This window comes from Nicotiana sylvestris, chromosome 8 (genome assembly GCF_000393655.2).
Source record: "Nicotiana sylvestris chromosome 8, ASM39365v2, whole genome shotgun sequence".
NCBI lineage: Eukaryota > Viridiplantae > Streptophyta > Magnoliopsida > Solanales > Solanaceae > Nicotiana > Nicotiana sylvestris.
The window spans coordinates 67,136,470-67,424,827 of record NC_091064.1 but is presented as its reverse complement, the minus strand read 5'-3'; the positions used below and the strand labels follow the sequence as shown (position 1 = coordinate 67,424,827).

Below are 288,358 nucleotides of genomic sequence, written 5' to 3'. Positions count from 1 at the left end.
ATCAGCTTCAGATTTCATGACCAAGGAGAGGGTGTCAGGTGCTACTTTTGAGGAGGTTGTAGACATTGCCCGCAAGATTGAGTTAGTTCGTCGCCAGGAGCGAGATGAGAGGAAGGCCAAGAGGCCTCGGGGATCTGGTAGTTTCAGTGGTGCTCTTTCGAGAGATCAGTTTCAGCACGGTAGAGGTTGTCCATTCAGACATGCTCAGTCATCTCACCCAGTTCATCGTGGGGCATCATCGGGCCATGGTTCTCATATCTCACATCATGGCCATTCATACTAGCCAATAGTTCGCCCCGTGCTCCATCGTTTCAGGGTTCTTCCATGCCAGGTCCTTCTACTGGTTATTCCGATGCTAGGGGTTCCCTTCAGTCCCTGTTCCCCGCACCAAGGAGTTGTTACAAGTGTGGAGAGTTTTGACATATGAGGATGCAGTGTCCTCATCTTCTTGAGGGTCCGTCTCAATAGAGGAGTCAGCCCTCGACTTCATCTCCAGTTACTTCACCACCCGCTTAGGCAGCTAGGGGTAGGGGTTAGTCAACTAGGGGTAGCCCTAGAGGGGGAGGTCGATCAGGTGGTGGTCAGGCCCGTTTCTATACACTCCCAGCCAGACTAGATATTATTGCTTCAAATACTGTGATTACAGGTATTGTCTTAACCTGCCACAGAGATGCCTTTGTATTATTTGATCATGGTTCCACTTTTTCATATAGGTCGTCATATTTCACTATTTATCTGGATACGCCTCATGAGTCTCTTGTTTAATCTATTCGTGTATCTACTCTGGTGGGCGATACTATCGTTGTGGACCATGTATATCGATCGTGTGTGGTGACTATTGGGGGTTTGGAGACCCGAGTGGACCTTTTGTTGCTTTGTATGGTGGACTTTGATGTTATATTAGGCATGGATTGGCTATCTCCATGTCGTTCTATATTAGAATATCATGCTAAGACAGTGACGTTGGCTATGCCGGGTGTGCCACGAATTGAGTGGCAAGGGTCGACTGATTTTGTTCCTAGTAGGATAATTTCATTTCTGAGGGCCCGACGGATGGTTGGGAAGGGTTGTCTTTCATACTTAGCCTTTGTGAGGGATGTCAGTACAGAGACTCCTAGTATTGATTCTGTTCCTATTGTGAGGGATTTTCCCGATGAGTTTCCTGTAGACCTGCTGGGCATGCCCCCAAACAGGGATATTGACTTTGGTATTGATTTGGTGTCGGGCACTCCGCCCATTTCTATTCCACCATATCTTATGGCACCGGAGGATTTTAAGGAGTTAAAGGAGAAACTTCAGAAACTGCTTGATAAGGGGTTTATACGACCTAGTGTGTCGCCTTAGGGTGTGCCTATTCTATTTATGAAGAAGAAGGATGGCATGATGAGAATGTGCATTGAATATAGGCAATTGAACAAAGTTACAATCAAGAACAACTATCCTTTGCCTCGCATTGATGATTTATTTGACCATCTTTAGGGAGTTAGAGTGTTCTCCAAGATTGACCTCCGTTCAGGGTATCACCAGTTGAAGATCAGGGACTCGGATATTCTTAAGACAGCTTTCAAGACCCGTTATGGCCATTATGAGTTCCTTGTGGTGTTTTTTGGGCTGACCAATGCCCTGGCAACGTTCATGCATTTGATGAACAGTGTGTTTTGGCCTTATCTCGACTCGTTTGTGATTGTTTTCATTGAAGATATGTTGTTGTACTCGCGTAGTCAGGAGGAGCACGCGGAGTATTAAAGAGTTGTGTTGCAGAGATTGAGGGTGGAGAAGCTTTATGCAAAGAACTGCAAGTGTGCATTTTGGCTCAGTTCAGTGGCTTTCTTGGGGTACGTGGCGTCCAGTGAGGGTATTTGGGCTGATCCGAAGAAGATAAAGGCGGTTCAGAGTTGGCCCCGCCTATCCTCAGCCATGGAGATTCGCAGCTTTCTTGGTTTGGTGGGCTATTACCGTGTGTTCGTTCAGGGATTTTCATCTATTGCATCACCCTTGACCAAATTGACTCAAAAGGGTGCTTTATTCAGGTGGTCGGATGAGTGTGAGGCGAGCTTTCAGAAGCTGAAGACTGCCTTAACCACAACTGCAATATTACTTTTGCCATCAGCTTCAGGTTTATATATAGTGTATTATGATGCTTCGAGAGTTGGTATTGGGTGTGTGTTAATGCAGGAGGGTAAAGTTATTGCTTATGCTTCTCGTCAGTTAAAGCCCCATGAGAAGAACTACCTTGTTCATGATCTAGAGTTGGCTGCCATTGTTCACGCGTTGAAGATTTGGAGGCATTATTTGTATGGTGTGTATTGTGAGGTGTTTACTGATCATCATATCCTCCAACACTTGTTCAAGGAGAAGGATCTCAATTTGAGGCAGCGGAGATGGTTGGAGCTGCTAAAGGATTATGATATTACTATCTTGCACCATCCGAGAAAGGCCAATGTGGTGGTCGATGCCTTGAGTAGGAAGAGGTGAGTATGGGGAGATTGACATATATTCCTGTTCGGAAGAGACCTCTTGCAGAGGCCTTGGCCAATCGGTTCGTGAGGTTGGATATTTTTGAGCCCAGTCGGGTATTGGTTTGTGTGATTTCTTGGTCTTCTTTATTTGATCGCATCAGAGAGCGCCAGTATGATGATCCTCATTTGCTTGTCCTTAAGGACAGAGTTCAGCACGACGATGCCAGAGACGTGACTATTGGTGATGATGGGGTATTGAGGATGTAGGGCCGGATATGTGTGCCCAATGTAGATGGGCTTCGGGAGTTGATCTTAGAGGTGGCCCATAGCTCGCGGTATTCCATCCATCCAGGTGTCGTGAAGATGTATCAGGATTTGAGACAGCATTATTGGTGGAGAAGAATGAAGAAGGATATTGTGGGATATGTAGCTCGTTGTCTTAATTGTCAGTATGTGAAATATGAGCATAAGAGACCGGGTGGCTTGATTCAGCAGATAGATATTCCTGAGTGGAAGTGGGAGCAGATCACCATGGACTTTGTAGTTGGGCTCCCACGGACTTTGAAGAAGATCGATGCTATTTGGGGGATTGTGGATCAGCTGACCAAGTCCGTGCACTTCATTCCTGTGTGTACTACCTATTCGTCAAAGCAGTTGGCAGAGATTTATACCCAAGAGGTTGTTTGCCTGTATGGAATTCCAGTTTTCATCATTTCAGATAGGGGTACTCAGTTTACTTCACAGTTTTGGAGGGCCGTGCAGCGAGAGTTGGGTACTCAGGTTGACTTGAGCACAACTTTTCACCCTTAGACAGACGGACAGTCTGAGTGCACTATTCAGATATTGGAGTACATGTTGCGCGCTTGTGTCATTGATTTTGGAGGGTCATGGGATCAGTTTCTACCTCTTGCAGAGTTTGCCTATAACAATAGTTATCAGTCGAGTATTTAGATGGCTCCATATGAGGCTTTGTATGTGAGGCGGTGTAGATCTCCCGTGGGTTGGTTTGAGCCGGGTGAGGCTAGGCTTTTGTGTACAGACTTGCTGCAGGATGCCTTAGACAAGATGAAGGTGATTCAGGAGCGGCTTCGTACAGTGCAGTCGAGACAAAAGAGTTATGCTAACAGGAAGGTTCGTGATGTGTCTTACACAGTTGGGGAGAAGGTTCTACCTAAGGTTTCACCCATGAAGGATGTTATGAGATTTGGGAAGAAGGGTAAATTGAGTACTCGGTTCATTGGGCCTTTTGAGGTGCTTCGGAGGATTGGGGATGTGGCTTATGAGCTTGCTTTGCCACCCAACTAATCGAGTGTGCATCCGGTATTTCATGTTTCTATGCTCCAGAAGTATATTGACGATCCATCTCATGTTTTGGATTTCAGCACAGTTCAGTTAGAGGGAGATTTGACTTATGATGTGGAGCCAGTGGCTATTTTGGAGCATCAAGTTCAAAAGTTGAGATCAAAGGATATAGCTTCAGGGAAAAGTGCATTGGAGAGTTCAGCCTGTGGAGGAGGCTACTTGGGAGACCGAGCGGGAGATGCGGAGCAGATATCCACACCTATTTGAGGCTTCAGGTATGTTTTTTGACTCGTTCGAGGATGAACGTTTGTTTAAGAGAGGGAGGATGTAACAACCCAGTAGCTCATTTCATGAGTTACTGCTCCGTTACCCCATTTTTGCTTCTTTATGCCTTGTTCAGCTGTATTATTTGTTATCGTATTGGTTAGTTTGGGTTCGGAGTGGTTTGGTAGAGAAATGAGACACTTAGTCTTTTAAGTTGGCCTTTTGTTGGCAAAGTCAACCGGAAGTTGACTTATGAGTAAACGACCTTGGAATTTGGTTTTTATGATTAGGATAGATTCAGAAGGTGATTTGGGACTCAGGAGCAGGATTGGAATGTGTTTTGGAGGTCCGGAGTAGATTTAGCTTGAATTGGTGAAAATGGAATTTTGGCATTTTTCGGTTGATAGTGGAAATTTTATATAGGGGCCGGAATGGAATTCTTGAAATTAGAGTAGGTCTGTTGTGTCATTTGTGTCGTGTGTGCAAAATTTTAAGTCATTCGGATGAGGTTTGATGGACTTTTTGATCGAACGCGGAATTTGGAAGTTTGGGAATCCTTAGGCTTGAATCCGAGGGTGATTTGGTGATTCGATGTTGCTTTGAGTGCTCCGAAGGTTGGTATAAGTTTGTATGTTATTATATGACTTGGTCGTACTTTTGTTTGAGGTCCCGGGGGCCTCGGGATGAATTCGAAAGATTTTCAGAAAGTTTGGCTTTGGAAATGAGCATCTCAAGTTGCTGCACATATCATAACCGCACATGAGAATTATGGACCGCAGGTACGTGATCGCAGAAGCGTTGGGAAAGCTGCAGAAGTGGCCAGGGGCTAGAGGACCAGAAGTCGCAGGTGCAGAAGGTAAGGCGCAGGTTCAGTTCCAGGAATTTAAGTGAAAACCGCAGAAGCGGTAGTTTAACCGCAAAAGCGGTAGCACAGAAATAGAAAAGGGACCACAGGTGCGAAATCCCTGCATCAAAAAGTATATAAGGCTTCCTTCACAAATTTTTTCTAAGTTCTCCTTTTTTGAAGACGGGAAGTGCACTATGGCAGTGATCCTTCAAGAGAAATCAAAGATTATCAGTTGGGTAAGCTACTTAAGCTTCATTACTTGTGTTTATGACCATTTTTCCATTGTTTAATCATGGTATTAGTGGAAATTAAGGAAGAAAATTGAGGGATTAGGGCTTGAAATTGGAGACCTTGATGAAGGAATTTGAGGGATCATTTATGGTCGGATTTGATGTTCTTGGTATGTATGGACCCGTAGGGGAATAAGAATTCTATTGATGTGACTTTTATCAAATTACAAGACGGGGCCCGGGGGCCTGGGGTCCGGTTGGATCAATTTCCGGTTTTTTGATATATTTTGATTATTTTTGTATGGGCTTCGTTCCCTTAGCATATTTTGACATCATGATTCTGATTTTGGATAGATTATATGCGAGTTGAGGCTGAGTCAAGAGGAAAGGATGTCACAGAGTAGTATTTCATCCGGTTTGAGGTAAGTAACCATTGTAAATCTAGACCTGAGGGTATAAAACCTCGGTATTTCATATTGTTTAGATAAATGAGGTGACGTACATGCTAGGTGACGAGCGTGTGGGCGTGCACCGGTAGAGATTGTGACTTGGTCCGCCCCGTTGCGACTATTAAGCTGCATATTTGGTTTGAAATCTTATGATATTCCGTATTTTAGAGATTGATACTATATTTTGGGTTGTACGCCATGTTTGGGGCCTTTGTGCCGACATGTTTAGACCCTTAGGGGTATTTTCACTCCATTCCTCACTCTACTTGATTTGAAAGTATATCCTCAGTCCTGTTTTACATATTTATTATCTAAATCCATTTTCAACACTCTATTTCGTAATATATATGAAAACTGTTGGGTTGAGTTTCCCTGAATTTTCACTGATATGACTGAGTGACCGTGAGGTTAATGACTGAGAGAGGTTGATGACCTAATGGTGAGGATTATATATATATATATATATATATATATATATATATATATATATATATATATATGTTATGGATCGGGCTACATGCCGCATCGATATTATATATATGGATTGGGTTGTACGTCAAGTGACATACATATGGATCGGGCTGCACACCGCAGTGATATATATTGAATTGGGTTGCGCGGTGCATCAATATGACGCTTGGGCTGTAGGAGCCCCTCTGGAGTCTGTACACCACCAGTGCGCGTAGTCGACTATAAACTATGGATCAGGTTGCACGTCATTGTGGTTATTATTATTATTATTATGAGATATCTATTAAGCCGTAGTGCTGAGTGTGAGTGCTGATTGACGAGAGCTGAGTCTCGAGTGACTGAGAGGCTTGTCCGAGAGGCTATACTTATGAGTGATACCTTGCCCAAGGGGCTTATTTGTGACATTTTGCTGCTTTCACTCTTCTTTTATACTGAGCCTCTGTTGAAAAATACTGAATAAATGTTTTTAAAGGTTTTGAATTGAAACTGAAGTTTTAAGAGATAACTGGCTATTGAACTACTGACTTTGACTTGGTATTTTTGTTGAGTTTCTTACATGATTTTAAATGCTCGTCACTGCACTCAGACTTTATTTACTTTAGTTACTTACTGAGTTGGCATACTCACGTTACTCCCTGCACATTGTGTGCAGATCCAGGTGCCCGAGCATCAGAGTGAGAGCTTCTAGCACTCTCAGAGCTTTTTTAGCGGAGATCGCAATGTAGCTGCACAACGTTTGCAGCCATGCTTTCCTCCTTCCTACCTTAGTATTGTGTATTTCAGACCTATTTTATATTATTCAGATGGTGTTTTGGTTGTACTTAGAGGCCCATGACTAGTGACACCAGATTCGGGCTGTATTATTATGTGTTGTACTGATTTCCGCACATTTTGAATGAGTTATACATTACATATGAAGAATTAGAGATTTAATCGATTTTAGAAAATGAATTCTTATAAAAATAATATGATGGGATAAATGTTGGGTTCGCTTGCCTAGTACTGTAATAGGTACCATCATGACCGGGGTATTTGTGTTTGTGACAATGCCATCCCGTGCAAATCAACCTCCAAGCCACTCGAAACTAGCTAAAAATAACTCAAAAACATCAAATAATTCCATGGAAATCAACCCAAATGATAAAGGTCAAAACTTTAATCAAATACCCAAATTCAACCAAAAAGTCAACTCGGTCTCATACTCCGAAACCCGACAATAATTCACATATTCAGACAAACCATTCGAATACGAGTCCAACTATACTAATTTAACTCAAATTAGACTCTGAATCGATGTTTAAAATCCAATTACTCACTTTAAATATTTTTAGATAAAACCCCCAAATTTCTCTTTTAGATTCATAATCAAAATGCCAAAATCAAAGATGGAATCATATAAAAAGTCAAATCAGAGTATAAAAATACTTACCCTAATTCACCTGGCGAAAATCCCTTTCCAAGATCGCCCAAATCCGAGATTCGTAACTCAAAATGTGATAAAATGAATAAAACCCTCGAAATATAAGCTTCTGCCCAGGGATATCCACATTTGTGGACAAGACAAACACCTGCGCGCCCGCATTTTGATCGCGTCCAAGTCACACCTCTATTTAAGATTAGGAAATGGTTGATGCAATAGTAATACCCAACAAGAGTCGGGGTCGATTTTCTACAGGGAGCTATGAGTGGGACTTAGGGGTATATATTATAGTGTATGAGTTTAAATTGTCTCAAATTGCACTTCCACAAACATGCAATTGTTTCTAGGTTTAGCTTAAACTAAAATTGCAAACTAAGAACTGAAACTAGGAAATTGTTTTTGTTGTTTTTCAAATGATATAAAAGGCCTAGGGCTATGATCTTCACCTAGGTGTTTGCCTAATGGGTTGTAAACTTTAAAGCTTGTTTTATTAGTCGGGATGTATTATAGCTATCAACACTCAAGTACCTACTCAATAGCTCTCGGTCAGAGAGTGATTTTGCCCAATTTGACGTTCTCAAGTCCAAATAGGTATTGAATAAAATAGTTGATACCAAGCTCAAGTCGGGTTTTACTATCTCTAGGTTCAACCCTTTAATTGGGCTTATCAATCTCTCGATTTACACAATTTTTTGTTGGCCAAGTTTTTCTAGACTAAGTCTCTCTTTCTCAAGTAGAGACCAAGTCAAAAAGGCATGAACTAATGTTTGCAACCATTAATTCTACAATTAAAAGCAATAAAAGGCTAAATAATAAATACCCAACCATACACAAGCAATAAATCAAACACCCATTAAGATTACACTCTAGGGTTGGGTCACAACCATAGTGAAAAACTAGCTACTCATGTTTAAGATAGAAGAAATAAAAGAAAAAATGATAATTAAACGCATATTGATAATTAAAATGATGAAATCTATATTCAAATAGCAAAAACTACTAAAGAGAGTAAAGAAACCTGTCTGCTGTAGCAGTTGATGTTAGAACTTAACCTAGAAAAGTGAAACTCTTCTATTTATACAGGGCTAGAATTTTGAATAAAAATGCCCTTTCGGAGATTTTGCGGCCGCAAAATTCCATGTGCAGTCCGCACTTTTCTTCAATCTTGACTGGCTAGAAAATGTGTGGCTGCATAATTCTAGACTGCAGCCGCACTGCTCTCTTTCTGTGGTTCGAACAATACTGTCTGCGGCCGCACCTTGCTCTTCTATGGTCCGCAAAACTATGATTGCAGCCACGTAGCTATTCTTCTGCGGCCGCACAATAATTGTGCAGTCCGCACTTTTGTTGAACTTGAGATGCAGGTTCTCTGATCTTTTAATGTGACTCAGTTTCTGCGGCCGCACATATCATGTGCGGACCGCACTTTGCACATTTGTCTGATGGGAGTTTCTTCGCAATTTGCGGCCGCAAATGATAATATGTGGTCTGCCCTTCTGAGCTTTTGTGCATGTTTTTGTCCTTGAGTTCAGATTACTCCTTCTTGATTTGGATTTCATCTTGGGAGCTCATCTTCCAATATTCCTGCAATTAAGCATATTTCATTAGTTTTCAGGAACACAATTAAACGCTTTTGGACTAAAATGAAAGGTAAAAGGCGTTAATAAATAGTCAAAACCCCATTTATCACATTTGCGAGAAAAAATCTCGCATCTTTGACTTCAACTTATCAGACAAAAAATCGCACATGCGCAAACGATACGTCATTTACAACACCGCAGAAGCGTAATACTATCGTAGAAGCGGGCATTCACCTCAAGCCTGATTTTCGCATCTACGATCTGTATTCTGCAGATGCAACCACACACTTGCGATCCCTCACCCATAGAAGCGAAACACCTATGCATGTCACAACCTCGCAGAAGCAACTCAAATCTTGTAGAAGCGATATCCGCATCTGCACTCCAATTGGGACCAACAATTACCCATAACACTTATGAATTATCAACAAGGCAACGTGTTGAACTTTTAAGCACAAATAGTTCTAATGTGACACATGAGCATCAAGAGTTGACTTTATTCATCAAGGAAGCTCGCTCTTTCATGTACGTCATTGTGGATCCCAAACTCCTCCTCCTCTACTCTACGTTTGCATATCTCACTTAAGAATGTAACACTCAATTCAAAGATTTTTGAAAGGTTCGCTCATCTCTCTCAAAAGAATGTTGCAAGAATGGCTTTAAGTACCATAGGTTTTCCCCGCATGTAAATCACCACTAATGTAAGCTCACTCGTCTTGAAATCACGCAAGGCTTTTTTCGGATTGTAATGAAGGCTTTTAGACTAAGGTTGGATATGCTATGATAGAACGGGTTCATCATTCCTGAAGCACTCCATTGTCTCTTATCGGCTAATCCTTTGCCAACTCTTTGAGGTATTTTCTTTTCCTTAGGAGAACTAGAAAGACTTAATATCATTATTTCTTGGTCATGATATTCATTTTCTCCTTCTTTGCTTTCTCCATGCTTTTCATCATTACTTTTCTTTGAATCCCTTCAACTCTTCATCTTATTCACTTGCTTTTTGCATTTTTCTTTCTTGTTCTTTCTTTTTGTTGCATTTCCTTCTCTTCATTTATTTTCTCTTCTTATGCCTTGATACCTCTTTCAAACTCCTCGTCCCTTCCCCAAACTTATATTTTTAGCCAATTGTTTTAGAAGAGTGTTAAGGAAATCTCGGGTACCAAGAGAGGGTCACGACAAAATGGGTACATGCTTGTAACATGGTTATCAAATGAGAAAGGCTTTAGACTTAAATGGGTTGACTAGGGATAACAATATTGGTGGGCTGTGTTGGTACCAAGTGAAGCATGTTTGACTCTTTGAGCCTGACTCAATTAGGTTTTTTTATTCCTTATCAGTACTATTATTACTTAAATACCAAAAACGGACTCAATCCCATAAAAAGGTTGTCATGCCATCCATCGTTTGGATACGTCACCCGGTTCATACAAAAACTACCTTTGGAAAGAACCGTGGTATTAAGAAAACCAAAGGCTTATTGTCCACTAAAACATAAAAAGAAGCTACTAAATTAGAAAGAAGTTATTAGATTAAACTAGAAGCTACTAAATTAAACATTGACTAATAAGAAAATAGAATAAAGAAGCTACAAATCAAACTACTGAAAGAATAATGAATATACATAATAAGAGAAGAAAATAGAGAATATATACATCAAGATAAGTTGTTGCATCTAAGTTTCAATGATGACAATATTCCAAAGCTAAATCCTATCTACTTTGATTGCAGGAATCAAGGCACCACCAAGGGCATTAACAAATAGGAAATAAGATAGAAGATTTGATGATGCTAAATCAAAAGAAGTCAAGCCATCAAAAAGGAAGTCAAGATTTGACGATGCTAAATCAAAGGAAGTCCAGCCATCAAAAAGGAAACCAAATCAGTCACGCTATCACAGTCTCAATCAAAGGACATCGAGACTATCTAAAAAGGAAGCATATCAAGTGCAGCTCGGAAAATATCAGGCATATCCTCCAAGGCTATACTAGAAGAATTACCAACCAAATCGAAGCCTCAAATCACTCCATGAAATAAGGACATAAAAAGGAAGGACATAAACGAATCCAGCCCATCTCTAATGTAGGATTCAGAGGCACCCCTTGGGTCAATTCTCTTAGAGGATTTAGTGCCTCAATCAAGATCAATCTGCAATGGTCCTTAAACACTCGTATAAGAAGACTGCCAATTTCAAGAAGAAGTGTTATGCAACTACAAATACTATCTTCTAAGTCTCTCTAGTTCTTAGCACAAACACTATATTCATGAGTTTACAAGTGTCACAAAGGATAGGAAGAGTTAGAACACAAAAGAGAGTTATGTCAACAACTAGAAATTACTATTGCTAATCATCGTTGCTAGTGAACGAACTAAAACCATCACTATTGTAATTCTTTATCAAGATCTAAGAGAACCCTTGTGACCCAAAGGAAACTAGACGTACGTACCACATCGGTACCGAACTAGTATAAAAACTGATGTGTCTTGTTTAGATTTCAATTTGTTTTGTTCATCTCTACTTTATCTATCTGTTGCACAAACCTAGTCGACTAAACTTACAATTAGTCAACCAATTTTTAATAGACCACAGTTCACCCTCCCCCCTTATACTTTCATTGGTATCAGAGCAAGGCTCACAAACTTTTCTTAACAGCTAGTGAGGAAAAGATCATGGGATCAAACACAATCGTTGGTGCATTATTTCGAGAAGGAACCTCTCAAGTAGGACCTCCATATTTCAACGGACAACACTTCTCTCATTGGAAATTTCGTATGGAAACATACACCATGTCATATGACATCAAAGTTTGGTGGGTGATCAAAAAGGAAAATCTTCCAATTCAGCCAAAGAAAGATGAGAATTGTCAAGTCATAGTATCAACTAATCCACTTGACTTGGATGATTACACTGATAAGCAAGTTGTTATCATAATTGTGAATGCTAAAGCAAAAAATCTACTGTACAATGCTATTAGTGGAGAAGAGTATGAAAAGATCTCAATCTGTGGAACTGCTAAGGAAATGAGGGATAAATTGTAGGTCACATATCAAGGAACCAACAAGGTAAAAGAAACAAGAACAAATCTTTTGGTTCGTGAATATGAGCTATTTCAAATGAAGGATAGAGAATCAGCAGAGGAAATTTTCTCCAAATTCATCAAAATCCTTGGAGATCTAAAATCCTTTGGTAGAACAATAAAGAGCAAAGAACAGTTCAAAAAAATTCTTAGAAGTCTATCCACAATTTGGCAGCCCAATGTTATTGCTCTGGAATGTCAGGACCTTGATAAAATGTCCTATAATGAACTTAGAGTTGATCTAGTAGACTTTGATAAAACTCACTTGGACAATCAAATTCAACAAAAAAATAAAAAAAATAGTTGCCTTCAAAGCAACTGAGGCTGAACCCGAAAATGAAGAGGAAGGAGAACATGATGAAAACATAGCCATGCTCTCCCAAGTTGTAACAAGAATTATGAGGAAGAACAAAAATACTAGGAAAGGTAAATCAAACTTCAGATAAGGAAGGACGAATAATGAAAATGATGGAAGATGCTATGAATATGGAAAACATGGACACATTCAAGTTGATTGTCCCAAACTGAAGAAGAAGCTCAGCAGGATCCTTCAAAAGAAGAAGCCCTTTGGATCCTAGAGTGATGAAGAAGAATCTGACCATGAAGAAATGGCAAATATATGTTTCATGGCCATAAAAGAAGATAGCAATGAGGACTTAGGAGAGCTTGGACTCATGGCAGACGAAGGAGAAGATGAGGAAGAAGACTCAGGTGAACTTGGCTTTATGGCAGACGAGGGAACTAGTAAGATACATCTTCCTACATGTCCCAACTATTATGAACTTCAAGAAATTGTTGATATTGCTCTTGTAGATATTGAAAGAGTTCTAAATGAACTCAGAAAAATCCAAAGAGAAAATAAAGATTGGGCCTTGAATCTAGATGTTTGTGAAATTGAGTGTGACATGATTCAAGATGAAGTTAATGAACTTCAACTTCAATTGAATGGATTACAAAAATCCACAAGTGATAGTTCTATCAAATCAAATCAAACTGCTTCTCATAATTCTTTGATTAGAACTAGAAACTCTCATGCATGGTCTTATTGTGGTAAAAATGGTCACACCACAACCAATGTAGGAACAGAATCAGAGCAGAAAGGGTCTATGAAAATCCCAACAATCCATCATGTTTTTATTGTGGAAAATGTGGTCACACTTCTAACCATTGCATGTTCAAGGACAACAAGAGATGGGTCTGGCGACCTAAATCCTCTAGTCAAGCTAACACTCAAAAATCAAACCATTTAGGACACAAGCAGGCTTGGGTACCTAAAAACAAGTAACTTTGTTTTACAGGAACACCACAAGAAGAATCGAAAGGAAAAATAGTATCTTGACAGTGCGTGTTCTAGACACATGACTGGTGACAAATAATTATTCAAAACAGTAACCAAACTAGATGAAGGAACAGTTACTTTTGGAGATAAATCAAAAGGAAACGTAATAGGAGTTGTAAAAGTTCCCCTAAGTTGAACATGTGGTGTGGATGAAGTATACCTGGTTGATGAACTGGGTTACAATCTTCATTGTATCAGTCAACTATGTGACATTGACTATAAGGTTCGTTTTAAAAAATAGAAGACGAATCAGGTAAAGTTATTCTTTTAGGTAATAGAGGTAGGAATGTCTATACTATCACAAATATAGATAGTCTTGGTGATCAAATATGTCTTGCTTCTATGATTGATGATCCTTGGGTTTGGCACAGAAAACTTGGACATTACTATTCAAAAACTTTCTAAACACTGCTAGTATTGGTTGTAGAAAATATGCTTTTGTTATTCTGGATGATTTTTCTCGATTTACGTGTGTTAGTTTTTAAGTCATAAAGATGAAGCTCTAAGGAATTTTAAAGTTTTCCGTAAGAAGGTTCAACGTGAAAAAGGATACTACATTTCCACTATCAGAAGTAATCATGGAGGAGAATTTGAAAGCAAAGCTTTTGAAAACTTTTGCAATGACCAAGGAATCTCTCACAATTTCTCATCCTCAAGGTCGCCTCAACAGAATGGAGTTGTAGAACGTAAAAATAGAACCTTACTGGATATGGCAAGAACCATGATTGTGGCAAACTCTCTACCCCACCACTTCTGGACTGAAGCTGTGAGCACAACATGTCATATTATCAACAAGTTTTTGATTCGACCCATTCTTAAAAAGACTCCATATGAGCTATGGAATGGTAAGAAACCTAACATTCAGTTACTTTCACCCATTTGGATGCAAATGCTTCATTCACAATAATGGAAAGAACAATCTGGGTAAGTTTGATCCAAAAAATGACGAAGGTATATTTCTTAGATATTCTCCCTCAAGTAGAGCATATAGAGTTTACAATAAAAGAATCTTATGCATTGAAGAATCAATTCATGTTGTTTTTATTGATACTAACCCTTACTCAAGGAATGAAAAATTTCCTGAAGATGAGGAAATTTCTATTGTCCCTAAGTCTGTTGTTGTAGGAAATGAATGTCTAAATGAGTCAACTAGTCAGCAGAATCAGTCAACTGAGGAGCGCATCTAGGAATCTTCTTCAATAGAATAGTCGACTACAGATGAAAGGGAACCACCATGAACATCCCAAATGACTGGAAAAGTGAACCTTAATATCTTCATAAATTCATTATCGGAAATCCACAGGAAGGAATCACTACCAGAAAATCTCAAAAGCTTAACTCTCAAATGGCTTTAATTTCTCAACTTGAGCTAAAGAAAGTGGATGAAACACTGAAAGATGACTATTGGAACAAAGCAATGAAAGATGAACTTGATCAATTTGAAAGAAATAAAGTGTGGAAACTGATTTCAAAACCATCAAATGCTTCTATTGTAGGAACTCAATAAATTTTCAGAAATAGGTTGAATGAATCCGGACAAGTGGTACGAAATAAAGTAAGGTTGGTTGCTCAGTACTCTCAGCAAGAAGGAATCGACTACGATGAAACAGTTGCACATGTAGCAAGACTGGAATCTATTCGAATATTACTTGCCTTTGATGCCAATAAAGGATTCAAACTATTTCAAATAGATGTAAAAGTGCCTTTCTAAATGGTTACATTTCTGAAGAAGTTTATTTGAAGCAACCTCCAGGATTTGTAAATGATACTTTCCCATATCATGTATTCAAGTTGACTAAATCTCTATATGGACTCAAGCAAGCTCCCCGAGCCTGGTATTAAAGATTAAGCTCCTTCCTTCTAAATCATGGTTTCAAATGAGGTAATATCGATACATCTCTATTTATTAAGCACTCAAATTTAGGTAATCTTATCACTCAAATTTATGTTGATGATATTATTTTGGGAAGTCCTAACTCTGTACTATGCGAAGAATTCACTCATACTATGAAAAGAGAATTTGAAATGAATGGGAGAGATAACTTTTTTCCTTGGATTGAAAATCAAACAGTCTCCCAAAGGGATCTTTATCAGCCAAACCAAGAACTTTAAGGAACTTATAAAGAAGTTTAGCATGGATAATGCTAAGTCCATTGGGACTCCAATAAGTCCGACAACTATGCTTGATGAAGATAACAATGGAGAAAGTGTTGATGAAATAATGTATAGAGGAATGATTGGATCGTTATTATATCTCACTGCTAGTCGAATAGATATAATGTTCAGTGTGTGTAAATGTACAAGGCTTCATCCAGCTCCAAAGGAATCCTATCTTACTATTGTTAAATGTATTATTAGATACCTTATTGGGACTCCTGAATTAGGATTAAGGTATGCTCACTCTAACAATTTTGTTTTAAAAGGTTTTTTAGATGCAGTTTTGCAGGTGATGAGCTTGACAGGAAAAGTACTAGTGGCACATGTCAACTATTGGGAAATGCATTAATTTCCTGGCATATCAAGAATCAAAATTATGTTGCCCTGTCAACGACTAAAGCAGAATATTTAGTTGTTGGAAGTTATTGTACACAAGTTCTTTGGATTATGCATCAACTTCTCGACTATGATTTAACTCTTACTTCTACTCCTATATATTGTGATAATACTAGTGCTATATGTTTGTCAAAAAAATATGTGCATCACTCTAGAGCAAAGCATATAGAAATCAAGCATTATTTTATCTGTGATCATGTTGCTAAAGGTGATATTGTATTATAACTCATTAGTACTGAATCTCAACTTGCTGATACTTTAACAAAACCTCTTATAGAAGAAAGATTTTGTTTACTGCGAAAATATATTGGCATTATGTTTATTTTGTGAAATAAATCTTTTGCATGTTTTTAAAATATTTTATTTCCTTTATTATGTGTGTTTAACTATGAAATATATTTACTTTGATGTAAGTGTAATTATTACACCTCCATCCGAATCGCCAAAACATCATCTCAAACGAGTCACTTCCTTCTGAATCCGTCCTTTCCTTTAACCAATGGAACCCTTCAACCTTCCAAATGCATAGATAAGAACCTTGTTCTCTCCATTTTATTCATCATTCGCTCCAAAAAAAATTCCTCACAATGGAGAAAAGAAACCTCTCATCCTCCACTGTCACCAGATGAAGCAGACGTTTTAAAAAACCCACAGTCTTGAAGAAACCGTAGACATGTAATCCTCACTCGACTCTGATTTTCTCAAACCGACAATGAAAGCAGTGAATCTTCGGAAGACCTTCCCATTAGCCAGTAAAAGGCAAGAAAGAGGCCCATGGAGCAAACCCCTAAAAACCCTGCATGCAAGAATTTGAAAGTGAAAAGTATGGAATTTGGGCCAGAGGACAAATTAATCTTCGATGGACCAAGTGAGAATTCAAGGTTTGAGTCCTATAAGTCAAAATATATGGCTTATGGACGCTCTGTAAGTCTCTCTCTTATGAAAAATCTACACTGTGATATGTATGCTATCTTTGATTTTCAACGACTTTCCTTTCTATTCAATATTATTGGGAACTCTGTGTATGAAGAACCGGTGAGAATGTTCTATACTAATTTGTTTGTGAATGATAAAGATGATTTGGAGTCCATGATTTTAAGCACTCAAATTGTTCTTGACTCTTATCAATTTGAGAAGATCTTTTCTGCTAAGTTTAATGGGTATGATGTTTTTGTGCAAATTCCTGGCCAAAAGACTTTGACGTTTCCTTAGAAGAGGAAAACTCCTTATTGTCTGATAACCCTCCCAACATTGGTCCCAAAAATCTAAAGTTCGAACATCGTGTTTTGCCACACATGATAGCCACCACTTTACTTCCTAGAACTGAGTCCCTTAACACTCTGCCTACCAGGGATATCTTTGTTCTTTACTATCTTGTGAACAATAAAAGACTTGACCTGTTTGTATGGATTCGTCAGTATATTCTTGAGAGTATCAAGGATATATCCTCTTCTGGTGCTTGTCTACCCTATGTCCTGCTAATCTCACATATTCTTTAAGTTATGAAGGTTGATTTGGCACCTTTCTCACCCAAGCATATTACCAGTACCGATGATAAAACTTTTTCTATGATGGGTTACACTTTAAGTGATGATGAATGGGTCAGGCGCGCCAAAGTTGAAAGTGTTCCAATGCAGGTCGAAGCTTCCACTAAACCACTAGAGTCTCAGTTGATTACCTTTTAAAATCTTCAACAGATTGAGAAATACTTAGATGGGGTAAAAATCTTGCTCACTGAGATGAAAGGCAGGTGGACAAGATCAGGAAAGTCACCAAGGAAACAGGTATAGATGTGTCCAAGCTTAGGATAGATATGGGAGCCACACGGAGGCAAGGAACCAGGGCATTCAACTTTATGACAGCAAAGATGGACAAGCTCGTCAATGATGTTGAAACATCCTATGACTCCTTGTGCACCAAAGTGATCAACACTCAAGTACCCACTCAATACCTCTCGGTCAGAGAGTGATTTTGCCCAATTTGGCTTTCTCAAGTCCAAATGGATATTGAACAAAACTGTTGATACCAAGCTCAAGTCGGGTTTTATTATCTCTAGGTTAAACCCTTTAATTGAGCTTATCAATCTCTTGATTTACGCAATTTCTTGTTAGCTAAGTTTTCCTAGACTAAGTCTCTCTTTCTCAAGTAGAGACCAAGTCAAATAGGCTTGAACTAATGTTTGCAACCATTAATTCTACAATTAAAAGCAAGAACAATGCTAAATAATAAACACTAGACCATAAACAAGCAATAAATCAAATTACACTCTAAGGTTGGGTCACAACCCTAGTGAAAATCTAGTTACTCATGCTTAATATAGAAGAATAGAAGAAGAAATGATATTAAATCCATATTGATAATTAAAATGATGAAATCTATATTCAAAAAGCTCAAAATAGCAAAAACTACTAAAGAGAGTAAAAAAGTCGTCTACTGTTGCAGCTGATGTCAAAACTTAACCTAAAAAGGTGAAACTCTTCTATTTATACAAGGTTGGAATTTTCGGACAAAAATGCCTTTTCGAAGGTTCTGCGGCCGCACAATTCCATGTGCAGTCCGGACTTTTCTTCAATCTTGACAAGGTTGGAAATCTGCGGCCGCATAATTCTAGACTACGACTGCACTGCTCTATTTCTGCTCTCCGCACAATACTGTTTGCAGCCTCACCTTGCTCTTCTGCGGTACGCACAACTATGACTACGACCGCGTAGCTATTCTTCTACGGCTACACAATAATTGTGCAGTCCACACTTTTGTTGAACTTGTGATGCAGGTTCTATGATCTTTTGCTCTAACTCAGTTTCTGCAGCCGCACATATAATGTGCGGATCGCACTTATCATGTGCTGACCACATTTATCATGTACGGACCGCACTTTTCATATTTCTCTGATAAGAGTTTCTTCACAATCTGCGGCACCAGATGATAATTTGCGGTCTACTAAGATTTTGTGCCTGTTTTTGTCCTTGAATTCAAATTACTCCTTCTTGAGTTGGATTTCATCTTGGGAGCTTATCTTCCAATATTCCTGCAATTAAGCATATTTGATCAGTTTTCGGGAACACAAGTAAACGCTTTTGGACTAAAATAAAAGCTAAAAGGTGCTAATAAGTAGTCAAAATCCCAACTTATCACATTTGCGTGAAAAAATCTCGCATCTTTGACTTTAACTTATCAGACCAAAAATCGCTCCTGTACAAAAAATAAGGCATCTGCAACACCGCAGAAGCGGACACTCACCTCAAGTGTCATTTTCGCATCTACGATATGTATTCCATAGATACAACCACACACATGTGATCCCTCACCAGTAGAAGCGAAACACCTGACCATGACACAACCTTGTAGAAGAAACTCAAAACTCGCAGAAGCGATATCCGCATCTGCGCTCCAACATGCGCTGATATGAAACACCAAAACTAGGTTTGCCCAAAAATATGAAAATGATCCCAAACTCATCCAAAACTCACCTGAGTCCCTCGGGATCCCGTCCGAACATACCAATAAGTCCAAAAATATAACGCATACCTACTCGAGTCCTTAAATCACATATAACAATATCAAAACTACGAATCGCACCTCAAACCAAGCTTAATGAACTATTTCAAATTTCTAACTTCCAAACTTATAATTATGTCAAACACATCTAAAAAACTCAGAATCACCTCAATTTTTGCGCACAACTTGTGAATGATATAACAAACATATTCTAACTTTCGGAATAACAATCCGAACTCAGTATCGTCAAGGTCAACTCCCGTTCAAACCTATGAATTTTCCAAACTTTCAAATTGTCAACCTTCGCCAATTAGGGCCAAAACCTTTTAGAACTATCCAAATACAAATATGTGCATACTCTCAATTTCAAAATAACCATCCAGACCTAACCAATCCATATAAACTCCGATCTAAGGTCAAATACACAAATGTCTAACTTGATCAACTCTTCCAACTCAAAGTTTCTAAAATATAAATTATTATTCCAAATTAATTCTGAACGACTCAAAATCCAAAACCGACCATACATGCAAATCATAAATACTTATATGAAGCTACTCAAGATCTTAAACCACCAAACGGAATGCAAATACCAAAAACTACCGATAAGGTCATTACATATGGCAAGTTTAGTGAGGTAGTTCAGGAGTTTGGGCTGAAAATGAGCAAATGTGATAACTCAATCTTCTATCAGCAATCAGCAGCTGAATTATTCTTTTTGTTGTATATGTTGATGACATTATTATTACAGGAAGCGACAATGCAGGGATCCCTTCCCTCAAGTTTTTCTTGCATACTAGGTTTCATACAAAAGACTTGGGCTAGTTGAAGTATTTTTTGGGAGTAGAAGTAAATAGAAGAAAGAGGAATTTTTTTTCTCAGAGAAAGTATATTCTCGAACTGCTTGCAGCAACAGGAAAGTTGGTAGCCAAACCCTGCAGTACTTCAATGATTCCTAATGTGCATCTTATGAAAAATGATGTCGATCCTTTTGATGATCCGGAGAGATACAAGAGGCTAGTTGGGAAGTTAAACTAACTCACTGTGACTCGTCATGTCCACACTAACAGTCAATTATTGGGCAGCTTTGGAACGAATTCTATGTTGCTTGAAAGGAGCTCCTGGAGTTGGCATATCGTGTAGCAATCAAGGCCATACACGTATTGAGTGTTTTGCAGATGCTGACTGGGCTGGATACAAAATTGATAGAAGATCTACTATAGGCTATTGTGTCTTTGTTGAGGGAGGAGTAAGAAGCAAAGCATTGTATCTCAATCCAGTGCAGAATCTATGTATAGAGCTATGTTGCAGTCTACGTGTGAGATTATGTGGATACATCATCTTTTATCTGAAAACTGGTTGGATAATCCAATGCCAGGAAAACTCTGGTGTGATAATTAAGCTACTATTCATGTTGCCTCAAATTATGTATATCATGAAAGAACTAAATACATTGAAGTGGACTGTAATCTCATTCGTAAGAAGATTCAGGAAAATGCGATTTTCACTGGCTCTGTGGAGACAGGAGAGCAACCAGTTGATTTTTTCACAAAGGTATTAAATGGAATTCGAGTTGATTATTTTTATGGAAAGCTGAGCATGATAAATATCAATGTTTCCTCTTGAGGATAAGTGTTACAGAATGAATATAGACTACTTTGTTACAGAATAAATATAAACTAATTTTAGTGCTATATACATAGTCTAGGAAATATATAACGATTCTTAGGATATCTCCTTTTTATTCTTTTCCTTAATTAGAACCCAGTGTATTTGTATATATATACCTTTTACATCATGGAGTAACAGAAAAGGAAATTATTTCATTGCTTCTGTAAATAACAAATACAACAATTGTAATTAGATTGTCATCGCACTGACCACGATGCATTCTCAGAGTTGTGCCTGGATATCTGATTTTGCAGGTGTGGGAGGGTATGGAGTCAGTTATAGACTTTAAATATGGAGTGAAGACACATATTATATTTCACTTGACCAGTAGAATGTGACTGTAAACTTGATTTAACAGCATTTTTGTGTGTTGGATTCTCTTCAATCCTTTTTTTAGGAAGTTCAGCATGCTCCAAGTCTTTGTGATTAAGCATAACAGATATGTCATTGTGACGACCCGGCCAGTCGTCTCATGTGTTACCGCTGTGTTTCCTTCATTTCGGCTTCTTATTGTTTGGTTTATTGGTTCTATGTGCGATTGGGTTGGTTGGCTCGGGTTCGGAGAGGTTTTGGTAAGGTTTGAGACACTTAGTCTCTTTTGAGGAAGCTTAAGTTGGAAAAGTCAACTGGATATTGACTTATGTGTTAAAGCACTCGGATGTGAGTTCCGATGGTTCGGATAGCTTCGGGAGGTGATTTGGGACTTAGGAGCATAATCGGAATGTGTTTTGGAGGTCCGGAGTAGATTTAGGCTTGAATTGGTGAAATTAGAATTTTGGCGTTTTCCGGTTAATAGGTGAGATTTTGATATAGGGGCCGGAATGGAATTTCGGAAGTTGCAGTAGGTCCATTGTATCATTTGGGATATGTGTGCAAAATTTCAGGTCATTCGAGCGTGGTTTGGTTGACTTTTTGATCAAAAGCATAATTTAGAAGATTTTGGAATTCTTAGGCTTGAATCCGATGCGATCTTGGTGTTTTGATGTTGTTTTGAGCGTTCCGAAGATTGGAACAAGTTTGAAGGATATTATGGGTTATGTTTCCATGTTTTGTTGAGGTCCCGGGGGCCTCAGGTGAGTTTCGGGTGGTCAATCGGACCATTTCATGTTTTGGAAAGTTGCAAAAATCTGCTATTGGGTGTTGCAGACAATTGGCCTTCGCGTTCGCGAAGGGTTAGCAGGGGAGGCTGAAGGTTTTCCTTTCGCATTCACGAGGGAGGTCCCGCGTTCGCAAAGAGCTGGGCCATTGAGCATCACGTTCGCGAGAAGGGGAGTTGCGTTCGCGAAGGTTGGAGTCAGGAGGCATCGCATTCATGAGAGGTAAGACGCATTCGCGTAAGAGGAAAATTTGGTCAGCTTAAGTTTGTGCTTCGCGAATGCGAGGCTTTGATCGCTTTCGCGAAGAAGGATTTGAATGTCTGGGCAGAATGTTTAAATAGCCATTGTCCGCAATTTTGGGGCTAACTTCCACCATTTTTGAGCAATTTTGGAGCTTTTTGAAGATGATTGAAGAGGGATTCAAGGGGGAACACTTGGAGGTAAGATTTATGGACTTAATACTCGATCCTAATGTGAATTTTACCTAATTAATCATGAATTTAAGCCTAATATTGAAAACCTAGGGCTTGTAATTGGAGGATTTGAGGGGTCATTTGTGGTTGGATTTTGATGCTTTTGATATGAATGAACTCGGGGAGTGATAAAAAGTCTATTGATGTAATATTTATCAGAATCCAAGATGTGGGCCCGGGGTCGGGTTTGGCCAATTTCGGGATTTGTGTTGTAATTTGATTTCTTTCGAGTGGGCGTTGTTCCCTTAGCATATTTTGATGGTTTTGCACTGATTTTGGTTAGATTTGGAGCATCTGAAGGTCGATTCGAGAGGCAAAGGCATCGCGAGCTAGAGATTTGGACCGAATAGAGGTGATTAATGATTGTAAATATCGTCCTGAGGATATGAAATCCCAGATTACACATCGTTGTGCTATATTGAGGTGACGCACACGCTAGATGATGAGCGTGGGGTCGTGCACGGTTGGGGATTGTGACTTAGTCCATCCTGAATAACTATTTTACCGCGTATTTGATTGAAAACTGCTTGCTATCATCATGTTTTGGGCTGTATGCCACATTTGGGCCTCTTGCCAACTATTTGAACCCTTAGGGGATTTTTACTGATATTTCCTCACCGTTTGACTTTATACTTGTACTCAGTCATGCTATATTCTACTATTTTCATAACTCAACCATGTTTACTCTGTTTTAACACTTAAAATGATAATTTAAATGATATTTTGGGCTGAGCATCATGTTTTACTATTGCCCGAGTGACTTATAATATTCTGACTCAGTAAGGCCGATGGCTTATGTTGTGAGGATACACTGATTCATGATTATGAGGCCGAGGGCCTGAGATTGTACGCCACGAGGTGGCTTGTTGATATGAGGTCGAGAGCCTATTGATTATGCCATGAGATGGCTTGATATTGTGCATGGTCCATAAGGGGCCCCTCCCGGAGTCTGTACACCCCAGTGAGCGCGGGTACCCATTGTGATATGAGATATAGCCTGAGGGGCTAGTGTTGTTCCATGATATTGCCCGAGGGGCGGATTTTTATGTGTTTGTCTGTTCTAGCTGCCTTTCATTTAATTGTATAACTATTAAAAAGGCGTTTTAAAGAAGCTTCTTCTGAACTAAGTGCTTTTATATGTTTTCACTGTTTCATTGTTTTTACTGGTTTTATACTTTTTCTTTATAGCATGTTGATGTGCTTTTACGTGATTTATTATTGCTCAGTCTTCATTTATTATTATTACTCACTGAGTTGGAGTACTCACTTTACTCCCTATACCTTGTGTGCAAATTCAGGTGCTTCGGGTCCCGCTAGCGAGTGTTGACTTCTTCCAGCTCAAGCGGATTCTGAGATTCACTAGGTAGCTACTCGGTGTCCGTAGCCTAGTGCTTCTCCCCCTATCTTATTTACTCTATTTTTAGTTCTGTAATAGACTATGTAGACTTTTCCTATCTTTATTCGGATAGTAGATGTTTATGATTGGTGACACCTCGATGTCGGGCTATGTCTATTCTGCAACTGTACTATTTCACCTTTTTTGGGATTATTATTATGTTAAAGACTTAATTTGCATTATTTTAATTGCTTAAAATAAATTGGGAGTGTGTTAGCTGGCCTTGTATTCATGAGAGGCTCCATCACGACCAGGTATGGGTTTAAGGTCGTGACAAGTTGGTATTAGAGCCTAGGTTATATAGGTCTCACGAGTCTTGAGCAAGTTTAGTAGAGTCTCGCGTATCGGTACAGAGACGTCTGTATTTATCCTCGAGAGGCTGCAAAACCTTTAGGAAAAACTTTATATTCTTGAAATTCTTATCGTGCGAATTTGTTGATCTGAGTACTAAACTTTTGTTATTCTATTCTCTCATAGATGGTGAGGACACACGCTACCAGTCAGGATGGACGATCACCAGTACCACCAGTTGTGGCCACTAGAGGCCAAGGACATGGTCGTGGTAGGGGCAGGGGTGTAGCCCGCACAGCAGCTAGGGCTGCACCTACAGATCCACTAGTCGGACCAGTTTAGGATCAGGTCCTAGTTGTGGATGCTCCAGCAGCACCAGCTATGCCTATTGTATTCCAGGTCTTTAGGAGGCCTTGGCTCAGATTCTATCAGTATGCATTGGCCTAGCTCAAGTGGTCTCAGTTACTACAGCCACATCTACTTCTCATGACGGGGGAAGCACTCAGACTCCCGCCGCTCGCACACCTGAGCAGGTCATGTAGGGACTTCAGACACCGGGGGCACATCCAGCCCAGCTGGTTGTAGCTGCTCAAGACTATGTAGCTCCTGCCATGCCAAAGGACGAGCAACGTAGGTTGGAGAGGTTTGGTAGACTTCAGCCTCCAACTTTTAGTGGTGCAGAGGGCGAGGATGCCCAGGGTTTCTTGGACAAGTGTCAGCGGATTCTTCGCACAATAGGTATTTTGGAGACCAGCGGGGTCGCTTTCACTACTTTTCAGTTTTCTGGAGCTGTCTTCACTTGGTGGGAGGATTACGAGAGGTGTAGGCCTGTTGGTGCAGCACCCCTTACCTGGCAACAGTTCTCCGTTCTCTTTCTAGAGAAGTATATGCCACAGTCTCGCAGAGAGGATCTGCGCATGCAGTTTGAGTGGTTGCGTCAAGGAGAGATGACTGTGATGCAGTATGAGATGAGGTTCTTCGAGTTAGCTCGTTATGCTATTTGGTTGGTTCTGACAGATAGAGAGAGGATTAGGAGGTTTGTGGATGGCCTCACTTATCAGCCTCGTATTCTCATGATTAGAGAGACGGTGTCTAGTGCTACTTTTGAGGAGGTTGTGGATATTACTCGTGAGATTGAGTCAGTTCGTCGCCAGGAGCGAGATGAGAGGGAGGCCAAGAGGCCTCGAGGATCTAGTAGTTATGGTGGTGCTCCTTCGAGAGGTCAGTTTCAGCATGGAAGCGGCTGTCCATTCAGGTATGCTTAGCCAGCCCACCCAGGTTATCGTGGGGCATCATCGGGTCATGGTTCTCACAGTTCTTATCAGGGCTAGTCATCACTTGGTGCCCTTCCAACTCAGGGTTCTTCCCGTGCTCCATCAGTTCAGGGATCTTCTACGCCAGGTGCATCTGCTAGTCATTCCAATACTAGGGGTTCCCATAAGTACCCATCTCTAATGCCCAGGAGTTACGATGAGTGTGGAGAGATGGGTCATATGTGGAGGCAGTGTCCTCATCATCTTGCGGGTTTATCTCAGTAGAGGAGTCAGCCATCGACTTTAGCACCAGTTACTTCACCACTACCCGCCCAGCTTGTTAGGGGTGGAGGTCAGTCAGCTAGGGGTCGCCCTAGAAGGGGAGGTCGATCAGGTGGCAGTCAGTCCCGTTCCTATGCACTTCCAGCTAAACCCGATGTTATTGCTTCCGATGTTGTTATTACAGGTATTGTCTCAGTCTACCACATAGATGCTTCTGTACTATTTGATCCCAGTTCCACTTTTTCTTATGTGTCATCATACTTTGCTCGTTATTTGGATACGCCCCGAGAGTCTCTTGTTTCACCTGTTCATGTATCTACTCCGGTGGGCGATACTGTTGTTGTAGATCGTGTGTACCGGTTGTATGTGGTGACTATTGGGGGCCTGGAGACCCGAGTGGATCTTTTTTTATTATGTATGGTGGATTTCAATGTTATTTTGGGCATGGATTGGCTATCTCCATGTCGAGCTATTCTGGACTGTCATGCTAAGATAGTGACATTGTCTATACTGGGTGTTACATGGATTGAGTGGCGAGGTTTGACCGATTATGTTTCCAGTATGGTAATCTCATTCTTAAAGGCCCAGCGTATGGTTGGGAGGGGTTGTCTTTCGTATCTAGCCTTTGCGAGGGATGTCGGTGCAGAAACTCCCAGTATTGATTCTGTTCCAGTTGTGAGGGAGTTTCCCGATGTGTTTCCTACAGACTTGCCGGCCATGCCACCGGACAGGGATATTGATTTTGGTATTGACTTGGTGCTGGACACTCAGCCCATTTCTATTCCGTCGTATCGTATGGCACCAGTGGAGTTGAAGCAGTTAAAGGAGGAGCTTCAGGAACTCCTTGATAAGGGGTTTATTCGGCCTAGTGTGTCACCTTGGGGTGCGTCGGTTCTATTTGTGAAGAAGAAGGATGGAACTATGAGGATGTGCATTGATTATAGGTAGTTGAACATCGCATTGATGATTTATTCGACCAGCTTCAGGGAGCGAGAGTGTTCTCCAAGATTGATCCCCGTTAAGGTTATCACCAGTTGAAGATCAGGGACTCGAATATTCTTAAGACAGCTTTCAGGACCCGATATGGTCATTATGAGTTCTTGGTGATGACTTTTGGGCTACCAATACCTCAGCAGTGTTCATGCATTTGATGAACATCGTGTTCCGGCCTTATCTTGACTCGTTCGTCATAGTCTTCATCGATGATATTTTCATATACTCACATAGTCATGAGGAGCACACGGAGCATTTGAGAGTTGTGTTGCAGAGATTAAGGGAGGAGAAGCTTTATGCAAAGTTCTCAAAGTGTGAGTTTTGGCTCAGTTCAGTGGCTTTCTTGGGACACGTGGCGTCCTACGAAGGTATTCAAGTTTATCCGAAGAAGATAGAGGCGGTTCAGAATTGGCCCAGACCGTCCTCAGCCACAGAGATTCGCAGTTTTCTTAGTTTGATGGGCTATTATCACCGGTTTGTTCAGGGATTCTCATCGGTCGCATCACCCTTGACCAATTTGACTCAGAAGGTTGCTTCATTTCTATGGTTGGATGAGCGTGAGGAGAGCTTCTAGAAGCTCAAGACAGCCTTGACTACAACTCCAATGTTAGTTTTGCCATCAGCTTCAGGTTCCTATACCATGTATTGTAATTCTTCGAGGGTTGGTATTGGGTGTGTTTTGATGTAGGAGGGTAGAGTTATTGCTTATTCTTCTTGTCAGTTGAAGCCCCATGAAAAGAACTACCCCGTTCATGATTTGGAGTTGGCTGCCATTATTCACACGTTGAAGATTTGGAGGCATTACTTGTATGGTGTGTCTAGTGAGGTGTTTACTGATCATCGTAGCATCCATCACTTATTCAAGCAGAAGGATCTCAATTTGAGGCAGCGGAGGTGGTTGGAGTTGCTTTCATTTTGACGACCCGGCCAGTTGTCTCATGAGTACCGCTCTGTTTCCCCCCTTTTGGCTTCTTATTTTTTGGTTTATCGGTTCTATGTGCAATCGAGTTGGTTGGCTCGGATTCGGAGAGGTTTTGGTAAGGTTTGAGACACTTAGTCTCTTTTGAGGAAGCTTAAGTTGGAAAAGTCAATCGGATGTTGACTTATGTGTTAAAGGTCTCGGATGTGAGTTCTGATGGATTGGATAGGTTCGGGAGGTGATTTGGGACTTAGGAGCATGACCAGAATGTATTTTGGAGGTCTTGAGTAGATTTAGGCTTGAATAGGCGAAATTGGAATTTTGGCGTTTTCCAGTTGATAGGTGAGATTTTGATATATGTGTCAAAATGGAATTCCGGAAGTTGCAATAGGTCCATTGTATAATTTGGGATGTGTGTGCAAAATTTCAGGTCATTCGGGTATTGTTTGGTAGACTTTTTGATCAAAAGCGTAATTTAGAAGATTTTGGAATTCTTAGGCTTGAATCCGATGCGAATTTGGTGTTTTGATATTGTTTTGAGCATTCAGAAGATTGGAACAAGTTTGAAAGATGTTATGGGTTATGTTGGCATGTTTAGTTGAGGTCCCAAGGGCCTCGGGTGAGTTTCGAGTGGTCAATCGAACCATTTCAAGTTTTGGAAAGTTGCAGAAATCTGCTGTTGGGTGTTGCAGAAAATTGGCCTTCGCGTTCGCGAGTGGAGCCTCGCATTCACGAAGGGTTAGCAGGTGAAGCTGAAGTTTTGGCCTTCGCATTCGCGAGGGAGGTCCCGCGTTCGCAAATGGCTGGGCCATTGAGCATCGCGTTCACGAGAAGGAAAGCCGCGTTCACGAAGGTTGGAGTAAGGAGGCATCGCATTCGTGAGAGGTAAGATGTGTTCGCGAAGGAGGAAAATTTGGTCAACTTAAGTTTGTGCTTCACGAACGCGAGGCTTTGACCGCGTTTGCAAAGAAGGATTTGAATGTCTGGGCAGAATGTTTAAATAGCCATTGTCTGCGATTTTGGGGTTAACTTCCACCATTTTTGAGCGATTTTGGAGCTTTTTGAAGAGGATTGAAGAGGGATTCAAGGGGGGACACTTGTAGGTAAGATTTATGGACTTAATACTCGATGCTAATGTGAATTCTACCTAATTAATCATGGAATTTAAGCCTAATATTGAAGAACTAGGGCTTGTATATGGAGACCTAGAATTTGGGATTTGAGGGGCCGTTTGTGGTTGGATTTTGATGCTTTTGATATAAATGAACTCGGGGAGTGATAAGAAGTCTATTGATGTAATTTTTATCGGAATTCGAGACGTGGGCCCGGTGGTCGGGTTTGGTCAATTTCGGGATTTGTGTTGTAATTTGATTTCTTTCGAGTGGGCTTTGTTCCCTTAGCATAGATGGGTTTGCACTGATTTTGGTTAGATTGGAGCATCCGGAGGTCGATTCGAGAGGCATCGCAAGCTAGAGATTTGGACTGGATAGAGGTGAGTAATGATTGTAAATGTTGTCCTGAGGGTATGAAACCCTGGATTACACATCGTTGTGCTATATTGAGGTGACGCACACGCTAGATGACGAGTGTGGTATCGTGCACCTTTGGGGATTGTTACTTATTCCATCCTGAATGACTGTTTTACCGTGTATTTGATTGAAAACTATTTGCTATCATCATGTTTTGGGCTGAATGCCATATTTGGGACTCGTGCCAACTATTTGAAATCTTAGGGGATTTTTACTGATATTTCCTCACCATTAGACTTTATACTTGTACTTAGTCATGCTATATTCTACTATTTTCATAACTCAGCCATGTTTACTCTGTTTTAACACTTAAAATGATATTTTGGGCCGAGCATCATGTTTTACTATTGCCCTATTGTCTTATGAGATTCTGACTAAGGCTGAGGGCTTGTGTTGTGAGGATACACTGATTCATGATTATGAGCCCGAGGGTCTGAGATTGTATGCCATGAGGTGGCTTGTTGATATGAGGTCGAAAACCTATTGATTATGCCACGAGATGGCTTGATATTACTTGGGCTGTAAGGGCCCCTCCCAGAGTCTGTACACCCCCAGTGAGCGCGAGTACCCATTGTGATATGAGATATAGCCCGAGGGACTGGTGTTGTTCTATGATATTGCCCGAGGGGCGGATTCTGTTAACTTTCTGCCCGAGGGGCGGATTTTTATGTGTTTATCTATTCTAGCTGCCTTTCATTTAATTGTTTAACTGTTAAAAAGGCGTTTTAAAGAAGCTTCTTCTGAACTAAGTGTTTTTATATGTTTTCGCTGTTTCATTGTTTTTACTGGTTTTATACTGCTTTGTTTTAGCATGTTGATGTGCTTTTGCATGATTTTATATCACTCAGTCTTCATTTATTATTATTACTCACTGAGTTGGAGTACTCACTTCATTCCGTGCACCCTGTGTGCAGATTCAGGCGCTTCGGGTCCCGTTAGCAAGTGTTGACTTCTTCCAGCTCAGGCGGATTCAGAGATTCACTAGGTAGCTGCTTGGCGTCCGCAGCCCAGTGCTTCTCCCCCTCTCTTATTTACTCTGTTTTTAGTTCTGTAATAGACTATGTAGACTTTTCCTGTCTTTATTCGGATAGTAGATGCTCATGACTGGTGACACCTCGATGTCGGGCTATGTGTATTCTGCAACTGTACTGTTTTACCTTCTTTTGAGATTATTATTATGTTAAATACTTAATTTATATTATTTTAATTGCTTAAAATGAATTGGGAGTATGCCGGCTGGCCTTGTCTTCACGAGAGGTGCCATCACGACCAGATCTGAATTTAGGGTCGTAACAGTCATTGTACATATTGATTTAATGATGGTAATTTGTATATTTATATGGTCCTTTTTTATGGATTTTCTACATGATATCTGTACAAAGATAATTTATTTTTCACAACAAGGGTCAAGATCAATATGTGTTTTATCAGCAAATGGTGTCATATCTACTGTTACTCTTCGCCAACCATCAACTTTTAGCTGCACTGTCATATATGAGGAACGGATTACAAAATTTTGTTGAACAAGATGATAATACCATGTTGATACCTTCTCATGGGAGAGAATTAATTGTCTAATCTATTGATTCAAAAACTAAGAAATGGAGTTGTTTTAGAGGTGGATCCAGGATTTAGGGGTTACGAATGCTGACCTAATCGATTTGATCAACTCGAGCATCGGTTCGGGTTATTCATCATTTTTATTTATATAGACAAATAGTTCAAACGAAAGAAAATATAATAACTATAACTAATTGATGCAAAGCATAAAATTCCAATAATATTTTTAATATCATACATAATCTATTTACAATTGTCCCCGACAAGCTTTCATATTTTGAAAACCATCAATAATGACATCATTACTTACATTTTTAAATACATCACGCTCTGTAATTAAACAATCATTTAAATATTGATCACCCATGTTGTTCTGCTCTTTATTCTTTATCTGTTTCATGGATGAGAATGCTCTCTCCACAGTTGCGGTAGCAACAGGTAAAATAAGTGTTAACTTCACAAGTAAATAAACATATGAATAAGTCTCCACAAGATTTGTCTCAACCAATATTTTTGCCAAATCACTAATTCCTTGCAGGGTGGAGAACTTGGGATTGCCATCTCGCATATGAATTATGAAAGTATCTAGTTGATAACTCAAGTCTCGAATTTGTATTTCATCAACTCATTTGGGTAACATTTTTCTAAAGTCATTATTCTACCTTTATCAAAATTATCAAAAGAATTGGTTGGATTCAAGCTAGCCATCCCAACAAGCAAATCTCTACTCACTATATCAAAATCGTCATTAAGCTCTTGAAGTTGCACATTAATTATAGATAAAAGATTCAACACGCAAGTCTTAAGACCTCTTATCTCTCCCCTCATGTTACTAGCTCCACCATAACCTTGTCCACGTATTTGGGATGGACTTAATGAGTAGTCCGAAAGCAAAGACTAGATTGCTTCCTTCAATGAGCACGCCGATGTATCACTAACATGGACAAGACCAACAAATTGTTCTACCTCTTCAGCTTTCTTATCAACATAACGCAAAACAAGAGCCCTTTGTTCTTTGTGTGAGATATCTTTGGACTCATCAACTAATTTACCATTGTAATCTCCATTCAAGTCTCTAATTATAGCCTTTAATGTTTCTTTTGCACAAGCATTGATAACATCTTTTTGGATCATAGGGCAAGTCAAAGTATCATTTTGTGGAGCATTTTCTAATATTACTTTTCCCACATCCGGATGCTTATCCCCATGCTATCGTAAGAATCCTAGAAAGAGGCCTTGCTTTGTTGAAGATTCACTTTCGTCATGGCCCCTAAAAGGCAATCCATATAATAATAGAAGTCTTGCCACATCAATTGATACTTCTGAACGCATTCGATACTCACTTTTCAACTTCTTGGAGTTCTTGTCAAAAACAAATTGAATTGATTGATGATGATTTGATAAATCTAGCATCTTCTTGGAACATTTATCATGCACACTATTAACATCACCAACATGTAAACACAATCTTTCATGACCCTTATTCCAAGCCCTAAAACCTTTTTTTGTATAAAATTCACCCTCACTTCCATGAATAAATTTATTTTTGAACAAATAACAACATAAGAAAAATGCCATATCTTTCTTCACACTATACTCCAACCGTTTAGAAAATTGACCGTTGAACCAACTTGGAACAAATTGATGCATTCTTCCTCCTATTTGAGTTTTGGGAAATTGATGCTTGGAAGGTTGACAAGGACCTTATTGAATGTAATGTTTGCTTACTTCATCTCGTACTCTAGGGTTATAGTCAGCAATAGGTATTCTTTCTCCTGGATCGCCTTTAAGTGACCTCAAATCGAGTTCATTTATAAGATAGGAACGAATGGCATTCACTTAGATCAAGGATTGATAACTAGGACTTGGTTGAGAATGGTCCAACATCGTGACAAATTTATCCATCACAATTTAATTCCTATCAAATAGAAGTTCATTCCAGTGAGAAATATAGAACAATTTCCACTATGTCATACCATCAACAAATTTAATTAGTTTAAATAACTCAACCTTCCCTAATATTTTTGTCGTTGTTAAAATAGAGTTAATTTTGAATTTTCCTTGATCAAAATTATTTGAGATGTTCTTTCTCTTTTAGCCACGATACTAAATTCTACAGTGAAACCAATTAAGAGGCATTTGATTTTCAAACACAACCAAAAAATACATAACAAAAAAAATCAAAATAACGACAATAAAGTTTAGCAAGAACACTAGAATCCAACTAAATACAAAACAAAAACAGAGCAAGAACATATATCTGATGGGGAAAAAATAACCACATAGGGTTAAGAAATAAACATGAGGAGGAGAGGAAATTTTACAATGATGGGCATAGAGCAATGACTAGAGAGCAATAAAGGTGTGAAGCATCCACAGAGATAAAGCAAAATAAATGCTAACAGTAACAATCTAACTGAAAAACGAGAAGCAGAAGCAGAAGCAGTGGCGTGAATGCTGAAGCAGCGAGAATTGGAGAAAGGGAAAGGGGAAAGTGACGTAAGGGACTTGAGGAATTGGGCCTTTGTTTTACCTTTTGAAAATTGGGATTTGGGAAAGATCCTAAAAAAGAATTTTAACTTTCTATTAGGAGTATTAATTATAAGATAATATTCTATAAAGAATACTTTTATTATTATTTTACCTTATTTGTTTATACTTAAACAAACAAACAGAAAAGTCAAACAGTTAATATAAAATATAGAAGAGTGTGTTGTGTAGTGTACTTAATCTCCTTAAATTACAACTAAATGTAACCCAAAAAATTATTTGCTCCCCCCTGGATTCCAACTCTTGCCCTGCTGAACGAAAAGGCAAAGTTTTGCCATTGGCACCTTTGCCACTTTTGTTCTACAGGTGGCACTTTAAATATATATCATATTTCTTATATATATTTACATATATACACAAAGTATTTGCCGAATCTTGCGGGTGGCATATCACTCCGAACCATGTACATAGATCCGCCCCTGAGTTGTTTGCTTATGTTAAGAAATGTTAACGCTCTTATCACATAAATTGGGAAAGAGGGAGTATTAAGAGATTACAATTAGATAGATTTTGATGATAGTGTTCCCAATATGGATAATTTTGATATTAAACAAAATCAATATTGTAGGAAAATGATGAAATTACTTTTGCAATGGTATGTTGGCATTGACAAGGTCAAACTGGATAGAGCAATATTAGGAGCTCATTATTTGCTTAAATTACATGGCATTAACTGATGCTATGCTTTCTCATTGAATGAATATATATTATGACCTATTACTCTCTAATCTTTCCCCGGACCCCTGCATGAACATACTTTATTACTCATTTAGTCCCCTCACTTTAATTAACTCTCTCCCTTTGTTTACTGAGGTGAACTTTTCTGATAAGTATGTTTTGTCCTCTCTTTCTCTAGATCTCCAGGGACATTTTGAGATATTATGTCTATCAGGATCCTTCTTGGTTGGTGATAGTTGTGGGACTCAGGTGAGGACCGGTGGCCTTAATTCTCTTGTTAGTCCAGATGGTCGTGTCAATATGTGGCGGAATTGGAGGCCCTCTTATTGCTGCATGTCATATGCAGGTACCTGTGAAATCTTGTCCATCATCTTATGGAAATTCTTCAGGCAGATATTTGAAAAAGAATGTTCTATTTTCGTGCATATTATGTTTGCACGTGTGACAAATGGATGCAGTCTGCTTTTAGGTTGAATATAATTAAGTTGACATTTCAATTTTCGGTTCTCAACTTGAATCTGATAGTGATTGCTTACAGGTAATAGTAGAAAACTACTTATACTCGATATCAAAGGCAAAGACTGTGGGAAGTGTACAAAATGCAGACCAGAATCTCGCCCCCACCTTTTACATGAAAGTCTGGCCTAGTTCGTGGCAGACATATGTACAAACTGGACATATTGTCATTTGATTTGATGCAAGGATGACTTACAAATGTAGATTGACGAGCATACATAGAATGAAAAGTTAAAGCCGATCTCTCCATTCCTACCATCTTAGACTGACACGTCTTTTCTTATAACTCGTTTCCATCATAGATTGTATTGAAATATTTTAGTTTAACATGCATCTACTACTCTTACTTTTTTCGTCCCTGACAATACTAGTTCAATTTACGTCTAAGGCTTGAACCGAGTTTGTGTTGCGAAATATGAATATCCTTCTTATATAGACATGAAATGTTTAAATTATACTTTGACCAATTTGTCATGTTTTTATGATGGAAGACATGCTTTCACTTTTCTTGTCTTCAGTAGGATATATATTGTGTTTATTCACCAGCCTGGTTATTTTTTAATTTCATTTCTTTTCTATCAATGAACCCAAAACAAACAAACCTTATTTAACTTCAATTGTTTACTCCACAGCAATTTTAGAACCACTTCTTTATTCTATAAATATAATATTACAAGTTCATGCGATCTTTAGCCAAGTTGCTTCACAACACTTAAATTGGCTTTTTGCTTTTCAGAATGAGGTGAAGACTTTCTTCCGGAAAAAGAACTGGCCTGTAGGCCCACCTTCAGGCAAAAGGACCAAATTTACTGGGATTTCAGCAGCTTCTTCTGGAGTCAAAGGCCTAGTATTAAAAGTAATATCTGTTTTCGTATAGCTCGGACAAATACATTTGACCCATATAGAAGAATACTTTTGGGCCACAATTCTTGTGTATGCATTCAAGGCAGCTTTTGAGAATTTATAAGCTGCCATATCAGCGGGCCAACCCTTTTCTTCTAATAAACCCTCCTTCAAGTCCATAAGATATTTAATCAATACTTCATCTACTTTTTCTGTTTTAAGTCTTTCCCCGTCACTTAAAGCTTTTATGGCCCATTCATTTGATACCAGCTGAATAGGTATTTCAACAAAAAAAAATTGATGTAAATAGACATCCATTCAATCGCTTAAATTAAAAAAATAATTCCGACGGGCTATTTGTGTAAGGATCTCTTTCAAACACGGGAAGGTGAAAAAGAAAAATGTGATATTGTGAGCCGCAACTTTTTACTTTTTTATTGTAAATTTTTGATTCCTAGTACTTCTGGTGGGGTTCTACTAGATATGTTATTGTTGTTGTACTTGATTCATAGCACTTATCTCAAATTAGGTACTACAGTAATATTTTGAGGTCAAGTTTAATAACTTTGGGCCTAATAATTCAAACGAAACTTACACTATATATATATATATATATATATTTGTTTGGTGCAATTGCTGGGTGCAGATACACTTTTACCATATTTTATTAAGTCGTTATTAGCAAATAGAAAGTGAGGGGAAAAAAGTAATTTCTATATTTTGTAAGGAAATAGTCCAAAGGTTAAGTTAGGATTACCTTAATTTTTCCAAGCGATGAAGAAATATTAACAACCCTTAGTAAAGGACACAAGAGGTGCAGTGGAATAAAGGCTTCAATCATTCTTTTTCTCCATAATAATTAGTTGTTACACATTCTTCTGCCAATTCAGAAGTCTCTATGAGTTTTCCATTTGACTTGATTGGAGCTTCATCCTCCTGCATTAATTAGTATATTTTACCGATAACCATATAAAAACACTCGATAGATCATTTACTCAACAGATTATGCTTCAATCCTATATAAAATTAGGGTCGACGGTATGAATCTTTAAAACAAATCCAGTAGCATCGGGTTGTTATGAAAATGTAAAGAGAAATAAAGGGAAATATATGAACTAACCTCAGTTGTAATGCCTAAAGCCCGAGCAGCATCTCGTTCTATTAGCGTTGGAAGGACTGAAAGATTTCCCTCAATCATTAGTCCATTAATTCCTACATTATTTACCTGCAAATAACCATTTTATCACTTTCTTAATTACTAATTATGTGTGATGACCTAAAAGGATCATCTCGTATTTTAGAATCCAATCCGGGATTCCAAGGCCTTCAAAACATCATTTTCATTCTTCTTGATTTGCGTACGCAGTTCGGACGTATATTCAAAAAGCCCTTATGTGAAATTTTTTAAGAAATAATGAATTTAGGCTTAAAAGATCATTTTTGTTGACTTCGGTCAGCGTTTTGGGTAAATGGACCCTGACCCGTATTCTGATAGTCCTAGAGGGTCCGTAGTAAAATATTGGACTTGGGCGTTTGCCCGAAATTGAATTACGAGGTCCCTAGCCCGAGAAATAAATTTTTGAAGAAAATTATTTACCTGATAATATAAGGATTTTTGGAAATTTAAGAACATTCAATCTTATTGGTATTGGGCCCGTATTTAAATTATGTCTATAAAAATTGGTAAGAAACGGAGTTTAAATGACGTGATTCGGACCCTCGGTTATGAAAATAGAAACTTTAAGAATTCTTGAGATTTTCATTGATTTTAATTTTAGATCCGTAGTTTTAGGTGTTATTTTAGCGATTCAATCGCATGAGCAAGTTTGTATGATATTTTTAGACTTGTGTGCGTGTTTGGTTTGGAGCCCCGAGGGCTCGGGTGATTTTCGGATAGGTTTCGGGATGTTTTGGACTTAGAGATTTCAACTATTTTGCTCTTGCAGGTGCATAACTATATCCTTTTTCGCATTCGTGAAGGAACTCTCGCGAGCGCGAAGAGTAAAATTGTCTGAGTGAAAATTCTTTCTACGCGAACGCGAGGCACATGTCGCAAACGTGGAGCGTTGGGGGCGTTACCCTTCGTGAATGCGACTTGGCTTTCACGAACGAGAATGCCATTTTGGTAGGGACCTGGGGGAGGGGTGAAATACGCTATGCGAACGCGGCCAACGGCTCGTGAACGCAAAGGTCGAGGAGTGAACCTTCGTGAACGTAAAGGCTCTTCAAGCCAATGCTTCGCGAACGCAACTGTCACGACCCAGATTTTCCACCATCGGCAAGCAAACTAATGTGAGCTAGGCAAGCCAATTATTTGAACAAATTACTTCTTTATCCATTTTATACTCTTTAACAATTATAAAGCCAAAGAGTGTTGACCTGCAAGAGTGTGTATATATATATCTAATACAACTGTTTGAACCTCGACCACCCAGAACTGGTGTCACAGTACCACTGGCGATATAAGAATGCTACATACAAAGTCTGAAAATAAACGATACACTGTTTCTGAATTAAGGAAATGAAACAGGAATAAAGGGATAAAGGGAGACGCCAGGGCCTGCGGACGCCTGCAGGTCTACCTTGGATCTCCGTATGGACTGAAGGAAGCCACCCAATATACAGACCAAATGCTGCTGCTCCGGGATTTGCACATAGTGCAGAGTGTAGTATCAGCACAACCGACCCCATGTGCTGGTAAGTGCCTAGCTTAACCTCGGTGAAGTAGTGACGAGGCTAGGACCAGACTACCAAATAAATCTGTGCAATTCAACTATATACAGCAAAAAAGAAGAACAATAATATACAGTCAAGTATGGGAGGGGTAACATGCTGCGAGGGAACTATCAATTTAGAATAGAAAGACAACAGGTCACTAAAAGAAACAACATTTCTCGGATATCAACAAAGAACCAGAAATCAATAAGTGCACGGCATCACCGTTCGTGCTTTTACTCTCGTCCTCACCAAAGCAATCAAGTAATGAAAATGTGCATGGCATCACCTTTCGTGCTTTTACTCTCTTCCTCACCATATAATCAATATAATCAGCACGGAATGGTACATCGTGCGGCACGACATCACCCTTCGTGCTTTACACTCTTTCCTCACAAATCATACACGGCATCACCCTTCGTGCTTTAACACTCTCTCACCAAAATAATACACGGCATCACCTTTCGTGCTTTAACACTCTTCCTCACCCATACAACAATCGCAAGAATAGGGCAAGGGAATAAATGAGATTACAATAAGAATCTCGGCAAGGGAACAATAGTTCAGCAATCAAGTCCCGGAAAAGGAATAACATCAAAAGAAGCATCAACATCCCGGCTATGGAGATAACATCAAAACAACAAATTCCCGGCAAGGGATATAATATAATGATTCTCTTCTCTTTTTCACTTTTACTTCACAACTTTGATCCAATGCTCTAAAAGATTCAATTTCCACTTATACTTTCACATTTCATTGTACAACTTGAACCAACGCTCCTCGATGTTCAAATGTCACAATTACTTCCACAAATTTTACCCAACAATAGAAATCATCATCAAAGCATGAATAATACAACAAAACCATAATAATCACAATATAAGACTCATGGGCATGCTTGACACCAACATATAGATACTTGTCACCATGCCTATACGCCATACTCGACAAATATCACATAGAAAATAGGACTCGACTCTTAATCTCTCAAGCTAAGGTTAGACCAAACACTTACCTCGATGCCACGAACACAATTCAAGCCTCTACTATCGTTTACCTCTTGATTCCACCACCAATTCACTCGTATCTAGCCACAAGTTACTTAATTACATCCATAAATGCTAAATGAATCAATCCTAATGCATGAAAATAAGTTTTCCAAAGTTCTACCCAAAAAGTCAAAAATCGCCCAGGCCCACATGGTCAAAACCCAAGGTTCGAACCAAAACCCGATTACCCATTCCCCCACAAACCCAAATATATAATTTGTTTTGAAATCGGACCTCAAATCGAGGTCCAAATCTCCAATTTTTAAAAAATCTAGGTTCTACCCAGAACACCCCATTTCCCCCATGAAAATCATTGATTTTGAGTTGAAATCATGTGAAAAGATGTTAATGATTAAAGAAAACGAGTTAAATTGACTTACAATCGATTTGGAAGAAGAATTGTCTTTGAAAAATAACCCAAGAGGGTTTTGGTTTTGAAAGAGTGTGAAAAATGAGAGATTTTCGGCTAAGTTATAAAATTGCAGGTTGTAGATATGGGAATTGCGACCAGGGTTCACAATTGCGAACCCAGACTTCTGCTAAGTTGGGATTTTCAAACAACTTCTCACATCTGCGAGTTGGGAATTGCGAAGAATGCGTCGCATTTGCGACGACTGGCTAAGAGGGAAGCCATCGTATTTGCGATAGATTTCCTCGCAATTGCGAGGTCGCTGGCCATGGCCATTGTTCGTATTTCGACAAGGCCTTCGCATTTGTGAAGTTGCATTTGCGAGCTAGGCTTCGCAAATGCAAAGCCTGCAGGCCTGCAATGTAACAGCTGAAAGTCTGCAATTCCTCAAGTCCAAAATCCACCCCGTGGCCTATCCAAAACTCACCCGAGCCCTCGAGGCTCCAACCTAAGCATGCACACCAACCTAAAAATATCATACGGACTAGCTCGTGCATTCAAATCACTAAAATAACATTAAAACTATGAATTTAGCATCAAAATCATGAAATTTCTTAAGAACTTCAAATTTTTCAATTTTCTAAAAATCGATCCGATTCACGTCATTTCAAGTCTGTTTCTTACCAAAATTCACAGACTTATCTTAAATCACATGTAAGACATGTACTGGGCGCCGGAACCAAAATACGTGTCCGATACCATCAAGTTTTAAACATATTTCATTTCCAAAACTCATAAATAATTCCAGAAAACAATTTTCTTTAAAAATTCATTTCTCGGGCGTGGACCTCAAAATTCGATTCTAGGCATACGCCCAAGTCCCATATTTTCCTACGGACCCTCCAGAGATTGTCCAATCATGGGTCCGGGTCCGTTTGCCTAAAATATTAACCGAAGTCAACTTAAACTCATTTTAAATGCAAAATTCATCATTTTTCACAGACTTTCACAAAAATGGCTTTCCGGCTACATGCCCGGATTGCACACGCAAATTGAGGTGATGCCGAAAGAGGTTTTAAGGCCTCAGAACACAGAATTCACTTTTAAAACAAGTGATGACATTTTGGGTCATCACATCTTCCACCTCTAAAATAATCGTTCGTCCTCGAACGGACGTAAGAAGGAAGTACCTGAGTCGGGGAAAAGATGAGGATAACGGCTCCGCATATCGGACTCGGACTCCCAGGTCGATGCCTCAGCGGGCTGACCTCTCCACTAAACACGAATAGAAGGAAAACTCTTCGATCTCAACTGACGAACCTGCCGGTCTAGAATAGCTACCGGCTCCTCCTCGTAAGATAATTCCTTGTCCAACTGGACAGTGCTGAAATCTAACAAATGGAAGGAACGCTGTGATATTTCCGAATCATGGACACATAAACACTGGATGCACGACTGATAAGCTCGATGGCAATGCAAGTATGTAAGCCACCTTTCCCACTCGATCAAGAATCTCAAACGGGCTAATAAACCTAGGGCTAAGCTTGTCCTTCTTCCCAAATCTCATCACGCCCTTCATAGGCGACACTCGAAGCAATACCCGCTTGCCAACCATGAATGCCAAATCTCGAACCTTACGGTCGGCATAACCTTTTTGTCTGGACTGAGCTGTACGAAGTCTATCCTGAATAATCCTGACCTTGTCAAAGGCATCTTATACTAGATTCGTACCCAACAACCGAGCCTCCCCCAGCTCAAACCATCCAACCGGCAACCGACACCGCCTACCATACAAAGCCTCATACGAAGTCATCTGGATACTCGACTGGTAGCTGTTGTTGTAGGCAAACTCTGCTAAAGGCAAAAACTGATCCCACGAGCCTCCAAAGTCAATGACACAAGCTCGGAGCATATTCTCCAAAATCTGAATAGTCCGCTCGGATTGCCCGTCCATCTGAGGATGAAATGATGTGGTCAACTCAACCCCTATGCCCAATCTCGCTGAACTGCTCTCCAGAAATGGAAGGTGAATTGTGTACCTCGATCCGAAATGATAGACTCGGGCATACCATGAAGACGAACAATCTCCCGAATATAGATCTCAGCTAACCTCTCGGAAGAGTAGGAGACTGTCACAGGAATGAAATGTGCTGACTTGGTCAGCCAATCAACAATAACCCATACTGCATCGAACTTCCTCTAAGTCTGTGAAAGTCCAACAATGAAGTCCATAGTGATACGCTCCCACTTCCACTCAGGAATCTCAATCTTCTAGAACAAACCACCAGGTCTCTGATGCTCGTACTTAACCTGCTGACAATTCAAACAACGAGCCACATATGCAACAATGTCCTTCTTCATCCTCCACCACCAATAATGCTGCCGCAAATCCTGATACATCTTAGCGGCGCCTGGGTGAATGGAGTACCGGGAACTATGGGCCTCCTCTAAAATTAACTCTCGAAGTCCATCCACATTAGGCACACAAATTCGACCCTGCAATCTCAAAACTCCATCATCACCTAAGGTAACCTGCTTGGCACCTCTATGCTGCATCGTGTCTCTAAGGAAATACAAATGGGGATCATCATACTGCCGATCACGGATAAGCCCCAATCTTCAATGCGTGAATAATGGCTGCTAACTCCAAATCATGAACCGTATAGTTCTTCTCATGAATCTTCAACTATCGTGAAGCATAGGTAATGACCTTTCCATCCTGCATCAACACCATACCAAGTCCAATACGAGATGCATCACAATAAACTGTATAAGGCCCGGAACTTGTGGGAAAAACCAACACCAGTGCCATAGTCAGAGTTGTCTTGAGCTTTTGAAAGTTCACCTCATACTCGTCCAACCATATGAACTGGGCACCCTTTTAGGTCAACCAGGTCATCGGAGCTGTGATAGATGAAAACCCCTCCACAAACCGACGATAGTAGCCTACCAATCCCAAGAAACTCCGGATCTTTGTAGCTGATGGTGGTCTAGGCCAGTTCTTGATTGCCTCAATCTTCTTCGGATCACCTAAATGCCCTCTACTGATACAATATGACCCAGGAATGCAACTGAACTCATCTAGAACTCACACTTCGGAAACTTGTCATACAACTGATTGTCCCTCAAAGTCTGAAGAATCACTCTAAGATGTTGCTCGTGCTCCTCTCGACTACGGGATAGATCAAAATATCATCAATGAAGACTATCACAAACGAATCCAAGTAAGGCTTTAACACTCGGTTCATCAAATCCATAAAAGTTGTTGGGGTATTTGTCAACACGAATGACATCACCAAGAACTCATAATGCCCGTATCGAGTGCGGAAAGCTGTCTTAGGGACATCGGATGCCCTAATACTCAACTAATGGTAGCCATATCTCAAGTCAATCTTCGAAAATACGTTGTCACCCTGAAGCTGATCAAACAAGTCATTAGTCCTCGGTAAGGTGATAACCAGACCATCCCCAATATGACATCAAAATCAACAATATCCAGCAGAAGCAAATCTACATGAATCTCAAGACCCCTAATCACAACTATACATGAATGATAGACTCGATCTACCCCAATAGAATCACCCACCGGTGTAGACACATAAATACGAGCACTTAAAGAATCACTAGGCATGACCAGATATGGTGCAAAATAAGGTGACACATAGAAGTACATAGACCCTGAATCAAATAACACTGAAGCATCCCTACTACAAACCAGAACCGTACCTGTGATAACTGCATCGGAAGCCTCAGCCTCGGGCCTGGCGGGAAGAGCATAACATCGGGCCTGGGCCACACCACCCTAAACTATATCTCTGGGATGGCCTGCTACTGGCTGGTCTCCACCTCTAGTGGCCTGAGCTCCACCTCTAATACCTCTACCTCCACCTCTAGCACATCTACCCCCACCTCTAGCTGGCTGGGCGGGCTATGGAACACTCGATGCCTGAACTATGGCACGGAAACCCTGATGCTGAGAGCTGCTCGATGTTCGAAGGCAAAACCTAGCAATGTGACCCATATCACCACAAGTGTAACAAGCCCTCGACTATTTAGACTTATGACCCTGACGACCTGAATGACCACCCCAAAAACTCTGAAGTGGCGGTGCACTGACAGGGGATGGTAGTGCACTGTAGGACTGCTGATCAAAATACTGCATATGGGGATCACGACCACCTGAAGCACCGTGAGAAACCTGAAGTGCTGATTAAAAAGGCCTAGGATGATGGCCTCTACCATACGAATCCCTACTTCCAGACAAGGTACCACTAAATCGGCCTGAATGACGAGGCCTCTTGTTAGACCCCTAACCACCTCCCTGTAATAGAACCATCTCAACTCTCCTGGCCACATTGTCCGCCTCTTGGAAAAGAAATCTCACTCCCAGTATCCCTGGCCATCTTAAGTCAAAACGGCTGAATAAGTCCCTCAATGAACCTCCTCACCCTCTCTCTCTCTCTCGGTGGGAAGTATGATAAGAGCATGACAGGAGAAGTTGATGAATCTGGTCTCATACTGAGTAACAGTCATAAAACCCTGCTGGTGGTGCTCAAACTGCCTCCGATAGATCTCTCTCTGAGTAATAGGGAGAAGCTTCTCCAAAAATAGCTGAGTAAACTGCTCCCAAGTCAAAGTTGGAGATTCGACTGGTCTAGCCAAGCAATAATCTCTCCACCAAGTCTTGGCGGATTTAGACAAGCAAAAAGTAGCAAAATCGACCCCGTTGGTCTCCACTATCCCCACGTACCTGAGAACCTCATGACAGCTGTCTAGATAATCATGTGGATCCTCAGAATATGCACCGCTGAAAGTAGGAGTGAAGAGCTTGGTGAACCTATCCAACCTTCACAAAGCATCGGCAAACATAACTGCTCCATCACCGGTATGAGCTACCATACTCGGTTGAACTACTCCAACTGGCTGAACTACTGGAGTTTGGAACTGGGGAGCTACCTGCTCCAGAGTGCGAGTAGCAGGAGTTTGGGATCCTCCTCCAGCCTGAGAGATGGCTGGTGCTACAGGAAGCAAGCCTGCCCAGGCGACACTCTCCATAAGGCCTACTAGACGGACCAGAGCATCCTGGATTACGAGGGTAGCAATAAACCCCTCTGGGACCTGAGTTGGGCCCACTGGAACTGTCTGGGCCGGAACCTCATCATCAAAGTCAACCTGAGGCTCCGCCGTTGGTGCTGTTGCTCTGGGCTAAGCTCTGCCCCTACCTCGGCCTCAAGCACGGCCTCGCCCTCTTCGTGGGAGTTGTTGCTAGGGTCTCGGGATACTGGTCAGTGGATAAGAAAGTGCGTGTTCTCTCTATCTGCGAAAGAACAAAGTAGAAATCCAATTAATATTGAGAAACCAAACAGCACGACAGGAAAGAAAAAATGAGAAATTTTTCCTAACTCTGTAGCCTCTAGGGGATAAATACAGACGTCTCCGTACCGATCCCTCAGACTCTACTAAGCTTGTCTGTGAAATGTGAGACCTATGTAACCTAGAGCTCTGATACCAACTTATCACAATCCAGATTTCCCACCCTCGGGAGTCATGATGGCACCTACTAATGTGAACTAGGCAAGCCAATTATTTGAACAAATTACTTCTTTATCCATTTTATTCTCTTTAACAATTATAAAGCCAAAGCGTGTAAACAACGGAAAATTACAATAAGCGGAAGAAATTCAGTAAATTATCTAAATATATATATATATATATATCTAATACAACTGTTTGAACCTCAACCACCCAGAACTGGTGTCATAGTACCACAGACGATCTAAGAATGCTATATACAAAGTCTAAAAATAAACAATACACTATTTCTGAATTAAGGAAATAAAACAGGAATAAAGGGATAGTGGGAGACGCCAGGGCCTGCGGACGCCTGCAGGTCTACCTTGGATCTCCGTGTGGACTGAAGGCAACCACCCAATCTACGGACCAAATGCTGCTGCTCCAGGATCTGCACACAGTGCAGAGTGTAGTATCAGCACAACCGACCCCATGTGATGATAAGTGCTAGCCTAACCTCGGCGAAGTAGTGACGAGGCTAGGAACAGACTACCAAATAAACTTGTGCAATTCAACTATATACAGTGAAAAAGAAGAATAGTAATATACAGTCAAGTACGGGAGGGGTAACATGTTGCGGGGGAACTATCAATTTAGAATAGAAAGACAATAGGTAACTGAAAGAAACAACATATCTCGGATATCAACAAAGAACCAAAAATCAATAAGTGCACGACATCACCCTTTGTGCTTTTACTCTCGTCCTCACCAAAGTAATCAAGTAATGAAAATGTGCACGGCATCAGCCTTCGTGCTTTTACTCTCTTCCTCACCATATAATCAATATAATCGGCACGGAATGGTACATCGTGTGGCACGTCATGACCCTTCGTTCTTTACACTCTTTCCTCACAAATTATACATGGCGTCACACTTCGTGCTTTAACACTCTCTCAACAAAATAATATACGGCATCACCCTTCGTGCTTTAACACTCTTCCTCACCTATACAACAATCGCAAGTAGTAGGTCAAGGGAATAAATGAGATTACAATAAGAATCCTGACAAGGGAACAATAGTTCAACAATCAAGTCCCGGAAAGGGAATAACATCAAAAGAAGCATCAACATCCCGGCTATGGAGATAACATCAAAAAAACAAATTCCCGGCAAGGGAGATAATATAATGTTTCTCTTCTCTTTTTCACAACTTACTTCACAACTTTGAGCCAATGCTCTAAAAGATTCAATTTCCACTTATACTTTCACATTTCATTGTACAACTTGAACCAACGCTCCTCGATGTTCAAATGTCACAATTACTTCCACAAATTTTACCCAACAATAGAAATCATCATCAAAGCATGAATAATACAACAAAACCATAATAATCACAATATAAGACTCACGGGCATGCTTGACACCAACGTATAGATACTCGTCACCGTGACTATACACCGTACTCGACAAATATCACATAGAAAATAGGACTCGGCTCCTAATATCTCAAGCTAAGGTTTGACCAAACACTTACCTCGATGCCACGAACACAATTCAAGCCTTTACTATCGCTTTACCTCTTGATTCCACCACCAGTTCGCTCGTATTTAGCCACAAGTTACTTAATCACATCAATAAATGCTAAATGAATCAATCATAATGCATGAAAATAAGTTTTCCAAAGTTTTACCTAAAAAGTCAAAAATCTCCCCCCGGGCCCACATGGTCAAAACCCAAGGTTCGAACCAAAACCCGATTACCCATTCCCACACGAACCCAAATATATAATTTGTTTTGCAATCGGACCTCAAATCAAGGTCCAAATCCCCAATTTTTGAAAAACCTAGGTTCTACCCAAAACACCCAATTCCCCCATGAAAATCATTGATTTTGAGTTAAAATCATGTGAAAAGATGTTAATGATTGAAGAAAACGAGTTAAAATTGACTTACAATCGATTTGGAAGAAGAGTTGTCTTTGAAAAAGCGCCTAAGAGTGTTTTGGTTTTTAAAGATTGTGAAAAATGAGAGATTTTCGGCTAAGTTATAAAATTGCAGGTTGCAGATATGGGAATTGCGACCAGGGTTCGCAATTGCAGCCAGGGTTCGCAATTGCGAACCCCGACTTCTGGTAAGTTGGGATTCGCGAACAACTTCTTGCATCTACGAGTTAGGAATTGCGAAGAATGCGTTGCATTTGCGACGACTGGCTAAGAAGGGAGGCATCGCATTTGTGATAGATTTCCTCACAATTGCGAGGTAGCTGGCCTAGGCCATTGTTCGCATTTGCGGCAAGGCCTTTGCATTTGCGAGCCAGGCTTCTCAAATGCAAAGCCGGCAGGCCTATAATGCATCAACTGAAAGTATGTAATTCCTCAAGTCCAAAATCCACCTCGTGGCCTATCCAAAACTCACCCGAGCCCTCGGGGATCCAACCCCAAGCATGCACACCAACCTAATAACATCATACGAACTCGCTCGTGCTTTCAAATCACTAAAATAACATCAACAACTATGAATTTAGCATCAAAATCATGAAATTTCTTAAGAACTTCAAATTTTCCAATTTTCTCAAAAACGATTCGATTCACGTCATTTCAAGTCCATTTCTTACCAAAATTCACAGACTTATCTTAAATCACATGTAAGACCTACACCAGGTGCCGGAAGCAAAATACGGGCCCGATACCATCAAGTTTTAAACACATTTCATTTCCAACACTCATAAATAATTCCAGAAAATAATTTTTTTAAAAAAATTCATTTTGTGGGCTTGGGACCTCGGAATTCGATTCCGGGCATACGCCCAAGTCCCATATTTTCCTACGCACCCTCTGGGACAGTTCAATCATGGGTCCGGGTCTGTTTACCCAAAATGTTGACTGAAGTCTACTTAAACTCATTTGAAATGCAAAATTAATCACTTTTCACAGATTTTCACAAAAATGGCTTTTCGGCTAAGCACACGGACTGCGCACCCAAATTGAGGTGATGTCGAAAGAGGGTTTTAAGGCCTCGGAATGCAGAATTCACTTTTAAAACAAGTGATGACCTTCACATCAACAAGCTTCTCGTGAACGAGAAGAAGACCTGTCCAGCGAATTTTAAAACAGAATCTAGGTCGGGATTAGACCAAAATTTCATATTTTCTTCCTTAGAAACCAACCTTGGGTGATTTTTGAAGAGGGATTTCAATACCAAATCATAGGTTTGTATTCTTAAACTCATCTCTTTCATTTTCTATCAACATCCATTAGATTTCTAGGCCTAAATCTTGTCTTTCATGATAGAATTAGGGATTTTGAAAAAATTGGGAATTTTACAAAATTGGAAATTTAGACCTCGATTTGGAGTCAGATTCTGAAACTAATTATATATCCGGGCTCGGGGTGAATGGGTAATAAGGTTTTGGTCAAAACTTCGAATTTTGACCAAGCGGGCCCGAGGTCGAGTTTTGACTTTTTGGAAAGAATGTTGGGAAATCTATAATTTTTCATTGGAATTGGCTTCTTTGCCTTCAATCAATGTTAATAAGTAAATTATGAATAGATTCGGGCAGATTAGAAGTGGACACTAATGGGAAAGCGGTATTTGAGGCTTGAGTTTGGCCATGGAATCGAGGTAAGTGTTTGGTCTAACCTTTGCTTGAGGCAATAAGTGTTATTTTCTTATTTGATACGTGTTAGTGTTGAGTACGACATATATGTATGTTGTCGAGTATCTATACGTTGGTGTCGAGCATGCTAGTGAGTCTTACACTATGACTATTGTGACTCTTATTATGTGTTGTTCATACTTAAATTGATGATTATCCATGTTGAACAAGACCTATGATATTTTCTTGGTAATTGACCATTGTTGAGTATTGACTCAAGTTAAGACTTATTTTGTGAAGTTAATTGTTGAAACGAGATTGGTTATAGTTGATTCCCTTGCGGGGACGTTATTATTTCTATTGTCGATTCCCTTGCCAGGATGTTATTGTTTCTACTATTTGGGTGAGGAAAGAGTGATAAAGCACGAAGGGTGATGACACACACATTTATATTATTGATTGCATGGTAAAGATTGAGAGTAAAAGCACGAAGGGTGATGTCGTGCATTTTTTGTTTGCTATGATTATTTGCTGTTATCGGTTCAAGTGCATTAATTGTTTAATTTTCGTTACCACTGTAATTCTTGATTCTGGGAACCCCATAGCATTGTGCCCCTTCCCGTTAATTTCTATTTAGCTTCTATTATTATTATTCTACTAGTATATTGTTTAACTGCACATGTTTATGTTGGTTGTCGTGTCCTAGCCTCGTCACTATTTTGTCCGAGGTTAGGCTCGGCACTTACCAGTATATGGGGTCGGTTGTACTGATACTACACTCTACACTTTCTGTGCAGATCCCAGTACTGGACCATGCAGACCGTAGTTCGAGTTGCTGTCTTTTGTCCATTGGAGACCCGAGGTAGTCCTACAAGCATCTGCAAGCCCTAGCGTCCCCTTCTATCCAATTTCTTTTTTGTTTTACCTACTTTCGAAACATATGTATATTGCTTTGTTCAGACCATTGTTTGTAGCACTTGTAGATTGTCCATGAGCGGTGACACCAAATCTGGATGGAGTTTTATTACGGTTTTGTTATTTATATTAAGATAATTTGTTAAATTCTATTCTTTCGCATTTATTCTGCTGATTTACTTTTGTTAACCTGTAAATTGTTAAAGGATAAAGGAAAAAAGGTAAAATAATTGGTAACGTTGGCTTGCCTAGAGGGTACAATGTTAGGCGTCATCACGGTCCCGAGGGTGGGAAATTTGGGTCGTGACAAGTTGGTATCAGAGCTCTAGGTTGCTTAGGTCTCACAATTCATGGACAAGCTTAGTAGAGTCCGAGGAATCGGTACGGAGACGTCTATGTTTATCCCTAGAGGCTACAGAGTTAGGAACATTTTCCGTTCTATTCATCTCTGTCGTGCATTTTGATTCCTCAATGCTAATTGAACCTCTACTATGTTCTTTCGAAGATGGCGAGAACACGTACTGCTTTATCAACTGATCAGTAGCCTGAGCCCTAAGCAGCAGCTCTTACGAGGGGTAGAGGATGAGGTCGAGGCTATGCTAGAGGCCGAGGAAGGGGCAGGTCTTAGCCTAGAGTAGCAACATTAGAAGCGGAGCCTTAGGTAGAGTTTGATAATGAGGTTCCGGCCCTGACAGTTCTAGCGAGACCAGCTCAGGTTCCAGAGGGGTTCATCGCTACCCCGGTATTCCAGGATGCTATGGTCCATCTCGTGGGCCTTATGGAGAGTGTCACTCAGGCAAACATACTTCTTTTAGCACCAGCCGCCTCTTGAGCTAGGGAGCACAAACTCCCGCTACTCGCACTCCGGAGCAGATGGCTCCCTAGTTTCAGACTCCAGCAGCTCAATCAGTTGAGGTAGTTCCACCGGGTGTTGTGGCTCAGGCTGGTGATGGATCAGCTATGTCTTCTGATGCTTTATAGAGATTGGACAGGTTCACCAATCTTTTCACTACTACCTATGGTGGTATATCTTCATAGGATCCCCAGGACTATTTGGACAGCTATCATGAGGTTCTACGGAACATGGGGATAGTGGAGACCAATGTGGTCGAATTTGCTGCTTTCCGTCTATCAGGTTCCGCCAAGAAATGGTGGAGAAATTATTGTTTGGCCAGACCAGCTGGGTCACCAACTCTCACTTGGGACCAGTTCTCGCAGCTATTTCTCGAGAAGTTCCTTCCCGTCACTCAGAGAGAGGAGTACCGCAGGCGGTTCGAGCGTCTTCAATAGAGTTCTATGATTGTCACCCAGTACGAGATGAGGTTTATTGATTTGGATCATCATGCTCTTCTAATACTCCCCACCAAGAGAGAGAGGGTGAGGAGGTTAATTGAGGGACTCGCTCAGCCTATTAGATTGCAGATGGATAAGGAGACATGGAGCGAGATTTCTTTTCAGGATGCGGCCAATGTGGCCAGGTAGGTTGAGATGGTTCTAACTAAGGGGAGCAGTCAAGGATCTAACAAGAGGCCTTGTTATTCTAACAGATTCAGTGGTGCCTCGTTTGGAGGCAGGGATTCTTTTGGTATAGGCCATCCTCCCAGGACATTTCATTTAGCACTTCAGGCTTCTCACGGTGCTCCAGATGGACGTGCTTCTCGTATGCAGTATTCTGATCAGCTACCTTATAGTGCACCACTATCTCCTATCAGTGCACCTCCGCTCTAGAGTTTTTAGGGTGGTTACTTAGGCCGTCAAGGTCAGTTTCAGGGTCAGCAGTCTCAACAGTCGAAGTCTTGTTATACTTATGGCAATACGAGGTACAATGCTAGATTTTGCCCTCGAGCCTCGAGCACTGCTCAACATCAGGGTTCTTGTGCCATGGTTCCGGCACTGGGTATTCCACCACCCGCTCATCCAGCTAGAGGTAGGGGTCGAGGTGTTAGAGGTGGAGGTCAAGCCATTAGAGGTGGAGGTCAGGTCACTAGATGTGGAGGCCGGTCAGCAGGAGGTCGTCCTAGGGATGTAGTACAGAGTGGTGGGGCCTAGCGCCGATGTTATGCTTTTCCAGACAGGCCTGAGGCTAAGTCCTCTGATATAGTTATCACAGGTACTATTCTGGTTTGTAGTCGATATGCTTCAGTTCTATTTGATCCAGGGTCTACATACTCCTATACGTCTTCTTATTTTGCTTCATATTTGGTTATGCCTCATGAATCTTTGCGTGCTCCTGTATATGTGTCTACACCAGTGGTTGATTTTATTGTGGTAGATCGTGTCTATCATTCATGTACGATTGTTATTAGGGGACTTGAGACTAGTGTAGATCTCCTACTTCTCGACATGGTTGACTTCGATATTATTTTGGGGATGGATTGGTTATCACTTTATCATGCCATATTGGATTGTCATGCCAGGACCATGACCTTAGCATTGTCAGGGTTGCCTCTATTAGAATGGAGAGGGACTCCTGGTCATTCTACCAGCAGGGTTATCTCTTATATGAAGGCTCGGCGTATGGTCGAGAAGGGGTGTTTGGCTTATTTGGCTTATGTCCACGATTCTAGTGCTGAGGTTCCTTCTATGGGTTCTATGCCAGTTGTTCGGGAATTTCCTGAGGTATTTCCTTCAGACCTGTCGGGGATGCCACCCGACAGGGATATTGACTTTCACATTGATTTGGCTCTAGGCACTCAACCCATTTCTATTCTGCCATATAGTATAGCCCCGCCAGAGTTGAAAGAATTGAAGGAACAGTTGCAAGACATGCTTGATAAGGGCTTTATTAGACCCAGTGTCTCGCCTTGGGGTGCGCCGGTATTGTTTGTTAAGAAGAATAATGGGTCGATGAGAATGTGCATAGACTACCGGAAGTTGAACAAGGTCACCATCAAGAACAAGTATCCATTGCCGAGGGTTGATGATTTATTTGATCAGCTTCAGGGTGCCAGGGTGTTTTTGAAGATTTATTTGAGATCTGGCTATCATCAGTTGAGGATTAGGGCATCCGATGTCCCTAAGACAACTTTTCGTTCTCGGTACGGGCATTATAAGTTCTTAGTGATGTCATTTAGGTTGACAAATGCCCAGCAACCTTTATGGATTTGATGAACCGGGTGTTCAAGACCTATCTGGATTCCATTGTGATTGTTTTTATTGATAATATCTTGATCTACTCCCGCAGTCGAGAGGAGTATGAGCAACACCTTCGAGTCATTCTTCAAACTCTGAGATATAGCTAGTTGTATGCCATGTTTTTGAAATATCAGTTTTGGTTGAGTTCAGTAGCATTCTTGGGTCACGTCGAATCAGTAGAGGGTATTCAAGTGGATCCTAAGAAGATTGAGGCAGTCTAGGAATGGCCTAGACCCGCATCAGCTACAAAGATACAGAGTTTCTTAGGTTTGGAAGGTTATTACCTTCGATTTGTGTAGGGGTTTTCATCTATAGCAGCCCCGATGACCAGGTTGACCCAAAAGGGTGTCTCATTCAAATGGTCGGACGAGTGTGAGGTGAGCTTCCAGAAACTCAAGATAGCTTTGACTACGGCACCGCTGTTGGCGTTGCCCATAGGTTCAGGGCCATATATAGTTTATTATGACGCATCTCGTATTGGGCTTGGTACGGTGTTGATTCAAAATGTCAAGGTTATTGCATATGCTTTGCGGCAGTTGAAGATCCACGGGAAAATAATCCAGTTCATTATTTGGAGCTAGCAGCCATTGTTCATGCGCTGAAAATTTGGAGGCACTATTTAAATGGCGTGTCATGTGAGTTGTTCACGGATCACAAAAGTTTGCAATAGTTGTTCAAGTAGAAGGAGCTAAATTTGAGGCAGAGGAGGTGATTGGAGCTATTGAAAGACTATGATATCACCATCCTGTATCATCCTGGGAAGGTCAATATAGTGGTCGATGCTTTGAGTAGGAAGTCAGCCAGTATGGGCAGCCTTGCGCATATTCTAGTCCGTGAGAGACCGCTTGCTTTGGATGTTCAGGCTTTAGTAATGATTCTGAACCCAGCCATGTTCTAGCTTGCACAGTCGCTCGTTCTTCATTATTTGAGCGTATCAAAGATCGGCAGTATGATGATCCTCATTTGCTTGTCCTTAGAGACACAGTGCGGCACGGAGGTGCCAAGCAGGTTACAATTGGATATGATGGAGTTTTGAGGATGTAGGGTCGAGTTTGTGTGCCTACTGTGGATGGACTTCGTGAGTTAATTTTATAGGAGGCCCATAGTTCCCGGAATTCTATTCATTCGGGTTCCGCTAAGATGTATCAGGACTTGCGGCAGCATTATTGGTGGAGGAGGATGGAGAGGATATTGTTGCATATGTAGCTTGGTGTTTGAATTGTCAGCAGGTAAAGTACGAGCATCAGAGACCTAGTGGTTTGCTTCAGAAGATTGAGATTCCTGAGTGGAAGTAGGAGCGTATCACTATGGACTTCGTTGATGGACTCCCACGGACTCAAAGGAAGTTCGATGCAGTGTGGGTTATTGTGGATATGCTAGTTGAGTCAGTGCATTTCATTCTTGTGGCGGTTTCCTATTCTTTTGAGCGGTTATATCCGGGAAATCGTTCATCTTCATGGTGTGCCAGTGTCTATCATTCCTGACCGAGGTACGTAGTTTACCTCGCATTTTTGGAGGGCAGTAAAGCGTGAGTTGGGTACACAGGTCGAGTTGAGCACATCATTTCATACTCAGACGGACGGACAGTCCGAGTGTACTATTCTGATTTTGGAGGACATGCTCCGAGCATGTATAATTGACTTTGGAGGTTCTTGAGTTCAGTTCTTGCCATTAGAAGAGTTTGCCTACAACAACAATTATCAGTCGAACATCTAGATGGTTCCCTATGAGGCATTATATTGTAGGCGGTGTCGGTCGCCGGTTGGGTGGTTTGAGACGGGAGAGGCTCGGTTGTTGGGTACAAATTTAGTTCAGGATGCCTTGGAAAAGGTTAAGATCATTCAGGATAGGCTTCGTACCGCTCAGTCTAGGCAGAAGAGTTATGCCGACCGTAAGGTTCGTGATGTGGTATTCATGGTCGGAGAGCGAGTGTTGCTTCGGGTGTCGCCCATAAAGGGCGTGATGAGATTTGGGAAAAACGGCAAGCTAAGCCCTAGGTTCATCAGACCTTTTGAGATCCTTGATAGAGTGGAACAGGTGGCTTACAGACTTGCGTTGCCACTAGGTTTATCAGCGGTACATCTACTGTTTCATGTGTCCAAGCTTCGAAAGTATCACGGTGATCCGTCACACATATTAGACTTCACCACTATCTAGTTGGACAAGGACTTGACCTATGAGGAGGAGCTGGTAGCTATTCTAGATCGGCACGTACGTCAGTTGAGATCGAAGAGTTACCCTTCGGTTTGTGTGTAGTAGAGAGGTCATCTTGTTGAGGCAGCTACCTGGGAGTCCGAGTCCGATATGCGGAGCCGATATCCCCATGTTTCACCCACTCAAGTCCGTTCGAGGACGAACAATTGTTTTAGAGGTGGAGAATGTGATGACCCAAAAGGATCATCTCATGTTTTAGAACCCAATCCGGGGTTCCGAGGACTTCAAAACATCATTTTCATTCTCCTCAATTTGTGTGCGCAGTCCGAGCATATATCCGGCAAGCCCTTATATGAAAAATTTTAATAAATTTTCGCTTAAAAGATGATTTTTGTTGACTTGGGTCAGGGTTTTGGGTAAATAGACCCAAACCCATGTTCCGACAGTCCCGTAGGGTTTGTAGTAAAATATGGGACTTGTGTGTGCTCGGAATTGAATTCCGAGGTCCCTTGCCCGAGAAATGAATTTTTGAAGAAAATTGTTTAGCTAAAAATATAAGAATTTTTGAAAATTTTAGAACATTCAATCTTGTTGGTATCGGTCACGTATTTTGGTTTCAGAGCCCGGTATAGGTTTAATATGGTATTTAAATTATGTCTGTGAAAATTGGTAAGAAACGGAGTTTACATGACGTGATTCGGACACTCGGTTGTGAAATATAAACATTAAGAATTCTTGAGATTTTTCATTGATTTTAATGCTTAATCCGTAGTTTTAGGTGGCATTTTAGCGATTTGATCGCATGAGCAAGTCCGTATGATATTTTTAGACTTGTGTGCATGTTTGGTTTGGAGTCCCGAGGGCTCGGGTGAGTTTCGGATAGGTTTCGGGATGTTTTGGACTTAGAGATTTCTGTTGTTTTATTGTTGTAGGTGCACAGATGTATCCTTCTTCGCATTCACGAAGGAACTCTCCAAACGCGAAGAGTAAAATTGTCTGAGGGAAAATTCCTTCTACGCGAACGCGAGGCACAGGTCACGAACGCGGAGCGTTGGGGGCGTTACCCTTAGTGAACGCGAGCGGGCTATCACGAATGCGAAGGCCATTTTGGCAAGGACCTGGGGAAGGGGTTAAATACTCTACGCGAACGCGGCCAACGGCTCGCGAACGTGAAGGTCGGGGGGGTGAACCTTCGCGAACGCATACGGTACCTCACAAACGCGAAGGCTCTTCTAGCCAATGCTTCGCGAACGCGACAGGATTTTTGCGAACACGAAGAAGACTTGTCCAACGATTTTAAAATAGAACCTAGGTCAGGATTAGACCAAAATTTCATATTTTCTTCCATAGAAACCGACCTTAGGCCTTGCACATTTACATTTATATCGATGCATACGGTGAGGAAGAGAGATAAAGCACGAAGGGTGATGCCGGGCACATTTCCATCATTCATATGGTGAGGAAGAGTGATAAAGCACAAAGGGTGATGTTGTGCAAATTTCTATTATTTATTTCATAGTGAGGATTGAAAGTAAAAGCATGAAGGGTGATGTCGTGCATTTTCTGTTTTGCTATAATTATTTGCTGTTATCGGTTCAAGTGCATTAATTGTTTAATTTCCGTTACTACTGTGACTCTTGATTCTGGGACCCCCATAGCATGTTGCCCCTTCCCTTTAATTTCTGTTTAGCTTCTATTATTGTTAATATGTTAGTATATTGTTTAACTACACATGTTTATGTTGGTTGTCGTGTCCTAGTCTCGTCACTACTTTGCCAAGGTTAGGCTCGGCACTTACCAGTACATGGGGTCGGTTGTACTGATACTGCTCTTTGAACTTTCTATGTAGATCCCGGTATTGTACCATACAGACCGTAGTTCGAGGTTGCTACCTTCAGTCCATTGGAGACCCGAGGTAGTTCTGCAGGCGCCCGCAGGCCCTGTCATCCCCTTCTATCCTATTTCTTTTCTGTTTTACCTACTTTCGAAACAGATGTATATTTCTTTATTCAGACTATTGTTTGTAGCATTCGTAGATTGTCCGTGAGCGGTGACACCAGTTATGGGTGTAGTTTTATTACGGTTTCGTTATTTGTATTAAGATAATTTGTTAAATTTTGTTCTTCCACATTTATTCTACTGATTTACTTTTGTTAACTTGTAAATTATTAAAGGATAAAGGAAAAAGGTAAAATAATAGGTAACGTTAGCTTGCCTAACGGGTAAAATGTTAGGCGCCATCACGGTCCCGACGATGGAAAATTCGGGTCGTGACAATATGGAAGGTATTTTAGTTTAAAAAAATATGGAAGGTAAAGTGAACAATACACAAGTTATCTTTCTCATGTACTCAGATTCTCGTGGAAAAATAAAAATAAACTGAATATTAATTAAATTGCAGCTCGTGCAATAGTTTATGATGGTTTATTATCAGTAGTTAATTAACCAGTATAAGGTCTAAAGATGTTACGACCCGGACTTCCCACCCTCGGGAGTCGTGATGGTGCCTACTAGTGTAAGCTAGGCAAGCCAATTATTTTACCCTTTTCATTTTTAATCCATTAACAATTATAAATTAACATTTATAAACAGCAGAAATTAATAGAGCGGAAGAATGAAAATTAAACAATTTTAGCTAATAACAATACAAATCCATAACATAAACTACCCAAAACTGGTGTCGCAATCTCACGGACTGTCTAAGAAAACTACAAATAAAGTCTGAATAAGGAAGTACATGTCTATCTCTAAAATAGTAAAGAACATATGAAACTAGATAGAGAGGGGGCGCCAAGGCCTGCGGACGCCTGTAGGACTACCTCGTGTCTCCTGGTGGACTGAAGGCAGCAACCCCTAGCTAAGGTCCATATGCTCCAGTACCAGGATCTGCACAAAAGAGCGCCGAATGTAGTATCAGCACAACCGACCCCATGTGTTGGTAAGTGTCGATCCTAACCTCGGCGAAGTTGTGACGAGGCTAGGACACCACAACCAAACAACCTGCAACTAAACAATATCTAACAGAAAATAGTAATAAAAGCAATTCAAAAGTAACGGGGAAAGGGTAACATGCCATGGGGGAAACATTAACATAATGAATCACAATAGTAGTGGAATAAGACAAATAAGGAACTTGAACTGAAGCGTCAAAAAATCAAAATAAACAGGCAATAAGTGCACCGCATCACCCTTCGTGCTTTTACTCTCAATCCTCACCAATGCAATCAAGTAATGAAAATGTGCACGGCATCACCCTTCGTGCTTTATCTCTCTTGCTCACCATATATGTATTAGAAATATGCACGGCATCACCCTTCGTGCTTTATCTCTCTTCCTCACCATATGCATCAATATCAATAAAAATGTACATGGCATCACCCTTCGTGCTTTATCACTCTTTCCTCACCAAATGCATAAATATGAATGTGCACGGCATCACCCTTTGTGCTTTAGCACTCTTTCCTCACCCAAACAATAGCAACAACAATTTCCCAGCAAGGGAATCAACAACAAGAATAAACACATCCCGGCAAGGGAATCAATAGTAAGAATTAAGTACGTCCCTGCAAGGGAAATAACCAAACTTGTACCAACACTTAACTTCACAATCAAAACCTCAACTAGCCAATGCTCAACAATAAAGAAATACCAGGAGTTAATCATAGGTCTTTCTCAACACATAGAATCAACAATTTAGGCAATTTTAGTACTTATTAAGAAATACAACAATTACAATTTAAGACTCACGGGTATGCTGGACACCGACGTATAGATACTCGTTATCACACCTATACGTTGTATACTATACTAGCACATAGCAAATAAGGCACAATACCTATTCTCTCAAGCTAAGGTTAAACCAAACAGTTACCTCGAACTTCCACGGTCAACTCAAGCCTCAAACACCGCTTTTCCATTAGAATTCGCCTCCAAATTACTTGTATCTAGTCCAAATTAATTTAACAACATCGATAAATTCTAAAGAATGCATGCCCAATGCTTAATTATAGGTTTTCTATCATTTTTCCCAAAATATCAAAAATCAACCCTGGGCCCGCTTGATCAAAACTTGAAGTTCGGACCAAAGCCCGATCAGCCATTCACCCACGAGCCCAAATATGCAATTAGTTTCAAAATCTGATCCCAAAACGAGGCCTAAATTTCAATTATTCAAAAAGCCCTAACTCTACCCAAATTCCTAATTTCTACCATGAAAACTCTTGATTTTTGATTAAAAAGTGATGAAAATAATGGGTAATTGAAAAAGTAAAGTTTAGAATTGACTACCAACACTTTGGAGATGAATTGGTGTGAAGAAAATCGCCTCTAGGCCTTGAGAGTTCAAAAATATGGAGTAAATGGGTTCTGCCCGATTATTGGTTCTGTTTTAAAAATAGTTGGGCAGGCCTTCATCGTGTTTGTGATGGGCCTGTCGCGTTCGCGATGGGTCAGGCCTAGATGGCCATCGCATTCACATTCAAAGGCATGCATTCGCGGAGCTTCAGCTCCTCAAGCCTTCACGCTCGCGGTCAGTTGGCCGCGTTCGCATAGAGCAATTTGAAATCCCTCCCCAAGGCCCACTAACCCTACGCGTTCGCGAGAGCCTGAACGCGTTCGTGAAGGGTAACTCCCACCACAGCTTCACGTTCGCGTCCTGAGCTCCGTGTTCGCGAAGAACAAACTGGCACCAGAGTTAACTTGTCTTACGCGTTCGCGAGTGAAGCCACGTGAAGCGAAGAACAAAATCTCTGTGCACCTGAGACAGCAAAACCTGCAACTTTTCTAAGTGTAAAAACATCCCGAAACTTATCCGAGCCCTCGGGGCTCCAAACCAAACATGCATACTAACTCAAAAACATCATATGGACTTACTCGTGCGATCAAATCGCCAAATTAATAACTTTAACAATGAATTTAGCATTAAAATCAAAGAAGAATCTCAAGAATTCTTAAGTTCAAATTTTTGATAACCAAAGGTCCGATTCACGTCATTTCAAGTCTGTTTCTTACCAAATTTTACAGGCTTAACCTAAATACCATATAAGACATGTATCGGGCTCCGGAACCAAGATACGGGCCCGATACCATCAATTTCAAACACATTCAAATTTCCAAAAACTCTTAAATTTTCAGTTAAATAATTTTTTTCAAAAATTTATTTCTCGGGCTTGGGACCTCGGAATTCAATTGCGGACATACGCCCAAGTCCCATATTTTTCTACGGACCCTCCGGGACTGTTAAATCACGGGTCCGGATCCGTTTACCCAAAATATTGACCAAAGTCAACTTAAATTCAATTTTAAAGGCCAAATTAGCATTTTTTTTAAATCAAATTTTCACATAAAAGCGTTCCGGATATATGCTCGAACCGCGCACGCAAATCAAGGTGAGATAAAAGGAGACTTTTAGGGCCTCAGAATACAGAATTGACTCAAAAATAAAGTGATGACCTTTTGGGGTCATCACAAAAGAAAAAAACTGAAAGTACATCGAGTGATAAAGAGGGAGAATCAAGGCCCACGAATGCAGTACAACTACCTTAAAAGTCTCCAATCGCTAGTGTCTCAATCAGTAGTAATTGTCGTGAACATAATCGCCTGGATCTGCACACGAGGTGCAAGGAGTAACATGAGTACATCAACTCAGTAAGTAACAAGTCCCAAACTTTTGACTGAAAGGTAGTAACGACTGAACCTCAACAGATATAACAGAAATAAATATGCAGAAACATAGGCATGCCTTCAAGTCATTTATACAGTGCAAAGCAGAATAGTAAATACATATCTGAACAGTGCAAGGTATACAACTCAGTTATCTCTACATGTAAATGCACAGACTGTATGAAATGCGCCATATTCTTCCACTCTCAGGTGCTCAACCACTCGGTACTGTATATGGCTATTTGGCCCAGGGAAATTCATCCCGGAACATATTACTAACTGTAAGTCACCCAGTATCGAGGAAAAAGGTCAATCCAACCCTGTGGAGAAATCCTGCAGCCTAAGAGCTATCATAATCATCAATATAACTGTTGTGGCATGCAACCCGATCCCATAATTGTTACTCATAACCAGGCTCTGGACCTCACTCAATCATCAATCTCTCTAGTCTCACCCACGGACTCACAATGTCATGAAAACAACACGGACAATGATATGATGAATCAATAACTAACTGAGACTTAGATATGATATAAAAATGCATGAATAGGACTGAGTACAAAATATTAATGAAAATAACAAAATGACAGCAAGATTCGACCATTAAGGGTCCCAACAATACCAGCATAAAGCCTAAATATGATATGTAGCACAATTTACAGCTCAATTACTTTATCACATGAAAAAAGCATGAATATCAACAGGATAGAGTCACTAAACGGTCCCATGGAATCACCCAGGCCACAATTCTCACGGTGCACGCCACGCGCGTCACTTGGCATGTGCGTCACCTCAATACCATTCACATAACACAAATTTTAGGGTTTTGAACCCTCAAAATCAAGTTTGAAAGCGTTACTTACCCAAATCAAGCAAAATCCTACTCCGCAATGCCTTTGCCTCTCAAATCGGCCTCCACACGTCTCGAATCTAGTCACAAGCAATATAATATGATTAATATAGGCTAAAGGGGTCAATCCCACAAGAAAACTATCAAATTAGAGTCAAAATCTGAAATCAACTCAAACACGGCCCCGGGCTCACATCTTGAAATCTAACAAAAGTCATAAAACCCAAAATCTCATTCGCTCACGAGTCTATCCATACCAAATTTATCAAAATACGAACTCATTAGGTCAACCAAATCCCCGAAATCCACTTTCCAATTCTCAAGCCCTATATCCCCAATTTTCCAACTCAAATCCCTGATTTGGTGATGAATAAAGCCATGGATTCATGAAATTTAGACCAATACGGGTTAGAATTACTTACCACAACATTTTCCTTGAAATTCCTCAAAATATTGCCTCTCCCGAGCTTCCCAAGTCCATAGTCAAAAATGAGAGAAAAACCTTGAGCTGGTGCTTTTCTGCCCACTGCACCTACGGTCCAATCTTCGCTTCTGCGATGCCACACCTGCGGAAAATCCATCGCAGGTGCAAATTTCACTTAAAAACCCTGACCTCGCTCCTGTGTCTTCAAGACCGCATCTGCGTCCATCGCAGGTGCGGAAATCCATCGCACCTTCGGCTATTTCTCGCACATGCACCCAACTGCCCGCATCTACGATCCTCGCAGGTGCGGGAACATCTTCGCACCTGCGACTCCTGCCCAGCCCATCCTTGGCCGCTTCTACGACCCCTCCTTCACTTTTGCAGGCTCGCACCTGCGGTTCCCACTCTACAGGTCCGGTTACAATAGTAGAAACAACACTTCACCTATAATTCCCCAACTCCAAACAAGCCGACAACCACCCGAAATCACCCTGAGGCCCTCGGGACCCCAACCAAACATACCAACAGGCCCTATAACATCATAAGAACTTAGACGAACCTTCGAATCACTCAAATCAAAATCAAAACATCAAATTACCCCCGGATTCAAGCCTAAGTACTTCTAAGCTTCCGAATTCTGCAAACGACGCCGAAGCCTATCAAACCACGTCTGAATGACCTAAAATTTTGCACACAAGTGAAAAATGACACCACGAACCTACTTTAACTTCCGGAAATCCAATCCAACCCCGATATCAATATTTCCCTTGGCGGCCAAAATCGCCAAAATTCTAACTTTTGTTAATTCAAACCTAATTTTACTACGGACCTCTAAATCACATTCCAAACGTGCTCCTAAGTTCAAAATCACCTAACAGAGCTAACGAAACCATCAAAATTCAAATCCAATGTCATTTACATATAAGTCAACATCCAGTCAACTTTTTCCAACTTAAGCTTTCAAATAAGAGACTATGTGTCTCAATTCACTCCGAAACAACTCCAAACCTGAACCAACTAACCCGGTATATCATAATATAGTTGAAGAACACAAAAAGAAGCAGGGAATGGGGGAACGGGGCTATAACTCTCGAAACGATCGGCCGAGTCATTACACAACAAGTCAAATTATGTTGAATGTAGAACATTATTTACGTGTCAGTGGACATAGAAGCTAGAGATATCCAGCTACACATAACATTAGCCAGTATAAGAGTGCCTAATTTGTACAAAGAGAAGACAAACTACAAAGTATATTCTCTGCATCATTTCTATCATCCAATTGGCATATCATTTTCAATTTATTCGCGAAATTAATACCATTACAACATTTAGTGGGCGTTTGGACATAAGAATTGTAAAATTCCAAAATAGGGTTAAAATTGTATTGGAAATTTAGAGTTGTGTTTGGACATGAATATAATTTTTGGTTGTTTTTATGTTTTGTGAATGATTTGAGAAAAAAATTTGAAAAATAACTTTTTGGAAATTTTTAAATTTTTAAAATGTATCTTCAAGTGAAAATTGAAAAATTTTATGAACAAAAGCTGATTTCGGAGAAAAGTGAAATTTTTTTGAAAAAATGAAAAAATTTCTTATGTCCAAACGGGGTCATAATACAACAGAAAGGAAAAAGAAAATAAATTACATAGAGAAAAGTTGCACATCCACCTCCTATGATAGGGAGTTCATATCTTCCCAGAGAAACTCAAATCAGAAAATGACAAGACAAAAGACAAGCCAACCGTAGCTATTAGAACTGAAACATAGTTGATTAATTGAACAAGACAAAACAAAAAATAAATCTGAGATTTTCTCTAAGTTTCAAGCTACTGGTGTTTTCCTATTTGGCTTGAAAACATATTCAATGAGGGACTCTTTGATGGATTTATTTTCAGGGAATTCCTTGCTTAGTTTTGAAGCATCAAGCTCATTGTTACTCGTAGGAGCACAATGACCTTTGCTTGCTCCTCAAGAGTGAAATTCTTCCAGCTAAAGCTCGAGTCGACATTGTCACGGTACATTTCAAGAATCTCATTATTGTTAACAAGTCCAGGATTTGTGAAGTTCCATATTCCAGTCAGGTTTCTATTTGCCATCTCAAGGGATATTGGGAGAAGTCCATCCAAGATTGTCATTGAGTTTGGGATGTTGACTACCTTTTTGCATCGAGTAATCTTGGTGATAAAGTTTTGGGGGTTGGTCAAGTCAGCGGAGATGGGTATCCTGACTCGTAAAGCACAGACGATGTCATAATTCTTCAGCAATTCCTCCACCTGAAAAGATGATAAGCCGAAATAAGAGCAATTTAAAGGTTTTAACGACACGCCCAACATTAGGCATGCCCCAGATTGGTATAGTAGTTGGTGAATGATCTGGACATCTTTTTCCGGGATGGACAAGAGACACATTAACAACCAAAAATATAATATTTCCAACAAGCTAAGTAGCACAAACATGGATAGCCTAGGACAAAAAGTTCTAAGAAATTACCAAAGGAAGGTTGTAGACCAGGATATAAAACAACCTGAATGGACCTCAATAACAGAGAATGAATCAATGACATAATAAAGCATTAAACAAGACAACAAAAGCAAATACAACAACATCATAGAAGAACCATGTCTAGTAAAAGTTTGCATTGGGAATTCAACTCTGGCAAATTAACTCATCTTTCCTCTCCAAACCTAGATCAACATACATAAGCATAACTACATATCTTGAACATAATTCAATGTCTTTGATATGAACAGTAATAGCAAGAATAACTGCAAGAAACTGCTTTTACATATTATCGCACACCTAAATTTACCAAGTAGGTTCGTCACACCAAATACGCGCATTCCATATAGGATCTGGCCTCAACATTTATAATACTCAATAAAAGCTCTAATCTTTTTATTAAATATTAGCATTCAACACTCAAAGAATCAAAATATACTTCTACTTCACTTACTTAGATTAGGGAAAACACTACCTATATGCATTAGATCATTAATTCAACAATAAAATAATTATGTTTCAGTCAAAGGCGTCTCAATAAAACTCGTGGCCTAAAGCCAAATTTTAATAAGGGCCTTAATTGTTTTTTATGCGATAGTTATCTTGCAAAATATAATATTAGTATTACATTGGTTTCTTTTTTTCTTTCTTTATCTAACAATAATATTGAAATTCACATTGGTAAGAAAATTCAAGTTAATTATATGTTAGCCACGTATTTACAATTCGTTGCGTTGGATCTTATTGTAAAAAACGTTATTATCAATATAAAGATTTGAGTATCTTAATTCAAAGTTCTAAAATATTTCTATTGTTAAAGAACAAATAGTCTTTCTTTCCATTTTATAAGGATTTTGTACTTTTCTTCTTTTTCTATAAACTTCAATATTGCCTAAACGAAAATAAGATAGTAAATCCATAACTAAAAATATTATTGGGGCCCAAAAATTTAGAGTCCGGAAAATAAATATTGCCTTTTTGGACTCAAAATATATAAATAGGTGAAAAAATCTTAGTGATCAAAATGTATAAAACGAAGTTTTGAACTACGTTTTTACCTTAACGACCGTTTGGGACGTTAAGGTAAAACGCGGTTCATTAGCGCGTTTTATATAAAATGCGATATCAAACCATATTTTAGCGGAAGCTGATTGGACGTTTAGTTAAAATGTGGTTTAAAAGCATGTTTTACATAAAATGCATTAATCCACGCTTTGCCTCTTCAAATACCATTCTCATACCTCCCCCCCCCCTTCAAAAACCAAAAGCAAGATTTCAAAAAAGAACAGTGGTCCCCCCCCCAATTAACGAGATTAAAAACTCGAGTGGACCCTATCCGTCCCACAAAAAGTAATGAGTTTTGGTCCCACGTCCTAGTCAAGCCTTATATTGTTATGGGCTGCTTGTATCGAAGTCAAATTTTTAATGCTTCAACTTTCCGAAAAACATAAATCAAGGCATTCCGATTTAGTTTATGTCGAAACTCGTATAAATAATGCATATTAGTTGTTTTGAATGTGTTCCATGTTGTTTTGTATTTTTTTTTGCGATTAAACTAGTATGTTATTTTTATCGGGACTAATATATTAATATTCTAAAAAAATATGTAAAAATTGAGAAATTATAATTATTTGTTAATAAATTACTTTTACTGTTTTATATTTATTTTCGTGAATGTTTTGTCATTAAAATATATTTGTTATTTTTTTATCTAGTTTATATTATTTAATTGCTTAAAGACTAGTAATATAGTGCCCTTTTAGGGTACTAAAATATAATGTCTTTTACCGTAGTAAAATGTAGTGTCTTTTACCATAGTAAAATATAGTGCCTTCTAGTATAGTAAAATATAGTGTCTTTTAGTGTAGTAAAATGTAGTTCCTTTTAGTGTAGTTTCCCTATAGTTTAAGTATCTCTTATACTCAAAAATACATCAAAATAACTGATAGATCAAACACAATCTTTGTCCAATTATAGTCAATGTTGATACCCAATTTTTCCTATATATTTTTAATATGCCAAATACCTTCAAAATATCATATATATATATATATGTGTGTGTGTGTGTGTGTGTGTGTGTGTGTATAAGCATTTCTAAGGTTTATATTATTTTTTTCATAATTTTAAGGTTTTAAATTGATTTATTTTCTCCCTTTTATCCATAAAATCCCCAATAATTATTTCCAAAATTATTTTTTTGATAATTCATCTATTGAATTTCTATATTTATACTAAAATATGGCTAAGGTAATTTTTATATATTTTTATAATTACATTTAGTATTTTTTAAAACTAAATTTCACATAATTGCAATATTAGCCCTTTTAAGATTTAGTTATGTTGTATATGAATAAAATTAGATCCTATATTTTTAAATTGCTAATTATGTATTATAAACCATTTTAGCATTTTAAATTATTTTTCAGAAATTATCTACTATTTTGTATAAATTAAATAGGGAAAAACTGGCTATTTAAATTATATCCAAATTGGCTTTCAATTATAGCCAAATCGTACCCCAATTCCCAGCCCAATTTTACAATTAAAAACCCGACCTACACCCTATTAACCCATACCCAAACCCGGAATCTACCTACGGTCCACGTTATTTCTTTTCTTTTTTAATCCAACGACCCCCCAAACCCTACCCCATTCTCTCATTTGCACTGCCCTTGAATCCCCTCCTCTCCAAATTCTCTTTAATACCTAACCCTAACCCTAAAACACCGTCACCGGCGTGAACCCCTCCTACGATGTTTCTATGTGTTCTTGGATCCTTGAGATTTTCTCAAGGGAACCCCAACTGGTTCCGGTTTGGAACTTTGTTTATCATCCTGTCTCAGGCCATTTTCTGTTTGTGAGTAAGAACTTCTTCTTGTTTTATTATGGATCTATGGGTTTTTGACCTATTCTATCATCTCTACTACTTTTCTAGAAACCCTAGCTTTAAATCCTCCGATCTTTTTAGATCTGTGATGGATCTATGTGTCTTTTAAGGTTCTCCTGTTTTCCTCAAAAGATTTCTCTAATTTCAAATGATTTCCTCATTTTCCAGACTAGGGTTTCAAAACCCTTTTGCAAAATCGATTTCTTTCGGATTTTTAGCAATTACTTTGTAATTTTTAGCATGTTCAAAAATCACTAGAGTCTTTCCTTTTGCTCGATTCATTTTTGTTAAGAAACCCTAATACTTCTGGGTTCGATTTGAAGTTTGAGTCTGTTTGCAATGTGTTTGCATGTCTCACATGAACATTCTAGGTTTCATGTATGTTCTATATACTCTTGTGCTTCCTGCTCTAATTTGTTCTTAGGGTTTCTCTATTTTTATTCAACACGTGTTATTTATCGTTTAATAGGTCCGACTATTTGTTTTATTGATTGTTCACATAATTTATATTGATTTTGTGTAATCCCCTTAGACCTGCGATAGCTTCCCTGAATCTGTGATTTTGTGTATTTTCCTTGTAATTCTGTGCTGATTTTTCGAATTGCTTCCTTACTTTTGTGATACTTTCCTTAGTTAGTACTGATTCCCTATGATTTTTAATCTCATTCGTGATTCTTTGAACTAACTTTCAGAATTAAAATTGTACTCTACCTTATTTATGTGCACAAATATGCTGTTAGTTATTTAACGTGTACTTTCCTTACTTGAAAATATTCTGTACTTAGTACTTATTACATGTTACATGCTTTTACTACTCCTACTTTGGTAAAATTAGTCTTATAAGCAATTCTTTTCCCTATTTGATACAACTTGTACCCGTTTGAACTATGACTCCCTAATTGAAGGGAGTCCGGGTCTTTAATTGATTCTGATTTGTATTACTTCTATAATTGTGCTAAGTCAGTACTTATTACCTTATTTTCCTACCTGTTCTCAGACTATAAATGCTCTACCCTCTCTTTAGCATAGGACACAAACTATTACACTGTTCTGAACTCTCTCTTACACACATACATACTCTCTTGTTTCTCTTGTTGTTGACTTGATACTCAGTCGGCTGCAAGCCAAAACTGAGTGACTATATTGTTCTACCGCTCTACTGCTCTCCACACTACTACTCTACTTCCTTTCATTATACTGCTTTTTCACTCCTCACTCTGCGCTTATTCTCTCATTTTTACTGGTATGTTTTCAGTTTAACTTACAGCACCCAAAACAATATGTCTCTATTTGTATTGTGCTTCCTTTTTTCCTCGTATGCTTCTACTTGTGGTTCTGCTATCTCCCTTGCAATTAGCATGCCTATTTTTCCATATGATTACCCTTTCCCTGTAATTCAGCATGTTTACTGCTTTCTTACATTTTCAACTACTATTTTGTCCTATCCCCTAACCCCCAATACATCATAAGCATGACACCTAGTCACTATGTGATTCTGAACCCTTCCCCCTAAACCTAATAAGTAACTCTATTTAGCACCCCTTAATCTAATACTGTTAAGCTACTAGCATGAACCTTTTGTGATAGGCTATTATTGTGACTATTTAAGTTCTGTAGTACTTCTATGGTGTTAACCTGTGTGCAAATATGCTTTCACATATGAACTACTTGTCCCCAATTCCTCCTTTCCATGTATGTGTTTGAACTATGTATGTTGATTTGGTTTTGAGTTGTTGATTGTCCCATTTCTTTTCTTCTCCAAACTAGTTTTTCACCAAGGCAAACTCTTCTATTGCTTTCCAAAGCTTATTTCAAACTAATCATTGTTTAAACTATTTCCAACTCAACTCGTTTAAATCTATGTCAAGCACTCTCACATATACTCTTAAACCACTAGGTTCTGCTCCTTTTGTGTGAGCCTTACCTTGGGACCCTTGAGCTCCCTCTGAACTTGGACACATAAAAGCTGGCATTTCCACACTGCACTTACTCTATCTTGGCTATGGAATCTAGGTGTGAGCACTGCCCGAGATCCCTTGAGGTCCTTAGGGAACTCAAACACACCCAGATACGAGAAAGACTATAGAACAATCTTGGCACTTGAGGTGATTTATTACATAACTCAGGAGGAAGTCCTAATCAGGTGCTGAAAGTCTGTGCCTGTTTCAGGCTCTCTTTAGTATAATTTTTTACTATTCTCATGTAATTCATTTCAGTATTGGTCTGTAATAATTTGTAAATGACTCTTGGGTTAGATAGTGAAAAAGGGTGGGTATAATCCAGGGTAGAAATCATATTCCTAGGTTTAATTTCTCTATGCGCAATAGCAGCCATGTTTAGGTACAACATGCCAAGCATGTCATGCATTAGATATCATGCTATTTAGGATTTATATGTACTGTTTTCAGCATCTCATCCACAATTAGAAATCATGTCCATAGGATAGATAATAATAAAAAAAATATGCTGCTATTATGTGATTTTGCCCACGTAAACATGTTCTGAAATTTCATTTAGAAATCCTGCCTTAGGGTAAACGTGCTAACACAATTTGTTATTTATGCACTCACCATATTGCAACCATGTTCCGCACTTAGAAATCTTGCATTAGGTAAACAACAAAAAAACTGTCACTCCTGCCTATTTTGAAACTGTGCATAACTTGATATGCATTTAGAAATCCTATTTGAGTTATTATGCATCATGTTGCATTAGACATCATGTTATAGGATTGCACTTATTCAATCACACCTAGTCTAAACACAGAGGTATAAACGGTCCTCATATTCTAAATAAACTGATAATTAGTCTCTGGATGTTTGCAACATTTAGAACTACATGCTATTAGGTATAACAACCTGAATTATTAACAAATCTGAATAACTGCTACATGTTATTTCACACCTAGGCAAGCCTTAGGCAATCAACTTTAAAATAAAATTATAACTGTCTTTGTGATTAGTGTTTAACTGTCAACGTATTAAAAATCAGTAGGCAAGCCTAAATCGGACTTCTTTCTGAGTCATGTAATAAATTTGGTTCTGCTGTTATCACTTAGATAACTTGTTAGGATCTGAATTTAGACCTTAATTGCATATGAATCATGTTATTTATGTGTACTATGTGTGGAAGTATATATCCGAGCCTTTCATTTGTCTTCCATGCTCCCCTTTATTGAAGTCCTACTTGTTTATTGTATGTCGCTTTAGTATTTTACCTTTAAACATGAGGGTCTGCCTAGAACCTCCTCTATAGGATAGGAGTCCTAAATTCCTCCGGGACTGATAGAAAGGGACGGTTAACAACATGCAATAGGTGTCGAGACCAACCTTCGCTTTAATTACCTTCACGGGACGGGAAAGGGTAGATATGGACATAATGACTGGTGCGTTAATACCACGTATAGCCCCTCTTTAAGAAGTGTCATACCGGGTATTGCATTGATGTGATCCATATTATAAACAAACCTAGGACACCCCCTTTATATTCACAAATGTGCTTAGATAGTAATTCTTTTTAAACTCTTGCTTTTTCACTAATTGTTTTTCAAGCACTTGTGTATTTAAACTTAAATCCCCTACTATTTGAACCATACTTGTTTATTTGCTACTTGTACAAATTCACAAAAACTGTTTGGCCGGGAACCACAATAGTGGATCCTGAGGGGTGCCTAACACCTTCCCCTTAGGATAATTTCAAGCCCTTACCCTATCTCTAGTTACCAAACGTAGTTATAAATGAACCTCATAGGTGTCCTAACGCACCTTAAATCGTTAGGTGGTGAATCTTTAAAAATGCAAAACCCCCTTTCCAAAAAGAAAGAGTTGTCCCAACCAAAATATCATAAACCCGATTCCGCGAAGGAAAAAGGGGGCGCGACAGCATGGCGACTCTGCTAGGGATATTTAGGCTTTTACCATTTCATATCATTTTTGTGAATTTGTACCCCTCCCTATGTGCAATTATTTGTTTAATTTTTTAAGCGTTTAATTTCTTCTTCAAAAGCAAAACTGACATATCTTTCTTGTTTCCTTCCTTTATAACTACTTTAAATTATAAAACTGTTGTATTTATTGCTTTCTTAACGTGCAAATACATGTCAACATGCTTTTAATTATTGCATAATAATGTTCAACATCATACTCCACTCGTGCCAAACAAATACTATAGCAACGCTTGATGAGTGGTTGCGCCCTTCCTATATCATTACCCTCTAAATTCGAAAAGGCTTATTTGCAGTAAAACAAGTCGATCAGCGGTGCAGTCAACAGTTCCGTGCCTTCCCCCTTGAGTTGTCTGCTCAAGGGTACCAGTCTAAAACCTCATAGAAACCTTACTCTATTTAAATTATGCATGCATCATGGTCAAACCTAGCCAGGTCAGTTATGTTGTCCACGTAATGATCCTTTAAGATAGTCTTGTCCAAAAGTCCACTGGGTTTCCCTAAACCCAAACGGACATCACCATGTTCTGTGCATTTATTTGGAGAACTAAATGCTTCGATGTGCTGATCATAAATGTATAAATAGTAGAGTCTGGTGGGGGTAGGGTCTAACCCTTTTTTGTCTTGCAGAAAATTGAGGCACGAAGTCCCCAGATTCGGCATGGTCACCAATATCCACCCAAGATGGCTAAGTTGGTGGGAAGATTTACATTCTAGTGGCAAAACCCTCGTTAAAAAATATCTGGGTAATCTACCATCCATCTTGGAGATCCAGCCGAACAACATGATAATAGAAGTTGCTACCTTATTTTGGGATTGTGAAAGGGTCGTGTTCCGCTTTGGGGACATCGAAATGACACCTTTGCTAGAGGAGATAGGAGGACTGGCTGGTCTAGTGTGGAAAACTCCGGGTTTGCTAATGCCTGAGAACCGCACAGGCAGGGGTTTCCTAAAAATGATGGGTTTGAAGAAGAATGCAGAATTGGTATGCCTGAAGAAATAGTACATCCCTTTTGACTACTTGTATGAAAGGTACGGTCACAGTAAATCATACCGTACCTACCATGATGGTTTGCCATCACATCCTTGGGACATATCCATTGTAGGGTTTTTGTCTTCATGTTTTGCTTCCTGGTCTAATCGTGTTTCCAATGAAGAAATGGTGAATCCATACCAGGCTGGCTACGGTAACCAAGACCCTAATGGAGGGGATTGGTGGGCAGACATTCAGCATTGTACCCATGATCATCGCAGACATATACCAAGCCTTAGAGAAGTGTCAACGAGGAGTGAGACACTTCGAAGGGTGCAATCTACTACTTCAGCTTTGGCTCATGGAACATCTCTAAAAGGGAGAATACCGACAAGAAATTCAGCGAAGGACCTGGGATGATCACATCTCTTTCCACCACCCAAAGCGAATAAATCACATCCCCAACATGTTCGCTCAGCTGAGAATGCCAAAGAATGGGGTGAGCTCTTTGATAATCTGACTGAAGCATAGGTTCAATGGATGTTTGAGTGGTTTTCGACAGAAGAGTTCATCGCACGATCTAGAGATGCACCTTTCCCGATATTGATTGGTCTAAGAGGAACATATCTTACATCCCTCTTCGAGTTATGAGGCAAGCAGGTAGGAAGCAAATTATACCCAGGGTCGACAAGATGTGTCATCTTCGAGCTGACTTCCAAAATGATGATAGTCCCCACAAGTGCCAAGTCCAGCACATGTGGCACTGTAAGATCGTAATGGGGAAAGACACCATCGAGCCAGACATATATCATGCCGGTTGTACCCCTTTCTATTCGGGTTGGTTGGAAGACAATTGGGATGGTCTGGGCCAGTCAGGGTTCGTTTGAGATCACAGAATTATAGATGAAAAAGCCAAGGCGCAAGTCAAGTACAACCAGCTGCGCATAAGGATCCGTGAATGCGAGAGCGAACACCGTGAGATACAAGAGTCCAACAAGAAGATGATTGAGGAATGGAAAGACATGGCTATCAGTGCCAACAAAAAGCTAGGATACTTGGAGCGAGGCATAGTAGAACTAGATGGAAAATTTCTCAAAAGGGATGAAGACTGTCAAAAGGCTGAAGGAACCGAAGGTGGACATCTAGCCAGAGCATACCTGTTGCTGGGACTTCGCGAATTGGGGAAGCTATTCGTTGGAGCCAAGGATGTCAAATCTGGGGAAGGTCCTTCTGGGACCAAATAGATAGGAATTTACTTTTTTGCTTTATGAATGTAATAAGGCCAATGGCCATTAGTGACTTTTATTTCTTTCTTATTTAGTACTATTTTGTTATTTGCCAATCTTTATCAATAAAATGAGGCATTTATTGGTATTTGAAGTTCTCCAAATCTATTTGTCACTAGGCCTACCTTGGGCACAAAGAGGTTCTCAAATCAGGACATGCTTTACATTTCCTCACTATGTGTTTAAATATTGCAATACTTTTTACAATCCTCACTGACTTGATTACCTTTTGTTTTATTTTTGTTTTTATTATTCCCCTCCCCAAATGTTAGTTCGTGCACTCTGGCATCATCATCTTATTTCACAAGATCCAGGGGCCCTCCACCCACTCCTTCTCTTAGTCCCATTAAAGGCAAGAACAAAGGCAAAATGGAAGATTTAAACAACATCAGGAAGGAGAACACAACTGAACGGGTAGAGACCACTGATGGCCAGGTTATTCGGGTTCCTAACGAGAATGTGTCACAACTTGTACAGAAACTGTTGAAATTCCAGGAAGAGCTCGATCAAGTTTGGAATCTGGCAAACCTGTCATTTTCCCTTAACACCCCAGATATCAACTTTTCCAACGCTCAAAACCCTACACCTCCTCAAAAAATCCCAAAATAGCAGAATCAGCCCGCACCTCATCATTACACTACTCCACTAAAGAACCAATGTAACGCCTACCATACCCCTAACAACACCCTACTACTCATCCCAGAACCTCAGAACTCCAGAAATGACCATTTTCACACTCATACTAGGCCACCATAACAATCCTATCTATGTAGAGACCATGCCACACTCCACCCAACCTATCTCATGCACACTTGAGTCTGATGAAAAAGATCTGCTTATCAGGAACTTTGCCAAGGAACTTAAAAAACTGACCAACCGAATTCAAGGCGTTGAGGGAAGCAAAGGAATGGAGGGGCTGAACTACGAAGACCTTTGCATACATCCTGATTTCGAACTGCCTGAGGGGTACAAACCTCCTAAGTTCAAAATGTTTGATGGTACGGGTGATCCAAGGGTCTTTTTGAGGACATATTGCGACGAGCTGGTTGGAGTATGGAAGGATGAAAGAATTCGCATGAAGCTGTTCATGAGGAGTTTGAAAGGAGACGCATTATCTTGGTACATCAGCCAAGATCCCAAGAAGTGGTCAAGATGGGTAGGCATGGCGTATGACTTCATGGACAGATTTATGTTTAATATAGAGAACGTGCTAGACATGTTCTATATCCAGAATTTGAAGAAGAAGACCACGGAGACATTTCGCGAGTATGCTACTCGCTGGAGGTCCGAAGCTGCTAAGGTCAGACCTGCCTTAGAAGAGGAGCAAATAAACATGTTCTTTGTCCGGGCTCAGAACCCGCAGTACTATGAACGGCTGATGATGATTGAGAACCACAAGTTCTCCGACATTATCAAATTAGGTGAAAGAATTGAAGAAGGTATTAAAAGTGGTATGGTTATAAATTTCGAAGCCTTGCAAGCTACAAATAAGGCCCTACAGTCCGGTGGTGTGTCCAAGAAAAGGGACGTAGGGGTCGTGATGGTTGCACAAAGGACCAAGTCTCCCCTTAAATACCAAGCTTACCCAACACCTCCACTCACATACTAGCCGACCCCAAATTACCAAGCACCATCGTACCAAGCTTCGCCACCAACTTATCAGTCATCTCCACCTCCTACATATCAACCTACCTCACCCAAATACTCCCAACCCGCTCATGTCTACCAAACTTATTATGCTCAACTATTCCATTATCAATCACCCCATGCACGCCAAAATTCCCCCAGACCCCGACCTAATTTTGATCGCAGACCACCAAAATAATATATAGTCATCGTTGAACCCATCGACCAGCTGTATGAGAGACTCAAAGTTGCTGGTTATGTCACCCACATCCTTGCTGCAACCCCTGAGAATCCTTCTTGGTGGGTTAACCCGAACAAGTCCTGTGCATACCACTCTGGCATGAAAAGGCAAACCATCGATGAGTGTCGCTCCCTAAAAGACAAGATACAGTCCTTGATTGATAACAGAACATTGTGGAAAAAGAACCCGCATTAAACATCCGCAAAAACCCTTTGCCAGATCATAAGGGTGGAAGTATCCACATGATTGAAGTAGAAGATGACTGGGTTCCTGAGGGATCAATCGGGTTAATCGCAGAAGGTGATGACCCGAAGAAACCGACAATTACTCTCAATCCAATCATAGTCTAGATCTAACCGTTTGAGAACGCTGAGGTGAATATGTCTGTACCTTTTGAGTTTGAAGCAGCGCCATCCGCAAAGACACCGGTACCGACTGAGGTTAAATTCGAGTCTCCAGCAAATGCACCCCTACCATTTGAGGTTGCAGTCTTACCACACAAGGCATATATTCAGTTCGAAGTAAGGATAGCCGTGCTGGTCCCAGTGACGATGTCTACCATGCCATCATTCTATACAAATGCTGTACCCTAGGACTATACAGCCGAGGCGAGAAGGATGGGCAAGGTCAAGATTGAAGAAACTGTCGCAGCATAGGGTATGACAAGAACTGGTAGAGTCTATACCCCTGAACATCTGGCTAAATCAAGCAAGCAGGCCTCCAACCGGCCGCCCCTCATTGAGACAGATCCAGACGACATTTGGAGGAAAATACAGGCCAAGGAACATTCAGTCATTGACCAGTTAAACAAGATGCCAGCACAAATATCCATTCTCTCTTTGCTGCAAAATTCCGAGACGCACAAGAATGCTTTGTTAAATGTGTGCTAAATGAAGCATACATACCAAGTAACATCACTAGCGGGGAAGTGGCTAATATGGTAGGACAAATGCTGGAAAGCCATAAGATCACCTTTCATGAGGACGAGCTGCCACTTGAAGGGCTGGGGCAAAACAAAGCACTGCACATCACCGTGCAATGCGAAGATTATTTCATCACCAGAATCCTAATCGATGGAGGTTCCAGTCTTAACATTTGTCTGCTGGTAACACTCAAGAAGTTGGGTAAAGGGCTGCATGAGATAAAGGATGGAGCAATCAATGTGAAAGCTTTCGATGGTTCTCATAGGTCCACCATTGGTGAGATTAGTCTATGCCTGCAGATGGGACCAACCTGGTTCGAGGTCGATTTCCAGGTGAGAGATGTACCAGCGTCTTACAACTTTCTGCTAGGACGGCCATGGATTCATGCTGCTGGGGCCGTAGCATCAATGCTACATCAGGCAGTAAAGTTCGAATGGAATCACCAGGAAGTGATCATTCACGACGACGGTAGCCACCCTATTATATATAGTCTCTAGATCATTCCTGCGATCGAGGGAAGAAGGAAGCTGGGTGGAGAAACTTACCACCACATTGAACGGGTCAATGCTATCGACAAAGACAAATGGTGGGATAGCAAAATCGAGAGTATACAGAATTGGAGTGGGTACGAACCTGGCAAAGGGCTCGGCAAGAACCTCCAAGGAATCTCTAAACCTATAAAACTCAAGAAACATGGCACTACCTTCGGTTTGGAATATGAATACACCTGGGAAGAATTCAATAATTGGTCGCCACCATGGCGCGGTCCTTACTACCCACTAGAGCAGCCAATCCCGCATCTGGAGCAGACCTTCCAACAGGCCGACATTATTTATGGGTCAGATGAAGAAGAAGTACTTGCAGCAGGGAAGAACTTGTTTCTAAAGGACAGTGGTATGGGCTGTTGCATTATTTTCGAGGAGGAAGGGGAGAAAGGCCCTTCCATACAGGCTGTGAGCAGAGGGGGCACATCTCAAAAACTGGACCATCAGGACAACCAAAGCCCGACGTGCCTCGGGGTAGCAAGGCTAAAACAAGCATTATTCACTGTTTTATTTACTAAATGATTTTCTTTTTGCATTTTTCAATTCCCGCAATAAGATCTTCGATGCTCAAAACAATATTTAGTTTATAAAAAGCATTTTTGATTTTTTCTTATGAATTAATATTTATTGCTACCATTTTTCTCTCCTTGCTTTACCAATATAGCATTACTATTACTTGTCTTGATGAACCAATGACTGTGACATGCAATGAGATAACGCAACAAACGGACATGGATTCAGAAGAAGATGACATACCTGACGAGATTGTCAAAGAAGTTGAGAACTTTGAGAACAGACCTAAGTCCAACCTGGACGAGACCGAGATTGTCAACCTAAGAGATGCAAAAAACATCAAGGAAACGCGAATAAGCATTCACCTATCGCCATTAGAGAAGGAAGAATACACAAAATTTCTAAAGGAGTATGAGGACGTATTCGCCTGGTCGTATGATGACATGACTGGTTTGATTACGTCTATTGTGGCTCACAAACGGCCAACCGATCCAATGTGTCCACCGGTAAAGCAAAAGAATATTTCTGGCCAGAAATGCATTGTAGAAAAGTTACCAACTTTATCTTCTGGCTTATACTATTCAAAAATTAGTATAGTTGAAGCACACTCTATCGTAAACCAGAAGTTTACGGATTCAAATACTTTTGTGCTTTGGCATGGCCGTTTGGGCCATTATGGATCAATAATGATGAGACGAATTACTGAAAATTCGACTGGGCATCCATTAAAGAACCTGAAGATTCTTACAAATGACGAATTTTCTTGTTATGCTTGTTATCAGGGCAAAATGATCACTAGACCATCACCAATGAAGGTTGGCATTGAATCCCCTGCCTTTTTAGAGCGTATACATGGGGATATATGTGGACCTATTCACCCACCAAGTGGGTTGTTTAGATATTTTATGGTCCTACTAGATGCATCTTCAAGATAGTCTCATGTGTGCCTACTATCATCTTGCAACCTGGTGTTTGCAAAGCTATTAGCCCAAATAATTCGATTAAGGACACAATTCCCAAATTATCCTATAAAGGTTATTTGCCTTGATAATGCTGAAGAATTCTCATCTCAAGCTTTTGATGATTATTGTCTATCAGTTGGGATAAAAGTTGAACATCCTGTAGCTTATGTTCATACTCAAAATGGCATTGCATAGTCATTTATTAAACGCCTGCAATTGATAGCAAGACCACTACTTATGAAAACAACATTGCCCACTACTGTTTGGGGCCGTGCTATCTTGCATACAACATCACTTATCCGTCTCAGACCGACACATTATAATAGACACTGTGTGATAATCATCGTGGTTTGTGCTTTCTGCTTGAATAGGACTGGGCGGTTTTTGAAAATTACCGTTGGTTGTGCTGGCTGCTAGATTAAGACACGGCGATTCGTGCACATGACTGTTGCTTGGTGAGGACGACATGCTTATCAGTGTCGGAATTGAAGTGCTCAGCCTTCAACTACTGGATAGTTGGAACTAGTATTCTCCCTTCATTGGATTTATGTCTTCAATTAGCACACCAAAATTGACTTCTTTTGTTTCCTTTTCTTTCTTTATTTCCCCTTTCCAACCTGGTTTCCACCCCAAAGTATCTAGCATTTGTTCACACGAAAAAGTTGTTCACACGAACAAAATACGCAGCAAAATTGAATTTAAAATAAGAAAGTTGGCGTTACCGGACCTATGGCTGTCCAACGGGACGGGACGAGATAAACGGGATGAAATGGTCGTCCCATCCCGTCCCGCTAACAAACGGGATGGAACGGGACGAGACGGGATGACGGGCCTTAAGTGGGCTGCTTTTAAAAAAAAATATTTAAGCATTAAGTTTGGCAACAACTAGTTTTTTGACAATGACTAAGTTTTTAAAGTTTGCAACGACTAGTTTTTTAACTTATTTAATAAACTTAAATGTTAAAACCCAAATTAAGAAACTAAGTAAAGAATTATAAAATATTAAAACAAAAGACTTGTAATGAAATATTCTAGTAATTATAATAGAATTATAATTTATTTAATACAATTTCAAGCCATTAAGTAACTAAATAAGAGTGTAAGACAATTCTTAAAAAAATTCAACGCTTAGAACCTTTTATTTTATTAATAGAACTTTAAAATCTCACATACAAATATAATTCTTTTGAAGAGCACCTAATCTACGCAACCACCTTCTAGGAAGTGTTCTGTTTGAACTAGGCCTCTTGGTAGCCAATTACAAATTATCATACTAATATTTGTAAGCTCCTATATAGCTTCGTTGTAACTTATCTATAATTTGTCTCAGACATTGTTCTGGAATTGGCAATGTTGATTGATGTTCTATGAGCTTCATGCCGTCATCGGTCCCAGTATTAAGTATCTCATTGTATTTTTCTTCTTCCCTAGTGGTTAATTTTTCAAAACCAAGATTTCTTCTTTCTGCATTAATCCAGTCTCTGAATAATACGGAAATCTCTAGGTTGTCCTCTGCTAATTCGTCTATGATCTCCGAGTTAAAATATTGTTGCGCTAAAAGCATTCTCCGATGCTTAGAATCAAGTTCATTATCAATAAAGGAATCAAAATATGTTATATCATCCATATCTTCCCATAAAACTTCTACTCTAGACTTTAGAAGTAGAAGGAGCAGTTTTACCACCTTTTGTTTCCATAGATTTATATTTATCAAACATTGATCTAGATTCTAGCATAAGAATATATGTTAGCTTGGAAGTGTTCGAGAGATGGTTGTTCATTTTCTTGAATTGCTAAATTTTGATAAATTTTATGAACAAATCCCTTTGCACCTCTTAATTTTAAATATGGGTTAACTATAGTAGAAATTAAATAAACTTGGGGAATAGAGAAAAAAATACTTTTCAAATTTTGCAATCATTTCATTAATGGTCGGTACATAAGTTGGATTTGTTTTATACTTACCAAATACAACAAAAATTCCACAAATATACCATAAAAACTCGCGGGACAGTCGGATAGGCGGGACGAGACGGGATGGGACGGACAAATGGGACGAAATGGTCGTCCCGTCCCATCTCGTGTCCCGTTTAATATTGGCTCATCCCGTTTAAAATGAAGTGGGATGGGACGGGACGCGGGACGGAACGTGGCCGTCCGGTTAGACAGCCATATCCGGACCTATAGAACCAGACAAACAAAACTCAAATAGCAGCTATTTGGAAAACTGCGCCATTGGCCAATTCCAAGCGCTTGATTTCAGCTCGACGAGAGCGTCTACTTAATATGCCTAGTGATTTGAAACGACACAGCATTTGATCAAATTGACCATTAACAGGATCAAAGTAACTAACTTTATTCTAAGTAGAGGTGTTAATTGGGTCGGGCTGACCCGCTAACAACCCGGTTCAACCCAGGTCAGCTCGGTCCATCCCGTTACTGTGCATATGTTTGCGGTTTGGGACGGGTTGGACGGGGGGCGGGCTAGTAACGTTAAGTTTTCGCCAAACGGGTACCCGAACCCGCCACAACCCGTTAAGCCCTTAACGGGTTCTTAACGGGCCTCAGCCCGCGACAGCCCGCTAAACCGCCTAATTTTATTTTATTTTTTTAAAATTAAATCTGACCGTTACCAACGGTCAAATCTGTCAAAAACAGCCAAAATTTGGTATTTTATTTATATTTTAGCCCCCCTCCCCTTTATAATTTGTAAATTGCAATTGAATCCTTTTAAAAAACTATAAATACTCCCTTTCTTTTTCATTATTCCTCACAATTATCTCTCAATTCTCTCAATTCTCTCTTGATAATATTCTCAATTGCTCATTATTTCAAGCTTTCAAGTTTCAACTTACAAGTTTCATACTTTCATTAAAAAGTATTATTATCATAAATTTCTAATTCAATTATTCAAGTGAAGCGTGACATTAATTATCAAGTTATCAAATATCAATTGAAGATTTGAAGTTTGAGTTTCTACTTTCTCGTTTCTATATCAAATTTAGTGCGGCATTCGGAATCCCGGTACACTCATTCCATCCCTTTCTCTTTATTATTTAGAATTATTATTTGAATTTTTTGTTTTAAATTAGATAATGGATTTACTTAGAGCGGCCAAAAAAGCTTGCACTAGTAAAGGTGGTAGTAAGAAAAATTCCAAAAGAGTAAGAGGTGGTTCTTCTAGTAGTGCAACACATGTTTCTGAAAGTTCACCCGAAAACGTAAATGTAGATTATGAGCTACTTCAAGAAAATTTTGGTATTGATGATGATTTAGATGATATTTTAGATGATATTCAATCACCCGATAATCTTGAAATACCACCACCTACACCCGGTAATGCTAGTCAAAATATTAGAGGTGGAAGTGTAAGTAAGCCTCCTTTGCCTATTAAGAAGAATAAAAGATTAAGAAGTAAGTGTTGGAATTTTTTTGATAGACTTGAAAATGAGAAAGATTATGTAAAATGTAAAATATGTAATGAAGTTTATAAACACGAGCCCGGTAAGAATGGGGGAACGGGTCAACTTCGTAGGCACATGGGAGAAATTCAATCCTATTGATTGGGGAGTAGGAGATGAAGCTGGGCAACCAAAACTTAACCCGGTCACTGGGGGGTTAATGGATAATACGATATTAAAAAAGATCGAGAAGAATTAACTAAAATGATTATTTTAGGTTGTTTACCTTTTAGTTTTGCTTCTTCACCATATCTTGTTACTTATATTCAAAGAATTTATACTCTTATCTGCTCATCTCTTTTGTACAACTCATCCTTTATTTTTCCTACATTTTCTTCTAAAGTGAGTTGTGTGTTATTAGCTTTCTTTTTACCAGTTCCTAATTTCAATTTTAGATTTTTAGATCTAAGCTCTAGTATAGTGGTGTCATGTTCATGAACCTGGTTCTTTAGCTCAGCATTTTTACTTTCACTTTCACTAGCCCTAAGTTCCAGATTTTTGCACTTAGCTTTCAAAATCACACACTCCTTAGATAACTGTTCATTTTCATTATTTAGATCCTCAGATTCATCAATGAAATCCAGGAGTAACTCAGATAGCCTTTCTTTAGACAGAAACTTAATCTTGTCTTTGAGATAAATTATACTTACCTCAGATTCCTCATCGGATTCTCCAATTGCCATAAGTGCTTGTTCATCTCCATCTTCACCCTCAGAGTCCTCATCTGAGCTTTCTCCCCAGACAGCAACCATAGCCTTTGTTTATCCTTTGTTCTTCTTGGGTTGAACCTATTCCTTCTTCCTGTTCCTTCGTTCAGCTCTTTCCTTCTTCCATTCAATTTCCTATTAAGGGTAGTTTTTGATGTGGTGATCAGTCTTCCCACACTTGTAACACCCCTCATTGTTTTGTTTTTCAGGAACCCTTGGTTTATTGTAGCTTCCACTTCTGGAAGGACCCTTTCCTCTCATTAGGTACTTCTTGAAGTCCTTTGTGATCATGGTCATTTCATCCTCCTCTAGATCAGCACCTTCAGTGATTCTGAATGCCTTGCTCATTTCCTTTTTGGGTGCATCCATCTTTATGGTTTGCCTTCTAAGTTCATAGGCAGTAAATTTCCAATTAGCTCATCCAACTTAAGAGTAGCAATGTTCTTTGATTCCTGAATGGCAGCGATTTTGCTTTCCCAAGTGACTGGCAGAACCCTTGTCAAAATTTTCTCAACTTTGTCCTCTTCAAGAATAACCCTTCCAAGAAACTTAAGTTCATTTGTCAGTGTGGTGAACCTTGTGTAAATCTCCTGGATGGTTTCCCCTTCCTCCATGGTGAAATTCTTATATTGAGAATATAGCAGTGTTCCTCTAGACCTCTTCACTTGAGGTATTTCTTCATGAGCCACTTGCAAAGTATCCTAATTTCCTTAGCAGTGGTACAACTTTGAATTCTACTGTACTCATCTGGACCCAGTCCACACACAATCCATTTTTTGGCCTTGACATTCTTCTCCCATTTCTTCAAATCTTCAGCAGTGCAGTCAGCTCTTTTCTTTGGCACATCCTCTCCTTCAGCATTCTTCTTTGTAGTTACCAGAGGACCATCTGTGACTATGTCCCAGAGTTCATAGTCTTCTCCTATGATGTGATCTCTCATCCTGTTCTTCCACCAAGAATAGTAGTGGCCATTAAAGAGTGGAGATCTATCAGTGGATTGCCCTTCCCAGTTTTCAGGTGGTGCACTCATTTTGATCTTTTCCTAAGGTGTTAGCCTCTTCAAGGATAACCTGCTCTGATACCAATTGATGTTTTATAAGTCAATACCACACAAGAGGGGGGGTGTGATTTGTATGGTGACCAATTTTCCGCTTAAACTATTTATGGAAGGACCTGGTTCTTCTATGTGTTCCAACTACTACTGTTGCAGAATAATAAATATAGAAAGTAAAGAACACAAGTATTTTTACGTGGAAAACACCTGCTCAAAAGGTGAAAAAACCACGACCTACTACTCAGTAGGATTTTCCCCAACACTTCACTAAATCACTGAGCCAAAACAACATTTATAAAACTCTTTTTAACCCTAAGGATTACCTCTAATCCCATTGTAGCAACCAGCCTCTGACTGTTGCGACAACTTCAAGTTAACTCTAACTTGAATACTCAAAGTACCTATTACAATTGCTTCTAGATAAAGCTGAAAAGTACAATATGAAAATACCTACTACAATTGAACTAGAAATAAAGAAAGGCAGATAAAACTCTTTATGGAGCTGGTTCTTCAATCTGGTTCATGTAGTTTCAGGTTTGCACACTTGAATCACACACGAACTGCTTGCAAAAAGCCTTGCTATTTTGCTCCCAATTCACGTTTAACTTATGCGTTTTTGTGCAACACTTGTAATGTGAGAACATCCTACAATTTATAGAGTTAGTAGATGAAGAAATAACTAGAGTTCTGATGCAACTCTTCCTTGGTGGAAGAGTTCTAGTTGATTTCAAATTCTAACTCCTTCCCTATCTTGGATAGTGTTCTCTTTGATTAAGGAGTCCTTCTCCTTATCAATTATGCAACCTTTTCGATCAAGAGATATTAAATACACCAAGTTAACCTTATCTCCTTCACGTGCAACCCATATGCTCGAATCTGCCCGTTTTGTGCACCTGAGGAATGGACCTGGTTCATCCTGAGTTCCTTTGTCAGTCTTCAAAACTAACCTTTACTTGGGCCAACAAACACATAGAAATCCGCCCCTCGAGAACAATGTCAATAGAATCCACCCCTCGGGCAATATCATGGAACAACACTAGCCCCTCGGGCTATATCTCATATCACAATAGGTAACCGTGCTCATTGGCGGTGTACAGACTCCGGGAGGTGCCCCTTATGGCCCAAGCGCAATATCAGGCCATCTCGTGGCATAAGCAGTAGGCTCTTGGCCTCATATCAACAAGCCACCTCGTGGCACACAATCTCGGGCCCACAGCCTCATAATCATGAATCAACTCAAATACCTCATAACACAGGCCCTCGGCCTTACTCAGTCAAAATCTTATAAGCCACTCGGGCATAATAAACATGATGCTCAGCCCAAAATATCGTTAAAATATCACTTAATGTGTTAAAATAGAGTAAGCATGGTTGAGTTATGAAAAATAGTAGAATATAGCATGACTGAGTACAAGTATTGAGTTAAAACAGTGAGAAAATACCAGGAAAAGTCCCCTGAGGGTTCAAATAGTTGGCACGAGGCCCAAATATGGCATTCCGCCCATAACATGATGATAGCAAATAGTTCAATTCCCGGCCCGGGGTTTCTTGAGCTTCCTATTGGTCGCTGTGTCGTACGCTCCTGTCGGTGTGAGAAGTTTCGTCGACTTGTTGTGTGTCCTGTGAATCTGCGTCCGCTAGGATTGGTCCGGGAGCAATATCAGGATTCCGCAGAGGTGCTCCAACGGCCGGGACAGCCATACCATTTTCCACATGATTTTCGAGGTTGTCGTTCTCAACTCCGTTTACCGAGCCGGACATTTGGGCCTGAAATCAAAGAATCTTGGACAAGAAAAAGTGTGAAAGTCTATGTGTATTTGTGTAATGAAAACCAACAAGAAAATAATCACTATTATTTTTAGCCCCACGGTGGGCGCCAAACTATTTACCGTGAAAATGGTAAAAATAATTAAATTTGTAAATGGGATTCTAAAAATACGTGATCTATTCCCGAGCTAGTTGTTAGAGCAGTTGATGCTAAGAACGTGAAGTATAATGATGAAAAGCGAGCTAAAATGAGACAGTAACCAAACCAAGGGGGCCTATTGCCCGGATGCAAAGCCGGTTGACGGGGACCTCGGAGCCAAGGTTCGAGCCGAGCTCGAGCTATCCAAGGAAGTCAGGAATGGGATAACAAGCGGATATATAATCAAGAAAGGATCTATGTTACCAATATTGAGCAATATAGTGAAGAACAAATAAGAGGCGATGAATACGGAGGCGGCCTCGGGCCGGTACCAAGTGATAAACAAGAAGAATGACCGAAGATAAATGGCTTTGAGCCAAGGAGAATAAGCAAATTAGAGAATAGAAAGAGAGAGAAGATATTATTACACTTGAGTAGAATAATTGGAGCCCCCCTTTACAAGGTGTTGGTGACCCCTCTTTTATAGAAAGGGGACGCCCAAACTTAGTACAAAATGCGCAGTATAACAAAAGTGAATGGGATGTGACAGCCTGTTAGCTTTACGTCACATGTGGGCTGATATCGAGCCGCTTAAGTAGATTTGATCGACCCCGGGTGCATTCCTCGGGGGATTTCTGCTTTCGTCGGGGCTTCAGTCGATGTTTATTCTTGGTAGGGTATCGACAGGTTTCGAGGGAAGCGACTGACCCGAGATCCTGTGCTTCCGGGGTCACTCTTTGAAGCATTATGTCAAGGGGAAATCGGTCCCCCGGTTTTCACCGCACACAACATAGATTCACGTAGAACACACAATCAATTAATACATAAAATAATCCAGAATCTACTATGAGCATGAATACCCATGGCAGATGTATATACCCTCGTCAACTCATATATACATCACCTCCACTTGTAGCAAACAATGTTAAATACTAGGAAAAATTTCTTCAACCAAAGCTAGGCAAGACACTTACCTCAAACAATACAAATCAATACTCTAAAAATCTCTTCCCGCGTGAATTGACCTCTGAACGGCTCGAATCTAGCCAAAAACAACTTGATAACATCAAATAATGCCATATGAAACAAACCCAAACGATAAAGATCGAATCTTTAATCAAATACTAAAGGTCAATCAAAAAGTCAACCCGGGTTGCACCCTAGAACCCGATAAAACTCATAAATCCCGAACACCCATTTGAATACTAAACCAAATGCACAAGTTTCATCCAAAATCAACTTCAAATTGGGGTTCAAATCTCCATTTTTCACTTTAAAATTTTTTTACCGAAATTCCTAATTTGTTTCTCTTACATTCACCAATCAAATGCCAAAATCAATGATAGAACAATAAATAATGATCAAATCCGAGTCAAGAACACTTACCTAATCCAAGTGGTGAAAATTGACTCAAGCATTACCTCAATCCAAGCTCTCGAACACAAAATATGATAAAATATGCTCAAAATACCAAAAATGACAACTTAACACACTACCCAGCAATACCTTTTGCAAAGCAAGCCTGTCACGCCTCGAACCTGGGCCTGTAAATCATTACCTGCATCGTGAGATGCAGGCCCCAAGCAAAAGGGACATCAGTACATTTGAATTGTACTAGTATGTAATGTAACTGAAAGAAAGAATTATAAATGCTAAACCTGAAACTAAGCTGATAACTGAGAATTGATAATTGATAACTAAAATGATAACTATTGAAACTGAAATTGAAATGATAACTAATAACTGATAACTGAAATAATAACTAACAATTGAACTGAACAAAGGAAGTAAGGATATGAATACTCCCTCTTCTGAATGATGAACAACATATTTATCGGAATAAGCTACGGCCTCGGGCCCAATATATATGTGCACAAGCTATAGCCTCAGGACCAAGTATACGTATACATAACTACGGCCTCCAGCCCAAAAATGCATAAACCATAAACTACGGCCTCAGGCCCAAACATGCGTAAAGCATAAACTATGGCCTCAGGCCCAAGTATGCATAAAGCATATAACTACGACCTCATGCCCAAATATAGGTATTCAATATTCAGTAACTGAGAATCATACTGAAATACGTGATGCTAAAATATTGAATCATACTGAGTTACATGATACTTGAATGCTGAATAAAGCTAGACTGAGACATGTATTCTTGAATTGGTTATGAAAATTGAAACTTCAATTGTTTAGGACATGGTGAGTAATCTAGACTGAGACTCATGGGCATCAAACCCAAGTCTATATTAATTACGCACTGATTTCACAATGTTTAGAATGAAAGTCATGAATGAGTTATGAAGCTAGAGTATAGAAGTTCTACGACTATTCATGGAACTAAGGCATAATCACTTTCTGAGGAAACTAGTAATAGTCATAATGAATGGGGCGTAGGGAGAATCATGGACATTCCCAAATGTAAAGAGTTAGCCTAACATACCTCAATTTCGCCCCTTAGTGATAGTATAATGATCAACAATACTAAGAACCTTCAATCTACATTAGCAACATCTAATGGAACCAATTTATAACTTCCAGTATCATATATGACCAACCTCCGAAGTGTGCGTTTCTGAGTAGGATTTGCAAGTTCTGGGTATTCTCATTTCGTCAAATATTCCTTGATATCATGAAACCAAGGCTTTCCGTCTGCTTCTTCCACAACATGAGCACAATAAGCTGGCTGATCATGGATCTTTATCGGAATGAGATCAACATAGTTCTTATCTGGATGTTGTATTATGGATGATAGGGTAGCCAATGCATTGGCAAACTCATTCTGGACTATGGGAACGTGCTGGAACTCTGTCTTTGTGAACCTCTTTCTCAACTCTTGTACATGATGCAGATAAGGGAGTCTCTTGGAGTTCTTGGTCGCCCATTCTTTTCGGACCTGATGTATAAGCAAGTCTGAATCCCCAATTACTAGAAACTCTTGGATGTTCATGTCAATGGCAATCTTGAGCCCTAAGATGCAGGCTTCGTACTCGGCCATGTTGTTGGTGCACGTGAACCTGAGCTTGGTAGATATCAGAAAATGCTAACCGATTTCTGATACTAGGAATGCTCCTATGCCAACTCCTTTCAAATTTGCTGCTCCATCGAAAAACATTCTCCAACCATCATGGGATTCTGCAATGTCTTCTCCTATGAATGATACCTCTTCATCAGGAAAATATGTTTTCAGGGGTTCGTATTCTCCATCCACGGGATTTTCAGCAAGGTGAACTACTAGTGCCTATCCTTTGATTGCTTTCTGAGTCACGTAGACAATGTCAAATTCACTCAACAGGATTTGCCACTTGGCCAGCTTGCCAGTGGGCATGGGCTTTTGAAAGATGTACTTTAAGGGATCTATTCTTGATATGAGATATGTAGTATAGGCACAGAAGTAGTGCCTCAACTTCTGAGCTACCCAAGTCAAAGCACAACAGGTGCGCTCTAACAGAGAATACGAGTCTCGTACGGGGTGAACTTCTTACTAAGGTAATAGATGGATCCGTCTCCCTTCACATCCACATTGAAGATAGCACGCAGTGGTGAAACATAAACCAACGTAAATTTGACGATAAAACCTCGACTGATAAAATTCTCTAACACAAAAAGTCTCCAACCTACCTTGAACCTTCTTTGATCACCAACGCTCATATTTACATACCACTCTTTGCCACAATGGTAAAGATACGCGTGTTCTAATATTGGAGGAAGATGCTTGCAGATTTTTCTTGGGATATACTTTTTAAAAATATGCATTACTATTAAGTTACGAAAAATATGAAACTGAATAAAGATATACAATGCTGATGTATATATATATTCTGGAGTTAAGGTATAAGAAACAAAAATATTTTGTATCAAAAAGAATCTTTAACACCCCAAGCATATCGCGGTTAAATACTACATTTTGCGTGAATATATATAGCACGGTTAAGTACTACGTTTTCTGGGTTGCCTTGCCTATAAATAACGGGCGCATTCTAGTTATTTTTTGTGCTTAACAATAACCAATAGCAAATATTTCCATAAAAGTAAGGTTTTTTTTACGTTTTAGCAAATGTCTGATTCCCTTTATGTACCAAGGTGTGAGTGCGGAAAAAATTGAATGATGAACGACTGTTGGGATGATGGTGAAGTTGGACGCCACTACTGGATGTGTATGAATAAGTTTTATAGGGTTCCTGACGAATCTGTTTGCAATTTTGAGGTATAGATTAATGAACCCTATCAGCAGGAATACTACAAAGAAAAGTTGTAGTATCTTCATTATTTGACCAGAAAACAGTGGGAATATAAACGACAATACAAACGAGAAGTTGCGGAGTTGAAGGAGAAACTCAAAGAGGTAGAAGAAGAAAAAATAAGCTGGAAGAAAACTTTATGTGGTTGGAGCAGAGAATACTAGGCGGTGTTGACTAAACAATGACATGTACGTGTTGAGCGTAGTAGTGTATCTTTATGTTTCTCGTGTCATGTGTTTTCATTAGTTGTACTGAATTTAAGTTATGTTAAGTTTCTATGTTTGTGTTTGTGTTGTAGTGTTAAAATAAAGAAGAAATGGGGTAATAAAAACATAATGCGCATATTATGTAAGCATAAAAAATTATTGTTATTATTTACATAAAATAAAAAAAATCAATGTGTCCCACAGCCTTTTTGCTTCAATGCAGCCGTTGGCCTGAGGCGTACCCCCTCCCGCCCGGATACACTATCAGGATCATCCTCATCATGTCGCCTCTTTGTATGAGGATGCGCTGCAACATGATCGTCAGTTGGGATAGTAGGATTAGTAGAAGGGGTCATCGGTCCATCAGCAACCTACAAAACAATAAGTAAGCTTAATATATGAAAATGTATATTAGTAATGTACGTGTTAAGTCAAAAACATTTTCTTACCATGGTCTTGTCGGGCTCCTGAATATAAGCATACGTGGTGTCCTCAGCTATAACGACCCGGCCGATCGTTTTAAGAATTAATGCCCCGATCCCCTATTAACTGCTTTCCCCGTATTTATTTCTGCTATTTTGATTTGCCGGGATGTTCAGGTTTGAGTTTCGGAGAGTTTTTAGACACTTAGTCCCTAAATGAGAGCTTAAGTTTTGAAAATTTGACTGTAGTCGGAACAGTGTGAAGATGGCCTTGGAATGGAATTCCGATGGTTTCATTAGCTCCGTTGGGTGATTTCAGGTTTGTGAGCGTGTTCAGATTTTATTTTAGATGCCCGTAACTAATTTAGGCTTGAAATGCCGAAAGTCAAATTTTTGAAGTTTCAGGTTCGATAATGAGATTTTGATTCGAGGGTAGGAATGGAATACCAGAAGTTGGAGTAGCTCCGTAGGATTGAATGTGACGTGTGTGCAAAATTTCAGGTCATTCGAATGAGGTTTGATAGACTTTTTGATCGAAAGCGTATTTTGAGAGTTTTTGAAGTTCTTAGGCTTGAATCCGATGCTAATTGATTGATTCGATGTTGTTTGAGGTGTTTTGGATATTTGTATAAGTTTGGATAGTAGTATATGACTTGTCCGTGCATTTGGTTGAGGTCCCGGGGGCCTCGGGATGATTTCGGGTGGTTAACGGGAAGTTGGAACTTGGAGTTTGCAGCTGAAGTTCTTTGGGCTGCTGTCATAACCGCATCTAGGTTGAGAGGCCGCAGATGCGGAGTAAAGCTGCAGAAGCGGACAAATAAGAAGTAGGGCAGGGACCATAGAAGCGGATGGATTAACACACCTGCGGGACCGCAAATGTGGCATCTGGGTCGCAGGTGCGGAGATGGAACTTTTAAGTGAGAACCGCATAAGCGGTATCGCAGATGTGATGGGTGGACCGCAAATGCGGTGTTTCTGGGCAGAAAATAGGAATTTTGAGGGTTTAGTTTCAAAAGTTGGAAATTCGATTTGGAACTCGGGAGAGGGCGATTTTGGAAGGAATTTGAAGAGGAAATCAGTGGGTAACACTTCCTTAACCCTTTCTAGTTGTATTCCACTAATCTATTGTTAGTTTTATCATTTAATTTCGGATTGGAGATGAAATTTGGGGAAAAGTTGGAAGAAAGTTCTTAGACCTAGAATTCGAATTTTGATTGGGATTTGACATTGGATTTGGATAATCTTGGTATGCATGAACTCGTGAGAGTATGAGGATCCTGAAAATATAAATTTTACCCGATTCCGAGACGTGGGCCTGAGGGGCGTTTTGGTCATTTTACCTAATTTCGCGTATTAGCTTAGAATTTATTTGTAGAATCAGTTACTTGAAGTGTTATTTATAGTATGCAATTGAATTGAATAAATTCGTGCCATTTGGAGTCGAGTACTCGTGGCAAGAGCGTAGTTTCGGGTTGATTTTGAGCTGGTTCGAGGTAAGTGGCTTGCCTAACCTTGTGTGGGGGACATTTCCCTTATGATTTGGTATTATTGATAATTGAAATGCCTTGTACGTGAGGTGACGAGTGCGTACTTGTGCTAATTGTTGAAAATCCGGTTTTTCATTAAGTAATTACTAGCATGTTTCTTTTTCTATTTATACTACTTGCAAATTTAAGCATGTTGTTAGCTTAGAAAAAACATGTCTAATTGACTTAATTGACTTACTTGCTCAAACTGCCTTATTTGGATTACGTGCAACATGCTAGGTTAGAAATACCTGTCTTACCTTAGTATGGAACTTGAATTGAACTGTGTACTCTTATTGTTGTTGCTGTGTGTTTACTTTGGGACTACGGGACGGTATCCCGGGAGATCCCTCTGTATGTTTACTTTGGGACTACGGAATGGTATTCCGGGAGATTCCCCTGCACATTTACATTGGAACTACGGGACTGCACCCGGTAGATTCCCCCTGTACTGAGTATTTATATTTGGGACTACGGATCAGTATTCCGGGAGATCCCTCGCATTATGAGATGGACTACGGGACGATATCCCGGGAGATCCCTCGCATTATGAGATGGACTACGGGACGATATCCCGGGAGATCCACTAGATATTTATGTTTGGGACTACAGATTGCTATCCTTGTACTGAGCTGTATCTCTTTCTATGTTACTTTGCCTCTGTGGTAGTTGTTGTTGTCCTTATTATCCTGTATTTAATTCTTATTATTATCTTTCAACATTATTGCTTTATCGTATGCTGTCATACCTTATATTTTAGTTTAACCTGAGTAGGGCCCTGACCTTCCTCGTTAATACCCGACCGAGGTTAGGCTTGGCACTTACTAAGTACCGTTGTGATGTACTCATGCCCTTTCTGTGCATGTTTGTCATGTGCAGATCTAGGTACTTCCACTTAGACTTATCACGCTTGAGACGAGGCGCTTGTAGAGACTCTGAGGTATATCTGTCGCGTCCGCAGACCGAAGAGTCCCTTTCTACTCTGCCTTTTAAGTATTAGACCTTCTATATTTTCTTTCCTTTGTTAGCTATTCTGGAGTTAGATACTTGTAGGCATTCAAAGGCTTGTGATCATGAGATTCCGGGTTTTGGAAACTGTATTTAGATTTCGAGAGTTGATATTATGTATGCCGAGCGGCACTTTTAAATACTGTTTTATTTCACTATTTCGTTATTATTATTTCTTCTGCAAAATTGGTTTATTTTTTGCATTGTTAGGCTTACCTAGTCGTAGAGACTAGGTGTCGTCACGATGGTTCACGGAGGGTGAACCGAGGTCGTGACATCAGCATCGCACAAAATGGCCTCCGTGATGGGCTAGGATGAATCCTTAATAAGAAAATTTTAAAAAAAAATTATGGAGAATCAAAGAGAAAAAAACAAATTAAAATTTAATAATAATACAAACATACCTGCGCCTGTGATAGATCCACAGCACCCGTCAACAATGAACCAAAACTCAACCTGCACCCACCATCCACGTCTCAAATGGCCGATCCTCAACTGCGGTCGATGGGCCTGAAAAGAACTGCTCCCAATCTCTGGTGAAGCTCGTGCGCGTAATCAATAATGGATCTGACAGGGTCACCTGCGATGCTGGCAGCACCAGCTGAAGGATGTACGATAGCATGTTGCTAGGATGATCGTCTGGCTGAGGAATGTAACCCGGCAGATCAGCTTCAACCTCCTCATCAGATGCCTCAATAGGTGCCCCAACGCCCCTTGCTGGGGACCACCTCCTCGCCGGCCCCACGACCTCGTGGGGTAACCCTGCCTCGTGGGACATCCCTGCCTCGTCCCCGTCCCCTGGGGCATGCCACAAGCCTACCCCGATGGTAGTTCTTTGGTGCCACATAACCAGGGTCGTGATCTAAGCGCTCGCCCTCTCTGGCTCACTGTAGTGTTCGAGCAACCAGCTCTGTCACCTGCCGACCATACTGCTGCAAAGTGACCGCTTGATCGCTGGCATGCTGCTGCATTTGCAATCCCAACTGGTGGACTAAATGAAGACCAATAGCTTGCACAACATGTAAAATATAAATTACAGAACGTTATATCACAGTTATAAGTAAGAATGGCAAATAACATACCAGTGCCTCCTGCCACCCATGGTATGGAACGTACTAACCGCCAGCTCGATGGTTGGGGTTCCCGATGATAAGTCGGGTAATGCCGCGGTACTAGGGCATATATTCATGCTCAGTATCTTGCAAACTCGGTGAAGGGGGGAGGCGGAATCAGGTCAGCTCGCCAGTCCCATGTATCGATCTGCTCCTCTAGCCATGCCAAAAATACATTGTCCACTTTGGTCTAATCATCCCGCTGGTAATGTGTGGTCTCCCAGGCGGGCGATTTCGGTGGGAGCTGCGGCCTGCCAAACTGGTGAAGTACCCGCTCAATGGCATGATGCTCCACAATATCAAGGCAGAACAACAGGACAAAAGCACCCCACAGAAGTCGGCCGGTCGAGCAATAATTGGGCAAGCTAGCTATCATCGCATCGCTGTATGGCGTTCAGATGAACTATTAACGAAGAACAGAAAAAGTCAGTATACGGCATTTGTGTTTGAAGTAATGACAACTCAACTTAGATATACATTTACATGTGCGCCATCCAGCAAATCCAATATATCTCTACACAAGGAGAGATTATGACAAGCCTCGTTCTCACGCGTATTTCCCCGTCGGAGTACCCACCTCCTAGCTAGAGGAAGCAACTCCGGTGGTACAACCGGAACTAATGGTGGTATAGGTGGATGGAATTGCAGAAGCCGCTCCCAATCCCAAACCTAACATAAAAACTTGACGTCAAATTTAAGATATATTTTTACTAGGTATGTTAAAATGAATAGAGTATTCGAATATGTTGTCACCTGTAGTAGCGGCAAGAATCCAGCAACCTCACACTGGGTGCCCATACTCACCCAGCACTTGCATCTGTACAAGTAGGCGAGAATAGCAGAGCCCTAGCTGTACTGGGGTAAATCATCTAGCCGCTCAAGATGATGAAGAAATCTCAAGTTGACTAGGTTCCCCGAAGTGATCAGGAACAAGACCTCTCCAAACAACAACAGTAGAAGCAACCTCGTATACCGGTCGACATGATAATCCGATATATCGTCATTGATCAGAGGATGCATTTAGTCGTCAAGGGAAAATGACTGGCCCCATGCAGTATAGTCTCATCCTCTGGCCGGAAAGCAGTGAGCCGCTGCAGCATGTCCAGGTACATACCACGTGTTATCTCTCTCATGCTAGACAACAATGAAACGGTTAGTCCATCAACGGGGATCCCATGCAAAACTTCCACATCCTGCAGTGTGACAGTGGCCTTGCCAATGGGAAGGTAGAAAGTGTGCGTATCCGGCCTCCACCGCTCTATCAGGGCCGTGATCAAAGACCAATCGAGATGCAGCCGCCCGATCTCAATCATCCTGTAGAAACCAGTGTCCCGCATGCACGCGACTACACGGGCATGGAGAACTCTACCATGTAGAAAGTCCCACATGTCGCCCACTTTCTTACATTTTTTACTACTATTCTTCCCTCCCCCTAACCCCCAATACATCATAAGCATGACACCTAGTCACTATGTGATTCTGAACCCTTCTCCCTAAACCTAATGAGTAACTCTGTTTAGCACTCCTTAATCTAATACTATTAAGCTCCTGGCATGAACCTTTTGTGATAGGCTATTGCTGTGACTATTTAAGTTCTGTAGTAATTATATGGTGTTAACCTATGTGCAAATATGCTTTCACATATGAACTACTTGTCCCCAATTCCTCCTTTCACTGTCTGTGTTTGAACTATGTATGTTGATTTGGTTTTGAGTTGCTGATTGTCGTGTTTCTTTTCTTCTTCAAACTGGTTTTTCACCGAGGCAAACTTTTCTATTGCTTTCCAAAGCTTATTTCAAACTAATCATTGTCAAAATTGTTTCCAACTCAACTCTTTTAAATCTATGTCAAGCACTCTCACATATACTCTTAGACCACTAGGTTCTACCCCTTTTGTGTGAGCCTTGCCTTGGGACCCTTGAGCTCCTTCTGAACTTGGACACATAAAAGTTGGCCTTTCCACACTGCATTTACTTTGTCTTGGCTATGGAATTTGGGTGTGAGCACTTCCCGGGATCCCTTGAGGTCCTTAGGGAACTCTGACACACCCAGATACGAGAAAGACTATGGAACAATCTTGGCACTTGAGGAGATTTATTACATAACTCAGGGAGGAAGTCCTACTCAGGTGCTGAAAGTCTGGGCCTGTTTCAGGCTCTCTATAGTGTAATTTTTTACTTTTCTTATGTAATTCATTTTAGTATTGGTCTGTAATAATTTGTAAACCACTCTGGGGTTGGATAGTGAAAAGGGGTGGGTAATATACATGTTGTAGTATAATTCAGGGTAGAAATCATATTCCTACTTTTGCTTTCTCTATGCGGAATAGCAGCCATGTTTAGGTACAACATGCCAAGCATGTCATGCATTAGATATCATGCTATTTAAGATTTATATGTACTATTTTCAGCATCTCATCCACACTTAGAAATCATGTCCATAGGGTAGATAATAACAATAAAATAAGCTACTATTATGTGCTTCTACCCACGTAAACATGTTCTGAAATTTTATTTAGAAATCTTGCCTTAGGGTAAACGTGTTAACATAATTTGTTATTCATGCACTCACCATATTGCAACCATGCTCCGCACTTAGAAATCCTGCTTTAGGTAAACAACCAAAAAAACTGTCACTCCTGCCTATTTTGAAACTGTGCATAACTTGATATGCATTTAGAAATCCTGTTTGAGTTATTATGCATCATGCTGCATTAGACATCATGTTATAGGATCGCACTTATTCAATCATACCTAGTCTAAACACAAAGGTATAAATAGTCCTCCTATTCTAAATAAACTGGTAATTAGTCTCTGGATGTTTGCAACATCTAGAACTGCATGCTATTAGGTATAACAACCTGGAATTATTAACAAATCTGAATAACTGCTATATGTTATTTCACGCCTAGGCAAGCCTTAGGCAATCAACTTTAAAATAAAACCAGAACCGTCTTTGTGATTAGTGTTTAACTGTCAACGTGTTAAAAATCAATAGGCAAGCCTGATTCGGACTTCTTTTCTGAGTCATGTAATAAATCTGGTTCTGCTGTTATCACTTAGATACCTTGCTAGGATCTAAATTTAGACCTTAATTGCGTATGAGTCATGATGTTTATGTGTACTATGTGTGGAGATATATCTGAGCCTTTCATTTGTCTTCAATATGTGTGGAGATATTGAAGTCCTACTTGTTTATTGTATGTCGCCTTAGTATTTTACCTTTAAATTTGAGGGTCTTCCTAGAACCCCCTTTTATAGGATAGGAGTCCTAAATTCCTCCGGGACTGATAGGAAGGGACGGGAAACAACATGCAATAGGTGTTGAGACCAACCTTCTCTTTAATTACCTTCACGGGGCGGGAAAGGGTAGATATGGACATGATGACTAGTGCTTTAATACCACGTGTAGCCCCTCTTTGAGGAGTGTCATACCGGGTATTGCATTGATGTGATCCATATTATAAACAAACCTGGGACACCCTCTTTACATTCACAAATGTGCTTAGATAGTAATTCTTTTTAAACTCTTGCTTTTTCACTAATTGTTTTTCAAGCACTTGTGTATTTAAACTTAAATCCCCTACTATTTGAACCATACTTGTTTATTTGCTACTTGTACAAATTCACAAAAAACTGTTTGGCCGGGAACCACAATAGTGGATCCTGAAGGGTGCCTAACACCTTCCCCTTAGGATAATTTCAAGCCCTTACCCTATCTCTAATTACCAAACGTAGTTATAAATGAACCTCATAGGTGTCCTAACGCGCCTTAAATCGTTAGGTGGTGACTCCTCAAAAATGCAAACTCCCTTTCCAAAAGAAAAGAGTTGTCCCAACCAAAATGTCATAAACCCGATTCCGCGAAGGAAAAAGGGGGCGCGATAGTCAACATATATTTGGTGCTACTGGACCACAAATGTCGAGCCTCGAACCCACATATGAATATTTAATAATTAAATATTGTATAATTATAAAAATTAATTATTTAATTTACAAACAAACATATAAAATTATAAAACTAACATGTAAAATTATAAAATTATCGAGCATGAAACCCATATGTGAATATTTAATTATGAAAATTAATTATTTAATTTATAAACTAACATATAAAATTATAATAAAACTAACATATAGAAGAATTTAGGATATCTTGGTGCTACTGGGCCGCAAATATTGAGCTTGGAAACCATATGTGAATATTTAATAATTAAATATTGTATAATTATAAAAATTAATTATTTAATTTCCAAACATACATGTAAAATAATAAAACTAATGCATAGAAGAATTTAGGATATCTTGGTGCTACTGCGCGACAAATATCGAGCCTGGAACTCATATGTGAATATTTAATAATTACATATTGTATAATTATTAAAAATAATTATTTAATTTACAAACAAACATATAAAATTATAAAACTAACATGTAAAATAACAAAACTAATACATTGAAGAATTCAGGACAAATTGGTGCTATTGGGCCGCAAATATCGAACCTGGAACCTGTGACGACCCGGCCAGTCGTCTCATGAGTTACCACTTCGTTTCCCCCATTTCTGCTTCTTATTGCTTTGTTCATCAGTTCTATGAGTGATCGGGTTGGTTCGATCCGGTTCGGAAAGGATTTGGTAAGGTTTGAGGCACTTAGTCTCTTTTGAGGAAGCTTAAGTTGGAAAAGTCAACCGGATGTTGACTTATGTGTTAGAGGGCTCGGATGTGAGATATGATGGTTCGGATAGCTTCGGGAGGTGATTTGGGACTTAGGAGCGTGATCGGAATGTGTTTTGGAGGTCTGGAGTAGATTTAGGCTTGAATTGGCGAAATTGGATTTTTGGCGTTTTCCGGTTGATAGGTGAGATTTTGATATAGTGGTCGGAATGGAACTTTGAGAGTTGTCGTAACTCCGTTGGGTCATTTGGGATGTGTGTGCAAAATTTCAGGTCATTCGGACGTGGTTTGGTATACTTTTTAATCAAAAGCATAATTCGGAAGATTTTGGAAACTTAGGCTTGAATCCGTTGTGTTTTGGTTGATATTATGTTGCTTTGAGCGTTTCGAAGATTGGAACAAGTTTGAATGATGTTATGGGTTATGTTTGTGTTTTTGGTTGAGGTACCGGGGGCCTCGGGTGATTTCGGATGGTTGACGGAGAGATTGGGAGTTTGGTGAAGCTGCAGATTTTTGTTGTTTCTGTTATTTCCGCACCAGCGGATTAGGGACCGCAGGTGCGACGCCGCAGATACGAGAAAGCAGTCGCAGAAGCGGAAGATCCTAGGAAAGGCAGGAACCGCAGAAGCGGTTGAAGGACTGCACCTGCGATGGTGCAGGTGCGGATAGAGCATCGCAGATGCAGAAGTAGAGTATTTAAGTGATTTGCGTAGAAGCGCACCTGGGACCGCAGATGCAGGTTCGCAGGTGCGAGTTTGGGACCGCAGAAGCAGTTTAGCTGGGGCAGAACATATAAATTCATTCCTTCGCGATTTTGAGCTATTCCACCATTTCTAAGTCAGGTTTTGGAGCTTTTTGGGCGATATGAAGAAGGATTTCAAGGGGATTTCATTGAGGTAAGGATTTTGGACCTAAAACTCGTTCCTATGGTATTATTTCACGGATTAGAGCTATAATTAATGGAATTTAAGGGTTAAAATTGGGGAAACTAGGGCTTGGTATTGGAGACCTAGACTTGAGGATTTGAGGGACCATTGGTGGTCGGATTTTGGTAGTTTAGATATGTATGAACTCGTGGGGAGATGAGGAATCTATTGATATGAATTTTATCAAATTTCGAGGCGTGGGTCCGGGGGTCGGGTTTTGGTAATTTCGGGATTTATGTTGTAAATTGATTATTTTCGCTTGCGCTTTGTTCCCTTAGCATATTTTAACATCGTGATTCTGATTCTGGATAGATTCCATGCAAGTGGAGGCTGATTCGAGGGGAAAAGGCATCGCAGACAATAGTTTGGACCGGATTGAGGTGAGTAATGATTGTAAATGTTGTCCTGAGGGTATGAAACCCCGGATTGCACATTGTTGTGCTATATTTAAGTGACATACATGCTAGATGACGAGCGTGGGGGCGTGCACTGTTGGGGATTGTGACTTAGTCCGTCCTGAATGACTAGTTTACCCCGTATTTGACTGAAAACTATTTGTTATCATCATGTTTTGGGCTGACTGCCATATTTGGGCTGCGTGCCAACTATTTGAACCCTTAGGGGATTTTTACTGATATTTCCTCACTATTTTGACTTTATACTTGTACTCAGTCATGCTATATTCTATTGTTTTCATAACTCAGCCATGTCTACTCTGCTTTAACACTTAAAATAATATTTTAAATGATATTTTGGGTTGAGCATCATATTTTACTGCTGCTCGAGTGGCTTGTGAGAATTTCAACTGAGTAGGGCCGAGGGCCTATGTTGTGATGAAACACCTAATTATGATTATGAGGCCGAGGGCCTGAGATTTGTACGCCACGAGGTGTCTTGTTGGTTATTCCACGAGATGGCTTGATATTGCGCTTGGGCCGTAAAGGGCCCCTCCAGGAGTCTGCACACCCCCAGTGAGTGAGGGTACTCATTGTGATGTGAGATATAGTCCGAAGGGCTAGTTATTGTTTTCTGTGTTGCCCGAGGGGCTAATTTTGTTGGTATTGTGCCCGAGGGGCGTTTCTTTATGTGTTTACCTTTCTAGTTGACTGTCTTTTACTTGCTTAACTATTTTAAAAAGGCATTATAAGAAGCTTAAATTGAACTAAAGTGATTCTGCATATTTTCACTATTTCATTACTTTTATTGGTTTTTACTGCTTCCTTATAGCCTGTAATATGCCTTACGTGATTTCTTATTTCTCAGTCTTTATTTTTTGATTATTACTCACTGAGTTGGAGTACTCACTTTACTCCCTGCACCCCGTGTGCAGATTCAGGTGCTGCTGATCCTGCTTGTGATGGTTGAGAGCTCCTGGCAGATTTCAGAGTTCACGAGATAGCTGCTCGGCGTTCGCAGCCCTGTGCTTCTTCCCCTTTATCTCATTTCCTTTCTCTTGTTAGTGATTCTGTAATAGCTAGTAGACTCTCCAACCTTGTAGTATATTGATAGATGTTCATGACTGGTGACACCCCGATGTCGGGTTGTATTGGTTTTAATTCCGCAAGTTGTACTGTTCACCGCTTATTTTGGGATTTTATCATGTTAAAGACTTAATACTTAGTATTTTAGTTGCTTAAAATGAAGTGGGAATGTGTCGGCTGACCTTGTCTTCACGAGAGGCGTCATCACGACCGGGTCCGAGGTTAGGGTCGTGACAGAACCCATATGTAAATATATAATTATAAAAATTAATTATTTAATTTACAAACAAACATAAAATTATAAAACTAACATGTAATTAATGTTGTTTAATTTACATTAGACATGGAGGTGCCACCTATTCATCCCGGACCTTCAAGCGATAAGCTACTATTGTTATATGGCGATCATAGGTCCGCCCACATATGGAGGGAGAGTTACTGACCCAGACTCTCCACGTCAAGAGAGTGGACGACATGTGGGTCTTTCTGCATGACAGAGATCTCCATCTCCGTGTAGTCGCACGCTTAGGGGAGATGCATTTCTACAGGATTTTGGAGATCGGGCGGCTGTAGCTCGATTGGTCCTTGGTCACGGCCCTGATAGAGTGGTGGTGACCGGAGACGCACACATTGCACCTGCCTATTGGCGAGGCCATCATCACACTACAGGACATGTAGGTTTTATATAGGTTGCCCGTTGATGGACACCCCGTTGCTCTGCCGCATAGCATGAGAGAGATGACACGTGTGCAGTACCGGGACATGCTACAACGGCTTACTGCTTTCCAGCCAGAGGATGAGAATGTATTGGCTGGGACCAGCCATTTTTCGTTGACAACTATTCGACAGTATTTGGAGGCATTGCATCCTGACATCAATGGAGATACATCGGATTATCATGTTCACCAGTATACGAGGTTGCTGCTACTCCTTATTTTTGGAGGGGCCTTGTTCCCGAACACTTCGGGGAACCTAGTCAGCTTGAGATTTCTTCATCATCTTGAGCAGCTAGATGAGTTATCCCTGTACAGTTGGGGTGCTGCTGTTCTCACCTACTTGTACAGGCAGATGTGTCGGGCGAGCATGGGCACCCAGCGTGACGTTGCTGGATTTTTGCCGCTACTACAAGTGACAACATATTCAAATACTCTAGTAATTTTAACATACCTAGTAAAAATATATCTTAAATTTTACGTCAACTTTTTATGTTAGGTTTAGGCCTGGGAGTGGTTCCTACAATTGCAGTCACTTCTACTACTATTAGATCTGGATGTGCCCCCTCTGTTGCTTCCTCTAGCTAGGAGGTGGGTTCTCCGGTAGGGACATACACGCGAGTACGAGGCTCAGCATAATGTCTCCTTGTGCAGGGATATCTTGGATTTGATGGATGGCGCACAGGTAATGTATATCTAAGTTTACTTGTCATAGCTTCAAACACAAGTTGCGTATACTCAAGTTTTCTGTTCTTACTTAATGGTTCATTTGGACGCCATACAGCGATGCGTTGATAGCTGGCTTGCCCAATTATTGCTCCGCCGGCCGACTTATGTGGGGTCTTCCATCCCGTTGATCTGCCTTGATATTGTGGAGCATCATGCCACTGAGCGGGCCCTTTGGCATTCTGCAGCTCGTACCGACACCGCCTACCTGGCAGACCACACACTACCAGCGGGATGATCATTCCAGGGTGGACGACACATATTTGGCATGGCTACATGAGCAGATATTTACTTGGGACAGGCGATTTGATTTGATTCCCCCCCCCTACCGAGTCGAGCTGATACTAAGCATGATTATATAGGCTGGTCCTGTGGTGTTACCCGACTTTTCGTCGGGAATCCAATTCATCGAACTGGCGGTTGGTATGTTCCATACGCCAGGACGTACAAGGCACTGGTATGTTACTTGGTATTCTTACTAATAACTGTGACCTAGCGTTTCGAAATTTTATATTTTACATGTTGTGCAGGCTATTGGCCTACATTTATTCCACCAGTTGGGACTGCAGATGCAGCAGCATGCCGGCGAGGGAGCGGTTATTTTGCACGAGTATGGCCAGTAGGTGAGCTGGCTGCCCGGACACTGCATCAAGCTAGAGAGGACAAGCGCTTAGAGCACGTCCCAGCTTATGTGGCGCCAGAGCACTACCATCAAGGTAGGCCTATCCCACGAGCGAGGGGAGCATGAGGCAGGGCTTTCCCATGAGGCAGGGTTATCCCACGGGGTCGTGGGGGCTAGCGAGGAGGTGGTCCTCAGCAAGGGGGTGTTGAGGCACTTGTTGAGGATGTTGGAGCTGATTTGCCGGGTGACCTCCATCACCCAGACGAGCATCACAGCAGCATGCCATCATTCAACCTTCAGCTAGCGTTCACTCCATCAGCATCGCAAGTGACCCCGTTAGATCCATTGTTGATCACGGGCACGAGCATTACCGAAGATGATTGGGAGCAGTTCTTTTCAGGCCCATCGACCGCTGCTGAGGATCGGTCGACCCGAGATGTGGATGGTGAGCGCCGGTTGAGTTATGGCTCATCATCGACGGGTGTTGTGGATCTTTCGTAGGTGCAAGTATGTTTGTATAATTTGTTTTTATCTCATCGATTCACCATAAATAAATTTATATTTTTCTTATTAAGGATCCATCCCAGCCCATCACGGAGGCCACTTTGTGCGATGCTGAGTAGGATGCGACGGATGCTTATATTCTAGAGCCCGACGAGACCATGGTAAGACTATTTAAAAAAAATTTGACTTAACATGTACATTACTAATATATATTTTCATATAATGAGCTGACTTATTCTTCTGCAGGTCGCTGATGGACCGACGACCCCTTCTATCGATCCTGTCAGCACTACTGACGATCATGCTGCAGCGCATCCTACGATAAAGAGGCCATGATGATGATCCTGATAGCATATCCGGGCAGGATGGGATGCGCCTCAGGCTAACGGCTGCATTGAAGAACACAAGTTGTGGGACACATTGGTTTTTTTTGTATTTTATGTAAATAAAAACAATAATTTTTTATGTTTACATAATATGCGCATTATGTTTTTATTTCTCCGTTCCTTCTTTATATTAAATACTACAACACAAACACAAACATAGCAACTTAACATAATTTAAATTCAGTACAACTAATAAAAATACATGACACGGGAAACATAAAGATAAAGTAGTACACTCAACACATACATGTCATTGTTTAGTTACTACCGCATATTATTCTCTACTCCAACCACTTAAATTTCTCTTCCAGCTTATTTTTTTTTCTTCCGCCTTTTTTAGTTTCTCCTTCAACTCCGCAATTTATTATTTATATTCTCGTTCATATTCCCGCTATTTTTTGGTCAAATCATGAAGATACCGCGAAGATCATTTGTAGCTTTCGTGCTTACATGGTTCATTAAGCCATAGCTCAAAATTGCAAAAATTTCCGTCGTTGCCTCCAAACTTGTTCACACACATCCAGTATATGTGCGCAACTTCACCATCATCCCAACAGTCCGCCATCATATAGCGTTTGCCATATTGGCACATTGGTACTTACATGCGTTCAGACATTTGTTAAAGCGAAAAAACCCCTGCTTTTATGGAAAGTTTTGCTATTTGTTATGGTTAAGCGTAGAAAATAACTAGAATGCGCCTGTTATTAATAGGAAATGCAATACACATAATGTAGTATTTAACCGCGTTATGCTAACACATAATGTAGTATTTAACCGCGCTATGCTTCGCGTGTTAAAGATTCTTTTGGATACAAAACAGCTTTTTCGCAGTTGGGCAACTTTTTAGATCGACAAGACAACACATATAACGTAGTATTTAACCGCGTTATATATATTCACACAGTACGTAGTATTTAACCGCGCTATGCTTCATGTGTTAAAGATTCTTTCTGATACAAAATAACTTTTTCGCAATCGAACAGCTTTTCAGATCGAGAAGACAACACACATAACGTAGTACTATATATATATATATATATATATATATATATATATATATATTTACTTATTTATCAAACATCTTTTATTTTTTAATCCAATACATTTTTTGATTACATGAACGGGAGGGAGAAATTCATTAATTTACTCAACTGAAAAATGTTAAATATCAATAAGATTTAACAACAATGGAAACATAATTTTATTTGATACATCTTGCAACATAAACAAGTACATACACTTATTACAAAAACGAAAACAAAACACTACGTGTATCATTGATAGTTGGGCACATTAGATGAACCTGCATCAGGAGCTGGATTACCACCGCCACCCAAACCAGCTGAAGGACATTTACGACGGTCGTGTCCTGTTTGCGAGCATATGCCATATTTACGCGCATAAATGGTATTACCAATATCCATTTAATTCCGTATACACGTTCTTTTTTGCACTTGTAGCTTACGCAAATAGTCCTTATTACACAATTTTTTAAATGGCTCTGGTGGCTAATAATGCTCAGCACCCACTGGCTGCATCTGCCCACTATAATTGTTTAAGTATGCAGTAACACTGTATTGCCTATCAACATAGTTGGTTGCCCCTAAACTTGTATGTTGAAAGCACTTCATGGCATGTGAGCATGGCATGTGGTAGATGGTTCATTTCTCACATGAACACAACCTGCTAACTTCATTTACGGTGTGGATATTATTCCCCCGGTGTTGATGGATAGCGGTGCGAACTACAAAAATATTTCGCATGTTGCAATACTATAAAAATGAATGCCAATGTGCTCGCCTCCTGTATTTCTCAAAACTTTTCATTAGTATTGGCATAAATTCAACACCCTTGTCCATCAATTTTGATGCACCTCTATGCCTTTCAACAAACCTCTCCGCCATCTGTTTGAATGACATCCGAGCCATGGCAGTGACAGGAAATCCACGTGCAGACTTCAATAACCCGTTGAAAGACTCTGACATATCTGTAGTCAGGGTTCCCCATCGTCTGCCACTGTCACGACCCGAATTTTCCACCTTCGGAATCATGATGGCGCCTAGCATTGTACTTGCTAGGCAAGCCAATGTTACAGAATATTACACATTTTTCCTTTATCATTTTATAATTAACACTTAACAAAACTAAATTAGCGAAAATTAAAGCGTAAGTACATGATTTAACTAATTACGTTTATACTATTAACGAAACTGAAGTACCACCTAGAAACTGGTGTCACAACTCACGAACTTCTACTAAAAATACTAGTCTGAAAGAAAAGAATATATCTGTCTTGATAGCATCACACCTCCTTTTTACCACCCGATGGGGGTATATAAGGGAGTTTTTCCAATTAAAGTGACATAAATCGAAAGGAGATTATTTTAATTATTTTTCAGAGTCGCCACTTGGAATAATTTATTTGGTGTCCCAAGTCACAGATCTATTTTTTAAATCCCAAATCGAGAAAAATCGACTTTATTTAAAAGTCTGCGAAACCAGAAATTCTAGATAAGGAATTTCGTTAACTCGAGAGAAGGTGTTAGGCATTCCCGGGTTCTGTGCTTCGAGCACGGTCGCTTAACTATTAATATTGGCTTAATTATCTGATTAATTACAAGTTTTAAACCTAGCGTACATTTGTAACTTTATAACTGCTTTTAATTAATTTAAAATCGTTTTTTAGGATTTATGAAATTATTTCTTGAACAGGTTACGATTGTCGTGCAGTTGCCGTTTTAGAACACACCGCAAACCACGCTACATGAAATGCACCTGCGATTCACGATATGTTAATTTTTATTAATGTTCGAAGTTTTTATGATCAGGTCACATAAAATGCACACCCGAATGTTGGAATTAGGCATCGTAACTATGTCACGGGAACCGTACCCATAGTCACGATGGTTTGTTATAGCGCCTAAAGCGAACTACGGATATTCATGGCCTAATATTTCTATGTTTGAGATTATTATAAGGCCATGAATTATGGAGTAGTTATGGAATAGTGTGATAAACTAGTTATGGAAGGGTGTTCTTAATGCAAAAAAAAACATTGCTAAAGATTAAAGTGTGAGATCAGTCTACTACTTTGTAATAGAAAAAGGCATGTTACCTTAGATACAAAAAATGTTTCTTCACTATGTGAAGGCAACACAAATCTGATGCAAAACATTTAAGAAGAAAAAGAAAAACTTCCATGGAGAGAAAATAATTAAAGTAGGTCATTCAACTGAGCATATTATTAATCTCAGACACAATTATGGATTTCAGGATATGCAACTGACTTTTTTGGAAAGGCCAAGCTAAACAAGTCAAAATAAGAATAACTATAAATATCCTGCTGAAAAGTAAAAATAACCTCACTAAATTGGACGCAAGAAATCTATGGCCCAGAAAGATAAGCATGTGGTGAGTCTTATCTTCTACACATGATTCTTTAAAAGGTGATATTTGAAAACCAGATACACACAGGTTCTCTTAATTCACACAAAGGATCAGGACAAAATTAAAAATTATCTGGGCACAAATTTTTCTTCCAATGGTAGAAATAGTTTCAATTGGGTATAATCCACGTAGAGTCTCAACACCGAGAAGAATTGCATCAAGTAAATAAAAAAAAGTTCAAACAAAATTTCAACAACAGGCAAACGATACTGTTATTCCAGCAGCGACATCAAATCGCAACCAACAATTAACGAGCAAGATCATTCAACAAAATACTAAAAGAGCAAATTGACACAAATTTTATAAAGAAGATAATAATATGCATCTGACCCAACAGGCTTCTCATACACTACGATCACAGTAACTAAGAGAATATGGCATCACCATATTTCAATCACAACAATACGAAAGTAACATCGAGAATAACAGAGAAAAAGGAGAAAAGATGAACCTGTTTATTCGAAATTCTTTTAATAACATTAGAAGAATCAGCAGATACAATGTTTTGCTCCAAAATTCTAGCTGAAAACAGCAGCGTTATCGAGCAGAAACAGCGACATCGGCGGAAAGGAACAGTGATTTGAATCGGGCTTCTTCTTTGATCCCAAGCGATTTTATGATGAACAAACAGTAACTAAAAGACTTTGAACCTCTATTTTTAGTCCTACTGCTCTTCAATTTCAAAGTACTCTTTATCCTTTCTCTTTTCCTTTTTTTTGGGTTTTTCGAAAATGGGGGGGGGGGGGGGGTCTATTATTAGTATAGTAGGGAGGAACGACGATAGCCTTTCTAAGGGGAAAGTTTTCTGATTATTCCCATTTGAGAAGAAGAAGGAATGGAGAAAAAAAATAGGGGCTCCCCAGATCCCCCGTTTGCCTCTGTCTTCTCTAAGGTGGAGCTTCTGATTCTTTTTCTAGGTCTATATCTGATGTTAGTCAACTTTTGTAAAGAAGGGGGGGTGAGGTCGCCGTTTCTCTTTCAAGGGGAAGGGGTCTTCTTGTTTTTTCGTTGAAGAAAAGATGAGCTGATGAAGAAGAAGGTCCAAATGGCGCTCCTCCTTTTTTCTAAAGGATCTGATCTTCTTTGTTCTTTAGGGTTTCTTTTTTAATAAAAGGGAAGGGGAAATGGGTCAGGCAGGTCAGGGATATGGACCAGGTTTATTGGAACGGATTCGGGGCAGGCTTGTGGAATAATTAGGCCATCAGAAATGATTTTTGGCCCAAGTTTGAAACAAAACCAAATTAAAACCTTTTCTTTCTCTCCCTTGATTTTTGCAACGTTACCCACTTTCAACTCTAATTTTGTTTGATCTAATTTGTATGGCCAAATTATTTATCTATGTTGCTTAATTAACTAACCTAAGAATGTTTATTTAGTTATTTAAATGATGCCTTTAGCAATGTAATTAATTCCTAAATGCAAATTAAACCTAAGATGACATGAAATTAAAATGTGATAATTTTTATGGTTTTTCTCATGATTTTAAAATATTAAACATGCATGAAATGCAACTAAATAAAGAAAAACTTTTAAAATTCATTAAAATTTATTTTTGGTCTATTTTTAGGACTTATTTTCATGTAGGGCAAAAATTGGGTGCTCACAAATACTAAATAAAACAGGAATGAAGGAAGGATATGAGGGGACGCCAGGGCCTGCGGACGCTTACAGGACTACCTTAGGTCTCCTGAATGCAGTAGCAGCAACCAGCCTCTCGATCAGCCACTAGCTCCAAACTTGTCACGATCCCGGTTCGCCCTCCATGAACCATTGTGACGACACCTAGTCCTCTACGACTAAGTAAGCCTAAATTGCGGAAGATAACCAAAATGCGGAATAAAACAAATTAAAACAGAATGAAGAGTGATAAAAACTGTGTTTAAAAGTGTCGCTCGGCATATACTACACAACATTTTCAAAATCAAGTACACTTTCCCAAAACCCGGAAATTCACAGAACCACAAGCCTTTGGATATCTACAATGTCTAACTCTAGAACATCTAACAAAGGAATGAAATATAGAAGGGGAAATGTTAAAAGCTAGAATAGAAAGGGATTCCTCGGTCTGCGGACGCGACAGATGTACCTCGAAGTCTCTAGAGCAGTGTCTCACCTTACAGGTGGTAGGACTGAGTCGCAGTACCTAGATCTGCACATGAAAAACATGCGCAGAAGGGGCATGAGTACATCACAACGGTACTCAGTAAGTGCCAAACCTAACCTCGATCGGATAGTGACGAGGAAGGTCAGGGCTCTACTAAGGTTAAATAAAATATAAAGATCAACAGTATAGAACAGAATAGTATAATTAAGTACAGTAGTAAAATAACACAAGTTGTACAGAACAGCAACAACTATACAGAAGCAAGGTAAACACGGAAAGGAAATACAGTTCAGCACCAATAATAACAATCGGGGATCTCCCAAGATACCGTCCTGTAGTCCCATATGTACATATCCAAAGGATCTATGGGGATCCCGTCCCGTAGTCCAACTCATACTGCGCGGGGATCTACCGGAATCTCGTTCTGTAGTCCCAAATGTAAATACCCAGTACTGGGGGAATCTACCGGGTGCATTCCCGTAGTTTCATATAATTCTGCAGGGGATCTACCGGAATCCCACATCTGTAGTCCCAAAATAAACAAACAAGGGGGAGCTACCGGAATCCCACATCCGTAGTCCCAAAATAAATACACAGCAGCAACAGGAAAATATACAAAAATGGCAAAGTTTCATATTAAGGCAACAAGTGATTCTAGCCTAGCATGCTGCATAGAATTCAGGTAAGGCAGGTTGAGCAAATAAAGCAATTAAGTCACTTAGACATGCTTTCCTAAGCTAACAACAGGCTTAATAGTGCAAGTAATAGAAACAGGAAAGGAAACATACTAGTAATTACTTAAAGAAAATCGGATTTCCAACAATTAGCACAAGTACGCACTCGTCACCTCACGTACAAGGCATTTCAATTACCAAATATGCCAATCCTAAGGGGAAGGTCCCCCACACAAGGTTAGACAAGCCACTTACCTCGAACCGGATCAAAATCAACCTGAAATCGCGCTCTTGCCATGAGTACTCGACTCCAAATGACCCAAATCTATTCAATTCAATTGCATAATATAAATAACACTTCAAGTAACTGATTCTACAAAGAAATTCTAAGCTAATACGCAAAATTAGGTAAAATGAGCAAAATGCCCCTCGGGCCTACGTCTCGGAATCGGGTAAAATTTATATTTTCAGAATCCTCACATTCTCCCAAGTTCATGCATACCAAATTATCCAAATATAAAGTCAAATTCTAGGCCTAAGAACTTTCTTCCAACTTTTCCCCAATTTTCATCTCCAATCTGAAATTAAATGATGAATTCATGTTTGGATTAATGGGTTACAAGCAAAAAGGAGTTAAGAATCGTTACCCAATCAATATCTCTAAAAATCCCTCAAAATCTCGCTCAAATCCGAGCTCTCAAGCTTAAGTTTTGATAAAAATGGCTAAACCCTCGATTTTGAACTTAAACATTCTGCCCAGGCATGTTCTTCTTCGCGAACGCGAGGCTAAGGTCGAGAATGCGATGCACTAAAGTTCCGCTGGCCAGTCTCCCTCTTTGCGAACTCGGTGCCTAAGCCGCGAACGCGATGATCATTTCTCTTCTCCTACGTGAATGCCTAGGCACAAAGTCCCACAGCCTCGCGAACACGTAAGCTCCTTCGTGAACGTGAAGCATTAATTCCTCACCAGCCCCAGCTCCTCTTCGCGAACGCTAGACCCCACTCGCGAACGCGAAGAAGGAAACCAGAACTAACTGCTGCAACATTTTTCTGCAATTCTCTAAGTCCAAAAATGACTCGTTGAGCATCTGAAACACACCCGAGGCCCCCACGACCTCAACCAAACATGCCAATTAGTCCTAAAACATCATTTAAACTTGTTCCAACCTTCGGAACGGTCAAAACAACATAAAACACCTATTTTTCATCGGATTCAAGCCTATGAATTCCAAAAACTCTAAAAATATGCTTTCGATCAAAACGTCTATCAAACCTCGTCCGAATGACCTGAAATTTTGCACACACGTCACATAGAACTTCTAGAATTCTATTCCAACCCTCGGATCAAAATCTCACTATCGAACCGGAAACTTCAAAAATTCAACTTTCAGCATTTCAAGCCTAAATTAGCTACGGACCTCCAAAACACAATTCAAAAACATGCCCCTAAGCCCAAAATCACCCAACAGAGCTAACAGAACCATCAGATTTTCATTCTGAGGCCGTCTTCACACTGTTCCAACTATGGTCAATATTTCAACACTTAAGCTCTCATTTAGGGACTAAGTGTCCCAAAACTCTCCGAAACTCAAAATCGAACATCCTGGCAAACCAAAATAGCAGAAATAAACTTAGGGAAAGCAGTTAATGGGGGATTAGGGCATAAATTCTTAAGACGGCCTGCCGGGTCGTCACATCCTCCTATACTTAAACATTCGTTCGTCCTCGAACGAGCATAAAGACATACCTGAAGTAGTGATAAGATGAGGGTAACGACTGCGCATATCCTGCTCGGTCTCCCAGGTCGCCTCCTCGACCAGCTAGCCCCGCCACCGAACCTTTACTGATGCAATGTTCTTTGACCTCAGCTTCCTAACCTGCATGTCCAATATTGCCACTGGCTCCTCAACATAGGATAGATCCTTGTCCAACTGGACTGAACTGAAATCTAACACGTACGACGGATCACCGTGATACCTCCGGAGCATCGAAACATGAAATACCGGATGAACTCCGGCCAAGCTGGGAGGCAAGGCAAGCTCATAAGCAACCTCCCCAACACGCTTCAATATCTCAAAAGGGCCAGTAAATCTCGGACTTAATTTTCCTTTCTTCCCGAATCTCATAATGCCCTTCATAGGAGAATCTCATAAGGAAACATCACGAACCTTCTGGTCCGCATAACTCTTATGTCTGGACTGGGCTGTACGGACTCTATCCTGAATCACCTTAACCTTCTCCAAAGCATCCTCAACCAGGTCTGTGCCCAATAATCTAGCCTCACTTGGCTCAAACCAACCCACTGGGGATCTACACCGTCTCCCATATAAAGCCTCATACAGTGCCATCTGAATGTTGGACTGATAGCTGTTATTGTAAGCAAACTCTGCCAATGGCAAAAACTGATCCCAAGACCCTCCAAACTCAATCACACACGTACGAAACATATCCTCAAGAAACTGAATAGTGCACTCGGACTGTCCGTCCATCTGAGGGTGAAGTGATGTACTCAACTCCACCCAAGTACCCAACTCATGCTGAACGGCTCTCCAGAACTGTGATATGAACTGAGTACCTCTATTTGAAATGATGGAAACCGGAATACCATGCAGTCGAACAATCTCCCGGATATAGATCTCCGCCGACCGCTCCGAGGAAAAAGTAATACACACAGGAATGAAATGAGCGGACTTGGTCAGCTGATCCACAACCACCTAAATAGCATCGAACTTTCTCAAAGTCTGTGGGAGCCCAACTACAAAGTCCATGGTGATCCACTCCCACTTCCACTCCGGAATCTCTATCTGCTGAGGCAACCCACCCGGTCTCTAGTGCTCATACTTTACCTGTTGACAGTTGAGACACCAAGCTACGAATCCAACTATATCTTTCTTCATCTGTCTCCACTAGTAGTGTTGCCTCAAATCCTGATACATCTTCGTGGCACCCGGATGAATGGAATACCACGAGCTATGGGCCTCCTCTAGAATCAATTCTCGAAGTCCATCAACATTGGGTACACAAATCCAACCTGCATCCTCAATACCCCATCATCACCAATAGTCCTCTGGCATTACCGTGTTGAACCTTGTCCTTGAGGACAAGCAAATGAGGGTCATCATACTATTGCTCCCTGATATGATCAAATAAGGAAGACCGAGAAACCACGCAAGCTAGAACCCGACTGGGCTCCAAAAGATCCAATCTCACAAACTGGCTGGCTAAGGCCTGAATATCCGTCGACATAGGCCTCTCCGATGCTGGTAAATAAGCCAAACTCCCCAAACTCTCTTCCCGGCGACTCAAAGCATCGGCCACCATATTGGCCTTGCCCGAGTGATACAAAATAGTAATGTCATAGTCCTTCAGCAACTCTAACCACCTCCTTTGGTACAAATTTAGATCCTTTTGCTTGAACAGGTGCTGCAAGCTCCGATGGTCAGTATAAATATCACAAGGAACCCCGTATAAATAATGGCGCCAAATCGCCAGGGCGTGAACAATGACAGCTAACTCAAGGTCGTGAACATAGTAGTTCTTCTCATGTATCTTCAACTATCTGGACGCATAGGCAGTCACCCTACCATCCTGCATCAACACTGCTCTGAGGCCAATCCTCGAGGCATAACAATAGACCGTATAAGACCCCGAACCTGTAGGCAAAATCAAAATTGGGTCTGTAGTCAAAGTTGTTTTGAGCTTCTGAAAGCTCGCCTCACACTCCTCCGTCCACTGAAATGGAGCACCCTTCTGGGTCAACCTAGTCATAAGGGCTGTAATCGATGAAAATCCCTCCACAAAACGAGGATAGTAACCCGCCAGGCCAAGGAAATTGCGGATCTCGGAAGTTGAGGATGGTTTGGGCCAACTCTACACGGCCTCTATCTTCTTTGGATCCACCTGAATACCCTCATTCGATACCACATGGCCTGAGAATGCCACTGAATCCAACCAAAACTCACATTTCGAGAACTTAGCATATAGCTTCTTTTCTCTCAGAGTCTGAAGCACAGTCCTCAAGTGCTGCTCTTCCCGACTTCGGGAATACACCAGAATATCATCAATAAAGACAATGATGAACGAGTCGAGATATGACCGGAATACACTATGCATCAAATGCATAAAGGCTGTTGGGGCATTGGTCAGCCTAAATGACATGACAAGAAACTCGAAATGACCATATCAAGTCCTGAAAGCAGTCTTCGGGATATCTGGCTCCTGAATCTTTAACTAATGGTAACTTGAGCGCAAATCAATCTTGAAAACACCCGTGCGCCCTGAAGCTGGTCAAACAGATCATCAATACGAGGCAAAGGATAACAGTTCTTAACTGTCACTTTGTTCAACTGGCGATAATCAATACACATACGCATAGAACCATCCTTTTTCTTTACAAACAAGACCGAAGCACCCTAAGGTGATACACTAGGCCGAATAAAACCTTTGTCAAGCAATTCCTGTAATTGATCCTTCAACTCAGGAGGAGCCATACGATACAGAGGAATAAAAATGGGTTGAGTTCCCAGCAACAGATCAATGTCAAAATCAATATCTCTATCAGGCGACATGCCTAGAAGATTAGCTGGAAACACATCAGGAAAATCCCGTACTACTGGAACTGAATCAACTAAAGGGGTATCAATACTGACATCTCTCACATAAGCTAAATACGTGTCACACCCCTTCTCAATCATACGCTGATCTTTAAGAAAAGAAATAACTCTACTGCGAGTGTGGCCTAAAGTACCCCTCCACTCAACATGCGGTACACCTGGCATAGCCAGCCTCATGATTTTGGCGTGACAATCAAGAATAGCATAATAGGGCGACAACCAGTCCATGCCTAAGATAATATCAAAATCTACCATACTGAGCAACAATAAATCGGCTCTGGTCTCAAAACCACTAAGAGCAACCAAACACGACCGATAGATACGGTCTGCAACAAGAGAATTTCCCACACGAGTAGAAACATAAACAGGGGAACTCAAAGAATCCTGAGATACACCCAAATGCGGAGCAAAATAAGAAGACAGATAAGAGTAAGTGGAGCCTGGATCGAATAGAACCGATGCATCTCTGTGACAAACCAGTATAATACCTGTGATGACAGAATTAGAGGCAACAGCCTCGGTACGGGCAGGAAGGGCATAGTATCCGGTCTGACCTCCCCCTCTAGGGCGACCTCTACATCCCCGACCTCCACCTCTAGCTAGCTGAGCAAGTGTGGTAGCAACTGGAGCCATAACCATAGCCTGAGAACTCTGTGGGGCACGTTGTGGCTGAGAAGTCTGTGGAGGTGCACCTCTCCCAAGTCTGGGGAAATCCCTCACCATATGACGTGTGTCACCACACTCAAAACAAGCTCTGGGAGGACATAGTGGTTGTGACTGGCTCAGGCCAGGTCTGCTGGACTGACCTCTGAAAGCACCCCGCGTAGGAGGCGTGCTAGATACTGGTGGTTGCATAATAAGGATCCTGAAGCCTAGGAGGAGCTGGGATACAGATAACCCCTACCATGACGACCTGCTGCCGATAAAGCCCTCAATAAACCAGTGAACCCTCTCATGAACAGTAGAAACCAAGGCTGGTGCATGCTTAGCCAAACTAGTGTAATGGACAGCATACTCTGAGACAGTCATAGAACCCTGGTGCAAATGCTCAAACTCTGTGCGCCATGCGTCACTGAGGCTCTGAGGAACATACTCTCTCAGGAATAGATCTGAAAACTGAGTCCAAGTCAGTGAAGCAGCCTCATATGGACTGTCTAACTCATAGGTGCGCCACCACTCATATGCAGCTCCTCGAAGCTGGAAAGTAGTGAAGGAAACCCTGCTCGATCCTAATATACCCATGGTACGGAGAATGCGGTAACTCTCATCTAGAAATCCCAGAGCATCCTCCGATGCTAGACCACTGAATACAGGAGGCTTGTACCTCTTGAACCTCTCAAGCCTCAGCTGCTCCTCCTCGGAAGCTGCTACCCTGTCCTCTAGCTGAACTGGCACTGCAGGCGGTATAGGAATAATCTCAGTGACCTGCTCAATATGCACTCGCTTCTCAAGAGCGCAGGCGGCAGGAGTCTGTGCTCCTCCCCTAGCCTGAGATGTAGCTACAATAAGGGGAAGCAACCCTGCCTGAGCCAGAGTGGTGTACATGCTCAAGAACTATGCCAAAGTCTCCTGAAGAGCTGGAGAAGTGGTAGCAGTAGGCGTGTCAGTTGCCTGGACTCCGGCTGGAACTGTTGGTGGTACCTCAGCATCAGCTCGTGCAGGTGGTCTGGCTGCACCACGTGCGAGTCCTCGGCCTCTACCCTGGCCTCGGCCTCTAACGGCTACAGTAGGGGCGTGGGTGCCTGATCATCTCGGGTAGCACGTGTCCTCACCATCTGTGAGAGAATAGAAGACATAAGTTTAGAATTGTGATGTCAAAATATCGCATGACAAGGAAATCAAATAAAGTGGAATTTTCCTAAAAGTTACATAGCCTCTCTAGATAAGTACAGATGTCTCCGTACCGATCAGCGAGACTCTAATAAACCGGATTGTGATCCACGACTCCTATGAACCTAGAGCTCTGATACCAACTTGTCACGACCCCGGTTCGCCCTCCATGAATCATCGTGACAGCACCTAGTCCTCTACAACTAGGTAAGCCTAAATTGTGGAAGATAACCAAAATGCGGAATAAAGCAAATTAAAACAGAATGAAGAGTGATAAAAATAGTGTTTAAAAGTGCCGCTCGACATATACAACACAACATTCTCAGAATCAAGTACACTATCCCAAAACCAGGAAACTCACAGAACCACAAGTCTTTGGATATATATAATGTCTAACTCCAGAATATCTAACAAGGGAAAGAAATACAAAAGGGCAAATGTTAAAAGCTAGAATAGATAGGGACTCCTCGCACTGCGGACGCGGCAGATGTACTTCGAAGTCTCTAGAGTAGTCGCCTCGCCTCACAGGTGGTAGGACTGAGTCGTAGTACCTGGATCTGCACATGAAAAACATGCGCAGAAGGGGCATGAGTACACCACAACGGTACTCAGTAAGTGCAAAGCCTAACCTCGATCGGGTAGTAACGAGGAAGGTCAGGGCCCTACTGAGGTTAATAAAATATAAAGATCAAAAGTATAGAACATAATAGTATAATTAAGTATAGTAGTAAAATAACACAGGATGTACATGACAACAACAACTATACAGAAGCAAGGTAAACACGGAAAGGAAATACAATTCAGCACCAATAATAACAACCGGGGATCTCCCAAGATACCGTCCTGTAGTCTCATATGTACATATCCAAAGGATCTACCGGAATCCCACATCCGTAGTCCCAAAATAAATACACAGCAGCAATAGGAAAATATACAAAAATGGCAAAGTTTCATATTAAGGCAACAAGTGATTCTAGCCTAGCATGCTGCAAAGAATTCAGGTAAGGCAGGTTGAGCAAAAAAAGAAATTAAGTCACTTAGACATGCTTTCCTAAGCTAACAACAGGCTTAATAGTGCAAGTAATAGAAACAGGAAAGGAAACATACTAGTAATTACTTAAAGAAAATCGGATTTCCAACAATTAGCACAAGTACGCACTCGTCACCTCACGTACAAGGCATTTCAATTACCAAATATGCCAATCCTAAGGGAAAGGTCCCCCACACAAGGTTAGACAAGCCACTTACCTCGAACCGGCTCAAAATCAACCTGAAACTGCGCTCTTGCCACTAGTACTCGACTCCAAATGGCCCAAATCTATTCAACTCAATTGCATAATGTAAATAACACTTCAAGTAACTGATTCTACAAAGAAATTCTAAGCTAATACGTGAAATTAGGTAAAATGACCAAAATGCCCCTCGGGCCTACGTCTCAGAATCGGGTAAAATTTATATTTTTAGAATCCTTACACTCTCCCAAGTTCATGCATACCAAAATTATCCAAATATAAGGTCAAATTCCCAATCAAAAGTCGAATTCCAGGCCTAAGAACTTTCTTCCAACTTTTCCCCAATTTTCATCTCCAATCTGAAATTAAATGATGAATTCATGTTTGGATTAATGGGTTACAAGCAAAAAAGAGTGAAGAATAGTTACCCAATCGATATCTCTAAAAATACCTCAAAATCTCGCTCAAATCTGAGCACTCAAGCTTAAGTTTTGATAAAATTGGCTAAACCCTCGATTTTGAACTTAAACATTCTGCCCAAGCGTGTTCTTCTTCGCGAATGCGAGGCTAAGGTCGTGAATGCTATGCACTAAAGTTCCATGGCCAGTCTCCCTCTTCGCGAACGCGACGCCTGTGCTGCAAACGCGATGATCATTTCTCTTCTCCTACGCAAACGCGTTCGCGAAGGCACAAAGTCCCACAGCCTCGCGAACGCGTAAGCTCCTTCGCGAACGTGAAGCATTAATTCCTCACCAGCCCCAGCTCCTCTTCACGAACGCGAGACCCCACTCATGAACGTGAAGAAGGAAACAAGAACTATTTGTTGCAACATTTTTCTGCAATTCTTTATGTCCAAAAATGACGCGTTAAGCATCTGAAACACACCTGAGGCCCCCCCACCCCGGGACATCAATCAAATATGCCAACTAGTCCTAAACATCATTTAAACTTGTTCCAACCTTCGAAACGGTCAAAACAACATCAAAACACCTATTTTTCATTGGATTCAAGCCTAAGAATTCCAAAAACTCTAAAAATACGCTTTTGATCAAAATGTCTATCAAACGTCATCCGAATGACATGAAATTTTGCACACACGTCACATTAAACTCTACAGAGCTACTCCAACTTCCAGAATTCCATTCCGACCCTCGGATCAAAATCTCCCTATCGAACCGGAAACTTCAAAAATTCAACTTTCGGCATTTCAAGCCTAAATTAGCTACGGACCTCCAAAACACAATTCGAACATGCCCCTAAGCCCAAAATCACCCAACGGAGCTAAAAGAACCATCGGATTTTCATTCCGAGGCCGTCTTCACACTGTTCTGACTACGGTTAACTGTCCAATACTTAAGCTCTCATTTATGGACTAAGTGTCCCAAAACTCTCTGAAACTCAAAACCGAACATCCCAGCAATCCAAAATAGTGCAAATAAACTTGGGAAAAGTAGTTAATGGGGGATCGGGCGTAAATTCTTAAGACGACCGGTCGGGTCGTCATAGAAGTATGCACAAGAAGTACAAAGTGCAGTATCAGTACAACTGACCCCATGTACTGGTCGGTGTTGAGCCTAACCTCGACGTGGTAGTGACGAGGCTACGGTGGGGCATAACATCATATATAGCATGCATCAGTTATACTAAAACAGAAAGGGAATACAGAATGAAATATAAGTAACTTGCAATAAATAAATATGAAACCTAGTCTTCTACCAATATTCAGCAATAACCAATCCTTAGGGAAGTTTCAACACTACGATAATGTGCCTCAGCAGAAATGAACACATAAACAACAATTGATGCGGCACACATCCCGATCCCACCATATAGTCAATAATGGTATAAATATTCACCCTTATTACTGCTTGTTGTGGCGTGCAACCTGATTCTACAGTCCACCCTTATTACTCCTCAATATATATATCACCCTTAGTCCTCTTATTGAGGCGTGCAACCTGATCCCACCTGTCCACCCTTATTACCCCTTGTTGTGGCGTGCAACCCGATCCTACCAGACAATCGCATACACCCTTATTCCTTATGTTGCAGTGTGCAACCCGGTCCTAATATTTATATCAGCACCAATCACAAAATAAAGACAAGTGTTTCACAAGTTAACTCAAATCCTCCACAACACTTATACCTCAATTTAATACAATGGAATATCACTACAATTATGAAGTTTCACCAGTTAATACTACACAGCGAGAACAACCAAAGTGTACCATGAAGCACCAATAACCAATATAACCCAACAAGGAAATAAAATGAAACTACGAAACAATTAACACTTCAATAGAGAAATCAACAGTTAACATGAAGCAATTAGACATGGAAACGTTTATGAGCAAGTAGCAATCAAGACAGAGAACAATATAATAGGAAATGGGGAAGGAAACAGACTAAAATGATAAATTGGTAGCGCATAGGTACTCGTCACCACACCTATATGCCGCGCACATGGGAATTCACATAGCAATTAATTCGGGGATCCCTAATCCCTCAAGTCAAAGTTAGACCAAACACTTACCTCAAGTCAACGGTATCTCAAAGCTCAATAATCGCTTTACCTCTCGATTCCACCACCAATTCACTTGTATCTAGTCATAATTATCTCAATAACATCAATAAATGCTAAATAAATCAATCCCTATGCAAAATCATAGGTTTTCTAATATTTTCCCTAAAAAGTCAAAACCCGACCCTGGGCCCGCTTGGTCCAAACTCAAAAGTCGGACTAAAACCCGATTACACATTTGTATTGGGAAAAATCAAGTTAATATATCGAATTAATTATGTGAGGACATGTCATGACACGTGGATCAGTAAAGGAATGACAGTTGGCGAAGAATAGTTGAAGATGCATGAGCTTTAGCAGGCACGACCAAAGATCCAAGAAAGCCAGAAGGAACATTTGCTCGAACCACTTGATATTTTGAAGAAGCTTCAGAAGAATGAACCTAAATAGCAAAAGGGTATAAATACGTATTATTGGTAATTAATAGGCATTAATTACGGAAAACATTATGGAATCTGTATTGAAACAGTTACGATTGCCAATGAAAATGATAGAGTTGCAAATGAACAAGCTATCGATGAAGCTCTTAAAAAATTAATTGCTCAACAGGTCGACAACGCTCTCCAGGCTTTTACCAGCCAGTTGCCGGTTGTATCGCCAGCACCAACTCCAAATAACAACACTTTGGAAAATCATCATTCTGGACTTGTTAATTCAGGCAGTGGTGGAACTCCCAGCGAGTCTCGTGATGGAGAACCAGGTAACACAGTTAATTCTGATTTACAAAATTTAGTATTAACTTTGCAGAAATAGCTCATGGAGCAAAGCGACTGCATAGAGCAAATACCTTGAGTACCGCCTGTAATCAAGGGAATAGATATGGACAAATATTCACAACAACCTTGGAAGCCAAGTGCTGCTCTTCTACCAATTCCGAAGAAATTCAAGATGCCCGATATTCCGAAATACGATGGAACAACTAATCCACGAGACCATGTAACTGCATTCACAACCGATGTAAAGGGCAACGACTTGACCAAACAAGAAATTTAATCAGTATTGGTCAAAAAAATTCAGTGAAACACTCACTAAGGGAGCATTAATATGGTATTCTCTTTTACCCGAAAATTCTATAAATTCTTTTGTTGAGCTTGCAGATTCATTTATCAAATCACACTCGGGAGCTCAAAAATTCAAAAAAAGATTGGAGGATATTTTCAAAATAAAGCAAGGAGATTCGGAGCTGCTCAGATAATTTGTGGACAGATTCCAGCATGAAAGGATGATGTTGCCACACGTACCTGATAACTGGGTGGCTATGGCTTTTGCCGGTAATCTAAATGAGAAAAGTTTAGAAGCCATGTGACGACTCACGGAAAGTCTATGTGAATTTCCAGCAATAACTTGAAATGATGTTTACAAAAGATACAGCACGAAGCTGCGGATAGAAGAAGATACCATCACACAGTCTCAAAAAGAGGATAGGGTAAGTTCAAGACGTGTTGAAACTGAAAAAAGGTCCAGTAAAAATAGGTACGAGCCCTACATGGGACCAGCAGGAAGAGACTCTCGTTCAAAGCAGGATAACTCAAGGTACGATCATAGATCGAGAGATAAAGAATCAGGCTCATCATCATGGTTTGGAAAAGAGTGAAACGTGCGAGAGACGCGAGATGATGATAGAGGCTCGAAGGCAAAGTTTGGCGGTTACAATTTCAATGTTAGCACATTAGAGTTAGTAGCAGTATTAAGAATCATGGGAGATAAGGTGCGATGGCCAAAGGAAATGAGATCAAACCCGAATAGGTGAAATCCTGATTTTTGGTGCGAGTTTCATAACGATCATGGTCACAAAACGGCAGATTGTAGATTGCTACAAGGTGAAGTTGACCATTTGTTAAAACAAGGATATCTACCTGAAAGTTTCAAAAATTACAGTCACACACGGGAAGCGAGTTCGACGTGTTTTGGAAGAAGAAAGTATTACATTTGATGATGCAGATGCAAATGGCGTACTAACCCCACACAATGACGCACTGGTAATATCTTTACTTGTACATGACACTAATGTGAAACGAGTTTTGATTGATCCAGGTATCTCCATGAATATAATTTTGCTAAGAGTGGTAAACGAAATGCAAGCTGAAGATAAGTCGATACCCAAGGTGCACACATTATCTGGTTTTGACAACTCGAACGTCGTAACAAAATGGGAGATAATACTCACCACATTCGTAGAAGGAGTTGTCAAAGACACGAAATTTCAGGTGGTAGAGATGGACATGGCTTACAATATGATTCTCGGTAGACCATGGATTCACAAAAGGGATGTTGTGCCATCTACTCTGCACTAAATTATTAAATTCCCTTCACAATGGGGAATACGACAAATCCATGGTGATCAGCAAATGTCTAGAAGCATCACTTCTGTAACAGATTCAAGTGGAAAAAATGAAGAAAAATAGCAATCACAGAATCCAGTTGAGGATGCTGCAACACAAGCCTCAACTGAACACGAGCGAAAAGATGTAGACTCGAGGCCCGATTCCATCCAAGAACCAGAGGAAAATGAAACATCAAAATGATGATTGAGGAATTGGAAGCGTAGTACTATTTGCACCCTGGCCTGAAAGGAAAGTCTACATTGGGGCCAACCTAAGCCACGAAATGAAAGCTAAGTTGACTGAATTTTTGAAAACTAACGTGGATTGTTTTGCCTGGTCCCATTCTGATATGATAAAAATACCTCCGGAAATGATGACTCACAAGTTAAATGAAGATCCATCATATCCACCTGTCAAACAAAAGAAAAGAAAGCAAGGATTTTTAAAAAATCAGGTGATTCAAGATGACGTACAAAAACTTTTAAAATTGGGTCCATCCGCGACGTAAAATATCCAAATTGGTTAGCTAATACTGTAGTGGTACCTAAAAAGAATGGTAAGTGGCGAGTTTGTGTAGATTATACTGACCTAAACAAAGCTTGTCCTAAAAATTCTTTTCCATTACCGCATATAGATTAACTAATCGATGCCACTACAGGACATGAATTGTTAAGTTTTTAGATGCATATTTAGGATATAATCAAATCAAAATGGATCCCATAATGAGGAAAAAACTTCATTTATAACAGACAGGGGGACTTACTATTACAAAGTAATGCCATTTGGTCTCAAGAACGCTGGGGCCACATATCAAAGGTTGGTGACCAAAATTTTTCAAGAACATTTAGGGAAAACCATGGAAGTCTATATAGATGATATGTTGGTCAAGTCACAACAAGCAGGGGATCAAATCCAACACTTGTCTGATACATTTCAGATTCTCCGTAAATTTAACATGAAGCTAAACCCCGAGAAATGTGCATTTGGAGTTTCATCAGGTAAGTTCTTGGGATTTATTGTTTTTAACCATGGCATTGAAGTAAATACCGCACAGATTAAAGCTATTGAGGAAATTCCTAATACACTTACAAGTAAAAAAAAGTACAGAGACGGACGAGAAGAATAGAAACTTTGGGAAGATTTATTTCCAAATCATCAGAAAGATGCTTCAGGTTCTTTTCAGCTCTAAAAAAGAAGGATCAGTTCGAATGGTCTGAGGAATGTCAACAAGCGCTTAAAAATTTGAAAGTATACTTGTCAAATCCACCGTTGCTTGCGAAGCCAAAAGATGGGGAGAAACTACTCATCTACCTTGATGTTTCAGAAGTAGCGGTGAGTGTTATTTTAGTTCATGAAGGACAAGGTAAATGGTCTCCAATTTATTATGTTAGCAAGTCATTATTAGATGCTGAGACTCGGGGTCCTCATCTAGAAAAACTTGCACTTGCATTAATTATGGCATCTAGAAAATTAAGACCTTATTTTCAATGTCATCCCATCTCTGTAGTAACTGCCTACCCCCTACATAATATATTACATAAAAAAGAGTTGTTAGGTAGGTTAGCTAAGTGGGCCATAGATCTAAGTTAATATGACATTATGTATCAACTTAGAACTGCAATAAAGTCTCAAGTGTTAGCATATTTTGTGGCAAATTTTAGCCAAGGGATACAACTAGAAGCAGAAAAAGAACTACAGGTATTCAATGGGTCTAATCTAGGAACTTGAACTTTATTTACTGATGGTTCATCGAATGTGAAAGGGGTAGGTCTAGATATTGTTTTGGAACCACCTACGGGAGAAATCATAACAATAAGGCAGAGTATGAAGCTGTAATTGCAGGTTTAGAACTGGCATGAGAGCTTGGCATAGAACAGGTCGTAATCAAAAGTGATTCATAGCTCGTAGTTAACCAAATACTGAGACTTATATAGCTAGAGAGGCAAGAATGCAGCAATACCTGGAAAAGGTACGTGATCTGGTTAGGTAATTCCAAACTTGGAAAGTAGTGTAGATACCAAGAGAGGAAAATGTTGAGGCAGACGCCCTAGCTAATATTGCATCTGCTGTAGAAGTGACAAATGATGAAAATGCTTCTGTAATTCATTTATTTCATTCAGTACTTGATCAAGACAAAAATAAGGTAAATTTCAATAATTTAACTTGGGATTGGAGGAACGAGATTGTCACTTTTTTGTAGTATGGAATTTTACCTGAAGATAAGAAAAAGGCTCAAGCACTCTGTAAAAAAGCTGCTCGATACTATTTAAAACAAGGCAATCTTTATTGTAAAATGTTTGGTGTCCCCCTAAAAAGATGCCTCGTACCTTCTAAAACAGAGTATGTGATGAGAGAAATACATGAGGGACATTGTGGAAATCACGCGGGAGGAAAATCTTTAGTAAAAACCATGATTAGAGCCGGTTATTATTGGCCAAAATGGAAGAAGACGCGAAACCTTTTGTGGCTAAATGTGACAGGTGCCAAAGATACGGTAACAACATGCATAGACCTGCTGAATTATTACATTCGGTCATTGCATCGTGTCCTTTTATGAAGTGAGGGATGGATATCGTGGGTCCACTACCACAAGCCAAAGGCAAAGTAAGATTTTTGCTAGTACTCACTGATTACTTTACTAAGTGGGTAGAAGTAGGAGCTTTTAAACAGGTACGAGATAAAGAGGTCAGATATTTCATTTGGTGAAACATCATATGCCGATTCGGCGTACCAAAGGAAATTGTATGTGATAACGGCCCGCAATTTATAGGCACGCAAATCACAGAATTTTTTCAGAGTTGGCAAATTAAAAGGATTACTTCAATGCCTTATCATCCGATGGGTAATGGACAAGCTAAATCAACGAATAAAGTCATTATCAACAATTTGAAAAAAAGGTTGGAGGAATCTAAAGCCAATTGGCCAAAGGTGTTACCTGGAGTTTTGTGGGCTTATCGAACAATCGCAAAAACAAGTACGGGGGAAACACTATTCTCACTTGTATATGGAGTTGAAAACTTAATTCTAATCGAGATAGGAGAACCAAGCATGAGATATACACAAGCAACTGAGGAGTCAAATGAAGTAGAAATGCAAGTAAACCTGCATTTACCTGAAGAGAGGAGGGAAGCTACATTAATAAGGATGGCAACGCAAAAACAAGTTATGGAACGATACTATAATCGGAAAGCTCGTCTCAGATACTTCAAGATTGGGGACTTCGTACTCAAGAAAGCTTTCCATTCAACGAGGGCAGCTAATGCAGGAAAGTTTCGTCCAACTTGGGAAGGACCTTATAAGATTCACGGTATCACAGGAAAAGGAGCATACGAACTGGAAATAATGGATGGCAAGATTCTACCTTCACATTGGAATGATGTTAATCTAAAGAGATACTATTTCTAAGGAAAGAAAATACCCACGGGCAGGTACCCTCATTTTAAACTTTTATTTTTGAAATTTTACTGATGATTTTAGATGATAGGCAAAAAGCTATCCCACACTAAATGATGAATTACGACCTGAAAAGACACGTGGAAAGAACATAATTCCCGATCTAGGGTTACAACTATTCTGATAGAAATTTAAATGGGTTAAGTAGTCTTCATCTAAAATCGTACCTCCGAGTCCCGTATGTTTTTCCTTTCAAGAAAAGGACCGCATGGAAGGAATAATCAAGTGCTAGAGATTTCAAACTTCAAAGTTCGAACACTTGGAGGACTATATAATATACATATGATATATGTATAAAGAAGGCAAAGAAGACTGAAAACAATTAAAGTTCAAGTTAGGCCCAAAAGTCTACTCATCAAATGTATCAAGTTCAGAGCAAAATCACGAGCCAATAACACAAGCCAGTCAAAAAACCTTTATATAGATTTCAAAATTTTATGATGTCTAGGTTAAAGGGAATATTTAGCCATGAGTTATAAAAAAACCCTTGGTTTTTATTTCCTTTTTTGCAAATCTATTGTAAAGAAAATAGTTACGAAAAAGTTATAGAAGATATTTAAATACATGTAAGATGTTATTTAAACTTGACAAAGTTCAAATGAAAAATTTATCAAAGTTATTTCAAGAAACATGTGTGTTCCTATTTCTTTTTTCGTATATTTACACCGTTATGAAGTTGAGACGTCATCTTCATTAAGTGTCGTATATAAAAGGGCCCTCTTTTATAATTTCATGTTTGATTCAAAGATACATGAAGTTAATAAAGCATTTTATAAAAAAAATGCAAAAAGGGTAAGATGAAAACCCACGAATTAACAAAGAAGACCTTAAATATAAAGGCAAAAAAGAGCAAAACAGAAACTCAAGGTACTTGAGTCGAAACGAAAACTTTTTAATATTAAATTTAGACTAAGTATGAACTTAGTCATAAACTGATTGTCATTTTTACAAAATGCCCCGAAAAGGTCTGGAGACTTGTCATTTCCAAAAACTAAACCCCCAAATAGGACCAGGGGTAAAACCACATTCCACCAAGAAAGAAAAAAAAGGGAGTCACACTTCATAAACCTTTACTAAGGGGTAGAAGAAGAATCTAAAGCGGTATCATTAGCAGCAGAAGTTTCGAGTTGACTTGAAGGAACTGGGGCATTCACCGTACCTATATTATCTTCAACATGCTCAGGAGTATCAGCCATGGGAGAATAAAAATTTTGGCATTGCTGAGTTTTTTCAATGGTCTCCTTTATCTTGGCTAACTCAGCATCCAAGTTAAAACCCTCTTGTCTAGCCTCCACAAGGGTATCATGGTGTGTGTTTAAAATTGCCCAACTCACTTCAATAGCAGTCTTGTCCTCAAGAATCTCATAATCTCTCTCCCATTGGTCAATCTCGTTTTTAAGCTCTTCTTTCTCGGCTAAAGCAGCATCATAAGAAGATTGAAAGAGGGGCAAGTGAACTTTCTAAAAATCTGACTTTATCAGAAGACTCCCGAAGATCTTCTTGGGTTTGGGTAAGTGTTTGAACAAGTTCACCGGTGTAAACCTCTTTCTCGTTTAGCAATGCCTTCAACCCTCTAATATCTTCACTGGCTTTGGAGAGCTGCTCAGAAAATGATGTCTTGAGGAGATTTTTATCCTTTTCATCTTGATTTGAGGAAGCCTTCTCAACTGCTAACTCTAAAGTCAAAACCTTCAACTGTTGCTCTAAGGTGCACTTGCTTCTTCTAACACTTCCCTATCAAGTTGAAGGCTTTCATATTGTTCTTTCCAGTTGTTTACTTCAATCTAATAATCATGCATTAACTGCTCTGTATGAGAAACCCTCTCCATCATCTCTATGCCAATAAGATTGATCTAAAAAAGAAGAAAGGGGTAAGAACCTTAATAAAAGAAGAATAGAATAAAGTGTAAAAAGAAGCAAATACCTTTAATGATGATTGCACTATATTATTCATCCAAGTCAAAGAGGTATGACTCTCGAGCTTGGATTTCTCAACTGGACTGATCAGAGGTTTCAAACATACGTCATCCCGACCTAACTTTTTCAAAAGATTACCATCATCAGGGACCTCACTAGTAATCTGCTTCATCGCTCCACTTTCACTCGAAGAACCAACCTCGGTACGAGGAACGGTAGTAGGGGGAACTGTAGAGGAAGTCATAACAATTTGGGGTGGAGCAGCAACAGTAGTAGTCACAACTAGCAAAGAACGCACCACAGGGACAAGCATGGTAAAAGAGGCAAGGGGTACTTCATCGGAAACCAAATCCAAATTTTCACTATCAAACCCACGAGAAAAAAGCTGATCATCAGAGTCACGAGGTGCCGCAGGAGTATCATCATCAAAACTCAACAAGGTGGCTTCAATAGCCTCGGTTATAGGAACAGAATAGGGTGGAGTCGCTTCATCATCTTAAAAAATGTGTCTTCTGGCCTGCGACCTTTTAATCAAGGAACCTCCATCATGTTCCTCTTCTTCAGAATCTTGGGTTGTATCAGCCTTCCTTTTCAATGAAGAACTCAAGATTATCTCTTGAGCTCTTTCCAAAGAAACTCTAGAAGCCACGACTGCTTCGGCACTTACACCACGAATGGGAAATCCTGATAAAAAAAAGGGTCAAATTAAATTCTAAGGGAAAGATGAATGAAAATATGAAAAGGAGATGAGTAAAGCATTTACCATGAGTTTTAAACTTCCAACCAAACCTATGCGAAAGATTTTTCCAAGATCTACCTTCCATTGGAGCAACTTTCAATAACTTTTCTACCCAACCATGGAAATTGGGAATCTCATCAACAGTTCCCATGGTTGCTGGAAAAAAGAAAAGGTTAAACAGTAGCGGGAAAAATAAGGAGAAAAAAGAGAGAAAGTTGTAAAAGAAAAACTTACATGCAAAATTCCATTTTTCAGGAAATGGAACATTTTCTTCTCCCACTAAACCAACAGTGGGGGCAGCAACAAACCTGGAATACAAGCCATGGTCATTATCATCCTCTGGGCTAACTAACACCCTCTTACTTCTCGCCACTAAAGTGAAGATCCCATGACGGAAAAACATAGGGGAGTAGAGATGAATCAAATGGAAAAAAGTAAAAGGCAAGTTAGCCAACCTTGTTAAGTGCCTTAAAAAGCAATAGCCCTCCACACAATCGGGCCAATCTGTCCTAGATAAACGTCGAAAAAATGACAGAATTCAATGATAACAGGATTAATGAGGGGTTTAAAATTCAGCGTAAAGGGATATGTATACACAAAAGAAAACCCGGTCAAGTAGCATTAGGAATTATAATAGGGAAATCAGGTCTCCAATGGCAATCCCTACGAACAAAAGAGATCAAAACTTTGGTGATTTGAGAAGGGTAAACATCAGCACAATCTAAAGAAGACATAGAAGAAACTTGGTTTCTAATCGATTCTCTATCAGTGTAAAAAGATAGTTCAGCAGGGACAATTTCATCTACTAAAGGGTCACAAACGGGTTCATTAGAGTCTTTACTTCTAAATGAAGGTCTGTGGGAAAGAGAACCCCGAGTTCTAGAAGGAGGAGTAGAACTCACTGGAGGTAAAGAAACACCCAGTATAGATGGAGACCCGAAACTATGTAATCTTCCTCCTCTTCTGCTTCTAACAGGAGCAAGAGGAAGATCATCAACAATGGGGACTCTTCAAGGATTAAGGTTTGAAGAAGACATGGCAGTACGAGGAAGATAAAAACAAGAGTGAATATTCTAAGATATGAAACTTTCTATGAAAAAGAAAAAGACAAAAGCTATATTTATACTCAGAAGCAACCGTCAAAGAAAAAGGTGTAATGATGGAAATGTCATGATGGAAATTGTCACTTCGTAATTGATGAAGCCGCAAAAAGCCCTACCCCGGGCTTGCTTGGTCCAAACTCGAAAGTCGCACTAAAACCCGATTACCCATTTGTATTGGGAAAAATCAAGTTAATATATCGAATTAATTATGTGATGACATGTCATGACATGTGGATCGGTAAAGGAATAACAGTTGGCGAAGAATAGTTGAAGAGGCACGAGCTTTAGCAGGCACGACCAAAGATCCAAGAAAGCCAAAAGGAATATTTGCTCGAGCCTCTTAATATTTTGAAGAAGCGTCGGAAGAATGAACCTAAATAGCAAAAGGGTATAGATACGTATTATTGGTAATTAATAGGCATTAATTACGAAAAATATTATGGAATCTGTATTGAAACAGTTATAATTGCCAATTATAACGTTACATTAAATGTCATTAATTGTCCATAATGACTCCATTATGAAAGGAGAGAAATGTATTATTTAGAAATAGCTATAAAAGGTGAGGAATGAACATTTGTAAGGACACGAAATACTATTGGAATATACTGATTTACTTTGCTTTCTATTCAGCTATTATTTACATCAATTATTACTATTTCTGTTTGGTTATCAGTAACCCGAATTCTTCTAAAACAAACTTTGACCGAAATCCCTATTTTTGGTTAAACACCATTCATCCCCAAGCCCATATATACAATTGATTTTAGAATCTGACCTCAATTTGAGGCCTAAACTCCCAAATTTCGAAATTCCTAAATTCTACCCAAAAACACCCAATTCCACCATGAAAAACCCTAGATTCTAGGATTAAATCTTGTAAAAGATGAAATAGATCGGAAGAAATAAGTTAAGAATCATTTACCCATGATTTGGGGAAGAACTTGCTCTAGGAAAGTCGCCTCTTGGAGTTTAGGTTTATAAAAATGAATGAAAAATTCCGTCCAAGACCCTTTTACTCAGCTGCAAATGTCGCATTTGCGAAGCTTGCAAATGTGAGAAAGGCATCGCAAATGTGAACCTGTCACATTTCTGTTGTTGTCGCAAATGCGAACCATTTGGTCAAAAATGTGAAAGTTCCCCTTCCCTGACTACTTTACAAATGCGAAGAATTGTTCACAATTGCGAACATGACCAGGACCAGCTTCCTTCACATTTGCGATGGAAGCCTCGCAAATGCGACATTGACAATGGTCGCAATTGCAAACCCTGACCTCGCATTTGCGAGATCTGAAGCCTGCAACTCAGCTAAAGCATACCAGCAATTCCCTAAGTTGAAAAATCACTCTGTAGCCTATTCAAAACTCAGCCGAGTCATCGGGGCTCCAAGAAAATCATGCACACAAGTCTTAAAACATCATATAAACTTACTCGCGTGATCAAATCGCCAAAATAATATCTAGAACTATGAATTCAACATCAAAACTCATAAAATTTTCAAGATAGTTCAAAATTTCTATTTTCTCAACCAATGGTCTGAATTACATCAAATCGCTTCTGTTTTTCACCAAATTTCACAGATAAGGTCTAAATATCCTAACGGACCTTTATCGAGCTCCGGAATCAAAATACGGGCCCGATACCAATAAGATCGAATCTTATTAAATTTCCAAAAACCACTATATTTTCAGTTTAACAATTTTCTTCAAAAATTCATTTCTCGGGCTAGGGACCTCGGAATTTGATTCTGGGTATACGCCCAAGTCCTAAATTTTACTACGGACCCTCGAGACTGTCGGAACACGGGTCCGGGTCCGTTTACCCAAAATGTGGACCGAAGTCAACTAAAATCATCTTTTTAAGCCAAAAATATCTTTTCTTAAGTTTTTCACATGAGGGCTTTCCGGATACACGCTCGGAATGCGCATGCAAATCGAGAAGAGATAAAATGAGGTTTTCAAGGCCTCAGAATCACTCTATAGCCCATTCAAAACTCAGCCGAGCCCTCGGGGCTCCAAACCAATCATGCATACAAGTCTTAAAACATCATATAAACTTGCTCGCGCGATCAAATCGCCAAAATAACCTCTAGAACTATGAATTCAACACCAAAACTCATGAAATTTTCAAGACAATTCAAAATTTCTATTTTCTCAACCAAGGGTCTGAATTACATCAAATCGCTTCCGTTTTTCACCAAATTTCATAGATAAGCTCTAAATATCCTTACGGGCCTGTATCGGGCTCCAGAACCAAAATACAGGCCCGATACCAACAAGATCGAATCTTATTAAATTTTCAAAAACCATTATATTTTCAGTTTAGCAATTTTCTTCAAAAATTCATTTCTCGGGCTAGGGACCTTGAAATTTGATTCCGAGCATACGCCCAAGTCCCATATTTTACTACGGACCCTCCGAGACCGTCAGAATATGGGTTCGGGTCCGTTTACCCAAAATGTTGACCGAAGTCAACTAAAATCATCTTTTTAAGCCAAAAATCAACTTTTCTTAAGTTTTTCACATAAGGGCTTTCCAGATACACGCTCGGACTACGCATGCAAATCGAGGAGAGATAAAATAAGGTTTTCAAGGCCTCAGAATACGGAAATGGATTTTAAAAGAAAAGATGACCTTTTGGGTAATCACATTCTCCGCCTCTAAAACAATCGTTTGTCCTAGAATGGACATAGAAAAGTACCTGAGTTAGTGAAAAGATAGGGATATCGGCTCCGCATATCGGACTCGGACTCCCAGGTAGCTGCCTCAACAGGCTGACCTCTCCATGGAACATGAATTGATGGATAACTTTTCAATCTCAACTATCGAACCTGCCAATCTAGAATAGCTACCGGATCCTCCTCGTAGGTCAAATCCTTGTCCAACTGGGCAGTGCTGAAATCTAACATGTGGGATGGATCACCGTGATACTTCCAAAGCATGGACACAAGAAGCACTGGATGCACTGCTGATAAACCTGGTGGCAATACAAGCTCATAAGCCACCTCACCCACTCTCCAAAGGATCTCAAATGGTCTGATGAACCTAGGGATTAGCTTGACCTTCTTCCCAAATCATATCACGCCATTCATGGGCGACACCCGAAGCAACACTCGCTCTCCTACCATAAATGCCACATCACGAACCTTACGGTTGGCATAACTCTTTTGCCTGGACCGAGCTGTACGAAATCTATCCTGAATGATCTTAACCTTATCCAAGCTATCCTATACTAAATCTGTTCCCAACAACCGAGACTCCCCCAGCTCAAACCACCCAACAGGCAATTGACACCGTCTACCATATAATGCCTCATAGGGAGCCATCTGGATGCTCGACTGATAACTGTTAGTTTAGGGAAATTCCGCTAATGGTAAGAACTAATCCCAAGAACCTCCATAGTCAATAACACAAGCGCAGAGTTCCTCCAAGATCTGAATAGTACGCTCGGACTGTCTGGTCGTCTAAGGATGAAATGATGTGCTTAACTCGACCCGCGTACCCAACTCACGCTATACTGTCCTCCAAAAATGCGAGGTAAACTATGTACCTCGATCAAAAATGATAGACACAGGCACACCATGAAGTCGAACAATCTCACGGATGTAAAGATTCGCCAACCACTCCGAAGAATAGGAAACTGGCACAGTAATGAAATACGCTGACTTAGTCAGCTTATCCACAATAACCCATACTGCATCGAACTTTCTCTGAGTCCGTGGGAGCCCAACAATGAAATCCATAGTGATACGATCCCACTTCCACTCAAGAATCTCAATCTGCTAAAGCAAACCACTAGGTCTCTGATGCTCGTACTTTACCTGCAGACAATTCAAACACCAAGCTACATATGCAGCAATATCCTTCTTCATCCTCCTCCACCAATAATTCCACCGCAAGTCCTGATACATCTTTGAGGCGCCCGGGTGAATAGAATATCGGGAACTATGGGCCTCCTCTAGAATCAACTCACAAAGTCCATCCATATTAGGCACACAAATATGACCTTGCATCCTCAAAAATCCATCATCTCCAACCATAACCTACTTGGCACCACCGTGTCGTACCGTGTCCCTAAGGACAAGCAAATGAGGGTCATCATACTTGTCATGACCCTAATCGAAGGGAAGTAACGGGTACCCGGTACCTTAACCGAACACCAACATAACATATATTTCTTATCGTACTTTCATTGGCAAATGGGCCAAACAGGCCATCATGGGCTAACTAGAATTATCACATAGGTGACAATATTAGAGATGTGAGTTTGGCAAAGATTTAATAACATGAGTGTTGATACCCAATTTTTCCCTATTATATTTTTGAAATGCATATATACCTTTAAAACTATGCATTAGCATCAATGGGTATTTTCCCATAAATTTAACATCTTTAAATTAATTTATTTCAATATTTTCTTCATATAAATAATTGTAAAATTGCATCACAAATGAATTTAGAACATGTCTTGATTTAATATTACTATTACGGTCCTATTGAGTCCAAATAATTTCATAAATAGCCAAATTGGCACCTTTCAGCTATAATTGCAATAACTTTGCAATTATAGCCCATGCGTACATTTTTGTATTATTTCTACCAGAAATTAGTCATTTGCATTTTTAAATACTAAATAACTATTTTTAAAAAAAATACTTCTATGCATGAAATTCATTTTTTATAATTAGTAATTATTTTACAAATTATTTTTAATCAATTGTTTAGGGTATTTAACAAATAGCCTCCTTTATTTCAATTTAGCCTAAAATCTACCAGCCGAATACCTTATAAAAGCAACTCAAAACTCCCTTAGGTCCAATCTGCATGCCCTAACCAAATAGCTCCGTTTAATCATGGACGTTGATCATTTTGATCAATGGTCCATGATTAAACTTATCATATTAACCCAAATGACCCCCTAAACCCTTTCATTATCTTTCATTTTCGCCGCCTTTAGTTCCCTCATCTCTCAAATGTTCTCTAACTCTAGCCCTAATTCGGCCTCGCCGTCACTCATCCACTATTGTTCATGGTGGTTTCTCACCAGTCCCAGGCCTCTAATGGCCTCTCCTATGCTGGTACCGCCATCTGTAAGGTCCTCGGGGGACTAGGGTCAGTCCGCTTACACCTTTGGCCCTTTATTGCCTATTTCAGGCCATTCCGGTTTGATTTCGAGTAAGATCTTCCTATTTTGCCTTAAACCTATGGATTTCTAAGCCTACGTCTTCATCTCTATGTTGTTTTCTAGAAACCCTAATTTCGCCCTTTGAACTTCTCAGATTTGTACAAGATCTGAGATGGATTGAAATTATTTTACATGAGTTTTACAAAAATCTTCTGATTTTAGGGTTTCCTGAAAATCTCTTTCTTCAAAACGTTTTGCTGATTTTAAGTATTTAATCTTCTATTTTATGTGTTTTTGACTGATTTCGTAGAGTTTGCTTCCACCCTAACTAGTTTCTGATAAAACCCCAATTTTTTGATATTTTTGTTTGGATTCTAAGCTTGTCTGTGTTACTTGTTACATGATTTCATTTTGTGCTTTGATTCGCATGGTTTCTCCTTCGTTTAATTTGAATGTCTTGTGATTTTACCCTAATGTGCCTCTATTAAGGTTCCTGGTTTGAATTCTCGACTGATTCTATGTGTCTAACTCATTCTGTTTATTTATTCATGGAAACCCTATATTTTTCTCCTTAAATCAGTGTTGTTTTGAATTCTTGATTTACTAATTGGTTTAGTTAAAACTGATATGCTGAGCCTTGATTATTCCTTTATTTGCAACCTTATTTAGTTTCTAGCCTTATTTGAATTAACTATGATACTTGCTGATTCTTACTAATTGTTTCCTTAATTAAACTCATGTTTATTCACCCCTAATTGCCTATTCCGTATCTAAGTCTTACTTGATTTTTTCCTTAAATATGTTTCCTGATCTTTACCATTGATTGATTACCCCTTGATTAGGGGAGACTTTATTGATTTTACGTGTGACTGATTTTGTAAATTTTCCTAATTGCTACATAATTGATTCTTTACCTTATTCTGTTTAACTCTTGATTACTTTATATACTCTCCTCTATTCTCACTTCTACACGAACATTAGTTCACCACTATGCTTATACTCTAAAAAGCTCTATGTTCTTTCTGCTACTTGTGATATTCATTAGTCTTGCCGTCTGTAAGCCAATGCTAGATATTGCACAACATCTGGTTTACATCTTGTGTTCTCTTTCCCTAACTGGTATGTCTCTGATTAAATTTTAGAATCTAAACCCTATGTGTTTCATTACTGCCTTAGTTCATCAGTCATGAGTTCCATTCTTGTTCATGTTTACTGTCTTGCTTAGCATGCCTAACACTGTCTTGTCTAATATGTGATTAGCATGTCTCAACTATACTTGACTGTCTATTGTTTATCTAGCATGTCTAAATCTTGTTTTGTTCAGTGTGTGATTAGCATGTCTACACTATGAATGCTTGTGTGGTGTTTTGCCTAGTCTGTTCATTTAAGTCCTTGCCTGCTCTGCTTTACTAATGAGATCTAGTCTTTCAAGGCAACTCTAGTTGTGTGTCCAAGGTTTATGTGTTCTCAACATATCTTTGTTGTAATCCCTGCTCCATGTCTCAATCACCTACCCTTGTAACTAACTTATTAATTCTACAAACTCTTGAGAATTCTATGCATCTGGTTGCTTATGTGCTCAACTATACACTAAGGTGTATTTTATGTGTCCCTAACTCCTTTCTCCCTGTGTGGACTCTGTTTGCCAATGTGTTTCTGAATCTGGTTGTTCTGTGATTTGGGTTCTGATTTCAAAGTGTTTTCATACTTTTCTCAAGCTGTTTTACCACCAAACTAATTCTAGTTTTCAGAAAATCTTTTCACTCCTAAAGAGTCCTCTCTATACTGTTTACCAAAACCTTTTCAAAATTATGTCAAGCACTCTCAATTACTCTTAGGTTATTAAGTCCTGCCCCTCAGGTATGTGTACTGCTTAGAGATCCCTTGAGATCTCTCTGAACTCTAGCATATCAGGGTTGGCTCTTCCACACTGCACATAATTAGTCTTTATTTGAGTAAAGTCCGGGTGTGAGCACTTCCCGGGATCCTTGAGGTCCTTAGGGAACTCTGACACACCTGGACACAAATGTGGCAATGAAATCTGGGGCATTTGAGACTACTGAAGGCCTGGTACCCCAGGTTTGCTTTGGGCCTACATCAGGATCCCTATAGATTTATTTCTATTGCATTTATGTAATTTATTCAATTTTGGTCTGTAATAATTATTTGTAAACAGATATTGGGGTAACTAGTGAAACGGGAGGGTAGTTGTATGGTACTTTGGGGTAATGCTGGGTAGAAATTATGCTATAGGCTTTATATTCTGCAAATCTGTATTAGAATCCATGTTCTAGTATTGCTATGTCTATTTGCATTTAAACCATGTTGAACTTGTGCATTAGATAACCTGTTTTTTAGGACCTTCATGTTTATGGCTTCAGCATATTACATGCCATATATCGCTATTCCAGTTTTGATTTTGCATAAGTACTTTCACTTAGAGATCATGCTATTAGGTTGATAAACTCGCCTTAATAAAAATAGTCGTCTCTTGTATGCATTAGATACCATGTTTTCTAGGAACTCTAGTTGCATCTGTTTGAATCATGTTTATTCCAATCACTGTCTACAAATGGTTTAAACATCCCCACACCTAGACATCATGTCTCTAGATACAAGTTGATATAAAACACTTGTTATAACCTGTATCACCTAGATCGGCATGCTCATAGGTTAAACGATTCCAACTATTCAAACAGTTCTTGTAATTGCGATTACGTATAGTCCCCATGCTGCCCTAGATGATTAATGTCCTTATATCAAACTAGAAACTGTGTTTCAATTGTGTATAAACTGCTTAAGTCTCACGGGGCTTAAAACCAGTAAGCAAACTAACTTGGACCCTGCCATTGAGTTCTGAAATATCGTTGCAGGATCTGTGTATTAATGTTCACCTAGATATCCTGTCCTATGATTCATTCTAAAAATTACCTGAATCTGTATTTTAGACGTGTTGTTTATTTTCCTATATACATGCTGAGGTAAACATGAGCCTTTTAACTGTTTTTTCCTATTTTCTTGTCCTACATGTTATTTGTTTGTCGCCAAGATTTTTGCCTTTTAAAAACCTTAGGTTTGTCTAGAAGTGTCCAGATTTAGAGGTCCCAAATTCCTCCGGGGCCATAAGGAAGGGACGGGTAGCAGCACGCTTAGAGTTCGTTAATCAAACTCGCTTATATAACCATTGAAGGGAGGGTAATGGGTAGTAAAAGGATATGATGGCCTGCGCGCTAATGTCACATGTAGCCCCTCTAGTTGAAGAGGATTACCGGGCATTGCACAGATTGATCCTGTAGGCTAATCAACTTAGAACTTCCCTTTCCCGATTCCTATATGTGTTTAAATTATCTAAACTTCCTTTTCTTTACATATACATGTGCAAGCTGTCCAAACCTTTCTTACTTTCATTAGCTGAATTTCCTTGATCATATATGTATTTAGACTGTAAAAACTACCTTTATTTGCAAATATGTGTTAAAAATATTTACTTGTTAAAATGGCTAATTCACATAGTTTAAGCTCGGCCGGGACCCACCGTTGTGGACCGCGAGGGGTGCCTAACACTTTCCCCTCAAGGTTATTTCGAGCCCTTACCCTAATCTCTGGTAATGCAAACTAGTTACACGAGTTATTTACTCTAGGTGCCCTAACGCACCTTAATCTGTTAGTTGGCAACTCTTCAAATTCAAATACCCAATTCCCAAAAGGAAATGATTTGTTCCCCTATGAATGTCAAAACCCGGACTCCACGAGGAAAAAGAGGGAATGACAGCATAGTGACTCTGCTGGGGATATTTTAGGCTCTTATCATAACAAACTTATTTTTGTGAATTAGTCTAAGCATGCTCTATCCCATGTACCCTTTCCCCTTATTTGAATTTAACTGCTTATTTTCAAACATTTATGATTTCTTTATTTTCCTAAGACTGACTTGTCTCTTTATTTTTTTCCATAACTGTCTTTCAATTATTTAAATACTGCATTTATCATTTTTTTACGTGCAAATACTTGACAACATGCTATTTATTGTTGCATAAATCATGCTCAACCTCATATTCCACTCGTGCGTAATCAATCCAATAGCAACGCTTGATGAGTGTTTGCGCTCTTCCTATATATCACCCTTTAAATTCGGAAAGGCGTATTTGAGGTAAAAGTAGTCGATCAGCGGTGCGTTCGACGGTTCCGTGTCTTTCCCCCTCAAGTTGTCCGCTTGAGGGTCCCAGTCTAGACCTCTATAGTAGCCTTACTATGATTAATTGTACATGCATCATGGTCAAACCTAGCCGTGTTAATATATTGTCCACATAATAACCCTTTAAGACAAGCCTCGTCCAAAAGTTCATCGGGTTTTCCACAATCCCAATGGATGTATCCACGATTGTGTGTATTAATTTGGAGAAATAAGTGCCAATATACTAATCATTACTGTATAAATAGATGAACCTGAAGGGGGAAAGGGCCTAAATATCTCTTGTTTTGCAGAAAATAAGGCACGAAATCCCCAGATTCGGTATGATCGGTAGCATACCTCCACTTTTGATAGACTAGTGGAGGGACCTTCCCTCAAGTGACCAAAATAATGTGAAAAGAGTTTTAGGGAATTTGCTATTACTATTGGATCTTCAACGAAAAAAAATGTTGATAGAGGCCACCACTTTGTTTTGGGATAAGGAAAGGGTTGTGTTCCGCTTCGAGGATATAAAAATGTCTCCCCTCCTAGAGGAAATAGGAGGATTTGCTGGGCTACCATGGGATAGCCCTGGTCTGTTGGCACCTGAGAATCGCACCTCCAGAGGGTTCCTTAAGATGATGGTGCTGAAGAAAAATGATGATTTAGAGTGCTTGAAAAACTCCTACGTACCTTTTGACTTCCTTTATGAAAGATATGGTCACAGTAGCTCTTACCGTATTTTTGATGATGAGTTTCAATCACCTCTTTGGGTTGGGTTCAACGTAGGGTCTTCGTGTTCATTGTGTGCTTCTTGGGCATACTGGTATTCCCAATCCAAGGAGATAGAATCCATACTAGGCTGGCCATGGTGGCCAAAACTCTGATGGACGGGATCGAGGGGAAGACATATACTATTGTCCCTATGATCATTGCAGATATGTACTAGACCTTGGAACGCTGTCAGAAGGGGTCCAGATTCTTTGAGGTTGCAATTTGCAATTACAAGTCTGGCTGTTAGAACATCTCCAAAGGGGTTAATATCGCCAAGAGTTTCCATGAAGGCCGTGGAATGACCACATAGCCTTCCATCACCCTAAACGGATGACTTACATTCCAGACATGTTCGATCAACCTAAGGATACTGTAGGATGAGTGCAGTTTTTCAACAAGTTGACTGAGGACCAAGTTCAGTGGATGTTCGAGTGGTTCCCCACTGACGAGTTCATCATAAGATCCAGAGATGTCCCACATTTGTTATTGATTGGGTTAAGAGGGATATACCCTTATGTTCCCCTTAGAGTTATGATATAGGCAGGCAGGAGACAAGTCGTACCATGGGTTGCTAAGATGAGTCACTTCATAGCTAATTTCCAAGGAGACACCATCCCATATAAGAATGAAGCACAACATATGTGGACTTTGATGATTATTGTATAGAAGGATACCATCGAGGCGGACCGATATCATGTCGGTCATTCATACTTTTACCCCTCATGGTTGGATGATAATCTATCAGGAGTCTTTGAGCCAAGGGTTGGTCCAGGAAATAGGGTCATAGATGAGTTTACCGAAGTAGAGGTGAAGTACAACAAGTTGCGCAAAAGAGTTCGATAGTTTGAAGCTAAGCATATGGCACAGCATTAAGCCGTCATGGAAATGATTACCGAGTAGAAAGAAAGAGCTGTTAAATCCAGTGAGAGACTGAAATATCTGGAATACAGTTTAATGGAATTGGAAGGGAAGATAAGGAAGAGGGTCACTGACTGCCAGAATGCTGAAGGAAATGAAAGAGGGCATCTAGCAAGGGCATTCCTACTGTTGAACCTGCGTGAGCTGGGAGAGTTGATCAACAACAGCATCCGATCTGGAGAGGGTCCTTCTGGGTACAAATAGATTAGATTTACTTGATTCCCTTTAAATGTAATAACGCCAAGTGCCACTAGCTACATTATCTTATTTAGTGTTGTTTTGGGTCGTTTATTTTTTCACTAGGACGCGAATTTACATTCCCACAATATGTGTTTAAATACTGCAAAATATTTCAGAACCCTTACTGACTTGTTTACCTTTTTGTTTTTCTTTATCCTTTATTCCCATCCCCTAAAGTTAGTTCGCACATACTAGAATCATCAGCGTATCATACCAGATCTAGAGGCCTTCCACCTCCTCCTCCTCTAAGTAATACAAAGAGCAAAAGGAAAGCTCAAAATGGATGATTTAAGTGGTATTCGAAAGGAGAATGTGGAAAATGCAGAAACTTCAGATGGACGGAGTACTCCGGCACCAAATGATTTAGTTTTAAGGTTGGAACAAAAGATACTGGAGCTATAGGGAGAGCTTTAGCAGGTCCGCAACTTGGCAAACCTATCCCTCACCTTGAATGTCCCCGATGTCAACCAACAAAACACCAAGAACCCAGCACCTCCCCAAAATACACTGAACCAACATCCCCAAAATCCTCCTGCACCGCATCAATATGCAATGCCACCTTAAAATCTCAATCCCTTACCGATACCAACTCTGCCACAACACCACCATCAACCAATCCAGTACCCACCAACCGTCACTTATTACACTCCACATAGCACACCATAACCCATTCTTGATCCTAAAAACTCAACCAATGACCACCACTATACCCAGGCTCCTGGCACTCACCAAAACAACCCTATATACGTGGAAATCATACCTCACTCCATCCAACCAACTTCCTATACACTAGAATCTGCTGAGAAGGATCTGCTCATCAAAAACATGGCTGAGGAACTCAAGAAGTTGACAAGTCAAGTTCAAGGTGTCGAAGGAGGCAAAGGGATAGAAGGTATGAACTATAAAGACCTATGCATACAGCTAGATGTAGAACTGCCAGAGGGGTACAAACCTCCCAAGTTCGAGATGTTTGATAGTACAGGTGATCCCAGGGTTCATCTAAGGATCTATTTTGACAAAATTGTTGGGGTCTAAAAGGATGAAAAGATCCGGATGAAGATTTTCATGAGGAGTCTTACGGGAGATGCTTTGTCCTGGTACATCAACCAAGATCCTAAGAAATGATCCAACTGGGTGAGTATGGCTTCTGATTTCATGGACCGATTCAGGTTCAACACAGAAAATGCACTAGATGTTTTCTACATTCAGAACCTCAAGAAAAAGCCCACCAAGACTTTTTGCGAGTATGCTACTCGTTGGAGGTCGAAAGCAGCCAAAGTCAGGCCATCTTTGGACGAGGAACAAATGAACAAGTTTTTCGTCAGAGCACATGATCTTCAATACTATGAAAGGTTGATGGTTATTGAAAACCATAAATTCTCTAATGTCATCAAACTTGGGGAAAGAATCGAAGAAGGCATCAAGAGTGGGATAGTAACAAACTTTGAGGCATTACAGGCCACAAACAAGGCTTTACAATCATGTGGCATATCAAAGAAGAAAGATGTTGGGGCAGTAATGGTGGCTCAAGGCCCGAAATCTCCACTTAAATATAAAACACCTCCACCCACATATCAAACACCTCCACCCACATACCAAGCACCACCACCTATATATCAACCCTTTATCTCCCATATATTCCTAACCGTCCACCGTCTATCATACCTATAATTCCCAACCATCTCATTTCCAGTCACCTCCAACTCGCCAAAATCATCGAAGGCCACGACCCAATTTTGACTGAAAACCACCTAGAAAATACACCGCTATTGCTGAACCCATCGACCAGCTGTATAAAAGGTTGAAAGTTGCTGGTTACGTCACTCTCATTCCCGCTGTGGTAGTAGAAAACCCATCCCAATGGGTCAACCTAAACAAAACATGTGCATACCATTCTGGTATGAAAGGGCACACCATTGACGAGTGCCAAACATTGAAATACAAAATCCAAACACTGATTGACAACAATGTTATACAGGTGAAAGAAGTTGCACCCAATGTCCGCAACAATCCTCTCCCGAATCATAGGGGTGGCGGGATACATGTGATAAAGATGGATGAAGAATGGGATCTTGAGGGGTGAATCGGGCTTATTCGAGAAGGCGATGACTTCAAACCCGCAGTCACACTTACTCTATTATAGTATAGACTCAGTCACCGATCAAAGTTGAGATCACTGCATCATTTTTGTTTAAGGTAGAGGTAGCTCCACCTGCAGCCACCCCTGTTCCATTTGAAGTAGAAGTGGCCACACCTTTCACAGTGACAGTATCCGTCACACCTCCTTTCAACTCAAAAGCAATACCCTAGGATTATGTTGCCAAAGCTAGGCGAAAAGGAAAGGCAAAGATGGAGGAATCCGACGCTGCACAAGGGATGATTAGGACAGGAAGAATCTATATACCTAAACACTTGGGAGGACCAAATAAGGATGCCACTACCAAGCAGCCTGTCATTGAAACAGGGCCAGATGACCTTTGGAGGAAAGTATAAGAAAAGGAATATTCCTCCATTGATCATTTGAACAAAACCCCAGCTCAGATATCCATTCTATCACAGTTGCAAAATTCAGAGGCGCACAAGAATGCTTTGATGAAGGTGTTGAGTGAAGCTTATGTACCCAACAACATCACATGCAGAGAGATGGCCAACATGGTAGGTAAGGTGATGGAAAGTCATAAAATAATCTTCCACGAGGATGAGATACCGCCTGAAGGGTTGAATCATAACCGAGCATTGCATATCAAGGTGTAATTTGAAGACAAATTCATCGCCAGGGTCCTGATTGATGGGGGTTCAAGCCTCAACATTTGTCTGTTGGATACTCTAAAAAGATTATGCAAAGGTTTTTGTGAAATACGGGCAGGGAGCATGAACGTTAAAGCCTTCGATGGGTCTCAAAGGGCCACGATCGGGGAGATTAATCCTTGCCTGCAGATGGGGCCAACTTGGTTCAACATTGAATTTCAGGTACTTGACACATCAACCTCATACAATCTTCTGTTGGGCCGACCATGGATACATGTCGTTGGGGCTGTGACTTCCACACTACATCAAGCCGTGAAATTAGAATGGAACCATTAGGAGGTGACCATTCACGGAGACGGGAGTAGCCCCATTTACACCAGTCAAACCATCTCGGTTGTCGGGAACAGAAGAAGACTAGGAGGGGAAACCTATCATCACATCGAACGTGTTAATGCCGTTGAAAAAGACAAATAGTGGAGTAGCAAAATAGAAATCATATTGGCATGGTCTGGGTATGAACCCAGCAAAGGGCTTGGGAAGAATCTCCAGGGTATTACTAAATCGATACAGTTGAAACGTCATGGTACTACTTTCAGGCTCGGATACCAGTATATATGGCAGGAGTATGACGATTGATCGCCTTCATAGCATGGACCTTATTACCCTCTCAAGTAATCAGTACCACATCTGGGTCAAACTTTTTACCAAGCATACATAATATGGGGAACTGCAGAAGAAGAAGCATTGGCATGGCTGAGGAATCTGTCTTGGAGGACGAAGACGTGAATTACAGTTCAATAATTGAGGAGGAGGAAGAAGACCTCATTATTCAGACTGTGGAGAAGGGAGCTGTTCTTAGGAACTGGACCGCCACACCATCTCGGGCCCGTCGAGTCCCTGGGTAGCTTGGCAGATTTTATTTCTATAGTCATTCTAGGTAACTAAGATTTTCGGTATTTTTTTCAAAGACTCACTTGTTTCAAAATAAATGCTCGATTCATCGAGCCGTACTTGTTTGGATGTTTTAAGTCTTAATCAAATGCATTGCTCTTTATTATTCATTATTATCTTCCACATTTTTCTTTCCACAATGTTATTATTACTTTTCCTGATGAACCGGTGACTGTGACATGTAATAAGGCAGTACAATACGAGGATAGTGATTCAAATGAATAAGGTGAGATACCGGAGGAAGTTGTTAGGGAGGTTGAAAACTTTGAGAATAAGCTTAAGTCCAACCTGGACGAAACCGAAGCAGTAAATTTTGGGGACACCGAGACCGTCAAGGAGACTCGCATTAGCATTCACTTATCGCCGACAGAGAAAAAGGAGTACATTTGTTTCTTAAAGGAGTATGAGGACATTTTTGCATGGTCATATGATTACAAGACCGGTTTGAGCATATCCATAGTGGATCACAAGTTGCCTACCAATCCCATATGTCCGCCGGTGAAGCAGAAACTCAGAAAATTCAAACCAGATATGAGCCGGAAAATTAAGGAGGAAGTTACTAAGCAGATCAAAGCCAAAGTCCTCAGGGTGGTTAAGTACCCAACCTGGTTAGCCAACATTGTGCCAGTTTCAAAAAAAGATGGAAATGTCAGAGTATGTGTTGACTATCGAGACTTAAACAGAGCAAGTCCCAAGGACAACTTTCCACTGCCAAATATACACATCTTGATCGACAATTTCACCAAGCATGAACTCCAATCCTGTGTAGATTGCTTCGCGGGTTATCACCAGATCTAGATGGATGAAGAAGACGTAGAGAAAATAGCTTTTATTACACCATGGGGGGTATATTGTTACAAAATGATGCCATTTGTTCTAAAGAATGCTGGGGCTACTTACATGAGGGCCATGACAACCATCTTCCATGATATGATACACAAAGAAATAGATGTGTATGTGAACGACGTCATTATCAAATCCAAGAGGGTTGCAGATCACATAGCGGACTTGAGAAAGTTCTTTGACAATTTAAGAAGGTACAACTTGAAACTGAACCCCGCAAAGTGTGCATTCGGGGTTCCCACAGGAAAGTTACTGGGATTCATTGTCAGTCATCGAGGGATCGAGCTGGACCTGTCCAAAGTTAAGGCTGTTTAAGAGTTACCGCCGCCGAGAAAAAAGGACGTGATGAGCTTCCTAGGACGTCTCAACTATATTAGTCGCTTCATAGCACAGTCCACAGTCATATGTGAACCCATCTTCAAGATGCTAAGGAAAGATGTTGAAACAAGCTAGACCGGGGATTGTCAGAAGGCTTTCAACAAAATCAAGGAATATCTGTCCATACCACCAGTTTTGGTCCCGCCAGAACCAGGATAGCCTTTGCTACTCTATCTATCCGTATTGGATGGAGCTTTTGGATGTGTTCTAGGACAACATGACGAGACATGGAGAAAGGAGTAAGACATATACTACCTAAGTAAGAAATTCACACCTTATGAAGCACAATACTCTCTACTGGAATGCACTTGTTATGTTTTGACCTGGACGGCCCAAAGGTTGAGGCATTACTTATGTTCCTATACCACATATCTCATATCTAGGATGGACCCGTTGAAGTACATATTTTAGAAACCCATGCCAACTGGGAAGTTAGCCAAGTGATAGATACTGTAGAGTGAGTTCGATATCGTCTACGTAACTCAAAAGGAGGTCAAAGGACAAGCATTGGCAGACCATCTTGCTAAAAATCTGGTGGGTGGAGAATATGAACCCCTAAAAATGTATTTTCCTGATGAAGATGTGTCATTCATAGGAGAGGACATTACCGAAGCATATGACGGTTGGAGGATGTTCTTTGACGAAGCTGCAAATTTCAAAGGAGTAGGCAATGGAACAGTTTTGGTATTAAAAATAGGTCAACATTATCCGGTATCTGCTAAACTCAAATTTCCCTACACCAACAACATGGCAGAGTATGAAGCCTGCATACTAGGAGTCAACATGGCAATCGACATAAATATTCAGGAGCTGCTGGTAATCGGTGATTCAGATTTGCTTGTGCACCAGGTACAAGGAGAGTGGGACACCAAGCATTCCAAGATATTGCCATATCTGCACCACGTACAGGAGTTGAGAAAAAGGTTCACGAAGATAGATTTTCGGCATGTTCCCAGAATTCAAAACGGGTTTGCTGATGCTTTGGCTACCTTGTCATCTATGATACAACATCCGGATAAGAATTTCATTGATCCCATCCCAGTGAGAATTCATAATCAGTCGGTGTATTGTACCTATGTTGAAGAAGAAATAAATGGAAAACCTTGGTTCCATGACATCAAAGAGTATTTGGCAAAAGGAGAATATCTAGAGCATGCAAACCACACTCAGAAACGCACACTTCGGAGATTGTCCAATCATTTTTTCCACAGCGGAGGAAACTTGTATAGAAGAACTCCTGATTTGGGATTGCTAAGATGTGTCGACGCAAAAGAGGCTTCTAATCTACTTGAGGAGATACATGTTGGGACCTGCGGCCAAGAAGATACTTAGGGCCGGTTACTTTTGGATGACTATGGAGACAGATTGCGTCCAGTATGTCCGCAAATGCTACCAATGTCAAGTGTATACCGATATGATAAAAGTGCCACCGAATGAGCTCAATGCAACAAGCTTACCTTGGTTGTTCGCCGCCTGGGGAATGGATATCATCGGTCCTATCGAGCCCACTGCTTCAAACGGGCACAGGTTTATTCTAGTAGCCATTGACTATTTCACAAAATGGGTAGAGGCTGCATCCTACAAACCTATGACCAAGAAAGTCGTCGTAGACTTTGTCAAGGATCGTATTGTTTGCAGATTCAGAGTTCCCGAGTCTAATATTACTGATAATGCCGCCAATCTCAATAGCGATCTGATAAAGGCCATGTGTGAGACTTTCAAAATCAAGCACAAGTATTCCACAGCCTATAGGCTTCAGATGAATAGAGTCATAGAAGCCACCAACAAAAACATCAAGAAGATACTAAGGAAGATGGTAGAAAACCACAAGCAATGGCACGAGAAACTGCCCTTTGCTTTGTTGGGATACTGCACTACAGTTTGCACATCAACCGGGGCAACTCCCTATGTGCTGGTTTATGGTACCGAAGCTGCCATCCCAACCGAGGTAGAAGTTCCTTCTTTAAGGATCATACAGGAAACCGAACTCAACGATGCAGAATGGATAAAGAGCCGCTATGAGCAACTCACCCTTATAGATGGAAAAAGGATGAACGCAGTATGTCACGGTCAGCTTTACCAAAACAGAATGTCCAGAGCTTTCAACAAAAGCGTCAAACCAAGACAGTTTGCACCAGGACAGCTAGTACTGAAGAAGATCTTCCCACATCAAGATGAAGCTAAAGGGAAATTATCTCTCAACTAGCAAGGTCCATACATGGTTCACCGAGTGCTAACAGGAGGAGCACTCATACTTGCAGAAATGGAAGGAGAAGTCTGTCCAAAACTAATCAATTCAGACGCAGTCAAAAGATATTATTCTTAGAAGTTTCACATTCACATGATGTAATTGAACTGCGCTTGACCTGATTCCCGTTTAAGAGGGGATACGTAGGCTGCCCTATGGGTTCGGCCATATTATAATAAAATTTTCATTTCCCCCCAAGATCAGAAACTGGGGCAGAATTTTGAGGAGGACCCTCAAAATTCCGGAGCAAGTCCAGCCAATGCCATTGCATGCCAGAAAATTAGAAATTGGTTAAGAAACTGGGGCAGAATTTTGAGAAGGATTCTCAAAATTCTGAAGAAGGATCAACAAGTTTCGTTACTCGCAAATGGTCGAAGGATCATCCACCAAACTGGGGCAGGATTTTGAGGAGGACCCTCAAAATTCTTACATGAGAAAGCTGCAATGTCTCTGAAATGTGTTACAGTCACTAGTTTATCTAAAATTACTTGATATTTCAATATGTTTCTAAAATAACTCTATTTTTATCAATAATTGCATATTTTCAAAATCTCTATTTCTGTAACAGTTAGGTGTTACTCAGGGAAACTCAAACAAGGCCTCCAGAATGGAGCAAAGCAAGGCCAGCGGACAAAGTCACGAACCAACCTCCCCCTCACAAAACTTACAATTTTTCTTTGAATGCAGGCAGATCTAACGTAGCAATAGCATTCGCAAATAGATACACAAAGCAAAATCACTATCAATCGGGCCACCAGACACTGAATGTATCCCTAGCTAAGAAACATTTTACTTTGTTACCTTCTATTCACATGGGACTAAACCATGTCCTGCATCTTGCATGAGGCTAAGCCCTACCTCCATATTTGCATAAGGCTAAGCACTGCCTTACATTTGCATGGGACTAAGCTCTGTCCCGCATCCTCCATGAGACTAAACTCTGTCTCCATCTTGCATGAGGCTAAGCCCTGCCTCCATATTTGCATAAGGCTAAGCTCTACCTTTTGCTTGCATGGGACTAAGCCCTGTCCTAAACCCTTCATGAGGCTAAGACCTGCCTCCATGTTTTCATAAGGCTAAGCATTGCCTTCCCTTTGCATGGGACTAAGCCCTGTCCCGCATATTGCATGAGCCTAAGCCCTGCCTCCATATTTGCATAAGGCTAAGCACTGCCTTACATTTGCATGGGACTAAGCCCTGCCTTGCATCCGGCATGAGACTAAACTCTGTCTCCATCTTACATGAGGCTAAGCCCTGCCTCCATATTTCAATAAGGCTAAGCACTGCCTTCTATTTTCATGGGACTAAGCTCTTTTCCGCATCATGCATGAAACTAAGCTCTGCCTCCATATTTGCATAAGGCTAAGCACTTCCTTCTATTTGCATGGGACTAAGCCCCGTCCCATATCTTGCATGAGGCTAAGCCCTGTCTCTATATTTGCATAAAGCTAAGCACTAACTTCTATTTGCATGGGACTAAGCCATGTCCCGCACCTTGCATGAGGCTAAGCCCTGCCTCCATATTTGCATAAGTCTAAGCACTACCTTCTATTTTCATGGGACTAAGCCCTATCCCGCATCCTACATGAGACTAAACTCTGTCTCCATCTTGCATGAGGCTAAGCCCTGCCTCCATATTTGTATAAGGTTAAGCACTGCCTTCTATTTGCATGGTACTAAGCCCTATCCCGCATCTTGCATGAGGTTAAGACCTGCCTCCATATTTGCATAAGGCTAAGCATTGCCTTCTATTTGCATAGGACTAAGCATTGTCCCTCCTTGCATAAATGTTGCTCTATTTCGGCACTATCTATTTGCTCCTCTTTCGGGCTAAGCTCTTCCCTCAACCTCACAAGACTAAGCCTTGTCTTGTTCACTTAGCATCATATTATTGCATCTCATGGGTTGAAATATCACCAATCTGTTCAAAGGTGTCATAGTCTAAAGGAATCATCCTCATAGCCGGAAGACACCATGCCATGGCCTGAGGATCTCTCGAATTTGCATATCATTATTCAAAGGCATCATGGTTCGGAGGTACCATCTTCATGGCCCGAGAACACCATTTCATGGCCTGTGAATCTCTCACTAAACAATTCATGGCCCAGGACGTCATGGTCTAAGGACTTCATCCTCAACCGCCCAAAGACAACTTTCATGGTCCAAAGGAAATCTGCATCATGTTTAAATTTCTACAAAACACATGTTCGTAGCATCTCTTTATCTGCAGGTGACCAGTAAGCGACCGCTATTCCAGCAGGAGTGACCTCGCTCCAATTCCTTCAACTATCGCAAACTTGACCGTTCACCATAACCACTCTTTTATCCATCCCGAAATCTCGTGTCCATTCTTGTAATGACTTCATCGGTATATTCCGCGGATAGATCTGGAACTACACATGGCCCGATTATTGTAAAACCAGGGATATGTAAGCAGCTCAAACGCCAGAGTCTGGCCTCTATCTTTCAAAACATCCCATCCGGTCAAAATTGGCCATCATTTCTTTACCTAAAAACTCTTTCATCTTTCCCGGGCAAAGGGGGCAGATGTTGATACCCAATTTTTTCCTATAATATTTTGAAATGCATATATACCTTTAAAACTATGCATTGGCATCAATGGGTATTTTCCAATAATTTTTACATCTTTAAATTAATTTATTTCAATATTTTCTTCATATAAATAATTGTAAAATTGCATCACAAATGAATTTAGAACATGTCTTGATTTAATATTACTATTACGGTCCTATTGAGTCCAAATAATTTTATAAATAGCCAAATTGGCACCTTTTGGCTATAATTGCAATAACTTTGCAATTATAGCCCATGCGTATATTTTTGTATTATTTTTACCAGAAATTAGTCATTTGCATTTTTAAATACTAAATAACTATTTTTGTTTAAAAACACTTCTATGCATGAAATTTATTTTTATAATTAGTAATTATTTTACAAATTATTTTTAATCAATTGTTCGGAGTATTTAACAAATAGCCTCCTTTATTTGAATTTTAGCCGAAAATCTACCAGCCCAATACCTTATAAAATAGCCCGAAACTCCCTTAGGCCCAATTTGCATGCCCTGACCTAATAGCCCCATTTAATCGTGGTTGTTGATCATTTTGATCAACGGTCCACGATTAAACTTACCATATTTACCCAAACGACCCCCTAAACCCTTTCATTATCTCTCATTTCCTCTGCCTTTTCGTTCCCTCGTCTCTCAAATGCTCTCTAACTCTAACCCTAATTCACCCTCGTCGTCACCCATCCACTGTCGTTCACGATGGTTTCTCACCACCCCTAGGCCTCTAGTGGCCTCTCCTATGTTGGTACTGCCATCTCTAAGGTCCTCGAGGGACCAGGGTCAGTCCGATTACACCTTTGGCCCTTTCTTGCCTGTTTCAGGCCATTCCGGTTCGATTTCGAGTATGATCTTCCTATTTTGCCTTAAACATATGGATTTATAAGCCTTCGTCTTCATCTCTATGTTGTTTTCTAGAAACCCTAATTTCGTCCTTTGTACTTCTCAGATCTGTATAAGATCTGAGATGGATTGAACTTATTTTACATGAGTTTTACGAAAATCTTCTGATTTTCGAGTGGCTTTCCATTTTCCTAAACTAGGGTTTCCTGAAAATCTCTTTCTTCAAAACGTTTTGCTGACTTTAAGTATGTAATCTTCTATTTCTATGTGTTTTTGACTGATTTCGTAGAGTTTTCTTCCACCCTAACTAGTTTATGCTAAAACCCCAATTTTTTGGCATTTTTGTTTGGATTCTAAGCTTGTCTGTGTTACTTGTTACATGATTTTGTTCTGTGCTTTGATTCGCATGGTTTCTCCTTCGTTTAATTTGAATGTCTTGTGATTTTACCCTAATGTGCCTCCATTAAGGTTCCTGGTTCGAATTCTCAACTGACTCTATATGTCTACACTCATTCTGTTTATTTATTCATGGAAAACCTATATTTTTTTCCTTAGATCAGTATTGTTTTGAATTCTTGATTTACTAATTTATTTCGTTAAAACTTATATGTTGAGCCTTGATTATTCCTTTATTTGCAACCTTATTTAGTTTCTTGCCTTATTTGAATTAACTGTGATACTTGTTGATTCTTACTAATTGTTTCCTTAATTGAACTCCTGTTTATTCACTCCTAATTGCCTACTCCGTACCTAAGTCTTACTTGATTTCTTTCCTTAAATATTTGTCCTACTCTTTACCATTGATTGATTACCCCTTGATTAGGGGAGACTTTACTGATTTTACGTGTGACTGATTCTGTAAATTTCTGTAATTGCTACATAATTTATTCTTTACCTTATTCTATTTAACTCTTGATTACTATATATACTCTCCTCTATTGTCACTTCTACACGAACATTAGTTCACCACTACGCTTACACTCTAAAAAGCTCTCTGTTCTTTCTGCTACTTGTGATATTCATTAGTCTTGCCGGCTGTAAGCCAAGGCTAGATATTGCACAACATCTGCTTTACATCTTGTGTTCTCTTTCCCTAACTGGTATGTCTCTGATTAAATTTTAGAATCTAAACCCTATGTGTTTCATTACTGCCTTAGTTCATCAGTCATGAGTTCCATTCTTGATCCTGTTTACTGTCTTGCTTAGTATGCCTAACACTGTCTTGTCCAATATGTGATTAGCATGTCTCAACTATACTTGCCTGTCTACTTTTTATCTAGCATGTCTAAATCTTGTTTTGTTCAGTGTGTGATTAGCATGTCTACACTATGAATGCTTGTGTGGTGTTTTGCCTAGTATGTTCATTTAAGTCCTTGCCTACTCTACTTTACTAATGAGATCTAGTCTCTTAAGGCAACTCTAGTTGTGTGTCCAAGGTTTATGTGTTCTCAACATGTCTTTGTTGTAATCCCTGCTCCATGTCTCAATCACCTACCCTTGTAACTAACTTATTAATTCTACAAACTCTTGAGAATTCTGTGCATCTGGTTGCTTATGTGCTCCACTATACACTAAGGTGTATTCTATGTGTCCCCAACCCCTCTCTCCCTGTGTGGACTCTGTTTGCCTATGTGTTTCTAAATCTGGTTGTTCTGTGATTTGTGTTCTGATTTCAAAGTGTTTTGATACTTTTCTCAAGTTGTTTTACCACCAAACTAATTCTGGTTTTCAGAAAATCTTTTCACTCCTAACGAGTCATCTCTATACTGTTTACCAAAACCTTTTCAAAATTATGTCAAGCACTCTCACTTACTCTTAGGTTATTAAGTCATGCCCCTCTGGTATGTGTACTGCTTAGATATCCCTTGAGATCTCTCTGAACTCTGGTATATCAGGGTTGGCTCTTCCATACTGCACATAATCAGTCTCTATTTGAGAAAAGTCTGGGTGTGAGCACTGCCCGGGCTCCTTGAGGTCCTTAGGGAACTCTGACACATCTAGACACAAATGTGCCAATGAAATCTTGGGCATTTGAGACTACTAAAGGCCCGGTACCCCAGGTTTGCTTTGGGCCTACATCAGGCTCCCTATAGCTTAATTTCTATTGCATTTATGTAATTTATTCAATTCTGGTCTGTAATAATTATTTATAAACAAATATTGGGGTAACTAGTGAAACATGAGGGTAGTTGTATGGTATTGTGGGATAATGCTGGGTAGAAATCATGCTTTAGGCTTTATTTTCTGCAAATCTATATTAGAAGCCATGTTCTAGGATTGCTATGTCTATTTACATTTAAACCATGTTGAACTTGTGCATTAGAAAACCTATTTTTTAGGACCTTCACGTTTATGGCTTCAACATATTACATGCCACATATCGCTATTCCAGTTTTGATTTTGCATAAGTACTTTCACTTAGAGTTCATGCTATTAGGTTGATAAACTCGCCTTAATAAAAATAGTCGTCTCTTGTATGCATTAGATACCATGTTTTCTAGAAACTCTAGTTGCATCTGTTTGAATCATGTTTATTCCAATCACTATCTACAAATGGTTTAAACAGCCCCACACCTAGACATCATGTCTCTAAATACAAGTTGATATAAAACACCTATTATAACCTGTATCACCTAGATCAGCATGCTCATAGGTTAGACGATTCCAACTATTCAAACAGTTCCTGTAATTGCGATTATGCATAGTCCCCACGCCTAGGCAAGCCCTATATGATTAATGTCATTATATAAAACTAGAAACTGCATTTCAATTGTGTATAAACTGCTTAAGTCTCACAGGTTTAAAACCAGTAAGCAAACTGACTTGGACCCTGCCATTGAGTTCTGAAATATCGTTGCAAGATCTGTGTATTAATGTTCACCTAAATATCCTGTCCTAGGATTCTTTCTAAAAATTACCTGAATCTGTATTTTAGACGTGCTGTTTATTTGCCTATATACATGCGGAGGTAAACATGAGCCTTTTAACTGATTTTTCCCTATTTTCTTGTCCTACATGTTATTTGTTTGTTGCCTAGATTTTTGCCTTTTAAAAACCTTAGGTTTTTCTAGAACTGTCCAGATTTAGAGGTCCCAAATTCCTCCGGGGCCACAAGGAAGAGACGGGTAGCAGCACGCTTAGAGGTCATTAATCAAACTCGCTTATATAACCATTGAGGGGAGGGTAATGGGTAGTAAAAGGATATGATGACCTGCGCGCTGTCACATGTAGCCCCTCTAGTTACGGAGGATTACCGGGCATTGCAAAGATTGATCATGTAGGCTAATCAATTTAGGACTTCCCTTTATCAATTCCTATATGTGTTTAAATTATCTAAACTTCCTTTTCTTTATATATACATGTGCAGGCTGTCCAAACCTCTCTTACTTTCATTATCTGAATTTCCTTGATCATATATGTATTTAGACTATAAAAACTACCTTTATTTGCAAATATATGTTAAAACAGTTTGCTTGTTAAAATGACTAATTCACATAGTTTAAGCTCGGTTGGGACCCACCATTGTGGATCACGAAGGGTGCCTAACACCTTCCCCTCAAGGTTATTACAAGCCCTTACCATAATCTCTGGTAATGCAAACTAATTACACGAGTTAATTACTCTAGGTGACTTAACACACGTTAATCCATTAGGTAGCGACTCTTCAAATTCAAATACCCAATTCCGAAAAAGAAACGTGTTATTCCCTCATGAATGTTGAAACCCGTATTCCGCGAGAAAAAAGGGGGCACGACAATGAGTCATACATTCACTTTGAAGAAAGATAAGCTTTGTAATTTCAAATAAACGGAAGCCACCCTTTTAATAGAGCCAAAATATAAGCTTTGGTCATTAAAGAGTTTCCGAATTTACAAAGTTATTCAGATTTATAGATGAATTTCTTTATTCCATGTTTCATCTATGCCTTTTACGTATAGATTTTCATACCTTACATACTCAGTACATTTTTTGTACTGACGCCCTATTTCACGGGGCCTATGTTTCATGCCCGCAGGTGCAGGTGGGCAAGTTGACGGTCCCCCTTCTTAAGATCCTTGATCAGCGAGAGTTGGCATGCTCTACTTGATCTGGAGTTGCTTTTGATTTTGGTACAATACGCTTGGATACATATATGGGTATGACGTGGCTTAGTCCCATCTTTGTACAGTTGTATTCCCATTAGAGGTCTGTAGACAGTTATGTACAGTTGGATAGTATGTGGCCTTGCCGGCTTTTAGTTTGGGTATATAGTTGTCTATCGCGGCCTTGTCGGCTTGCCCACTATAACCCGCACGTATACGTATATATGTATTATGGACAGGTTTCCTTCATGTATGTTATTCTCGTAATTCAACAGATGTTAATCAAGCTTATAGCTTAGACGCATGCTTAGGGGTGTTCGACTGGTAGGGCTCGGGCACCTATCGCGGCCCTTCAGTTTGGGTCGTGACAATACTCTCGATCTTTAATACGCTCAAATAATGAAGACCGAGCGACTGTGCAAGCTAAAAACGGCTGGGCTCAGAAATATCGAACCTCACAAACTGATTGGCAAAAGCTTGAACATCCAAGGCAAGCGGTCTCTCACCAACTGGAATATACGCAAGGCTGCCCATACTAGCTAACTTCTTACTCAAAGCATCGGCCACCACATTGGCCTTCCCGGGATGATACAAGATATTGATATCATAGTCTTTCAATAGCTCCAACCACCTTCCCTGCCTCAAATTGATCTCCTTTTGCTTGAACAAGTACTGGAAACTCTTGTGATCTGTGAACACCTCACACGACACGCCATATAAATAATGCCTCCAAATCTTTAGCGCGTGAACAATGGTTGCTAGCTCCAAATCATGAACAGGATAATTCTTCTCGTGAATCTTCAACTGCCGTGAAGCATACGCAATAACCTTGCCATTCTGCATCAACACCGCACCAAGTCCAAAACAAGATGCGTCATAATATACTATATATGACCCTGAACCTATGGGCAACACCAACACCGGTGTCGTAGTCAAAGTTGTCCTGAGCATCTGAAAGCTCACCTCGCATTTGTTCGACCACCTGAACTGGTCACCCTTCTAGGTCAACCTAGTCAACGGGGTTGCTATAGATGAAAACCCCTCCATAAACCGATGGTAATAACCTGCCAAACCCAAGAAACTCCGGATCTATGTAGCTGATGTGGGTCTAAGCCAATCCTTGACTGCCTCAATCTTTTTAAGATCCATCTGAATACCCTCTACTGATACAACATTACCCAAGAATGCAACTGACTCGGCCAAAACTCACATTTCGAGAACTTAGCATATAACTGGCTGTCTCTCAGAGTATGAAGGACGATCCGAAGATGCTACTCATTCTCCTCTCGGCTATAGGAATAGATCAAGATATCAGCAATGAATACAATTACAAAAGAATCCAAATAACACTTGAACACCCGATTCATAAAATCCATAAATACTGCTTGGGCATTTGTCGAGCCAAATGACATCACTAAGAACTCATAATGCCCATATTGAGTCCGAAAAGTTGTCTTAGGGACATCGGATGCCCTAATCCTCAACTGATGGTAGCCAGATCTCAAATCAATCTTCGAAAACACTTTGGCACCCTGAGGCAGATCAAATAAATCATCAATCCTTGGCAATGGATACTTATTCTTGATGGTGACTTTGTTCAACTGTTGATAGTCTATGCACATCCTCATCGATCCATACTTTTTCTTTAAGAACAACATGGTTCACCCAAGGGTGAGACACTAGGTCTAATAAAGCCCTTATCAAGCAAGTCTCGCAAATGCTCCTTCAATTCCTTCAACTCTGGCGGGGCCATACGGTATAGCGGGATAGAAATGGGCTGAGTGACCAGAGCCAAATCAATACAAAAGTCGATATCCCTGTCGGGTGGCATCCCCGACAGGTCTATAGGAAAAACCTCTGGAAACTCCTGAACAGTTAGCAGAAAATCGATAGAAGGAATCTCAGCACTCGAATCATGAACATAAGCCAAATAAGCCAAGCACCCCTTCTCGACCATACGCCGAGCCTTCATATAAAAGATAACCCTGCTGGTAAAATGACTAGGAGTCCCTCTCTACTCCAATCGAGGCAATCTCGGTAAAGCTAAGGTCACAGTCTTGGCATGACAGTCCAATATAGCATGATAAGGCGACAACCAATCCATCCCCAAAATAACATCGAAGTCCACCATATTGATAAGTGGGAGGTCTACACTAGTCACAAGACCCCAATAACAACCACACACGAACGATAGACACAATCTACAATAATAGAATCACCCATTGGCATGGACACATATACGGGAGCACTCAAAGAATCACGAGGCACAACCAAATATGAAGAAAAACAAGAAGACACATAGGAGTATGTAGACCCTGGATCAAACAGAATTGAAGCATCTCTACTACAAACTGAAACAGTACTTGTGATAACTGCATCGGAGGACTTAGCCTCAGGCTTGGCTGGGAAAGCATAACATCGGGGCTGGGCCCCACCACTCTGAACCATATCTCTAGGACGGCCTCCTGCTGGCTGGCCTCCACCTCTAGCGGCCTGGCCTCCACCTCTAGTGGCCTGGCCTCTACCTTTAGCGGCCTGGCCTCCACCTCTAACCTCTACCTCTAGCGGGTTTACCCCTACCTCTGGCTCCTTTACCCCTATCTCTAGCTGACTGGGTAGGCGGTGCTGGAATTATGTCATGAGAACCCTACTGCTATGACTGAACATGCAGTAATCTCGGCTAGGTCCTACGGATATACCCATACTCTCCACACTCAAAACATCCATCTGAATACTACGGCTAATGGAATTAAGACTGACCCTGACAGGCCAGCTGACCATGATAATAACTCTGAAGAGGAGGTGCTCTAATAGGAGCTGGCGATGCACTATACGCTGGTTGCCCTAAAGGAGGTACGTAAGGACCACGATCCTGTGAAGCTCCATGGGATGTCTGAAGTGCTGAATGGAATGACCTAGAAGGATGGACTCTACCAAAAGTACCTCGACCTCCAGATGAGGTCCCACTGAATCAACCGAAATGATGTGGCCTCTTGTCGGACCCCTGACTACTCCCCTGTGATAGAACCATCTGAACTAGTCTGGCCACATTGGCTGCCTCTTAGAAAGAAATCTCACTCCTTGTCTCCTTAGCCATCTGCAATCTAATAGGCTGAGCAGGTCCCTCAATAAACCTCCTCATCCTCTCCCTCTCAATGGGAAGCATAAGAAGAACATGACGGGCCAAGTCAATAAATCTAGTCTCGTACTGAGTGACGGTCAAAGAACCCTGCTGGAGGCGCTCAAACTACCTCCAATAGTCCTCCCTCTGAGTGATAGGAAGGAACTTCTCCAGAAATAGCTGAGAGAACTGATCCCAAGTCAAAGCAGCTGACCCAGCTGGCCTAGCCAAACAAAAATCCCTCCACCATTTCTTGGCGGAACCTGATAGACGAAAAGTATCAAAGTCGACCCCATTGGTCTCCATTATCCCCATGTTTTGTAGAACCTCGTGATAACTATCCAAATAGTCTTGGGGATCCTCTGATGATGTACCACCATAGGTAGAAGTGAAAAGCTTGGTGAACTTGTCCAATCTCCATATGGCCTCAGAAGACATAGTTGATCCATCGTCGGTTTGTGCTACAATACCCGGCGGAACTACCCCAACTAGCTGAGTTGCTGGAGTCCGAAACTGATGAGCCATCTACTCCGGAGTGTGGGTAGCGGGAGTCTATGTTCCTCCCCCAGCTCGAGAGACAACTAGTGTTATAGGAAGTATGCCGGCCTGAGTAACACTCTCCATAAGGCCCACTAGACGGACCAAAGCATCCTGAAGTACCGGGGTAGCTATGAACCCCTTTGGAACCTAAGCTGGGCCTGCTGGAATGGTCTGGGCCGGAACCTCATCATCAAACTCTACTTGAGGCTCTGCCACTGGTGCTGCTGCTCGAGCTCTAGGCTGAGCCCTGCCCCTGCCTCAGCCTTTAGCACGGCCTCGGCCTCGTCCTCTACCCCTCGTAGGAATTGCCATTGGGGGTTCGGGCTGCTGATCAGCTGATGAGGCGGTACATGTTCTCGCCATTTGCGTAAGAATAGAGTAGAGAGTTCAATTAGTATTGAGAGATCAAACCGCATGACATAGATGAATAGAAGTGAAATTGTTCCTAACTTTGTAGCCTCTAGGGGATAAGCACAAACATCTTCGTACCAATCCCTCTGATCCTACTAATCTTGTTCGTGAATTGTGAGACCTGGGAAACCTAGTGCTGTAATACCAACTTATCACGACCCGAATTTCCCACCTTCGGGACCGTGATGGTGCCTAACATTGTACTCGCTAGGTAAGCCAACATTACCTTTTTCCTTTATCATTTCATAATTAACACTTAACAAAACTAAATCAGCGGAAATTAAAGCGGAAGTACATGATTTAACTAATTACGTTTATACTATTAACAAAAATTGAAGTAAATACCACCCAGAAACTGGTGTCACAACTCACGAACTTTCTACTGAATACTACAAATACTATTTTGAAAGAAAAGAATACATTTGTCTCGATAGTAAATAAAATAGGAAAGAAGGAAGGATATGAGGGGATGCCAGGGCCTGCAGACGCCTACAGGACTACCTTGGGTCACCTGAATATAGTAACAGCAACCAACCTCTCGATCAGCCACTAGCTCCGAAATCTGTACATGAAGTGCAGAGTCTTGTATCAGTATAACCGATCACATGTACTGGTAAGTGTCGAGCCTAACCTCGATGAGGTAGTAACGAGGCTACGGCAGGGCATAACAACATATATATCTTGCAATAGTTATACTAAAATAGAAAGGGAATACAGAATGAAATATAATAGTAACTTGCAATAAATAAATATGGAACCCAGTCTTCTACCAATACTCAGCTATAACCAATCCTTAAGGAAGTTTCAACACTACGATAATGAGCCTCAGCAAAAATGAACACATAAACAACAATTGATGCGGCGGGCATCCTGATCCCACCATATAGTCAATAACGGTATAAATATTCACCCTTATTACTCCTTGTTGCGGCGTGCAACCTGATCCCACCAGTCCACCTTTATTACTCCTCAATATATATATCACCCTTATTCCTCTTGTTACGGGCATGAAACCCAATCCCACATGTCCACCCTTATTACTCCTTGTTGCGGCATGCAACCCGATCCCACCAGACAACCACATTCACCCTTATTCCTCTTGTTGCAACGTGCAACCTGATCCCAATATTTATATCAGCACCAATCACAAAATAAAGACAAGTGTTTCACAAGTTAACTCAAATCCTCCACAACACTTATACCTCAATCTAATACAATGAAATATCACTACAATTATAAAGCTTCACCAGTTAAAACTACATAGCGAGACCAACCAAAGCATACCATGAAGCACCAATAACCAATATAACCCAACAAGGAAGTAAAATTAAAATATGAAACACTTAACAATTCAATAGAAAAATCAACAGTTAACATGAAGCAATTGGACATGGAAATATTTATGAGCAAGTAGCAATTAAGATAGGGAACAATATAACAGGAAGCAGGGAAAGGAGCAGACTAAAATGATAAATTGGTGGCGCATAGGTACTCGTCACCACACCTATACGCCACGCACATGGGAATTCACAAAGCAATTAAGTCGGGGATCCTTAATACCTCAAGTCAAAGTTAGACCAAACACTTACCTCAAGCCAACGAGTATCTCAAAGCTCAATCACAACTTTACCTCTCGATTCCACCACCAATTCACTCGTATCTGGTCATAATTAACTCAATAACATCAATAAATGCTAAAGAAATCAATCCCCATGCAAAATTATAGGTTTTCTAACATTGTCCCCAAAAAGTCAAATCCTGACCCCGTGCCCGCTTTGTCCAAACGTTATGGAATCCGACCTCAATTTGAGGTCTAAATCCTCAAATTTCGAAATTCCTAAATTCTATCCAAAACACCCAATTCCACCATGAAAAATCCTATATTCTAGGATTAAATCTTGTAAAAAGATGAAATAGATTGGAAGAAATAAGTTAAGAATCATTTACCTATGATTTGGGGAAGAACTTGCTCTAGGAAAATCGCCTCTTGGAGTTTAGGTTTTGGAATTATAAGAATGAATGAAGAATCCCGTCCAAGATCCTTTTACTCAGCTGCAGATATTGCATTTGTGACCTGGGCTTCGCAATTGCACAGTTCGCAAATGCGAGAAAGGCATCGCAAATGCGAACCTGTCGTATTTTTGCTACTGTCGCAAATGCGAAGGTCCCCCTTCCCTGACTACTTCACAAATGCGAAGAATTGTTTGCAATTGTGAACATGCGCAGGCCCAGCTTCCTTCACATTTGTGATGGAAGCCTCGCAAATGCGACATTGACAATGGTCGTAATAGTGAACCCTGACCTCGCATTTGCGAGATCTGAGGTCTGCAACTCAGCTGAAGCATACCAACAATTCCCTAAGTTCAAAAATCACTCTACATCCTATCCAAAACTCACCCGAGCCCTCGAAAATTCAAACCAATCATGCACATAAGTTTTAAAACATTATATGAACTTGCTCGGGCAATCAAATCGCCAAAATAACATCTAGAACTATGAATTCAACACCAAAACTCATGAAATTTTCAAGATAGTTCAAAATTTCTATTTTCTCAACCAAGGGTGTGAATTACATCAAATCGCTTCCGTTTTTCACCAAATTTCACAAATAAGGTCTAAATATCCTAACGGACCTGTACCGGGATCCAGAACCAAAATATGGGCCCGATACCAATAAGATCGAATCTTATTCAATTTCCAAAAACCATTATATTTTCAGTTTAACAATTTTCTTCAAAAATTCATTTCTCGGGCTAGGGACTTCGAAATTCAATTCCGAGCATACTACCAAGTCTCATATTTTACTACGGACCCTTCAGGACCATCGAAACACGAGTCTGTTTACCCAAAATGTTGACCGAAGTCAACTAAAATCATCTTTTAAAGCCAAAAATCATCTTTTCTTAAGTTTTTCACATAAGGGCTTTCCGGATACATGCCTGGACTGTGCATGCAAATAAAGGAGAGATAAAATGAGGTTTTCAAGGCCTCAGAATACGGAAACAGATTTTAAAACAAAAGATGACCTTTTCGATCATCACAGCCACCATCCGCATGCAATGTCCACTTGTGAAGCTCATGTCGCATCAACCAATGATAGGGTCTTTCGTCTAACTGCCGGATCGATTACATGCGCCTCCTGAATTTGCACTCCTGGTGATCAGTTGTAGCCATCCATATTAAATCATGCAAGTCCTTATTGGGATATTTCTTTTAGAAATTGGCCTTCAGGTGCCTCACACAATAATGATGGTATGCATAGGGTTCTTGCCATTTAGGCAAATGCTCTAAAGAACTTAATATACCACCATGTCGATTAGATATTAGACAAATACTTGAATATTGTTTGACAACGTGCTGCTTCAAGTTGTTCAAAAATAGCGTCCACGTCTCTTGGCTTTCATTGGCACAGATGGAAAAGGCTAGTGGAAATATTTGTCTATTCACATCTACTGCAATGGCGATCAACAGCTTAATATCATACTTTCCATAGGCATGAGTACCGTCTATGGAAATTACCAGATGGCAATGCACAAAACCATCAATTGCTGGTTTAAATGCCCAGAACACATATCTGAATATATATTCCGGTATTCCTGCACTCTGCTCAAGCTTCCATTCAACAATAGTCTTGGGGTTAAAGTGTTTCAATGCGGCCATGTACCTGGGTAGAGATGCAAATGACTTATCCCAGTCACTATAAACAATTTCAAATGCACGTTTGCGCCCGAAATATGCCTTTCTTTTGGTAATAGTACACCCTATTCCTGGTGGACGGATGTAATACACTCTTTGATCTTGTACCTTATGAACGTTTCAATGTGTGGAATCGATTGAAGAGAAATCAAGTCAACATCCAAGTTGAAGTGATTCCCATTGAATGTGTCCATTTCATAATTATGGGTTCCAATATATTTACCAACTTTCCACAACCCTGTTTCCCTCTTGCTCGCACGCAGCATCCAATGACAACCCGTAAACTATCTATGGCAAACAACCTTGTGTTCCTCTAGACTTGACTCCAATACTATCATCTCGCGACACTCTCTTACGCTATACATTTTTGCAGGCTTGGTTAGGCGAGCATTATCGGGAAAACACATGCCCTTTGCCAGTACCGTTGGTCTAGACTCATCCCACATTGTTGTCCGAATTTCATCAAGATCACTTGTAAGGGTATCCACATCCGGGCCCGCTTACCCTGGGCCTGCTTGGTCAAAACTCGAATTTCGGACCAAAACCCGATTACCCATTCACCTCTGAGCCCGGATATGTAATTAGTTTCGTAATCCGACCCCAAATCAAAATCTAAATTCCCAATTTTTTAAAATTCCTAAGTTTTCCAAAAATCCCTAATTCTACCATGAAAGAACAAGATTTAGGCATAAAAATCTCATGGGTGTTAATGGAAAATGAAAGAGATCAGTTTAAGAACACAAACCTATAGGAGCCTTCGCATTCGCAAGGTAGCGTACACGTTCGCAAAGGTTCACCCCCCCCCCGACCTTTGCGTTCGCGTAGAGTATTACACCCCTCCACCAAGTCCCTGCCAAAATAACCTTCGCATTCGAGATAGCCCGGTCGCGTTCGCAAAGGGTAACACCCCCAACGCTCCGCGTTCGCGACCTATGCCTCACATTCGCGTAGAAGGAATTTTCCCTAAAACAATTTTACTCTTCGCGTTCGTGAGAGTTCCTTTGCAAACGCAAAGAAGGATACATCTATGCACCTGCAACAACAAAAATAGCATAAATCTCTAAGTCTATGACATCCCGAAACCTATCTGAAACTCACCCAAGCCCTCGGGGATCCAAAGCAAACATGCACACAAGTCTAAAAATATCACACGGACTTGCTCGTGCAATCAAATTACTATACAACACCTAAAACTACGGTTTTAGCATTAAAATCAATGAAAATCTCAAGAATTCTTAAAGTTTCTTTTTTCACAACTGAGGGTCCGAATCACGTCATATAAATTCTGTTTCTTACCAATTTTAACACACATAATTTAAATACCATATTAAACCTATACCGGGCTCTAGAACCAAAATACGGGCCCGATACCAACAAGATTGAATGTTCTTAAATTTCCAAAAAATCTTATATTTTTAATTAAACAATTTTCTTCAAAAATTTATTTCTCGGGCTAGGGACCTCGAAATTCAATTCCGGGCAAACACCCAAGTCCCATATTTTACTACAGACCCTCCGAGACCGTCAGAAGACGGGTCCGGGTCTGTTTACACAAAATGCTAACCGAAGTCAACAAAAATCATCTTTTAAGCCAAAATTCACTATTTCTTAAACTTTTTCACATAAGGGCTTCCCGGATATATGCCCAGACTGTGCACGCAAATTGAGGAGAATGAAAATGAGGTCTGGAAGGCCTTGGAACCCCGAATTGGGTTCTAAAACACGAGATGACCCTTTTGGGTCATCACATTCTCCACCTCTAAAACAATTGTTCCTCCTCGAATGGACATAGAAAAGTACCTGAGTCGGTGAAAAGATGGGGATATCAGCTCTACATATCGGACTCGGACTCCCAGGTAGCTGCCTCAACAGGATGACCTCTCTACTACACACGAACCGAAGGGTAACTCTTTGATCTCAACTGACAAACCTGCCGGTCCAGAATAGCTATCGGCTCTTCCTCATAGGTCAAGTCCTTGGCCAACTGAACAATGTTGAAGTCTAACACGTGGGATGGATCTCCGTACTTTCGAAGCATGGACACATGAAACACTAGATGCACAGCTGATAAACCCGGTGGCAACGCAAGTCTATAAGCTACCTCTCCCACTTTATCAAAAATATCAAAAGGCCCGATGAACCTAGGGCTTAGCTTGCCCTTCTTCAGCTTGCCCTTCTTCCCAAATCTCATCACGCCCTTCATGGGCAACACCCGAAGCAACACTCGCTCTCCGACCATGAATGCCACATCATGAACCTTACGGTCGGCAAAACTCTTATGCCTGGACTGAGCGGTACGAAGCCTATCTTGAATGATCATAACCTTTTCCAAGGCATCCTGATCTAAATTTGTGCCCAATAATCGAGCCTCTCCCGGTTCAAACCACCCAACTGGCGACCAACACCGCCTACCATATAATGCCTCATAGGGAGCCATCTAGATGCTCGACTGATAACTGTTGTTGTAGGCAAACTCTTCTAATGGCAAGAACTGATCCCAAGAACCTCCAAAGTCAATAACATATGCTCAGAGCATATCCTCCAAAGTCTGAATAGTACGCTCAGACCGTCCGTCCATCTGAGGATGAAATGTTGTGCTCAACTTGACCTACGTACCCAACTCACGTTGTACTATCCTCCAGAAATGCGAGGTAAATTGCGTACCTCGGTCAAAAATGATAGACATGGGCATACCATAAAGACAAACAATCACCCGGATATAAATCTCTGCCAACCGCTCAGAGGAATAGGATACCGCCACAGGAATGAAATGCGCTGACTTAGTTAGTCTATCCATAATAACCCACACTGCATCGAACTTTCTCTGAGTTTGTGGGAGTCCAACAACAAAGTCCATAATAATACTCTCCCACTTCCACTCAGGAATCTCAATCTTTTGAAGCAAACCACCAGGTCTGTGATGCTCGTACTTTACCTGCTGACAATTCAAACACCGAGCTACATACGCAACAATATCCTTCTTCATCCTCCTCCACCAATAATGGTGCCACAAGTCCTGATACATCTTACCGATGCCCGGATGAATAGAATAGCGGAAACTATGGGCCTCCTCTAAAATCAACTCACGAAGTCCATCAACATTAGGCATACAAACTCGACCCTGCATCCTTAAAACTTCGTCATCTCCAACTGCAACCTGCTTGGCACCTCCAGCCGCACTATGTCTCTAAGGACAAGCAAATAGGGATCATCATACTGCTAATCTCTAATACGCTCAAATAATGAAGAACGATCGACTATGCAAGCTAGAACATGGCTGGGCTCAGGAAGATCCAACCTTACAAACTGATTGGCCAAAACCTAAACATCCAAAGCAAACGGTCTCACACCGACTGGATTATACGCAAGGCTGCCCATACTGGCTGACTTCCTACTCACAGCATCGGCCACTACATTGGCCTTCCTAGGATAGAGATATCATAGTCTTTCAATAGCTCCAACCATCTCTTCTGCCTCAAATTTAGCTCCTTCTGCTTGAACAAGTATTGCAAACTCTTGTGATCCGTGAACACCTCACATGACACGCCATATAAATAGTTCCTCGAAATCTTTAGTGTGAGAACAATGGCTGCTAGCTCCAAATCATTAACTAGATAATTCTTCTCGTCGATCTTCAACTTCCGCGAAGCATATGCAATAACCTTGTCATTCTGCATCAACGTCGCACCAAATCCAATATGAGATGCGTCACAATAAATTGTATATGGCCCTGAACCTATGGGAAACACCAACACCGGCGTCGTAGTCAAAGCTGTCTTGAGCTTCTAGAAGCTCGCCTCACACTTGTCCGACCATCTTAACGAGGCACCCTTTTGGGTCAACCTAGTTATCGAGGCTTCTATAGATGAAAACCCCTCCACAAACCGATGGTAATAACCCGCCAAACCCAAGAAACTCCAGATCTCTGTAGCTGATGTGGGTCTAGGCTAGTCCTTGACTGCCTCATTCTTCTTAGGATCCACCTGAATACCTTCTACTAATACGAAATGACCCAGGAATGATACTGAACTCAACCAAAACTCACATTTTGAAAACTTGGCATACAACTTGCTATCTCTCAAAGTTTGAAGAACGACTCGAAGGTGCTTCTCATGCTCCTCTTGGTTGCGGGATTAGATCAAGATATCATTAATGAAAACAATCACAAAGGAATCCAGATAAAGCTTGAACATTTGGTTCATCAAATCCATACTGGGGCATTTGTCAACCCAAATGACATTACTAAGAACTCATGATGCTCGTACCGAGTGCGAAAAGCTGTCTTAGGGACATCAGATGCCCTAATCCTCAATTGATGGTAGCCAGATCTCAAATCAATATTTGAAAACACCCTAGTACCCTGAAGCTGATCAAATAAATCATCAATCCCCGGCAATGGATACTTGTTCTTGATGGTGACCTTGTTCAACTGCCGATAGTCTATGCACATTCTTATCAACCCATCCTGCTTCTTAACAAACAAGACTGGCGCACCTCAAGGCGAGACACTAGGTCTAATAAAGCCCTTATCAAGCAAGTCTTGCAACTTTTCTTTCAATTCTTTCAACTCTAGTGGGGCTATACGATATGGCGGAATAGAAATGGGTTGAGTGCCCAGAGCCAAATCAATGTGAAAGTCAATATCCCTGTCGGGTGGCATCCCCGGCAGGTCTGAAGGAAATACCTCGGGAAATTCCCGAACATTGGCACAGAATCCATAGAAGTAACCTCAGCAATAGAATCGTGGACATAAGTCAAATAAGCCAAACAACCCTTCTCGACCATACGCCGAGCCTTCATATAAGAGATAACCCTGCTGGTAGAATGACCAAGAGTCTCTCTCCATTCCAATCAAGACAACCCCGGCAATGCTAAGGTCATGATCTTGTCATGATAAGGTGATAACAAATCCATCCCCAAAATAACATCGAAATCAACCATATCGAGAAGTAGGAGATCTACACTAGTCTCAAGACCCCCAATAACAACCGCACATGAACAATAGACACGATCTATAATAATTGAATCACCCACCGGTGTAGACACATATACAATAGCACTCAAAGAATCACGAGGTACAACCAAATATGAAGCAAAATAAGAAGACACATAGGAGTATATAGACCCTAGATCAAATAGAACTGAAGCATCTCTACTACAAACCAGAATAGTACCTGTGATAACTGCATCAGAGGACGCACCCTCAGGCCTAGCTGGAAAGCATAACATTGGGGCTAGGCCCTACCACTCTATACTACATCCTTGGGATGGCCTCTTACTGGCTGGCCTCTACCTCTAGCGGCCTGACCTCTACCTCTAACACCTCGACCCCTACCTCTTGTTGGTTGAGCGGGCAGTGGAACACTCGATGCCAGAACCATGGCACGAGAACCCTGATGTGGAGAACTGCTCAAGGCTCGGGGGCAAAATCTAGCAATGTACCTCGTATCGCCACAAGTATAATAAGACTTTGGCTGCTAAGACTGCTGACCCTGAAACTGACCCTGACAGTCTGAGAACTACCTTGAAAACTCTAGAACGGAGGTGCACTGATAGGAGCTAATAATAGAATACTGCATATGAGAACCGCGGCCACCTGGAGCACCGTGAGAAGCCTCATGTGCTGAATGAAATGGCTTGGGAGGATGGCCTCTACCAAAAGAATCTCTTCCTCCAAATAAGGGACCACTGAATCTGCTAGAATGAACAGGCCTCTTGTCAGACCCCTGACCGCTTCCCTGAGCTAGAACTATCTCAACCCGCCTGGCCACATTGGCAGCATGCTAAAAAGAAATCTCGCTCCTTATCTCCTTCGCCATCTGCAATCTAATAGGCTGAGCGAGTCCCTAATAAACCACCTCACCCTCTCTCTCGCAGTGGGGAGTATCAGAAGAGCATGATGAGCCAAATCAATAAACATCGTCTCGTACTGGGTGACAGTCATAGAACCCTACTGAAGACGCTCGAACCGCCTGCAGTACTCCTCTCTCTGAGTGACAAGAAGGAACTTCTCGAGAAATAGCAGCGAGAACTGGTCCCAAGTGAGAGCTGGTGACCTAGCTAGAAAACAATAATCTCTCTACCATTTCTTGGCAGAACCTGATAGACGGAAAGTAGCAAAGTTGACCCCATTGGTCTCCACTATCCCCATGTTCCGTAAAACCTCATGACAGTTGTCCAAATAGTCCTGGGGATCCTCTGAAGATGTACTGCCATAGGTAGTAGTAAAAAGTATGATGAACCTATCCAATCTCCACAAAGCATCAGAAAACACAGCTGATCCATCATCAGCCTGAGCTACAACACCCGGTGGAACTACCACAACTGGCTGAGCCACTTGAGTTTGAAACTGGGGATCCATTTGCTCCAGACTGCGAGTAGCTGGAGTCTGTGCTCCTCCCCAGCCTGAAATATGGTTGGTGTTACAGTAAGTATGTCTGCCTAAGTGACACTCTCCATAAGGCCCACAAGACGGATTAGACGATCCTGGAGTACGAGGTAGCGATGAACCCCTCTGGAACCTCAGCTTGTCCCGCTGGAATGGTTTGGGCCAGAACCTCATCATCAAACTCTACCTGAGGCTACGCCACTAGTGCTATTGCTCTAGGCTGAGCTCTACCCCTTCATCAGCATCTAGCACGGCCTCGGCCTTGTCCTCTACCCCTCGTAGGTGCAGCCACTGGGGGCTCGGACTGCTGATCAGCTGACGAAGCAGTACGTGTTCTCACAATCTGCGAAAGAACAGAGTAGAATTTTAATTAGTCTTGAGAATTCAAACTGCACGACAGAGATGAATAGAAGTGAGACTATTCCTAACTCTGTAGCCTCTGGAAGATAAACACAGACGTCTCCGTACCAATCCCTCAGACTCTACTAAGCTTGTCCATGAATTGTGAGACCTAAGCAACCTAGAGCTCTGATACCAACTTGTCACGACCCGAATTTCCTACCGTCGGGACCGTGATGGTGCCTAACATTGTACCCTCTAGGCAAGCCAATGTTACCGATTGTTTTACCTTTTTCCTTTATCCTTTAACAATTTACAAGTTAACAAAAGTAAATCAGCAGAATAAATGCGGAAGAACAGAATTTAACAAATTATCTTAATACAAATAACGAAATCGTAATAAAACTCCACCCACAACTGGTGTCACCACTCATGGACAGTCTACGAATGCAACAAACAATGGTCCGAACAAAGAAATATACATATATCTTGAAAGTAGGTAAAACAGAAATAAAATAGAATAAAAGGGGACGCCAGCGCCTGCGGACACCTGCAGGACTACCTCAGGTCTCCAATGGACTGAAGGCATCAACCTCGAACTACGGTCCATATGGTCCAGTACCGGGATCTGCACAGAAAGTGCAGAGTACAGTATTAGTACAACCGACCCCATGTACTAGTAAGTGTGGAGCCTAACCTCGGCAAAGTAGTGACGAGGCTAGGACACGACAACCAACATAAACATGTGCAGTTAAATAATATACTAACAGAATAACAATAATAGAAGCTAAACAAAAATTAACGGGAAGGGGCATCATGCTATGGGGGTACCAGAATCAATAATCACAGTAGTAATGGAAATTAAACAATTAATGCACTTGAACCGATAACAGCAAATAATCATAGCGAACAGAAAAATGTACGGCATCACCCTTCGTACTTTTACTCTCAATCCTCACCATGCAATCAATAATAAAAATATGTACGGCATCACCCTTCGTGCTTTATCACTATTCCTCACCATATGAATGATAGAAATGTGCACGACATCACCCTTCGTGCTTTATCTCTCTTCCTCACCGTATGCATCAATATAAATGTAAATGTGCACAACAACACCCTTCGTGCTTTATCACTCTTCCTCGCCATATGCATAAATATGAATGTTCAAGGCATCGCCCTTCGTGCTTTATCACTCTTTCCTCACCCAAACAGTAGAAACAATAACATCCCGGCAAGGGAATCAACAATAGAAACAATAACATCCCGGCAAGAGAATCAGCTATAACCAATCTCGTTTCAATAGTTAAGTTCACAAAATAAGTCTCAACTTGAGTCAATACTCAACAATGGTCAATTACCAAGAAAATATCATAGGTTTTGTTCCACATGGATAATCATCAATTTAAGCATGAATAGCACATAATAAGTGTCACAACAGTCACAATATAAGACTCACTTGTATGCTCGACACCAACGTATAGATACTTTTCACCACACCTATACGTCGTACTCACCGCTAACACATAGAAAATAAGACAACAACATTTATTCCCTCAAGCTAAGGTTAGACCAAATATTTACCTCGATTTCACGGCCAAACTCAAGCCTCAAATACCGCTTTCCCTTAGTTTCCACTTCCAATCTGCCTGAATCTATTCATAATTTACTTATTAACATTAATTGAACCAAAGAACCAATTCCAATGAAATATTATAGATTTCCCAACATTCTTCCCAAAAAGTCAAAACCCGACCCCAAGCCCGTTTGGTCAAAACTCGAAGTTCATACCAAAACATGATTACCCATGTACCTCCGAGCCCGGATATGTAATTAATTTCGGAATCCGACCCCAAATTGATGTCTAAATTCCCAATTTAGTAAAATCCCCAATTTTTTCAAAAATCCCTAATTCTAGCATGAAAGAACAAGATTTAGGCCTAGAAATCTAATGGGTGTTGAAGGAAAATGAAAGATATGAGTTTAAGAACATAAACCTATGATTTGGTGTTGAAATCCCTCTTCAAAAATCGCCCAAGGTCGATTTCTGTGGAAGAAAATATGAAATTTTTGTCTAATCCCGACCTAGGCTCTAATTTAAAATCGTTGGACAAGTCTTCTTCGCATTCGCAAGAAGCCTGTCGCATTCGTGAAGCATTGGCTAGAAGAGCCTTCGCATTTGCGAGGTACCGTATGTGTTCGCGAAGGTTCACTCTCCCCCCCCGACCTTCGTATTCGTGAGCCATTGGCCGCATTCGCGTAGAGTATTTCACCCCCTCTACCAAGTCCCTGCCAAAATGGCTTTCGCATTCGCAATAGCCCGGTCGCATTCGCGAAAGGTAATGCCCCCAACGCTCCGAGTTCATGACCTGTGCCTCGTATTCGTGTAGAAGGAATTTTTCCTCAGACAATTTTACTCTTCGCGTTTGCGAGAGTTCCTTCGCGAATGCGAAGAAGGATACATATGTGCACCTGCAACAACAAAACAGCAGAAATCTCTAAGTCCAAAACATCCCAAAACCTATTTGAAACTCACCCGAGCCCTCGGGGCTCCAAACCAAACATGCACACAAGTCTAAAAATATCACACGAACTTTCTCGTGCGATCAAATCGCTAAAATAACACCTAAAACAACGGATTTAGCATTAAAATCAGTGAAAATCTCAAGAATTCTTAAAGTTTCTATTTTCACAACTGAGGGTCCGAATCATGTCATATAAACTCCGTTTCTTACCTTTTTCACAGACACAATTTAAATATCATATTAAACCTGTACCGGGCTCTGGAACCAAAATACGGGGCCGATACCAACAACATTGAATATTCTTAATTTTTCAAAAATCCTTATATTTTTAATTAAATAATTTTCTTTAAAAATTTATTTCTCGTGTTAGGGACCTCAGAATTCAATTTCAGGCATACGCCCAGGTCCCATATTTTACTACGGACTCTCTAGAACCGTCGGAATATGTGTCCGAGTCCGTTTACTCAAAACGCTGATCGAATTCAACAAAAATCATCTTTTAAGCCAAAATTTATTATTTCTTAAAAAAATTCACATATGGGCTTTCTAGATATATGCTCGGACTGCACACGCAAATCAAGGAGAATAAAAATGAGGTTTTGAAGGCCTCGGAACCACGGATTGGATTTTAAAATACGAGATGACCCTTTTGGGTCTTCACACTCTGGGCATCTGCCAAATCCCGAGTAAATACGTCGGGTCTAAGGGCAATTGAGTGAGGACAGGACCATCAAGTTACTCATTTTCATTACACAAACAACAAAATAATAAGCTACTAAAATTGATAAATACTTTACATATAGCTATATCACTTCACTTACAAGTCGTAATGTGTTGACAATCCATGATGGACATTATCCTGTTGGTGATGACTCCCGGATGGACCACTGTAATCCAACATACCAAAACTACGTATATTTCAACTGGCCGTAGGTTCATAACTTGTAAAATTAATATCTGGACGGTACCCCCAATGGAATATATGAGTGTTAATACAAATTTAATACGATAAAAATAAACACCGTAACACAAAGGAAAATTGAAGTTTACCAGTCGTTTTGTGGATTATGTAAAGTAGGAGAGAAATTATTTCCTCACTCCTCGTTCGCCCGTGGAGATAAGTTTAGATCCGGACAAATTCTTTCAGCTGGAACCTATTGGGCTAAAATTTCTCTAGAATAACCATCCGATGATTGAGGGTTATCCCTGCTTTGCCAACATCATATTGTGAACGTCTTTAACCTTCACGTACATTTCCAATATTTTTATCAAAATAAGTTCCCGATATTCATCCAGAGTCCCCAAAAAATCTCTCAGAGTTTCATCATCCTCGAGGTTAAACTCAGCGTAACAAGCAACCCCTTGCGGAGTCACAGAATATGGATATCTTTCGGTTATTTTAAGATTCACGAACGTTTGCTCAACCTCATTTTATTGCATAACAACGATATCAGTCTATCGTACTCCATTGTAAGTGGCAACTTAACATGACTCTATGAGATAAACTATAGCTCACTGAGTTATTTGCCACCATAACTCCCCCCCCCCTCCCGCCAATATAATGAAACCTTTACTTTTCGCTCTTCAGACATTATGAAAAAAAGCTTGAGAATTTAACAAGAAGAAGAATTTATCAGGAGTTGAAACTTGTTTCTGAATGAATTTTTGTAAAACCCTTAATGCCTTTAAATAAGACAATGCCCAATCTGGGGGGATCAAATTTTTGGAAGTAAAATGCGTTTTAAAAGGGCGTTTTATATATTTGAATTATTGTTATGGCAATTAAGTGCAAAAGAGTTATTGGTGGGCCCACAAAATAGGTAAAATGCGTTTACAAAAAGTGTATTAATAAAACGTAGTATTAAAACGCATTTTACCTTAACGTCCCAAACGGACGTTAAGGTAAAACGTGGTTCAAAACTGCGTTTTACATATTTTGGTCACTAAGTGTTTTTAACCTATTTGTGTATTTTGAGTCCAAAAATACAACATTTAGGTTCCGGAATCCAAATATTTAGGGGCCTTAAGCAAAAGATTTACTAGCCTCCCCTTGAGCCATCACTGGTCTCAGTTCCAAATAAGTTGAGTCAGCTACATGAATCCACACTATATACATTCTGCTCTCTCATGTCCATTTCATTCCGATGACAAATAATTTGCTCGCCAACACGGTAACTAGCTTAGTTCCAAGAAGTTGGTATCACTTTCATGGATCCACATTAGATCATTAATTGTTACAATATAAAAATTTACACAATCAGGTCATTACATATATAGTACTTAATAAGCATTCATCAGTAACCAACAATAAACGGTAAGTAACATGCTATTAAAAGGTTAGATCGGTGCATATAACTTAAATCCATTATATTCATATATGAACATACATTAGCTAATAGATCTAAAAAAGCATAATAAGAATAAAACAACAAATGTAACACCAGTGACCTCACCATAGCTTTAGTCTTGGAATAAAAAGATCCAGTGAAATTAGGAGTATCCTCTTCCTTGAACCCGATATCCGACTCGAACGGATGACCCGCATCGTATTAAAACATGCATTCAGTAGCATAGTTGATAAGGATCAAGCCCTTCTCTCTACAAACATCAGCAAGCGTTAAGGTACTGACCATATTAGTTCTGGTGGTCTCCACCTTATGGGATTTGCACCAGTCAACGTTAGGCCCGCCACTGACTTCAGATGCGTTGAATACATGGGTTGGTTTGATGGTGGATATGTTGGATTCCAAAGAGCTCCAGTTTTCTAATCGACCCGACTCATATTCATAGTCTATGCCTTGAGCTTCACAAAGCTTGCCGAGATCCAGCCGGTGCGGCCATAGATCAAGAACTTGAATGGCTTTTTGCTATTAGCTGGAAAACCCATAATATATGGAGAAAAAGAGAGAGGAGTGAATTTTGAAAGAGGAATAAGAGGATGAGTGATTCAAAGGAAGGAAAGAACGTTGTTAAAATTGAGTATTTATATGCATACAAACATATATTAGGAGTACAGCTTACATACAAGAAATAGGTGGACGGATAATCAAATAAGTACCCATCAAAACTACTCCCAAATTTGAATGGATAATTTTTATTATATATTTTCATTTTTCTATTATAGCTAATTTTATATATATTTTTATCCAACTTGAAACTACTCCCCAAATTGAATTTACCTAACAGAATAACTAAATATACCTGGATCAAACGGGGATCCTGAATCATGGTTGTTAATACCCACATCCTCGTCAACAAGAGAGACATTTGGTGAATGCTACTCTGGTGAATAATCTTGTGACAATATACGCTCAAGTTGTGTATGAATTATATGCCTGGATGGTTCTGTACCCACAACATGCGACTACCCAAGCACAACAGTGGTAGTGTTGGCTAGTTCACCAATATTTCTTTTCTTAGGCTTGCCTTTCTTGGGGTGTGATACGAAGCCCTGCAGAGCTGATTTCCTGCTCCTCAAGGCCTTATTCCTGGTTGCATTCACATCAACAAGATGCTTCTCTTGCTGGGATGATTGTGCATCCTCTACGATTCCTGAGTTCTTGCTCCTCAGGGCCATGCCCCTAGCCGTGGCACTGCTCACATTCAAATCAGAAATAGATATACCTGGGATGATACCTGGATTAAACGGGGATCCTAGGCCATGGGTGTTAATACCCACATCCTCATCAGCAAGAGAAACATCTGGTGAATGCTCTGGTGAATGTTCTAGTGACAATGTATGCTCAGGTTGTGTATGACTTACATGCTTGGATGGTTCTGTACCCACAACATGCGACTACCCAGGCACAACAATGGTAGTGTTGGCTGGATCACCAATTTTTCTTTTCTTAGACTTTTCTTTCTTGGGGTGTGATACGATGCCCTGCGGAGCTGATTTCCTGCTCCTCAAGGCCTTGTCCCTAGCATTGTTCCTGGTTGCATTCACATCAGTAACCACATCAGCAAGAGTGGCATCTTGCTGGGATGATTGTGCACCCACTACGATGCCTAAGTTCCTGCTCCTTAGGGCCATGCCCCTAGCCGTGGTGCTACTCAAATTCATATCAAATGTACCTGGTACATTACGCTCGGTTGAGTGTGACCGTATATCATTAATACTGCCTTTTTTGGAGTTGTCTTTCTTGTAAAATCCCTTTTTACACACCAGAGGATATATGGGAGTTTTTCCAATTAAAGTGACATTATTCGAAATGGGATTATTTAATTTAATTTATAAGAGTCGCCACTTGGAATAGTTTATTTTGGTGTTCCAAGTCACCGGTTTATTTTAAATCCCAAATCAAGAAAATTTCGACTTTTTATTTTGCGAACCAGAAATTCTAAGTAAGGAATTCTGTTAACTCGGGAGAAGGTATTAGGCATTCTCGGGTACCGTGGTTCTAGCACGGTCGCTTAAACTATTAATATTGGCCTATTATCTTATTTACTACATGTTTTAAACCTATTGTGCATTTTTAAACTTTACCCCTTTTAATTATTTATTGTAATTATTCTGGAACAAGTTACGATTGTCGTACACTTATTTGTTTGATACACATTGCGGATCATGTAACGGGAACCGTACCCACGATCTACAACAAGTTTAATTTATTAAAGTTATTAGAAGTTGTGGCCGGGTCACATAAATATACCCCCGAATTTGGAGATTAGGTATCACAACTACGCCACGGGAACCGTACCCGTAGCTATGAGGATTTTGTTATAAACGCGCCTAAAGCAAACTACGAATGTTTAAAATATTTTCCACACTAATTTATAATATTAATGTGAAGGCCATAAATTAGGTGATTCAATTGTGAATGGCACGCCTCGATTTATCTTTGAAAGATTTGTATTTCACTAAAGCAAACTAAGGATGCTCATATTTAAATTTAATTTGAAATTAGGTATCACAACTACGCCAGTTGTGATACTTTATTTAATCATGCCTAAAACAAGCTACGATGTTCAAATTATTTCCTAAATATATGCTCAACAGAGCGACACTTAAAATTAAACATTAGTCCTTGATCTGTCTTTAGAACATAGAAAAGATACAGCTCAACCCTGTTAGAAATTAGTTGCTTTTAGCATCAGCATCAGATATTGCATGAAACAGTTACAATTGACCCAAACCACGCACTGGAATATCAATTTCTAGACATGCATGGGAAGATCAGATAAAAATATGGACACATATGTAAGAATCTAGCAAAATTTTAGCCACAAATAATTGTAGTAACAAAAGATTACTTGGAGAAAAAACTTACCACAATATAGAGCTAAACTTGAGACAAATTAGACAAAATAAAAATACCTTCGCAAAATCTTAATCTACAAATTGAATAAACTTTGAAAAGAATCCAATATTCCCTAATCTAGTGATGGAAACTTGGATATAGGGGAAAAGAAGGTGAATTTGAGAGAGAATATTGAAACGTAATTTTTATAGGAACTCACCGTACTCTTTTTTATTTTCATATGAATCTTAGGGAGGCAAGGTTTATCACCCTCCTATGTAAATTAGTTTCCAACTTGTTCAATTTTTTTATTTAAATCCCATTTTTCTGACAAAAGTTGCACTTTTTTAGTATTCCAGAATCTCCCAAACAAACAAACAAAAATGCACCAGGAGCTTATTTTACCAGCCAACATTTGAGACCTCCCTTTCCCTTTGTGAAAGCAGATTGGGATGCCACCCAGCGAGATATTTCTTCAATATCTTCCATATTTATAAGTGACATTATGGTACAATATCAGTAACTCCTTTCAGATAGACCACACGGATAGAGTCAACATCAGCGACAATAAGGTTGTCGGACTGAAGCAATGGGAAAAAACCAGGGCAAAAGCATAACTCTAAGGCGCCTGAAGGGGGACTTGGAATTTCAACATCTTTTCTCCTTAATCTCTATACAGGAAACTAGAATAGCAAAATCAACCAGCAAATGAGACTCCCACAGCTCAATCAACTGGTATTAGCAGAATTGTTATAGTTATTCCAGACAGAAATGCGAACTTGACTTGTTTATACAGCAGATAAAGAGCAATTCCAATCTGATTGTGCAAAGATGAATTCCAAAATGCCAAATAAGAAGCTAGATGAGAAATGAGCTTAGCAAAAGCAGAAGGCAACATATCCGAACAAAAGCAGCAACAAATCGTCAACCACAGTGATATTTAGAACCTAGAAAAATAGAAACATACAGCAGTTGATTCAAACAATGGCAGAAAATTGTGGTTTCAATCTCTCTCTTTTTTTCGTTTTACTTTGCTTCTTTCTTTCAGATTCAGTTTTGTAAAATTCAAAATGCAGTTCTCAACTGTTTCATGCGTGAGAGAGGTGAGAGCGAGAGTGAGAATGAATGGAGAAGAATAGGGGTTGGTCTGCGCCGTTTCTCCGGTTTTTTTGTCCAAGGGAAGGGTCTATTCTCCTGATGTCTTTCTAGGTCTAGGGTTTTAATTAAAAGGGGTGAAGCGGGTCGGGTAAGGAGATTGGGCTGGTCGGTGGGTTTGGGTAGGGATTTGGGTTCAGCATTAATTTTGGCCCAATCAAGTTTAAACCAACCTTTTTTTTCAATTTCCTTTTTCTTTTGTTTTCTTTTTCTTCCTTTAATTAATTAAACTCTTAAATTAATATAAATTGTAAAATTAAGCTAATTATGAAGTTTATAATAATTATTTGATCCTAAATTAGAAGAAAAAAATCACTAATCCAAAAATTAAAAGGTTTTGTAAACATGAGCCATTTTATTATTTTCATTTTTAATAAAATAATTAATTAACTAATTAATCCTAAAAATATAAAAACAAAGATCTAAATGCAATACATGGAATTATTTTTTTGTATTTTTTATGATTTTAATAAAAGTAAATATACACGGAAAATGCGAGCAATTAACACAAATTCCTACAAAAATTCTATAAAATTGTAAATAATTGGGAAAATCTATTTTTCTTTGATTTTATAGGAGTATTTCGTATAGGGCAAAAATCACATGCTCACAGTTGCCCCTCTTTGCTCGGAAACACGAAGGATTTTCGGGCAAAGATAAAATGAGTAATTACGAGCAATTTTTGCCCGTTTGAAACTCCATGGGAAGCATGTTTTGAAAAAATCTGACCGAACCTTGCTTCGGAGGTTGCCTACATATCATTGGCTGTAAAGAAATCAGGTCAGTGTAGTTCTGAAAGTTTTGGTAGCTGGGACTACCGGATAGCTGTGATTTCACTGTTGTTTCTGTTTGTTGAGCTCCTTATTACACCAAAATGAAAAATAAAAAGCTAAACTAGCTAAGCCTATCAACTACGAGTTACAAGATTCCTATCTATAAACCTTCTAAAGCTTGATCTTGAGTCCTAGATGGTTCTTTCTGCAGACTCTGATCTGAATCTTGAGGCTCGCTTGCTGCAATCGTTGGTTCATTCTTCTTCAGCTTTTCGGATCAAGGCGGGACATGCAAAACTTGTGACTTCAATCATATCTTGAGCAGTCTGCATCTTTTCTCCGCTTCTACACTTAGATTTCAACTTTTTTTCTTGTTCTTCTTTTCTTTTATTTGGGTTGAGACTTCCTTTTTTGGTCATCTCAAACCTTGTGTCTCACGGTGAAAACCTGTTCAAGCACCAAAGCAAACAAATGAACGAAATTTTTCTGCCCCAGTTTTCACTAGAAAAATTTCGTGAGTTATTGTAACAAAATCTAAACAATTTTTTTTATTGAAAGCAATAAAATTAGGATTGTGTATCCTTGAAAAAAAGAGATTAGGTAGTGGAGCCCTATATCTATAATGAAATCAACTAGGGATTGGGGGCCCTAAGTTGGAAAGACTACCAGGTTATGCCGGAAAAATGACCGAGTTATGCCGGAAAGGTCCTCGGGTTATGCTGGAAAAGAAAAAGGTTGTCGGGTTATACCGGGGAGGTCCACGGGTTATGCCGAAAAAGTTATCGGGTTATGCCGAAAAAGAAAAAAAGGTTCTCGGGTTATGCCGGGGAGGTCCACGGGTTATGCCGAAAAAGAAAAAGGTCCTCGGGTTATGCCGGAGAGGTACACGAGTTATGCCGAGAAAGTTATCGGGTTATGCCGGAAAAGAAAAAGGTCCTCGGGTTATGCCGGGGAGGTCTACGGGTTATGCCAGGAAAGTCATCGGGTTATGCCGGAAAAGAAAAAAAGATCCTCTAGTTATGCCGGGGAGATCCACGGGTTATGCCGGGAAAGTCATCGGGTTATGCCGCAAAAAGAAAAAGGTCCTCGAGTTATGCCGGGGAGGTCCACGAGTTATGCCGAAAAAGTCCTCGGGTTATGCCGGGATCAACTAAGGGGTGGGACCCTATGTTGGAAAGATTACCAGGTATGACGACCCGGCAAGTCATCTCATGAGTTACCGCTCTGTTTCCCCCATTTCTGCTTCTTTATGCTTTATTCATCTGAGTTTTATGGTATCGGGTTGGTCGGATCGAATCTGGGATGATTTTGGTAAGATTTGAGACACTTAGTCTCTTTTAAGGAAGTTTAAGTTGGAAAAGTCAACCGGATGTTGACTTCTATATTAAAGGGCTCAGATGTGAATTTCGGTGGTTCGGTTAGCTTCAGGAGGTGATTTGGGACTTAGGAGTGCGATCGTAATGGGTTTTGGAGGTCCGGAGTAGATTTAGGCTTGAATTGGTGAAGTTGATATTTTGGCGATTTCCGATTGGTATACGAGATTTTGATATAGGGGTCGAAATAGAATTCCGAGAGTTGCAGTAGTTTCGTTGTTTCATTTGGGATGTGTGCAAAATTCCAGGTCATTCGGACGTGGTTTGGTTGGGTTTTTGATCAAAAGCGGAATTCAGAAGATTTTAGAAAGTTTGGCTTGAATCCGATGTGTTTTGGTTGATTTGATATTGTTTGAGGTGTTTTGAAGGTTGATACAGGTTTGAATAAGGTTTTGGGTTATGTTGATGCCTTTGGTTGAGGTCCCGGGGGCCTCGGGTGAGTTTCGAGGGGTTGAACGGATCATTTTGAAGTTAAGAAGGTTGCAGATTTTGAGTTCCAGCAGTTGCAGGTATTTTGGTCTTCGCGTTCACGAGTAGACCCTCGCGTTCACGAAGGGTCAGGAAGGGAGGCGTCAGGTTTGACCTTCGCGTTCGCGACGGGGAGTCCCGCGTTCGCGAAGGGACGGGTTAGTATGCATCGCGTTCGCAAGAGGTATTGTCGCGTTCACGTAGGTTTGAGAGGCTGAAGCATCGCGTTCCCGATGGTAGGGTCGCGTTCGCGAAGAAGAGTTTTGGTCAGCGGAATTTTTATGCTTCGCGAACGTGAGGCTTTGACCGCATTCGCGAAGAAGGAATTAATGCCTGGGCAGAAGGTTTTTAAGCTCGTCTTGTCCGTGATTTTGGGGCTTATTTCCTCCATAGTTGGTTGGTTTTGGAGTTTTTTGAAGGAGATTGAAGAAGGATTCAAGGGGAATCACTTGGAGGTAAGATTCTTGGACTTAAAACTCGATCATTATGCGAATTCCACCTAGAAAATCATGGAAATTAAGCCAAAAATTGAAGAACTAGCGCTTGGAAACTTAGGCCTTTAATTGAGGATTTGAAGGACCATTTGGGGTCGGATTTGAGAACTTTTGATATGTATGAACTCGTGGGGAGATAAGGAATCTGTTGATGCAAAAATTATTGAATTCCGAGACGTGGGCCCGGGGGTCGGGTTCTGGTAATTTCGGGATTTGTGTAGTATTTTGATTATTTTCGCTTGGGCTTCGTTCCCTTAGCCTATTTTAACGTTCTCATTCTGATTTTGGATAGATTTGACACGATTGGAGTTCAATTCGAGGGGCAAGGGCGTCGCAAGCTAGAGATTTGACTGGTTCGATGTGAGTAATGATTGTAAATTATGTTTTGAGGGTTTGAAATCCCGAATTGCACATCATAGTGCTATATTGAGGTGAGACACACGTTTGATGACGAGTGTGGGGTTGTGCACTATTGGGGATTGTGACTTAGTCTGTCCCGAATGACTATTTTACCGCGTATTTGACTAGAACCTATTTGTTATCATCATGATTTGGGCTGAATGCCATATTTGGGCCTTGTGCCAATTATTTGAACCCTTCGGGGATTTTTACTGGTATGCTCCTCACTTTTTTGACTTTATACTTGAACTCAGTCATGTTATATTTCACTATTTTTCGTACTCAGCCATGTTTACTCTGTTTTAACACTTACATGATCTTTAAATGATATTTGGGATGAGAAACATGTTTTACTATTGCCCGAGTGGCTGGTGAGGATTTTTGACTAAGTAAGGCCGAGGGCCTGTGTAGTGAGGAAACATTTGATACTAATTATGAGGTCGATGGCCTGAGATATATACGCAACGAGGTGGCTTGATTGATATGAGGCCGAGGGCCTAGTGATGATGCCACGAGGTGGCTTGATATTGCGCTTGGGCCGTAAGGGGCCCCTCCAGGAGTCTGTACACCCCCAGTGAGCGCAGGTACCCATTGTGATGTGAGATTGAGCCCGATGGGCTGGTATTGTTCTATGTGATCGCTCGAGGGGCTGGTACTATTCTGAGATATTGTCCGAGGGGCGGATTTGTTGATATTATGCCCGAGGGGCGAGCCCTTATGTGTTTACTTTTCATAATTGACTGTCAATTACCTGCTTAAGTATTGAAAAAAAAAGCTTTTCATGAAAACACATTTGAGTTAAAGGATTTTACCTATTTTTCGCTGATTTTAAATGATTTTACTGTTTCATTATAGAATGCTTTGTGCTTTATGTGATTTTCTTGCTTTCAGTCTTTATTTACATTTGTTAATCACTGAGTTGGAGTACTCACTTTACTCCCTGCACCCCTGTGTGCAGATTCAGGCGTTGCAGATCTTGCTAGTGCAAGTTGAGAGCTCCCGGCAGATATCGGAGTCCACGAGGTAGCTGCTTGACGTCCGCAGTCCCGTGTTTCTCCTCCTTTATCATTTCTATCTCTTTTCAGACATTTATACTAGCTTATAGACTTATCAGACTTGTATTATGACTTATAGATGCTCATGACTAGTGACACCCCGGTATTGGTTTGTGTTGGGTTGTTCTTCCGCATATTTATGATATTATCTGCTATTTTGAACTATTTTATCATATTTCAACTGTTTCTTAAATGCTTAATCGTTAATAAAATAGAAAATAGGAAGTGTCGGTTGGCCTTGTCTTCACGAGAGGTGTCATCACGATCGGGTTCAGGTTTAGGGTCGTGACAAGTTGGTATCAGAGCCTAGGTTACATAGGTTAGTAGGGTCTCATGAGCAAGTTTAGTAGGGTCTCGCGGATCGGTACGGAGACGTCTGTATTTATCCTCGAGAGGCTTCATAACCTTTAGGAAAAACTTCATATTCTTGAAATTCTTGTCGTACAAATTTGTTGATCCGAATACTAAACTTCTGTTGTTCTATTCCCTCACAAATGGTGAGGACACGCGCTACCGGCCAGGGTGGACGACCACCAGTACCACCGGCTGTGGCCATCAGAGGTCAAGGATGCGGTCGTGTTTGTGGTAGGGGTAGAGCAGCTAGGGCAGCACCTGCAGATCCACCAGCTGCCCCAGTTTAGGATCAGGTCCCAGTTATGGACGCTCCAGCAGCACCAGCTCAGGTACCAGCTGTGCCCATTGTGATTCTAGGTCTTCAGGAGGCCTTGGCTCAGATCTTATCAGTTTTCACTAGCCTAGCTCAGACGGTTTCAGCCACTACAGCCACAGCTACTTCTCAGGCCGGGGGAGGCAATCAGACTGTCGCTTCTCGCACACCTGAGCAAGTCGTGCAGGGACTTCAGACGTCGGGGGAACATCCAGCCCAGCCGGTTGAACCTGCTTAGGTCTATGTAGTTCCTACTTTGCCGGAGGATGAACATCGTAGGTTGGAGAGGTTTGGTAAACTGCAGCCTCCGACCTTCAGTGGTGCAGAGGACGAGGATGCCTAGGGTTTCTTAGATAAGTGCCAGAGGATGTTTCGTACAGTGGGTATTCTGGAGACTAGCGGGGTCGCTTTCACTACTTATCAGTTTTCGGGAGCCGCCTTTACTTGGTGAGAGATTTTTGAGAGGCGTAGGTCTGTTGTTGTAGCACCCCTTACCTGGCAGCAGTTCTTCATTTTCTTTTTGGAGAAGTATGTGCCGCAATCCTGCAGGGAGGAGCTGCGTTGGGAGTTTGAGTGGTTGCGTCAGGGAGAGATGACTATGATGCAGTACGAGATGAGTTTCTCCGAGTTAGCTCGTCATGCTATTTGGATGGTTCCGACAGATAGATAGAGGATTAGGAGGTTTGTTGATGGCCTCACTTATCAGCTTCATATTCTCATGACCAGGGAGAGGGTGATTGGTGCTACTTTCGAGGAGGTTGTGGATATTGCCAGTGAGATTGAGTCTGTTCGTCGCCAGGAGCGAGAGGAGAGGGAGGACAAGAGGTATCGAGGATCTGGTAGTTACAGTGGTACCCCTTCGAGGGGTCAGTTTCAGCACAACAGAGGTCGTCCATTCAGGCATGCTCAGCCAGCTCGCCCAAGTTATCATGGGGCATCATCGGGTCATGGTTCTCATAGTTCTCATCAAGGCCAGTCATTACTTAGTGCCCTTCCAGCTCAGAGTTCGTCCCGTGCTCCATCGGTTCAGGGCTCTTCAATGTCGAGTGCATCTGCTAGTCACTCGGGTTTGAGGGGTTCCCTTCAGTCCCCTTCTCCAGCACCTGGGAGTTGTTATGAGTGTGGTAAGATGGGTCATATGTGGAGGCAGTGCCCTCATCATCTTGCGAGTTTATCTCAGTAGAGGGGTCAATCATCGGCTTCAGCACTAGTTACTTCACCACCACCCACCCATCTAGCTAGGGGTGGAGGTCAGTCAACTAGGGGTCGCCCAAGAGGGGTAGGTCGATTAAGTAGCGGCCAGGCCCATTTCTATGCACTTCCAGCTAGACCCGATGCTATTGCTTCAGATGTTGTAGTTACAAGTATTGTTTCAGTGTGCCACAGATATGCCTCTATATTATTTGATCCCAAATCCATTTTTTCTTATGTGTCATCATACTTTGCTCGTTATTTGGGTATGCCCTATGAGTTTCTTGCTTCACCTATTCATGTATCTACCCCGGTGGGCGATACTGTTGTTGTAGACCGTGTGTACCGGTCGTGTGTGGTGACTATTGGGGGTCTGGAGACCCGTGTGGATCTTTTATTATTGTGTATGATAGATTTCGATGTCATTTTGGGCATGGATTAGCTATCTCCATGTCGTACTATTTTGGACTGTCATGCTAAGACCGTCATATTGGCTATACCGGGTGTGCCACAGATTGAGTGGCGAGATGTGACTGATTATGTTCCCAGTAGAGTGATCTCATTCTTGAAAGCCCAGTGTATGGTTGGGAAGGGTTGTCTTTCGTATCTAGCTTTTGTGAGGGATGTCAGAGCTAAGACTCCTAGTATTGGTTATGTCCCAGTTGTGAGGGATTTTCCCGATATGTTTCCTGTCGACCTGTCGGGCATGCCACCAGATATGGATATTGATTTTGGTATTGACCTGGTGCCGGGCACTCAGCCCATTTCTATTATGTCGTATCGTATGGCACCAGCGCAATTGAAGGAGTTAAAAGAATAGCTTCAAGAACTCCTTGATAAAGGGTTTATTCGGCCTAGTGTGTCACCTTGGGGTGCGCCGGTTCTATTTTTGAAGAAGAAGGATGGCACTATGAGAATGTATATTGATCATAGGCAATTGAACAAAGTAACAATTAAGAACAAGTATCCTTTGCCTCGCAATAATGATTTATTCTATCAGCTTCAGGGAGCGAGAGTGTTCTCTACGATTGATCTCCGTTCAGGTTATCACTAGTTGAAGATCAGGGAGTCGGATATTCTTAAGATAGCTTTCAGGACCCGATACGATCATTATGAGTTCTTGGTGATGTATTTTGGGCTGACCAATGCCCCAACAGCGTTCATGCATTTGATGAACAGTGTGTTCCGGCCTTATCTTGACTCGTTTATCATAGTCTTCATTGATGATATTCTGGTATATTCGCATAGTTAGGAGGAGCACGCGGAGCATTTGAGAGTTGTGTTGCAGAGGTTGAGAGAGGAGAAGCTTTATGCAAAATTCTCCAAGTGTGAGTTTTGGCTCAGTTCAGTGGCTTTCTTGGGGCACGTGGTGTTCAGCGAGGGTATTCAAGTTGATCTGAAGAAGATAGAGGCAATTCAGAGTTGGCCCAGACCGTCCTCATCCACCGAGATTCACAGTTTTCTTGGTTTGGCGGGTTATTATCGCCGTTTTGTTCAGGGATTTTCATCTATCGCATCGCCCTTGACCAAGTTGACTCAGAAGGGTGCTTCATTTGTATGGTCGGATGAGTGTGAGGAGAGCTTTTAGAAGCTCAAGATAGCTTTGACCATAGCTCTAGTGTTAGTTTTTCCATCAACTTCAGGTTCATATACCGTGTATTGTGATGCTTTGAGAGTTGGGATTGGTTGTGTATTGTTGTAGGAGGGTAGATTTATTGCTTATGCTTCTCGTCAGCTGAAGCCCCATGAGAAGAACTACCCCGTTCATGATTTGGAGTTGGCTTCCATAGTTCACACGTTGAAAATTTGGAGGCATTACTTGTATGGTGTGTCTTGTGAGGTGTTTACTGATCATCGTAGCCTCCAGCACTTGTTCAAATAAAAGGATCTCAATTTGAGGCAGCGGAGGTAGTTGGAGTTGCTTAAGGATTATGATATCACTATATTGTACCATCCGGGAAAGGCCAATGTGGTGGCCGATGCCTTGAGCCGAAAGGCGATGAGTATGGGGAGTTTGGCATATATTCCAGTTGGGGAGAGACCTCTTGCAGTTGATGTTCAGGCCTTGGCCAATCGGTTCGTGAGATTAGATATTTCTGAGCCCAGCCGGGTATTGGCTTGTGTGGTTTCTCGGTCTTCCTTATATGATCGCATCAGAGAGCGCAATATGATGATCCACACTTACTAGTACTTAAGGACAGAGTTCAGCATGATGATGCTAGAGATGTGACCATTGGTGATGATGGGGTGTTGAGGATGTAGGGCCGGATTTGTGTGCCCAATGTGGATGGGCTTCAGGAGTTGATTCTGGAGGAGGCCCATAGCTCACAGTATTCCATTCATCCGGGTGCCGCGAAGATGTATCAGGATCTAAGACAACACTATTGGTGGCGGAGAATGAAGAAAGACATTGTGGGATTTGTAGCTCGGTGTCTCAATTGTCAACATGTGAAATATGAGCATTAGAGACCGGGTGGCTTGCTTCAGTAGGTGGATATTCCCCAGTGGAAGTGAGAGAGGATCACTATGGACTTTGTTGTTGGGCTTTCATGGACTTTGAGGAAGTTCGATGCTATTTGGGTGATTATGGATCGGCTGACCAAGTCTGTGCACTTCATTCCTATGTGTACTACTTATTCTTCAGAGTGGTTGGCAGAGATCTATATCCGGAAGATTATTCATTTGCACAGTGTCCAGTTTCCATCATTTCAGATAGGGGCACTCTATTTACATCGCAGTTTTGGAGGTCTGTGCAATGAGAGTTGGGTACTCAGGTTGAGTTAAGCACAGCTTTTCATCCTCAGACGAACGGGCAGTCCAAGCGTACTATTCAGATATTGGAGGACATGTTGTGTGCTTGTGTCATTGATTTCGGAGGGTCATGGGATCAGTTTCTACCGCTTGCAGAGTTTGCTTATAACAACAACTACCAGTCGAGTATTCAGATGGCTCCATATGAGGCTTTGTATGGGAGGCAGTGTAGATCTCCAGTTGGTTGGTTCGAGCCCGGTGAGGCTAGGCTATTAGGGACTGATTTGGTGCAAGATGCTTTGGAGAAGGTGAAGGTGATTTAGGAGAGGCTTCGTACAGTGCAGTCGCGGCAAAAGAGTTATGCTGACAGGAAGGTTCGAGATGTGTCCTACATGATTGTCGAGAAGGTTCTGTTGAAGGTTTCGCCCATGAAGGGTGTTATGAGATTTGGGAATAAAGGGAAGTTGAGTCCGTGGTTTATTGGACCTTTTGAGGTGCTTCGGAGGATTAGGGAGGTGGCTTATGAGCTTGCTTTGCCACCTAGCTTATTGAGTGTGCATCCGGTATTTCATGTTTCTATGCTTCGGAAGTATATTGGGGATCCGTCTCATGTTCTAGATTTCAGCACGGTTCAGTTGGATGATGATTTGACCTATGATGTAGAGCTAGTAGCTATTTTGGGTCATTAGGTTCAGAAGTTGAGGTCAAAGGATATAGCTTCAGTGAAAGTGCAGTAGAGAGGTCGGCTCGTAGAGGAGGCTACGTGGGAGACCGAGCGGGAGAAGCGGAGCAGATATCCTCACCTGTTTGAGGCTTCATGTATGTTTCTTGACTCGTTCGAGGACGAACGTTTGTTAAGTTGGGGAGGATGTGATGACCCGGCCAGTCGTCTCATGAGTTACCGCTCCATTTCCCCCATTTCTGCTTCTTTATGCTTTGTTCATCCGTGTTTTGTGGTATCGGGTTGGTCGGATCGAATCTGGAATGATTTTGGTAAGATTTGAGACACTTGGTCTCTTTTAAGGAAGTTTAAGTTGGAAAAGTCAACCGGATGTTGACTTCTATGTTAGAGGGCTCAGATGTGAGTTCTGGTGGTTCGGTCAACTTCGGGAGGTGACTTGGGACTTAGGAGTGCGATTGGAATGAGTTTTGTAGGTCCGGAGTAGATTTAGGCTTGAATTGGCGAAGTTGATATTTTGGCGATTTCTGGTTGGTAGGCAAGATTTTGATATAGGGGTCGGAATGGAATTCCAAGAGTTGCAGTAGTTCCATTATGTCATTTGGGATGTATGTGCAAAATTTCAGATCATGTGGACGTGGTTTGGTTGGGTTTTTTATCAAAAGCGAAATTCGGAAGATTTTAGAAAGTTTGGCTTGAATCCGATGTGTTTTGGTTGATTTGATGTTGTTTGAGGTGTTTTGAAGGTTGATACAAGTTTAAATAAGGTTTTGAGTTCTGTTGGTGCCTTTGGTTGAGGTCCCGGGGGCCTCGGGTGAGTTTCGAGGGGTTGAACGGATCATTTTGAAGTTAAGAAGGTTGCAGATTTTGAGTTCCAGCAGTTGCAGGTATTTTGGTCTTCGCGTTCGCGAGTAGACCCTCGTGTTCACGAAGGGTCAGGAAGGGAGGCGTCAGGTTTGGCCTTCGCGTTCGCGAAGGGTCGGGTTTGTATGCATCGCGTTCGCGAGAGGCATTGTCGCGTTCGCGTAGGTTTGAGAGGCTGAAGCATCGCGTTCGTGATGGTAGTATCGCATTTGCGAAGAACAGTTTTGGTCAGCGGAATTTTTGTGCTTCGCGAACGCGAGGCTTTGACTGCGTTCACGGAGAAGGAATTAATGCCTGGGCAGAAGGTTTTTAAGCTCGTCTTGTCCGCAATTTTGGGGCTTATTTCCTCCATAGTTGGTCGGTTTTGGAGTTTTTTGAAGGAGATTGAAGAGGGATTCAAGGGGAATCACTTGGAGGTAAGATTCTTGGACTTAAAACTCAATCATTATGCGAATTCAACCTAGAAAATCATGGAAATTAAGCAAAATATTGAAAAACTAGGGCTTGGAAACTTAGACTTTTAATTGAGGATTTGAAGGAACATTTGGGGTCAGATTTGAGAACTTTTGATATGTATGAACTCGTGGGGAGATAAGGAATCTATTGATGGAAAAATTATTGAATTTTGAGACGTGGGCCCGGGGTCGGGTTTTGGTAATTTCAGGATTTGTGTAGTATTTTGATTATTTTCGCTTAGGCTTCGTTCCTTTAGCTTATTTTAACATCCTCGTTCTGATTTTGGATAGATTCGACGCGCGTGGAAGCCGATTCAAGGGGCAAAGGCGTCGCGAGTTAGAGATTTGACCGGTTCGAGGTGAGTAATGATTGTAGATGATGTTCTAAGGGTTTGAAACCCCAGATTGCACATCGTAGTGCTATATTGAGGTGAGACACACGCTTGATGACGAGTGTGGGGTCGTGCACAGTTGGGGATTGTGACTTAGTCCGTCCCGAATGACTATTTTACCGCGTATTTGATTGGAACCTATTTGATATCATCATGATTTGGGCTGAATGCCATATTAGGGCCTTGTGCCAATTATTTGAACCCTTCGGGGATTTTTACTGGTATTTTGCTCACAGTTTTGACTTTATACTTGAATTCAGTCATGTAATATTTTACTGTTTTTCATACTCAGCCATGTTTACTCTATTTTAACACTTACATGATCTTTTAATGATATTTTGGGCTGAGAAACATGTTTTGCTACTACCCGAGTGGCTAGTGAGGATTTTTGACTGAGTAAGGCCGAGGGAATATGTAGTGAGGAAACATTTGATACTGATTATGAGGCCGAGGGCCTGAGATATGTACGCCATGAAGTGACTTGATTGATATGAGGCCGAGGGCCTAGTGATGATGCCTCGAGGTGGCTTGATATTGCGCTTGGGCTATAAGAGGCCCCTCCAGGAGTCTGTATACCCCCAGTGAGCGCGGGTACCCATTGTGATGTGAGATTGAGCCTGAGAGGCTGGTATTGTTCTATGTGAGAGCCCGAGGGGCTGGTACTGTTTTGAGATGTTGCCCGAGGGGCGAGCCCTTATGTGTTTACTTTTCATAATTGATTGTTAATTACCTACTTAAGTATTGAAAAAAAGCTTTTCATGAAAATACATTTGAGTTAAAGGATTTTACCTATCCTTCGCTGATTTTAAATTGTTTTACTACTTCATTATAGAATGCTTTGTGCTTTACATGATTTTCTTGCTTTCAGTCCTTATTTACATTTGTTACTCACTGAGTTGGAGTAGTCACTTTACTTCCTGCACCCCTGTGTGCATATTCAGACGTTGCGGATCCTCCTAGTGCGAGTTGAGAGCTCCCGGCAGATATCGGAGTCCATGAGGTAGCTGCTTGACGTCCGTAGTCCCGTGTTTCTCCTCCTTTATCATTTCTATCTCTTTTCAGACATTTGTACTAGCTTATAGACTTAGTAGACTTGTATTATAACTTATAGATGCTCATGACTAGTGACACCCCGATATCGGGCTGTGTTGGGTTGTTCTTCCGCATATTTACGATATTATCTACTACTTTGAACTATTTTATCATGTTTCGACTATTTCTTAAATGCTTAATCATTAATAAATTGGAAAATGGGAAGTGTCAGTTGGCCTTGTCTTCACGAGAAGCGCCATCACGACCGGGTTCAGGTTTAGGGTCGTGACACCAGGTTATGCTGGCATCAGCTAGGGAATGGGACCCCACGTTGGGAAAGATAAAGCTAGAGATTGGAGACCCTATGCTACCATGGTTTTGAATTTTTCTTTTCTGATTTTTATTTAAGAAAATGAGTAAAAATGCAGGAAAGAATTTGGAGGAGACTTCCCTTTTGGATTGATTATTGCTTCAAAGCTGTTTCTAGCTCTTGCGCAGTTTCTTTTTGGTTGCACATGCTTTCTTGCAAGGTTGCTTTGGATTGCACATGTTTCATGTTTTCAAACAAAGAACAATTGTTAATTTGAAACGGTGGTTGGTTTTTTGGCCTTGATTATTTCAGTCGCTTGATCTCGACCCGACTTCTTTGATGAAGATCTCAACTGCAACTGCTTGTTCCCTGAGGACTGATTTCATTTCAGGCCCTGGAGAACCTCTGGTTTTTTCAGAATTTGCCATGGCGGTTGGCCAGTGGAACTCAACATTTTTGACTTTATTTTTCCTTCGTAGGCCTTTCCCTTCTGACTTGTTGTTTTTCTTTTCTTTTCTTTTTTTTTCTTCTTCTTTTTCTCTTTTTTTTTCTTTTTATCTCTTTTTAAAAAAAAAAAACTTCGGAGCATTGGGAAACTGTTGGCTCCTCAAACTTTAGCGCAACTGCTAGTCGCGTGGGACTTAACCTTTTCCAACCTTGTTTTGCCTTTATAGGCCTTTCATTTCTGGCTTCTTTCTTCCAACTTCAATTTCAGAGCATTTGGGGTAACTTGACTTTTCAATCCTTGCCGAGACGGTTAGCCACGTGGGAATTAACCTTTTTTAACTTTATTTTGCCTTTGTGGGCATTTGACTTTGATTTCCTTTCATTTGAAGAGTTTTCTTTTATTTCAAAGCATCGGCCATCATAGACAGTCGATGTCGACTCGATGCACCTGCCGAGGCTGGGTATCTTCTTGAATATTGGTGCATATCAAATGAGAACCCTGTAAACCAGTCTTACCATCCTTACTTTGTCTTAGTTTCGGAACAGTGTTAAACCAAAGGGGATTCAAAGAAAACAAATAATGGAATGGAGAATGAGTTTAAAACAAGAAGTGTCCCTTTCGGGGAAAGGAAAAAAGGACTTATCTGGAGTGCATGCGAACTTCAATAAACATGACATGCCTTTTGGACTGGATGCCTAATCTGTGTAAACCGTCTGAATCTCAGAAATCCATCACAAATTTTGCCTCAAAATCAAGAAACCTTGCCAGGACTCTGTCGATGCTGATGGTTGTGAGGATTCTCTTTTCGATCAGAGGTGCCTTTTGCGGGTTTTCACCAGCTGCCCTCTCTCACTTCTCTTCTCATCATCGCCTTATAATGCTCTTTGCGAGTTTTTACTAACAAGACTCTCTCATTTTCAATTTCTCTGTTTATTGTCGCCTCACGGTACCCGTGTGGGTTTTCACCAATAAAACTCTCTCATTTTACTTCTCTCATTTTGTTGTATCAGATCCAAGTAATTGTATCCTCCCATTTTGAACCTCTTTGCCGATTGATCAGAAGGACTTGAACAGGGTTTTAGGTAAAAAGGATTTGGATTGAGTTGCAACTTTGGAACCTTTCAGGCGAACCGTCGCCAAACCATTATAAATTCTGCCCCAGTTTCACTTTTTAGGGGGAATTTGAATTTTTATTTTGGTGTGACTGAACCCCAAAAAGAGCCTGCCTACGTATCCTTTCGGAATCAAGTCGAACGTAGTTCAGGGAACTTTGTTTTTGATTTTCTTTTGTTTTTCTGTTTTGTTTTGTTTTTTCTTTTTCCTCTTTTTTCATTTCAGTTTCTTTGCCTTTTCTTCCTTTTTCATTTTTTTTTCATTTCATTTTTACAATGTTTCAAAAAAAAATCAATAATACTTTCAGGTTCCAAAGAGGGTAATCAAAGAAGAGTAACTGGCTCAAATGGTTTACAAAAGTGTTAATGGTGTTTGGTTAGTGAGAATGAAAGCCTTCGTCATCCCAACCGGAGTATATTAATACTATATGGAGGATCAACATAGCACATTTTGGCTGCATTTGCATTGACAATTGTTTGAGGGACATTTCCTTTGATGCGTCCCAAGTATAACGCACTCTTTTGGCAGTACTCTTGTTGCAATGTATAGACCTTTCCAATCTAGAACCAATTTTTCTTCAGCTGTTCCAACTCTTTGTTTTATTTCCTTAAACTTCTCTTCATTGCGATCTAATTATTGATTCATTATTTCGAGTCTGACAGCTTTTCAGGATCTGGGTCTGAAGTCCGCAAGCATGTCATATTATTGAAATCTGCATTTAACAGAACTAAAAAGAGAATAAGAAAGAAAAATGACAAGATTAAGAAAAGAGACATTCCTGGACAATGAAATAGTAATTTCATTTGATTTTTGATTTTTGATTTTTTGATTATTTTCTTTTTTTTCAATTTTGAAGATATAAGGGTTTACATCAGAAAGTAAGACAATAAGGCAAAAAATCCGAATCACACCCTGAGATAATCCGGGCAGAAAGGATAGCAAAACTGACTGCCGAGACTCTCGTCTGATGGGGAACTTTCAGGCTTGGCGACCATTTTTCGGCTTTTCTTCTTTTTCAGCCATGGCTGCAATGGCCTTCAATGCCGGATCAAATTCCTCAGCTTCACAAATCATTCCGACTATTGGCCCGATGTTATGGGTAGGCAACAGATTGTTCATCACATCAGGAGCTTCTTCATCCCGAAAAACAATTCTTTCAGCTTCAATTAAATCTTCAACTGCCCTTTTGAGGGTCCAAGAGTCTTCTGTACTGTGTTCCATTGCTCCAGAGTGGTATTCACATATAGTATCAGCTTGGTGTGAGGGAGGCTCGAGGTTTGGCCGGTTCGGGGCCATTGCTGCAATAGATTTAGCATGATTAGCTTTTGGAACAAGCTCGAATACGATTCACCAATAGGGGTGAACTGATTCTTTCTGAAAGGCTCTCTTGGGCGAGGATTGTATTGGGGATCATTTGGTTGAGGATTATATGGAGCTTGGTAAGGATGGGAATTTCTGGGAAGTGAAGCTCGGTTTTGTGTATAATGTTGTGGCTGGGTGTAAGGTTGCACGCTCTCACTGCATAGGGAGGCGGTGCTACGGCATAAGCATCATCTTGAAGGGGATAATAGTGTGGTGGGACCATATGAGGCACACATGATTGGCTGAATGACCTGCGGGCCCCCCACGAGCTTGAAATCATCATAACTCCCTCTTCACTCCTATTTCTGTTTATCAAACCCTCCGAACCATTATGAGCAGACTGTGATGTGGCCTTAAAAGCAGCATGACTCAAGATTCGGCCTGTTTTTTAACCATTTTCAATTATTTCCCCAATTTTGATAGCCTAAGCAAATGGCTTACCCACAACAGACATCATGTTCTGGAAGTAGTCAGCCTATTAGGCCTGCAGAAAGACCGTGACCATTTCAATTTCGTCCATTGGAGGCTTTACTCTGGCAGCTTTCTCACGCCATTTGACAGCATATTCGCGGAAGCTTTCCACAGTTTTATTTTTCAAATTGGACAAAGAGTTTCTGTCGGGAGCGATGTCCACATTATATTGGAGTTGGCGGACAAAATCTCGAGCCATATCGTCCCACACATGCCAATGAGTAATTTCTTGATTTGTATACCACTCAGAAGCAATTCCGAAGAGGCTTTCCCCAAAATAAGCCATTAGCAACTCCTCATTTCCACCATTACCTCTCAGCTGGTTACAATATCATTTCAGATGAGCAACCAGGTCTCCGTGCCGATCGTGCTTTTCAAATTTTGGCATCTTGAAGCCAGCTGGCAAGTGGACATGGGAAAACATATAGAGGTCAGAGTATGAGACACTCTTTTGGCCACTCAGACCTTGCATGTTTTTCAAGATTTGCTCCAGGTTCTTCATCTTCCGAGCCATTTCCTCTTGCTCGGGATTTTTAACAACCTTTTCTTGCTCCACCAAGAGATCATATTGCGGAGGTTGAGTGAAAGAGTACGGGGTCACATATGTTATTTCTGGTTGAAGTTGTGGACCCTGAAAGATGAACATTGGAGGCGGTGCCCTTGAAGCCGGTGCCTGGGGGCGAACCACAAAAGGCATGCCAAGATCATTGGAGGGCATTGGAGGGTGCCCGCATGGGATGAGCAGGTTAGGCACAGGGGTGGAGGTAACCTCATCTGACCTGGGGATCAACTCAGGGAACCTAGGGATTGCACTTGGCGGTTCCCTACCATTAGACCAGGCGTCCCACATCTCCAATATGTGGAGACGCAATATCCTATTCTCTTCAGCAACTGCTGATTCTAGCTGTAGAATAGCCGATGTCGGGCTATCATCAGGACCGATGATTGGTAGATTGCTTGCGGAGGCCATCTGTGCCTTTGGATCTTCAGAAGGAGGGGTAGACTACCAACAAAACCAACCACCAAAACCTTGCTAGTTTTCACACCCAACAACCTTGTTAGTTTTGAGACATTTAACGTATAGAAAATCGCACGTTGGGATGCAATGCACCTAGCAGTTAAACGTTTCTACCATGTGTTTGAACGATTGCATATTTCATCCCGACCTTAACTAACTCTTTTCACTATGTACCTCTTTTCTTCATTTCTGCCTCTCTTTAATCACTCTTGATTTTTTCATCTCGTTTATGTCGCTCTTTTATTTTTTGGCACTCTCTTTTTCTCTTTTTGTTTTTATCACTCTTTTATTTTTGTCGCTCCCTATTTTCTTTTTTCTTTTTTTTTTTTTGTCTTTCTTTCTCAATCAAATTTTTTTTTCTTTCTCTCTTTTTTTTCCAAATTATTTTTCACTCAGTTTATTTTATGGCTATAATCGAATCCGATGAGGATTGCCTACGTATCATGACGCCGCACGAATCAAATCTTGCGTAGTTCGGGAAGATGAGAATCGAGTAAATAAGCTAACTCTTTTATTTTTTGTTTACTTTTATAAAACTCAGACCATGAAAGCTTTAAGAAAAAGAAAAATATATTTTTTTTTGAATTTTTCGTTTTGTTGTTGTTGTTGTTTTTTTTTGAAATTTTCGAAAGAAATGCTTTAAAAGAAGAAAGGAAATATTTTTTTTTTTGGACTTTGATTTTATTTTTATTTTTTTGAAAGAAAGACTTCTAAAAACTCATTTTCTTTTGATTTGAACTTTGGGCATTTCAAAAGTAAAAGGAAAATATTTTTATTTGAATTTTCATTTGTTTTCTCTTTTTCTAAAGAAGAAAGAAATTTTTTTTTTTTTGGATTTGGATGTTGCCTCTTAATTTCGAAAAAGGGACTTTTTAAGAAAAATAATTTGGATTTCTGAGTTTTATTATTTTTTTTTAAATTTACAAAAGTACTTCTAAAGAAAAACGAAAATATTTTTGGACTTCAATTTTTCAAATTTTTTTACATTTACGGAAGAAAGACTTTTAAAGAACAAAAAGAATATGTTTGGATTTTTTTGGGGAGTTTTTGGAAAAATACGTCAAAATAAAGGAAACCTGTATTTTGGATTTTGATTTTTTATTGATTTTCTTTTTATTTCTTTTTTTTTGTATGAAACACTTCAGAAAAAAGGAAATAATTTTTTTTTGAGTTTAAAAAAAACTTCTTTTTTTAATTTTCTAAGGAAAGATTTCTAAAGAAGGAACTAAAGGAAAATATTTTTGGATTTTTGAAAATTGGAGGTCGGAACCGATAAGGTTTGCCTATGTATCTCACATCCGGTGAGAATCAGACCCGCGTAGTTCGGTCAGTTTTGACGGAACAAGGGAAACATGACCTTGAAAATTTTGGCTCAATTTGAAATGACTTTTCTTTTTCTTTCTTCTTTTTTTTTCATAATTTTGGAAGAGTTTCAGAATTTTCAAATACCTAACTCACTCTTGGTATTTTTTCTCTTTTTTTTATCTATTCTAGAAGTCAGTCGACATACAAGCCGAACTAAACAGATGCGCATGTAGCACGTAAGATGCATCAGAATGATCTTTTTATTTTGGGTGTACCTGTACTAGACGGACTCAACTCATGTGTTGAGTCCCCAAAGTCAAATGCACATGATGCAAACAAGCGTTCCTACTAGGGATCTGACATGAGGCTGAGTTATTCTAGGTTTAAAACCTGGGTATATTGTCATAGACTTGATTTACCCCAGCGGACAACTCGAGCCGGGGGGCTACGTACCGGGAACCAAAAGGTCATCCGGCTTTGTAACTTGTCCGAGCCTCTTTCTAATTTAAGGTATGACACTAAAAGAATAGGAGTCACGCTAGCATGCACATCCTCGAAGACGAGAAGAAAAGGGTTTCGTAACAGTTTATAAATTGAATAAACTTTGAAAAGAATCCAGTATTCCCTAATCTAGTGATGGAAACTTGGATATAGGGGAAAAGAAGGTGAATTTGAGAGAGAATATTGAAACGTAATTTTCATAGGAACTCACCGTACTCTTTTTTTTTTCATATGAATCTTGGGGAGGCAAGATTTATCACCCTCCTATGTAAATTAGTTTCCAACTTGTTCAATTTTTTTATAATCTTAAAATCTCATTTTTATGACAAAGTTACACTTTTTTAGTACTTCAGAATCTCCCAAACAAACAAACAAAAATGCATACCTTAAGGTCTGACTCAGTAGTATATACAAGCTAAAAATCTAAAGTGAAATGCACCAGGAGCTTATTTTACCAGCCAACATTTGAGACCTCCCTTTCCCTTTGTGAAAGAAGATTGGGTTGCCACCCAGCGAGATATTTCTTCAATATCTTCCATATTTATAAGTGACATTATGGTACAATATCAGTAACTCCTTTCAAATAGACCACACGGATAGAGTCAACATCAGCGACAATAAGGTTGTCGGACTGAAACAATGGGAAAAAATCAGCGCAAAAGCATAGCTCTAAGGCGCCTGAAGGGGGACTTGGAATTTCAACATCTTTTCTTCTTAATCTCTATGTAGGAAACTAGAACAGCAAAATCAACCAGCAAATGAGACTCCCACAACTCAATCAACTGGTATTAGCAGAATTGTTATAGCTATTCCAGACAAAAATGTGAACTTGACTTGTTTATACAGCAGATAAAGAGCAATTCCAATCTAATTGTGCAGAGATGAATTCCAAAATGCCAAATAAGAAGCTAGATGAGAAATAAGCTTAGAAAAAGTAGAAGGCAGCAGATCCGAACAAAAGCAGCAGCAAATCTTCAACCATAGCGATATTTAGAACCCAGAAAAATAGAAACACACAACAGCTGATTCAAACAGTGACAGAAAATTGCGGTTTTAATCTCTCTTTTTTTCGTTTTTCTTTGCTTCTTTCTTTCAGATTCAGTTTTGTAAAGTTCAAAAGGAGCTCTCAACTGTTCCATGTGTGAGAGAGGTGAGAGAGAGAGTGAGAATGAATGGAGAAGAATAGGGGTTGGTCTGCACCGTTTCTCTGGTTTTTTTGTCCAAGGGAAGGGTCTATTCTCCTGATGTCTTTCTAGGTCTAGGGTTTTTATTAAAAGGGGGTAAAGCGGGTCGGGCAGGCGGGTCGGGTAAGGAGATTGGGTTGGTCGATGGGTTTGGGTAGGGATTTGGGCTCAACATTAATTTTGGCCCAATCAAGTTTAAACCAGCCTTTTTTTTTCAATTTCCTTTTTCTTTTGTTTTTTTTTCTTCCTTTAATTAATTAAATTTCTAGATTAATCTAAATTATAAAATTAAGCTAATTATAAAATTTATAACAATTACTTGATCCTAAATTAGAAGAGAAAAAATCATTAATCCAAAAATTAAAAGGTAAAATGTAAATATGAGCCATTTTTTTATTTTCATTTTTAATAAAATAATTAATTAACTAATTAATCCTAAAAATATAAAAATAAAGATCTAAATGCAATGCATGGCATTTTTTTGTATTTTTTATGATTTTAATAAAAGTAAACATGCACGGAAAATGCGAGCAATTAACACAAATTCCTACAAAAATCCTATAAAATTACAAATAATTGGGAAAATCTATTTTTCTTTGATTTTATAGGAGTATTTTGTATATGGTAAAAATCACATGCTCATAGTGGGATGACACGCTGCCACGCTGAGCTGAGTTGCTGCTCCTCACCTTGTCCCTAGCCATTGTCCTAGATGATTGAGCATCCATAATATTGGACACTTCAAGCACAGTGTTGGCTGGTCTACTAGAATTTGGTATGTTTGCCTGATTACCTTTCTTGGACTCTTTTTCTTATAAGATGATCTTTTGACCTGCATATCTAATTCCTTAATCCTCTCCTCCTCGTTAGCCTTAGTTGTGGTCATGGTCCTTATCTGCGGGCCTGCTGGTGTACCGCCATTCCCCTTGGTCTTGGACCTTGTTTGCGGGCCGACTGGTGTACTGCCATTACCCTTGGTCTTGGACCTTGTTTGCGGGCCTACAGGTGTACTGCCAACCTTGGCTGCTTGTGAAGAGTTAAACCTGACTCTCTGGGGGGCGTTCCTAGGGGCTTCTTGTTGGGAGGTCTCTGCCTCATGGGTGACTAGTATGTTGTGTCCTGATTCATCGTGGATACCAGAAGAGTTATGCATGACGACTAGTGTGGGCACTGAAGTGTCCTGTAACTCATGGTCGACATGGGGTAAAGTGTGGTCCTATGGAAGAAAGTCTAGGGGGTTCTGTTCGGGAGGAAGAACTTTTAATGAGTTCTGTTCGAGAGGGTTAAGCCTAACTTTCTTGCTGGCGTTACTGGGGCTTTATGTTGGGAGGTCTCTACCACATGGGTAGCTATTACGTCTGTAGGGTCTGGAGGATAATGGTGGTATGCTGTGTGATTCATGGTGAGTACCAGAAGAATTATGCGTGACAAGTGAAGCGGGCACTGAAGTGTCCTGTAACTCATGGCGGACATGGGGTAAACTGTGGTCCTGTGAAAGAGAGTCTAAGGGCCGAGTTCTGTTTGGGAGGAGTAACTTCGAATTTTTTTATCAGCTCCAAAAGCTATTTGTTCCTGGCTCTACATCTGTCTCTCTCGCGTATCAGTACATAGAACAATCAAAGCATAGAAAACAAAATTAGTACAACAATCAAAACAAAACCCCTAGGAGGTAGTTATTACTAAAAAACGGAACCACCAAATAAGTAGTTCTGACAACCCCAAATCATATTCATATTGGCATAAGTCTCAATAATCTAACAAATCAATATTATGTAATTGCAAATAGACATAAAACAATTACCAGAAAAACAAAATTCCTAAATCAATAATTTTGTTCTGGGCTCTACATCTGTCTCTCTCTCGCTTATTAGTACATAGAACAATCAAAACATAGAAAACGAAATTAGTACAACAATCAAAACAAAACCCCCAGGAGGTAGTTATTACCAAAAAATGAAAACCCGAAATAAGTAGTTCTAAAAACCCCAAATCATATTTATATTGGCATAAGTCTCAATAATCTAACAAATCAATATTATGTAATTTCAAATAGACATAAAATAATTACCTGAAAAACAAAATTTCTAAATCAATAATTTTGTTCCGGGCTCTACATCTGTCTCTCTCGCAGTACATAGAACAATCAAAACATAAAAAACGAAATTAGTACAACAATCAAAACAAAACCCCTAGGAGGTAGTTATTACCAAAAAACGAAATCCCCAAATAAATAGTTCTGAAAACCCCAAATCATATTCATATTGCCATAAGTCTCAATAATCTAACAAATCAATATTATGTAATTGCAATTAGACATAAAACAATTACGAGAAAAATAAAATTCCTAAATCAATAGTTTCGAACCATCAAATCATATTGATATGCGCATGAATTTCAATAATCTAAAACCTAAGATATGCAAATATATACTTAAGCAATAAAACCTAAAATATGCAACTCACACTGTCAAACCTACGACCGACTCCCAGCATCCGCCAACAGGATCGTCCTTAAGCGCTTCAATCTCTTGCATGCTGTGATTCACTCATCCACTAACCACAAAACATAGACTTTGTATCCTTTCATTTATCCGCCGTTTTTCTTTTTCATTGTTCTTTCTTTTTCATTATCCAATGGATTTCTTAGCCCAACACTCACAACAAGAATATGATCAATATTTAGCAAATTTTTCAAGAGAACTTATGATTATAGACACAAAAAACACCACCAAAAAAGTGGTAGTAGAGTCCAAACACATGACCAAGAAACAACAAACACTACTTCTACCATAAAAAATGTTACATTTTCTCCTAGGAATTAACTAATTGTGTCTTTTTGTTGGTTCAATGTCATCAACTCTACTCTTAAAATTCTACTTCAATCACAAAGGTGCAAGTCGTTGGGTTTCTACTTGGGTTCAATCTGCTAGTTTTCCTTTTCTCCTTCTCTCTATTTATTTACCTTTTTATGTTTTTAAATCCACCGATAGAAAACCATTTACTGGTTTCACTCCTAAAATCTTGTTACTCTCTATTCTCATTGGTTTTTTATTAGGTTTTAACGATCTTTTATTTTCTTGGGGCAACTCTTATCTTCCCGTTTCGATAAATTCTCTTGTTTTATCATCGCAGTTAGCTTTCACTCTCATCACTCCATAATTATTGTCAAACAAAAAATCACTTACGCAAATCTTAATTGTGTTACTTTGTTAACACTTAGTTCGGTCCTGTTAGCCTTAGGTTCGAGCCATGACAAACCAAAGGGTTTGACAAAGTCAAAGTATTTTATAGGATTTTTCTCAACAGTTGGTGTTGGATTATTATTCGTTCTTTATCTCCCATTAATGTAAAAAATATATAAAAACGTTTATTGCTATTCTATGGTTGTGGAAATGCAAATAGTGATGGAATTAGCAGTAATGGTTTTGGCCACGGTGGGTGTCACGACCCAAACCGAAGGGCCACGACGGGCACCCGGTGCCTTACTCAACCGAGTACCAACGTAACATATCTTTCTTAACATGTTATCATGAGTAAATGAGCCAGAAAACCCGTCATGAGATAACAAGAATAAAACATAAGGGAATACTCAACATATGAAGACCTAACATGATATACAAACTAATATATGTGACATACGAGCCTATAAGGCCGACATGACCATTAGTAAACTCGAAACATAGGCCGACAAGGCCATACGATTATCCATACACCTGACATCTGTCTACAAGCCTCTAAGAGTACATAAAATCATAAAGGTCGGGACAGGGCCCCGCCATACCAATCAATATATATCCAAAGCATACTGACCAAATAGGCAACTCCGGAGCAAGTGGAGTGCACCAACACCTTCGCTGAGCTGATAGCCTACTAGGAGGACTGTCAACCTATCATTCGAGACCTACGGGCATGAAATGCAGCATCCCTAGGCAAAAGGGACGTCAGTACAAATAAAGTACCGAGTATGTTAGGCAGGAAAGCTTAAACAAGAACAGTAATGTAAAGAGAGAGATAGAGGAGATACAACCTGTAACATCTGAGTGCCTCTGGGGGTTACTGATATGAAATGCATAATACATATATATACATAAACTTTTTAAAACATTCGCCTCTATAGGCATCATCATATCGTACCCGGCCTCAAAGAGGACTCGGTAAACGCATACCCGACCATCATAAGGTTCGGTAGAATCGTACCTGGCCACGTGGAGCTCGGTAAACCCAACTGATCAGTGGTTGCACAATAGGTGCCGTACCCGGCCGACTATAGAGCGGCTCGGTAGAGTAAAATAGATACTATATATAATACATGCTAGACTCATGAAATCACCTTCTAAACCTTTTGGAGTGACTTAAGAACACTATGGACATCCATACCCTCAATATGAACCTTAGTAGGATTCAAGGATCATACACACTTGCTTAGAATAATTTTATAAGGAAAGAACAACATGGACAACCTTAGTTGCTAGGAGTAGATCCGTTATGAAGTAGCGTATTCATTTCACTTTAGATCATGCCAAAAGAAAGAAGAAAGTGCCTTAACATACCTTAAACCCGTTGAGTCCTTAATCACTTCCAAGCAACTCTTCAAACAAGTCAACTCAATCTATCATAGTATAAGGAGATTCAAAATCAGTGCTGAGCAAAGGCTAAGTCTATAACTTAAGCTAGTAGCTCGTTTACGTAAATTTTGGCAGCATCTCCCTTGTAACAAGGGCCTCCTCCAATACCATATACAAACAACAATGACCAGAGCAATCCATCAATACATAATTATCAATATCAAGACACCATATAACAACAACAAGTCACAACTACATTACGACGAGCGGCAAGCTCCGATTGGAATCCGTATACCCCTTATCAATCCTTATAGACTTCTTACTTCAACATAAAAGTATCATTAACTTGATAATGAAGTCATTAATCAATGATTCCAGCCTTATACCATATATTTATAACAACGAAAATAATCCACAACTTCAACTATCCCCAACTAGCAACTTTATTCACTAGTTCATGTCTAGCCCATCCATTTAACTTAATAAATATCAAGATAACCTTAGGCACAAGCAAGAATACAATATACATACCTCCTACAGTAACTTCAAGTCAAAATCCAAGTTATATTCATTTTACAACAAACCTTAATAGCAATACAACACCATAGAAGTGACTTAAGCTAATCCAAGTATTATCTTGTAGTTTATCATCCTAACAACTTAACCAACATACAAGAAAGATTAAGTACAATTAGTCGGCTATTATATTCACCTTATACAGCAACAACAACTTGGAATTTCATCCAAATACAGCCCACAACAATCCTCAATGACAACACAACCTCAAAGAGGTGTTGTTCTTCACTAGAACTAAGTTTTGATGTTGAAATATGGTGTAATCACTTTGGAATCACTTCAAACCCTTGTGGTATATGTTTAGGAGGGTTAGGAGAAGTTTGGAGACGAATATTAGTTGAAAAATGAGCAAAAATAGGCGTCCAAATCGTTTATAAATTGAAGTAGGTCAACCACCGCCTAAGTGGGTCCCATTGGGAGCTGCTTGCGCGGTCTTGCGAAAACAAAACATGAATATCTCTCTACTCCGATGTTGTATTGACGAACAGTTTAATGCGTTAGAAACTAGACTCGTAGATCTTCAATTTGATATGTAGAACAACTCATGATTCCAAGTATATTTGGAGAAATTCTCAGATACATTTGACCAAAATTTCACCAAATTTATGAATGTAACTTGTGATGACCTTTGTCAACTCTTGTTCCACAACTTGCTTGCCTTCAAAATGTAGAAAATGAATATCATACTACTAAAATAACTCATAGAATAACCTCCTTATCATGTTAAGAACCCTAGTCTCACCCCAAAGTACATGTTATAATATTCCAAACTTGTCGACTTTTGACGAAACTTATTTTCTTCAATTGGTTTAGCTTCTAAGATTTCCAACCCTCTTGGTACTCATTATTCATGATCTTAAATATTTGTAACCTCCAAGGTAACATGATTAAATTACTTTATTTGCTTCCAAATATAATCTCATTTCTGAGCTTACATCAATGACTTACGACGTACTCTCATGTATGAAAACTTGGGGTGTAACATCATTCCCCCTTTGGAACATTCGTCCTCGAATGTTGACTGATGCACTTATCAGTTTCATAAACTATGGCTCTTACGAATACTTTAATGCTCATCTTTCCATCTAAGCAACTGTTTTGTGAATAAATCCAAATGCTTGGGCATTCCCCCCTTTTAGGCCTCTTTGTCACGCCATGACATGTGGTCGGAATTCTTCCAACATCGTAACATTTGTTACCTTATGTCATGTAGTATGTACGACTGTGTCCTTGTATGAGCGCCTAGCGACTCGTCTTCTCTTTTTCCTCCATCTTTTAGCCAATCTCTAAGCCTCACTTTATGAACATATACAGAATTATGACAAGTTGTCCCTCTAGGCATCTATAGGTGTACTGATGTCTTTCGCTTGGTACTTTATCGAACTTAAGACTATTTCTATCTCTTGTTTCATAGCCTTGTATATCTATCCTTATGGATTTACTACATCTAGGTAGGTTATACTATACCATAAAACTTACTTCGGTTTATTATTACCGAGGTTTGCTACCCAACTCCAGGTTACTCTCTCGCTGCTTATCCTATATGTATAAATCTAAGTCCTTTAGTGCTTCCTCATTATTATTCATCTAAGAATAACAAACAAATCTCATCTCGAACTTTGGAACTTGTACCCATCTATTGTTTATTCACCTTAATGTTGATCTATAATCTATCACTGATAACTTGCAACCTCTTACGTAATACACTGTCACTAGGGCTCACATCTTATCGGGGAACATATGAAGTGATTTTCCTGATCCACCTAGGGATAATACTATACTTCAATAACCGTATTTCATTGCATCCCAACGCGATTCATCTTATGGGGGTATTCTAATCCCGTGCAATTAATGAAATCCCTTTCTCGTTAAATCATTACTCAATCAAAGGCCTAAGCATCATCCTCTTATCTATCACAATTACACCCTTATTCTACTGCCAGTGCAGCATTCCATCTCTTCTAAATGCACCTAGTCTCAGACTCCTCTGTGTTCATTCAGGCTGTACCGAGCTTTTTATTACATATGGAAATCATCAGCTCCCTTGTTTTGATGGGTTTAATCCCGAGGACATACATATTCTCGTCACCTTCTCACTCACCTTTTCATATCCTTACTCCTATCTACCTAAAACCTTGTTGCTCTACAATACTTTACCTTAGGACCTACACCGATCTATTTATACTACTCGCAACCTTCCTTCAACTTGCTAGCACTATAAATTTCCTTTTGTGCCTTCTCAGTTGTCCTTAAATGTAAGCAATTACTTTTGCTGGTCGTTGTATCACTTGTTACATGAATACTTGGCTTATCTTTTTGCCCATGAATACTATAATTTCCTGTACCTCATATGATCTCAAACATCACCTTTGATGGCTTTTTTTTACCATTCATTAGCCATGATAGGTGCCACTTTCTTATGGAGTGTATACAATATTGTAGTGAGACTGTTGTTACAGGATCATTTACTCTTTAGCTCACTATGCTTAGGTGGAAACCTTCTTCCTTATTTCCTCAGCTAGTCTTTCATTGTAGTACTTAGGGAGACCTTCTGGCTCTTGTAAAGTTGCGAGCTTGATATATCGTACACCCGAAGGTAATTTTCGTTATTCTTACTCGCCTATAATAATCCTTAGTTACATAAATTTATGCCTTTGTGCTCGTAGGGTTACTTCTAAGCTCAAATTTTTATTGTCTCCTTAGTGACACTCTCTCTTATTTTTATAAACCTTAAAATGGTACCTTTAACTGCCTCAACTCCTATCTGAAATTTTTTTCAAATGATTGTGATCTCGTATCTGCGAGACTGAATTCACTATGCTGCGATTCACTACATTTATCTTGCATGATCTATTGATTTATCTGTGACCTCTTGTCTAGCCATAACTGGGCTCTTCCTGAATCAACTACTAATTACTCGTTGGTCCATTCTCATATATATATATATATATATATATATATATATATATATTCTGCATAATCCCTCTTGGGATATATCCTTTGTCTTAACTTATCTCTCTCCACTAGCTCCTGATGTATCAAGTGTCCATTCACACTTATTTATCAATAACATCCTGGCCGGAAACTTTTACTGCCTCTCTCCGGTGTCGTGCTTGTATAATGTTCTAGAGTTGCAACATATCTGCAGGAACTGAATAAATGCAACATCACCCCTTTCTCCTTTTTACCACATTCTTTCTTTACCATTCCATAGTTAACTGAACCGTTTAACTCCGACTTAATATCATATCACACCATATTCCCCCCTTTAGGGGAGTACTAAGATTTAGTACTACGACGATCTACCTATAATTGTTTTACCTTTTCATATTCGGCGTCTTTTCACATTATCAATTAACCTTAATCACCTTATGGTAACTTTCTGTACCAGGGATAACTAAATTTCTTACGCACGAAGGTGACACCTACGGTAACTGGCACACTTAGTCCCTTAAGATTAACTCTGCTCAAAGTGCTTGCTTTAGGTAAGCGACTTCCTAAATAACCTTTAAAGGTTATTCATCTGTTGTCTATTCTATTATTGTTGGAGCACGATCTTTGAAATTCTCACGATGTCGACCATTATCAAATCCTCCGGTCCCTAATTCATGTTCGGTTTTATCTTATTCACCAGCTCATACTGATTTTTATTACTCTGGGGTCTAACCTTTCCTCCTAGTAATCATATTGAAGTCACCATCTTATTTCTCGAAATAAGAATATGACTTTATGGCTTATACTCTTTTATTGCCTTAAGGCTTGTCACCTCTTGTATTTTCCTTCACTTGACTATAGACTCTGTCATCGTGTCATATTTTGAGTTACTGTTATCACCCATATATCACATCTTACTCATGATGCTTCATTTATTTTCTTCTTATTCTCCGGATAATATTTATTTGTCTATCACTTTATTCTGAAAACTTCAACAAAAAGTTCTTTCCTTATAAGCTCCCCTAGCTTCATCTCACTGGCTCTTGGGAATGCCTAACATTCTTTTTTTTACTCGGGGCTAGAGTCATACTAAGGTAAATATTTGTCCCTTCTAGGATCCCACTGCCTATCTTCTGAAATTTCTGAATATTCCAGTATTCGTATCTGATTGTACTACTCTAGAGTTCACCATCTGGGTGTCTTAGAAGGAGATCTATTACCACATTTGCACCATCTTTCGGAAACGTTAGTTAATGATAACAACCTATCCACAATTTTTGGGTTACTCTAACTCCAACTGGATCCTGATATCCCATCTTTCTCTTAAATAATATCTGTTAGCTCCCATAGAACATAACTGAGATGGGTGTGGCCAATTGTACTTACCTCTGTCATTGATGAAGGTACCAAAATGCTTATATTTCTCTGCCTGATTTGAAAATATTGATAATCTTCATTATCTGGGTGCCTCGTACCCCTCTTCACCTTACTTCTTTTACTTGTTAAAACTTGTATCTAGCTTCTGAATTCCTCATAGATTTTCACCATATTCGTGAATAGATATCCGTGCCTTAAGGCTCCTTATTAAGAAGCATACACATCTTAGTACACACATGATCTGTTGAAGACCTCATATTTACTCATCATAAGCATGATGTGAAATCGAGTTCCTCTGACTCAACTCTTCCACATCCACATGCAATCTCTTACCAACTGTCTTTGTGGATGTAGGTATCGTTGTATTACGACTAAAGTCGAATTTAGGAGTTTGAATTCTTACAACTGAGCTCTACTGCACGATCTAGAGTAAGAAGAAAGAGTGACAGACCTAAATGCCCTGTAGCCTCCTGCTTATAAGTGTGGTGCACAACACACCCATAAACAAGACTCTACTAGACACGGCTTGTAGACTCCCTAGGACAGAACTGCTCTGATACCACTTCTGTCACGACCCAAACCGAAGGGCCGCGACGGGCACCCGGTGCCTTACTCAACCGAGTACCAACGTAACATATCTTTCTTAACATGTTATCATGAGTAAATGAGCCAGAAAACCCGTCATGAGATAACAAGAATAAAACATAAGGGAATACTCAACATATGAAGACCCAACATGATATACAAACTAATATATGTGACATACGGGCCTATAAGGCCGACATGACCATTAGTAAACTCGAAACATAGGCCGACAAGGCCATACGATTATCCATACACCTGACATCTGTCTACAAGCCTCTAAGAGTACATAAAATCATAAAGGTCGGGACAGGGCCCCGCCATACCAATCAATACATATCCAAAGCATACTGACCAAATAGGCAACTCCGGAGCAAGTGGAGTGCACCAACACCTTCGCTGAGCTGATAGCCTACTAGGAGGACTGTCAACCTATCAATCGAGACCTGCGGGCATGAAATGCAGCGTCCCTAGGCAAAAGGGACGTCAGTACGAATAAAGTACCGAGTATGTTAGGCAGGAAAGCTTAAACAAGAACAGTAATGTAAAGAGAGAGATAGAGGAGATACAACCTGTAACATCTGAGTGCCTATGGGGGTTACTGATATGAAATGCATAATACATATATATACATAAACTTTTAAAACATTCGCCTCTGTGGGCATCATCATCATCATATCGTACCCGGCCTCAAAGAGGACTCGGTAAAAGCATACCCGACCATCATAAGGTTCAGTAGAATCGTACCTGGCTACGTAGAGCTCGGTAAACCCAACTGATCAGTGGTTGCACAATAGGTGTCGTACCCGGCCGACTATAGAGCAGTTCGGTAGAGTAAAATAGATACTATATATAATGCATGCTAGACTCATGAAATCACCTTCTAAACCTTTTGGAGTGACGTAAGAACACTATGGACATCCATACCCTCAATATGAACCTTAGTAGGATTCAAGGATCATACACACTTGGTTAGAATAATTTTATAAGGAAAGAACAACATGGACAACCTTAGTTGCTAGGAGTAGATCCGTTATGAAGTAGCGTATTCATTTCACTTTAGATCATGCCAAAAGAAAGAAGAAAGTGCCTTAACATACCTTAAACCCGTTGAGTCCTTAATCACTTCCAAGCAACTCTTCAAACAAGTCAACTCAATCTATCATAGTATAAGGAGATTCAAAATCAGTGCTGAGCAAAGGCTAAGTCTATAACTTAAGCTAGTAGCTCGTTTACGTAAATTTTGGCAGCATCTCCCTTGTAACAAGGGCCTCCTCCAATACCATATACAAACAACAATGACCAGAGCAATCCATCAATACATAATTATCAATATCAAGACACCATATAACCACAACAAGTCACAACTACATTACGACGAGCGGCAAACTCCGATTGGAATCCGTATACCCCTTATCAATCCTTATAGACTTCTTACTTCAACATAAAAGTATCATTAACTTGATAATGAAGTCATTAATCAATGATTCCAGCCTTATACCATATATTTATAACAACGAAAATAATCCACAACTTCAACTATCCCCAACTAGCAACTTTATTCACTAGTTCATGTCTAGCCCATCCATTTAACTTAATCAATATCAAGATAACCTTAGGCACAAGCAAGAACACAATATACATACCTCCTACAGTAACTTCAAGTCAAAATCCAAGTTATATTCATTTTACAACAACCCTTAATAGCAATACAACACCATAGAAGTGACTTAAGCTAGTCCAAGTATTATCTTATAGTTTATCATCCTAACAACTTAACCAACATACAAGCAAGCTTAAGCACAATTAGTAGGTTGTTATACTCACCTTATACAGCAGCAACAACTTGGAATTTCATCCAAATACAGCCCACAACAATCCTCAATGACAACACAACCTCAAAGAGGTGTTGTTCTTCACTAGAACTAAGTTTTGATGTTGAAATATGGTGTAATCACTTTGGAATCACTTCAAACCCTTGTGGTATATGTTTAGGAGGGTTAGGAGAAGTTTGGAGACGAATATTAGTTGAAAAATGAGCAAAAATAGGCGTCCAAATCGTTTATAAATTGAAGTAGGTTAACCACCGCCTAAGTGGGTCCCATTGGGAGCTGCTTGCGCGGTCTTGCGAAAACAAAACATGAATATCTCTCTACTTCGATGTTGTATTGACGAACAGTTTAATGCGTTAGAAACTAGACTCATAGATCTTCAATTTGATATGTAGAACAACTCATGATTCCAAGTATATTTGGAGAAATTCTCAGATACATTTGACCTAAATTTCAGCAAATTTATGAATGTAACTTGTGATGACCTTTGCCAACTCTTGTTCCACAACTTGCTTGCCTTCAAAATGTAGAAAATGAATATCATACGACTAAAATAACTCATAGAATAACCTCCTTATCATGTTAAGAACCCTAGTCTCACCCCAAAGTACATGTTATAATATTCCAAACTTGTCGACTTTTGACGAAACTTATTTTCTTCAATTGGTTTAGCTTCTAAGATTTCCAACCCTCTTGGTACTCATTATTCATGATCTTAAATATTTGTAACCTCCAAGGTAACATGATTAACTTACTTTATTTGCTTCCAAATATAATCTCATTTCCGAGCTTACATCAATGACTTACGACGTACTCTCACGTATGAAAACTTGGGGTGTAACAGTGGGAATGACTATAGAGGGTGGATTTTCGGAGCTGAAAAAAGAGAGTAAAAGTGTGTTTGATTTGGGTAAAAATGCTTACTGGTTAACGATGATATTTAACGTGGTGACGTGGTAGTTATGTTTTATGGGTACAGCTGGAATGGTGTTCTTGACAAGTTCGTTGACAGGGAGAGTTTGCATGACAACATTAATGGTCGTTAATGTTTATGCGCGTAAATGGGGCATATGCTCGCAAACAGGACACGACCATCGTAAATATCCTTTAGCTGATTTGGGTGGCGGTGGTAATCCAGCTCATAGTGGAAGTTCATCTAATGTACCCAACTATCAAGGATACACGTACTGTTTTGTTTCCGTAATGTGTTTGTAATAAGTGTATGTACTTGTTTATCTTGCAGAATGTATGAAAAAAATTATATTTCCATTGCTGTTAAATCTTTTTGATATTTAACATTAATATTTCAGTACAACAATATAACATAAACCCAATAAAAACAACCTTCAAAATAATCTTTTTGATATTTAACATTAATACACGTGGTGGCATTTTTTAGTGGATGTTGTAATGTTTATTCAAAAGGTCTTTGAAATATATATGACTTGGTTCAATTTAAGAAGCTTTTTTATACCCGAAATAATTATTATCATGTGAAGCATAGCGCAGTTACATACCATGTTACGTGTATTGTCTTGTCGACTTGAAAAAGTTGCCATTCTGGAAAAGCTACCGTTCTGGAAAAGCTATCTTCTGGAAAAGCATTATTGTACCGTAAAGAATTATTATCACGTGAAGCATACTGCGGTTACATACCACGCTATGTGTATTGTCTTGTCAACCTGATAAAGTTGTCGTTCTGGAAAAACTGTCTTCTGAAAAAATATTATTGTACTGTAAAGAATCATTAGCACGCGAAACATAGCACGGTTAAATATCACGTTATGTGTTTTTTATTGCCTATAAATGACCATCGCATTTTAGTTATTATTTGCGTTTAACCAAAACAAATAGCAAAACTATCCATAAATTTATCATTTCTCTTGCATTAACAAATGGCTGGACGCAATGACCAACCAAGGTGCTATTGTGGCAAACGTGCGATTATGAAGGCATGTTGGTCCGATGGTAATATTGGGCGCAGACACTGGATGTGTCTATACAGGTTTGGAGGCAATGACGAAAATCATTGAATAGCTTCTTATAGAAAGACGCTTTATATATTTTGGTCACAATATTTTTCCACATATTTTGTTCTTTGAGTCCAAAAAAATCACATTTTGGTTTCGGACACCTTATATTCTAGTTCAAAGGCAAAGATTGTGGGAAGGGAAGTGTACAAAATGCAAACTAGAATCTCGGCCCTACCTGTTCGATGGGAGTCTGACCAGCCTAGTTCGAGGAAGACAGATGTACGAACTGGACATATAGTCATTAATTTGATGCAAGGATGACTTACAAATGTAGATAGATGAGCATACATAGAATGAAAAGTTAAAGTTGATCTCTCCATTCCTACCATCTTAGACTGACGCATCTTTGCTTATAACCTGTTTCCATCACATATTATACTGAAATATTTCAGTTTAACATGCATCTACTACTCTCACTTTTTTCGTCCCTGACAATACTAGTTCAATTTACACCTGAGGCTTGAACCGAGCTTGTGTTGCAAAATATGAATATCCTTCTTATATAGACACGAAATGTTTACAATATACTTTGACCAATTTGTCATGTTTTTTATGATGGAAAACATACTTTCACTTTTCTTGTCTTCACTAGGATATATATTGTATTTTTTCACCTGCCTGGTCATTCCTTTTTTAATTTTATTTCTTTTCTATCAGTGAAACCCAAAACAAAGAAACCTCATTTAACTTCAATTGTTTACTCCACAGCAATTTCAGAACCACTTCTTTGTTCTATAAATATAATACTTATTACAAGTTTATGTGATGTTTAGCCAAGTGGCTTCAACAACAACAACAACAATAACATACCCAGTATTATTCCATACCGTGAAGTCTGAGGAGGATAGTGTGTATGAAGACCTTACCCTTACATTGTGATAATGGAGAGTCTGTTTCCAATAGACTCTCGACTAGCTTCACACACACTTAAATTGGGCTTTTTGCTTTTCAGAATGTTGCCAGGACGTTCTTCCGGAAAAAGAATTGGCCCGAAGGCCCACCTTAGGCAAAAGGGCCAAATTTACTAGGCTTTCAGTAGCTTCTTCTGGAGTCAAAGGCCCAGTATTACTAGTAATATATGTCTTCGTATAGCCCAGACAAATACAGTTGACACATATAGAAGAATACTTTTGGGCCACAATTCTTGTGTATGCATTCAAGGCAGCTTTTGAGACTTTATATGCTGCCATATCAGTGGGCCAACCTTTTTCTTCTAGAGACTTTTTCCTTCCTATACCATATATGAAACCTTATTACAAAAAATGTGCATAGTTTCATATTTACCCGCCATGTTCACAGTTATTCTACAAAATATATACTATTCATTAAATACCAATTATTAGGAGCTGATTCCTTCCTAATTAGGCGCGCTACAAATCTGGAACTAAATATTCTTCCAGATATTCCTATTTAGGCGCGCTACAATTATTGAAGTAAATATTCTTTCAGATATTTTCCACCATTGACAGTCATTAAAAAACTTGAAAGCTTTGAATTCAAATTTGAGTTTTCAAAAATCATTATTTGTTTGAATTGGGTGTTGTTGAAAATAATCGGGAATATGGTTTGGAGTTTATATCTCAATTTTAGGGGTTTTGGTGAAGATTAGACTTGGTTTTGACTGAATTTCAGATTGAAACTCGAAGAAGAAGAAGACATATTGCAGAAATTGTAGATAAATTGTAGATTATTTGTATTCTGATTGTAGATGCTTTATTTTCTGTTTTCACAAATAAAAATGGTTAAAACTTCTACAAATCTTCTGGAAAAACGCAATTATGTCAAAAATCACAATTATGCTACAATTGAATGGGAATTGGGATATAAAAATTCAATGTACCCAGTTTGTAGATATTTTGTAGATAAATTGTAGATTATTTGTATTCTAATTGTAGATACTTTGTTTTCTGTTTTCACAAATCAAAAACGACTAAAACTTCTACAAATCTTCTGCAAAAAAATGCAATTATGTCGAAAATCCCAATTAAACTACAATCGAATGGGAATTGGAATATTAAAATTCAATATACCCAGTTTGTAGATATTTTGTAGATGAATTATAGATTATTTGTATTCTGATTGTGGATGCTTTGTTTTCTGTTTTCACAAATAAAAAACGACTAAAACTTCTACAAATCTTCTGCAAAAAACAATCTACAATTTATCTACAATTTCTGCAATATATCTTCTTCTTTTTCTTCTTCGAGTTTCAATATGAAATTCAGCCAAAACCAAGTCTAAATCTTCACCAAAACCCCTCAAAATTGAGATATAAACTCCAAAACATATTCCCAATTATTTACAACAACACCCAATCAAAACAAATAATGATTTTTGAAAACCCAAATTTGAATTCTTTCGTATTCGGATTTCTTATCTCCGCAACATATCTACCCCATGCCTTCTCCTTACGCCTAAGTATCTGCAATTGTTCTGTTGTTCCTCTGCATTTTGAGTACTACTTATATTGTTGCCGTTCTTTCTTGGTTTTGTGCTCTTGTTATTTGAAGAAGTGGATGATTTGATGATATTCATATTCAAATTCATTAACGTGGGGGTGGGTTTGGGAGAGAGAAACGTGTGGGGTGGGGATTTGGAGGAATATACGGTAGCGTTAATTAAAAAGTGATATACGGTATATTAATTGTACAGTTAAAACACATTATGATATAGAATTGATAATTAAATATACTAAATATAATTAAATCAAACCTTAAATATTAAAGATAATATAGTTTTCTATATGGAATAGGAATGTAAAAATTCTTTTCTTCTAATAAACCCTCTTTGAAATCCATAAGAAACTCATTCAATACTTCATCCACTTTTTCTGTCGTAAGGCCTTCTACATCACTTAAAGTTTTTATGGCCCATTCATTTGATACTAGCTGAAAAGTATGTCAACCAACAAAAAGAATTAACTTAAATAGTGGATCAGCTAATTGCTCAAATTAAAAATATATATTCTGACATGCTATTTGTGTAAGGATCTCTTTCAAACACGGGAAAGTGAAAAAGAAAAAAATGATAAAATGCAAGAAAATGTGATATTGTGAGCTACAACTTTTTACTTTTTTATTGTAAATATTTGATTTCTGCTATTTCCGGTGGGACTATACTGGATATGTTATTGTTGTTGTGTTTGATTCTTAGTACTTATCTCAAATTAGGTACTACAGTTAAATTTTGAGGTAAAATTTAATAATTTTGGCCCTAACAATTCAGATGTTGTTGGACATTACGAAACCTACACAAAGTTTTAAATATATATCTTATATTTAAATTTGTTTGGTGCAGATAAACTTTTACCATATTTTACTAAGTCATAATTAGCAAATAGAAAAAGAGGGAAAAAAGTAATTTCTATGTTCTTTAAGGAAATAGTCCAAAGGTTAAGTTAGGATTACCTTAATATTTCCAAGCAATGAAGAAATATTAACAACCCTTGGTAAAGGAGACAAGAGGAGTAGTGGAATAAAAGCTTCAATCATTTTTTTTGCTCCATAATAATTAGTGGTTACACATTCTTTGCCAATTCAGAAGTCTCTATCAGTTTTTCATTTGACTTGATTGGAGCTTCATCATCCTGCATTAATTATTTATAAATTGTTAATTTATTTAAAAAATAAATATAAATTTATAATTTTCGACAGAATTCGGTAGAAAATTTCAATAAAGTGAAATAAAGGGAAAAATATGAAGTAACCTCAGTTGTAATGCCTAAAGCTCGAGCAGCGTCTCGTTCTATTAGCTCCGGAAGGATTGAAATATAGTTTATGATGGTTTATTGTTAGTTCCTAAGTTAATTAACCAACTCATAAGATAACCCTTTCTATTACTTAATGTGTCTCATATTAGAGTTAAATTAAAGTAAACTTGTCTCGGTATTCTGTTTTGGAGAGTTTTAATAACCAAAAAATTCTTAACAAATCTAGTACTTGCATACATATGTTGTGTTTCATATGCTTAGAAAACAGATATTTCCAAATATTTAACTGTAGTATATACATTAGCAGTGTCATAGATTTTTATAACTTAAAAATAACTTAAGAAATATATGTGTGTAACCATTCATAAAACGTAAGATTAGTAATTTGAAATTTAAACAAATTATTTTATATCAGCAGCTCAAGATAAATCATTTCCAAATTATGTGGTTCAGGTATTGGCGCTGGATTCCCTATATATCAAAACTAGAGATAATATATTGACGAGTTTGGTCCACCTATGGTGCTTTCTATGTCTCCACAGCTGGTTCGTACGTTAGTTCCTAGAAAGATGGAATACTTTACTGGCTAGCAAAAGTCGTCCACTAATAAACTCCAACTTTACTAGTTTATAACAATTTGACAAGAAATAACCCACTAACCGATGTAAAAATAATAGTCAAAAATATATATAAAATTTGTATAATTTTTATATATAACATACGTAATGTATATGTATATACAAAAGTGATAATATGCCTTAATTAAAGTTATTGGGTTTCAGATTTTAATTATTAAAAAAAATCGATAATAAGCTATTCCCTCTTTAATGGGTCTTACACAGTACGAATCTAATAAATGGGTAGGTCACATTTAGCCGGTCCTCAAAAATAATTACATCTGCTCTCAAGTACACAAAAATAATACTGAATAAAAGATGTATAATTTATGTATATTGTATAGTAATATATATAAAATATACATTTTGCCTACTATTATTTTTTGAAGCAGTTATACTATGTTGTTTTTCAATTTAAAATTAATCGACGTCGAAATACGATTACCAAACATAAGCTGAAAATTTCTTTTAGAAAAAAACAAGAAACCGACCTCCTCCCACCCTCAAAAGAAAGAAGAAAAATGAAAAAGAAAGATAAGATCAATGAACAGAGAGAGGATAAATGTATATTATAATCTGTTTATTTTAAATTTATCTTGGATTAAACGATATTAATTAATCTCATTACAAAAAGATTAGAAAACTAATTCAAGAATATATATATTGGATAAATTTCATATATTGTCAAACTAGCTTTCGCTTCCTTTTTTTTTTTTTTTTTTAATTTTCTTCTTCTTTTGCTGTAAAGTCAAAACTAATTTTTGTCACTTAGAAATGAATACATTTTTACATTTTTTTCCAAGGAAAATCAGATCAATTTAGTTATTACTCCGTCCGTTCACTTTTACTTGACACGTTTGACTTTTCATGCCTCTTAAAAAATAATAAATGAAGTGCATAATTTACCATGATACCCATATTAATTGATGCATATTTTATTAAACTTGAAAAAATGATTTGAAATTAGTAATAAATATTGTGGGTATAACAGTAAAAAAAATTGTCTTCTCTTGACATGCATAAAGTGACAAGTAAAAATAAAAATTTATTTTTATTATATATGTCAAGTAAAAATGAACGGAGGGAGTAAAATCTAGGGACAGAAATAGCATAGCGACCCTTCCCGATTTGTCTTTATTGAAAACATTTAAAATAGAATGTGGAGGTATTTCCAAGAACATGGTGTTGTCCACTTTTGGATTTGGTGGAGTCAAACGTTGTTCACACAATCAAAATGCTATAAAAACCCTTATTCGACCTCCGAAAAGCCATATAGGCATGCCAGATCAGCAAACATGTGAACAAGGTTTTGCCATGTCAGCCTTGAGAATTTATGATTAGTGAACGTACAATTTATCGCAATAAAGATATAGAACTCGATACATTATCATTTTCAGCAGATAAAAATTATTCCCTTCAACCAATTACTCGATAATATTTATCTGAAAATTTTTATCGGATAAATTATATCGGGTGAAAAAAACTCTTTAAACATTACAAAAAGTTATATTAAGGATATGAAATAGTGAGCAATGATATTAAACTGTTTTCTTTCATAAGGTTGAAAGAAAAAGAAGAACTATGAAATTATGTACTCCCTCGGGCCTAATTGATGTGATGAAGTTTGGTTTTTGAAAGTTAAATTTCTCAATTTTGAGAGTAAATTTGGATATAGAATATTTAATTAAATATATTTTTTACATAATAACAATTCAAAAATTTAAAGGTCATATAAAAAATATTTGGGTAAAAAATAAATTTGTTTGCTTTCGAAATCCGTACATCTCATAAAAGGGTGTAATTCCTACTCCCTCTGTCTCAAAATATCTGTTGTGTTTATCTTTTACACTACCTTTAAGAAAATATATATAAGAGATTTTTTTACTGTTTTACCCTTATTTATATCTTAAGATATAATCTCTCTTCATTTAATATTTACTCATAATTGAGATATTTGTGGTATTTAAGAACAATTAATATTAAGGTTAAAATAGTAAAAAAAAAATACTAATTAATTTAGTCTTGAATATCTAAAATGGCAAATAACACTATAAGAAATATGATTTTTTGTGACGATCTTTTGCGGCGACATGTATAGATGCCACAAAAAGTTGTTTTTGTGGCGACTTCAAAAGGTTGCCACAAAAGTGATATTTTTAGCGGCGACTCTTTTACCGACGCTGTAGAAAATAGCATATAGTTCGCTACAAAAATGTACTACTCTCTCTGTTCCAATTTATATGAACCTATTTCCTTTTTGGTCCGTTCCAAAAAGAATGACCCCTTTCTAAATTTGGAAACAATTTAGCTTAAACTTACAATTCTACCCTTAACGAGAAACTTTTATAACCACACAAATACTCTGAGTCCCTTTTTGACTTGTTTAGGACTACAAATTCTAAAAGTCTTCATTTTTTCTTAAACTATATGCCCAGTCCAATAGGTTCACATAAATTGAAACGGAGAGAGTAGTTTTTTACAATAAAATATGGTTGAAAATGTATTGTGGCGACCTTAAAAAGCCGCTTCTAAAGACCTTGTTGTGGGGACATTATCGCTCCTGGAGTTTTGGTGGCACCTTATATGTCGCCACTAATTATTTTATTTTGATATTGATTATTATTTTTACTTATATATAGTTTGGGAAAAAGTTCATTATTACCCTTATACTATGGAAAATAGTACACGTTTGTCCTCCGTTTTAATTTACGTCCAAAATCACTCTACCGTTAACAAAGTAAGTGAAACTGCTCCTAACCATAACGGATGGCCAATGTGGCACCTGACCCAGCAAAATTTTTGTCACATAGGATTTCAAGTCAGTTATTCATTAATTCTTAGCCAACTTAATGAAAAGCTGACTTGGATCCTATGTGGCAAAAATATTGCGGGGTTAGGTGTCACATTGTCCATCCGTTAGGGTTAGAGGCAGTTCCACTTATTTTGTTAACAGTAGGGTGAATTTTGGGTGTAAACTGAAATGGAGGATAAACGTATACTATATACAATAGTACATGGGCAATAATGGCCTTTTCCCTATAAATTTTACTATTAGTTGAAATAAGTTCATGTATTTTTTGTACCTTAATATTGCTGAATAAGTACTTAAAATAATTTTATATATCTATACACTTAAATATAAATACTGATATACTGAAAAGGTTTAATATTTCACCCCAGTTCCCTCTGGGCCCTTCATATCTAAAAGGAGTTTATGGTTTCCTCTCTTAACTCGCATTGTTTACCATCAGAGACACAATTACCTCTCGGCCAAGAAGAAAACCCATCTCATTTTTGAATAAAGGAGGAGATTTAAAAGAGGTAGCAGAGGTCTATGTCCCAGAAGTTGAAGTTTGAGTAACATTAAGGTACAATCGTTTTTTTTTTGTGTTGGTTTGATTCAGTTTCTTTTTGGGTCAATTTGACTTTTCTCTTGCACATCATTATTCATGAAAAACTCACATTTCCCGTTAATTCCAATTTCTGTGCTACCGAAGCAACAAAATAAACAAATTCCGACAATTTCAGTTCTTGCTGACTTTTTATTTCTAGGGTTTGGTTGATTCTCGCAGATATAGTTGCATCGAGGTGAGCTGAAGTCACTCCTTTCTAACTTAGGGTTTCGTTATTACACCGTTTTTGCATTTTGTCAAACTTTTTGGCTCTCTAAACATCTATGGCTTTGTTGCCCTTGAAGTTTTTGGCTCTGTTCATTTCTGCTTATAGAACAGGGGGCCGGCCGCGACCAGTGCCACTTTTCTTCAATTTGAGAAAATTTCCCTGGTTGAGGTTAAGTTAAAACTAGTCCTTGTTCTCATGGTTATCGTTTATGTTCTGCTTTTAATGATGAATTTTATTTAGCCACTGAATTGTGTATGTATTGTTACTACATCTAATTAGTTGTTTTCTTACATTTTTATTTCTATCAATTCTTTGTTCTGCTTTTCTTTTGTTTATTTCAATTCTTGGTTTTGCTTCTCTTTCTGCTCTCGCTGTGCACATGCTTGTGTTTTTATTTTTGACCTTGTATCTTTTTTCTTGGTATTTGGTTCTTTGATTGGTTTTGGGAGGAAGAAAGAGTAGAAGCAATATGAAAAATTGAAGTACTCTGTTCTGGTTTCCTCTTTGAATAGAATGTAATCTATATGCATAAGAGGAAGACAGGACATAATGCGGAACATAATTTATATCCTTAATATTAATGTGGCGAGACAAACAATGCAGAACGTATTTATATCCGGTTTTATCATGGAGCAAAGGGAGGAGCATGATTCTAAAAATTCAAGAAAATGCAATACTACACTTCTTAGCTTACTATTTTAATGTCTTTAGTCTTATCTTTATATCAGCTTCTTTATCTAAAATAGTTTTATTAAGCATCTAAAGATGGACTTCTGGTCATTCGTTAACCTTCTCCATAAATGATGAAGAGAGAAAAGCGTGTCTAATTTTAAAATGAGAAAGGAGCTATGTATATGCTAAGGATTTTTAATAACTAAAAGAGTTTAAGATTGACACAATTTATGCTTTTCTTGTTTGTACCGAACTACAAGTAACCAATAACTATGTTCAGCAATGTAAGCACAGCTATACTGGGTTGTAAAGATATACCATCCACATTAAACACTTATCTGATGCAAGTATAACTATAATATTACAGATTGGTGGTTTTAGATCAAGATACTATACATTCATTGTAAGCATGCTTTCTTATTTTTCTTCGGTTATGGCTCACTTTATGTGATGACTCAAAATGTCATCATTTGATTTACAAGTAAATTCTGTATTTCGAGACTTTAAAAGCCTCTTTTTATTTTATCCCGATTTGCGTGCACGGTTTGGGCGTATATCCGGAACGCTTTTATGTGAAAATATGATGAAAATGCTAATTTGGCCTTTAAAATTGAATTTAAGTTGACTTCGGTCAATATTTTGGGTACACGGATCTGAACCCGTGATTTGACGGTCCCGGAGAGTCCGTAGAAAAATATGGGACTTGGACGTATGTCCGGAATTGAATTTCGAGGTCCCAAGTTCGAAAAATGAATTTTTGAAGAAAATTGTTTAACTGAAATTATAAGAGTTTTTGGAAATTTAAATGTGTTTGAATTTGACGGTATGGGCCCATATTTTGGTTCCGGAGCCCGGTATAGGTCTTATATGGTATTTAAGTCAAGCCTGTAGAATTAGGTAAGAAACGAACTTGATATGATGTGAATCGGACCCTCGGTTGTTAAAATTGGAACTAAAGAGTTCTTGAGATTCTTCTTTGATTTTGATACTAAATTCGTTGTTAAAGGTGTTAAATTTGACGATTTGATCGCACGAATAAGTCCATATGATGTTTTTGAGTTAGTGTGCATGTTTGGTTTGGAGCTACGAGGGCTCGCTTGAGTTTTGGATAGGCTGTGGGATGTTTTTACACTTAGGAAAAATTGCAGGTTTGCTGTTTCTAGTGTGCTGGTGTTTTCGCGAACGCGAAGGGTAAGTTAGTCTGAAGGAAAATTCCTTATACGCGAACGCGAAACACAGGTCGCGAACACGAAGCCTTGTGGGTGTTACTCTTCGCGAACGCGAAGGCCTTTTGGTCGGGGATTGGGGGAAGGGATTTTGTTCTACGCGAACGCGGCCATTTGATCGCGAATGCGAAGGCCATTTGGGCCTGACCCATTGCGAACGCGATGAAGGCCCGCCCAGTCATTTTAAAACAGATTTCAAAACGGGCAAAACTCATTTTCTCCATATTTTCGAACTCCCAAGGCCTAGAGGCGATTTTCTTCACACAAATTCATTCCCAAAGTGTTGGTAATCAATTTTAAACTTTTACTCTTTCAATTACCCAATGTTTTTCATCATTTTTAATCAAAAATCAAGAGTTTTCATGGTAGAAATTAGAAATTTGGGTAAAGTTAGTGCTTTTTGAATAATTGAAATTTAGACCTCGTTTAAGGGTCGAATTTCGAAACTAATTGCATATTTGGGCTCGTGGGTAAATGAGTGATCGGGTTTTGGTCTGAACCTTGAGTTTTAATCAAGCAGGCCTGGGGTCGATTTTTGACTTTTTGAGAAGAATGATAGAAACCTATAATTTGGCATTGGGGTTGAATTCTTTAGCATTTATTGATGTTAAACTAATTTGGGCTAGATACGAGCAAATTGGAGGCGAATTCTAAAGGAAAAGCGGTGTTTGAGACTTGAGTTGGCCGTGAAAATTCGAGGTAAGTATTTTGGTCTAACCTTAGCTTGAGGGAATATGTATTGTGCTTTAATTGCTATGTGCTAGTGTAGTATACGACGTATAAGTGTGGTGACGAGTATCTATATGTCGTTGTCAAGTATGCTCGTGAATCTTAAATTGTAATCGTTGTGTTTCTTAATAAGTATTACAAATGCCCAAGTGGTTGATTCTCCGTGTTGTGCAAGAATTATGATTATTCTCTTGGTAATTGTTTACGGTTGAGTATTGGTTCCAGTTGAGGTTTTATTTGTGAAGTTAAATGTTGGTACAAGTTTGGTTATAGCTGATTCCCTTGTCGGGACGTATTTCATTCTTATTGTTGGTTCTCTTATTGGAATGTGTTTATTCTCATTGTTGATTCCCTTGTCGGGATATTGTTGTTCCTTATTGTTCCCTTTTCGAGATTCTTTTGTGATTGATGTTGAGTTGTATATTAGGATTGGGTTGTACGCCGCAACAATACTATATAAGATCGGGTTGCACGCCGCAACATGGAGCAATAAGGGAGGACAAGAGGGGTCGGGTTGCACGCTGTAACAGTGATATATGATTTGGATCGGGTTCCGCGCCGCAACAATAAAGAATAGAAATGGATATTGATTTGTTACTATTTCTTTGTTCTTACTGATGCGAACTTTAAAATGTTTTTTACGCTTTTCTACTGAGTTACTGTTGGTACATGATATTTCCCCGCAGTATGTTTCCCTTTCCATCTTTACCTGCTAGTTTTTGTTATTATTACTTGTCGTATATGCTTTAACTGCACAAGTTTATTTGGTAGTCTTGTCCTAGTCTCGTCACTGCTTTGTTGAGGTTAGGCCCGACACTTACTAGCACATAGGGTCGGTTGTGCTGATATTACACCCTGCACTGTGTGCAGATCTCGATACCGGAGCTTTTGGACCTTAGAGTGGTTGCTGCCTTCAGTCTAGCGGAGACCCGAGGTAGCCCTATAGATGTTCACATGCCTTGGCGTCCCCTTTATCCTTATATTCTGTTTTCATTTACTTGAGAGACAGATTGTATCTTTCTTTCCAAACAATTGTTTGTAGTATTCGTAGATGGTCCGTGATATTGTGACACCAGTTCTAGGTAGAGATACATTTTGTATTTTTCGTACTATTATTTGGCTAAGTTATCAGATTTCGTCTTTCGCATTTCTTTAATTATTATTATTATTCCGCTGTTGATTGCATGTTAATTTAAAATTGTTAAAAGGTTAAGAAAAAAAGTAATAAGATATATAATATCTTTAGGTTGTTTAGGTTTCACAATTCACGGACACGTTTGGTAGAGTCTGAGGGATCGGTACGGAGATGTTTGTGCTTATCCCCAGAGGCTATATAGTTAGGAACAGTTTCACTTCTATTCATCTCTTTCGTGTGGTTTGGTTTCTCAATGCTAATTGAATTTCTACTCTATTCTTTCGAGATGACGAGAACACACGCTTCTTCATCCACTGACCAGTAGCTCGAGCCCCTAGCGGCAGTTTCCACGAGGGGCAGAGAACGAGGTCCAGGTCGTGCTAGGGGCCGAGGAAGGGGCAGAGCTTAACCTAGTGCAGCAACAGAGTTCCTGTGCTATGGTTCAGGCACCAAGTGTTCCACCGCTCGATCAACCAGCTAGGGGTTAGAGTAGAGGTGCTAGAGGTAGAGGTAGAAGTCAGGCTGCTATAGGTGGAGGCCAGCCAGCAGGAGGTCGTCCCAGGGATGTAGCTCAGAGTGGTGGGGCCCAGCCCCGATGTTATGCTCTTCCAGCCAGGACCGAGGCTGAGACCTCCAATGTAGTTATCGCAGGTACCGTTTTGGTCTGTAGTAGAGATGCTTCAATTCTATTTGATCCAAGGTCTACATACTCCTATGTGTCATCTTATTTTGCCCTGTATCTAGTTACGCCTAGTGAATCTGAGTGCTCATGTATATGTGTCTACACCGATGAGTGATTCTATTGTGGTGGATCGTGTCCATCGTTCATGTATAGTTGTGATTGGGGGTTTTGAGACCCGAGTAGATCTGTTACATTTGGATATGGTCGATTTTGATGTCATATTGAGGATGGACTGGTTATCACCCTACCACGCTATCTTGGACTGTCATGCCAAGAACCTTAGCCTTGTCGGGTGGAGAAGGACTCCTGGTTATTCTACCCGTAGGGTTATCTCATATATGAAGGATCGGCGTATGGTTGAGAAGAGATGTTTGGAATATTTGGCGTATGTTTGTGATTCTAGTGCCGAGGTTCCTTCTATGGATTATGTGCCTGTTGCACGTGGTTTCAAGAGGTATTTTCTGCAGACCTGTCGGGTATGTCGCCTGATAGGGATATTGACTTTTGCATTGATTTGGCTCCGAACACTCATCCCATTTCTATTCCGTCGTATCGTATGGCCCCGCCAGAGTTGAAAGAATTGAAAGAATAGTTGCAAGACTTGCTTGATAAAGGCTTCATTAGACCTAGTGTCTCGCCTTGGGGTACGCTGGTGTTGTTTGTTAAGAAGAAGGATGGATCGATGAATACATGTATAGATTATCGGCAGTTGACCAAGGTCACAATCAAGAATAAGTATCCATTGCCGAGGATTGATGATTTGTTTGATTAGCTTCAGGGTGCCAAGGTGTTTTCGAAGATTAATTTGAGATCTGGCTACCATCAGTTGAGGATTACGGCGTCTGATGTCCCTAAGACAACTTTTCGCACTCGGTACAAGCATTATGAGTTCTTAGTGATGTCATTTGGGTTGACAAATGCCCCAACAACTTTCATGGTCTTGATGAACCGAGTGTTCAAGCCTTATTTGGATTCCTTCGTGATTGTCTTCATTGATAATATTTTGATCTATTCCCGCAGTCGGGAGGAGCACGAGCAACATCTTCGAGTTGTTTTTCAGACTCTGAGGGATAGTCAGTTGTATGCCAAGTTTTCAAAGTGTGAGTTTTGGTCGAGTTCGGTTGCATTATTGGGTCATATTGTATCAGTAGACGCTATTCAGGTGGATCCTAAGAAGATTGCGGCAGTCAAGGACTGGCCTAAACCCACATCAGCTACAGAGATCCAAAGTTTCTTGGGTTTGGCGGGCTATTACCGTCGGTTTGTGGAGGAGTTTTCATCGATTGCAGCCCCGATGACCAGGTTGACCTAGAAGAGTGACCAGTTCAGATGGTCAGATGAGTGTGAGGCGAGCTTTCAGAAGCTCAAGACAGCTTTGACTGCGATACTAGTGTTGGTTTTGCCCACAGGTTCAGGGCCATATACAATATATTGTGATGCATCGTGTATTGGACTTGGTGCGGTACTGATGCAGAATGACAAGGTTATTGCATATGCTTCGCGACAGCTGAAGATCCACGAGAAGAATTATCCAGTTCATGATTTGGATTTAGCAGTCATTGTTCACGCGCTGAAGATTTGAAGGCATTATTTGTATGGTGTGTCATGTGAGGTGTTCATGGATCACAAGAGTTTACAATACTTATTCAAGCAGAAGGAGCTAAATTTGAGGCAGAGGAAGTGGTTGGAGCTGTTGAAAGACTATGATATCACCATCGTGTATCATCCGGGAAAGACCAATGTGGTGGCCGATGCATTGAGTAGGAAATCAGCTAGTATGTGCAGCCTTGCGTATATTCCAGTCGGCGAGAGATGACTTTCTTTGGATGTTCAAGTTTTGGCCAATCAGTTCGTGAGGTTGGATGTTTCTGACCCAGCCGTGTTCTAGCTTACTCAGTCGCTCTTTCTTCATTATTTGAGCATATCCGAGATCAGTAGTATGATGATCCTCATTTTCTTGTCCTTAGAGACACGATGTGGCATAGAGGTGCCAAGCAGGTTACAGTTGGAGATGATGGAGTTTTGAGGATGCAGGGTCGTATTTGTGTGCCTAATGTAGATGTGCGTCGTGAGTTGATTTTAGAGGAGGCTTATAGTTTCTGGTATTCTATTCATCCGGGCGCCGCTAAGATGTATCAGGATTTGCGGCAACATTATTGGTGGTGAAGGGTGAAGAAGGACATTGTTTTCTATGTAGCTCGGTGTTTAAATTGTCAGTAGGTAAAATACGAGCATTAGAGACCTGGTGATTTATTTCAGAAGATTGAGATTCCTGAGTGCAAGTGGGAGCGGATCACTATGGACTTTGTTGTTGGACTCCTACGGACTCAGAGGAAGTTCGATGTCGTATGGGTTATTATTGATAGGATGACCAAGTCAGCGCATTTCATTCTTGTGGTAGTCTCCTATTATTCCTAGAGGTTAGCTGAGATCTATATTCGGGAGATTATTCGTCTTCATGGTGTACCCGTGTCTATTATTTCTGACCGAGGTACGCAGTTCACCTCGCTTTTTTGAAGTCCGAGCACAACATTTCATCCCAGACTGACGGACAGTCCGGGCGTACTATTCAAATTTTGGAGGATATGCTCCGAGCTTGTGTTATGTACTTTGGAGGTTCGTGGGATCAGTTCTTGCCTTTAACAGAGTTTGCCTACAACAACAGCTACCAGTCGAGCATTTAGATGGCTCCCTATGAGGCATTATATGGTAGGCGGTGTTGGCCACTAGTTGGATGCTTTGAGCCAGGAGAGGCTCGGTTGTGGGTACAAATTTAGTCTAGGATGCCTTGGATAAGGTGAAGATTATTTAGGACAGGCTTCGTGCAACTCAGTCCAGGCAGAAGAGTTACGCCGACCACAAGGTTCGTTATATGGCATTTATGGTCGGAGAACAGGTGTTGCTCCGAGTGTCGCTCATGAAGGACGTGATGAGATTTGGGAAGAAGGGCAAGCTAAGCCCTAGGATCGTTGGTCCTTTTGAGATTCTTGATCGAGTAGGAGAGGTGACTTATAGACTTGCGTTGCCGCTGAGTTTATCAGCTGTGCACCCAGTGTTTCATGTGGCCATGCTTCAGAAGTATCATGGCGATCCATCCCACGTGTTAGACTTCAGCACTGTCCAGTTGGACAAGGATCTGACCGATGAGGAAGAGTCGGTGGCCATTCTGGACCGGCAGGTTCGTCAGTTGAGATCGAAAAGTTACCCTTCTATTTGTGTTTAATGGAGAGGTCAGCCTGCTGAGGAAGCTACCTGGGAGTCTGAGTCCGATATGCGGAGCCGATATCCCCATCTTTTCCCCGACCTAGGTACTTCTTTTCTATGTCCGTTCGAGGATGAATGATTGTTTTAGAGGTGGAGGATGTGATCACTTGATTTACAAGTAAATTCTGTATTCTGAGGCCTTAAAAGCCTCCTATTATCTCACCTTGATTTGCGTGCACGATCCGGACATATATCCGAAATGCTTTTATGTGAAAATTTGATGAAAAATGCTAATTTGGCCTTTAAAATTGAATTTAAGTTGACTTCGGTTAATATTTTGGGTAAACAAATCCGGACCCGTGATTTGACGGTTTCAGAGTGTCCGTAGAAAATTATGGGACTTGGGCGTATGTCCGAAATTGAATTCCGAGGTCCCAAGCCTGAGAAATGAATTTTTGAAGAAAATTGTTTAACTGAAATTATAAAAGTTTTTGAAAATTTAAATGTGTTTGAATTTGACGGTATCGGCCCATATTTTGGTTCTGAAGCCCGGTACAGGTCTTATATGGTATTTAAGTCGAGCCTGTAGAATTTGGTAAGAAACGGATTTGATATGACGTGAATCAGACCCTCGATTGTTAAAATTGGAACTTAGAGTTATTGAGAATCTTCTTTGATTTTGATGCTAAATTCGTTGTTAAAGGTGTTAATTTGGCGATTTGATCGCACGAGTAAGTCCATATGATGTTTTTGAGTTAGTGTACATGTTTGGTTCGAGGGCTCGTGTGAGTTTTGGATAGGCCACGTGATTTTTTTATACTTAGGAAAAATTGCAGGTTTGCTGTTTCTGGTGTGTTGGTGTTTTGTTATTCGCGTTCGCGAAGGGACTCTCGCGAATGCGAAAGGTAAGTTAGTTTGAAGTAAAATTCCTTTTACGCGAACGCGAAACAAAGGTCGCGAACACGAAGCCTTGGGGGTGTTACCCTTGCGAACGCGGACCTGCTATCGCGAACGTGAAAGCCTTTTGGCCGGGGACTGGGGGAAGGGATTTTGTTCTACACGAACGCGGCCACTTGACCGCGAACGCGAAGATCATCTGGGCCTGACCCATCGCGAACGCGATAGGCCCATCGCGAACGCGATGAAGGCCTGCCCAGTCATTTTAAAACATATTTCAAAACGAACAGAACTCATTTTCTCCATATTTTCGAACTCCCAAGGCTTAGATGCGATTTTCTTCACACAAATTCATCCTCAAAGTGTTGGTAATCAATTCTAAACTTTACTATTTCAATTACCCAATATTTTTCATCACTTTTTAATCAAAAATCAAGAAATTTCATGGTAGAAATTAGACATTTGGGTAGAGTTAGGGCTTTTTGAATAATTGGAATTTAGACCTCGTTTTTGGGTCGGATTTCGAAACTAATTGTATATTTGGGCTCGTGGGTGAATTGGTGATCGGGTTGTGGTCTAAACCTCGAGTTTTGACCAAGTGGGCTCGGGATCGATTTTTGACTTTTTGGGAAGAATGATAGAAAACTTATAATTTAGCATTGGGGTTGAATTCTTTAGCATTTATTGATGTTGTTAAACTAATTTGGGTTAGATACGAGTAAATTGGAGGCGAATTCTAAAGGAAAAGCGGTGTTTGAGGCTTGAGTTGGCCGTGGAAGTTCGAGGTAAGTGTTTGGTCTAACCTTAGTTTGAGGGAATATGTATTGTGCTAGTGTAGCGTACGACGTATAGGTATGATGACGAGTATCTATACATCATTTTCAAGCATGCCCGTGATTCTTAAATTGTAATCGTTATGTTTCTTAATAAGTACTACAAATGACTAAGTGGTTGATTCTCCGTGTTGGGCAATAGTTATGATTATCACGATCCAAATTTCTCACCCTCGGGAGTCGTGATGGTGCCTACTCGTGGTAGGAAAGCCGAATATTATAAAATCATTACCTTTTTTTTATTAAACATGTTCAACAATTTAAAATAATAAGTGATTAAACAGCGGAATAAATTAAATAATCGAAAATGCGGAAGTCGAAACTTAATAATTCAACCAAACACTGATACATAATCTGAAGTACAATACTACCCAGAATTTTGTGTCACAAGTCACGGACTATCTAAAAATGCTACAAATAAGGTATGAATGGAAATATATAAATCTGCCTCTGAATAAGTAAAAACAGAAAGAGAAATGATAGGAGGAGACGCCAAGGCCCGTGGACGTCTGCAGGACTACCTCGGGTCGCCTGAATGGACTGAAGTCAACACCCTTACTGCGGTCAAAACACTCCGGTATCAGTATCTGCACACAGTGCAGAGTGTAGTATCAGCACAATCGACCATATATGCTGGTAAGTGCCTAGCCTAACCTCGACGAAGTAGTGACGAGGCTAGGACCAGACTACCAAATAAACCTGTGCAGTTAAATCATATACAGCGGAAATAAAAGCAGATAATTGCAACTAAAGTTGGGCGGGGGAAACATGCTACGGGGAGTAATAGGTAACAACAGAATAACAATAGAAAAATGTAAAGAACGCCATAAATCAAATACCGGCAAAAGATAAGGAAATAAGAAACAAGTACACATGTAATACCGTTGCAGGCGTACAATCCGCTCCCATTTCATATAGTACCGTCGCAGGCGTGCAACCCGCTCCCATTTCATATAGTACCATTGGAGGCGTGCAGCCCGCTCCCATTTCATATAGTACCGTTGCAGACGTGTAACCCGCTCCCATTTCATATAGTACCGTTGCAGGCGTGCAATCCGCTCTCTTTTCATTTATCAACACCAATCATAAAAGAATGCCGGCAAGGGAACAATAATATAACAACATCCCGGAAGGGAACAATAATATGACAACAACATCCCGGCAAGGGAAAAATAATATGACAACAATATCCCGATAAGGGAACAATAATGGTAATCCTCATATGAAGCACAAATAAACCATAACGGAGTTACAACAATTACAATACAAGACTCACGGGCATGCTTGACACCGACGTATAGATACTCGTCACCATTTCTATACGTCGTACTCCACAATTAACACATAGCAAATAAGATACAACTCCTAATCTCTCAAGTTAAGGTTAGACCAAACACTTACCTCAAACTTCCACGGCCAACTCAAGCCTTGAACACTGCTTTTCCTTTAGAATTCGCCTCTAATACATTCGAATCTAACCATAATTAACTTAAAATCATTAATTAATGCTAAAAGAACTATATTTACTGAAAATTATAATTTTTCCTAAATTTTCGCAAAAATAGTTAAAACCCGACCCCGGGCCTGCTTGGTCCAAACTCAGGATTCAGACCAAATTATGTTTACCCATTTACCCATGAGCCCAAATATGCAATTTGTTTCGAAATTCTACCCCAAAACGAGGTCTAAATTCCAATTATTCAAAAAGCCCTAACTCTACCCAAATTCCTAATTTTTACCATGAAAACCCTTGATATTTGATTTAAAAGTGTTGAAAAATATTGGGTAATTGAAAGAGCAAAGTTTATAATTGATTACCAACACTTTGGGATGAACTTTGGTGGAGAAAATTGTCCTAAGGGTTGTGGTCTTCGAAAAATGGTGAAAGAAATGGTCTTGTCCATGTTTTAAAATGTTGGAATATAACTGGGCAGACCTTCTATGCTTTCGCATGGGTCTATCCACGTTCGCATAGGGTCAGGCCTAATCGGCTTTCGCGATCGCGTAGAGGGGGATGCATTCGCATAGGGTATTTGGGCTCCCCTCCCTGAGGCCCAGTTTAACCTAGTGCATTCGCGAGGGAATCTATGTGTTCGCATAGAACAACTGGTGACCCCAGAACTTTACACTATGCGATTGTGAAAGGTGCTATGCGATCGCATAGCACTAATCCTAGGCACACCAGCAGCAGCAAAAACAGCAGAGAATTTCAAGTGTAAACATCCCGTGGCCTATCCGAAACTCACCCGAGCTCTCGGGGCTCTAAACCAAACGTGCATGCAAGTCTAAAAATATCATACGGACTTGCTCGTGCGATCAAATCGCCAAATTAATATCTTAAACAACGAATTTAGCATTAAAATCAAAGAAAAATTCCAAAACTTCCAAAGTATCAAATTTCACAACTACGGGTCTGTATCACGTCAAACGACTTTCGTTTTTTACCAAATTTTACAGACATATCATAATTATCATATTGAACATGTACCGGGCTCCGGAACCAAAATACGGGCCCGATACCAATGATTTCAAACATTATTTCTTTTCTTTAATTTATAAATATTTCAGCAAAACAATTTCTTTCAAAAATTGATTTCTAAGGCTTGGGACCTCGGAATTCATTTCCGGGCATATGCCCGAGTCCCATATTTTACTGTGGACCTCCAGGGATCGTCGGAACACAGATCTGAGTCCGTTTACCCAAAATGTTGACCAAAGTCAACTTAAATTGAATTTTAAAGGCCAAATTAACATTTTCACATAAAAGCGTTCCGGATATACGCCCGAACCGTGCAAACAAATTGAAGTGAGGAAAAAGGAGGCTTCTAAGGCCTTGGAACACCGAATTTACTCATAAATCAAGTGATGACCCAAAAGGTCATCACATCCTCCACATCTAAAACAACCGTTCGTCCTCGAACGAACATAAGAAGGAAGTACCTGAGTCAGGAAAAAGATGGGGATAACGGCTCCGCATATCGGACTAGGACTTCCATGTCGATGCCTCAGCAGGCTGACCTCTCAATTGAACACGAACAGAAGGGAAACTCTTCGATCTCAACTGACGAACCTGGCAGTCTAGAATAGCTACCGACTCCTCCTCATATGACAAGTCCTTGTCCAATTGGACAATGCTGAAATCTAACATGTGGGATGGATCGCCGTGATACTTCTGAAGCATGAACACATGAAACACTAGGTGCACGGCTGATAAACTCGGCGGCACCGCAAGTCTGTAAGCCACCTCTCCCACTCGATCAAGAATCTCAAACGGGCCAATGAACCTAGGGCTAAGCTTGCACTTCTTTCCAAATCTCATCACGCCCTTCATAGGCGACACCCGAAGCAACACTCGTTCACTAACCATGAATGCCACATCACGAACTTTACGGTCGGCGTAACTCTTTTGCTTGGACTGAGCTGTACGAAGCCTATCCTGAATGATCTTGACCTTGTCCAAGGCATCCTGTACTAGATATGTACCCAACAACTGAGCCTCTCCCGGTTCAAATCATCCAACCGGCGACCGGCACCGCCTACCATATAAAGCCTCATAACGAGCCATCTGAATGCTCGACTGATAACTATTGTTGTAGGAAAACTCTGCTAAAGGGAAAAACTGATCCCATGAGCCTCCAAAGTCAATGACACAAGCTCGGAGCATATCCTCCAAAATCTGAATAGTCCGCTCGGACTGCCCGTTCGTCTGAGGATGAAATGTTGTGCCCAACTCAACCCGCGTGCCCAACTCACACTGAATTGCTATCCAGAAATGTGAGGTAAACTACGTAACTCGGTCCGAAATGATAGACACGGGCACACCATGAAGACGAACAATCTCCCGGATATAGATCTCAGCTAACCTCTCAGAAGAATAAGACTGCCATAGGAATGAAATGTGCTGACTTGGTCAGCCTATCAACAATAACTCACACTACATCGAACTTCCTTTGAGTCTGTGGGAGTCCAACAACGAAGTCCATAGTGATACTCTCCCACTTCCACTCAGGAATCTCAATCTTCTGGAACAAACCACCAGGCCTCTGATGCTTGTACTTAACCTGTTGATAATTCAAACACCGGGCCACATATGCAACAATGTCTTTCTTCATTCTCCTCCACCAATAATGCTACCGCAAATCCTGATACATCTTAGCGGCGCCCGGGTGAATAGAGTATCGGGAACTATGGGCCTCCTCTAAAATCAACTTTCGGAGCCCATCCACATGAGGCACACAAACTCAACCCTGTAGCCTCAAAACTCCATCATCTCCTAATATAACCTGCTTGGCACCACCGTGCTGCACCGTGTCCTAAGGACACACAAATGAGGATCATCATACTGTCGATCTCAGACACTCTCCAACAATGAAGAATGAGCGACTGTGCAAGCTAATACACGGCTGGGCTCCGAAACATCCAACCTCACGAACTGATTGGCCAAAGCCTGAACATCCAAAGCAAGCGGTCTCTCACCGACCGGAATATGTGCAAGACTACCCATACTAGCTGACTTCCTACTCAAAGCATCGGCCACCACATTGGCCTTCTGATAACATGATAAATCTAAGCAATTTGGCGATTGTTTATGCCTCCACTTGTTTATATTCCAACATCATAATATGGTTAATTGATGAAAAATAGGCTCTAATTGTGAGTTGTATACATTTCAGGTTGAGGAGCCTAGGTGATGCCTTAAAAGTGTGATTGGAACCATTTTGGAGCAAGAGAGATTCATCGGAGCTGTGTATGCTTGAGGACGAGGAAAAGAAATGACGAAACAAGAAGCTGGACATGCGCGCCCAGATACGCGCCCGCGCTCGTTTTAGCGCGTCCAAGACAGAAACCTCGCTGACTAGAGCGGACACATGCGCACAACCGCGCTAGTCCAAATTTCGGGAAGAATTAATTGGGGGCAAAATTGGAAATCTGGAGGAAAACCCACTTAACCTATATAAAGTCAAGCTCGCCCAAGGAAGAGAGGAGGAGGTTTTTGATAGTCTAGTGCAAGAAATAGAGAGGCAAGAGGCAAGGAGAAGATTTGACCATCAAGTTCTTATTTTCTTCTCTTTGTTTCTGCTATTTGTGATGAAATTGAACCTATTTGTGATGAACACTAGTATGAGTGGCTAAAACCCATTATTCTGGGGTCATGGGTAAAACATGAATGTTGTTGTTTGGAGTTTAATTTGACAAAGTTGGTTTATCATATTGGGTTGTTTATTTAATTCTGCGTTTAATTATTTTACTGAGTAGCTAATAATGAAATACTATCTACGAATCTTTAGTTGAACTCGAAAGTGGGAACTTTAGATTGCATATAGAATTAAATAGAGCAAGTTTTTGAACCCGGGCCTCGGGGAACGGATTAGCAATTGGGATAGACATATACCCAATTGCCTTGTTTGGTTGAAATACAAGAATTGTAAATGCATTCTTGTTAATCTTAATTCCATAGACATATAGGCATTGAGTTAACTTGAATAGGCGAGTAAGAACTCGACAGATTCTTATGAGCAATATCAACCCTATCAATCAATAACCCAGATAAATCGATTAGTCATTTTAAGCCAATAACACAACACGATTGTTAATTAGCCCATGACCCTGGAATATTCCCTCCTACTGTTTGTTACTCAAAACTGCTATTTGTTTGGTTAATTGCTCTAGTTGGATTAGTTCTTGATAGTTTAGGTCGTAAAACAATTACATCTCTATTTTGTGAAAAAACTCTTGGGTAGATAAAGTAATTGGGTTTGAACCGGTCAACAGTTAATCACAAGTCTTCGTGGGAAAGATACTCTACTCACTACTCTATTACTTGACGATTACGTGCACTTGCGTGAGTGTTTTTGGTCGCAACAAGTTTTTGGCGCCGTTGCCAGAGACTTAGAAATTAGCTACTTGACTAAGTTGAGATTTTATTATTTATTTATTCAAGTTTTAATCTTCAGTTCACTTTATTTGTGCCAATACATGTGTCCTTTTCTTGAATGCGAAGAAGTAGAAGCGCAAACAATCTCCTTCCTCTTGATCCCGAAATTGAACGAACACTTCACAGATTGAGGAGAGAGGTGGACGCTAGAACTAGAATTAAAAGAGAGTTGGACATCGTAGTTCAACCACAACCAATTGAGATGGCAGGTAATGAGGAACGCGCGGTGATCGAAGCAGCAAGACCCAGTCTGGCGAATATGACTCAGGCTATAGTGAAGCGTGATATCACTGGGCACTTTGAGCTAAAACAGTACATGGTCCAGCTGATCCAATCCACAGGACAATTTGTGGGTTTACCTCATGAAGACCCGCAAAGGCACAGTCAGAACTTCTTGGAAATCACGGACACTTACAATTATCCGAACGTCTCCAAGGACTATGTCAGGCTAACACTTTTCTCCTTTTCACTGATCGGGGAAGCTAAGGAGTGGGTGAATAAGGAGCCAGCAAATTCAATCCGCACTTGGATGATCTGGCAAGGAAATTCTTAATCAAGTTTTTCCCCACTAAGAAAACAAAGGTATTGAGGAGTCAAATTCTTGGGTTTGAACAACGAGCTGGCGAGACACTTCGTCAAGCATGGGAAAGGTACAAGAAGATGCTCAGAGACTGTCCTCATCATTGCCAGACGGACGAGGTATTGGGTCACACTTTTGTAGATGGGTTAGATGATGCTTCAAAGATGAATCTTGATTCAATTTGTGGGGGTAGTTGCATGGCCAGACCGTATAGTGAGATCCAAATCTTGCTGAATAACTTCACTACTAATGATAATAACTGGCAAGGTGAGGGTGATTCACGAAAGGCAGTTAAGCAAAAATCAGCTGGGTTACTTGAGCTCGACGAAGTGTCAGCCATGAGAGCTGATATTGAAAAGCTGGCTAATCAGATGACTAGGATGACTAGGATGACAATGCAGCAGCCACATACAATGCAACACGTACAACAAATGACTATTTGCTGCGAACTCTGTGGCGACAGTCATATGAGTGATATGTGTCCCACGAATCCAGAGTCCATCTATTATGTGGGGCAACAGAACAGAGGTCCACCGAATCAGCATGCACAATACGGTAATTCTTACAATCCAAATTGGAGGAATCATCCCAACTTCTCATGGGGTGGAAATCAGCAGAGTCAGAATCAGCATAGACCCCAAGGGAATTTCAATCAGCCTCAGAGACCACCTCAACAAATGGAAGAAAGTACCAATGATCTACTAAAGAAGTTGTTGATTGACAATCAACAACTCAGGACTGACTTCAGAAATCTTGAAAGGCAAATGGGGTAGTTAGCAACAAATCAAAACACTAGACCTGCAGGCGCTCTCCCCAGTGATACAGAAAAGAACCCTCAAGTGAATGCACTTACACTTAGAAACGGGAGGGAGTTAGAGGAAGTGCCAAAGAGAAAGAAAGACAAGCCCATACCTGAGGGACAGTTGATCCCTAAAGTGACTCAAGAGCCAAAGAATGCTGATGAAATGTCAGAGCCAGTGGAGGCCCCAAGACCACCACCACCTTTTCCCCAGAGATTGCAGAAAAAGAATGATGATCACATGTTCACAAAATTCCTCTCTATGTTGAGCCAGGTTCAATTGAATATCCCACTTGTTGATGTGCTTCGTGAAATTCCAAAGTATGCTAAATACATAAAAGAAATAGTGGCTCACAAGAGAAGGTTAACTGAATTTTAGACAGTGACACTTATTGAAGAGTGCACTTCAAGGGTCCAAAATAAGCTCCCTCAAAAGCTTAAAGATCCTGGCAGCTTCACGATTCTTGTGCGCATTGGCAATATTGATGTGGGTCATGCGTTTTGCGATTTGGGGGTGAGAATAAATCTAATGCCCCTATCTTTGTTCAAGCAACTGGGCCTGGGATCTCCAAGGCCCACTACTGTGATGTTACAGCTGGCTGACAGATCGATAGCACACCTTGAAGGGGTGATTGAAGATGTGTTGCTGCAGATTGGGAAATTCATCTTCCCTGTTGATTTCATTATCCTCGATTATGAGGCTGATGAGCTGGTTCCAATCATATTAGGGCGACCTCTCTTAGCTACTGGTGATGCATTTATCAAAGTGAGAGAGGGAAAAATGATTTTGAGGGTAGATGACGAGGAAGCAGTTTTTAATGTCTACAGAGCAATCCAACTTCCCCGCCACTATAAAGAGCTCTCAATGATATCTGTTGTTGAGTCCAATGAGCAGATTCATTATCCGAGTGTATATCTAGACGATTCTCTAGAGAAAGCACTTATGTTGCTTGATAGCCTGGGGGCTGTTGAGGAGGTTGAGGAGATGATGCACATTCTTGATACATCTTGTGCGTACCTGCAAGGGATACACCCCTTCGAGCCTTTGAATAGGCCAGAGGGGCCTCCTCCAAAACCGTCAATTGAGGAAGCCCCAAAATTGGAACTTAAACCCCTTCCACCTCACCTGCAATATGCTTATTTGGGTGATTCTGACACTTTACCTGTTATTGTCTCTTCTGACTTGTCTAAATTGCAGGAAGAGAAGCTGTTGAGAGTGCTACGTGAGCACAAGCGAGTACTTGGGTGGACTATGTCTGACATTAAAGGCATTAGTCCAGCCTTCTGCATGCACAAAATCCTCATGGAGGACGGACACAAGCCCAGTGTAGAGCAACAACGCCGACTCAATCCAATCATGAAAAAGGTGGTAAGAAAAGAAGTGATTAAGTGGCTCGATGCAGGTATTGTATTTCCTATCTCAGACAGCAAATGGGTAAGCCCCGTTCAATGTGTACCCAAGAAAGGGGGGATGACGGTAGTAGTTAATGAGAATAATGATTTAATACCTACAAGAACTGTCACCGGGTGGAGAATTTGCATTGACTATAGAAAATTGAACAATGCCACCCGGAAGGACCACTTTCCCCTCCCCTTTATTGACCAAATGCTTGATAGATTAGCTGGCCAGAAGTACTATTGCTTCTTAGATGGTTACTAGGGGTATAACCAGATTGCTATAGCCCTAGAGGACCAAGAGAAGACCACTTTTACATGTCCTTATGGCACGTACGCGTTCAAGCGAATTCCCTTTGGTCTTTGTAATGCACCTGCGACTTTTCAAAGGTGTATGATGGCCATTTTTACTGACATGGTTGAGAGGTTTGTGGAAGTGTTCATGGACGATTTTTCTGTGTTTGGATGTTCTTTTGATAACTGCTTGATGAACCTTGATAAAGTACTTGCTAGGTGTGAAGAAACTAACTTAGTGCTAAACTGGGAAAAGTGCCATTTCATGGTACGTGAAGGTATAGTCTTGGGGCACAAGGTGTCCAAAGATGGTTTGCAGGTGGGCAAGGCGAAGGTGGAAGCGATTGAAAAACTGCCTCCACCAATATCTGTCAAAGGTATTCGCAGTTTCTTGGGCCATGCAGGTTTTTATCATCATTTCATTAAAGATTTCTCGAAAATTTCCTCTCCCTTGTTCAGGTTGCTTGAGAAAGATGTCGCCTTCAAATTTGATGATGCCTGTTTGAAGGCATTCGAGGAGCTAAAAGGAAGGTTGGTGACTGCACCAATCATAATTGCTCCGGATTGGGAGCAGCCATTTGAGTTGATGTGCGATGCGAGCGACTTGACTGTTGGTGCTGTCTTGGGTCAAAGGAGAAATAAGATCTTCCACCCCATCTACTATGCGAGCAAAACTCTGAATCCAGCTCAGATGAACTACACCGTCACTGAAAAAGAGTTGCTTGCAGTGGTGTGGGCGTTTGACAAGTTCATATCATATCTTGTGGGGACCAAAGTCATCGTTTACACAGATCATTCAGCTATCAGATACCTCTTTGAGAAGAAGGATGCCAAGCCGAGACTGATTCGGTAGGTCCTACTCTTGCAGGAGTTTGATTTAGAGATCCGAGATCGCAAAGGAACAGAGAACCAAGTAGCTGATCACTTATCCAGGTTAGAAAATCGGAACCATGTGGCTGAAGGGGTGCAATCAAAGAAACATTCCCTGATGAGCAGTTATTGGCAATCACCTCAAGCACAGCCCCGTGGTATGCAGATTATGTAAACTTTATTGCAAGTGGGGTGACACCACAAGAATTGACACCAGACAATAGACGAAGGTTCTTGCATGATGTGAGGCTCTACATGTGGGATGCACCATTCTTATACAGGCTATGTGAAGATCAGTTGCTGAGGAGATGTGTGCCTGAGGAGGAGATGAGTGCCATACTTCATAGTTGTCACGCCTCGTCATACGGAGGTCATCACGGTGGAGACAGGACCTCCCAAAAAGTGTTACAATCAGGTTTCTATTGGCCAAAATTGTTTAGGGATGCACACGCCTTTGTTAAAATGTGTGACAGGTGCCAAAGAACTAGAACGATCACGAAGAAGCACGAGATGCCACTGCAAAACATTCTGGTAGTGGAGCTTTTTGATGTTTGGGGTATTGACTTCATGGGACCGTTTCCATACTCTAACGGTCATAGGTACATTTTGGTGGCAGTCGACCATGTGTCTAAGTGGGTGGAGGCCATTGCTCTCTCCTCTAATGATGCAAAGGTAGTGGTAAGCTTTGTTAAGAAGTACATCTTCACACGCTTTGGAACTCCCAGAGTATTGATCAGTGATAGAGGAACGCATTTCTGCAATAAACTGTTGAACAATGTTCTTGCAAAGTACGGAGTCAAGCACAAGGTTTCCACTGCCTATCACCCCCAGACGAGTGGTCAAGTGGAAGTTTCAAACAGAGAGGTAAAGTAGATTCTTGAGAAAACAGTAAGTGCAAATAGAAAAGATTGGGCCGGGAAGTTAGACGACGCATTGTGGGCATATCAAACTGCATACAAGACTCCCATAGGTGCTTCTCCGTATATATTAGTGTATGGGAAGGCATGTCACTTGCCCGTCGAGCTTGAACACAAGGCCTATTGGGCAATAAAAAAGCTGAATATGGATGGGGACTTAGCGGGAGAGAAGAGGTTGCTGCAACTCAACGAGCTTGATGAGTTTCGACTGCACGCATATGAGAATGCCAAATTGTATAAAGAGAAGACTAAGAGGTGGCATGACAAGCACATTCAACATCGAGAGTTCGAGCTAGGGCAAAAACTTCTTTTGTTCAATTCGAGGTTGAAGCTTTTTCCCGGAAAGCTTAAATCTCGGTGGTTAGGCCCTTTTGTTGTGGTAAGTGTGAATCCTCATGGAGCTGTGGAATTGCGGGATATGAGTTCTACTGGTACTTTCTTGGTGAATGGTCAAAGGATAAAACACTACTGGGGCGGTGACTTTGCACGTCACAAGACCTCGGTGGATTTGACGGATGCGTGAGAACGTGTTGAGTCGTGTTGCGATGTTAAATCAGGCGCTGGATGGGAGGCAACCCATTGAATTGTTGTAACCGTTATGCCGCAACGTTAAATCAGGTGCTGGTTGGGAGGCAACCCAACGATAGTAGTAGTGTTAATTTTGTGTTTTAGGATGAACTAACCAATGTAGGTGACAAAGGGTAGGTGCTAAGGCACATGAACGAGATAAGAACAGGTGAAAAGTTGAAGAAACAAATTGCCCAAATGCGCGCCCGTGCACCTGGACGTGCTAAATTGCAGAGTTTCTGTCTTGGCCGCGCTAAAATAAGCGCGATCGCGCATCTGGGCGCGCTACTTAACGCATACCTGGGCGCGCTAGTTGCCCGACGTTTCTGTGTTGGACGCGCTAAAACTAGCTCGGGCGCGCACCTGGGCGCGCTAGTCCGTCGAAAATCCGGCGGTTTAAAGAGTCTTTTAATTTTTTTTCGTTTTTTTTAATTACTCCCCCCATCAAATAAAACCACTCCCAAACCCCCATCTAATAAAACCATCTTCCAAAACCCTTCCCTCTTCCAACCACTCCCAAACCCTCAACTCCCCAATCTCACGATTCACCTCCCCATCTTGCACCCCCCCTCCGAGTTCACTAGCACCTCCCTATTCTCCTTCACCACAGGTATGAGCCCTAATTTCTTTTCTCTCTTTTGCTCTCTTTATTTTTCAGATTTGCTTATTGTATTCTTAGGCCTATGTTCTAGTAATTGTACTTAGATTTTGTAGAGATATTGGTGCAAGATGTTGTAGTGTTGGTGGATGATAAGTGTGGGGTGGAATCCCCTTTTATATGTGTTATTGGTAGATGTATGGGGGTGGTTCTTGTTCTAAAAAGCTTAAAAGGTATTGTGAATGCCTAATGCTCACAAGGTGTTTGTGAAAAGGTCCCAATGAGCACGATTATGTAATTGTGACCACTTATGCATGTGAAGTCTGAGTAATCGCATTAAGTCACACTATTTTTGTTGGGTTGGGCTAATGTGTTCCCCTTTTGCAGGTATCATGACTCCCTCTAGGAAAAGACGCGCCACAGGGGCCTCATCGAGCAGCCGTGCAGGTTAATCTAGGTCCCAAGGGGCTGCACCCGCACGCTCCTTTGACAGTTCCAGATTTGTTTTGCGAAAAAGGCTCGTAAAAAGCCAATTCCGAAGAGAGGTATCAATGTCAGACAGCTCTAGAGACACTGCCCTCCTATGTACGCAGAGTTGGTGAGGCGAGGTTTGCTCACATTCATCAATGAGCCTGGTGAGGGAAATGCAATAGTTGTGCGAGAATTTTATGCAAATGTGCCGGAGAATAATAATGGAGTAGTCACGGTGCGCCGAAGGGCAGTGAATGCTTCTGTGGAGGCGATACGGACGGCCTACCAGCTGCCTCCACCTCCAGCTGCTTATGATAACTTCTATGAATATGGCCGCAACCCAACGAACGAAAAATGAGCGCGATTCTTTGAGACAATTTGTGCACCCGAGAAAGAAGTGATCTGGATGGACTATGGGGAGAAGTTTCACTCCTCAGCACTCACCTTTGAAGGGAAGTGCTGGCTGCACCTCATAAACAACCGCTTGATTCCGTCTCACAATACTACAGAGGTCAATGGACCCCGCGCTGCGTTGATTTGGTGCTTTATAAATGGTTACGACTTTGACGCGGCCAAAGTGATGCATGAAGAGATATTCGTTTGAAGCCAAGTCAAGAGGTATGGTTTCTTTTTCCCGTCTTTAGTTACTCAATTATGCAGGGATGCGCAGGTGCCTGAAAATCCAGGTGTGGATGGGTTGGTAAAGAGGGAAGGCCAATTCCGTGCTGATAAGGTGACCACGGGCAAGGAGCCGGAAGTAGTGGAGGCGGGAGGTGGCCAGTCTGCGAGTAGTAGCTCTGATAATTCTCATGATGGAGAGGATGTTGAGGAGAACATAGGGACAACACCGCCAGTTCAGGAGCAAAATGTGGCAGCAGCAGGACCCTCAGGGATGACAACATCTTCAGGAGCTGCCCGGGTATCCCGTTTTACTGCAATAGATGCGGAGATGGCTGGTTTGCGAACCTCCGTGACTGATTTGGGCACTCGAGTCGAGGCGATAGCTGACCGACAAGTGAAGTCGGAAAAGAAATTCATGGGTTGGTTGCGAGCTCTGGGTCGTGCGTGCCATGTCAACCCAGACACCGTTTCCGACCAGGAGTGAGCCTTCAGGGGAGTTCCTTTACCTCACTGCTCTTTAAAATTCTAAGCCATGAGGATATGTCTTCATTTTTAAATGTGGGGTGGGGATTCCTTCAGTGTATATATGTGATTATATCAATTGATTTTTTGTTTTGTTTTGTTTCATTTTGCTTTGATAAATTTGATGATGTTGAGTAGAAATCATTAGTTTAAAACAATTACATGGCTCATCCCGACGATGGATCCCTGTCGACGGGGTTCTTGAGGGACTGAGTCGGGAAAAAAAAATTATATAGGAGGTAAATACGTAGACTCTTCCTGATGACGGATCCTTTAGATAACTTTCTTGAGGGAAGTTAGTCTCGAGAAAACACCAAAAAGATTTTTTATTTTTCTTTCTTAGATAGTGTAACAACTCCCCCTTGGTTTTTCTTTAGGCCACAGATCTTTTCCAAGGGTTTAACTTGAACCGAGTATAGGTAGTTTTTTTTATTTTGTTTTCTTTTTGATTTGTAGATTAGGTTAATGGGCTACGAGCTAGAAAATCAAAAGAGAACCCATAGCGTTGACACATCTGAACACAATAGACCCTAGAGTCTAACGCTTAGTCTTATTTGTTGAATCTCACTAAAGTGCCTTAATCTGTATGTTTGTTGCTGAATTGAATGCTCGTAACAGAGTGTCTTGATGAGTTGATCTGGAATGAGTCTTATGCCATGTGTGGTGAGTTTTTGTGTAGTCCATGTATTGTACTTGTGTCTAGAACTTGCCCGGTATGTGAGTTGAAGCAAAATTTTGGGTGATGCTCGGTTTGAAAAATGATTTTAGGCTTTCTTTGATCTTTTTGAGCTTAATGGCTTACCACAAATAAAATTTATCCCTAGTTAACCCTTCTGAGCCTGTAGACTTTTGTTTGGCACCCGCATTACAAGCCTATACCCTTTGTTCTTAATTAACATCGTTTTGATCCTTTTACCTCTTAAAGCACTTTAATTGTGAGACGAGCACCAAAAGAAGTAAGAAGGAAATAAGCATAGGGTGGCTTTCGAGTGGAACCAATAAAAAGAAGAAAGGTGCATTTGTTTTGTAGAATAATACACCACTAGCGGAAACTTAAAAAAAATGAATACATTGTGTCTAGTTCCAGCTAGTGGGTATGAATTAATATAGTGCTTAAAGAAGAAGGGAGTATTTATAAGTTGATATTGTTTGTGAAAGTGAAGTGGGTTGAAGAATGTTTGCGAAAATTGCTCTTGTGATGTGTTAAAGTGCTTAGGAGGGTTAGTCACTATTCTTAAATATATCCTACCCGTCCCTTAGCCCACACTACAACCATGAAAAAGTACTAACTGATTTTGGGGCGAGCAAGCCTACATTAGTAGAGATTTACATTAAGGCCAAGCTTATGGTACCAACTACATGCATGTGACTTCTCTTGTGAGGGTGAGTGGTTTCTTCGATATATGTGAGTATATGACTCGAATGTGTGGATTGATTTCAAATTTGCGTTGACTTCTCTTGTGAGGGCATATGATTCGTCACGGAACAACAAGTCTTGACTTCTGTGTAGAGTATGTTGAGGAAGTATGAATATTGCATGACACTTGAGAGTCGACCTTTGAGGCGAGGATTGTTCACTGCTAGGTGTAATGTATGTAAAGTGTTCTAGGTGTAAAGCGCTAGGGGAGATGGTTAAGTGGAGAAACCTTTAGAATGCATAGTTTGATTGCTCGAGGACTAGCAATGTATTAAGTGTGGGGTGTTGATAACAAGATAAATCTAGGTAATTTGGCGATTGTTTATGCCTCCACTTGTTTATATACCAACATCATAATATGGTTAATTGATGAAAAATAGGCTCTAATTGTGAGTTGTATACATTTCAGGTTGAGGGTCCTAGGTGATGCCTTAAATGTGTGATTGGAACCATTTTGTAGCAAGAGAGATTCATCGGAGCTGTGTATGCTTGAGGACGAGGAAAAGAAATGACGAAATAGGAAGCTGGACATGCGCGCCCAGATGCGCGCTCGCGCTAGTTTTAGCGCGTCCAAGATAGAAACCTCGCCGACTAGCGCGGCCACATGCGCGCGGCCGCGCTAGTCCAAATTTCGGGAAGAATTAATTGGAGGCAAAATTGGAAATCCGGAGGAAAACCCACTTAACCTATATAAAGTCAAGCTCGCCCAAGGAAGAGAGGATGAGGTTTTTGATAGTCTAGTGCAAGAAATAGAGAGGCAAGAGGCAAAGAGGAGATTTGACCATCAAGTTCTTATTTTCTTCTCTTTGTTTCTTCTATTTGTGATGAAATTGAACCTATTTGTGATGAACACTAGTATGAGTGGTTAAAACCCATTATTCTGGGGTCATGGGTAAAACATGAATGTTGTTGTTTGGAGTTTAATTTGACAAAGCTGGTTTATCATATTGGGTTGTTTATTTAATTCTGCGTTTAATTATTTTACTGAGTAACTAACAGTGAAATACTATCTACGAATCTTTAGTTGAACTCGAAAGTGGGAACTTTAGATTGCATATAGAATTAAATAGATCAAGTTTTTGAACCCGGGCCTCGGGGAACGGATTAGCAATTGGGATAGACATATACCCAATTGCCTTGTTTGGTTGAAATACAGGAATTGTAAATGCATTCTTGTTAATCTTAATCCCATAGACATATAGGCATTGAGTTAACTTGAATAGGCGAGTAAGAACTCGACAGATTCTTATGAGCAATATCAACCCTGTCAATCAATAACCCAGATAAATCGATTAGTCATTTTAAACCAAGAACACAACACGATTGTTAATTAGCCCGTGACCCTGGAATATTCCCTCCTACTGTTTGTTACTCGAAACTGCTATTTGTTTGGTTAATTGCTCTAGTTGGATTAGTTCTTGATAGTTTAGGTCGTAAAACAATTACATCTCTATTTTGTGAAAAACCTCTTGGGTAGATAAAGTAATTGGGTTTGAACCGGTCAACAGTTAATCACAAGTCTTCGTGGGAACGATACTCTACTCACTACTCTATTACTTGACGATCACGTGCATTTGCGTGAGTATTTTTGGTCGCAACACCTTCCCCAGATGATATAAGATGGTGATATCGTAGTCTTTCAATAGCTCCAACCACATTCTCTACCTCAATTTAACTCCTTCTGCTTGAATAAGTATTGCAGACTCTTGTGATCCGTGAACACCTCACATGACATGCCATATAAATAGTGCCTCCAAATCTTCAGCGCATGAACAATGACTACTAACTCCAAATCATGGACTGGATAGTTCTTCTCATGAATCTTCAACTGACGTGAAGCATAAGCAATGACATTGTCATCCTGCATCAACACCGCACCAAGTCCAATACGAGATGCATCACAATAAACCGTATATGGCCCTGAACATGTGGGCAAAACCAACACCGGTGCCGTAGTCAAAGCTATCTTGAGCTTCTGAAAGCTCATCTCACACTCGTCCGACCACCTGAACTGGGCACCCTTCTGGGTCAACCTGGTCATCGGGGCTGCAATAGATGAAAACCCCTTCACAAACCGATGATAATAGCCTACCAAACCCAAAAAACTCTGGATCTCTATAGTTGATGTAGGTCTAGGCCAGTCCTTGACTGCCTCTATCTTCTTTGGATCTACCTAAATACCCTCTGCTGAAACAACATGACCCAAGAAGGCAACTAACCCCAACCAAAACTCGCACTTCGAAAACTTAGCATACAACTGACTATCTCTCAAATTCTATATAACAACTCTCAGATGCTGCTCATGCTCCTCCCGACTGCGGGAATAAATCAAAATATCATCAATGAAGACTATCACAAATGAATCCAAGTAAGGCCTGAACACTCGGTTCATCAAATCCATAAAAGCTGCTGGGGCATTTGTCAACCCAAATGACATCACCAAGAACTCATAATACCCGTACCGAGTGCGGAAAGCTGTCTTAGGGACATCGGATGCCCTAATCCTCAACTAATGGTAGCCAGATCTCAAGTCAATCTTCGAAAATACCTTGGCACCCTGAAGCTGATCAAACAAATCATCAATCCTCGACAATGGATACTTATTTTTGATTGTAACCTTGTTCAACTACCGGTACACATCCTCATCGATCCGTCCTTCTTCTTAACAAACAACACCGGCACACCCCAAGGCGAGACACTAGGTTTAATGAAGCCTTTTTCAATCAAGTCTTGCAACTACTCCTTCAACTCTTTCAACTCAGGCGGGGCCATACGATACGGCGGGATAGAAATAGGCTGAGTGACCGGAGCCAAATCAATGCAGAAGTCAATATTCATGTCGGGTGGAATACCCGATAGGTCTGAAGGAAATACCTTAGGAAACTCACGAACAATAGGCACAGAATCAATAGAAGGAACCTCGTCACTAGAATCACGAACATATGCCAAATAGGCCAAACACCCCATCTCGACCATGCGTCGAGCCTTCACATATGAGATAACACTATGGGTAGAATGACCAGGAGTACCTCTCCACTCTAGATGAGGCAACCCCGACAAAGCTAAGGTCACATCTTGGCATGACAGTCCAAGATCGCGTGGTAAGGTGATAACCAGTCCATCCTCAATATGACATCAAAATTGACCATGTCCGAAAGTAAAAAATCTACACGAGTCTCAAAACCCCTAATCGTAACTATACACAAGCGATGGACACGATCTACCACAATAGAATTACCCACCGGTGTAGACACATATAAAGGAGCACTCAAGGAATCACTAGGCATGACCAGATACGGTGCAAAATAAGATGACACATAGGAGTACGTAGACCCTGGATCAAATAGAACTGAAGCATCTCTACTACAAACCAGAATGGTACTTGTGATAACTGCATCGGAAGCCTCGGCCTTAGGCCTGGTTGGAAGAGCATAACATTGGGGTTGGGCCCCACTACTCTAAACTACATCTCTGGGACAGCCTGCTGCTGGCTGGCCTCCACCTCTAGCAGCCTGACCTCCACCTCTAATACCTCTACCTCCACCTCTAGAACCTCTACCTCTACCTCTAGCTGGCTGAGCGGGCAGTGTAACACTCGGTGCCTGAACCATGGCACGGGAACCCTGGTGCTGAGAACTGCTCGGTGCTCGAGGGAAATATCTAGCAATGTGCCTTGTGTCGCCGCAAGTAAAATAAGCCCTCGGCTGCTGGGGCTGACGACCTTGAAAACTCTGAAGCGGAGGTGCACTGATAGGAGCTGGCGATGCACTATAGGACTGCTGATCAGAATACTGCATGTGAGAACCACGACCACCTGGGGCACCATGAGTAGCCTGAAGTGCTGACTGAAAAGGCCTAGGAGGATGGCCTCTACCATACGAATCCCTGCCTCCAGACGAGGTACCCCTGAATCTACTTGAATGATGAGGCCTCTTGTCAGACCCCTGACCACCCCCCTGCGACAGAACCATCTCAACTCTCCTGGACACATTGGCCGCCTCCCTAAAAGAAATATCACTCCCAGTCTCCTTAGCCATATGAAGTCGAATAGGCTGAATGAATCCCTCAATGAACCTCCCCTCTCTCTCTCTCAGTGGGAAGTATAAGAAGAGCATGACGGGCCAAATCAATAAACCTAGTCACGTACTGAGTAACAGTCATAGAACCCTACTAGAGACACTCAAACTGCCTCCGATAGATCTCTCTCTGAGTGACAGGAAGAAACTTCTCCAGAAATAGCTGAGAAAACTGGTCCCAAGTCAAAGCTGGTGACCCAACTGGTCTAGCCAAAGAATAATCCCTCCACCAAGTCTTGGCGGATCCAGATAAGCGAAAAGTAGCCAAGTCGACCCCATTGGTCTCCACTATCACCATGTTCCTGAGAATCTCATGATAGCTGTCTAAATAATCATGTGGATCCTCAGAAGATGCACCGCTGAAAGTGGTAGTGAAGAGCTTGGTAAACCTGTCCAATCTCCATAAGGCATCAGCAGACATAGCTGCTCCATTACCGGTCAGAGCTACCACACCCGGCTGAACTGCTCCGACTGGCTGAGCAGCTGGAGTTTGAAATTGGGGAGCCATCTACTCCGGAGTGCGAGTAGTAGGAGTCTAGGCTCCTCCTCCAGCTTGAGAGACGACTGGTGCTATAGGAAGCAAGCCTGCCCGGGTGATACTCTCCATAAGGCCCACTAGACAGACCAGAGCATCCTGGAGTACTGGGGTAGCAATGAACCCCTCTGGGACCTGAGCTGGGACCACTGGAACTGCTTGGGCCAGAACCTCATCATCAAACTCAACCTGAGGCTCCGCCACTGGTGCTGTTGATCTGGGCTGAGCTCTGCCCCTACCTCGGCCTCTAGCACGGCCTCGGCCTATGCCCCTCGTGGTAGCTACTGTTGGGGACTCGGGCTGTTGATCAGTGGACGAGGAAGTGCATGTTCTCGCCATCTGCGAAAGAATAGAGTGGAAATTCAATTAGCATTGAGAAATCAAACCGCACGACATAAAAGAATAGATGTTAATTTTTTCCTAACTCTGTAGCCTCTGGGAGATAAATACAGACGTCTCCGTACCGATCCCTCATACTCTACTAAGCTTGTTCGTGAATTTTGAGACCTATGTAACCGAGAGCTTTGATACCAGCTTGTCACGACCCGAATTTCCCACCCTCGGGAGTCGTGATGGCGCCTACTCGTGGAAGCTAGGCAAGCCGAATATTATAAAATCATTACCCTTTTTATTAAACATGTTCAACAATTTAAAATAATAAGTGATTAAACAACGGAATAAATTAAATAATCGGAAATGCGTCGAAACTTAATAATTCAACCAAACACTGCTACATAATCTGAAGTACAATACTACCCAGAATTTGTTGTCACAAGTCACGGACTATCTAAGAATGCTACAAATAAGGTCTGAATGGAAATACATAAATTTGTCTTTGAATAAGTAAAAACATAAAGAGAAATGATAGGAGGAGACGCCAAGGCCCGCGGACGTCTGCAGGACTACCTCGAGTCGTCTGAATGGACTGAAGACAACACCTTCACTGCCGTCCAAACGCTTCGTTATCAGTATCTGCACACAATGCAGAGTGTAGTATCAGCACAACCGACCACATATGCTGGTAAATGCCTAGCCTAACCTCGGAGAAGTAGTGACGAGGCTAGGACCAGACTACCAAATAAACATGTGCAGTTAAATCATATACAGCGGAAATAAAAGCAGATAATTACAACTATTGTTGGGCGGCAACCCGCTCCTATTTCATATAGTACAGTTGCAGGCGTGCAAGCCGCTCCCATTTCATATAGTACCGTTTTAGGCGTGCAACCCGCTCCCTTTTCACTTATCAACACCAATCATAAAAGAATACCGGCAAGGGAACAATAATATAACAACATCCCGGCAAAGGAACAATAATATGACAACAACATCCCGACAAGGGAACAATAATATGACAACAACATCCCGGCAAGAGAACAGTAATATGACAACAACATCCCGACAAGAGAACAATAATGATAATCCTCATATGAAGCACAAATAAACCATAACGAAGTTACACCAATTACAATACAAGACTCACGTGCATGCTTGACACCGACGTATAGATACTCGTCACCATACCTATACGTCGTACTCTACAATTATCACATAGAAAATAAGACACAACTCCTAATCCCTCAAGCTAAGGTTAGACCAAACACCTACCTCAAACTTCCATGGCCAACTCAAGCTTTGAACACTGTTTTTCCTTTAGAATTCGCCTCCAATACACTCAAATCTAACCATAATTAACTTAATATCATTAATTAATGCTAAAAAACCTATATTTACTGAAAATGATAATTTTTCCTAAATTTTCTCAAAAAAAGTTAAAACCCAACCTTGGGCCTGCTTGGTCCAAACTCGGTGTTCGGACCAAATTATGTTTACCCATTCACCCGCGAGCCCAAATATGCAATTTGTTTCGAAATTCCACCCCAAAACAAGGTCTAAATCTCAATTATTCAAAAAGCCCTAACTCTACCCAAATTCCTAATTTTCACCATGAAAACACTTGATTTTTGATTTAAAAATGATGAAAAACATTGGGTAATTGAAAGAGCAAAGTTTAGAATTGATTACCAACACTTTGGGAATGAACTTTGGTGGAAAAAATCGTCCTAAGGGCTGTGGTCTTCGAAAAATAGTGAAAGAAATGGTTCTGTCCGTGTTTTAAAATGTTGGAATATAATGGGCAGACCTTCTATGCGTTTGCATGGGTCTGTCCGCGTTCGCATAGGGTCAGGCCTAACCGGCTTTCGCGATCGCGTAAAGGGGGATGCGTTCGCATAGGGTATTTGGGCTCCCCTCCCCTAGGCCCAGTTTAACCCAGTGTGTTCGCGAGGGAATCTATGCGTTCACATAGAACAACTGGTGACCCCCAGAACTTTACACTATGCGATCGCGAAAGGTGCTATGCGACGCATAGCACTAATCCTAGGCACACCAGCAACAACAAAAACAACAGAGACTTTCAAGTGTAAAACATCCCGTGGCCTATCCGAAACTCACCCGAGCCCTCGGGGCTCTAAACCAAACATGCACGTAAGTCTAAAAATATTATACTGACTTGCTCATGCGATCAAATCACCAAATTAACATCTTAAACAACGAATTTAGCATTAAAATCAAAGAAAAATTCCAAAACTTCCAAAGTATCAAATTTCACAACTACGGGTCTGAATCACGTTAAACGATTTCCGTTTCTTACCAAATTTTACAGACATATCATAATTATCATATTGAACCTGTACCGGGCTCCGGAACCAAAATACGGTCCCGATACCAATGATTTCAAACATTATTTCTTTTCTTTAATTCATAAACATTTCAACAAAACAATTTCTTTCAAAAATTTATTTCTAAGGTTTGGGACGTCGGAATTCATTTTCGGGCATACGCCCAAGTCCCATATTTTACTGTGGACCTCCCGGGATTGTCGGAACGCAGATCCGAGTCCGTTTGCCTAAAATGTTGACCGAAGTCAACTAAAATTAAATTTTAAAGGCCAAATTAACATTTCCATCACATTTCCACATAAAAGCATTCCGGATATACGCTCGGACCGCGCACGCAACTCAATGTGAGGAAAAAAGGAGGCTTCTAAGGCCTCGGAACATCATTTACTCATAAATCAAGTGATGACCTTTTGGGTCATCACAGATTATTCTCGTGGTAATTGTTTATAGTTGAGTATTGGTTCCAGTTGAGGTTTCATTTGTGAAGTTAAATGTTGGTACAAGTTTGGTTATAGCTGATTCCCTTGTCGGGACATATTTAATTATTACTGTTGGTTTCTTTGCTGGGATGTGTTTATTCTCATTGGTGATTCCCTTGCCGGGATATTGTTTTTCCTTATTGTTCCCTTGCCGGAATTCTTTTGTGATTGGTGTTGAATTGTTTATTGGGATCGGGTTGCACGACGCAACAATATTATATGGGATCGGGTTGCATTCCGCAACATGGAGTAATAAGGGAGGAAATGAGGGGTCGGGTTGCATGCCGCAACAGTGAGATATGATTGGATCGGGTTGCACATCGCAATAGTGATATATGATTGGATCGGGTTAAACGCCGCAACAGTGATATATGATTTGGATCGAGTTGCACGCCGAAATAGTGTTATATAATTTGGATCGGTTTGCGCGCCGCAGCAATAAAGAATAACAGTGGATATTGATTTGTTACGTTTTCCTTATTCTTACTGATGGAACTTTAAAATGTTCTTTATGCTTTTCTCCGGAGTTACTGTTGGTACTTGATATTCCCCCGCAACATGTTCCCCTTCCCATCTTTGCCTGCTAGTTCCTGTTATTATTACTTGCCGTATATGTTTTAACTGCACAGATTTATTTGGTAGTCTTGTCCTAGACTCGTTACTACTTCGCCAAGGTTAGGCGCGACACTTACCAGCACATGGGGTCGGTTGTGCTGATACTACACTCTGCACTGTGTGCAGATTTCGGTACCAGAGCTTTTGGACCTTAGAGTGGTTGCTGCCTTCAGTCCAGCGGGAAGGAGTAGCAATGAACCCCTCTGGGACCTGAGCTGGGACCACTGGAACTGCTTGGGCCAGAACCTCATCATCAAACTCAACCTGAGGCTCCGCCACTGGTGCTGTTGATCTGGGCTGAGCTCTGCCCCTACCTCGGCCTCTAGCACGGCCTCGGCCTCTGCCCCTCGTGGTAGCTACTGCTGGGGACTCGGGCTGTTGATCAGTGGACGAGGAAGTGCATGTTCTCGCCATCTGCGAAAGAATAGAGTGGAAATTCAATTAGCATTGAGAAATCAAACCGCACGACATAAAAGAATAGATGTTAATTTTTTCCTAACTCTGTAGCCTCTGGGAGATAAATACAGACGTCTCCGTACCGATCCCTCATACTCTACTAAGCTTGTTCGTGAATTTTGAGACCTATGTAACCGAGAGCTTTGATACCAGCTTGTCACGACCCGAATTTCCCACCCTCGGGAGTCGTGATGGCGCCTACTCGTGGAAGCTAGGCAAGCCGAATATTATAAAATCATTACCCTTTTTATTAAACATGTTCAACAATTTAAAATAATAAGTGATTAAACAACGGAATAAATTAAATAATCGGAAATGCGTCGAAACTTAATAATTCAACCAAACACTGCTACATAATCTGAAGTACAATACTACCCAGAATTTGTTGTCACAAGTCACGGACTATCTAAGAATGCTACAAATAAGGTCTGAATGGAAATACATAAATTTGTCTTTGAATAAGTAAAAACATAAAGAGAAATGATAAGAGGAGACGCCAAGGCCCGCGGACGTCTGCAGAACTACCTCGAGTCGCCTGAATGGACTGAAGATAGCACCCTCACTGCCGTCCAAACGCTTCGTTATCAGTATCTGCACACAATGCAGAGTGTAGTATCAGCACAACCGACCACATATGCTGGTAAATGCCTAGCCTAATCTCGGAGAAGTAGTGACGAGGCTAGGACCAGACTACCAAATAAACATGTGGAGTTAAATCATATACAACGGAAATAAAAGCAGATAATTACAACTAATGTTGGGCGGCAACCCGCTCCTATTTCATATAGTACAGTTGCAGGCGTGCAAGCCGCTCCCATTTCATATAGTACCGTTTTAGGCGTGCAACCCGCTCCCTTTTCATTTATCAACACCAATCATAAAAGAATACCGGCAAGGGAACAATAATATAACAACATCCCGGCAAGGGAACAATAATATGACAACAACATCCCGACAAGGGAACAATAATATGACAACAACATCCCGACAAGGGAACAATAATATGACAACAACATCCCGGCAAGAGAACAATAATATGACAACAACATCCCGACAAGAGAACAATAATGATAATCCTCATATGAAGCACAAATAAACCATAACGAAGTTACACCAATTACAATACAAGACTCACGTGCATGCTTGACACCGACGTATAGATACTCGTCACCATACCTATACGTCGTACTCTACAATTAACACATAGAAAATAAGACACAACTCCTAATCCCTCAAGCTAAGGTTAGACCAAACACTTACCTCAAACTTCCATGGCCAACTCAAGCTTTGAACACTGTTTTTCCTTTAGAATCCGCCTCCAATACACTCGAATCTAACCATAATTAACTTAATATCATTAATTAATGCTAAAAGAACTATATTTACTGAAAATGATAATTTTTCCTAAATTTTCTCAAAAAAAAGTTAAAACCCGACCCTGGGTCCGCTTGGTCCAAACTCGGTGTTCGAACCAAATTATGTTTACCCATTCACCCGCGAGCCCAAATATGCAATTTGTTTCGAAATTCCACCCCAAAACAAGGTCTAAATCTCAATTATTCAAAAATCCCTAACTCTACCTAAATTCCTAATTTTCACCATGAAAACACTTGATTTTTGATTTAAAAATGATGAAAAACATTGGGTAATTGAAAGAGCAAAGTTTAGAATTGATTACCAACACTTTGGGAATGAACTTTGGTGGAAAAAATCGTCCTAAGGGCTGTGGTCTTCGAAAAATAGTGAAAGAAATGGTTTTGTCCGTGTTTTAAAATGTTGGAATATAACTGGGCAGACCTTCTATGCGTTTGCATGGGTCTGTCCGCGTTCGCATAGGGTCAGGCCTAATCGGCTTTCGCGATCGCGTAGAAGGGGATGCGTTCGCATAGGGTATTTGGGCTCCCCTCCCCTAGGCCCAGTTTAACCCAGTGTGTTCGCGAGGGAATCTATGCGTTCGCATAGAACAACTGGTGACCCCCAGAACTTTACACTATGCGATCGCGAAAGGTGCTATGCGACGCATAGCACTAATCCTAGGCACACCAGCAACAACAAAAACAATAGAGAATTTCAAGTGTAAAACATCCCGTGGCCTATCCGAAACTCACCCGAGCCCTCGGGGCTCTAAACCAAACATGCACGTAAGTCTAAAAATATTATACTGACTTGCTCATGCGATCAAATCACCAAATTAACATCTTAAACAACGAATTTAGCATTAAAATCAAAGAAAAATTCCAAAACTTCCAAAGTATCAAATTTCACAACTACGGGTCCGAATCACGTTAAACGATTTTCGTTTCTTACCAAATTTTACAGACATATCATAATTATCATATTGAATCTGTACCGGGTTCCGGAACCAAAATACGGTTCCGATACCAATGAGTTCAAACATTATTTCTTTTCTTTAATTCATAAACATTTCAGCAAAATAATTTCTTTCAAAAATTTATTTCTAAGGCTTGGGACGTCGGAATTCATTTTCGGGCATACGCCCAAGTCCCATATTTTACTGTGGACCTCCCGGGATCGTCGGAACGCAGATCCGAGTCCGTTTACCCAAAATGTTGACCGAAGTTAACTTAAATTAAATTTTAAAGGCCAAATTAACATTTCCACATAAAAGCGTTCCGGATATACGCTCGGACTGCGCACGCAACTCAATGTGATGAAAAAAGGAGGATTCTAAGGCCTCAGAACACCATTTACTCATAAATCAAGCGATGACCTTTTGGGTCATCACAGATTATTCTCGTGGTAATCGTTTATAGTTGAGTATTGGTTCCAGTTGAGGTTTCATTTGTGAAGTTAAATGTTGGTACAAGTTTGGTTATAGCGGATTCCCTTGTCGGGACATATTTAATTCTTACTGTTGGTTCCTTTGCTGGGATGTGTTTATTCTCATTGGTGATTCCCTTGCCGGGATATTGTTTTTCCTTATTGTTCCCTTGCCGGAATTCTTTTGTGATTGGTGTTGAATTGTATATTGGGATCGGGTTGCACGACGCAATAATATTATATGGGATCGGGTTGCATGCCACAACATGGAGTAATAAGGGAGGACAGGAGGGGTCGGGTTGCATGCCACAACAGTGAGATATGATTGGATCGGGTTGCACATCGCAATAGTGATATATGATTGGATCAGGTTAAACGCCGCAACAGTGATATATGATTTGGATCGAGTTGCACGCTGCAATAGTGTTATATAATTTGGATCGGTTTGCGCGCCGCAACAATAAAGAATAACAGTGGATATTGATTTGTTACGTTTTCCTTATTCTTACTGATGGAACTTTAAAATGTTCTTTATGCTTTTCTCCGGAGTTACTGTTGGTACTTGATATTCCCCCGCAGCATGTTCCTTTTCCCATCTTTGCCTGCTAGTTCCCGTTATTATTACTTGCCGTATATGTTTTAACTGCACAGATTTATTTGGTAGTCTTGTCCTAGACTCGTTACTACTTTGCCGAGGTTAGGCGCGACACTTACCAGCACATGGGGTCGGTTGTGCTGATACTACACCCTGCACTGTGTGCAGATTTCGGTACCGGAGCTTTTGAACCTTAGAGTGGTTGCTGCCTTCAGTCCAGCGGAGACCCGAGGTAGCCTTGCAGGCGTCCGCAGGTCTTGGCATCCCCTTCTATCCTTATATTCTGTTTTCATTTACTTCAGAGACAGATTGTATCTTTCTTTCCAGACAACTGTTTGTAGTATTCGTAGATGATCCGTGATATTGTGACACCAGTTCTGGGTAGAGATTATTTTGTATTCTTCGTACTAGTATTTGACTATGTTATCAGATTTCGTCTTCCGCATTTCTTTAATTATTATTATTATTTCGATGTTGATCGCATGTTGATTTAAAATTGTTAAAAGGTTAAGAAAAAGGATAATAAGATATATAATACTCGGCTTGCCTCGCTTTCACAAGTAGGCACCATCACAACTCCCGATGGTGGGAAGTCCGAATCATGACACTTTAGTAGTTAGATAAAAAAAAACGCATCCATGGATTATGATTTTCCCAATTGCTCTATTTATCAGGACTCTTGAACATGTAGTCCTTGTTCGTTATCGTGAAACGCAAGAGGTTTGCTTGCTATTGTTAGTTTTCTCTTCTTCTTCTTCTTTTCTTTTTTTTTTTTTTTTTTTTTGTATTGACTCTATTCTTATTTTTCTCATTAGAAACTTTCTGAAGATAATTGTTATTCATAAGTGTACATATAAATTTTTAAATTACTTAAAAACTTTTTTTAGAAAAGTATTACTTTCAACCAGTAGTTGGCTAATTGTCATACTCGTTGATACTGTTATGAAAGTATGCTTTTAAAAAAAAAAAGTATATCTAGCTGCTTAATCTGTAATAATTAGTATTAAGGCGCAAAGAATATGCACGTTGCATGAATGTCGTTCACCTTTTAGCACGTGGGAGTTCACTATCTAGTAGTTTCACTTTAAAATTAGTAAATTATAGTTGGAAGAGCACCTTTTATGAGAAACATAGAGAGAACATAGAGAGAACATAGCGAAAATTAGGACAATCTGGAAATGTGAAACATGACTCATGTTTATACCATCAACTGAGAAATTATTTCAAATCTTAATATTTTCAAACTATACTTCCATCAATGTGCACTATGATATGGTATTTAGGAAGTTTGTTCTTTTACAGAGAATACGATTAGTAAATAATCAGTAGAGAAAGTTTTAATTCCTTATATTTTCCATCTGTTGTTAATATGTGTTGATTAGTTTTAATAGATAGCACTTACACATGAAAGAAAATAATTCTAGTCATCATTATTATCGTAATATTTAAAAATACATTGACATGATTACATCATTTCATTTCATGATATCTGAATTTCTAACAAATCACCCTAAATTTCTTTTGTAGGTAGTAACCAATACGCTGAAGATAATACTGTGCCTTCCTATGAAACTGTACAAAAGGAGCCGCACAATATTATCTTATGAAAGTTTGTTGCTGCGGTCTAAGGTCATATTCTTCAAAAAGAAATGAAACTAGCCAAGGACGAGCTCGAAGACATTTGAATTGTGTTGCTTTTCTTTTTGGCATTTCATATGTATAGAATTCCTATTTATTATGAATTTTTAATAAAATGTTTCTTGATCATTCTGTTTGATAGTAGAAGTTTTAATGGTGTCTTTTTAATATTAATGAATTGCTCTAATAAATTTGTGTAATATTAGTTTAAAATATTGCTGTAGCTTAATAATTTTTAAAGAGTAGAACCAGTTGGATAAATAGGTTTTAGGGGCGACCAATTTTGTCACTAAAAATTAGTATTTGTGGCGACCAATATTGCTACTAAACATAATCTTATTGTGCGATCTGAACAACCAATGGTGTAATCCCTTTTGTGGCGACTATTGTCGCTTGCTAAAAGCCCATCATCAGCGGCGACCTACCCTCAAATCTACTTTGTGGTTGCAGGTTTTCTTTACTTGTTGTGGCAAGTTACATCGCCACAAAATGTATGTTTTTGTGGCGACATCCAAGAGTCGTCACAAGTAACATTCAGTAACGGTGTTACTTGGAGCGACCGGAATATCACTACTAAATGGTTTTAGTTGCGAATTTCCATGCTTTAGTAGCGATATCCTGATAAAGCGTGCCTAAGTAGGGAGGTGAAAATGTACATCGTAAAAGAATGCCGTGAGATGATGGTATGGGAGTCATCCCCGGATGTATACAAGGTTATTTGCCGTAGATGATTTACGGGTTGTAATTGGATGCTGCATGCGAGGAAGAAGAAAACAAATATGTGGGTTGTGAGTAAATATACTGGCACCCACAATTGTGAAATGGACATATTTAGTGGGAATCACTTTAACTTGAATGTTGACTTGAGTTCTCTTGTCTTGATTCCACACATTGAAGTCTCCATAAGGTACAATATCAAAGAGTGTATTACATTTGTCCACTAGAAATATGGATGTACCATTATCAAAAGAAAGGCATTTTTTGGTCGCAAACGTGCGTTTGAAATTATTTATGGTGGATGGGATAAGTCATTTGCATCTCTACCCAGGTACATGGCTGCATTGCAACACTTTAACCCCGGGACTGTTGTTGAATGGAAACTTGAGCGGAGTCCGAAAATACCATAATATATATTCAGATATGTATTCTGGGCATTTAAGCCAACAATTGTGGTTTTGTGCCGTAATATCCATAGACGACACTCATGTCTATGGAAAATATGATATTAAGTTGTTGATCGCCGTTGCAGTAGATGCTAATAGACAAATATTTCCCCTAGCTTTTGCTATTTGTGCCAATGAAATCCAAGAGACGTGGACGCTATTTTTGAACCACCTGAAGGAGCATGTTGTCATACAATATTCAGGTATTTGTCTAATATCTGATTGGCATGTCGGTATTTTAAGTTCTGTACAGCATTTGCCTGAATGGCAGGAACCATATGCATACCATTGTTACTGTGTGAAGCACCTAAAGGCCAATTTCCAGAAGGCACATCGCAACAAGGACTAGCATTATTTAATGTGGATGGATGCAACTGATCACCAGGAGTGCAAATTCAGGAGGCGCATGGAATCGATCAGGCAAGAAGACGAAAGAGCCTATCATTGGTTGATGCGACATGAGCTTGACAAGTGGACATTGCATGCGGATGGTGGCAGACGATGGGGAACCCTGACTACAAATGTGTCAGAGTCTTTCAACAGGTTATTGAAGTCTGCACGTGGATTGCCTGTCACTCCCATGGTGCGAATGTCATTTAAATAGATGGCGGAGAGGTTTGTTGCAAGGCATAAAGGTGCATAAGAATTGATGGAGAGGGGTGTTGAATTTATGCCAACACCAATGAAAAAATTTGAGAAATACAAGAGGCGAGCACATTGGCATTCATTTTTATAGTATTGCAACGAGCGAAATATTTTTGAAGTTCACATCGCTATCCATCAAAATCGGGCGAGTAATACATACACCGTAAATGAAGCCAGCAGGTTGTGTTCTTATGAAAAATGGTCCATCTACCACATGTCGTGCTCAGATGCCATGCCAAGAAGTGCTTTCAACATACAGGTTTCATGGCAACCCGGTACGTTGATAAGCAATATAGTATTGTTGTATACTTAAACACATATAGTGGGCAGTTGCAGCCAGTGAATGCTGAGCATTATTGGCCGCAGAACCATTTAAAATGGTGTATAACAAGTGTGAGCACGTGATTTTTGCCCTATATGAATTACTCCCATAAATTCAAAACAAAATAATTTTTTTCATTGTTTGCAATTTTGTGGATTTTCGCGGTATTTTCTGTCAATTGTTTGCATATTCTCTGTGCATGTTTATTTTATTTAATGAATGAAAAATACAAAAAAATGTTGCATTTGCATGTTAGGATTTAATTTTTTATTTTTTGAATTAAGTGGTAAATTAGTTGTTTTATAAGAATTGGAAATCACAAAAAAAATAGTTAATTTGCACTTTTAATTTTAATTTTAATTTTGATTTTTGAGTAGTTTTCTGTTAATTTGCTTTCTTAATTAATGGTGATAATTATTATTTAGATTTAATTAGTGTTTTTAATAGGTTAATTAGGTTTTAGGATTTAACTTACATTTTTATGTAATTTTGAAGAAATAAAAGAAGAAGAATAGGAATTTTTGGAAATATTGATTTGAAATAGAAAAAAAGAGAGAAAGGAATGAAGAAAGAACTCAGCTTTAGGCCAGATTAATTGATTTTATCTTAGCCCAATTAAATACCCACCAAAACCCGGCCAGACCCCAACCCAATACCCACGCCTTGACCCGGTCCTTCCCCCCACTAAGCCAAACGACCTCGTTTGGTCATTCTCGACCTGGGTCGTCTATATTATCTGATCTAACGGGTGGGAAGGGGATGGGTATTTAACATAAAAATGTCTGAAATGTGTTAATCCCCCCAGTCTCTCGTCTCTCTCATACACACTCTCTCAGAACACCCCTTAGAACCCTAGAGCCGCCACCATTTCCCACCGCCTTAGGGTGGAGGCACCTCCTCCAATCCCCACCAAAATTACATCCCATGACCTCCTCACTCCCCTCATCTCAAAACCCCACTCCGTTTGTTTCAAATCCCCCTGAATCTCCTCGAAATTTAGATCAAAAGGACGAACCCTAAATTCCAAAGTACAAATCAACGGGCCCATTTGAAGATTTAAGATCGTAATAGACATTATCCGTGTGTTTCTTCATAAAAACACATGGTTAGGGTCTATTCTAGTCAAAAAATCGAAGAATCCGTCAAGGTTTTTTTTTCAAGTCTGTCCATGACCACTTTTAGGTATTTTTCTTCATATTATGTGGTTAGTTTTTATTTCTTATTAATCACTTCTCATCTTCTTTTGTCTCTTCCATTTTTTTATTTCTGTTTTAGTTTTCTATTCATCCGCGTCTGCATGACTAGTTTCAGATTGGTGTTGATCTTTGTTCTTTCTAGGCCCAAATTCCCCGAGTCTCTAAGACCCTGTAAGTTAGCACTTGAGAGTTTTGAACTTTTTATGTCAAGATTGGGTTCTGAAAATCAGAAGGCCCAAGAGGGAATTGGTTTGGGTCTATTCAGACCCATTAATTTGGGTCAATTGGACCCGGTTACTGTCTGGCATGTAGGGGTAAATAACAGAAGCTAAAAAGGGTAGTTTCAGAAATTGGTTTGGGGAATCTTTAGTATAACAGATTGAGAAGCTTCCAGGAAGTGGTATTGGGGGTTATTTTGAAATTCTGAAAACTAAATAGGGATACCTATGCTAAAATGAAAACTCAAAAGGGTTCAGGTGCACATTCTTAGGGGGCTGCACTAATGCCTTACCTATAAAGGCATCAAGGCTTGCCATTCAAGGAAAAAAAAGGAGAAAAAATTCTGGAAATCAAAACGGCTGAAAAAACTACTGTTCCATTGCTTTTCTTCTAAATTTTTTGAAGATTTTCAATTTCTGAAGAACTCCTCTTTTACCTGGTAAAAATGACTTAAAGAGTGAAATTGGTTGAATTTTGGAGGCTATTTGATTGAATCTTACTGCTGATCTTGCTGTTGTACTCACTGATTTGGTTTGGCTTTAGAATCATTCTCAAAGTCCTTTGTTACTCTTTGCTGTAACAGGTACTTCCCACATCATGAATGACATGTGAGACGCAAATACGTAGTCCAACATGGAAGTCTAATGACAAATATTGCTTGTTGAAATTCAGCCTTTTGCTCTTTAAGATCATGTAGCTGCTGCAAATAGTTTATGCTTCCTTTACATGTTTATTTGCTCATTTATATTCCTGATTTGAATCTAACTTGTAAGCTGGATCAGTGTCATAATTTGGCAAGTTTGATTTGTGAATTAACTGAACCTATGCTTGTTGGACAGGGTAGAATGTTAATCTCCTGTAGCACGGGTCTAAGATAGTTTGAACATTCCTCTTTTGATTTAAGTTTAAGTTTAGAGTCAGATTTGGTTCTCAGATTCAAGTTTGGTCACATTATAAGTTTGTTGGCTCATTTCCTTCTAAAGTCTGTTTGGGCATTTGTTTTTTTTTTAAAAAAGAAAGTCACTATTTGAGTAATAAGTTGTTGGTTTGGCAAGTGTCAAACACTCTGAATCATGTAGTATTCTGCTTATTGATTAAATCGTTGGTCATTTTAAAGTCATTGCTTAGTCTACAATCAATTGAAAAAATAGTTTGGTATGATGACATTAGGGGTCAAACTAGGTACTGATTTATTTGTAATGTGATTTTAAGCATGATTAGTTTATGTTACATGTTCAAATTCGTCTTTATTTGCTGGGATGATTTTATTGGGCTTCGCTCGTCTATAATATGCCCTGAACAGAAGGTTTCAAATTGATTTGAAATTCTGGAGTTATCCATTGAAATTAATTGGAGATTGATTCAAGCGGGATTGGCCAGTGTTTTGTTTGTTGCTGAGAGCCTTGTTGGGTTTGTGCCAACAACCTCGATTTTGTATGTCATTTGCGTGCCTGGGGGCTCGACCTTGAATCCCGCTTGCCTTAGCCTGAACGTTCTCAAAGAATTGGGCTATTGTTTGGGCCCCAGGCCATGAGACCATCGGAATTGGAGCTATAGGACCTCATCAGGTCTTGGCTTGCCCCCTTTATTTCATCTAGATGCCGTGGTCAGGCCCAAACTATTTCCTTCGAATAGTCTTCCCCCTTTAATTCGAGGTTTGCTAATTAGTTAGTAGATTCGAGATTTTATTTAAATGAGTAGAAGTTCCTCAATTCTTCGTAGTTAATTAATTGGTTTTCTTTTCAAAATAGACTGGAGGTGTGCCATAATAACCAATTGAATAAAGTATGGCCCTCGTAATTTAATTTAGAAACCTCTTGATTAGAATAAATTGAGGTGCGCTGTGCCAAACAAAAATGACAAATGTGTGACCCTCATTTAATTATTTCTTATAAATCCTTAGAATTCGAGACGCGCCATTTAGCAAGTTTTCCATGGCCCTCGCAAAACGCGTAGTTGCTGTAGGCGCGTTATTTTAATAACATTACCTTCCTAAACTCGGGTGTGCATTTCATGTGACCCAAATCAAAATCTTAAAATATTGAATAAATTATGTTTAGGATTGCGGGTGCAATTCATATGGCGTGATCCAAAGACGTGTTTTAAACGACGTTCAATCTTCTTTAAAAAATTGAATAAAAGCGGCTAAAAGTTAAAATTGCACATAGGTTAAAACATGTATCAAAACTTAGATAATTAAGCCGAATATAACAGTTGAGCGACCGTGCTAGAACCACGAAATCCGGGAATGCCTAACACCTTCTCCCGGGTTAACAGAATTCCTTACCCGGATTTCTGGTTCGCGGACTATAATACAAAGTCAAGCTTTTCCTCAATTCGGGATTCAACCGGTGACTTGGGACACCATAAATCTCCCAAGTGGAAACTCTGAATTTTTTAATAATAAATCCCGTTTCGATTGTCCTTTAATTGGAAAAACTCCCTTATATTATATACCCTTTCCCGGGGTATAGGTAAAAAAGAGGTGTGACAGCTCTGGCGACTCTGCTAGGGATCGAACCCAGAATCTCTGGTTTCGCAGGGTTCAAGAATTCGAGCTTAGAATAATTGTTATTATTTTGGCTTTATTTATTATCTGATTTTATCACATGTTTGGGCCTAATGTGCTAATTATTGCTTTTACCGCTTTGATATTATCTGAACTGTATATATAAACTGCTACGAAATCCCTCTCTTCTCTCTCTTGAGGAGTGCACGCTGGTCGTGACTTCATTCTGTTAGTGTCATATCCCAAATAGAACGAGGTTCAGACAAGTTGCAAAGCTGGATGATCTTTTGGTTACCGGTACGCAGCCCCCCCTCGGCTCGAGTTGTCCGCTCAGGTAAGTGATGATAGGCTATAATTGCGTATTTTAGTCGATTATTACACTCTAATTTACTGCACTTTAGTTGAGTTTGCGCTTTAATCGCTAGTGTTTTGCACTAACGGTGTGTTTTATGCCTTGTAGGAGTGATTTCGAGCTATATAGATGTTATGGAATGAATTCAAGTGATTTTGAGCTTTGAAATCTGATTAAAAGCCCAAGGAATTAAGCCGGGGTCGTATTCGGGGATCAACGGATGATAAAGCAACAAAACGAAGACTCGAGTAGGCATATTGCATACTGTCTAGTAAAATGCACATAACGTTTTGCTCAAAACTCCATTTGGGCTACACAATATATAATTGGAAAGCTAACTCAAAGGGCTACTAATTTTATGTTTTATATCTTTTCAAATTCCAAACGGAACAGGGTGAAAAGCGCGGTCGAAACCGCGACTGCAGAGCTGAGGCGGGCTGAGGCAGTATACCTGCCATATACCGCGGTTGACCGCGGCCGCGGCAGTCCAGACAAGAAATATTGTCCTTTTTTGCGTAGGAGAAGGTATAATTGTTTGGGTCCGACCCTACTTGCTATATATACATGGAAAAACGGTATTTTTAAGGGTGGGACACACTTTTGACATAAAAATTAGACCTAAGGAGGCTAAGGAGACCGAGGATTCGACCTAAGGAGTCAAGAACACAATAGGAGCAAGGTGGGAAATTCGTCAATGAGTTTTTCCTTCTTCTTCCTATTTTTCATTGTTGGCTATGATTTTTAGTATTGTAGTTTTACATACTATTATGAATAGCTAAATTGTTATCTAGGGTTTTGATAGAACCTTTTGTAGGATAAATTCTTGTTATGTTTTTATATAATTGAGCCGTTGGATTTCTCTACTTGTTCAACTACGTGTTTATTGTTGTTGATTGAATGGCCATCGATTGACTGTGCCTATTTATTATATGTTACTTGAGAAAGGATACATATTTAGGTGATTGTTGAACAACGTCACTCCTAACGTATGTGAGAAATCAATACAGCGGGTTTAAAGGTAGGTTTAGAAATAACAAAGTCTTGACGTGGTCATAATGAGCGGTTAGATAAAGCTAACTAGCGTAGTTCGAGAGAATATGTCTAGTAAATTGTTGTAGTTGCTAGAGAGAGAATTACGAAACCTAAAGTGCTCACGATCAGTAGATAATACATTGGCAAAATTGTAGGGAATATAGCTAGAAGGATTTCGACAATTGGGGAAATCATAACTCTTGGCCTCTTTAATTTAGTCTCCAACCCTTTGTCTCGTTAGTTGATAATTTTACCGTTTTCTAGTATTTGCTAGTTAATTAGTTAGAAATATAAATCTCAATCTTTATAATTTAGAAAATAGTTCAAACTTGTCTTTTTAGTGATATTAAACAGATATAGCTAAGCCTTAGTTCTCTGTGGGATTCGACTTCAGACTTTTAGACCGGATTATATTTGCAGCGACCGCTTATCCTTTTTAGGACTAGAGTTGGGCGTGATCAAATTTTGGCGTCGTTGCCGGGGACCTAACGGTGTAGTTGTAACTGTATATATTGCTAGGTTTCGAGTTTGAACTTTTATTTTGTTTTCTTTTGTTTTGTTTTTTTTTTGTATTTTTTTATAGCTATTGATTTGAGAAATATGAAATCTTGGAATTATGGGAATTTAGGTGTAGATAATTCTACTATTGATCTCCATACATATTGTGAAGGAAACCACCTGTGGCAAAATTTTCAAAATGTTCCTGAGAGCGAGTTATATGCACCAACTCAATCTTATTTGTGGAATGTGTGTGATGTGTGTGGTGGTAAAAATGGTCACTTTTATGGTTGTGCTTATATTTCTTATATTCCCCCAACCCCTTATTATGATGGTTCTACGTTTTCTAGTAAAGTTAACAGGAACAAAAAAACCTGGGGATGCTGGCTTGAAGGAGATCAAGGATATGTTAAAGTGCCTTTTGGCATAAAATAATGAGAAACAACTGCAGATAGAGAGGCAGGAGGAAACTATTCGCAATTTGGAGGATCAATTGAGTCAAGTTGTTAGAGTTGTTAATGCTCAACAAGCCAATATTGGGGATAGTAGCCAAGAAGAGCATGAATTTGAGGTGTTAATTAAGGAGGCCAGAGTAAAACATCAACAACCTAGCCAACTACAATTTGAGGATGTCGATGTTGAAAAAGTGAGACTAGAGTCAGTCAAGGACTTTGAGGATACAAATTTTGTTGATTCTAGTATCATTGATGTTGAGGATGTTGAAAGTCCTGAAGTTCATGTGTTTGAGCACATTGGTCCTCACTCCAAATATTTTTCCACATTGGGCTTGGATGATGATATGGAAATAGAGTTATTCGAGCCGATTGAGGAGTCAAGGAATGAGGAACAAGGTGCCTACAGTCTGGAATTTTTCTTGCCAGAAAGACAGGACTACATACTTTATCTAAAAGCCAAGAAGTGTAGAATAGTATAATGGTTGCTTGGGCCAATTAGATTTGTTCCTCCACCCCTAGATCATAGCCAAAAACTTGATGCCAAATTGGGGGTTCAATTTATAAGCTCAAGGTGGAGGCAAAAAGTGATTCGCGTCGTGCCGCGATGTTAAATCAAGCGCTTATTGGGAGGCAACCCAACTTTATTGCTTTTTTTTTTGTTTTTTTTAATTGAATTATTTTTGTAGTGTCAATATTTTATTTTCTAGGAGCATGGAAAGCAAAGGTATTGGAAAGATGCAACAACAAACCAAATGGTTGGAACTAAGTGTGAGGTACCCTCACGAAGGATCAAGCTTGGGAGAAGTCTGAGTACCCTATGAGCTTTTAGTGCTTCGGCCTTTGGCCTACCAGGGAGTCTTTTTTATTAGTTATGGTGTGCATTGGGGACAATGCACAATTTTAAGTGTGGGGTGAGGAGATTGTCTGAGTGACTTTCTATGCTATTTTAGTTGTGTTAGTTTAATTAAATAATTTTTTTAAATAGAAAAGATTGGACTTTTCCCGACGATAGATCTATTAGACAAGTTTCTTGAGGGATTTAAGTCTAAAGAAAAAAAAACAAAAAGATTTTCTTTTGTTAGGTAGTGTAGCAATTACCCCTTGGTTTTTTTTTAAACCACGGTTCTTTTCCAAGGGTTTTGTTTGAACCGGGTGTAGTTATTTTTTTTGGAGTAGGAGCCATTGTGTTGTGTTTTGAATTGAAGCAATATCTCTTGACTTTGTTATGCCTTGAGAATAGTGAGTACTTTGGTTGTGACGCTTAGGCTCAGTTTTTGACTCTTGTATAAGTACCTTAAATTGTATGATCTTAACTTTGCTTAACTGCTTTGACTAGAGTGTCTATAAATCCAATCCTGAGTGAGTTATGTGCCATGTGTGTGCAAGGTTTTGCGTCATTCTGTGCATTGCATTTGATGCCTAGAACTTGCCCCGTGTGTTTGCAAAGCGAAATAGTAGTTTTGTTCAGTCTTAGAAGTGATATAGGCATTTCTTTGTTGTGCCAGATATGTATATTTTATCCGCCTAATTGTTATGTATCGTAGTTAACCCCTTTGATCCTGTAATCTTGTTTCTTTGGTAACCACATTACAAGCCTTACTCATTTGTTCGATTTAACCATCTATTTGAACCATTGTAACCTCTCATGAGCACTTGAATTATTAATGAACTTTGTAAAGGTTAAAGTGTGGGGTGGTTGGTTTGGCTTTTGAGTGGAACAAATTAAATAAGGAGAAAGGTGCACTGTTTTGAAAAAGTAAGAGCCACTTGAATTAAAAAAAAGTAGTTGGATTGTTGTGAAAAAAAATTCCTTGATAAGTGGTGGCTCTTGATGTAAGTGCGCTTAAAAAAGAATGGGGTAATATACATTGATGTGAAGGTGGAGTTTTAGTTTGACATAAGTATTGTGTTTGAATGTTAAAGTATATGTATTAAAGTGCTTAGGGAGGTGTAGTCACTCTTATATATAAATGTATCCTACCCATTCCATAGCCTACATTATAACCAAATAAAGTCCTAATTGATCTTAGATTGAATGAGCTTTATTAGTGGAGTAATACACTACGGGCAAGCTTATGCTGCATCTTTTGTGGCATATGAATATTATTTCTGAGAGTGAGTGAATTCTTTCTATCTTGAGTTCCTAAGTGTTCTTAAATTTTATTGTGTGGAACTACTCTCTTTTGTTGTGTGAGGGCACTTGATTCATGAAGGAAAGGTAATGTTAGTGACCTCTATGTTAGAGTAAGTAGGTGAGTTGTGAATAATGCGTGGTACTTGTGAGTCAAATCTTGAGGTGAAGATGTTACGCTTTTGTGCTTAGTCTATTTTAAATATTCTTGGTGTGATGAGTTAGGAAAATTGTTTAAAAAGGTCGTGTCTATATAAAGTGTAGTTTGATTGCTCGAGGACGAGCAATGATTTAAGTGTGGGGTGTTGATGATAGGCTATAATTGCGTATTTTAGTCGATTATTACACTCTAATTTACTGCACTTTAGTTGAGTTTGCGCTTTAATCGCTAGTGTTTTGCACTAACGGTGTGTTTTATGCCTTGTAGGAGTGATTTCGAGCTATATAGATGTTATGGAATGAATTCAAGTGATTTGGAGCTTTGAAGTCTAAGTAAAAGCCTAAGAAATTAAGCCGGGATCGTATTCGGGGATCAACAGATGATAAAGCAACAAAACGAAGACTCGAGTAGGCATATTGCGTACTGTCTAGTACAATGCACATAACGTTTTCCTCAGAACACCATTTGGGCTCCACAATATATGGTTGGAAAGCTAACCCAAAGGGATACAACTTTCCTGTTTTACGTTTTTTCAAATTCAAAACAAAACAGGGTGGAAAGCGCAGTCGAAATCGCGACTGCGGAGTTGAGGCGGGCTGAGGCAGTATACCTGCCATATACCGCGGTTGACCACGGCCGCGGCAGTCCAGACATGAAATATTGTCCTTTTTCGCATAGGAGAAGGTATAATTGTTTGGGCCCAACCCTACTTGGTATATATACATGGAAAAATGATATTTTTAAGGGTGGGACACACTTTTGACATAAAAATTAGACCTAAGGAGGCTAAGGAGACCAAGGATTCGACCTAAGGAGTCAAGAACACAATAGGAGCAAGGCGGGGAATTCGTCAACGAGTTTTTCCTTCTACTTCCTATTTTTCATTATTGGTTATGATTTTTAGTATTGTAGTTTTACATACAATTATGAATAGCGAAATTGTTATCTAGGGTTTTGATAGAACCTTTTGTAGGATAAATTCTTGTTATGTTTTTATATAATTGAGCCGTTGGATTTCTCTACTTGTTCAACTACGTGTTTATTGTTGTTGATTGAATGGCCATCGATTGACTGTGCCTATTTATTATGTGTTGCTTGAGAAAGGATACATATTTAGGTGATTGTTGAACAACGTCACTCCTAACGTATGTGAGAAACCAATACAGTGGTTTAAAGGTAGGTTTAGAAATAACAAAGCCTTGATGTGGTCATAATGAGCGGTTAGATAAAGCTAACTAGCGTAGTTCGAGAGAATATGTCTAGTAAATTGTTGTAGTTGCTCGAGAGAGAATTACAGCACCTAAAGTGCTCACAATCAGTAGATAATACATTGGCAAAATTGTAGGGAATATAGCTAGAAGGATTCCGACAATTGGGGAAATCATAACTCTAGACCTCTTTAATTTAGTCTCCAACCCTTCGTCTCTTTAGTTGATAATTTTACCGTTTTCTAGTATTTGCTAGTTAATTAGTTAGAAATATAAATCTCCATCTTTATAGTTTAGAAAATTGTTCAAACTTGTCTTTTTAGTGATATTAAACAGATATAGCTAAGCCTTAGTTCTCTGTGGGATTCAACTCCGGATTTTTAGACCGGATTATATTTGCAGCGACCGCTTATCCTTTTTAGGACTAGAGTTGGGCGTGATCAGTAAGCCAGGTCTAGAACAAATAAACCCAGGGTTTTAAACCTAGTATAACAATACCTCATGTCGGATCCCTAGTAGGAACGTTTGTTTGCATCATGTGCATTTTGACTTTAGAGACTAAACACAGGGGTTGGGTCTGTCTAGGACAGGTGCACCTGAAGTAAAAAGACCATCCTGATGCATCTTACTTGCTACTTGTGCATTTATTTGCTTTGGATTTACATGCTGACCGGCTTTTGAATAAAATGAGAGAGTTCAGAAAAGAAATAGCAGTGTAGAGGGTTAAGAGAGTTAATCACCCGTTTTAAGAAAAATCAATGTCCAAATAGCACCGAAACTCTGCTGAATTTTTGAAAAAAGAGGAGAAAAACGAATTGAAAAAAAGAAGAAGAAAGTTTGGTTTTCAAAAATAGTCCGTTTTATTTGCCCGAACTACGCCAGTTTGATTCCCACCGGATGTGGGATACGTAGGCAACCCCCATCGGGTCCAACTTCCTTTTTTGCAAAATAGCCCAAAAGAACAAAATTTTACTTTTATTTGAAAATAATTAGGGTGATGTCATTCTTGTCAGAAATAGCCGAATGTCCCTAAAAGGGCGCCGGAAGGCTGTTTTTGCAAGAACATCCGCTTGTGGTCATTTTTCAAGGTTTTCACCGGTTAGCCAACATAGCCTTAAAATCTTCGTCTTCGAGGTGCTAAAAGGCCGTATTTGCAAAACCGGATTTTATTTTTTTAAATGACAGAGAAAAATAGAGGAAAAAGTGTCATTTTTGTCTTTGAGTCAAATGAGTCTTGATTTTTGCTTAATCACCCTAATAAATGTGCAGAATGAGCACGAGTCCAAATTTGCCGATAATAGTCATGAACAAGATCCCTTTGGAGTTGCATATGTGGTGGGAGGATCTGGGAAAACCAGAGCAATATAAAGTCAATCTACATTTGGGAGGTCTCACCGGGTAGTTAAAAATCAGACCTAGAGGAGATATCATAAAGGCTTTGGTTACGCTTTGGGACCCGGCCCATAACGTATTTCACTTTTCGGAGTTTGAACTCACCCCAACCTTGGAAGAGATAGCAGGTTATATGGGAAGTACTGAAGGGCTGAGTCATAAGTACCTGATCGCTGCAAGAGCCGTTAACTCTCACAAGTTCATGGATTTGCTAAAGATAAGTAAGGGAGTCCCGTATTCTGAGTTGGAGAATGGTTTTTCTACTCTATGTTTTATATATTAGAGGTACAGGCATGTAGGAGGGTTCAACGATCCGGCAAGCGGGGTTTGTAGCAGAGGAAACCGAACAAAATGGGATGAGCATAGGCGTTTCGCCTTCATGGTAGCTTTCCTAGGCCTTGTGGTGTTCCCCCGAAAAGACAGGAATATCGATTTGCAGGTGGCCAAAGTCGTCAAGGTCCTGATTACCAATGCCAAAAGCATTCTTGTCCCTATGATAGTGTCTGAGATATATCGAGCTCTCACAGCTTGTAAAGCTGGGGAAGATTTCTTCGAGGGATGCAATTTGCTATTACATATGTGGATGATCGAGCACCTGTGTCATCGCCCTCAATACATAAGTTACGGGTCCATAAAGAAAAGTTGCATTGAAGAGTTTGACACAAGGATTTCAAGGTTCAAGCTGCCAGAGGGGTTCGGAGATTGGGTATCCTTCCTTCGTTCCATTACCGCAAGACAAATAGAATGGACATTGGGTTGGCTTTCTATTGAAGAAATTGTGTATATGCCCTCCACTGGTCCTTACTTCCTCCTAATGGGTCTGCGAGGTATCCAACTTTAAGCTCCTTACCGGGCGATGAGATAGTTGGGAAGGTGTCAGGTGATGCACCCAGATGAAGATCTTAGTGTTTATGCAGTCGAGGTTAGTTCCGACGGTCAATTTCATGAAGAAACAGTTTGTTCTATTTGGAATGAATGCCAGTATTTGACAGTGAACACTCGAGTGCGTGACTTATCTAGAGGCAAAGTTTCACCCGCCTATCTTGCCTGGTATAGAAAGAAGAACACTGCCAGGGCTGAACCAGAAAGACCAGCCAAAAAGCCTCACATTCAGGAATTCGTTGAGGCATCGCAAGAACAGTGGGCTTGGTTGGATAAGGAGAATGAGTACAGGACCACAATAGGAAAATTGGAAAAGCGAGTCAGAGAGCTTCAATTCGAGAGTGGCTTGCAAGTCACGGCGGACGAAGGAGAAAAGAAAAGGCTAGCCAAAGAAAATGAGGCTCTTCGAGCCCAAATTCAGAAAATAAAAATAGCAGCAGAAAACCCCGCCCGAAGTGCCAAAGATGAAAAACTCATAAATAACCTGAGACAGAAAGTGAACAAGCCAGGGTTCGGAAGCAGTTGACTAAAAACGCAGATGAGCGAGCATGCCTGGTTAAGTAGTTGAAAGAAAAGTACGACAATGAGGTCGCGGGATTAAAGAAAAGGGTCATCGCCATAGAAAACAAAATGATCAAACAGGCGAAAGACTTCAAGGTTGAAAGAGAACATTGTTATACAGCATTGGCACAATTAGAAATAGATTTGCAACAACTTCAGGAGCAGAACATGTGGCCGAGAAAATTTTGGAAGCCAGGGCCCAGCAGATCGAGCGTTTGTTACAAGAAAAAGGTGTCATAAGAGAGAGAATTAGAAACATAGCCGATTACATTGTTATGAAGTACCAAGTCTGTGAGGATATGACTCGCACTACCTTCTTCGCGGCAGTGATGACATTTGTTAAACAGATAATGAGCGACTTGGACCGACTTCAAAGGGATCTTGCATATAGGCCCTCGGTGAGACCGAATGATGTCCAACGGGCACCAGGAGCACTAATGTACTCATGATTTTCCATTTGAGTCTGTATTTCCTTTTCAGTTAAGAGTTTGTTAGTTGTGTTGAGTCTGTATTTCTCTTTCTGCCGGAGTCTGTCAGTTGTTTTAATTCTGTATCTTCTTTTGTTGGAATATGATAGTTCACATTCAGAGTCTGTATTTCGTCTTTAGTTTCTTTTGGGTCTGTCGGTTTTGAGTCCTTGTAATCAGAGCATTTGCTTTTATGAAAATTGAAACTTCCAAAATGTTTTATTTACTTTCACGCTTATCTTCTAGAACTACGCTTGGTCTGATTCATGCGGGGTCATGATACGTAGGCAATCTCCATAGGATTCGACCATAACCAAAGAAAAAGAGAGAAAAACAAGAGAGAAAAAGAAAAGAAAAAGAGAGAAAATAAGAGAAAAGAAACAATGGCAAAACAAGAGGGAAATGAAAAAGAAGAGCAAAGGCCAGAATGAAAAGAAAGAGAAAAAGAAGGAAAGTTGTAAGTGGAAAAGCCGGGATGACGCAAGCAACCGATCAAATGTATGATAGAAATGGTTAACGCTTAGGTGCATTCATTCCCCAAATGTGTGGTTACCAACTTGTTAAAGCCCTAACCACTAACAAGGTTGTTGTTGATGTATTGAGTTCAGGCAGGTGGTTAGTTGATCGGCATTCTAGCAACTCACTCATACAATACCCGATCAAAAGACAAGCTGAACATGGCCAACCAAGAATTAGAGGCAAGTATTGTTGACCCGTCAAAAGAGGTGGAAGAACTGGATGTTAACGCAATAAAGGAAGAGATGTATAAGTTAAAGTAGCAGATGGCTGAAATATACCAAGCCTGGGCAAAGGGGCATCCACCACAGGTTTATCCCGCCAACCTGCTTATATCCCACCATCTGCCCAACCTCAGGAGCCTCCCACTGTGAACTCATCTCCAGCCTTTCCTCTCTACCAACAATGCTATGGCACCACTTCCCATACTTCTCAAGCTCCACCACCCAAACAAGTCTCATACCCTCCTTCACCAATCACTCATGTTTTTGTGGCACCTCCACCCACTGCATTACACCGATCTTCCAGTGAACCTCTATTCCAGACTCACGAAAACCAGTATTATCCCCCTGAACCCACCTTCAAAATCCCGGAACCATGTTCTTACACCCCTCATCTTGATCTCCCAGCAGAGATCGAGAAGCCGCCCAAAAATTCCGAGCATGAAGAGATGATCAGAAAAGTCAAAAGCTTAGAACAATCGTTCAGAGATATGAGGGGGTTGGGAGGTCAAGTAAGTGTGGCCTATAAGGATTTATGTCTGTTCCCAGATGTTCAGTTACCAGTAGGGTTCAAAATGCCCAAGTTTGATCTGTATGACGGGCATGGTGACCCAGTAGCACACTTAAGAGGATTTTGTAGCAATATGAGAGGAGCAAGCGGAAGAGATGAATTGCTAATGGCATATTTCAGCCAAAGTTTGAGTGGATCGACATTAGAATGGTATACCAAACAAGATCACAGCAGGTGGTACACATAGGACGATTTGGCCCAAGCCTTCGCCTGCCATTTTCAGTATAATCTTGAAATTATCCCAGACCGTCTGTCATTAACAAAGATTGAGAAAAAGCCCGGCGAGAGTTTCAGAGAATATGGATTCCGTTGGAGGGAACAAGCAGTGAGGGTTGACCCTCCGATGAAAGAAAGTGAGATGGTTGATTATTTCTTGCAGGCTTTGGAACCCACTTATTTTGGTCACTTGGTGTCAGCAGTGGGCAAGTCCTTCAATGAGGTTGTAAAAATGGGAGGCATGATTGAGGAGGGACTCAAGTCCAACAAGATCATGAGTTATTCAGCAATCAAAGCGACCACCTAGGCCATTCAAAACGGTACTGGAGGTGTACTCGGGAAGAAGAAAAAGAGGATGTTGCGACAATCGAGTCGGGAGCTTGGGTCGGGTCCAGGGGCCCTTCACGTTACTACAACCAACCTCGACCCTATCATCAAACTTACTCCCACATTCCATATAGCCCACCACAACACTACTACCCACCGTCCGATCCCCATTTTTTCATCCATCACGCACAAACCTATACCCAACCCCCTGCTCACGCACAATGGCATGCGCCAGCTCCACAAAATCCATACCCAGCTCCCCAAAATACCTATCCACCCCCAAAAGCCTACAAGAATCACCCTGGAATAGGTTTTCGGCCCAATCAAGCCTTTAAGAATGAGAGGTTGCAGAAATAGAAGACTTTCACTCCTTTGGGAGAATCATATACTAGCCTATTCCACAGATTGAGACAGTTAGGTATGTTGAATCCGATCGAGGCTAAACTACCAAATCCCTCTCCCAGAAATCTTGACCGCTTGGTGAGTTGTGAGTATTGTTCAGGGACCCCGGGTTATGGCACAAAGAAATGCTGGAAATTGAAAAAAGTTATTCAAGAGCTCATTGATACTAATCGGATTGAGGTCCAAGCCTCGGAGGCACCCAACATCAACCAGAACCTGTTGCCGGTCCATCATGAGACAAATATGATTGAGATTGTGCATAAGGGAGGGGAGCTTAAGAAGCCTTCGCAAACCGTCATGATGATTCGGGCTAGTGAAGCCAAGCCATTTGAAAAGTCAACAAGTGAGAAATCTGTGATCAAGTTGAATAGGGCAAATAATGAACCATCTGTGGAGGTCAAGAAGGGGTCGTCAAGTGACGTTGCAGGAAAACATGAAAGAGCAAAAGTGGTTGTGCTAGGAGTGATGAAAAAGCCTGTGGTAATTGTGAAGGGCACCCGTACAGATCCTGTCATTATCAAACCGGCAACTCAATTACCCATAGTCGACAGCAAGGCAGTCCCATGGAATTATGAACGAGTGACAGTGACTTACAAGGGGAAAGAGGTTAAATAAGAAGTGTGTGAGACCCATGGTTTGACTCGATCAGGGAGATGCTTTGCCCCCGAAGAGTTGAGAAAAGCTAAGACCTCAAAAGATAACCCAGTGTTGGTGAAGAGAGCTGTGACCGAGGAAGAAGCAGAAGAATTTCTGAGAAAGATGAAAGTACAGGACTATTCCATTATGGAGCAGTTAAGGAAGACACTAGCTCAGATCTCGTTATTGTCATTATTATCCATTCAGACGAGCACCGTCGGGCTCTGATGAAGATCTTGAATGAGGCCCATGTTCCTGACAAAATCACAGTAAACCACTTGGAAAAGATAGCTAACAAGATATTTGAGGTAAACAAAGTCACTTTTTCTGGCGATGAATTGCCCGTGGAGGGTACTGAGCATAATAGAGCCCTCTATCTGACGGTGAAATGTGAAAATTCCGTGGTTACTCGAGTACTGGTTGACAATGGTTCCAGTGCAAATATTTGCCCTCTTTCCACTCTGAACAAGTTAAAGGTGGATGATGAAAGAATTCACAAGAACAATATCTGCGTTTGGGGATTCAACGGTAGAGGGAAAGATTCAGTCGGGGATATAGTGCTCGAGCTTACAATAGGGCCAGTTGAATTTACTATGGAATTACAGGTGCTCGATGTGGCTGTTTCTTACAATCTGTTGTTAGGTCGACCCTAGATCATGATGCCAAAGCGGTCCCATCCACTCTGCATCAAATGGTTAAGTTTGAATGGGATAGACAGGAAATTGTTGTGCATGGCGAGGACAATTTGTGTATTCCCGATGAAGCCATTGTTCCGTTCATAGAGTTTGAAGACGACAAGGGGCCATGAGTTTATCAGGTTTTTGACATGGTATCGGTAGATAAAATTCCAGAAGGGAAGTGCGTGCCAACTCCAAGGGCAGCTGCCATATCAGTCATGGTAGCCGTTGAAATGTTGAAAAATGGTTTTGTACCGGGCAAAGGTTTGGGGGCATCTTTGCAAGGTATCGTATAGTCGGTTTCTCTTCCTAAAAACTTGGATACATTTGGTCTGGGGTTCAAGCCCACAGTCGCAGACGTGAGAAGAGCCAAAAAATGAAACAGAGAGCATGGGCCCTTCCAAAGCCAGTCCCGTGTCTTTCCAGATCATTTGTCAGGCCTGGTACCAGAAAGCGCCTAGTGACAACGGTTCCCAGTTCGATGGTTGATATGGATGGATATTTGATGGAAAAGTTCGAGAGGATATTCGACGAAGTGAACACGGTGGAAGCTGGGGAGGGTTCTAGCAAGGTGGATGTGCAATTTGTTGGGCCCATTGCAAAGATTAACAATTGGGAAGCTACTCCTCTCCCCACCAAGAAGGAGTTTTGGTAGTTTGCTTTGATTTTCTTTCAGTTATCTGGATTATCCTAGGGTTGTAGTTCAGATTCTATGTTCCGTCTGTTTGGATGTATAAGCCTTGTTATCTCTAATTTCAATGAAATGCAATTTCCCTTTTTCTCCCTTCCTGATAGTTTTATTTTTCTTTTCTTCCTTGTACAGTTCTTTTTATGCTGGCTTCAATGATATGACATGCATGCGGAATCTCCAGCCCAGTCTTAAAAGCCAATCTAATTCTGAAATAGTAATTCAAGAAATAGAGTGTGATGTTGAATCGGAATATGATGAGGAGGAAGCCTTTGAAGAAATTAGTAAAGAATTAAGCCATTTTGAAGAAAAACCCAAGCCTAACCTGAGTGATACAGAAGCAATCAATTTAGGGGACCAAGATAATGTCCGTGAAACTAAAATAAGTGTCCATCTTGAACCACAACTCAGAGAGGAGATAATTAAAACACTGCTCGAGTATAAAGATGTTTTTTCATGGTCCTATGACGACATGCCAAGTCTAAGTACTGGCTTGGTGGTTCACAAATTGCCCACTGATCCGGCATTCCTCGCTGTCAAACAGAAGCTAAGGAAATTTAAAACTGATATGAGTGTGAAAATTAAGGAAGAGGTCACCAAATAGTTTGAGGCCAAAGTCATTCGGGTCACCCGGTATCCCACCTGGTTAGCCAATGTTGTGCCTGTGCCGAAGAAGGATGGTAAGACCAGGGTGTGTGTTGATTATCGAGACCTCAACAAGGTGAGTCCCAAGGATAACTTTCCACTACCGAACATATATATATTGATCGATAATTGTGCCAAACATGAGACTGGTTCTTTTGTTGATTGCTATGCGGGCTACCACTAGATCTTAATGGATGAAAAAGACGCAGAAAAGACAACATTCATCACGCCATGGGGAATGTACTACTATGGGGTCGTGCCATTTGGTTTGAAAAATGCTCGGACAACCTACATGAGGGCAATGACGACCATATTTCACGACATGATACACAGGGAGATCGAGGTTTATGTGGATAATGTGATTGTAAAGTCTAGAAAGCAGTCTGACCATGTCAGAGATCTGAGAAAGTTCTTCCAAAGGCTTCACAAGTACAATCTCAAGCTCAATCCTGCAAAATGTGCGTTCGGTGTTCCGTCTGGAAAGTTGTTGGGATTCATAGTCAGCCGACGAGGTATTGAATTAGACCCGTCAAAAATCAAAGCCATCCAGGAATTGCCACCTCCAAAGAACAAGACTGAGGTGATGAGGTAGTTGGGAAGATTGAATTACATCAGCCAGTTTATTGCTCAGCTCATGACAACTTGTGAGCCTATCTTCAAACTGTTAAAAAAAGATGATGCAGTCAAGTGGACAGATGAATGTCAGGAAGCATTTGACAAGATAAAGGGGTACTTGTCAAACCCACTTGTGTTGGTCCCGCCAGAAGGAAGACCTTTGATTCTGTATTTGACGGTCCTGGACAGTTCATTTGGTTGTGTGTTGGGCCAGCATGACATTACCGGCAGGAAGGAGCAGGCCATTTATTATCTCAGCAAGAAGTTCACAACTTATGAGGTTAAGTACACTCATCTTGAGAGGACGTGTTGCGCCCTCACTTGGGTAGCACAGAAGTTGAAGCATTATTTGTCATCTTACACTACTTACCTCATCTCTCATTTGGATCCGTTAAAGTATATCTTTAAGAAGCCTATGCCCACAGGGAGGCTCGCAAAGTGGCAAATCTTTCTCACAGAATTTGACATCATCTATGTGACTAGGACTGCAATGAAAGCACAAGCGTTGGCCGACCATTTGGCTGAGAATTTTGTAGATGAAGAATATAAGCCTTTGAAGACTTACTTCCCTGATGAAGAGGTAATGCACATTGATGAATCGGAACAGATTGAAAAGCCAGGATGGAAACTTTTCTTTGATGGGGCTGTAAACATGAAAGGCGTTGGGATAAGAGCGGTACTTATTTCTAAAACAGGGCATCATTACCTTGTTACGGCTCAACTTCAGTTCTAATATACTAACAACATGGTTGAGTATGAGGCATGCATTTTGGGTTTAAGGATGGCTGTGGATATGGGTGTCCAAGAAGTCTTGGTCTTGGGTGACTCGGACCTCCTGGTGCATCAGATTCAGGGAGAATGGGAAACACGGGATTTAAAACTCATACCGTACCGGCAATGTTTGCATAATCTTTGCCAACGATTTCAAGCAATAGAGTTCAGGCATATTCCGAGGATTTATAATGAGGTCGCTGATGCTTTAGCTACTCTAGCATCGATGTTACATCATCCGGATAAGGGTTATGTTGACCCGTTGCATATTCAGGTCTGCGATCAGCATGCTTATTGTAATATGGTGGAGGAAGAGATCTATGGAGAGCCTTGGTTTCACGATATCAAGGAATACATCCTAAGGGGAGTATATCCAGTACAAGCCACAGGTGATCAAAAGAGAACAATTTGTCGCTTGGCAAGTGAATTTTTCTTCAGTGGAGGAGTTTTGTACAAAAGAACTCCAGATCTCGGGTTACTAAGATGTGTAGATGCCAGACAGGCCGCGACTATCATGACCGAAGCACATTCTGTAGTCTGTGGACCGCACATGAGTGGGTATGCGCTGGCAAAGAAGATTCTCCGGGTAGGTTATTATTGGCTCACTATGGAGCGAGATTGTGTCAGTTTCGTGCGTAAATGTCATCAGTGCCAAGTGCATGGAGATTTGATTCATTCTCCACCATCTGAATTACACACGATGTCTGCACCATGGCCTTTTGTTTCTTGGGGAATGGATGTCATTGGACCAATCGAGCTAGCAGCGTCCAACGAGCACATGTTTATTCTGGTGGCCATTGATTATTTCACCAAGTGGGTAGAGGTTAAAACATTCAAGTCTGTAACCAAGAAGGCGGTGGTTGATTTTGTGCATTTAAATATCATTTGCCAGTTCGGGATACCGAAGGTGATCATTACAGACAATAGGGCTAATCTCAATAGTCATCTGATGGAAGAGGTATGTTAGCAGTTCAAGATTACACAATGCAATTCTACCCCATACCGCCCTAAGGCAAACGGAGCAGTTGAGGCGGCCAATAAGAATATAAAGAAAATACTTCGAAAAATGGTGGAGGGTTCTAGGCAATGGCATGAAAATCTGCCGTTTCCATTGCTGGGTTATCGCACTATTATTCGTACTTCAGTGGGGGCGACTCCCTATTTGTTGGTGTACGACACCGAAGCAGTGATACCCGCAGAAGTGGAAATTCCATCCCTTCGAATTATCGCGGAGGCTGAGATCGATGATGAGGAGTGGGTCAAAACCCACTTGGAACAATTGAGTTTGATCGATGAGAAGAGACTGGCAGCAGTGTGTCATGGCCAGTTGTATCAACAGAGAATGGCAAGAGCATACAATAAGAACGTGCGTCTCTGGAAGTTTGAAGTGGGTCAGTTAGTATTGAAACGCATTCTTCCTCACCAGGATGAAGCAAAAGGAAAATTCGCCCCAAATTGGCAGGGGCCGTTTGTTGTAACCAGAGTGTTGTCTAATAGTGCATTGTATTTGACAAATGTAGAAAGCAAATGTGTAGAAATGGCTATCAATTTTGATGCAGTCAAGAGATACTATGTATGATTTCTTTCTTTGATTGTACTCGTTTGTATTTGGCATGTCTCGAATATTGAAATGACGAAGGCATTTTGTTCTGCTATCTAAACACCTTATCCTTCATTACCATTTTGAGCCTTGTTTATTTTCTTTCATACCCCTCTTTCGGAATCAGTAACAAAGATCAGAAACACAAGCGTGAAAGATAAGTAAAGGGAAAACAGAAAAGAAAAGAACGAAAAGGGAGAGAAGAAAAATGAAAATCGAAAAAAAAGAAAAAAAAGAAAAAAAGAAAAAAAAAGAGAAAGAAAAGAATGAAAAGAAAAAAGAGAGAAGAAAAACAACAAAAAGAGAAAAAGAAAGCAAAAAAGAGAAAGAAAAGAAAGAGAAGAGAAAATCACAACAACAAAGTAATTCCTATGTCATGAACTACGTTCGCCCTGATTCCTTTTAAGGATACGTAAGCAGCCTCACGGTTCGGTCCCATCAAAGTAAAAATCCAAAAGTCCCCAAACAAGAAACTGGGGCAGAAGTTGTGGTTGTTATCAGAAATCTGATTCCGAAGGTTGTAATTTTGAACCCAATCAAATTGTTTTGAGCTTTTTATACCCTTCCTTTCTAAACCCATCCAAAAGCCACATTACGGTCCAAAGAAAAACCTTCCGATCAGTCTTCGAGAAATGCCAAATCAAGCAGGCAGAGGTGATTCATGTCAGGGGCGACACTCTGGCCCAAATAGGAAAAAGAAATCAAAAATGAGAGAGTCTTATTGGTGAAAACCCTCACGGGCACCATAAGGCGACGGGATCTGAGAGAAATCAAAAATGAGAGAGTCTTATTGGTGAAAACCCTCACGGGCACCGTAAGGCGAAAGTGAGTTGAGAGATGAACGAAGGAGAGAGGTCTGCCGGCGAAAACCTTTCAAGGCACCGCAGGATGAACAAGGTCAGGATTTGGGTGAAGAAATCAGGTTATGGAAATTCCGGAGCAACAAAGTATGGCAACTGAAAGTTGATTGGTTGGATAGATTGGGCCGATTAATCCAAAATGCATGTCATGATCGTTGGTACCAGCTGCTCTACTCAGATAATTCTCTTCTCTTTTCTTTTTCAGATAGTCTCCCAATTTTGGATTTTCTTATCTTTAACTTTGAAAGTCATTGCATTTCATTTCTTTTGGATTTATTTCTCTAAGATGTTCCCCAATGTCAGTTATATTTAAGCAAATAAGAAGGAATTTCAAAGTTCATTACCAGCTTCAAGATTGCAAAGCACAGTGTGGCCAGAACATACCAAAGATAGCATGGTGTAAGGTGGGATAAAGTGCCGGCAAAAATTCCATCGGCAGAATGATTTAGTAATTTCATGGAAGATGTAGAGTTTCAGTTAAAGGGGTCAGAGGTGTGAAACAACGGTTTGGGTATAGAACACTCAGGTCATCCAAAGTCATGGGGTTTGGAAAGTCAGTTAGAAAGTCAAGTGGTTCAGGGCCAGTTCGGGGAAGCCAGTCAAAGCAAAACAATGTAGCGGAGGGACCTTCAGCAAAGAATGCCATCAACTAGCCACCACATTTTAAACTGAAGAGTTTTTCTTTGATTAAACAGGGGCAGAAAATTTCATTTGTTTCGGAGAAACCCTCAGTGGAGAAAGGCAGTTACCAAACAGGTTTAATTTTTTGATTTTCAGGACCCTCCTGGAAAATGGGACCTAGCGTAAAGTTTAGAAATAGCGTAATCTAGCATAAATATATCCCAAAGGAATATAAGCAGGTTTAGAAGTTTGCATGTTCGAGATAGGATTTAATTACTAGTTCCCAGGACCCTCATGAATAATGAGACTTAGCTTTAAGATTTCGATCAGATAACAACATTTAGCATAAATTCTGCTGTAGGATAGTATAATTCAGCCATAAAAGTTGTCACTCTTAAGATAAAATTTGACCTTTAAGTTTCAGGACCCTCTTAGATAATGGGGAGTAGTTTAAAGATCCTCTTAGCTAGCAAGATTTAACAGAAGTCACACCTGTAGATGATATAATGTAGATTTAAAATTGTCGTTTAGTCAAGAGTTGTCAAGACCCCCCTGAATAATGGGACCTAGCTTTCAAATTCTTAGTAGTATTTGATGATACAATTTAGTTTTACCCTCACATCTGTGCCCAGATATCTAAACTAGGGCAGAAAAGTTTCTTTGTTTTGTCTATGTTGTTGAAGTCAGGAGCTCGCCTAGAGAGCAGGGAATACATTCAAGTCAGCAGTCAGGAGCCCGCCTGGAGAGCAGGGAATACATTCAAGTCAGAAGTTAGGAGCCCGCCTGGAGACCAGGGAATACTTTTCAAGTCAGCAGTCAGGAGCCCGCCTAGAGAGCAGGGAATACTTTTCAAGTTCAGCAGTCAGGAGCCCGCCTGGAGTGCAGGGAATACTTTTCAAGTTCACAGTCAGGATCCCGCCTGGAGAGCAGGGAATACATTTCAAGCCGACAATCAGGAGCCCGCCTGGAGAGCAGGGAATATAGTTCAAGTTAGAAGTCAGGAGCCTTCATGGAGAGTAGGGAATACATTTCAAGTTAGAAGTCAGGAGCCCGCCTGGAGAGTAGGAAATACATTCAAGTTCAGCAGTCAGGCATCCACCTGGAGAAATGGAAAATATCTCAGATTACAAGGTGGCAACAAAGGGATTCCACCGGGAGGATACAAGTCAACAAGGCAACAAGAACCACAAGAGCAAGTTTGAAGATATAGATAGGATTTTGTAATATATAGATCATAGCATAGTCTAACTTCTTTTTATTTTGGTGTAATAAGGAGTTCAGTAAGCAGTAACAGCAGCACTAGTGAAATCACAGCTTCATGGTAGTCCCAGCCACCAAAACTCCCCGAACTACACTGACCTGATTCCTTTATAGCCAAGGATATGTAGGCAACCTCGGAAGTAGGGTGCGATCAAATCTTTCAAAAAGTACTTCCCACGGAGTATTCAAACGGGCAAAAATCGCTCGTATACACTCACTTTATCTTTGCACGAAAACTCTTCGTGTTTCCGAGAAAAAAGGGGCAGCTGTGAGCACGTGATTTTTGCCCTATATGAATTACTCCCATAAATTCAAAACAAAATAATTTTTTCCATTGTTTGCAATTTTGTGGATTTTCGCGGCATTTTCTGTCAATTGTTTGCATATTCTCTGTGCATGTTTATTTTATTTAATGAGTGAAAAATACAAATAAAAATGTTGCATTTGCATGTTAGGATTTAATTTTTATTTTTTGAATTAAGTGGTAAATTAGTTGTTTTATAAGAATTGGAAATCACAAAAAAAATAGTTAATTTGCACTTTTAATTTTAATTTTGATTTTTGAGCAGTTTTCTTTTAATTTGCTTTCTTAATTACTGGTGATAATTATTATTTAGGTTTAATTAGTGTTTTTAATAGGTTAATTAGGTTTTAGGATTTAACTTAGATTTTTATGTAATTTTGAAGAAGAAGAAAAAAAGAAGAAGAAGAAAAAGAATTTTTGGAAAAATTGATTTGAAATAGAAAAAAAAAAGAGAAAGGAATGAAGAAAGAACTCAGCTTTGGGCCAGATTAATTGATTTTATCCTAGCCCAATTAAATACCCACCAAAACCCGGCCAGACCCCAGCCCAACACCCACGCCTTGACCCGGTCCTTTCCCCCCACTAAGCCAAACGACCTCGTTTGGTCATTCTCGATCTGGGCCGTCTATATTATTTGATCTAACGGGTGGGAAATGGATGGGGATTTAACATAAAAATGTCTGAAATGTGTTACCCCCTCCCCCCCCCCTCGTCTCTCGTCTCTCTCATACACTCTCTCTCAGAACACCCATTAGAACCCTAGAGCCGCCACCATTTCCCACCGCCTTAGGGTGGAGGCGCCTTCTCCAATCCCCACCAAAATTACACCCCATGACCCCCTCACTCCCCTCATCTCAAAACCCCACTCTGTTTGTTTCAAATCCCCCTGAATCTCCTCGAATTTTAGATCAAAAGGACGAACCCTAAATTCCAAAGTTCAAATCAACGGGCCCGTTTGAAGATTTAAGATCGTAATAGACATTATCCGTGTGTTTCTTCATAAAAACACACAGTTAGGGTCTATTCTAGTCAAGAAATCGAAGAATCCGTCAAGGTTTTTTTTTCTTTTTTTTTTCAAGTTTGTCCATGGCCACTTTTAGGTATTTTTCTTCATATTATGTGGTTAGTTTTTATTTCTTTATAATCACTTCTCATCTTCTTCTGTCTCTTCCTTTTTTTGATATTTGTTTTTGTTTTCTATTCATCCGTGTCTGCATGACTAGTTTCAGAATGGTGTTGACCTTTGTTCCTTCTAGACCCAAATTCCCCGACTCTCTAAGACCCTATAAGTTAGCACTTGAGAGTTTTGAACTTTTTACGCCCAGATTGGGTTCTGAAAATCAGAAGGCCCAATAGGGAATTGGTTTGGGTCTATTTAGACCCATTAATTTGGGTCAATTGGACCCGGTTACTATCTGGCATGTAGGGGTAAATAACAGAAGCTAAAAAGGGTAGTTTAAGAAATCGGTTTGGGGAATCTTTAGTATAACAGATTGAGAAGTTTCCAGGAAGTGGGATTGGGGGTTATTTTAAAATTCTGAAAACTAAATAGGGATACCTAAGCTAAAATGAAAACTCAAAAGGGTTCAGGTGCAAAACTGATTCTTAGGGGGCTGCCCTAATGCCTTGCCTATAAAGGCATCAAGGCTTGCCATTCAAGGAAAAAAAAGGAGAAAAAATTTTGGAAATCAAAACGGCTGAAAAACTACTGTTCCATTGCTTTTCTTCTACAATTTTTGAAGATTTTCAATTTCTGAAGAACTCCTCTTTTACCTGGTGAAAAATGGGTTAAAGAGTGAAATTGGTTGAATTTTGGAGGCTGTTTGATTGAATCTTACTGCTGATCTTGCTGTTGTACTCACTGATTTGGTTTGGCTTTAGAATCATTCTCAAAGTCCTTTGTTCCTCTTTGCTGTAACAGGTACTTCCCACATCATGAATGACATGTGAGATGCAAATATGTAGTCCAACATGGAAGTCTAATGACAAATATTGCTTGTTGAAATTCAGCGTTTTGTTCTTTAAGATCATGTAGCTGCTGTAAATAGTTTATGCTTCCTTTACATGTTTATTTTCTTATTTATATTCCTGATTTGAATCTAACTTGTAAGGTGGATCAGTGTCATAATTTGGCAAGTTTGATTTGTGAATTAGCTGAACCTATGCTTGTTGGACAGGGTAGAATGTTAATCTCTTGTAGCACGGGTCTAAGTTAGTTTGAACTTTCCTCTTTTGATTTAAGTTTAAATTTAGAGTCAGATTTGGTTCTCAGATTCAAGTTTGGTCACATTATAATTTTGTTGGTTCATTTCCTTCTATAGTTTGTTTGAGCATTTGTTTTTAAAAAAAAAAGTCACTATTTGAGTAATAAGTTGTTGGTTTGGCAAGTGTCGAACACTCTGAATCATGTAGTATTCTGCTTATTGATTAAATCATTGGTCATTTTAAAGTCATTGCTTAGTCTACAATCAATTGAAAAAATAGTTTGGTATGATGACATTAGGGGTCAAACTAGGTACTGATTTATTTGTAATGTGATTTTAAGCATGA

General features: G+C 40.2%; 5 protein-coding genes, 2 long non-coding RNA genes and 4 pseudogenes across 8 annotated transcripts; 6 read left to right on the top strand and 5 right to left on the bottom strand.

Annotated features, from left to right (window-relative positions):
- Window positions 1-25,304: 25,304 nt before the first annotated feature.
- LOC138875161 (uncharacterized) lies at window positions 25,305-27,519 on the top strand. The gene is made up of 3 exons (XM_070153984.1): window positions 25,305-25,672; window positions 26,513-26,806; window positions 27,180-27,519. Exons 1-3 carry the CDS (start codon window positions 25,305-25,307, stop codon window positions 27,517-27,519), a joined length of 1,002 nt encoding a protein of 333 aa, XP_070010085.1.
- A 4,331-nt stretch (window positions 27,520-31,850) lies between these two features.
- On the bottom strand, window positions 31,851-32,603 carry LOC138875160 (uncharacterized). Its single transcript, XM_070153983.1, has 2 exons — window positions 32,259-32,603; window positions 31,851-32,162 (listed from the first exon to the last, which is right to left on the bottom strand). The coding sequence occupies exons 1-2, from the start codon at window positions 32,601-32,603 to the stop codon at window positions 31,851-31,853; spliced, it is 657 nt and encodes a 218-aa protein (XP_070010084.1).
- A 2,826-nt stretch (window positions 32,604-35,429) lies between these two features.
- Window positions 35,430-37,879, bottom strand: LOC138875159 ((-)-isopiperitenone reductase-like). Its single transcript, XM_070153981.1, has 4 exons — window positions 37,868-37,879; window positions 36,661-36,765; window positions 36,411-36,476; window positions 35,430-35,810 (listed from the first exon to the last, which is right to left on the bottom strand). The coding sequence occupies exons 1-4, from the start codon at window positions 37,877-37,879 to the stop codon at window positions 35,430-35,432; spliced, it is 564 nt and encodes a 187-aa protein (XP_070010082.1).
- Window positions 37,880-51,554: 13,675 nt separating this feature from the next.
- On the top strand, window positions 51,555-53,029 carry LOC138875158 (uncharacterized). The gene is made up of 3 exons (XM_070153980.1): window positions 51,555-51,673; window positions 51,803-52,292; window positions 52,943-53,029. The coding sequence occupies exons 1-3, from the start codon at window positions 51,555-51,557 to the stop codon at window positions 53,027-53,029; spliced, it is 696 nt and encodes a 231-aa protein (XP_070010081.1).
- A 10,540-nt stretch (window positions 53,030-63,569) lies between these two features.
- On the bottom strand, window positions 63,570-175,808 carry LOC138875157 (bifunctional dTDP-4-dehydrorhamnose 3,5-epimerase/dTDP-4-dehydrorhamnose reductase-like; annotated as a pseudogene).
- LOC138874530 (uncharacterized) lies at window positions 90,082-94,592 on the bottom strand. Its single transcript, XR_011401517.1, has 3 exons — window positions 93,915-94,592; window positions 93,237-93,841; window positions 90,082-90,247 (listed from the first exon to the last, which is right to left on the bottom strand). It is a non-coding gene; the product is annotated as an uncharacterized lncRNA (long non-coding RNA).
- Window positions 175,809-202,455: 26,647 nt separating the features above from the next.
- Window positions 202,456-212,738, top strand: LOC138875156 (probable purine permease 4; annotated as a pseudogene).
- A 1,729-nt stretch (window positions 212,739-214,467) lies between these two features.
- LOC138875155 ((+)-neomenthol dehydrogenase-like) lies at window positions 214,468-217,467 on the bottom strand (annotated as a pseudogene).
- A 3,553-nt stretch (window positions 217,468-221,020) lies between these two features.
- Window positions 221,021-225,956, top strand: LOC138876528 (uncharacterized). 2 transcript variants are annotated; one of them, XR_011401847.1, is made up of 3 exons: window positions 221,021-224,063; window positions 224,964-225,027; window positions 225,515-225,956. It is a non-coding gene; the product is annotated as an uncharacterized lncRNA (long non-coding RNA). The 2 variants fall into 2 exon arrangements; XR_011401846.1 differs by lacking the exon at window positions 225,515-225,956 and having other exon boundaries at window positions 224,964-225,249.
- Window positions 225,957-237,038: 11,082 nt separating this feature from the next.
- Window positions 237,039-241,590, top strand: LOC104238179 (uncharacterized; annotated as a pseudogene).
- A 19,236-nt stretch (window positions 241,591-260,826) lies between these two features.
- Window positions 260,827-261,198, top strand: LOC138875154 (uncharacterized). The gene has a single exon (XM_070153979.1). The coding sequence runs from the start codon at window positions 260,827-260,829 to the stop codon at window positions 261,196-261,198; it is 372 nt and encodes a 123-aa protein (XP_070010080.1).
- The last annotated feature ends 27,160 nt before the right edge of the window (window positions 261,199-288,358 follow it).

Coding starts and splice junctions, on each gene's coding strand:
- LOC138875161 (XM_070153984.1), top strand. CDS start 25,305: ATGCCACAGTCTCGCAGAGAGGATCTGCGCATGCAGTTTGAGTGGTTG. Junction 25,673..26,512: donor GGAAGCGGCTGTCCATTCAG/GTATGCTTAGCC, acceptor TTATGTTTCCAG/TATGGTAATCTCATTCTTAA. Junction 26,807..27,179: donor CAGGAACTCCTTGATAAGGG/GTTTATTCGGCC, acceptor ATACTCACATAG/TCATGAGGAGCACACGGAGC.
- LOC138875160 (XM_070153983.1), bottom strand. CDS start 32,603: ATGCATCAATTTGTTCCAAGTTGGTTCAACGGTCAATTTTCTAAACGG. Junction 32,163..32,258: donor CAGAAGTATCAATTGATGTG/GCAAGACTTCTA, acceptor TTCTTACGATAG/CATGGGGATAAGCATCCGGA.
- LOC138875159 (XM_070153981.1), bottom strand. Junction 36,477..36,660: donor CTTTAGGCATTACAACTGAG/GTTAGTTCATAT, acceptor TAATTAATGCAG/GAGGATGAAGCTCCAATCAA. Junction 35,811..36,410: donor CTGAATTGGCAGAAGAATGT/GTAACAACTAAT, acceptor ATACCTATTCAG/CTGGTATCAAATGAATGGGC.
- LOC138875158 (XM_070153980.1), top strand. CDS start 51,555: ATGGTTCCGGCACTGGGTATTCCACCACCCGCTCATCCAGCTAGAGGT. Junction 51,674..51,802: donor GTCACTAGATGTGGAGGCCG/GTCAGCAGGAGG, acceptor TCTGGTTTGTAG/TCGATATGCTTCAGTTCTAT. Junction 52,293..52,942: donor TTGTTCGGGAATTTCCTGAG/GTATTTCCTTCA, acceptor TTGAAATATCAG/TTTTGGTTGAGTTCAGTAGC.
- LOC138875154 (XM_070153979.1), top strand. CDS start 260,827: ATGTATTCTGGGCATTTAAGCCAACAATTGTGGTTTTGTGCCGTAATA.